Source organism: Ictalurus furcatus, chromosome 22, assembly GCF_023375685.1.
Source record: "Ictalurus furcatus strain D&B chromosome 22, Billie_1.0, whole genome shotgun sequence".
Classification (NCBI taxonomy): domain Eukaryota; kingdom Metazoa; phylum Chordata; class Actinopteri; order Siluriformes; family Ictaluridae; genus Ictalurus; species Ictalurus furcatus.
The window spans coordinates 9245983-9450792 of record NC_071276.1 but is presented as its reverse complement, the minus strand read 5'-3'; the positions used below and the strand labels follow the sequence as shown (position 1 = coordinate 9450792).

The 204810-nt window shown below is 38.7% G+C and overlaps 5 protein-coding genes across 13 annotated transcripts; 2 read left to right on the top strand and 3 right to left on the bottom strand.

The window, feature by feature from the left end:
• Positions 1-2947: 2947 nt before the first annotated feature.
• Positions 2948-30312, top strand: mapkapk5 (MAPK activated protein kinase 5). 2 transcript variants are annotated; one of them, XM_053610294.1, is made up of 15 exons: positions 2948-3447; positions 3535-3869; positions 8464-8537; positions 14123-14198; positions 17195-17292; positions 17405-17513; positions 18837-18926; positions 19107-19202; positions 19283-19363; positions 19700-19887; positions 24258-24378; positions 24515-24645; positions 26592-26707; positions 26820-26924; positions 27057-30312. In XM_053610294.1, the coding sequence occupies exons 2-15, from the start codon at positions 3825-3827 to the stop codon at positions 27149-27151; spliced, it is 1425 nt and encodes a 474-aa protein (XP_053466269.1). In that variant the 5' UTR covers positions 2948-3447; positions 3535-3824; the 3' UTR covers positions 27152-30312. The 2 variants fall into 2 exon arrangements, with proteins under 2 accessions (XP_053466269.1, XP_053466268.1); XM_053610293.1 differs by having other exon boundaries at positions 2948-3869.
• A 2575-nt stretch (positions 30313-32887) lies between these two features.
• atxn2 (ataxin 2) lies at positions 32888-75961 on the top strand. 7 transcript variants are annotated; one of them, XM_053610287.1, is made up of 25 exons: positions 32888-33566; positions 40822-40855; positions 40987-41046; positions 41363-41434; positions 41628-41778; positions 43263-43277; positions 47580-47704; positions 47809-47900; positions 48272-48451; positions 51452-51627; positions 54510-54707; positions 61586-61762; positions 61998-62177; positions 62297-62386; positions 62633-62703; positions 62789-63132; positions 69051-69117; positions 70109-70255; positions 71169-71186; positions 72630-72696; positions 72947-73140; positions 73389-73512; positions 73708-74054; positions 74919-75087; positions 75309-75961. In XM_053610287.1, exons 1-25 carry the CDS (start codon positions 33445-33447, stop codon positions 75335-75337), a joined length of 3249 nt encoding a protein of 1082 aa, XP_053466262.1. In that variant the 5' UTR covers positions 32888-33444; the 3' UTR covers positions 75338-75961. The 7 variants fall into 7 exon arrangements, with proteins under 7 accessions (XP_053466262.1, XP_053466261.1, XP_053466263.1 ...); XM_053610286.1 differs by having other exon boundaries at positions 72630-72702; XM_053610288.1 differs by lacking the exon at positions 43263-43277 and having other exon boundaries at positions 72630-72702.
• A 1829-nt stretch (positions 75962-77790) lies between these two features.
• Positions 77791-123580, bottom strand: cntrl (centriolin). Of its 2 annotated transcripts, XM_053610284.1 has the most exons (43): positions 122718-123580; positions 121202-121329; positions 120984-121114; positions 120747-120888; positions 120475-120661; positions 119456-119649; positions 119161-119217; positions 117703-117780; positions 117347-117466; positions 115410-115581; positions 113126-113235; positions 109220-109414; positions 107601-107754; positions 104575-104795; positions 104222-104398; positions 103911-104045; positions 102892-103037; positions 102575-102785; positions 100453-100602; positions 100081-100260; positions 97533-97640; positions 97097-97238; positions 96866-97008; positions 94764-94944; positions 94379-94677; positions 93804-93961; positions 93013-93172; positions 92779-92909; positions 91829-91969; positions 91611-91737; positions 88723-88887; positions 87856-88015; positions 85354-85469; positions 84928-85115; positions 84613-84770; positions 83961-84034; positions 83424-83603; positions 82145-82370; positions 81791-81972; positions 80568-80771; positions 80409-80471; positions 80095-80262; positions 77791-79902 (listed from the first exon to the last, which is right to left on the bottom strand). In XM_053610284.1, the coding sequence occupies exons 1-43, from the start codon at positions 122890-122892 to the stop codon at positions 79786-79788; spliced, it is 6654 nt and encodes a 2217-aa protein (XP_053466259.1). In that variant the 5' UTR covers positions 122893-123580; the 3' UTR covers positions 77791-79785. The 2 variants fall into 2 exon arrangements, with proteins under 2 accessions (XP_053466259.1, XP_053466260.1); XM_053610285.1 differs by lacking the exons at positions 117703-117780; positions 119161-119217 and having other exon boundaries at positions 122718-123579.
• A 2157-nt stretch (positions 123581-125737) lies between these two features.
• Positions 125738-149502, bottom strand: c5 (complement component 5). Its single transcript, XM_053610338.1, has 44 exons — positions 149400-149502; positions 148934-149129; positions 148378-148528; positions 148205-148275; positions 148030-148124; positions 147841-147923; positions 147652-147742; positions 147182-147287; positions 146945-147077; positions 143981-144096; positions 143650-143850; positions 143089-143292; positions 142780-142986; positions 140956-141114; positions 140735-140861; positions 140049-140117; positions 139372-139542; positions 138460-138540; positions 138105-138185; positions 137820-138011; positions 137607-137694; positions 137430-137512; positions 137085-137224; positions 135926-136147; positions 135678-135738; positions 135481-135570; positions 135161-135367; positions 134557-134635; positions 134142-134298; positions 131149-131247; positions 130815-130986; positions 129343-129548; positions 128929-129081; positions 128730-128792; positions 128253-128346; positions 128129-128168; positions 127593-127695; positions 127426-127500; positions 127209-127314; positions 126987-127070; positions 126779-126868; positions 126555-126638; positions 126319-126463; positions 125738-126178 (listed from the first exon to the last, which is right to left on the bottom strand). Exons 1-44 carry the CDS (start codon positions 149465-149467, stop codon positions 126040-126042), a joined length of 5382 nt encoding a protein of 1793 aa, XP_053466313.1. The 5' UTR covers positions 149468-149502; the 3' UTR covers positions 125738-126039.
• Positions 149503-150182: 680 nt separating this feature from the next.
• On the bottom strand, positions 150183-154838 carry prdm12b (PR domain containing 12b). The gene is made up of 5 exons (XM_053610209.1): positions 154125-154838; positions 152419-152609; positions 152175-152330; positions 151850-151974; positions 150183-151591 (listed from the first exon to the last, which is right to left on the bottom strand). The coding sequence occupies exons 1-5, from the start codon at positions 154342-154344 to the stop codon at positions 151138-151140; spliced, it is 1146 nt and encodes a 381-aa protein (XP_053466184.1). The 5' UTR covers positions 154345-154838; the 3' UTR covers positions 150183-151137.
• Positions 154839-204810: the final 49972 nt, after the last annotated feature.

Here is a 204810-nt window from a genome sequence, read left to right as displayed (position 1 = left end):
CACAAAGCGAGCTCCATGAAGAAATGGTGTGTTAAGTTTGGTGTGGAAGACCCCGAGTGTCCTGCACAGAATGAATGGGCAAATCCACACAGCCACGCTCCAAAATCTAGTGGAAAGCCTTCTCAGAAGAGTGGAGGTTATTATAACAGCAAAGAGGGAGTAACTCTGGAATGAGATGTTCAACAGGCACATGTGGGTGTGATGGTCAGGTGTCCACAAAGTTTTAGCCATATGTTGTATCTGGCAAAACCCCTAGTGGCTGCTGCTGTGAGCTTTTTCCTCTGAAGGGTTCTGTAACTCAGGGGTTCCCAAACTTTTCCAGGGCAAGGCCCCCCAAATGGCATTAACATTTGACCGAGGCCCCCTTTTGCAAGATGTCTTTAAAACACATTAAAAATACAGACTTCTGAATATATCCCCCTTTTTTACGTTGATGTTTTGTCTGTTTAGCAATTAGGAAGTTAGGTATAGCAAATGTGATTTTAATATGCATTGTTACAAATAACATGTTGTAGTAATGCATCAGAATCTGTCACTATCTTCAAAAAACAACTAAAGACCCAACTCTTGCGTGAGCACGTACCTAACCCCTAAAATGCCAACTCCACATTACCCTAAAAAAATAAATAAAAATCACCTACTCTGGCTCTTACACCTCTACTCTGCACACTTTGCTTTTCTAGAACTCAATTAATAGATCTTGTATGGTAGCACTACTTGTATTGTTCTCCGCTTTACATCGCTTTGCTTGTATTTCCTCATTTGTAAGTTGCTTTGGATAAAAGCGTCTGCTTAATGAATAAAATGTCAAATGTAATGTAAAATGTAAATCTAAGAAATGGATGAATGTAAGATGATTTATTGTGAATATCTGAAATATGCATGCTCGGCTAAATGCTGGTTGTCTCCCTTCCTCCACAGTCCGCTTGGGGCCACACACACACATCCATGGCTTTCTGACAAGCGTGGGCTGACTGTCTATTAGGCAGACATTCTGTGGCTGATTTAGCCACAGCTAATGCTAACAGAAACAGTACATCGTCTTCTCCAGAACCATGAAGCTTGGTCAGTTTTGGTCAATTTTGTTCTATTGTGGCACACTGAAACTAGAGACCAAACTTACACTTCTCAGAAAGCATGGGCCTAAACAGAGTACAGAGGGCGCTACAGGCCACACCTCAAAGATGACACATTCTTTCAAAATGATGGCATTTCTAAGCGGGCTGGCCAACATGTCTGAAAGTTGGTATGCATGCCTTGTTGCTCATGGGGAACAAAAAGGTCTCAAGAACTCATAATGTCCGCATGATGAAAAATCCTCTACAATGATAATTTGTGGAAAACTACAAAAATGAACTTAAAATCTGCCATTGATCCAAATGCACTGAAATGTTGGATCTGTGGGATACATTTCTCTACCATGTCAATTTTGAAATGGTCCGCGATCTTGAGGAGGAATCCGCCATTGCGGTTTGCAGCTATATTTATTATTATTATTATTATTATTATTATTGTTGTTGTTGTTGTTCTTGTTATAAATCTAACCATAAATACATTTTTTAACGTGTAGATGGTTCATTTCACAGAGGAATTCTGACACCAAAATATTAACATATTAATTAGTTAACTAATTAATATGAACTAATTAATATTCATTAATATTTTACTTTCTCTTAATGCTGAAGTAAAAGGGACATTTCAAATTGCTACTCAATCAAATCCACTCAGATCAGTTCATATGGACCTCCTCTATGCTCACAGTAAAGACCAATACATTTTACTGTAGAATTTTAAAGTAATTGCTCCTCAAAGTCATTGGATCTGTCAATATCATTGAGACAGGAGGCACTTTTTAATACATTATAAAAATAGACATTTCAAATTGGTAGACTATCAAACCCACTTAAATCAGTTCATACAGATGAACTCTGCTCACAATAAAGATTAAAGACAATAAAGACATGTTTAGCCCACCCTAAAGGCATGTTTAGCCTACCCTTACGGCATGTTTAACCCACCCTAGAGGCATGTTTAGCACTATTCGGGCAGGACTAGTTTTCCAGGGGGACGGTAGAGATATTCGTGTTTCAAGACGCACTTTTTAATCCAAGTCTGTTCTGCCAAGTCTGTGTTTTTCACACACAACCTCTGTAGTAAAAATTCCGGAGCAACTTCCCTACTGTTTTTCGGCTAACTCAGTAATCCTATGAGAAATCTAATCCCGTACTAATGCCAATGTCTGTGAAAACGCTTTTCCTTGTTTGTTTTGGCCAACGTGAACTGCCGTAGAAGCTCTTACACACGCGTTTTCTGCTTGCTGCTACTATATGTTTTACTTTAATTGTACATTATATAATGTTTTCATTTAATTACACATTATATAATGTTTTAATGATATAAGTAATCACGTCTTTGTTTCAGTGGGTTTATTATAAGCAGCCAGTTCTATAAAATCATTAAGTTTTTTTTTTGGTATTTTTTTTTTAAAATGAGTAAATTAAATAAATTAACATTAAATCAATAAATTAAGAAAATTACATTTAAAAGTACTTATGCACGCATCCAGATCACGTGATATACAGCGCCCAGCTGTACAAAACAGACCCTCCCCCCTGTGTAATAAACAAGGAGCTGTTAGTCCTGTCCGAACCGGTACACGGACTCACAGAGGTCGGGTGATAAGAATTGTAACTCCAACTATGTTTAGAAAACCAATCCCGTCCGAATAGCGCTTTAGGCTATAAAGCAGACGTCAGCGTATATATTTTATTTACACATTCAACGTTTTAAGTTGACTGTCTATGAGGTTGCGTTACTACAGAATGAAACGCACCGCGTGCGACCAGATGGATGAGGACCCCCCGCGTCACGAACAAAGCCAAAGACTGTAGTAGTCTTTCAATATGCCTGATTCAAAACAAATGACTAAGATACTCTACACAATTATATGTGCGTGATATGGCGAATAGGTAAACTATATATAATTCTTACCGACATTACTGAACTATCTATGGATTAAATGTGAAAGTGCGATGAAAGTCGTTGATGTGATGCTCGCCGGCGTTATCAGGGACAGCCGCTCACCGCACTGCTCATCTGCTGCCCGTTTCCTGGGAGAATCGTTAACAGAGGTTTGAGGCTGCTGCTGCTAGCCGAAACATAGCAACACACCAAATAAGTCCTGAACTCTTAGCGGACTGCACTCAGATTGTCCTGACGCCCGGTTCTTAAATGATTCGTTTACACCTGGATGGATTGAAGGCTATAAGCAGTTGACGTTGCTTTTTTTGTGTGTGTGGCTGCAATCCGCTGTAGCGCTTCGTGCTAGCAAGCTAAACGGACAGGTAAGTGGGGAGCTAACCTGCGGCTGAGCGCCGGTTCTCCGTTAATCAACGGACCCCGAGCAGCACTTTGAGCTGGGCTAGAGACAGCCGCACTGTAGAAGAGGTAAAACTTCTCACGGCATTCACTCACCGCTCATTACCAAACCGAGCTGCTATAAATACACGGCTTTGTTTTCCTGCCACCCAAAAGTGGCTCCGCTTCCTCCTCCTCCTGCTCTCCTCTCGGCTGTTGGAGCTCGGGCGGTTCTCCTGCTCGGGATTTACTGACGGCACGCTGTCAACTTTGAGACGAGCTGCAGGGCTAAAATAGCGTCGAGCAGCACGTTGTCCCAGTTAAGCCTGTGGGTTAGAGCTCGACAAGCCCAAATTTAATGGAAAGTCACCGTTGCATTTCGGGAAAAGGGTACAGAGTCGATCATCCGAGGCCGGACACACAGACTCCCTAATCAGCCTACACCGAGTGTGGAGACGCAGCGGGACATGAGCACCATGTCTGAAGACAACAATGCAGACAAGTTTATTAAGGTCAGCACTTACAGGATTAACTGAAGACTTTGTCCTCTGATTAGGAGCTGAAGTGATTTGTCCTTAGTAATCATAATATTAGCCTTTTGTTCTTTTGTGGCTTGATATTTTTATCCACTAATGAAGTCATTTCAGCTGCAGAGAGTCAAAACATCAGGGACATAAACTTTCATTCGCCAAGTACAAAGAGATGTACAAGGAATTTCTTTTGGTGCACGAATACAAAAACACAGCATAATGTAATACCATGTAGTAAGAAAACAAAACAACACCAATACAATACCGTACACCACATAAATACTGCTAGTGATTGGTGGTTATTATTTATATATATATATATATATATATATATATATATATATATATATATATATATATATATATATAATGGGGGGGGATGATGCAGATAAAACTTTTTTTTTTTTTTCCTTTAAAACCAAAAATCAATCAATTCTGTATGCTGAGATTCAACTACAAACATGGGTAAACTTGTAGCAGTTTATTTCCTGTCTAACTGCAGTTTGTTTTCTCTCCCCTGATTAAGGTCCAACCCGTCTTAAGTCCCAGATCGTGTAGATAATGTAAATCATTCACTGTTTATGATGAAATGATTCATACACGGTCCTTGGAGCGGTTTGACCTGAATTTCACTTGTGGTTTGAGCCAAACGCGGCTCCGTTAACAACTCCTGATCCAAGCTTTGGCACATGCCACTCGAATAAAGGCCGTCCTCCTGTTTCTCAAAAGCGTCAGAGTGCACAAATCCGTGTATACGCTTCTCCAGTTCCTAAAGCACACTTTGTAATACAGTAGTTGATGTTTTTGTAACTCGATGGTGGTCATGGGAAACTGAACCCACTGCCGTAGTCCGAATCAGATCAGGACCACACCGCAGCAGTAAAGTGTTTAAGTTTAAGTTTAGAGGTTCTGGCAGGACAAATGTCATTTTAGATGCTGTCTTGCAGTTCAGCTGCACAGGAAACGCATGCAAGGCACCTTAATAACCTCACTGGACTAACATTTAAAAGAAGCTGAACAGGAGTTTGCGCTCAGTTGTGCAGTAAAACTGTTGGTGCGTGCGGCTTTAGTTTTTCAGAATAGAATAATTGCATAATACCACAGCACTGTTGTAATTTCACACCCAATTAATTCATTAATTTTCTATAACAGCAGCTCTGACAGTTGTGATGACTACTGGGCCAGAGACGGGTTATATATTAAATGACTTGTTCTAATACTTGATCATTTCTATACTAACAGTAAATTCCAAGGAAGTCAGTGTTATGGATGCTCACATAAGCCTAACAAGAAGTGGTTATGTAACACTGAACAAGTATAAAAGTTTTATGTAAGAAGACATTTTTATTTAACGTTTATAAAATAAGACTTGAGTCCATGCTTTGAGGTGAAGCTGGTTTTCTACTGTGGGGAATGTCTTCAGGATAGAGGACTCTGGGGTTTCTCAGTTATGTGACAAGCTACATTTGTTTTCTTAATAGCTTCAAGAGAGAAAAAGAAAGGAAGGATAGTATGAATTGACAGTTCATAGCTGTTATTGTGAAAGCGATTACAGGAACTAGCTAACGTTTCACAACATTAAATGTAACTATAAATGGATAAAATCAAATGCAATGCTTTTTATTTAAGGGACTAACATGTTCCGACATGTTCTATATAAATGTTTCGAGTCTAGGTACATTCTGAAATGTGGACAATGTTGCTCTACAGTTTTTCTATTTTCCTAATAAGATGTACGTCTATGAGAATTCTCTATTCTTATATTGTCTGTGTTGTTTATTTGGTTTGCATCTTGTGATTCGGTGTTTATGTCCTGGTTTTGTTTGGTTTAGTATGTCAGTTTGATGTCGTTGAGCACTTTGGGGATTAGGTGGTTAGCATATCTCACTTTATTTTGCGTTTTACCTTAAGGGGTGTAACACCCATCCTTTGGTTTTGTTGTCATGTGACTTTATCATGTGACCCATGTAACCCACACCCAGCACTGTGATTAGGCATTGAGGACTGTCACACATGACCAAAACCTTTGCCATTTTGTTCTCAAGTAAAGCAGTGGCTTTTTTTTTATGCATGAAGTGTTTTTTTTTTTTTCTTACTTGGAGTGCACAGGCTCCTCTTTGTACATGTTTGTCCCTTGGATTCCTTCAGTCTACACACCTCATTTTGGACTTTTTTGAAGGTGCGGTGAGTCCTTGGGTACTCTCCAGTGTGCTTTTTATTTAGAAATATAAAAAGGACAGGACAGTGTTGGCAAATTGCTGTGGTATAAGAGGAATAAAACACACCCTGATGTGCTGTTATTGTAAAAATGATCCGAGGTGCTAACAAACTTTGGGGTGGTAACAAATTCCAGTAGCAGTAACTCATCATGTCAAGCCGCATCGCACCAGCCCCTCACTGATTATTATCCTTTAACAGCATGCCATGTGATGTTTTGTCCTTGTGCATTTCAGTGTATGTCTATGGCTGAGCGTGATCTTACATCGCCTCGAACCCCATTAAGATCAGCAGCAGACCAAAATCTATCCGAATTACTGCGTTCTTTTGTTCTGATTTGTGCTGCATAAATGTTTACTGACTGGGGTGAGCAATACGGGGGAAAAATATCACAACTCTCTAAGCATTTCTACAATACACTATGACATAGTGACTGTGATGCTAACAATTTCCTAGTAAAAAAACACACACAACTGTTCAATGATACTTTTATTTAACATTTTTGAAATACAAAAATAAACAGAACTATTTAACCTTCAACAATATTGAAAAGGAGAAAAAGACTAAGTGTATCGTGACATAACTGCTCACAATGTTGATGATATAGTCGTATCTCCCAGCCCTAATGCCTGATATGATAATGACTTTCATGAATATGTAACTTTATGTCTTCAAACCAAACAAAATCAGCACATACAGTACTGTGCAAAAGTTTTAGGCACATGCCAAGAAATGCTGTAGAGCGTAGATGCCTTCAAAAATAATGAAATTAAATGTTTCTACATTTTGAAAAAATACCATAAAGAGCAATAAACAGTAGTAAATTTGGTGTGACTGAAAAGATGAAAAATAGTAGTCTCTGGTGCAATTTGCTCAGTTTTATAAGGAAATGAGTTGTAAGTTTTATTGAGCATCTTGCAGAACCAGACACGGTTCTTCTGGAGACTTTGATTGTCGCTGTCTCCTCTTATTTTTGCAGCGAAACCCAGCAGCCTTCATTGTGTTTTTTGTCTGAAAAGTGTCTATGTAATATGCTGCTGTCTTTACTGACATTTTTATGTAACATTTTAATTTTGTGCTAGAAAACTAATGTTTGGAAATATAAAATGTTTTTGTACTGACTCGATAATGTAGAAGTCATCAAATAAAAATCTATAACAAAGTTTGTACTAAAAAAAAAAAAAACTTTTTTGACAAACTTTTGCACAGTACTGTGTGTGTGTGTGTGTGTGTGTAATTGTTCTATTTATTTTATGGGAAGCTGACTTCATGGAGGTATCCTAATGTATTTAAAAAAGCTAATTAGAATAACTATTATATCGGTCAACACAAACTTGTGTGTGTAATGAGTGGCTCGAATCTATGTTATGTGGGTTTCTGTCAACTTCCTGTGGAAATAGAAATCTACAGTGCCTAAGTCGCTTATCCAAATGACCGATGCTGTTTTATTTTCATTCAGTACTACATTACTGTATCATTGTGAATCTGTACACTAGTTTTCTGGTTTTCTCTGCATCAGTGTAGTCTAAGCAGATACAGTCACCGGCTATCATCTTCACCCTGTCACAGATCATTACCTCACCAGGGTGAGAAAGTGGGCTGGACAGCACACTCGCAATGCAGGACTAAACACCATTTATTAGCTTCTTTTGATTTTCATTCTTTCGTTTTCGAAACACCTATCAGTCACGTATTCCAATATTTCTGATCACTTGAAAAAATGGTGGCATGTTCCAAGTTGTTGAACACATCTAGGTGTAAATATGAGGGAAGCTGGAATGCTGATCTAGTGTCTCATATTAATCTTTTGATCTCAAATCCAGATGTGTTCAATGTATAGCGAAAAGATAGAATTGGCCTTGCCGTTCCAATACATTTGGAGGGGTCTGTGTATTAATGCACTTGATCTAATAAGTTATTGCTCCTATGGTAAGAACTCGTTCACTCGTATGGTAGACGATCCATATAATATGAGGTTAATAATAAATGAATTAAGAGAACATTGTTATTTAATAAATAAAAATGTATAATAATAATAATAATAATAATAATAAAAAATGTCATTGTTGGCCAGTTGCTGTGGTTTAAGGAGAATAATGCACTTATTCAGGGTGGTAACGTGTCACACTGTCTGTCCTACAAAAGCACAGCCCGTTGTTATTCCTTACAACACATGTTCGCTAAAGACTTCCGAAGGGCTTTACAAATTGCTTTTAAGCATACATTTCTGCCAGTTGCTCAAGACTCCATTGGATAAAATGTTTTTGTGTGTGTATTTGAAATAGCAATATTGTGTAAATCACTACTACTTATTATTAAATACTGATCTGCTGTATTAACGTTAATATCATGCCCATAGGAGAGCTCCATCTTGGAAGAGTACAGTATAAACTGGACCCAGAAGCTCGGTGCTGGAATCAGTGGACCTGTAAGGTAAGATTGTGTAATCTCATTTTTGTCCTGCATCATTTAGTTCATCTAGTGGTTAGCACGTTTGCCAAAGACATGCTTTGTAAGCTGATTGGCATCTCTAAATTGTCTGTAGTGTGTGAATGGGTGTGTGTCTGATTGTGCCCTGCGATGGGTTGGCACACGTCCAAGGTGCCTCCCGCCTTGTGCCTTGGGATAGGCTCCAGGCTCCCCGCAACCCTGTGTAGGATAAGTGGTACAGAAAATGGATGGATGGAAGGATCATCACGTATTAAAATGTTGCTAAGTCAATATGGAATACTGTTGGTCAAGGACGTCTTAGCTCTGACCCACCCTCTAGTGGATATAGTGCCACATCAAGTGTTTCAACAGCCTTATAATTCAGAGCGACTCTTATTAGCGTAGAACAAATGGTGAATCCAACCTAAATAATTATGTGCACTATAGTAGAGTAGTTCTTAGAGATACTATGATTTTAGTGATGGACAATAATTTATAGTCAGTAATGGCTTGTAGGACAGTAAACAGAACTGTTCCTTCCTGTGAAATGTGAAATCTCTATAGGAAATGTGAAGCCAAAAATGGGATCTCGGGCAGTTTGCAGCCTGAAGTAAGTTAGAAACAAGCAAATATCCCAGCTGCTAAGACGAGCGCCCTCACTCTCTTTTTCTGCTATGACTGATTTCACTTTACTTTGACAGCTCGAGTACTCCACAGAGAAAACAAGCAAGTACACAAGTTCTCGTTTAGAGGATTGACTGCTCAGTGACTCTATATAGCAAATTGTGTTGGTGCTCTCAAAAAAATAAAATAAATAACTGCACAAAGTCTAACCCTTCCTCTGATAGCCGAGTTGCTTAGCTCTGCTGGCGTCACATGTACACCTTGTTGCAAAAGGGAATAAACCAAATCCTCCTTTTTGGCCTCCTGTGTGTGTTCCTATTTTGGAAAAAATGTATTTCACATTTGTTCTGGCTGCTACGAAACTGATAAAACACACTATTCAGTTCTGGTTCGTGTGTTTAAGGTGAAGGCACACTGCATTAGGGCCAATTTATACTCCTGCATTAACATGTATTTGCGTTGTGTTGCAGCGAGAGGGATCATGGGTAAACGTTGCACGTTCAGTCCTCCCGTGCGCTAACTACGCATTGTGCGTATCTTCAGTGCTGTATGTCAGGGCGAGCACTGATTGGTTGGCTGGAAGTTGTGTAATTGCATATTCGGAAACAGTATATGATTTAAACGAACCCAGAGTAATATTGGTCAAAATACATCTGAACTGTAAACAATAAAATTTTCTCTTGTCGCTTCTCTTGAGCGCGTGTTTTGAAACCGCTTTCTGAAGGTGCAGTCTGTTAAAAGCCTTAAAACAGCTCATGACAGAAATGGATGAAAAAAAAAAACTGTACAAATCCACGCTGTTAGTTTCTCAGACAGATCTCCTCAGTGACTTTGGTTGGAGATGAAACCTGCACGAAGGTTGTTCTTAAGGAAGAGGGTTGGTGACCACTGCGCTAATGGATTTATTTATGGGAAACTACAATCATGATATTGTGTTGATATAAATATATTATATCAAGTGTGAGGCTTTATAACGGCTGTAGTTTATACAGTTACACAGGCCAGTTTAATCCTGCAGGATCACACACTTTACGTTCTCTTTCTTCTGATTCCTAGTAAATACACAGTGAAGGTGATGTAAACCACAGCAACTCAAAAATAAGATGTAATGCGTCCTCATTCTGTGATTGATAAAATTATGGAATAAAGCACTAATTACATCTCGTTTTAACACTATTCCAGAGGAGTTTAAACACTTCTCACTGTTTTCAGTGCAAAACATATTGATGGAATCGGATACAGACGTGTTTCAAAACTTCTGAATCTTCCAGTAAGCACCATTGGGGCCATTACCCGCAAGTTGAAGCAACATCCCTCCATCATCAACCGGCCACGCACAGGAGCTCCTCACAAGATTTCTGACCAGGGAGTCAGAAGAGTAGCCCAAGAGCGAAGGACCACTCGGAAAGAGCTCCAGAAACACTTGGAGGCAGCAGGTACCATCGTCACAGAGAAAACAATAGGCAATGCACTCCACTGCTCACGCTCACCCCGCAAGATTCAATTACTAAAGAAAAGGCATGTTGAAGCTCGTTTAAAGTTTGCTACAACTCATTTGGACAAGCCTATGAAATACTGAGAGAGTGTAGTCTGGTCACACGAGAGCAAAATTGAACTTTTTGGCTGTCAGACTACACACCATGTTTGGAGAAGAAATAGCACTGCACATCACCCTTAAAACACATCATGGTGTTGGGCTGTTTTTCATCACATGGTACTGGCAGACTTCATATAATTGAAGGAAAGATGAATGGAGCCCTTTACCGGGAGATTCTTGAGAAGAATCTACTGCTATCCACCAGGATGATGAAGATGAGACGTGTGTGGACCTTCCAGCAGGACAACGATCCAAAACACAGCAAAGGGGAAACTCAAAAAAAACAAAAAACAAAAAAAAAACGAGGTGTTAGAATGGCCCAGTCAATCACCCGACTTGAATCCAACTGAACAAGATTTAAAGACAATATGTTTAGAAGAATGGGCCAAAATCACACCTGAATACTGCAGCCCATTAATTTCTTCATACAGGAAGCATCTTGAAGCTGTCATTACAAATAAAAAGGCTTCTCCATTAAGTATTAAATAAATTTCAGTTAGTGTGTTCAATACTTTTGTCCTGTGTCATTCCACTTTATTACACATAACTTGTTCAAAAAATTTTTGAACTTTAATGTTTGGATTTCTTTATGTGTGTGGAGTTAATACCAATGTCTGGTGAAAATTTCATGTGAATAACCTCACTGGAAATATATTTACTGAAAGAAATGTTGATGCGTCCCATACTTATTTCCCCCACTGTATGTCTAGGCTATCTTTTATTTATTTTTCCTAAAGTGAAACACAGAACCGGCGTTGTTTTTCAGCTTTTCTTTGCTGTGTAATTTTGCAAATTCTGGTGTGGTTCATGTGACAGCGCCTCCTCCAGGACACGCACACGTTACATGCGATACGAATATTTCACCCTGCATATGTAGAAGTATAAATCAGCCCTTAGCAGTTAAATGAGTGTTTTTTCTCAGGTTTGTGTCCTTCAATAGGTTGTTTTTGGCTGTCCATTCATTCTGTGGGAGAAATACACTGCAGCAAAATGGCATTATATAAGTGCACACATCAGGTGGCGCAGTAAAACGTTTGTTGCCTAAAGTGGCGAAAAGTCTTGACTTTTCATGTTCAGAGCTTTCTCTTGCTAAAGCCGGAGCCTGCTGCGTCCCTCCCCCTGCCAAAACAATGTTATATTTAGTTGTTGCATTTTAAGCAACAGTGGGAGTGTGTTTTTAAATTAACAGGCAGCGTGAATGACCAGTAAATATAGACTCCTCCTTGTCCTGATCAGTTGGATGTTGGTGCTCCACATTTTCCCCCCTCATGTACAGAGTCCTGGGCATCACAGGGACTACCTCTCTCCCTCATTTTACCTCACAATTAAAAACCTTTTAACAAAAACTAAAAATCCATCTTTTCCACCTTGCTTTTCCAACCTGCCTAACAAACTCCATATCCATTTATCTTATTGTGCCCTCCATTTTTTTTTTTTTTTTTAAATAAAATTACTATTATTGCCTGCATTTTATGTGCTGTGATCTATCTGTACAGTGTTCTTTGGTACCTTCAAAGGTACTTATAAATAAAATATTATCAATAAAATGACCGAGCCTATTTTAATCTAATGAATTGATCAGTTTCAGTAGTTGCTGGTGTATTAAATCAGTTGTCCTATTCTTTAGCATTGGTGTAGCCTTCTAAATTAGACAAAATGAAACTAAAGCTGTGTGCTTGTTTTGCTTCTGTGGTCATGCAGGTTTAATGTTTAGACATTTTTATTGATCAGAATTAAATGTTAGTGTATGTAAAGTGCCCTCCACTAATATTGGCACCCTTGGCAAATATGAGCAAAATAGGCTGTGAAAAATTGTCTATTTAACCTTTTTGAACTTTTGTTACAAAAATTCACAAAAATACTCTGTTCTCATGTATATCAAACTGTTGCAAACAAAACACAGATTTATTAAAAAAAAACAAAAAACTTACTGTTAAATATAGGTGTGCAACAATTATTGGCACCCTTTTATTCAATACTTTGTGCTACCTCCCTTTGCCAAGATAACATCACTGAATCTTCTCCTATAACGCCTGATGAGATTGGAGAACGCATGCCAAGTTATCCGAGATCATTCCTCCATACAGAATCTCTCCAGATCCTTCAAATTTTACGGTCCACGCTGGTGGACTCTCCTCTTCAGTTCACCCAACAGGTTTTCTATGGGTTTCAAGTCAGGGGACTGGGATGGCCATGGCAGGACCTTGATTTTGTGATCAGTAAACCATTTTTGTGTTGATTTTGATGTATGTTTTGGATCGTTGTCCTGCTGGAAGATCCAACCATGGCCCATTTTAAGCTTTCTGGCAGAGGTACTTTTCCATATGGCTACATGTCTGTGTGCACCAAAACCACCTCTGGTGTTTATTGCCAAAAAGCTCTATTTTGGTTTCATCTGACCATAGAACCCGATCCCATTTGAAGTTCCAGTAGTGTCTGGCAAACTGAAGACACTTGAGTTCGTTTTTGGATGAGAGTAGAGACTTTTTTCAACTTGGGATGATGTAGGTGACTTCAGATTGTAGTTTTGGAGACTTTCTGATCCCAAGATGCAACTAACTTCTGCAATTCTCCAGCTGTGATCCTTGGAGATTTTTTGGCTACTCGAACCATCCTCTTCACAGTGCGTTGAGACAATATAGACACACGTCCTTTCTAGGTTGAGTTCCAGTTGACGTAATTATTGCCCTGATGGTGGAAATGGGCATTTTCAATGCTTATGCTATTTTCTTATAGCCACTTCCCATTTTGTGAAGCTCAACAACCTTTTGCTGCACATCACAGCTATATTCCTTGGTCTTACCCATTGTTATGAATGGCTAAGAGAATTTGGCCTATGTGTTCCCTCATATTTATACCCCTGTGGAACAGAAAGTAATGGTTTAACAATTTCCTGTTCCTAGGCATGCAGGTGTACTAAAAATGTGAAATATCAATGGGAATATACTTCAAATATATTTTTCTTATATGAATTCCTAGAGGTGCCAATAATTGTTGCGTGCACACACACATTAAACAAAGATTTATTTTATTGTTGATAAACCTGAGTTGTTTGCAATTGTTTGATATCCAGAGTAGAGAGCAGAGAATTTTTGTGAAGTTTTTAAACAAAAGATCAAAAGGTTAAACGATAAAGACAAATTTTCACAGCCTTCTTTGCTGATATTTACCAAGGGTGCCAATATTAGTGGAGGGAACAGTAAATAAGTAGAGCATTTTAAAATGACACATGTTGTACAAGTGCTGCACTTTGGTGTGAGATTTGGAGTGCCTTGTTTATTGATCTTAGAGTTTTAAAGCCAGCAGAATGTTGTCAGAAGTGGGACTCTTGCCAAGGACAGTGACATTGACAACTTTTTTCCATTAGGGTGTGTGTGAAGAAGTCAACACAAGAACGGTTAGCCCTGAAGATCCTGATTGACAGACCTAAAGCACGCAATGAGGTACTGAGGGACACATTTATTGACTTCTGCCAAAGGTTTTCTGTATTTTTTTTTTTTAGTTTAATTTATTCATTGAATCACATTTTTAAAGACAGCAGTTGGTGTCACAGATCAGATCACTTTCACTGTGAACAGTGCTGGAGTTGTAGGCATTAACTTCTAGGTAGGGCTGGACAATGCAGGTACATCTCAAAAAATTACAATATCGTGGAAAAGTTAAAAAAAAATTTCTGTAATTTAATTCAAAAAGTGGAACTTTCATATATAATATATATTACACACAAAGTGAAACATTTCAAGCTTTTTTTTTTGTTTGTTGTAATCTTGATGATTACGGTTTACAGCTCATGGAAATCAAACATCCAGTATCTGAAAGTATTAGAATAAAGAATTTATAATACAGAAATAATGACCTGAGAAGAGCTCTAATCAGCTAATTAACTCAAAACACCTACAAAGGTTTCCTGAGGCTTTAATCTGTCAGTCTGGTTCAGTACACACAGCCACAATCGTGGGGACGATGAAAGTAAATTTGCATTTCATTTGGAATTCAAGGTCCCAGAGTCTGGAGGAAGAGTGGAGAGGAACAGAATCCAAGTTGCTTGAAGTCCAGTGTATTTCCACAATCAGTGATGATTTGGGGTGCCATGTCATCTTCTGGTGTTGGTCCACTGTGTTTTCTCAAGTCGAGAGTCTATGCAGCGTCTACCAGGAGATTTTAGAGCACTTCATGCTTCCATCTGCTGACGAGCTCTATGGAGACGCTGATTTCCTTTTCCAGCAGGACTTGGTACCTGCCCACAGTGCCAAAACTACTAGTAACTGGTTCCCTGACCATATTATTACTGTGCTTGATTGGCCAGCCAACTCGCCTGACCCGAACCCAATAGATAATCTATGAGAGACACCAGACCCGACAATACAGATGAGCTGAAGGCCGCTATCAAAGCAACCTGGGCTTCCATAACACATCAGCAGTGCCACAGGCTGATTGCCTCCATGCCGCATTGATGCAATAAGTCCTGCAAAAGGATTAAAGCCATACTTTTTCAGAAGGTTGACATTTCTGTATTATAAATTCTTTATTCTAATATTTTGAGATACTGGATTTTTGATTTCCATGAGCTGTAACCTCTTGTCTGTTAGTTGGATGCGGGATTGTTTGAGCATGGAAAAATCCATTCAGGCAAATTCTGCTATTTCTCTTCGGGTTCTGCCGCTGTGATGGATCTTGTTGGGAAACGTTACATCGGCGATCTGGGAACATTTTGGGTTTATGCTTAACGAGAGAGGCGCACCAATAAATTTGGATGAAGCCATATTTCGACTTTGTAGGGAAAAAAGGCATGTCACCCAGCTGCGTTTTTAAAAATTTTTATTTAACATTTCGATTTTTTTAGGTTACCGTCTACTGGTATTTCTTTCAAAGTTTTATAGGCTTATGGTAAACGTGCGACTGTGTTTAACTCCATCTTTTTATTATCCACTAATTCTCCTTCTCCCCTTGCGTGCAATCACAATACCGTATCCCACAGCATCCTCAGGCTGTTTCTCATTGCAACAACATGACACAACAAGGCTGTATTAAGTTGCTTCACTGAAAATAAAATAAAGCCTTGATTAATTTTTTAACCCTATCGATATCGTGATAAATTATTACGCAATAAGCTTTTCTGAGATATCGTTGGTATGGTGATGTGTTTGTAATGTTTTTAACAATTACGAATTAAATGGTAATGAATGGATGCTTTTGATTTGAGGGACTTTTTTTTTATTTTATTTTATTTTTTTTACTTAATTGTCTTTGTAGGCATTACAAAAAGTATAGTCAATATCAGTTTAATGTTTTTTTGTTTGTTTGTTTGTTTGTTTATTGTACTACTGTTTTTTGCAGAGAGTTTGTTAGCTAACTATATATCGTGATGCGCATCGTGTATTCTAGAAATGTCCTCAAGTACCATGATATGTGTTTAGCCCTACTTGTAGGTACAGGTCATGCTTTTCTGAGATGATGTGCATATAATATCCTTTTATTCATATTTTAAAAATAATTACACTCTGGAAGCAGCTGATGTGATAATTATTTTTTACTTCATGTAATTACATAATAAAAACTATACATTTTCTTATGAATGATAAAGATTATTTATACCAGTTTTTTTTTAATGCAACACTACTGTGTTGCTGGTAGTTTGTTAGCAAACTTGTGTATTGTGATGCATATTGTGCATCTTAGAAATGCTTGTGGGAAATGTGATAGGATATTTTGGTCATATCTACCCCTAATTCCAACGCATAACCTGAACATTTTTTTAAACATTCAAAAATCTATGTAGAATAATAAATTAGTTTGGTGTAATTCACAATAAGATACTAAAAATGACATAGCCGCATCGCGACACAATTATAACAACCTAATAAATGAATATACATGAATCTACTTACAAATTGCAAAGTAAAGTAAATACTTTTGCACATAATAAACTCCAGGGTTTCACAAAAGTGTCCAGACATAAAGGGAATTACCACCTTTTAGCAAAACCCTACATGATTGCCATTTCCTTTGTAAACACACACGCAGTCGTCTCTCCCGCTCATGATGAACTCGTGTTTAACACATCTGGTGTTAGGCATGTTCATCACAACCTTGCGACAGCTTCCTGAGCTGGGATTTCAATACGTTTTCTTTTGTCAAAGGTGTTCTTAAAGGCTATCTGCAAATACTTTTAATAATCTAAACTAAGTATGAAAATTTTGCTAAAAGACATTTTGCTAAAAGGTGTTTAATTTCCCTTATGTATGGAGACATTTGGGACACCCTGTAGATTATTGCACATAAACATTCTACCTGTACACATGCTTCTGATGTTGTTTTGTGAGTGTTGATCCGGTGTAGTGATGTGATGTTTTTTTCTGACAGCATCATTCCTACTGTAGTGACACACTTCCACGAGCCCCAGCATTTCACTCCTCACATTTATCATTCTCTTTATTAGGTAAGACTTCATATGATGTGCGCCGCACACCCCAACATTGTACGCATCTTGGAGGTTTATGCCAACAGTGTTCAGTTTCCCCATGAGTCCAGTCCACGGTAAGACACGCACCATACTGCCTGTCTCTTCTTAGCTTATGTGGCCCCTCATTTAATTTTGTCCTCCATGCTGTCTTTTCTGTTTTGATTATTTTTTTTGTTTTTTTTAAAGAGCAAGATTATTAATTGTCATGGAGATGATGGAGGGAGGAGAGCTGTTCCACAGAATCAGCCAGCACAGGCACTTTACAGAGAAGATGGCCAGCCAAGTCACTAAACAGGTGCAACTTCACATGCAGTATGTGTGCTTTATGACCTCAGGAGTGGACAAATTCATTAGCTAGCCTACTGGGCAAGTGAAGGCTCTAATATGCTTCCTCAGTCCCATGTACTGGTTACCTGAAAAGACTAGGCTCATACCTAATGTAATAGCTGAATAAATGAAATGCCATGTAGTAATGTATGGCCAACTAGTTAGCTAGTGTAGTGCATTAATTAAGGAATAATTGACTCTGGGCCGTTGAATTATTAGAAAATAATGCACACCTTGAGGTGGTAATGTGGCTGTTACGCCTCGGGTGTACGTTTTCTAATCATTCAGCTGCCCGGAGTTAATTATTTTGCTTCTCCCACAGTTACCACACCTCAAGACATTGGTCAGAAGTTTTTATTTCAAAACATTTGTCAGGTTTTTGTCCTTAAAGTGTGCGTGTGTGTGAGAGAGACTAATTTATTACGCATCCCATCTCAAGCCTCCCTTGCTAATTCCAAAATGTCGTTTTGGAGCTGGTAACAAAGGCTTAAGCCATTTATATGCAGTTATTGGGGAGAGAGAGAGATCACAATTTTTTTTTCTTCGTTTCATGCTGATAATATAAAAATAGAACAAATAAATATCAGTAAGCCTACTTGTTCACACGGTTTTTTCCTTTTTTTTTATTACTGCAGAAAATACAATGAATAAATCAATAAATATTGATACTTGTTCACCGGTTTTCTGTCTCATTACTGCGATCACATGCGCTCGCTTTTTTTTTTTTTTTTTCTTTCTTCTTGCTCTCTCTCTCTCTCTGTGTCTCTCTCTCTCTCTCTCTCTCTCTCTCTCTCTCTCTCTCTCTCTCTCTCTCTCTTCAGTAACTGGATATCAATGGCTCAAGCCTCCGCTTCGCCTGGTGGGCGCATTACCACCTCGGGTGCCCATTATTTTTCAAATAAATCAACGGCTCGTCGTCAATTATTACTTACTTATTTCTGGAACGTCTCGGTATTCTGTCATTTTGTTTGTTGTTAGCTCTGTGTGCGTTATTTCAGTTAACTTTGTGAAGTGATATGGAACTGTAATGCGGTCACGACATAACTGGAACTACTTTAGCTGTGCATTTACTGAAAAATAATTGCACACCTTAGAACGTCTGTCAGCCAATCAGAATCGAGAATTCAACAGCGCTGTGCTATAATACAGCATAATGTCTCGTAAAAGATATTCGAGTTTGGCTAGCGTCTTTGTTTGCCACCACTTTGCACAGTCATTGCAATAATGTAGTATTTTGCACTTGTTCATGTTTTGATTGATTCTCTGACATCTATATAATTAATGTCCACAGATTGCCCAGGCTTTGGAACATTGTCACTCACTTAACATTGCACATCGAGACCTAAAGCCAGAGAACCTGCTGTTCAAGGATAATTCACTGGTAAAAACATTTTTTGAAGTTGGTTATTGTTAGAATTTACTAGAGATTTTCCAGATGGACAACAAATATCTGAGTGGGTTTTTTCGTTTTTTTATTTAGTCGATTTATTTATTGATCAGCAGTAATGTTGTATAATTTATAGAATTCTTTATTTACTACTGTATTAACTCCACCTTTCAGGATGCTCCTGTAAAGTTGTGCGATTTTGGTTTTGCTAAAATCGATCAAGGTGATTTGATGACCCCACAATTCACTCCTTACTATGTAGCACCTCAGGTAAGCCCTTTGTCGTTCTAATTCCCCCATCTATTTGCTTGTTTGCTAGTTTTGATATCGTGGATTTTTACATTTTTCAGGTATTGGAGGCACAAAGACGCCACCAGAAAGAGAAGTCTGGAATAATACCTACCTCACCCACCCCATACACGTATAACAAGGTGAGCGGCCCCAGGAGAGTATGATGTGGAGCATTTAAATCAATAAACAAACTAATAATTAGCCTAATACCTAGTTGAGAGAGAAACTATTTTTGGGTGGGGCATATTTGCTAACCCCCCCCCCCCACCCCCCATCAAAAATGGTGAACTGTGTCCGGTACTTTAAATTTGGGGGTGGGGGGAGACAAATCGAATAATCCGATCCAGTTGTATTGCAGAGAATGAAGATGAATGTGATTTTATGACCAAGGAAATGGACTGCCTGCTGTTCCAAGTGATGATATTGCAGATTTTTTTTTTCTGTCCATGTGACATTCATTCTTTTTTTGTTTGCAGAGCTGTGACTTGTGGTCCTTGGGCGTTATTATCTATGTGATGCTGTGCGGTTATCCTCCCTTTTATTCCAAGCACCACAGCCGCACCATCCCTAAAGACATGCGCAAGAAGATCATGACCGGCAGCTTTGACTTTCCTGAAGATGAGTGGAGCCAGATATCCGAAATGGCAAAGGACATTGTCCGCAAGTGAGTGAGGAAAAGAATTATATATAATTACACTGCCCTCCACTAACATTGACACCCTTGATAAATATGAGCAAAGAAGGCTGTGAAAAATTCTTATTAAATATATTAGTATTGTGATTTTTTTTTTTTTTTTTTTTTTTTTTTTTAACAAAAGATCAAAAGGTTATACAATAACCTTCTTTGCTCATATTTACCAAGGGTACCAATATTGGAGGGGGTGTGTGTGTGTATTCTGATATAACCCCAATTCCAAAAAACTTGGAACAGTATGGAAAATGCTCAGGAAAAACAAAGAGGATAATTTGTAAATGTATTTTGACTTGTATTTAAACAAAAAACGTATAAAGACAAGGTATTTGTAAATGTTTTACCTAATCAACTGCATAGTATTTTGAAGATGTACATTTATTTTGAAATCGATGCATGCAACACATACCACAAAAGCTGGGACGGGGCAATTTAGGACTAATATCGATGTGACAAGTTCAAATAAGAAGGTGATGTGAAACAAGTGAGGCAATCGTCTAATCATAGTGTATAAGGAGCCTCCAAAAAAAAGGCCTAATCATTCAAGAGCAAGGACGGGTCGAGGCTCATGTTACACATTGGTTGAGGTGGTGTTACACAGTGGTAAACAGTCAACTGTCCCAACTTTTTTGGAGTGTGTTGCAGTCATCAGATTTGAAATGAGAGTATATTTTCAAAAATAAAATTAAATCACAAAGTAAAACATCAAATAATGTATGTGTATATAACGCATGCACAGTTACAATCAAAATTATTCAACGCCCATTGCAAATCAGGTTTATTCTCAAAATTTTGATGTTCAGCTGTTTTCAATGAACAAATCAAATGAAAGCAATTGAAATAGTTCAACACAATGAATGCTTCAAGTGTTTTCCCCAAATTCAACTGAAAATGCAACTTAAATGATTTCTCCAGTTTCAAAATTATTCAACTCCCTGAATAGAATCCCTCACAACAGCACAAATATGCAAAACAGGTGTTGTCTCAAGCACACCTGATGAAACTAATCAAGGGCTTCATTATTAGCACCAGGTGTGCTTGAGCTGGGACACATGAAATGCCTGAACTGGCTAGGGGCAGAAAGTTTATGGAATACCTGGACGAAGCAGAAAAAGGAAGCTAGCAACAGCTGCAACCAGATTTCTGAGAAGGCAGGTTGTGAAAAACCCTGCAAAAAAACCTGCAGCAAGACTTGGTGGCAACAGGCACTGAGGTTTCAGTGAGCACAGTAAGGCGCGTACTAAACGCAGAAGGTTTCCGTGCCAGAACCCCAAGATGTACACCACTACTGACCCAGAAGCACAGGAAAAGTCGGCTCATGATCATATAAATAAGCCACAGACGTTTTGGGATTCTGTTCTGTGGAGCGATGAAACAAAACTGAAACTTTTCGGCACGATGGATCAGCGGTAAGTCTGGAGGAAGAAGAATGAAGAAAGAACACATTGTCCATAGTCAAGCATGGTGGTGGCTCGGTGATGCTCTGGGGCTGCTCTGCATCCTCTGGTACTGGAAACCTGCAGTGTGTGGAAGGTAAGATGGATTCATTGAAGTATCAGGAAATCCTAGGAGAAAACATCATGCTGTCTGTGAGAAAGCTGAAGCTTGGGCATCATTGGACCTTCCAGCAGGACAATGATCCCAAGCATACCTCAAATTCCACCAAGGCTTGGTGGCAGAAGAAGTCCTGGAAGATTCTACAGGGCCATCACAGTCACCTGACTTGAACCCCATATAAGTTGCATTTTCAGTTGAATTTGGGGAGACCACTTGAAGCATTCGTTGTGTTGAACTATTTCAAATGCTTTTGTTTGATTTGTTCATTGCAAACAGCTGAAAGTCTGTAATTTTTGACAATAAACCCGATTTGCAATGGGGGTTGAATAATTTTGATATTTTATATATATATATATATATATATAATATATATATATATATATATATATATATAATATATAGTGTGTGTGTGTGAATTTGATGAAAAACAATGCACTGACAGGTGAATACCTATTGGTTGTTATAAAGGCATTGCATAAAATCAAACACAATTAGCTTACTATATTTATATGTATTCATTTAGCAGACACTTCTGTTTAAAGCATATCTGGCTAGATATATGCACGCGTGCACACACACACTCAGAGGAACAGTGTTGGGGATGTTTTGGTATACCATATGAGAAATGTAGTGTTAAAACTAAAAGTTAAACATGGCGTTATAAATGTTAAAATACATTTCTCTAAGTATGCCTGCCAGTATAATGTATGTCCCACATTTCAAATTTTAGGTATTAAAGGTGGCAATTTCAAAGCAGTCTCATGTGGGGTTGAGTTATCTTATGGTAACATTCAGTGCCTTTCCCTTGATTTAGCTGGCTAGCAACATCTGTGGAGCAGTTTCTAGGAGTTCATTACCATCATTGCCACCGTGTCACACATCTTCATGGGAGAGTCACATATTTTATCTGTGAAGCAAAATAACTGAAGCCCCTAAAATAATCTGTGCTTACAGTAAGTAGATCAGAATTATAGTTAGTTTTTCAGATTTTTTTTTTTTTCAGTTGTGATTTCACAGGAAATAACACGCCATCCTCCTACCCTCTCTTAGGAAAAAATAGGTTATTGATTGGATACAAACATAGTTTAAGGTATGTGAAGGTTGTCCACCCCAAAGGGCAGCCATTGACGTGCAGAACACTTTTTTATTTACTGGTTCATGGTTGTAGGAGATCGAGTTTCACCTAGAAACAGTCATCAAAATAAAAGACCTTTTTTAAGACTATCTGAGCTCAGGTTACTGTCTGTGTGAGGTACAGCTGTTACAACTAGTCAATAAAATTTGACGATAAACATAGTCAGACATTAATTTTATTTTTATAAAATAATAAGTGGGACTGTGTTATGAAGCAGACTGTGGCATACTACCTCACTTTACTTATAGACTAATAATGTGTTAGATAAAATGATTGAGCACATTACAGAGAATACAGTAAAGTGTGGAAATACTTTACATTATACTATGCTGCTGACCTCATGATATAACTTGTGTTTTCATGTGAGTAATATGAAATTTTTTATGGGAATGTGGAAGGACCGGTTGAACCAAGATGCATCACACATTTCTGGTCATATTTATTGATCCTTTTTGCCCCTTCAGAAAACATCTCATGCTACTTTGGCCAACAAGTTGGACGTTTGTATGACACCTTGATGGGTTGAAAATGACTGAACATGGCCTCAAGTGAATGATTAGTCTAGAAGACAAACGTTTTCTCACTTCTAAACACAATTTATGCCATGAAGCATGTGCATTATACAATGTTGGGCAGTAGTGTAGTGTTTCTTAGCATACACAATATATATTTTTAATAAATGTTGTCCATCAAGTCGCGATCTTGCTTTCGGTTCACATCAAAGTCGACCCCAAAAAGAGCTGAGTCACTGAATCCAAATATTGAACAGTTAACCCCAAAGCTTTGGAGTTGATTTAATCCACTGAAAATAATTCACTTTGTGCGCACACATGGCAAACGCAATGAAATTAGCATCAGTGTGTTTCAGTTAGTGATGCTATACATATTTATTTTGCCTTTATTTCAAATTTGTCTGGTTGGAATTGAACAATGACTTGAAATACAGTTTAAACATATAGTTGCAAAAAAGTGTGCAGAACAAGTCAAAAAAAAAGAAAAGGACAAATCAGTTTGATCAGTCAAAGCAGTGTCATAAATGTCACAGCAACAAAACCTAAACAATATTGGTTCAATGTCAACATGCATTATTTCCTGATATGGATACATATACAAATAAAACAAAGATGTATTAAAGCAATCACAACAGTCAGTATAGGTGATTTTGTATTTTTTTAATTTTTTTTATTTGCATGCACCAGGCATAAACCTGACACTAATGAATGCAAACTATAAAGCTCAACAGAAACTGTTACAAAATATCCAGCTTTGTTTGCACAATTAGACACAGATGAAAATATTTTGAGGTCACAGTCTTCATGATTAATTATGAGATATTAAGAGCACTGAAACAGGCTTCCTTTAAAAGTCTCAAGTGTAATTTTCGACTTTTGAATCAAGTGCAATCCCACATATGATAATAGCAGGTCACTTTTGGATTGTATTCCCCAAAGTAGTTAATTTGATAGACTATTACAGTTTATTCTGTCTTAATATTTTCGGTCTTACTGCAGGGCTTGGTTGGTTGGAATAAACTTGTGAAGCTGTTGTCTGTCTTATAGTTGTATTTCACAATGGAAAGACTTCTTTGGTTTTAGCTTATGACTGTGAGAATACTCAACTGTTCAGTCTGTTTTTCTCCCCATCCTGTTAGGCTGCTGAAGGTAAAGCCTGAAGAAAGGCTAACCATCGAGGGGGTCTTGGCACACCCCTGGCTTAATTGCACTGAGGCCTTGGACAATGTGCTTCCTTCTGCTCAGATGATGATGGACAAGGTTAGGTCTAATTGATGCATAAATAATTCACTCTATAAAAAGTAGAAAATATATGTTCTACAAAAAAGGAAGGCTTTTCAATTTTGTATTAGTACTCCGTAATAGTAACTGTCTGCTTCTTGTTTTGTGTGAGCAGGCAGTGGTTGCTGGGATCCAGCAAGCCCATGCAGAACAACTGGCCAACATGAGAATACAGGACCTTAACGTCAGCCTCAAGCCTCTCAGCTCTGTGAACAACCCCATTCTGAGGAAGAGAAAGCTGCTAGGGTTGGTTTCTTTCTCTGCATTGGTGTTTTGCCTTGATAATTACGTCTCCTCATTTTTCAACCTGGATATGATAAGTTTTTAATTGGGGATCATTCACAGTAACCTTTATGCAAGGAATGTGGATGTTCGAAATGTTAGAACGGGAAAAAGTGTTCATATCCTACAAGACCTCCTGATTTTATTTTATTTTTTACAGAAATGTATGTCTAATGAGATTAACTAATGTGTAAGGCTTTAAATTGTCTTGAGTTACTGCAATTTTAGATACAAATTATGCCGTCAAACATAGCTTATTTATTTCAGTTGCATGCAAGAATTTCATGAAAATTTGGCCGTTGACTTGAAAGAAAGTAATCCAAAAGAAATCCCTAAATAAAGACAAATAAGACTACCCATTTAATTATCACAAAAGAAATGGGGAAGAGCTGGTGTGTGCCTGTGATAGCTCGGCACACTGGCTCAGATGCATTACTGGAAAATTTCGCTCACTCTGCACTTATGAGTCGTCATTTTGTCGTTTTCAGCTCTGTGAGCTTTATGAAGATGCAAATCAGCCATGCTCTGTATATGCTTGGTGATTTGCTGACATATGCACCTGAGTATGTAGAAAATCAGTGTTGCTGAAACGTTTGTAAATCTGATCATTTTTGTTTCGGTTTGGCCTACAGGGAAGCATTTACTCACAACTTCACTGAACAATTGAGAAATGAAGGCCATTGTCTGTATAGCAAGACATTATTTATGAATTTATCATTTAACTGTCTTTTGAGTACTTCAACAGTGTGTGTTCCATACTGTAATCTACACTGATCAACCATAATATGAAAACCACTGATAGGTGACCTGAATAACATCGATTATCTCCTTACAGTGGCACCTGTCAAGGGGTGAGATATTTAGGCAGCAAGTGAACTGTCAGTTCTTAAAGTTGATGTGTTGGAAGCAGGAGCAATGGGCAAGCGTAAGGAACTGAGCGACTTTGACCAGGGCCAATTGTGATGGTTAGACGACTGGGTCAGAGCGTCTCCAAAATGGCAGGTCTTGTGGGGTGTTCCCAGTATGCAATGGTTAGTACCTACCAAAAGTGGTCCGTGGAAGGACAACCAGTGAACCGGCAACAAGCCTCATTGATGCTCGTGGTGAGCAAAGGCTAGCTTGTCTAGTCTGATCCCACAGAAGAGCTACTGTAGCTGACTGATATTTTTAAACAGTGAGATCCTGTACCTGCTTTGTAAGCTCTTTGCAGCCCATGGCTTTTCCAGTTGGATATTATCAAGAAGATGTGAGGAAAATCCTATAGGCACAGCTATACTTTATTTGCTGGTAATCAGTACTTTACTTGAAGGCAGGTGTATACTAATAGGTATTTAACATGAGTTCCACTGTGATTGGTTGATTCTGAACACTGCCGCATTCCCCATTATAAAAGGGTGTACACACTTTTATGCAAGCTGGGTATTGGTAGTTTTTTGTTCTGTTTATTTTTCTCCCTTAAAACATTTCTGATCGTCACTGAAAAAGGTTCTGATATGATTTAACTTGGTTTATTTTTTAAAAAATTTTTTTACATTACAACACCCTGCAATTTTGACAGGGGTTTGTAGACTTATTATATCCACTGTAGCTATAACTGTCTTTTGACTAGCACAAGCTATTAAACTAACAGCCTGTCTCAGCTGTTGGCATAGAAACTGATTCACAGGCTTTGTGACTGGAGGAAATGAAAGGAGTTGTGTTTTTTTACTATGATATTTTGTACTCGGTCCATAGTAAAACTCAATCCATAATCAGATGGATTATTATTATAGACCGGACTATAGGGATTATGGTTGTTGCCATGTACATTTGGCAGGTATTTTTATCCAAAGCATGAGAATTAAAATACCATCCCAGCAAATATGTCCAGTGTGTTGTGTTTTTTTTTTTTTGTTTGTTTATTACTATAGTACAAAGCCTAATGATGGCTTCTTCATTAATGACCCTGAAAATGGAGCAGAAGACTCCAATGTGGCTCTGGAAAAACTGCGGGATGTCATTGCACAGTGCATCCTGCCACAGGCTGGTAAGTGAGTTGGCTAAACACACACACATACTCAAATAATGGCATATATTATTGCATATGGTAATGCCACACTTATCTTGTCTGTATGCTTATTTGGCTATGATACTGACAGGAGAAAACGAGGACGAGAAGTTGAATGAGGTGATGTATGAAGCCTGGCGTTTCAACAGAGACTGCAAGCTGCTCCGTGATGGCCTGCAAGGACTGAGCTGGGATGGTAAGTGTTTATTATTATTATTATTATTATTATTATTATTATTATTTACAACGACAAAGACTGACTACTTTTTATGTTAGTGTAGGCATTGATGTTTGCATTCATTTCATTTGTGTTTTCTTGCGCTTTCAGGTAGGGCTTTCTCTGATAAAGTGGATCGCTTGAAATTGGCAGAGATTGTGAAACAGGCTATTGAAGAAAAAACTAACTTGGAAGACTCCCAATAGAAAGTGCTGCATTTCTATTTCCTTTTGTACTGTTTATTATAATTGTTCTTAAGCAAATAACTGTAAAGTGTAATTTTATGTAAATTGAAGCGCATATTTTTCCCCTTCCATGGACACATTCGCAAGCCTGTTGTACAGCTGTAGATAACGCCAAGTTGTTGGTATGATTACTTTTTTCTACAGACGACAGTGACAAAACATTTCAAAAAGATTATTTTTGTTTTTGCAAAAAAAAAAAAAGCACCAACTGAGGCAGTAGTCCTTTTGTAATTCATTTAAGAGATTTCTTTTTATTTTTGTTCTAATGATGCTTGCAAATCTATTTATACGAAAAAGAAAGCTGTTTTATCACAAAGCTTACAAAGGAAAAATTACTGTAACATATGGAGGCTTCTTTAAAAAAAAAAAAAAAAAAAAAAAAAAAAAAGGGTGGTCCAGGTGGGGGTCTGGACAGAAGTTGAAGATGAAATTGTAAGTAAATATAATTTCATATCACAAAACTCAACAACTGTGACGTATCAAACATTAATTCATCATATTCTGCTCCCTGAAAATGTATAGAAGTTATTTAAATTAGGATGCTAAATAATTTTTCTCCTGTATATCCCACAATATGTTATCAAGTTAAGCCATGCTGGCATAATTTCTTTCAAATCGAGTTAATTTCACTTAATTTAATTTAACTTCACTGGAGTCACTTAACTCCAGTAGTTACTCCCTTTAGTTCAGCTCCTACAAGGCTGTTGGGTGAATTATGACTTAACGTCGCAGCCTTCCTCGGCTCTATCTGTGAAAAGATAAAAAAAATCCTGTATCGATTTTGATCTTCTTTGATGGAAGTACATTTGACTTGCATTACATGAGCAGTTTGTCTGGTTTTCCTACAGCATCAGGGTCATTAATCTTAATTGGTAGTGTGTGATCATACAAATCAAGCATGTTATCAACTGTATGACCTGAACAACTGTATAACATTTGACCTGTATAGTTATAATGTGTATAACGTTTGTGTGATTCTTAAAGTCTTAATCATTTTGCAGAAGATGCCCAGTTAGGTCTCATCTCCAAGCCAGAACTGCACATGCCCAAATAATTCCCCCATTGAGAGATGCCTGATTAATAATTGTTGTATGATTTAGTGAAAATATACTAAAGGATTTCTTTCATTCAAGAATGATAAACTGGGACCTAATAAGACATATCCTTTCAGTGTCATTATACAAAAGCCAGATTTAATAATCTTCTGTTCATGAACACTTTTTTCTTTTTAAGGTTTATCTGAACATACTTATAGACAATATGTAAACAAATAAGTAGCACATATTAATCATTAGACTCTGATGCTTGGAGAAAGCAGTTTGAGTTATGACCTAGGTGATATTACCTAAATATACTGCTAAAAATAAGGTTGTACAAACAAGTCCCCAAATAATACTAATCATGAGATTCAGCATTACCCTATATGAGGAAAATACCAACAGATATTTTTTCTCTATAACTAACTTTTATATCATAGAACATGTTAAGTCCTAACTTCACTGTTAGATACATGCCTTGCTCCAGCTATGGGCCCCACAAACACAGTACAGTGTACCTTAATAACGTTACAATGTTATTGTGGTGTTTTTTTTTGTTTGTTTTTTTTTATTACAGTGTTATTTAAATCATAGTAAACACTTTTGTAGAATCAAAAGTTGTTGATTTGAACCCAAAGATTTCACATGCCCTGTGTATCTGCTGATTGCTCTGTCAGACATGACTAAATTATTCTAAAATGTAGCAATGCACCTGGGGGAACTTTCTGAAGATGAGTGATCCTGTGTATGTAGAAAAAAACTGCTGAGCCATAATCAGGTTGCCTTATGCCCAGCCCTTTGCAAACCTTGACAAAGCAAATCAGAGAGCTTGAGGCCTTTTTAAAAAAATAAAAAATAAATCAACTGCCATTTTAATATGGCAATATTTTGCTCTCTCTGAATTAGTCAAAGGCCTTGTCTATACTAGGTTTGCTACTACTAACAAGACCCATGTGTTTCTAGTGCTTCCAGTTTTTTTTTTTTTTTTTTAATTGTATTTTAATTTATTTGATTTCATATCTTACCCCTTCATGGTGTGGCACATGAGCACTTACTGTCATTTCATGATTGAACACATGTAGACCTGTACCTCAGACAGCTTTGTTTGTTTTTTGTTTTGTTTTTTTTGGAGGGGGGGGGGGGGTTCTGACCATGCTGAAATATTTGTATTAAAGGAATTCCTTGCTAAAAATTTCATGTTTTGGTTATAATTATATGTAACCTTTTTAGTTCCTCAATAGCTGTATGAATTACAGGAATTTCATATTGAGGCATAATGACTTGCTGCTTGTAGAAGTCAGACCAAAACTTCAATCAAATGCCACTGGTTACACTAGTAATGCTAGATGTGGTGTTTATTCTGGAGGACTGCCATAGACTGTGCCAATCAGTGGCACTGTCTTTTAAAAAATTGCGTGCACAACCATGAACCAAGATGTTCTTGGAATCCAGTTGCCTGGTCCTTGTGTAAAGAAAGACTATGTTGACTTTGTAGGCTGCTATAACGATCAACAGTAAAGACTCGCGGCATGGCCAGGGACCTAACAACACATTGCTGGCATTGAAGATCGTATTCAGAAGTTCAGTACTAGAGAAATACAGTATTCTGCTCCCAGCCTAGTGGGCTCATAGATAGTCCATGCAGGTCAAGCATTAGGCTATGGCAAGCAAAGGCTGCTCAAAGTTTTTTAAACCAAGGGTAGATCCCACAGGGGGTGAGGATGGGGGAAGAATTGTGATTAGTCGCTCTTCCTATAAATCCATCAATCCATCCATCCATTTTATATACGGCTTATGCTACTGGGTCCCAGGGAGCATAGGGCACAAGGCGGGGTACACCCTGGACAGGGTGCCAGCCTCTTACTATAAATATCATGACAAATTGATCCATGATCGGTGAGCTGCATTTATTGCAGACCTCTTTGTCAATACACTTTTCAGCAGCTGTGTAATGGGCTGGAAGGGAAATAGCTGTATGATGAAGAGCTCCAATTCCGACTTTCAAAATTGATCATTCCTACCTCCCTGAAAAAGTTCCTGCAGTAGTTTCCTTTTCCCTATGGTTTTCTTTAACTAGCTCTAGGACGGTATAATCTACATTAAGCAAAGCGAAATGCTGTATCCATCACTAATGATCTCTGTCCAGGAAATGTAGAATTCTGATTATCTCCATAATAAAAAGTTTCTCAGAGTCTAGTTTCTGAATATTCAAGTTTACAGTAGAACTTCACTGAAGGAAACATTGATATGGATGCTATTTAGTTAACCAGCAATACAACAAAACTATTAGGTCAGTCCCTCCCGGGGACCACTCCGACAACCAGCAAAAGGGAAAACTAGGCCATTGAGTTACTTATGTTACTACAAACTGAAGACAAGGAAGGATTCCAAAGCTTTTGTTTTGGACTGTAGATGTGTTAATACATAAAGAAGAATCTGACGTGAACAGAATATGCGTCTGTAGGTATAGGATCTCAACCTTTACGCATGAGGTGAGGGGAAGTAGGATTCTTCTTTCCAAGAAGTCACATATTCAGTTATACATACCAGCTAAAATCCTCTGTGATTTCCCCTTTTAAAATGGGTATAAGCATGTTTTTTTGTATATGGTATTTATAGTATTTGCTAGACAAGGCAAATCTGTTTGGTTTAATATAGGATTAGCAATTTTAGTGTATCGTCATGCTACTACTGTAATAGTCTTCCATTTGTTCAAGTAGAATTGGTGAATTTTACAGTAATGGAATATTTGTTATATATCTGAGTAAATATGTCTGGTTACGCTGTGACTGGCAGAAGTCATAGCCAATCAGAAGAGACAGAGTGAGAGAGTGAATGCTCATAAAGGGGGCGGGAAAGGGAGGTGAGAAAGTGAAAGCGTTTGATTCTCTACTAGAGGAAAAAGTCTTCCGATTGATCAGTGTTTCCAATTTGGCAGATGTATCTCTAAATTTCATGAATTTCTGATAGTCGCATATATTTGGCAAATTTTTAATTACATTTAATAAATAATAATAATAAATTACACTAACTACATTTGTCCAATAAGTTTAACATCCATGCCCCACATATTTGTTCATCCCCAACATAAATGTTTCCCCAGTCAATCAATGTAATTTTTGTATTACACTAAACACTGGTGAGTATGTGCTATCAGGACATGCTGCATACATGCAGTAAAAAAATGTCAGAAAATAATACAAACAACCTTTTTGATGTGCTCAGGACTACTGTAGTGTGTTTGCATTTCTGAGGAATAGACAGTTATTTTAATATTGTTATTTAACATGAAATGGCCGGGACTTCTGAATAGCTTATTAGTCTTAAATTACAAATTAAATAAATAAATAATAGTTGTGTTCAGCAAGGTGGTGCAGTGAGTAGCATTCCTGCCTCACAGCTCCAGGATCCCAGGTTTGATTCTGAGCTCAGGTTATTTATTGTCTGTGTTGGTTTGCTCTGGATTCTCTGGTTAGAGACAGGTAAGAGGAGAATGGTCAGAATGATTTGATCTAACAGGAAGACTACAATAACTCAAATAACCACTGTGTTGAACAGAAAAGGCATCTCAGAATGTAGAACATGCTAAAACTCGAAGGGGATGTGTTATAAAAGCAAGAGACGACAGTGAGTTCCACAGCTGTCAGCTAAGAACAGGAATCTGAGAACACAGTGGGCACAGTCACAAAAATGCACACCTGATTAGAAAGAAAAAAAAAACATTTATGAAAGACAATTTCAGTTGCAACATGCAGATCACAGCGTGAGAATTTGGCATCAACAGCATTAACTCTAGAGAGTCTTATGCAAGGAAATACCAGGAAATCAGCGGTTTCTGAAATATTCAATCAGTCCATCTGGCACCAACAAACATGCGATGACCAAAGTCTCCGAGACCACATTTTGATGTCTGATGTGAACATTAACTAAAGCTCCTTACCTGACCCCCATGATTGACTAAATATATACAATATATGGCCAAAAGTATGTGGACACCTGACCATCACACTCATATGTGTTCCTTCCCTAAACTGTTCCCACACAATTGTAAGCACACAATTGTATAGGATGTCTATGTATGCTATAGCATTACACTTACTCACCACTGGTACTAAGAGGCCCAAACCTGTTCCAGCATGACAAAGCCCCCGTGCACAAAGTGAGCTCCATGGTTTGCTATGGTTAAGGTGAAGAAGCTTGAGTGTCCTACACAGAGCACTGACCTCAACCCCACAGATCACCATTGGGATGATCTGGAACGTTGCCTGCACCCCAGTCCTCTTCAGCTGACATCAGTGTCTGACCTCAGAATGAGCACAAATCCCCACATCCACGCTCCAAAATCTAGTGGAACATCTTCCCAGAAGAGTGGAGCTTATTGTAATAGCAAAGGGGGACTACATGTGGAAGGTGATGTGGAGGTGTCCACAAACTTTAGACCATATACTGTAATACAGTCTGACTGTATAGATCGAAACGTTTTCCTCTTTAAAAAGGAGTGGGAACTGAGGAAAAATAAAGCGCGTCTCCTTTAAATGGGATGTGGAACTCTGAAAGCACAGCGAGGAACCAACCCTGACCGGCTCACGTGCATCATGCCGTAGCACCGCCGCTCGGCTTCCGACGTGATCTTGTTGACTTCCTGTAAATAGTGCGCGGCACTCTAGTCCTCATTTAGTAAAACTTAAAAAAAAAAATCTGTTAAATGCCACATATGTCTTGATACTGTATTTTTTATACTGCATGAGCCAACGTGTAGACATTTATATTTTAAAATGTTTTAAACGAAACACGACTGATAAACAAAAAAAAAATGTACGCCTGTTTTGTGTATATATCCATCCGCTAGTATTTCGTGTTTTTTTTTCGGATTGTTTAGGTGTATGTCTTTCACAGGCAGACATCTCCGGCGAACTGATAATATTATTGAAACTATTTTAGTGTTAATCTAGTATATATGGATAATCTACATCTCTTTCAGTGATAAGTGTTTGGTTTTAAAGAGACAACGAGAAGAAAAGAAGCTAGCTGACTTGCCTAGCAGTCAGTGTCCAGGCTGGAATAATCAGCCCTAGCAACAGCAGCAGGGCTAGCAGGCTAACATCGCTTTACTCTCAGTTTGACTTTTAAAGCATTTCCTCCGCTGTAGTTTTGCCGTTGGAGATACTTTCTAAACCGTTTGAATAGTCTGCTCAAAGACTCGTTTATGGGATAATCATGTCAATGAAGCAGACAGGCGGTAATCGCAAACCGGGCAGCGGTAGCAGTAGCGGGGCCGCAGCGGCCTCAGGAGCCGGGGGATGCGCAGGGGCTGCTGCAGGACGACACGGTTTAACCAGGTGAGTTCACTGTAGCCCGACCTGCATGTGCTCGATTTATTAGTCACATGTGTAATGTTTAGATCGGATAACTGTCAGATGTGTAACACACACACACACACACACACACTGTAATGTTGGAATGCGGGGTTGTTTGGTGTCTGCGGCAGGCAGCAGGTAGGTAACTAGCTGGTTAGCTTAGCTTAGGCCGTGCTGGGAGAATGGGCTTGGTTTCGGTTATTATACTGTTCTCTCTTTTGGTTTTGGGAAAAGACTGGAATCGACGTCAGAGTAAAAAACAAAACAAAACACAACATTGGAGTTGGATGTTTGCTGAATAAAACGTTGAGAGGAAGTGCCTGGTCCTGCCTGAGGCCGTGTCCTCTGCTTGTCTGGATGAAATTCTCTGTAGAGTCGCAGACTGGATGCTGTTTTTTTCTGTTATATTAAATACATTATCATCATATTGGTCATTACAGCAAGTTTATTGGTCGTGAATGTATTGTTTAATGATCAGTTCAGGGCGAGCAGAGTGGAGCTTAACGCCGTTTCTACTCACTACAGCACTGACCTTTAACACGCGTTAACTAGCACGGAGTTACTACACTGTTCTCACTCCGCAGAAGCACATCCACACTCGTGTGTTTACATCAACACCTTCAATGAGAAACTAGCCGCTGTGGTGCAGGTAGCCTTCTTGATCTGCTAACTACATGCTAGCGGCTAGCTCAAATTCCCTGTTAAATTCTTGTCACTGCTTTTAATACACTCGTTAGCAGTCTAAACCAGCTTTTATGTGAAATGATTTCGACTTCGCAATTGGTTTTGAAGCTGTTTTAAAGGAAGGGAATAAATACGGTAATCTGTGATGCGTATGAATAATGGCATTTGCAGCTTTGCATTATTACTTTACTACCCGTATCCAGACAGGTCCTTCCTCCTCGCCTGCATTCTGCCCCGCGATTGGCTAGTCCTGTCCTGCCCTCTGTGCTGGGATTGGCTAGTACATTTTACGGGCTCGTGCGAACAAATGAACGAACTAGCCAATTCCGTGGTAGGGGGCGTGGCTTGTCGGAATGCGGGTAGGGGGAAATAACACGGCAGCTCTCCCTTGTAGTAGGCGTTTCGGCTGTCGGCGTCCCATCACCCCATCACACCACCAACCATCCGGAGGCCAGAGTCAGGCGAGTGAACCTTAACGCTTAGCAGCGTGGCTTTATAGTAAAGCAATCAATTAAACATGACATTGTGTAAGTGTGCTCTTTGGGTTGCCCATTATATTCAAATTGGGTGTGTTCGTGCTTTTTGTGTCAGTCTTTCGTCCTTGTGGATACCAATACACCAGAATAACACGTGAGAGGCTGGGAGAACCCTTCACATGGGTTAAACTGAACATTATGTACTATGTAGACCAGAGGTTCTCAACTTTTTGTAACTAAAGCCCCCCCCAAGCCTCCCATATCACATGGCAACCCCCCACCCTGTCCCCCACCCATTTTAGGAGACCAGGTATATGATTTTGGTTTTGGGAAAAGTCTGGAATCGACGTCAGAGTAACAAAAAAAACCCCACAATATTGGAGTTGGATGTTTGCTGAATAAAATGTTGAAGGCCGTGTCCTCTGCGTGTCTGGATGAAATTCTCTGTAGAGTCGCAGACTGGATGCTGTTTTTTTTTTTTCTTATATTAAGTACATTATCATATTCCTCATTACAGCAAGTTTATTGGTCGTGAATGTATTGTTTAATGATCAGTTCAGGGCGAGCAGAGTGGAGCTTAACGCCGTTTCTACTCACTACAGCACTGACCTTTAACACGCATTAACTAGCATGGAGTTACTACACTGTTCTCACTCTAAATGATTGTGTGTGTGTGTGTGTGTGTGTGTGTGTGTGTATATATGTTTTTTGATAATTTTTTGCTTTTCTGTTTTTGTACTTTAATTAAAAAAAATTCATAACTTTTATGATTTTTAAAAAATAACTTTTATAAAACTATATAACGGACAATTATGGAAGATGAATGATCAAAAATGTTTCTGAACACTATAACAACTTTGATCAAGAGAACTAGGCTGTAATAACGTGGACTAGTTTACATGTAAAACATGTTGCATTACATTCGTCTTGCATTCTAAAAACATTTGCATAAGAATGATGTAAATAGGGACGAAGGGCGTGTCTCGTTATCCATGACGTTGTTAAATCTCCGGCTCTCAGCCCCTCACTGAACAGAGTAGACGCAGAGAGAGGTGAGCGTGCAGCAGGAAGGCAAGACCTCGCGCTTGCACGGCAGTATTGGTGATATTTGGAAAGTTGCTAAGGTTTGTTAAAGTCGCTAGATTTGTTTTTGCAAAAACGAAACAAGTCGCTAAGTTGGCAACACTGGTCTGCACTGACAGCTAGATAAAAGGCAGGCTAAGCTCCGCCTCTTCTCAGCAAAAAGAAAATACAGGGGGAATGTGGGGTTTTTCATTTATGCACATTCTATTTGAAAAGCACTAAAATACACGGAGTACCCAAATGATGCCCTGTCTGTGTTTTATTTTATTTTTTTTTCCCTTAAACAATTTACGCCCCCCTTCTGATCTCTCTGTGCCCCCCGGTTTAGAACCACTGATGTAGAGCTTTGACAACTACAGAAACACTGTTCTTTTACATGTCTTAATCAGAAATAAAACTTTTAATCCTCTTTATCCCAAAAGGGAGAAAATTGCTTTTAAAGATTACTTTCAGCGTCACTGAGAGATTGCCTACCTCTACATTTATATGATAATCTACTTATAGAAAAGCAACAAGACTACCAAATCGTAAAAAATTGCGGGTTTACAGTTGGACATTATCACTTTTCACACTGGGCACATTTGCTGCGGTCCGAGTGGAGTAGATTCCATAACCCTCCATTTCTTCTTTTTGAGCCATTCATTGGTGGATTTGCTAGTGTGCTTCAGATCATTATCCTGTTGAAAAATCCACATTTTCTTCCTCTTCAACTTTTGGACAGATGGCCTCACGTTTTCTTCAAGCACTCTTTGATATGATGCAGAATTCATATTTGAATCAATGAATGCAAGCTGTCCGGTCCCTGAGGCAGCGAAGCAACCCCAAACCATAACATTTCCACCACCGTGCTTCACAGTTGGTATGAGGTGCTTCTCCTGAAAAGCTGTCTTTGGTCTGCACCAAACAACTCTAACTTAGAGTCGTCTGTCGAGCACATTATTCCAAAAGGTCTGGTCTTTGCCTATATGCTCATTGGCAAACTGTAGTCTTGCAAAGCATTTTTCCTGGTACGCCTCCCACACAGATCATTTGTGCAATCTGTTTCTGATTGTAAAAGCATGTACTCTGACACCAACAGTTGCAAGACTTACTAGCAGATCCTGTGATGAAATTTTGGGGTTCTTGGAGACGTTTTACATCAGACGGTTTGCTCTTGGGCTGAACTTGCTGGGATGGCCAGTCCTGTACAAATTGCCAGTCGTTTGAAACCTGTGCCATTTGTAGATTTATTTATTTTTTGTCCCCTTACAGTGGAATTATGTATTTGAAATAATTTGGAGATATTTTTAATCCCTTGCCAGACTCCTAGGCATCCACAATCTTTTTTTCAGAAGGTCTTACAGAACTCTTTTTAGATCTTGGCATGATGACACCACACACCTCAATGGCAAAGGGAACACCAGACAGATGGTGGAGATGCTGTGAGCTGGTAACAAGTGATGCACGGCCCCGTTCCATTCTCAGGCATGGATGTTGGCAGGCTCTGTTCCAGGATAACGCACGTGAAAAAGTACAATGGGTAAATTAGCAGTGAGAAATTATACAAGATCTTTTTAAAGAGTATCTTTAGTGAATTTCATCAGGAATATGTAAAAAAAAAAAAAAAAACCCCATGATTTTAAGCCAGTCCCTCCAGGATTTTGTGATCACAAAAAACAAGAAAATGCCACAGTATTTGGAAGAGCCTTCAATTTTTCAAAATTACCACGGATTTTCCTCAGATTTGGGCCAAGATGCGTCATGTGACGTCATCACAACGCGCATTCATCCAAAGCCCTCTTTTTCACGTGCATCGAACATGAGCACAGCTGAAAGGTCTCATTTACCAACAAACATCACTGCGAAAGACCGTGCACAATTTCGCCGATTCAAGTAGCCACAAAAGCTGCAGGGGGAAAAAAAAACTCCCAAGTTGTACTGCAAGTTTTGGAAAAAAGCTGCAACAAATTCAAGCTTTTTAAAAAAAATTTTTTGGAGAGTTTGTATTTGTGCAAGTTGCTGGTTGACAGGCACGTTTTTTTTTGGAGGACTAGTTCAGTGCCGACTGACTGACCGATCGAAATCACACTTCTGTTGTATTTATACACCGTCCGGGCATGGACATGAGCACAGCTGAAAGGTCTCATTTGCCAACAAACATCACTGTGAAAGAACATGCAAGACAATTTCGTGCATTTGTGTTTTCGCCAATTCGGGTAGTTTTCCGCAAAAAACAACACATCGAGCATTTTTGGCTGCAACAATCACAAAACAAAACTCCACGAAATCCTTTACAGACTAGAACTTCTCAGAGCCAATATTAAAATTCCTGTTTCTACTGTGGTAGTGAAAACATAAACGCCTATTAGCAATGTACACAATCAAATAACATTTATTAGTTTGAGTAAATAACTTAATGTGTGCAAATGTACAAGCGCTTATTAAACCAACTTCTACCAGCAACTAAATGACGTGTTTGTGGGGGTGACCCCCTCTCAAGCGATTACATCAGGGTAGTTTTGAACACGAGGGCGTGACAATTCTCTCCTCCACGTTTAGCCACATTTAGCCACTGCTGAGTCTGTGTAGATCCAGCAGGTGGTATTGGCTACCGGCTTTTGTGGAAATCAGTCAAGTCCTTGGACACATTCACGCCCTGGCTTCCAGTTTCAGAAGGAAATACGTCACCATATGGAATCAGTCACAGCTGTTTCATCGAGCTTTTAAAGTTTCTAATGAACAGCACATGGTACCAGGCGGAAACTCTGCTCGCTAAAAAAAAAAAAGAAATTTTCTGTGCAGATCCTTGTCTGTGAACAGGGTTTCAAATGCATTTAGTGTTTCAGCAGCGTAATCTGTATTTTTGTCGCTTACTTCAGCTTGATTAAAAATCTCAGTTTACTGCTTCAGTGAACTGCAAATTCTTACACAGCAAATACATCAGTTTTTCAAATGCATGTGATTTATTAAAATTTATTTAGTGCACTTATATGGATCGGACGTCGTGCTAGTTTATTCCGTCAGTCCCAAGATGCGCAGAAAAGTCTTGTTTATTAAGTAGTCCTCATTTCAGAACAGTTTTTTTTAATAAGCCGGTGTTGTGTATAATGGGTTAGGGTTAGGGGTGTTTGGTGGTGAAATCTGCCTCGGTGTGAGCTCAGATTTATACAGATGTGAAGCCAGTTGCTTTCTTTGCCATCAGAATTTCAATTTGGTCGGTGTTGTTAAAATACATTAATAAAAATAAAGTGCACGCTGTGTTATAGGTACAAGGGTTCATTCGTTATCTAAAAGCCTCTGTTGTCGCAAAGGTGAAACTGCGAAAGACCGTACGAAACGATTTCACGCCATTCAAGTAGTTTTCCACAAAATCATCAGCCAGTTGCGTTGCAGATTTTGGTGGGGGGGGGAAGCCGTAGCAAAATCAAGCATTTTTGGCTGCAACGATAACAAGCAACTCTGTGAAACCCTGTACAGACTGAATATCATAATTCATGTCTACAGTGTCCTGCATGAGCAAGTCTTCAGATGAACACACATGAGTTATTGGCTGGTCTGGTCATGTGAGATGATGTAGTACTTCCAGGGGCTTTATGAAGGATATTGCAAATTCTGCCACTATTCCTGTACTTCCATCCAGTTTTTCATATTCTGCCCCATAATAGACGCATCCACCTGATGTATGAAGGCAGACGCACATCTGACTGCCTCACATATTCACACACGCACGGACACTAAAACGTAAACCCTTACTTAGCTAGCAGTTAGCTGCTTTGGGGGCCTGTCACTAAAATGCAGTCTAGTGTTTGTGTCCAGAGTTACGTTACACTACATGGCTGAAAGTTTATGGACACCTTATGTGTTCCTTCCCCAAACTGTTGCCACAAAGTTGGAAGCGCACAGTTGTACAGATTGTCTTCGTATGCTGTAGCGTTACAATTTCCCTTCTCTGGAATTAAGAAACCCAAACCTGTTCCAGCATGACGGTGCACCTGTGCACAAAACGAGCTCCATGAAGACATGGTTTGTTAATGTTGGACTGGAAGAACTCGAGTGTCCTGCACAGAGCCCTGACCTCAACCCCACTGAACACCTTTGGGATGAACTGGAACACCGACTGCACCCCAGACCTCCTCGCCCAACAGCAGTGCCTGATCTCACTAATGCTCCTGTGGCTGAAAGAACACACATCCCCAATAAATAAAATTTTATCGTTCGTTTGACTTGATTGTTTGGTTATTTGCAAGCAGTAGGAGGCTGGCTGAGGACAACTCATAAGGCCTTTTAATTCTCTTTCGTTTTACTTTCGCTTTTCATCAGACTCATTCAACCATACACACGTCTCTGTGCTGGTCAGCTCTCTTTCTCTCTCTCTCTTTCTCTCTCTCTCTCTCTCTCTCGCTTGCTCATTATGGGAAGCACTGACACACACAAGTAAACTCGGGCCAGCACAGGTGAGATTCATTATGCTTTAACTGACTCTTAAACCCGCCTCCTCTCCATCCTCTGCTGTCGCTTGACCACGCCACCGCTGCCACAATCGCATATACTATGCATAGTCCAAAAAAGTTACAGTGGAAAATAAACACCAAAATGAGATGACCAGATTTTTTTTCCCCAGTTTGTCTGGTAAACTTTAATAATAAATTTTATTTATAGACACCTTTCAAGACTCTCAAGGACACATTACAGACATAATCAAGTTTACAAGTGTAAAAAACTTGATCATTCCCAGACACGTTGGCCAGCACCAAAGTTTTGTAGTGGAAACTCTGGTGCCTTTATTAGATAACCTGCTAAATATCTGTAGCAAAATGTGTGACCGTCCTGAATATTGGTCATGGTGTTATGCGCCTGCTGCCACATTGACAACGGTCTAAGAGATTTTAGTATTGAATGTATATGAAAGTCACTTTGTGTGTTTATGACCTTGTAAATACTGAAATGTGCAGTATGCTGCCGTACAAATGTATTGATTTAATTCTTAAGTTAAAGTTTTGTTGATTTTTGTGCAGGGGACGTAACAGCGCCAAAGCACACTCCGCACCAGTAAGTCCAACGTCGTTGTTTTTTTTTTTTTTTCTTCTTGTCAATATCTCTGCACTCTGAGTTAGACTTTGAGTTGCAGTGTATTCATGCTATTGTTGACTGCAGCACTGATCATTTTGTTCTGTTTTTAGGTGGCCTTCAGTGGAGTTTATGCAAATATGAGGATGGTTCACGTCTTAACTTCAGTGGTGGTACGTTTAAAGAGACGGCTGTTTTTCCAGATTGATTTCTTGTTAATAATTGGAGTAATGCCGTTGTGACCAGGCTTTAATTGAGTCATTATGAGATGTTTAGATATTTGAGATAAACATAAATATTAATAGTGGAACACTGTAGCCTATTAGACCTCCAGGAGTCGATATTATTAAAGTGTAAAGCTGTAAGCTGTCACCGTGAGAACGAACGAGGTGCTTTTCTCAAATTCAGGCTTTAAATCAGGTTTTAAATCGTTAACAGTTTTTGTATTTTGTACAAAAATGATTGATATCATTTTTACTTCTTGTGCAGGGAGCCAAGTGCGAACTCAAAGTGAAAAATGGCGCAATCTACGAGGGTGTCTTCAAAACGTATGGTCCAGAGGTACAGACAGATATATAATGTGTATATGCAGTTTCGAAATACCAAAAAATTGTATATGAATAATGTTATTATTATTATTATTATTATTATTATTATTATTATTATTGGGTGATACAGTGAAGAGGACAGTGTAGAGAAGGTAAGGTTGAGTCAGTCTTATAATTTGTGTGTGTGTGCGCGCTTGTGTCTGTAGTGTGATCTGGTCCTGGATGCAGCCCACAGGAAGAGTCCAGAGCCAAACGTAGGCCCTCGACGTGAGGACATAGTCGAGAGCATAATCTTCAAGGCTTCAGATGTTGTGGTGGTGCATTTTAAAGATGTGGACCTGAGCTATGCCAAAAAAGGTGAAACATTGTAACAATGTTGTATGCTAACACTTGCTGTGATTGCTGTCATGCTTCTGTGACCGTGTCATCAATCTTGCCCTACAGTGTGTGGATCGGTGTTCAGTCATGGTTAATGAAAAGGATGACTAATTTAAAGAGTAGGGATGAGCAGAGTAATAGGATGTGATACAGATGATAGACAGGCTGCCAAGAAGCTGTGCTAGGTGCATTAACATGAAGTCGGTCCGACTTTTGTGTAGGAGTGTGGCACTATGCCAGTATATTATTACATGGCTGATGTGTAACGTTGATATGTTTGTATTAATACTGATTTGGCAAAATTTGTCCCCGGTGCTCCTTATCAAATACACAGATTTTAAAAACCAGGTACTTTTTAAAGACCAAATATACTATGTGAAAATCACGAAATTTCTACATTATTTTAATAGAAAATTGAAAACCTACTGTGTACAATATTGTGCATCAGAGACCATCCTTATGTTTTCAATCAAAAGGCCCTTCATTACTTTATTGTTGAATATTTGGATGCAAACAGTAATGAAGGGGAAATATTCCATTTTCAACCAGCCATGCAATACTTGTATAGACAGGTAGATATTAAAGTCAGCTTTATAGATATAATATTTACAGATTTCATACTGTGTTTACTGTTGAGGCCTTTGTAAGACTTTCTGTTAAATACGTTCCCATAATCATTACAGTCCCGCCAGAATCTCGTGATTTTGTGATCGCAGAAATTAATGCAAAATCAAGAAAATGGCAGAATATTCAGAGGAGCTTGCAATTTTTCAAAGATTACCACAGATTTTCTGCAGATTTGGGCCAAGACACATTATCTGGCATCACCACAACACGTATTCAGCCAAAGTCCTCTTCGATTCACGTGCATCGAACATGAGCTCAGCTAAAACGTATCGTTTACCAACAAACAACAGTGCGAAAGACCGTGTAGAACAATTTTGTACAATTGCGATTTCACCAATTCAGATAGTTTTCTGAAAAAAGCACAAAAAAACCTCCACAAATTGCATCAGAAATTTAGAAAAAGTCTGCAGTAAAATCAAGTGTTTTTGGCAGCAATCACTAAAAACTCTGCGGATACTGTACGGACTCATTATTATTGCTCATAAATTGTTTTAAAAAACCCACAAAGGTCTCAAACAGTAACAGCTGGAATAGCATTACTGTATTAACACGTCCCATTTCCCATTAATCCCACACACATGTGTAAATGGCTTCTAACATCCCAATAAAACCTTTTATAGTTTGGGCTGCACTAAGGATTCTGCTGCTTTTGCAATATTTGAGAAAGATGTTGTCCTGATTCAAAACCATTCCCCCCTGTTTGGTGCTGTTTTGTAAATAATCTTTTGAATGTGTGTGTGTGTACCAAGGATGTAAAGCACTGATTTATAACCTGCTCAATTTTGTCCATCTGACCCTTTCTTTATTCTGTCTCTCTCCTCTTGCACTGGGTGTAGTCTCATCAGAGCAAGGTAATCTGGCTTATTACCCCATTTAATATCACATGTCGTGTGTTTGCCATATTATAGATGACATTGACATAAAAACAATGGGTGCTATAGGCACTGATGGATTTGTCTGAGATGCTGAGCTGTGCTACTGCCAGTTATGATTCTTATGATTCGATTTTTCTGCAGTCTTTGTCCTTGACACTGACATCTTAAATTACAAGAATTGCAGGATTCTAAGATGATAGATTGCAATGCCAAACCCTTACACATTCAACATTAACATGAAACAGAACTGAGTAAAATACTAGACCACATTTCTAAACAAACCTGGGCATTGGACTAAATTCACTCCATTAGGCAATGAAAAGGCCTGAAAATCCTTTAGTTTCTTGAGAGTGCTTACTTCATGGCCAACGTTACTTCATATCCATTTTATATATTTAAAACGTTAAGGTCCTTGAACCTTTACGCCTCTTTTCCACTGAAGCTCTAAACAGGAGAACAGGTACAGTTCTTCTTTTCCATCTGTCATGCTGCTAAATCAGGACAAGGAAGTAGCTAAGCAAAACTACTGTGATGAATCTTGACTATTTTAATACCTGCTCAACCATTTGAGGAAGCAATAGATGACTACTGAAACGCCACACCTGGTAATATTTTGATGTGTAGTCAAATATGAAGCTCACAGGACAAAAGAGTTAATACAATTTCAGGAATGTGCAGTACAACCGGATTAAAACTATTTTAAACTATTATAGAGACAGAGCAAGTAGCTCAGGTTTGACACTGCACACGCATGTCCCAGCTGCTCTGTTACGCTTTTCATTTTAAATCTGCTGCTGCTCTTTCATGGAGCAGAATATTCATGTCTGTATTTTCCCTCGCAAATATAGTAAATCTCTGTACTTTCTGGCCAAAACATACACTGTCGTCGACTACGTTTACATGTACATCAAATTCCGTTGAAGCTCTGTATTCGGGTTGCGGCCATATTCCGAATACAGTGTATGCGTACAGGCATCGGAATATTCCTGTATACATGGTTGCAAGTATACTTGAGTTGCCGTTCCTAAATGCCGAGCCTACAGCTCTGTTACAGCATCTGTTAGCAGCCACAACTCCTTGTGGACTGAGCATGTGCATATATCTTCTTTCAGTGGATTTTATGAAAAAGATGTGTACATGCAACAAATTTCCGATTAAACCTGGCATATTCCAGGTGTGGGGATAAGAATATTGTCTTAATCTGAATCGGGCAGTAGGATTGCGGCATTTACGTGAGTCATTTACAATACTGCCAAATTCAGATTAAGATCAGAATATTGATGTGCATGTAAACGTAGTCAATGTGATCAAGTTGTGATCAGTGAGATATTAACTCTTCTTTAGAAGTTAGAATTTTTAATGTCACATACGACACATTGTGCTGAATATAGCTGACTTTCAGTAAAACATTTGGTGTGTGTTCAGTTTTTTGTCCAATTTGATCTATTACATCTGTGAAGCACACTGATGTGCACCCAAAAGGACAGGACTAATATCCACTGCGCTAAAGACATCTCATTCCTCTCCTAGTGGTCAGTCGAACAGCAGTTCATTAACACTTATAGATATTCGATAAAAAGTAGGCAGAAGGCACATCTGTAGTGAAGACAGTGATTGGAATGGTTACTGTCTGTGCTCAGAACTGTTTGGCTCTACAGCTGTAAAGAGGCTTTCGTTTCTACCACATCGTCACAGATTCCTAACATCGCTTCTGAAATGTTATACTTTAGAGATGGGCTGGTGTCTCTCACAATAAATAAACAAATGCTCGTGTCATGCCAGTTGCACTTTATCTGAAATATGGATAAATCTAACCTCCACAGCAAATACACAGAGCAAGCTTTGCCATAAAACATGTGCAAATGCAGGTGTCCTTCAAGCTAAAAAAACCAAAACAAGTCTGTTGCTTGCTGTAATGTAATGTTTTAATTATTTCAGATTACTGCAGTCCTTGTAATCCTTTATTATTATTATTTTAAACCTGATAGCTAGTATGCTTGCCTTGCTGTTGTTTTAAGTGCATGGTTTATTATTTATTTTATCCTATTTCCTATCCTGTTTTCATTGCTTTGCAGTGCCATTATTATTAATAAATTAATTAGTACATTTTAAAGGCAGTCTGTATGATGTGATCCTGGTGACCCAGGACATCAAGAAATGAAATCTTTTTATCTATCAGTAATTCATGTATTATGAATTCATTCATTTGTCACATATAGCATGCTTGGAAATTGGATGGACACCTACTCTGTAAAAATGCTTTATTTTAAATGAATGAGTATGGCTAATGGAAACATTTTGTTTTGAAATGTTTTCTCTTTAAAAGCACAAGACTATTGCAACATGCCATTATAACAGGTTATTTAAATTTTAAGCATAGTGGTACCTAATATCACACAGCTGCTTTCACACATCTGTATGCTGCTCATTTTAACGGTTCATCGGGTAGAATTTTGTCTCTAGTAGTTATAAGGTCACGTACAATAACATTTGAAATTTGTACTTTTTGACCCCCACCTAAATCCAGGTTTTTAGGTGTTTTAACTAGGCATTCGATGGATGGCTATCACATGTATCATGCATTCATTAAAAAAGACACAAAGAGGGGGTTTGTGGGTAAGCATAGCAGGGCATGAATGGGCTGACATGCACACCGCTGTGTGCATGTCTCTCTGCATAGCCAGAGACCCTTTTTATCAAGAGTTTTGGAATAATATTGCCACAAATACATCTCAAGTAGCGTGTAAACCATGCAATTTTGCATCCAATACTTTCCATCTTCTATAGACTGGGAGTTTGCCCACTTTTGAAAGCATAGTTCATGTAGAATCTTATACAGAACTGATTAAAAAAGGTAAAAATATCTGTATATTTCTGTATACATCCCTGTACATCATTTTGTAAATACTAGGGCTCTCTTTAATGCTGCATCTGCACTCAGTCACATTAAGTAGAACCCGTGCTTAACATCCACATCAGTGCCTGTAATGTCTCTCCTGTTGTTTGTTATACAGCAATCACATAGTGACCAGTGCACCTTTAACTGAGCATTAGGGTTGTCACGGTGCCATAAACATATCGTACGGTATACCAGCTGAATACCATGTACTAGCTGAAGTATCACGATGCCAAGTAGCATCACAATACCATGCCAATATTATGTTAATTTGTATTACAGAAATGCATAGCTATAAATGAAAACGAATAAGGCAAATTTTCCGCTGAATATTAATGAGAACGAATAACTGACTGGAAAAACTCGAACAATCGTACAGAAGGAAAACAACTAATTCAATGTGTCACATGTTTCATCTGTTGTTCCCTAGAACAAAGAAATGCAAATGGAAGTTGTCTTCCGTACTAAGAATGAACACAATATTCAGAATAAATATCTGAAATGGAAATTGACAAAAAAAAAATCATATAAAATTGGGAAATTTTCCATTTCCTAGGCATTGCTCTGTATTCATCATAACGTCAAGGTGAATGACAGGAGCTCTGTTGCCAACAACTTTTAATGGAAATTTGCAAATTGTTTCTAGATGATGTCATGCGCTAATTAGCATATTCAATACGTCATTGTGTATTTACATTCTGCCTACTCTCTGTGCTCACATCCTGCATTGTACTGTACAGCCGGATTCCCAATAAAGCTCTTCTGGTTGACATTTTTCTGTTTCTGTTAGAAAACAGAACGAATATGAACTAGTGACTGAAACGCGGGAGGATGGGGCGGGGCTGCTGCATGGAGTCATATTTTAAGTCAAAGGATTGTATTCGTGTTCTATCAAAAATAAACTTTTTAATGTTATTTAGTGATTTCGTATTTAATGACTTTATAATTCAAGCACTTTTTAAGCCCCTCTGGATAAAAAATGCCTACTTTCAAGTTTTTTTTAGTACTTAAATTTCAAAAAGCCAAATTCAAGCTCCTTGTACGAACCTGTTTTTAGTATTTACACATGGTGGTTAGCATGACGTTAGCTCGCTTGGTAGCAAACAGGGAATCTTTAAAGATTAAGGTAAATAATTTAGAATGTGTCGTTTTAGTGAAAATAGTAATAACTGCCGCATACATTACTTACGGTACTACCGTATTATCTATACTACCGTTAAAAAAAAGTGACATCAGTGGTATTTTGAAGCTTTAGTATCGCGATACTACCGTAGTACCGGTATACCATGCAACCCTACTGAGCATTAAACCTCTAGTCATTATTTCTGTCTTCACCACGTCTTTCTTTTGTTTATACATTGTCTGTTTTCTCTTTGAGCCAGATAACCTTACAGACAACCCATTAAGCGCTCGTTTAAATGGAGAACATAAAGAGAAGGATTTGGAGCCTTGGGACGGAGGAGATCAGCATGTCTCCGGCAGCTTGGAGTCTCTCGACACTGACTTGGTAAAGCTTGTAGACTTTTTCTGCAACTTGACATTGTTTGGAAGTCTGGCAATGAAATTTAAAATCATCAATTTAATATTTTGACATTTTCACTCCTTTCTCAGTCAAATGGTTGGGACCCTGATGACATGTTCAAATACAATGAGGAAACATATGGTGTGAAGTCTACCTATGATAGCAGCCTGTCCTCTTACACGTGAGTGCCTTTATTTCTTTTCCTTATGTTATAAAGCCATAAAGTGAAGGTGTGGTATTTTTTTAATTTCATTAACAAAGTCTCTCTTTTGCCTTTGCACAATATTTGTGAAAACTCCTTGGTTCTACTTTAAGAGATTGTGTTTAATGAATTGTTTATATGTGGGTTGAATGAACTTTATACAAATGCAATCCTCTCTTCACTTCTAGTTCAGATCACTTATTGTGTACATTATCAGCATATGTGAATGCCACTTTTATTTACTTTTATTTTTCTTGTGGAGTATTGAACACCATTTAGCTATATATTCCTGCTGTCAGTTTATTTTTCTTTTTCTTTTTTTTTTCTTTTTTAATTAACAAACGTCCCAGAGTGCCACTGGAGCGAGACAATTCAGAGGAGTTCCTCAAGCGGGAAGCTCGTGCAGCGCAGCTGGCTGAGGAGATTGAGGCCAGCGCCACCTATAAGGCCCGTGTGGCTTTAGAGAATGACGAGCGATCGGAAGAGGAGAAATACTCTGCTGTTGTGCGGGATGCACACACAGTCGGCAGGTCAGATATCAGGCTCCATGCTGACAACAACTACACGTCTGTAGGTCATTATGTGCAGGGTTTGACATTAACGCTTGTCCTGGACAGTTTTTGGACAAGTGAAAGAATTTTACTTGCCCGACCGGACAAGTTGCCTGAAAATATCAGTTACAACAACAAAAAAAAAAATAAAATAACTGCCTTTATTTGTGATGTAGTCTTTGTGATAGTCAGTTATAACCAACTTCACGTCCTTCTGCCACATACAGCGGAAACCAGGAAAGTGCAGGTTTAAACAAGCAGTTGCTTAGAAACAAGCTTGACCAGTCAGAAGTCGATTCTACTTTACCTCAGGCAACATCAGCGAAGTGCGTCATTTTCACTTTCTAAAAAACAATGTTTCTCAGCCGTCCGCAGCCCGGCGAAGCGCCTGGTAAAGCATCAAACTCAAAAAACTGAAGAGAATAATTTGACCGGTCATGTTCACAGCTCCGTACACTTGCTGTAATGTTACCGTCAGAGGTGGATAGAGTAGCCCCAGTTTTTATTCAAGCACAAGTAAAACTACTCATAATTACTCAAGTAAAGGTAATAATGTTAATAATTTACTTGAGCAAGAGTAATAAAGTATCCAGTGAGAAGACTATTCAAGTAACAAGTACTAGTTACTTGATTTGATTAAAATGACGGGAAAATCCTGAATCTCAGACTGCATGGAAAACTGTAAGTCACACCTCTCCTTGAACATCTGTCCGTTCTGTTTATATGATATAAAGCATTATATCCCAGTCCTGTGATGGGTACAATAACACACACAACCTTCCAGACACGGACAATTTTCATCTCGCACACCAAAAAAAACTAACCAAACATGTTAACAACACAAAGTTGTCCACATCAGCATTTAAACAGTGAACAAAAGAACAGACTACAGTACAGGAGAGAGAGAAAGAGAGAGAGACAGCCCTGCCTCCCTCGACACTCTCGCTTCTTCCCCCTCTCCAGGACTGAGCCGCTAAAAAGTGAGTGGTTGTTGTGTCTGCATTCAGACCACTGCAGCGTATCGCGAGCCTCACAACCTCATTATACGTCACTTAATATTCATGGAGGAGCATCACCAACTGTAGTGAAGCAAAAGTACATTTTTATGATTTAAAATGATCTTGAGTAAGAGTATAAGTATGGACAGTTAAACCTACTCTTAAAAGAAATGTTTTTTCAAAAGGTTACTCCAGTAAGTGTAACGAAGTTAATGTAGCACATTACTACTACCCACCCCTGGTTACCATTAACACTAGCTAAGCTACATCGCTACCCAGTGTAAGTCTACTTTTCTGCTGCAGAGAGTCAAATTTATTGCATATGTATTAAGTTGTCTCTTGTAATTTTAGACAACATAAAAAGAGAAACTTTGTGTTGCTTGAGCAGGTAACTCTTAGTGAATTTAAAGCAACTTGTTATACAGCTAGAAACTTGGCTAATATTTTTATATTGTGATTTTAAGAAAGTGAGAAGAATTCCTCCATTACAGCTCAGGTTCATTAGTCAAGGGGACAAGTGCCTTCAAGGCAGGATACACTTCTGTCCCATGACAAAAGCAAACACCAGCAGCACAACATGAAGGCAAACATGATTTGAAAATTTAAGTTTGTGTTTTGCGTCTTTCCATGACCACAGCAGTGTTGTTGCTAGCTCCTACATCACTGTTTGGTCTGCTGCTGTTTAAAGTTGAATGACTCAAGTAAAGTGTTGTGAGCTGATATAACACAGAGTATATTGCTTCTAAATAATTATATTTACACCACAATTGAAAAATGTCCCTTTTTCTCTCTTGGCAATTAACTTTTTTTCTTTTTTCATTTGGACAAATTTACTTGTCCAAAGGACAATCACATGACCATGCTTAATGTCAAGCCCTGATATGGTAGCTGAAGTCTAAACAGGCCATCAGTTAACAATATTAGGGCAAGGGGCTTCAAAACACTGAGCTTATTGATGTGCTTTAATGTTTGTAAGCTTTTAATGAACAAAGCACCAATAATGAGCTCAGTGGAAGAAACGTATAGTGTATTTTTATCACTAATAGTGAATGATTAGAAGTAAATAATAGTGTATTGATTACCAGTGAATCAGGGGTCTCTGTCCTCTTCCAAGTAAACTCTGGTTCAGTTTCATACTGCATAGATTTATTTGTATAGCACTTTGAACAGTCAATGTTGTCACAAAGCAGCTTTACAGAAATCCGGATGTAGATTTAGATCCCTAACGAGCAAGCCAGAGGTGACTGTGGCAAAGAAAAACTCCCTGAGAGGACATGAAGAACCCTTGAGGGGAACCGAACTCAAATGTGAACCCATCGTCTTCTAGGTGACACCAGGTGTAGAAGAGTAAAAGCATTGGTCTTTTCAGCTTGATCACTTTTGACCGTACTGTGGAAGCTGTTGCTACCCAATCCCCACTTCCTGACTAATTTTCATGAATTGCTGCAGTGTGCAGAATGTGACAGCACTGAAAGTAAAGACCAGCTCCCCCCACAGAACATGTATTTATTTCTAGAGCACATTTCTATAATGCACATGCATTTATTTTTCTTTCACATGGCTTACATTTATTGTAATGAACATTTAGAATGGGTCTAAAATGTCTGTGGAAGCATGAGAAATTATTGGTCTTGCATTATGGGTACTGGCATTTTATTACCAGTCCCCATAAAAGCTTGTACAACTATTAGTAATATTTGCACATATAGTATTTTCTTCACTTTACTTAAAATTACACTTGTATGTTAGCAGAGGAAAAACAATTCTCAATAAGAGCCAGTAAGAGATTCATCGTAGCACTCCTGACTAATCGAATTCTGCTATGGAATAGGTGTGACAATAGCTTTATACAGTTCATCAGTAACTGTAGCCTGTGGTCTGAGACCAACACTATTACAGCTGATTTCAAAATATTTAGTCTTAAGACTGATGCTTCAGATGCCTTCGTGTTCTTTCCAATTTTTCCGTTTCACTTCAACAGGGAAAATAAATACATTCCCCCAGGCCAGCGGAACAGAGAAGCAGGACTGTCATGGGGAGCAGGACGACAGAACTCACCCAGAATGGTGCAGTGCAATCCTGGGCCTCCTACACCCAGAGCTTCGCCTCACGACTACAACACACTTGCTGGTGTGGATCAGCGTGTTGTCAATGGAGGTATGGTTACTACTGTTGTGATGGCTTGGGATATTTAAATACCTGAACTGATCACATTAGAATGGCAAAATATTTTGTACAACTCACAGATATTCATTTTTGTTAAACTATTGGCGAGCCTCCTAAGGTATGATAAGATGACTTTTTCCGACATTTACATCGTGCGCCATCACAGATGTCATATATCCTCACATGTCAACCTTAGGGTCTGTTCACACTGGGACGTTTTTCGCTGCATTATTTTGTGTTCACACCCAGGTGTTAAACTGTTAAGCTGAATGAAAGTGCAAATTCGCACCCTGAGAGTAGATGGCGCTTAATGAAAAGCAGAAATACCCCGGTACACAAGAAGGCGCTATACAACTTTCTGTTTCTGACACCCGCTCATCACTGAGAAAAAGAGAGCCAGTATTTGTCTTTATGCCGTTCACACACTTCTTGAAAAGTGCTTAAAGCACATATGCACTTTTGTGTAATGTAAGGTATTTGGTGATTTGGCCACTGCAACAAATACTTCTTTTAAAGCTAAATCCTTAAAGTTCTCATTTTAAACAGTATACTATTTTTAAATAAGTAATGATTTGAATTGTATCAAAGTCACAGCAATAGCATTCACGCCCTTATGGGAAGACCCAGATTCTTTTATTTTTTTTAATCTAATTTTTTTGGGAGGGGGTGGGTGGGTATAACTACTCTTGTGCCCAAAATGTTAATGTGTGGTGTTAATGTTAAACAGTGTGGTGTTTTAAATTTTTTATTTTTTTTTGGTCAATATGATAATACAATGACTCAATAATGGGGGATCTTAGCTATTTGAGTAAGAGGTCAAGAATACATACACACCAGGTGCAAAATTAAACACACTGGACTATCAGTCAGCAGATTATCATTTGCAGGGAGGAGACAAAGAAACAAACAATGCTATTTAGTGTAGAAAGCAACACTGAAATAATTAAATGTAAAACTTGGAATTTATGCTTGCATTTGAGTGTCATCAAAAAACAGCCACAACATAAATACACTTAGTATTTAGTGGGTAATTTTGAATCTGGTTCTTTCAAAGGACACCTTGTTTGTGTGTAGGCAGAAGTATTTATTAGCAGTGAGCATCTTATGCACTCTCACTAAAATGGTGGGTGCTGGCATCTTCGTCGTCGTTAAAACAGTTTTGTACTTGAGCGCCATCAAGTCGTACTTTAATGTAACTTCAGTGGCTCCGGGCGCGTGAACAAAAGCGCGAATCTCGTTGGTCGGACACTTTTTGATGCGGCGCGTCAAAAAAAAGCCCAACTAACCCGTCGATGTTAGAAAAAATTAACGCTTTGACACCATGTGTTTTACACCTGGATATGAACACTCATTGACCAGCCATTGGGGCGTTAAGGCTCTGGTGTACTTTTGTTTTTTTACGTGTACGCTAGCGTATGTGCACAGTCTTCCGCATAGCCTTTCAAAGTATACTTTTTTAATTTTTTTATTTATTTATTATTATTTTATTTTTTTAAAAGTATACATTCGACATGTACATGCACACAGGTGGTCGATGACAACTTGCACTACCCCTCCTGGCATAGAGTCAGTACAGCGCAGTAAAGGCCATGATCGGCACCCATATACAAGTCCTTATACTCTTTAAGGCTAGAATTATACAAATGCGGTTACTTTCTAAGCTGCACTCGTTTCCGTCTTTTCCGTTTATTCCATTTCTTTTCTTCAACTACCTTGACAATCAACAGCCCTGGGACACTGTTGCCACCTTGTGGAACAACTAAATTGTGCAGAAGAATTAAATGTGCTTGTGCGACCTGTTAAGTTTTTTTTTTTTTTCTGTAATAAAAATCGGGCTGCGCACATACATTTGCGTCACGTGTACTGTACGCTGTTTCTAGCATACATGTAAAATGTGAAGCATTTTGTACTTTAAACGTGCCGTTTTTCACAGCGCATCCCGGTGTGAACAGGGCTTAAGGCACAAAAGAACATGTGGCTACTGTGTTGGAGTGAAATGTGTTGGAAGTGTTATAAAGACACACAAACATGTAGGTTAGCTCTACTTCCCAGAATCTGTCAGAACACATCTAATGGACTTTTTACAAATGATTTAGTAATATTTTTGGTTTCTGGATAAACAGCAAACAAATTTTAGGGCTTTTAAGCAAAGTGTCATGAAATCATATGTCCACTACTATCACCATATTATCATGGTTAATACAGATGTGTACACTGTAACCACATAGTGTTACGGAATTTGTTAAAACATTAGCAAGTAATTTACTGAGCAGGCTGGGTGTAAACCTTAGATGGCTAGTTGCTGATGGGGTTATTTATAGTATTGATGTTTATAGCTGAGGTGGGACATTTGAACATTTCTAATAGACATTTTTCTGGTTTTGTTAAACTCCTCTGTATACCACTGTGATCCTCTCCTTCCCATGTCATTTTGTCATCTAGTTTTCTCATCTGCGTTTCCGCTGTCAGTTTAAGCACAGTACCTGCAGGTTATTGAAAACATGAACAAAGTATTCAGTTTGGTCAAATGGTCTAAAATACTGTCTGTAAGGGATCATTTAAGTATAAACAATTGTATGAAGTCTCAAGCTGTTCTGGACCAGCTATGAAAATTTAATGGCAGAAATGGTTCTAAAAACCATTAGTGAAATTTCCTGCAGCTACCCTGTTACAGTACTCAATATTTCTCAGTATATTTTATTCAAATCTCCTGTCTTGTCAGAAAAATAATTTTATTCATCCATTTTTACTTTTGACCCTGAATCTCCTTTTCTCATGTTCCATCTCTGCTCTGTACATTTATTTACATCTTTTGTCAATTTTTGTTTCTGCACCCCCTCTCTCATTTGTTTCCCCCATTCACTCTCTATCAGGTTCCCCACATTGGTTCTCTCGCTGTCCATCTCCCTCCTCTTACCCTTCCTCTCGCTACCAGTCAGGCCCCAACGCCTCCCTTCCCACCCGGCCTCCCTCCAGACCCCCATCTAGGCCCTCCCGGCCCCCCTCTCATCCCTCTTCCCATGGCTCTCCAGCACCCCTCTCCACTCTGCCCAAACGCCTCTCCTTGGAAGGTACTAGAAAAACCTGGAGTGGCCTGCCATGGTTTTTTGTTGTTGTTTTTTGCACTTTCTCATGGGATGTGCTACAGATTCACTTCTGGACACTATAACTAATGGGTGTGGATTTCTTTGGTTGATTATTTTTGAGTGCATGTGTGTGTTCCTAACATCTCACTTTACCCCTTGTGTACTTTCCCAATACTCACTGTTCTCCATCTCGCTGATTCACTGGTTTTGATTAAGCACAGGACTGTGGCATCTTTCACTCTTTGGGTGTATGTCAGTCTCTTAGAGACTGATTTGAAGCAGCTAGAGATCAGTCTTGTTAACTCTAACCAGACTCAGTTTTATGTTCTTCCATGGCTTCAGTCTGGCAGGAGAGTCATTTCACTAACAGTCATTATGATCGAATCAGTTACAGGGACTGATGGATGAAATTAATGCAGATGTAGCATCAATTGTAGCAATATTTCACATTTCTTATTATGGTGCTTAAGAAATCAAGTCACTGCCAGATTAAAAACATGGAGAGCTTTGGAAAATCTGCTGTTTTTAACTAAAGCCTATTTTGCAGTTTTGTGGTGCTAATTTAGTGACCTTTTTAACGTTCTAGAGTATAAGTGTATACGTGTAATTTTAGAGTTTAGCTTGCTTGCAATATTTTCAAGGAAGTACTATTTTATAGTTTTATATTGTATAGATCTTGTGTAGTGGTGCAATAATTCTCCTTTTCTGGTACACTTGTGATATATTCGTTCCTACCCGATATTACACCACCACAGTCAAGTGACAGATTTTACTCGATTTGTTAGTTTTGCAGTTACCATTAAACAGCTTTTTAGAATACCGTTTCTGTTTCATTCCTCGTGACTGCCAGAGACGGTGCAACAGTAGTGGATTATTGCAGCGCCAGCCAGGTTGAGAAAATAAATCCCATCGAAGTCACTTGTTGTGAGCTGAGCGGCGGTGCTGCTCAGCACTCCACCTCTTTTGCTTTCTTGCCTTTGGATTAGATAGAAGTTTTTCCAGCACATCATCAAGTGCAGCTTTCACAGAGCAGCGATAATTCATCCTCCCATGCTGTGACAATATGTTTAGCACTGTGCTGTTTGACTGATAAATTGTTTGTTTTCCGGATTGCTAGTCAATGGTAAGTACAGGCTTTTCCTTAGCATCGCGGCTACACGCTGTCAAGCTGCTTGCTGTGGCGCGTGAATTTTTCCTTCAGGATTTTCTCTGTATGGTGTGCCACTTACCTCACAGTTCTATCTGGAGGCGTATTACCGTTTTGGCTAGTTATCAAGTTGTGTTAACCTGGCATGGCAGAGATGAAACGTCTCTTGCAGGCCCTCCAGCCAACAGACTCTGCTTCTACTATGGCTCCCATTGAGGACACTTGCTCGCACTGTTCTAGTGAGGAGGCTACCGTCTCACCTTTTCCTTTCCATAGCCCCCACAATGATGCTATGTCTACACGTGCTTCTGACACACATTTTCAGGACCGTCTCCTCACTGATGTCGCTGAGCTTCAGAACAAGCCAGCGAGGTCCGCGTTAGCTGTTGGCTCTGGTGCTGGCACTCTCCACTCTTTGGGGACGGCCCCACCACAGATGGATGACACATTGGAGGAGCTTTGGATGGCAGTGGCCCGTCTTGGCTGGGATGAATGCACTGCACACCCTGTTCAGTCCAGTGGGTTTTTTCGCAGGCTTTCGCTTAATGACTCATTTGCTATGCCTGCATTTAAGGACTTTATTATGGAATTCTTGAATGCCCTCAAATGGCCCGGGATGGCCAAGAGACGTTCCAAGACCGCTTGCACCTTAGCTTCCATGGCAGAAGCGGAGTCCATTGGGGTGTGGAATGTACCAGAGGTTGAACAGCCGGTCACCGCACTGGTGGTGCCACCGGATGAAGCACTGCGTGGGAACGTTCTATGTCCTAGTGCTTAGTGTGGCCGCACAGATTCCATTCTGAAGAAAGCATACGAATCAGTTGCCTATGTCACTCAAGCTGAGAACACCATCTGCCAATTGATTTTGGCTGCTTCTAATTCCTAGGGTTCTGAAGATGTGGATCCATTGGTTCCACGATTTCTGCAGATAGCCTTGCTGGCCACGGTTCAGGATTTTTGGTCTGGACGTGTCTGAGGTGTTGGAGAGGTGCGTAAAAGTTGTCCGCGACCACTTGGCAGCTAACACAAGTGCAGCGTGCTCCAAATTTTATGGAGCCAGCAGCACCTGCTCATCGTCGTTACACGCCAGTCTAACTTTTGTCTCCCACGCAGTCCATCACATTCATCGGGGTGATGATCGATTCATCCACAATGCGAGCCTCTCTGTCTCAGACGACAGACATCTTAAATATTCTTGCCCAGTTTCGTCTGGGGGTGTCTCTCCAGTATGGGATTTTATTGAGGCTGATCAGAATGCTGACGCCAGCCACCTCTAATTCCTCTGGGACTGCTTCAACAGTGGCCCCTGCAGGTGTGGAGCAACAGCCTTCTGCTGGACCCAGTCGGTCAACGTCATCGGCAGATCATAGTGACTCGCAGTTGTGTGCGTGCCTTCCGACGGTGGACTTCACCAGCATTTTTGACAGCAGGTGTTCTGTTGGGGAATGTTCCCTCTCGTTGGGAGGTGGTAACGACCGATGCATCCCTCAAGGGTTGGGGAGCAGTTTGGAACCACCGGGGTATCTGCAGCAAATGGTCAAGGGAGCGGTCTATGGCTCACATCAGCCTGCTGGAGATGCGTGCAGTTCTTCTTGCCCTGAGACACTTTCTCCCGGTGCTGACGCGCCGTCATTTGCTTGTCGGCTCGGACAACACTTTGACGGTTTTCAATCTGGACCACTAAAGGGGCACGAGGTCAGAGACCTTGCTACTACTCACTCACAATATCCTTACCTAGTCCCTCACATGGTTTGCATCATTGAATGCTGTTTATCTGCCAGGGAGAGTCAATCAGGCAGCAGATGCTCTTGCCAGAAATTGCTTCATTCGGGCGAGTGGAGGCTCCACCCAGATGTAATTCAGGACATTTTGGCAGGAGTTTGTGTGGTGGAAATGGATCTCTTCGCTTCGTAGAACACAACTCTCTGCCCGTTGGGGTTTGCCCAGACGGAAACTTCCAGTCCGCTGGGGCAGGATGCGCTGTCGCATGATTGGCTGGGTTGTCTCCTGTATGCCTTTCCCCAAACTTCTCTGCTGTGGGAGACGCTTCACAGAATTGCTCAAGGCAGGCACGGGGTGCTTCTGATTGCACCATGTTGGCTGTCCAGACCATGGTTTCCCTTGCTCCTAACCTTGCTGAGGGCTAGAGAGAGGCAGCCTCCCCTCAGGAGAGATCTATTGTTTCAGCTGGACGGCCACATTTGGCATCTGAACCCGGCCCGTCTACAGTTATGGATCTGGCCTCTCGGGCTGACTTCCTCTTGGCAGACTGTGAGCCTTCGGTCCTTCACACTGTTCTCAATGCGATGGCTGCTTCCACACGAGCACTTTATGCTTATCGATGGAAGTCTCTTTGTATGTGGTGCGAGACTCGTGGGTTTGACCCTGTACGATGTGCGGTCTCTATAGTTTTGGGTTTCCTACGAGGTCTTTTGGGTAGTGGTAGAGTAGCCTTCACCTTTAAAGGTTTATTTGGAGACTATCTCTGCACGCCATTCGCCTGTGGACGGCTCATCTTTGGGCTCCCACAATCTGGCTTGCAGTTTCTTAAAGGGTGTGAGGCTCCTCAATCCGGCTCGTTCTCCAGTGTGGAGATTACCCCTGGTTTTGGAATCCCTTTGCCAATCCCCCTTTGAACCATTGGAGGGGGCAGGTCTTGGATGGAAGTCATTGAAGGCGGCTTTTCTTCTGGCTGTGGCATCTACAAAAAGGGTCGGTGAGCTTCACGCTCTGTCCGTGATTCAGTCATGCATGAAATGGAAACCGGAGAGTGCCGGAGTTGTCCTCTGGCCCAATCCAGCTTTCCTTCCTAAAGTGCTCCTATACCAGTTCATTAATCAGTCCATTGAGCTGTGAATCAGTCCATTCCAGCTGACAGGCCTGTCTGCTCCTGTGCCTTGTACGAGCCTTGAGGTGCTATGTAGAGGCTACGGCGCAATTAAGGCAGTCGGAACAATTGTGCCCGGGTCAGTCACTTGCCATGTATACCTTCAGATGTGTCTCTCTTGGTATACATCTGTACTGCGGTGACATGGTCCTCTCCCTGCACCTTTGCGAGATTCTATAGTGTCAACATTGCTTCATTCCAGGATGTGAGCTCGGCTATGCTTCGCCAGTGACTTGGTCTTTTCTGGTGAGTTACTCCTCGTGACCTTTCTGGTGAGTTGTTACTCGTGACCTTTCTGGTATGAGTCATCCACTACTGTTGCACCGTCTCTGGTGGTCAGGAGGAATGAAACAGAACGCTGGTTACGAATGTAACTGTGGTTCTGTGAATTCTGGATGACCGCCAGAGTTCCCGGTCACTCGGAGTGTGCGAGAAGACACTCCGAGGTGGAGTGCTGAGCTGCAGTGGCTTATATCAGCTCAGCTCACGTCACCATGTGATTTTCTTGGTATTTATTTTCGCGACCTATCTGGCTGGCGCTGCGATCATCCACTACCGTTGCACCGTCTCAGCGGTCATCTGGAATACAGAGAACTGTGGTTGCTTTAGTAACCAGCGTTTTAAACAAGCACCGTGACCTTGTTATGAACTCATAACTCAGTTGTGACCATAATTCACAGGAATAAAATGACAGATCTTGTCTGGTCATTTTCTTGGGATTCAGACCTAATGCAAAGGTGGTTGACCTACATCTGAATTAAGTTACCTGCAAAATCTGTAACAGAAAAGTTGTCAGAAAAGTTAGTAACACTACAAACCTGCAGAATCACCATCCAGATGAGTTTTGACGATTGTTGCTGCATGCAAGCAGTTCCTACCTAATCCTCACTCACTATCTTCTATCGTGGGGCAGAAGCTTGTTTGATTGCGTTGATTCATTTTACATATGAAACCTCAGGGCACTCAACGATGCCACTCCATGGCTTTAGGTTATTCAAGTGTTTTTTTTATTTTTATTATTTTATTTTATTTATTTATTTATTTTAATAAAAGAATCTGTTCTAGACAGTTAAATCAATAATCAAGATTTTTTATGGGTAAGAGCAGAGAAATATCAACATTGCACAAGCCGAGCTGCTGTTGAGCAGAGAACCAATGCTGTGGCAGCAGAATTTGCAGGTGGACATGTATTATAAAGAGGGCCAGCATTATATCTTCAGTGCTGCTTTGACAATGTTTTGTGTGCCAGTTCACCTGTACTCAGGAAGAGCTTGTATTTACAAAAACATGCTAGAAGGTTAATCCATGTAAGCCTGTGTTTTGGGTAGAATGTTGCTACTCAAGTTATTGCTGGCAGTGCTATTTCTGTTTACTAATATCTAGCACTGTGCGTGGGACTGCATATTTTCAGTTAGTTATTAGTTAATTGTCACAATTCTAAACAAATGAGTTATATATAAAATGTTTAGTTTTTTTCTTTTTTTCTTTTTAATAAACACAAGAAGGACTGATGTGTTCACTTAAAACACAGGCTGCTTGCTTATAACAAGGTAGGAGCAACTGTAGTGAACACCGAAATAAGGTTCATGTAGTATGAACTTAATCATGAAGCCATGCTCTGTTCTTCTGTTATTGAATGACAGCGGCCACGCGAGGAGGGTGAAGGCTACCATGTGCTTCATCCAAGACACGTGAAGCCAGCACACCACATCTTTTTGTACAGCTGCTCGTACTATGTCACAGGGCAGGGTAACTGCTAAGGAAAGTGTTATCTGCCCTCTAACACATACATGAGCTCCCATACGCCTATAACTGGTTAGTGTCCCTCTAATTGACCGGGGAGAGAGTGAGAGAATGGCATCCCTCCCAGCCAGAGAGCATATCCAATTTCTCTCCCTAGGCTTCCGGCCCCGGATTGCTGTGGCATCCTCGAGATTTGAACTTGCAGTCTCCCGATGATAAGGCAAGCGCTTTTGTGTTGCACCACTCAGGAGCGCCACACAAACAATTGTTATTGATGGCAGCAGTGAGAGTGCAGTAAAGTAAATAAGGCAGTATCTAAAATGTTAAAGCAGTGGAAGTGTTCCCAATCAAAGTACAAGTGTGATGCAGTGTAGTATACTTAATGTCTAAGTATTTCAGAAACTGCTGATCCCCCGGGAATTTCACACACAACAGACTTTAAAGTTTACACAGAATGTTGTACAAAACAAAACACAAAAAGCATCATGTGAGCAGAGGGTCTTCAGGCTGAAACACCTTGTTGATGTGAGCGATCAGAGAATGACCAGACTGGTTTGAGCTGACAAAGTCTATAGTAACTCAAATGATCACTCTTTACAACTGTGGTGAGCAGAAAAGCATCTCAGAACAGACACTTCAAACCTTGAGGTGTATGAGCTTCAACAGCAGACCACATTGGGTTTGACTCCGGTCAGCCAATATTCTAGTATGGTCTTCTGCTGTTGTAACCCATCCACCGCAAGGTTTTGTGCATTCTGAGATGCTTTTCTGTTCACCCTGGTTGTAAAGAGTGATTACATGAGTTATTATATCCTTCCTGGCAACTCGAACCAATCTGGCCATTTGATTCTGTATCTCCTTTGGCTGTTGGTAGCTCTTATTCCTAAGTTAACATCTAAAATCTGTTAAAATTGAGTCATGAGAAAAACCAATCTTCTGACACAGGAGTTAAGGTGTGAGTGCCTTGGGCTCAACAGCGGTTCCTTTGGCAGTTTTGGTACTCTGCATTGGAGGTAGGAGGTGTGAAGACAAGCGGAGTCTCAGTGGTTAAGGTTCAATCATTCATCATGATGCTCTGCTTTATAGGTCCTCCAAGGATGTCTCCAAAGTCCCAGCGGACCCCCAGGGCACATAGAGTGCCCTCCTGCCGGGGTGCTCCTGGGGTGGAATTCATGTCACAGGGTGCATCTGGGGAGGCTTCAACTACTCCTCCTGCTCGTAGCAGCCCCTCTGGTGGCACTTGGTCTTCAGTGGTCAGTGGAGGTAAGGTGTATGAGTGTGACTCATCTTTGATGTGTATAAATCAGCTTTATAGGTAAATATAGATTATTTTGGTCAAGCAACTTTTAAATTGTTCTAAATCATTACATTTACAGACAGTGGTTTGACTTGAACTAGTTTTCAAGGTTAGCGGCATAAAGTTCCTGCTTTGTGAAATGTTTTGTTAAAAGCGCTAAGCAAATAAAATGTCATTTTATTGTTGCTGTCTTTCCCACAGGACACAGACCTCGTTCTCCTCGGCAAACCATTGTTGGAGGACCTCCTCCTGGCCCCTCCTCCTTGTCTTCTCCACAAGCTGGCACAGTGCCAGTCGATTCAGTGGCCACACCCACTTTGGCAACATCACCAATTTCAGCGAGTCCTGCACCTATCATGGGTGCAATACCAGTAACCGAAGGTTTGGATATGTTTAAAATGTGCAGATGGGGTTTGCTTCAGTGAATGTGGATTCCAGCCTGTGTAAATGGCTCGTCTTTCTTTAAAATAATGTTTTTATTTTTTTATTTGTGAATTTAGCAAAAGAAATTCGGCACAATTCTCCCTCAGCCAATAAGGAGAATGTGAAGCCTGTGGAATCTTCACCAAGCAGTAGGCCTGTTAGTAAAGGTATGTGGTAATACATAAATGAGTTCTTGGATATCGAGAACTATGCTGAATAAAACTAACGAATGTGAATACAGCACAATGTACACTGATCCAAATATGACCAGTTTTGTTGAGCATCAATTAGCAATACCTAAATGCTGAATGTACAATACATGTGCAATTGTGATATTAGCTTTTTTTTTTTTAAATTAAGATTGAATGATTTAATATGCATGCAAATGATCCTTTTGAATTCTTCTTTTGTAGGATTTCCCAGCATGCCTCCTGACCATAGAAAGCAAATAGACAATTTAAAAAAATTTAGTGTGGATTTTAGGGTAAGTTCAGTTTTGCTTCTTTATTACCTTTGCATTTTGTGCTTTACTGGTTATCAAAGAACTACTCCTCTGCTCCATTTTTTAGTTGCAGTCCAGCTCAAATCCAGATCTTGGGGTTGAGACAATGATGACAAAGTCTCCACGGGACTCTGGAGAGAAATTTAAGGAGTCACCCAGTGATAAGAGCATGACTGAATCAACAGGATCCAAAGTTTGCTCAGAGTCTCCTGGCAGTGAAGAGGTGTCAGCGGCTGTGGCTGCAGACTCTAGCGGGAGTAAACCTGGCACTCCTTCTCCTTCTCCCTCATCCTCTACTCTCAGCACGGAGCAAAAACGTGTACCTGATGTGACGTCTCAGGGTGTCCAGACTTCCTCACCCGCTGCTATGAAATCAGATGATAAAGAGGACAAGAAAGACCCTTTACCAGAGTAAGTTGTGGAGGCTCCCCCATAGGTGCTTTGAGGGGAAAAGTGGAATGCAGAGTCTCAAGAAGGGTGCAGAGCCTTTGGTTTCATAGCTGGTGTGATTGTTTTGTGTATATGCCTTCATATCTATCTAATAGTCCAGCCTATGTTGCTGTAAGATCTTCCTACTGTGATTTTAGAAAATCACAAAAAGTAACCTCTCACTGTTTGGTAGCAGGGGCACATTTCCCCTGTTTTATTTGAGCAATATAAATCACAAAATTTATTAAGTCAAAGGGTTAAAAAGCAACAATAGCTGCTTCCCCCCCCCCCCCCCCCCTTCTTGGCCATGCCGCTGTGTTTAAGAACCACCTGCATCACTGAACACTCGTACAGTATGTAATCACTGAGGAGGGGGTCACCTCCAAAAAGTCACTCGTTATTTTATTTGTTGGAAGGCGCTACATAGAGATGTGTGATTAAGTCATTTGCATAGTTTAATTACCTGATAAAGTGAGCGAGTCCTTTAATTCTGATGTTCTGAATGTTTTTTTTGTGTTTCTGAAAGTGTTCACATATCAGGATTTAGGGCAGTGCACGGTCATCTTGTATATCGAGATCACATTTTCGTTTTTCACTCTGCATTCGTTTAAATACGAGATGACCATGCACTCCCCTCAATCCTGGTGTTGCCATAGCTGTCTGTGGTTGGGAGTCCAACAGAACAAAATTGCTGCTTTCAGGAAGGGAGAGGTGACGTACTCTCTCTCACCTATCAGTCACGGTGACACTAGCCAATCACGGGCATCTGTGAGCTCAAGTGGAAGTGGGCAGATGGTGCTTTGCTCCGAGTGTGTTTTGATGCCACCCTGACGTTGCATGAGCAGCAGTTTTAAAATATGTGACTGGCTAGCTGCGTGTCTGGGTGGAAGCATGCGATAGCAGTCGTCCTTCCTGGTTGGTAGCAGCCATGTGATAGGGGAGTCTTAACTGGAATGTGGGAATTGGCCATGACTAAATTAGGGAGGAAATCGGGGACCCACGTCACCAAAAAAAACAACAGCTACTAAAAAAGTTACTTGTATTGTTCATTTTTGTTGTCTGGCGCTGGACCATTAATGTTGAATATGATGATGATGATTGTTTGAGATTGACTCGCCAAAGCATACAACTACTGGGTTCTCCATGTTGTGGAAAAAACAAACAAACAAAAAAGCAGTTTGTAAACCTGGCCACATGTGCAACAGCTTTACAAGAAGTTATGTATAAACCAATACATCAGTTGTTTTTGTAGTTTTCACGACAGTGGTAGAAACATTTGAAAATCCTCACCGTTTTCTCCAGTTTCTCCTTTACAGCATACCAGAAACACTCCGATCACTATTTGCTCTCTAATCTATACACCTACAAGACCTAATTTCCAGTGATATTTCACTAGTATTGTGTGTTTGAGTGTGTTTGTCTGATAGATGAGCACAAAGATGTGTTTTGACAGCTTGGGAACAAATAAATCCTGATTCCCTGATGAGCTGACATCATGCTGCAGCACTCGTCTAAATACACTAGTAACTAGCAATGTAATTTTTGTGTAAAATTATTTAATGTTAGAAATAATCATCATAAGAGATAATACAACATTAAATCATGTTATGTTTTTCATGAAATCTGATAGCGTTGCATTTTAAGTGTTATTCTGCTAACTGATGCATTGTAATCAGTGAAAAATTATAATTGCTACATAATTGTTAAAATAATGAAGACTAGCATAGTGTCCCTCCAGTGTATACGAAGCTTGTGTTAGTGTGTTCATGAGCGCTTTGACACTCTAGGAACTCTGTGTGCCATGGAATCATGTAACACTCAGCAGTAGGGAGCCGCCCCCTTTGTAAAGCAAGTTTATGACTGTTGGTTGTATGTACAGTCATGTGAAAAAATAAATACACCCTTGGAAATTGTTGGTTTTTTGACATATTTGGACAAGCAAATATTTGATCCTCTTTGAAACAGTGCCTATTGATAAAGTTGATACACTATCAAATGACGCACAGAATTGACATTTCGTAGTAATTTTCACAGTATAAATTAACAAAAAAGTTGTCACGTGGAAAAAGTAAGTACACCCCTACATTTATCACACCTTCAAATCCATAAAATTTGAACCAGGTGTTCAAGATTGGGTGCCGGTGATGGATCCTGATTAGGGAGTGCAGGTGGAACCTGTCTTCTTTATAACCCTCTCAAATCTAGTGTCTGGTGTTCGCTTTGCTATTGAGGCGTGTGGTGTCATCATGCCAATATCTAGAGAGGTCTGTAAGGCCTTCAGAAAAAAAGGTTGTGGATGCTTTTGAGTCTGGCAAGGGATTTAAAAAGATCTCCAAATTATTTGAAATCCACTGTAAGGAAAATAATGCAAAAAAATAATGTCTCCAAGAACCCCAAAATTTCATCACAGGATCTGCTTGTAAGTCTTGCAACTGTGCCAGAGTGCATGTTCTACGATCAGAAAGAGATTGTACAAATGATCTGCGTGGGAGGCATGCCAGGAAAAAGCCTTTGCAAGACTACACTTTGCCAATCAGCATATAGGCAAAGACCAGGCCTTTTGGAATAATGTGCTCTTGACAAACGAATCAAAGGTCAACAAGTTGTTTGGCCACAGTAACAGCAGACATGTTTGGCGCAGACCAAAGCCAGCTTTTCAGGAGAAGCACCTCATACCAACTGTGAAGCATGGTGGTGGAAATGTAATGGTTTGGGGTTGCTTTGCTGCCTCAGGCACTGGACAACTTGCATTCATTGAATCAACTATGAATTCTGCATCATAAAGAGTGCTTGAAGATAATGTGAGGCCATCTATCCAAAAGTTGAAGTTGAACCAAAATTGGACCTTTCAACAGGATAATGATCCTTAGCACACTAGCAAATCCACCAAGGAGAAAACCCTCAAACATCTTGCAACTGAAAGAATATTGCTTGGAAGAGTGGTTAAACATTACAGCAGGCTTGGTGGACAGTTATGCAAAATGCCTACAAGAAGTTATTTCTGCTGAAGGGAGTAATTCATAGTTTTCACCTGATGTCTCATTCTTATTGGAATGCCCACTTGAAGGGCAAAACATGGCTTTCTTCTGCTGCGCGGCAGTTATTTTTTTACCGGATTTGCTTAGGCAAAGTGCTGGATAGTTGTTTATTTGGATGCACAAACAGTTTAAACAGTAGGAGTGGTTTACCCAATGTTGAAAATAAAGTTTTGATTGGATTTATGTCATTAGATATTGTTAACCTAACCAAAATATTACTGCTCTAGAATGCGGACTACAGTCAACCTGAAGCTAACGTTAACTAATTAGCACTCACTTTTGCTCTGACAATGAAGAATTTCTTGTCCTTCACAACACAAATGGCAGCATTATTGATCCATCTAGATCGAAAATACAGTTAACTGTCTGTACTTTTGTATGCTTTCATCCTGGCAGCAGTGTAAGGGGGTGGATTCTCCACATGATATATGTAAACCTCACCAAAGTGGAGCTCCGGCAGGGACTTCGCTGTTTTCAGTGATTTGAAATACTGCAGCGGGTGCTGTATATGGATCACAAATGCACAAAACTTGCAGTTTGTTGAAATACCTTTTGGTTTTTTTTCTTTTGAGAGGTGATCAAAATATTTGTGGCTTGAAACAGATGGGAAATTGACAGGCCTGTGCTGCAGTTCGATGAAGTGTCCAGTGTTTGTTGCCATTGTGGAAAGATGTTTTTTCCTCCAGGTCTCTGTGCCAGTAATGTGACTGAAAACTATGAATACTAGATTCTGAGGCTGTACTGTTCCCACAGAAGAGTATGACCTCCTATTGCTATTTCTGTTGAATAAATGATGAAAAAGCTAGTTTTCCATGTGGTTTTGTTCAAGTTTATCAACTTCATTAATTGGCACTGTTTCAAAGATGATTAAATGTTTGCTTTCCAAATATGTCAAAAAGCCAACAATTTCCATGGGTGTGTTTTATTTCTCATAACTGTATACGTTTATATCAATAAAATAACATAGTGGGGGGAAATAAGTATTGGACTCGTCAACATTTTTTTCAGTAAATATGTTTCCAATGAGGCTATTCACATGAAATTTTCACCAGACATCAGTATTAACTCAAGAAATCCGCAAATGTATAGAATTCACAACATTAAAGTCCATAAATAAAGTGTAATGACGCAGGAAAAAAGTATTGAACAAGAAAAAATGTATTGAACATGCTAAGAAAAAGCAGTTCTCTAAGGCAAGGAACCAGCTGAAATCCATAAGTAGTTAAAAAGTAATTATACCTCCTATCTGTGCAAATTAATAATAGCTGGGTTAGTAAACTGATGGTCTATAGAAAGGCCACAAGAAACATCTCATGATGGGTAAAAGCGAAGAGCTCTCCCAAGACCTTCACAACCTTATTGTTGCGAAACATATTGATGGAATCGGATACAGACGTGTTTCAAAACTTCTGAATCCTCCAGAAAGCACCATTTGGGGCAATTATCCACAAGTGGAAGAAACATCACTCCGCCATCAACCGCCCACACACAGGAGCTCCTCAGGAGTCAGAAGAGTAGCCAAAGAGCCAAGAACCACTCAGAAAGAGCTCCAGAAACACTTGGAGGCAGCAGGTACCACTGTCACAGAGAAAACAATAGGCAATGCACTCCACTGCTCACGCTCACCCCGCAAGACTCCATTACTAAAGAAAAGGCATGTTGAAGCTCGTTTAAAGTTTGCTACAACTCGTTTTGACAAGCCTATGAAATACTGGGAGAGTGTAGTCTGGTCAGACGAGAGCAAAATTGAACTTTTTGGCTGTCAGACTACACACCATGTTTGGAGAAGAAATGACACTGCACATCACCCTTAAAACACTGTACCAACAGGGAAGTTTGGAGGTGGAAGCATCATGGTGTTGGGCTGTTTTTCATCACATAGTACTGGCAGACTTCATATAATTGAAGGAATGCTGAATGGAGACCTTTACCGGGAAATTCTTGAGAAGAATCTACTGCCGTTCACGAGGATGAAGATGAGACGTGGGTGGACCTTCCAGCAGGTCAACGATCCAAAGCTAAGCAAAGGAAACTCTCAATTGGTTTCAGAGAAAAAAAAAAATCAAGATGTTAGAATGGCCCAGTCAATAACCTGACTTGAATCCAAGTGAACAAGATTTAAAGACAATATGTTGAGAAGAATGGGCCAAAATCACACCTCAATACTGCGGCCCATTAATTTCTTCATACAGGAAGCGTCTTGAAGCTGTCATTACAAATAAAGGCTTCTCCAATATTTGTTATATTTATTAAATCAATTTCAGTTAGCATGTTGAATACTTGTGTGCACGGTAGCTTAGTGGTTAGCACGTTCACCTCACACCTCCAGGGTCGGGGGTTCGATTCCCTCCATGGCTCTGTGTGTGTGCCACGTTTGCATATTCTCCCCATGCTGCGGGAGTTTCCTCTGGGTACTCCGGTTTCCTCCTCCAGTCCAAAGACATGCATGGTAGGCTGATTGGCATGTCCAAAGTGTCTGTAGTGTATGTGATTGTGCCCTGCGATGGATTGGCACCCTGTCCAGGGTGTACCCTGCCTTGTGCCCCATGCTCCGTGGGATAGGCTCCAGGTTCCCTGTGACCCTGAAGGATAAAGTGGTATATAGAAGATGGATGTTCAATACTTTGTCATACTGTGTCATTCTACTTTATTACACAACTTCATTTTTGGACTTTAATGTTGTGAATTCTTTATATTTCTTGAGTTAATACCAAAGTCTGGTGAAAATTTCATGTGAAATAACCTCACAGTATATTTACTGAAAACAATGTTAATGCATTCAATACTTATTTCCCTCACTGTATATATCATAATATGAATACATATAGATACATATGTATTATGATTTTTTTTTTTTTGCAGGAGTGTTAGAAAATCAACTCTCAATCCTAATGCCAAGGAGTTCAACCCCAGACCTTTCTGCACTCCAGTGAGTATGCAGCAATGATGCTTTCACTTTAGGGCTGAACAGATCATTACTTTTTGTCATTAGGTTTTTTTTTTTGTTGGTTTTGTTTTTTACAGTTTAGTAAAAATAATTACATTCTATATAGATTCTCATGGCAAGATGTAATAATGTATCTGACCTATAGCATCACTGTCATTCTTCAATATTTATTTTTTAAAATTATACTGACCTACTTTTAATAAACCTATAAATCTGATATTCCAGATAACAGTAGCTACTATTAATTATTGAGAGTGGTTTGTAGTGCAGACAAATCAAATAAGATTACTTACAAGGTTTTCAAGGTTTTGCTTTTTGTTTTTGTTTTTTCCCCCAAAACATTTTCAAAGCAAATACAGGGTGTTCCAAAACTTTCCTTACATAGGGGACTATGTTTGCCAGCACCACGTCGGTTGTGCCTTCGTCAGTGGATGTTCGTGGACGTCAACTTCTCGGTTGGTCCGCAACACTTCGTCTATGTGAATTTGTTAATAAGTTTGGCAACAGTGTCGTGTGTGATGTGCTTGCCATGTTTCCAATTAAAGTCCATCACAACCTTGCGACAGCGTCCCAATCCAGCCATGAGAATGATTTCGATGCATAATGATATTGTCAAAGGCTATCTGGAAAAAAAATTTCATAAATATAAACTAAGAGAATTTTTGGAAGATATTTTTTGCATTTACATTTTATGGCATTTGGCAGACGCCCTTATCCAGAGAGCGACTTCCATTTATTCATCTGAACAATTGAAGCGTAAGGGCTTTGGCCCAACATGGCAGTTTGAACTCATGACCTTTCGATCAGTAGCCACTGCCCTAAAAAAAAAAAAATTAATTTCCCCAATGTATGGAGACTTTTTGGGACATCCTGTAGATGTCATCTTGATCCACACAGAAAATGTGCTACAAATGTTGGATTAATAAATAAATAACAGCTGAGGCTTCGCTTAATACACGTTTCTCTTTCTCAGCCCAAACCAGCCACTACTCCGACTCTGACGCGACCCCAGGGTCAGCCGAGTCCTTCCATCATGGTGCAGCAGCCCCCGGCCGTTTACAGCCAGCCAATGTGCTTCCCACAGATGTACCCACTGACCCCAGTCAGCCCTGGAGTGCAGGTGAACATTTTCCACAATTCCAGCATTATAAGCTCAGGAATGCCTTTGTGCTCCATCCTTTTCTTTGGTTTGTGTAGTAATCCTCAGTTTTCAGACTAATACGCTTATTTTCCCACTATAACTTTTTGTTGTGTCTCCATCTCTGTTACACAATAATTGGTTTATGTTCTCTGGCTGCCTCCTTTGCATGCTTCCTGAAACCCACCTTGCCTCTTTATTCCATAGCTGAAAACCAGTTTCTTGTACTCTGATCGAATAATAAAGATTTCTACAAACAATAAGAGTGTATATACATATAAGTTTAGGCTAATAATAATCTTCAGTCAGGTCCATAAATATTTGGACATGGACAGTTATTGTTATTTTAGCAGTCTACCACAGTATTATGTAGGAGCTGAAATTAACTAATGAATATGAGCTCAGAGTGCATATGTAAAAGTGCTGTAATTCCTACACCCTCAAGTAAAAGCTAAAAATCTGCACTTTGAGCTCTTATTTCAACTCCAATATACTGCTGTAGTCAGCTAAAATAGTAACTCTGTCAGTGTCCAACTATTTATAGACCTGACTGTGTACACTAGTTAGGTTTCATATATGCTTGCTTACTTACAGATATTACTTTTTTTTTTCTTTAGGTCATATATCAAATTTTTCTTTGTATCTTGAGTTTGAAAATTCTTGGTAACTTCTCAGTGATAGTTTTTATTCTGGTGTGTGGATTCGTGTTGCCAGTCACGTGGGTTTGTAGAAACACCGCATTCATCCATTTTGTTTAAGGTTTCCTGTCATGTTGCCCTGTCAAGGAAAGCCTGATGATACAGCAGTAGTTTCAAATGGTTTAGTATCAGGCATGCGATGATCAAACTAAAGACTGGTTCTTTTTTTTCTGTTCCTTCTTTCCTCTCTCCATTAGAAAAGCATTATCTGGAAGGTTTGTGCAATTCTAAACTTTCTTCCTTTTTTCCATGTTGATTGTTTAATGAGATGCTTGCTTGCTTGCTTGCTTATGTGCCCTGCAAATGGTTTGCCCATTTCGTCCCATAATTAATAAGCTTAAACCTGTTTAGGTTTTTCCTTTCTATATTTTGATATGCAACAACAACAAACCTAATAATTTTTCTTTGCCATTAAAGTTTTCTAATGTTCATTATTTACAAAAGGGCACTTTATTTAATTTATTTTTAGTTATAAATGTGATGCTCTTTTTTTTCAGATTTTTTGCTTCTTAATTAGTCTTAAAGGTTTATTTGCATGATTAATCATTAAATAAGAAAGGACAAGCTTATTGGTTATGTACTCAATCTGGCACCATAACAGAAAAGCGCATGGGACATTTTTAACGAGCACAACAGATTGTGTTTTTTTTTTTTATTATTATTATTATTTTTTTAAACAGTTAATACTGATGATAGTTATGAATCTTTAAGAAGTTTAAAATGTGCCTTTAAGACTGTTGGAACCTGGCCGAGCCCAGTTTTGCCAAACTGCATCTGACTGCATAGCATTTTGCCCAAGTGCAAACGATAAAGGATCTGAGACACTTCATCTACATAAGGAAATATGGTAGACTTTCATTGGACTTCCTTCACCAGAAGTAAATAGCATGGCAGATATGAAAACGGTCACTGATACAGATATTATGGTGCTAAAAATATTAGCTGATTATAAATGGTCATAAATTTGACACCAATTGTCACTTGCACAAAGTTAAATAAACAACACATACCCACATCAAGCCAATAATAAATCAATTCAACAGAGTTGGTGACTTAAACATCACTGGAATTATTCCTTTATTACATTTATTTTACATTCCACTGCCCTTTGCTCCCAAGTGCTGTCATGTGGTTTGTGAGGTGAGGTGCTTCGTTCACTCATCAAACTTTCATAGTCTGTGAAACAGCAGATTCAGACTAAATACAACATTTTATTGTGAAAGTTTGTTCTGTGCATCTTGATGAACATTTTTGTCTTTTCCAAACAAGATTATTCAAATGAATGACACAACTGCGCCACTACTTGGGTGTATATTGCCACCTACTGTACGGAATCCCAAGAGACTGGCGCATATGTTCATATGTGCATTTCTGTAATGCTGATCAGTCATTTGGGCTGTCAGTGCATGAGGGACCATGGCACTTATACCAGGCCACACAGAAGTCTGGCACAGTATAGTGAAAATCAGAGACGGCCTAAAACTGGACCATGTTTAACTCTGACATCATTCCACTAGAGAACACTGGTCCCTTTGAAAGATTGCTGGTTGAAGGATATGAGGTCAATCATGAATAAAATCCATCACACAGCTCCTTAGGTACTGTTCAAAGGGGAGGTTAAGTTATGCTGTGTTTAACTTCTGTTCCTCCTCCCTCAGCCTCCTGCTATGTACCATGTTCAGGTTCCTCACATGACTGTAAGCCAGACCAAGCCATACAGAACAGGTAAAGGTGAGCATGCATTTTTACAGAGGTGTCTGCATGTGTGTGTCTGACAGAATGATAGACATATTAATGCGCGGTGTTCTTTAAAGATGAAGGATGCACAGACTAAATGGACTATCATTAATTGAATCATTAAATCAGTCAGTTGTCACACATACATAAGGTTATCTGTAAGAACGAAATGACGCATGTGTATATAGTATACATAATAAAGAAATGAATTATTTTTCCTTGTAATGCTCTCTGCCAGTACCCAATATCCAACAGCAAAGACCCGACCAGCATCACCCAGCAGGCACGTCACCCATGATGCACCCTGCCACAGCTGCAGGTCCCCCAATCTTAGCTCAGAGCCCAGCTTACTCCGCTCAATATTTCACCTGCAGCCCTCAGCAGTTCAGCAGCCAGACGCTTATGCAGCAGATGCCCCACTACCAGTCCCAGGTATGTGGAGTAGTATAGGTTTTAACCAGTTTTGTAAATAATTGCATACACCAATCTGAAATAAACTTTATATTCAGTTATAAAGTTAATATTCTTTCATTCATTGATTTTAGGTTTAAGCAAATAGCTCGTTTAGGTCTGAAATTGCTCAACTGAACTGTACTTGATTCAAGTCTCCTATGAGCCAGGAAGCTATTAATTAATTCCCAGTATTGTACAATAGTTAAACAAAAATATTCTCTTTCCAGGCCCAGCATGTGTTCAGTCCTGTTATGCAGGGAGGTGCAAGGATGATCACCTCCAGCCATGGCCAGCCCAATCTGGCCTCCTCCTCTGCTACCCAGTATGGTGAGCAGACCCACACAATGTATGGTAAGAACCCACCCCTACCCTGCTTTACATCATGTTTGTTTAAATCTCTGCCTTTTCTGCTATTTTCTGATATTCAGACATTCCCTGGGTTGCTTTTTGTTACATATTGTACCACTTTTGCATAAGCCTACTTTCTGATCTGGAGGATTTTCCAGTCACAGTAACTACTGCATGTGTTTTGTGTTGGCCGTTTAGTCTCAGCCCCTATCCCCCAGCAGTACCAACATCCTGGTGCCACCCTTCACCCACATGCCCCTCAACCCCCACAGCCCTCAGCCACACCCACGGGTCAGGCCCAGCAGAGCGGGCAGCATGCCGGCACAAGCCACGCTGCTGCCAGCCCCGTCCAGCACCCACAGCACCAGGCGTCTCTCCACCTGGCCAGTGCAGCTCCCCCGCAGCAACAGATGTACTCGGCCTTGACGCCGACCCCGCCCTCCATGACTCCCGGTCCGGCTCCTCAATCCCCGCAGGCTGTCTACATCCACCCTCAGCAGGTTCAGCACTCGTACAATCCCAACCACATGGCTCACATGCAGCAGGTCAGTTCTTCTGATTTTGCCTGGTTGTTATTTTGGCAACTGTTTTACCAAGTGGTCTAATTTGCTGTGGTGTATAGCCTGTTGTATCAGGATATTATGAAAACAAGGTCCTCTCTACAAACCCCATTTATAACCCCATCAACTCAAGGAAAACCAACATTACTGCCAAATTGGAAGGATTTATGTGTTTACAGTGGGGAAATAAGTCCATTTAATTATCAGCATTTAAACACGAGCCTCATCGTCATCTCTTCACTTTACTCATCTCTCTTCCATCGGTGAGGAAATAATCGCTCAAGTCAGTCAGTTCTGCTCTGTTGGCTAAATTTCCCATGTATTTATTATGTCACTTCAGCATTTTTAAACTTTAAAGGTTTCTGTCTTAATGATGTAACAGAAGAGCATTACAGCCAGAATCTGATTACAAACTGAATAGATTAGACTTCTGCCCATTTCACTATGGCCATAGCTAACCAGCAACTCAATCAGCTTTTAGACATCTTTACACAGACTGCCTGCATTTACTGCTGTGTTTGTGGCTCCTTCCACAGCGTGGTCAGACCGGCAGGGTTAGAAAGTAAATGAAAACATCTCTGTGTAGTTTTGGTGAAACATACTTGTGGTTTTAAGTGCACACATCAGAGTGTGTTATCCACAGAAAAAACTCAGTTTTGGTCACAACCTTATTTTTCATCAGTTTTAGTTGTTCACCAGATGGGTTTTCGCAGCACATCAAATAAAGGGCACTTAAACATTCTTCTAAATGGCTGTAACGAGTTAAACATAAAGTGAGCTGCTTTTTTTTTTTAAGGAATGTGCATAAAAAGTGATCTAACCCCCTTTCTTTGTCCGTTAACATTGCAGGCACACATGCAGTCAGGGATGCACGTGCCTCAACATCATGGCACTCCATCTCACCCTGTGATGCTGATGGCTACACAAGCAGGTCCACAGCCACCTTTACCCCAGAACACACTCAATCCAATCCCTGTCTCCTCAACCACACATTTCTCCTACATGGCACATCCTTCAGGTATACAGTCAACTTTCTCAGCAGGACTAAACACTACGAACATTAGCATTAAAAAAAAAAAAAAAAAAAAAAAAAAAGGTGATTTCATGAAGATGGTGTGCAGTTAAATGTAAATTGCGTATCCAAATTAGCGTCCCGATTTTCCAGAGCAGACATGGTGTCTCTGTACTCGGCATATGTGAAAATATAATTTTAACATTGTAATTTTTTTTTCTTCTCAGTACAACCTCACCATCAGCAGCAGCTTTAGAAGATGAAGATCGGCTGTTTTCAGCTGACTCCAGTGACGTGCTCTTCAAACTTCATGAGCTACTGGCTGACCGATCCTTCACCTGCTCCTTCTCTACATGCCCAGTGAAATGGCCACTAAACCGTCTATCATGCTGCACTGCACTTTTGCTAATCTATCAGAAATTAATGCTAATGAGCAAAGTTGCGGTGAACAGATGTTTTTTAACACAAGTTTTAACATGAGGGGACTGTTTTAGACGCCATGAGTGAGAAACTGAATGTCAAGAAACTGGAACTTGCATTTTGTTTGCACCTTCGTAAGTAACAAATTCTTCCAGTGAATTGACGGTATTAACTTTACTGTTAAATGCTGCTGCTATTGCCGTGTTCAAGAACTTGGGGTAAAGAAAAACATACGAAACAAAAATCACTCTAACCAAATTAAACAAAACAAAAAAAAAAAACTTCCAGTGATTTAAAATGTTTGGCAAAAATGAATAATTATTTATTAATCAAACTGAATGGGCCCCAATTACATTTGACTGTCATAAGACTGCTAAGTTAAATAAAATTTTACTTTGTAGATAATATAAATGAATAAAAAAAAAAAAGAATAAAAACATTAAAAAAGTTGTAAAAACTGTTAATGGCTTCTGTGTTTAATTATTGATGCATAGAATGTTTTTGTTGTCTTTTTGATGCGAATATTTCCATTATGGAAAAAAACAAAAACAAAGCTTATGTTCAGTCTATACAGAAAAACCCAACGTAGCCTGTCGGGGGTCGACCCACCATGAGCTTCAGTATGCCTTAGCATAGATGTGTATTATTCATGTTGCTACATGCAAGTGAATCTGTACTAAAGGAATGAACACTTTCTTCTAAACGATGTCCGAAGATGATGGAGAATGCTTTCTAACACATCACTCTAAAATCTCCCATAGGTTTTCAGTTGGCGGTTCACTCCCCAGCCCACATGCTGAAGTGTCCTTGGGCAAGACACTAAACCCCAAGTTGCTCCTGATGGCAGGCAAGGTGTGAGCCTGCCACCACTGGGCGTGTGTGGGGGGGTGTGAGAGAGAGACAGAGACTGTAAAGCGCTTTGTGGAAGCACTGAGGTTAAAAGGCACTATATAAGTACAGACCATTTAAAGCCATGGTGTTGGAGCCCTCTATTATTATTACTATTATTAATGCTCAATAAATGCATTGTAGTTCATTATACTACAGTGCTGTTAAATTCTTTTACCTGTTTGGTCAGAAGCTGTTGATTAATAACAGCAGCTCTCATAATGCCAGCTGTAATTCAAAGCACAGGTTGATATTAATACCCTTATTTAAATGTTATTTCTAAATGAATTCACAGTGTGACGTACGGCAGACACTCAAAATAAATCTAAGGCTATTTAAAAATTGATTATTACTATATACAAAAAAATACTACCATGGATCCGGTTATGCAATCAGTGAGGAAACATCTAGTTAAAATTTATGTAAGGAGTCTCCTGTGCCAGCATTTTAAAAACCAGTTTTCCAACACAGGAGAATCTCCAGAATGGAGGATTTTCTCAGTTTTATTACAAGCTGCATTTTTTTCTGTCTTCAAGATAGAAAAACAGAGAGGCCGGCGAGTGTTTTAGTTGCTATAATGAAGCTTCTTTTAAATGGAATAAAAAGACATTACTTCATTGGCTGCTGTATAAGAGAACTAAACACTTTGGGATGTGATTTTTTAAAAAATTATTTTCCTGGAACCACACCCTCATTGGTTGAGATCCTTAAGTCTGGACTCCTACGCGCAGACATTTTCAAGTTGTTTCCTTATCACAACACTGATGCCATAAAATGCCCATGAGAATTTCACCCTCAGTATTCATCAAAAACATGTTGGAATTTGTAAACAACATCATCTACAAATCAGTTCTGAGTCTTTATTTCCAAGATGGTTTTCATTGATTGATTGTTTTTCTCCATGACGGAGAGAATAAGGTACACAGACAGTATGGGATACTAAACTTTAACGTCAGCTCTACTCAGGGAAGTGGTACATCAGACACGTGTGCCACCACAAGGATGAAATATATGTGTCTCCAGCATCCAGAAAGACTGTGCAATGTGATTTCTGACCAGTACGCAATAAGCATTCCTCCATATTGTCATATTTGTCTAGAAAGAAGAGTTACTGTTGTCTTTAGGCTCATGTTTTTGAGTCTTAAGAATTTGTTGACATGAACAGATATTAATTGCTGCCATTTATTGGGAGGATATTCAACTTATTCACCAGGTATATATTCAGACTTGGTCTGTCTTTCTTCCTTCAACACTATATAACAATCTCCTCAGACATCTTCATCTTAACGTTTGTAATTAAATAAATAAACAAAGCTGTAATCTTTAATCATCTTTGCAGTATGATTTAGAACTCGTGCTAACTAACTGAACTATAAAGAAAAATGAGAGGAGGTTAATTAATTTAAATAACTAATTTTATTGCACACAAGTGTCATTTAAGTAACAATTATGCATATAAAATTAAGTGCTGTAATAAATATTTTACTTTGTGGTAAAAGGAGTGGACTTTCATAGGCGTGTATAAAATAGTAAAAAGGCATTACATCTCCAGTCATGGCTCAATACTGAATGTACATTATAGATTCAATCCAGTCGCATATACCACAGTGATAGTGCTGTGAAAAATTATTTGCCCCATCCTGATTTCTTCTGTTTTTGTGTATGTCTCATACTAAATAGCTTCAGAAATTAAAACAAAATCAAAAATAAAACAAAGGCAACCAGAGCAAACACAAAATACAGTTTTTAAGTGATAATGCTAGTTATTGAAGCATAAACGTGATCCAATACCTACTGGTGAAAACCTACGCCTGTGTGAAAATTTATTTGCCCCCGTAGTTACTAATTCCCAAAATCTATGAAATTGCATTCATAATGGGGTTCAGCTGGACTAGACACAATCAGGCCTGATAACTGCAAACCCTGTTCAATCAAATCAACACTTAAATAGAACTTTTTCCAACAGCACGAAGTTAGTAAAAAGGTCTTACACGGTAACACATTATGCCAAAGTTGAAAAAAAGGTCCTCTAGAACTCCGAAGAACCACAGTGAAAGCCATTATCTCCAAATGGAAAAATTCAGGATAGTAGTGAACCTTCTCAGAAGTGGCAGACCTTCCAAAATTCCTCCAATCGGACAATGACGACTCATCCAGCAAGTCACAAAAGAGTCAAGGACAACGTCGAAGGAACTACAGGCCTCTCTTGCATCTCACTGTTCATGACTCCACTATCAGAAAGACACTGGGCAAAAATGGCATCCATGGAAGAGTGGCGAGGTGAAAACCACTGCTAACCCAGAACAACATTAAGGCTTGTCTGAATTTTGCCAAAACACACCTTGATCCTCAAATCTTTTGGGAGAATGGATTGATTGTTCTGTGGATTGATGATTGGAAAGTGGAACTGTTTGGAAGACAGGGGTCCCGTTACATCTGGCGTAAACCAAACACAGAATTCCACAAAAAGAACATCATACCTACAGTCAAGCATGGTGGTGGAAGTGTGATGGTATGGGGATGCTTTGCTGCTTCAGGGCCTGGGAAACTTGTAATAATTGAGGGAAACATGAATTCTGCTCTCTACCAGAAAATCCTAAAGGAGAATGTTCGGTCTTCAGTCAGTTCAGAAACTCAACTGCAAGACAATGATCCAAAGCTTAGGAGTAAATCCATCTCTTAATGGTTAAAAAAAAGCTAAATTAAAGTTTTGGAGTGGCCTAATCAAAGTCCTGACTTGAACCAAGTGAGATGCGGAAGCAGGACCCAAACTAAAGCAGTTCTGCAAAGTATAGTGGGCCAAAATTCCATCACAGCACTGTGAGAGACTGATCTCCAGTTATCGAAAGCGTTTGGTGGCAGTTAGTGCTGCTAAAGGTGGCACAACCAGATTTTAAGTTTAAAGGGGCAATTAGTTTTTCCCATGGGTGATAGGTGTTGGATATCTTTTTTTGCTTCAACAACAAAAAAAATAAAATAAATAAAAACTGCATTGTGTGTTTACTCAGGTTGCCTTTGTTTTATGTTGTATTTCGTTTGAAGATTTAAAACTATTTAGTATGAGATATACACAAAAACAGAAGAAATCAGGATGGGGCAAATACTTTTTCACATCACTGTGTATGAGGCACATTGTTTTATCAAAAATTATTTAAAAAAAATATTATTTACAAAATCGTATAAACTTCACACTCAAGCAAAAAAAGGAACAATGACTGTTTTTGGCTCTGAGGTAGTAAACCTAAATAAATCCAAAATATTTGCACCTTCAGATTTACCCTCCTCATGTACTCACAGACGCGCCTAGACACAACATCATTTCTGTAGGCTGACAGCTGGGAATCTCCTTCACGCAGGGACTTGGCTTCAGTACCAACCAGAGTGAAGGTTTTGGCTTTAATGCACTTGGCTCAGCATGTGTGTTTGGTCTTTCTCAGGAATGGTGGGGTCCAGCCTAATCGGACTTAAGGAGCGCTGTCTGTCCCTCTCCTGCCACCACCTCTCAGTGTCTGACTGTGAAAATTTTAATCAAAGCATTACATCTTACACTTTTTTATCATTATCCTTACTGAGTGTTACAAATATTTATAATGACTTTTAAGCTGACGAGCAAAACAGACTACATACTTTTTCTTTTCACTTTTTATCAGCAGAATAGAAAGTGCCTGGATTCGGGAAGATTCCATATCTCCGGCTTTCACTTACACACACATATTTGGAGTCACTCAGGTAAGGGAAATCATGGCCAGACTTGGTCAGTAGCTGGTCCAGCTTGTCGACTCGTCTGCGCAGGCCCTGGATGCTTCCCTCGGTCTGCTGCCTGCGCAGACTCAGTGCCTCCTGCTGAGAGAACATGGATCTGCGAAGCTGTGCCTACAGTGGAGGAGCGTGTGAAAAGCAAACCACATAAGATTATTTGGTCATTCAATAGAAAAGTCTAAATATTCATGTAAAATTAATGGTAAAGTCATATTTTCACAATAATGGCTAAATGACACTTTCAGAATATCCCACGGTACCTTCAGATTATCTTCATGTTGCTTCAGCTTCTCTCTCAGCACTTCTCCTCGCCACTGCTCATCCTGCAGACAGGAATCATTCAGTCATCACCATTTTACGCCATCATTCATTTTATTCTACTTAATTAAGTGTTGTTCTGTGTAAATCTCAGTCCGTACTCTGGTGCTGTAGGCTGCTTTTCCCATATTCAGTGTAGCTGATGTGTGGTTCTCCTCATCATCGTCCATGTCTGAAGTGGTCATGGGCTGCAACTCCAGCTTTTTCAAACCACTGTCCAGTTCTGCCTGTACTTCAGCCCTCAGGGAACGCACAGTGTCCTTAATCTCTTGCATGTCACTCTCCCCCTCTCCCCAACTCCATAGCTGAGGACACAAGTACAGAAAACAGAATTCTTTCATAATTAGCAGTCCATACTGACTGAATTTATCTGACTACTTCCAGTGTTGCAAGTCACGAATAAATGTCATTAACCGCTAATTCTATTAACATACTAAACAAACATTTAGGTAACAGGTCCATAAATATGTGGACGTTGAAAAAGTCTTTATTTTAGCGGTCTACCATTTAATAATGAATATGAGCTCAGTCTTTAAGCTTTAATTAGAGGAAATTCACATCCAAATAAGGTGAATGTAGGAATTACAGCACTTTTTATATGTGGTTCCTCCTTTTATGGGACCAAAAATAATTTGACAAACTGACATTCACAAATTAAATAGTCCTTTTTAATACTTGGTTGCATCGGGTCATTGTCCATCTGCAGTGTGAAGCACCGTCCAATGAGTTTTTAAGCATTTGGCTGAAAGTTTGCAGATAATACAGCCCTATACACTTCAGAATTCATCTCGCTGCTTTTGTCAGCAGTCACATCATCAATAAATACAAAGGAACCAGTTCCACGGGCAGCCACACATGCCCACAATATAAGATGAGATGGTATACTTCAGTTCATGAGCAGTTCTTCCCTTCTCCATACTCTTCTCATCTTTTAAATATGTTTTTGGCAAACTCTAATCTGTATTTGAGGCGTAACAATGGATTTCTTCCTATGATAAACCCTCTGTATTTACTCTGGTGGCATTCTCTCTTGATTGTTGATACTGACACAGATCCTGCTTGGAGCAAATGCAAAGTTTAATAAGTTCATCTGCTGGTTACTACGATGATTCCACCTTATATCCAACAAACATTCAACCACTTGTTCCTGAGACATCGATCTAATAAGCAGAGTCTGCAGGTGCAGGTGGCCACAGTCAGGGGTTAAGCAGGAGTAAACAAGAGTGGGATTAAAAGAACAGTCCTATACACAGCTTCAGGTATTCTTATAGAATATACTATTTTAAACCATTTTGTGGCAAGGAGTCAAGGAAATAGCTCTCACCTCAGCCTGCTGAGTGTCAGAGAGACTGCGGCTTATCAGGGCCTCTGCACGCTCCCTCTCACTGGTTAGAGTTCCTTGAAGAATCTGGATGTCAGAGCGGCATGTCTCAAGTTCCTCCTTTGCTTCTCTTTGCTCCTCTGTGCTGGCACATAGCCTAGCCTCACTCTCAGCCAGGTCTTGCTCTACAAACAAACACACCCCTGTTTTCACCACTAGAGTGAAATACATCTAAATATAGTATAAACACTAACTGTGTTTGAAAGCCTGCATGCCCAGAGCTCAAACAAGTCAGTAAGGTCCGATATTTCAGTATGAACGCAATGTAAAAACATCTGGATGGGGGTCTAAACTCACCCAGCTGTGCTACTCTGTCCTGCAGTAAAGCACACTGCTGCTGATCTGCCAACAAGAAGCGTCGCTGCTCTTCTAGCTCCTCCACAGCAAGTGTGACCTGCTCCATCTTCTCCACTCGCTTTGACAGAGCTTCCTCTAGTGCCTGCAGCTGGGACTGCAACTTCTTCTGTTGCTGTCTCTGTAGCTCCTCCAACTCTAAACTCTGCTGCTGTTGGATCATCAGGCGCTAAAAACAAAAATAGTTTAAAGGAAAAGGTGACTGCACCTATAAAACTTTCTTTGAAACATATACCATTGAATATTCATTATGTATGTAACTGTGGTTCTATTTCACCTCTCGACAGTCCGAGGCAGAATCACCTGGATAATGTATATGCCCCAGTGTCATGAGAAACCAACACACTTTACAAGAAATTTGTTCTGAGATGATGGCTGCATTCATGCCACTAGGAAAGGTTAACTTTGCAGAAGCTGGAGAAACTTCCTGGAGAAGCATGCCATTAACTAATGCCCATAAGGAGGAGCTGTTCCTTGTACAGTGGCGTGTCACAGTTGGGGGTGTCTATAGGCCATAGGTCTATAGGTCCACCACCCAATGGGCCAGTCTGTGCTTAGACAAGGGAGCCCCTCATATCTGTCTTCTGTGACAGATGAACAGTTGGGCTGAGGGTCAGATGGTTACGCCAGATACAACAAGGAACACCCCGCTTGCCTTAATGAAATGCTATAAGATCAGTTGATTGATTTGTAAAACTGGGTGAAAGGACCTTGGACATAAAATCCAGGGTTCAACCACAAGGTCATCCCAGAGCCACCAACACATGTAAGTTCAGCTTATAAACAGAACTTTTGGTTCTCCCAATCTTATTTTTACTAAAGTGCTTGCTAGCAAAAAGATACATGAGCACTTTCCATTGTCTAGTAGACCCTGAAGAAAAATTTAATTGTGCGGTGCACAGGATCCAGTCAAAATGAATAACATTTGTAGACCAACTTCCAACAGGCATACAAAGCCTATGTATTGGGCGACTCGTGAAATGTTTCCTGGAATGCAAGGTTACAGGCTTCAGTTCATTGTGAGAGACAAAATCTATAGGCACAGGTGACCTGATTGGAAGGCCAAAACTTTTCATTTAAGAGTGGAAACCAGAAGTGTTGCCAACCATCCTATGCCTAGCTGCTGAGTTCTGTGCAATGTGGGAAGAATATGACCTAGAAATATTTACAGCATAAATTAATCAACAGCTATTTGATCAAACAGCACAAAAAGCTACTTTACCTCCTCCTGTCGCTCAAATTGCATCTCTTTCTTTTCCACAGATGCCTCAATCTCCTTCAGCTGCTGTTCCAGTTTGTCTATTCTTTGTTGTCTCCTCTGGATTTTGTCCTGCATCACAGCCTTCTGGTGCTGCTGCTGCTTCACAAAGTCATCCTGCTCTTGCCGAGCATCTTCTACCTCCTGTGCACAGAAAAGCAACGCTAAAAACGCTAAATGTATTTTTATCATCAGGGATAGAGCACAGTTTCCTGAGGGTAAAATCTGTGGCTATACATTATCAACCAATAAATACAGCAAAACCTCAAGGAAAGTAACCACTTTACGTTACAAAATTATAGCTACAGTACTGCCATTTCTCTCATTCTAAGACTCTGAGTGTATGTGTCTTACACATTTTAGACTGCCACTATATTTGAGTTTCTTATTACATGAAAACATGTTGAAATTCATGTCCATGGTAGTCAGGATGAAAGATGCTCTAGAACTTCTTTAGCAGTTTAAACTCAGGTTAAACACACAGGTGGATTTTATACACACCTTTCTAATTTTCTCTAGCTGAATTGTTGAGTGTGCAACATCTTCCTTTAGTTTATTCAGATCCTTAGATTTCTCTATAGGGAGCAAAAAAAAACAACAACAAATTAACCACACATCACATGAACATATGCCAAATATCAAGGGCACTACTGACAAATAAAACCAGCTGCTCCTTTTCCATTTAAGAACCAAGGTTACAGATTTAAAATCAATTTTACTGGTAGAATTAGTGTTTTAATAGCACATCTCACAGCTGGTGTGGATTTAAATGCTTGTTAAAACGCATGACTAGAAGGTGCACCATAAAAGATTTCAATTGTAAACTGGCCTTTAGTAGACACATTTGTTCTTATTTGTTACTGATAAAATAATGAAGTCTGCTGCATTTAGTTACTATTTGGATGAACTAGCCTATTTATGTTGAAGTGGGGTTATATAACAGGTACATTTTTGACCCATTCCACCCACATTAGTGAAGCACTTTCATATATGACCACTAAAGTATCAAACAGAGATCAAACATGTAAAAACTGACCTGTGCCAAACAAATTTATTATCAATTAACTCCAGCTTCTGTTAACCAGTAATTATGCACAAAAATATCTCAGTTCAGACCGCTCATATGAATGTCATATCTTAATACGGCTCAAACCTTCTAGCTGTTTCTGGGTTGTGGCCGCATCTCTGGTGAGGTCTTCTCGAATACTCTGGGCATGTCTGTGCTCCTGCTTCAGCCTGGCCAGCTCTGCCTGCAGTTTCAGCAACTCTGCCTCTGTTTTCCGCACCCCCTCCTCTGCTGTTTCCTGACATCTGCCACATCAGATAGCACTGGTTAAAGCCACTTTAATACAGCTCACAAAGTCAACACAGCTGTTTATCATAAACCTTAAAGACTTTTAAAGAAGTGTAAATGCAGCAGTATCACTACAAATAAACAGAACAGGTAACTGTAACTTGGAGCTCTTACCTCTGAGCATGTGAGCGGCGGGCCTCCAGGCTGGTGCACTGCTCTAGCAGGCTGCTCCTCTCTATGGCTGCGGCATTAGTCTGCTCTTTCAATGTGAGGATATCCTGCTCCTGCAGCCTTCTGTGCCTCTCCTGCTCTGCCTGCTGCTCCTGCAGCTCCTTCTCCACCACCTGCACTTCCAGACGCATCTGCAAGGCACAACATACCAATTCTACCATAACAGTTCACAACATGAAAAATATATATTTTTTAAATCTAATACATTAATTAGCATTTATTAGTTTCTAGCAAACTGTAAATGATGGAAGAATAATTCTATTTTATAGCATAACAACAGAACTGAATGTTTTTAGTGTGCTGAGCAATGGCAGAAAATCATGTATAACAAGAATAAGAAATTCTGGCATTAAATGACCTAGGTCTCACCTGTAGCAAAGTCTCCTGGCTCTTCTCCAGCTGGTCCAGTTTCTGGTTGTGCTGAACCTTCACTCTCTCTAGCTCTACATTCTCCAATTGGATCATGTCCAGGACATGCTTCAGCTCTACACATACAGAGCAAACACAAGCTCTTGAAAATAGTTTCCTAACTGCCACAGCTGTTGTGTCAGAACTCAGATCCACATAACCTTATTGCCACATTTCACTGGCCAAAAACATTTAGAATTGTCATATTATTCATTTAATTAAAGGCAAAAAAAAATCCATTAAAATGTTCTACATTTAGTTGTCTAATGAAGGTCTGAATCCATTGAAGTAGGAAAAGAGCTCTGAATAAATACATACCACTCAGGGCACATTTTATTCTGAATATTATGTAAACTAAATATTAAGTAAAACAAAACAAATTGCAACAATTTCAGCAGGCACTTATCAGAGTCACTCTTTTCCTGTGGCTGAATCTAAAATGCAAGTCATTATTGCAATTCTTTATAATAATTCAGATTTGACAGCCCTACACAGTGGAAAATACCCTATATGTCCAAAAGTATGTGGATAGCTGACCATCACACCCATATTTGTTTCTTGTTTTTTAACATCCCATTCCAGATTTAGTACCCCTTTGCGGTTATAATTCCCTCCACTCTTCTGAGAAGGCTCTCCACTAGATTTTGGAGCATGGCTGTGGGGATGTCTGTTTATTCATCCACAAGAGTATTAGTGAGGTCAGGCACTGATCTGGCCAGGGCTGAGGTCAGCGTTCCGGTTCATTACAAAACTGTTCAGTGGATATGAGGTCAGGGCTCCGTGCAGACCACTCAAGATTTTTCACTCCAGCCATGGCAAACCATGTCTTCATGGAGCTCGCTTTGTGTACAGGGGCATTGTCATGCTGGAAAATGGTTGGGCCTCTTAGCTCCAGTGAAAGAAAACTGTAATGAAACAACATATAAAGACATCCTATACAATTGTGTGCGTCCAACTTTGTGGCAACAGTTTGGGGAAGACCCACATATGTCCATAAACCTTTGGCCATATAGTGTATGTACTAAAATTATATACCCAGTTTCATGGCCTATATGTAATGGTATAGTGAAATTATATAAAACATGGTTAATAAATCATACACAGGGTTGGACAAATCATAAATTTATTCACTAATCACCCAGGCTTCAATGTGCTGCCCAATACCATGTTTTCGATGCCCACACAACTAACTGATTCTGAAAAGATTGTCTGTGGCCTGTGCACAAAATTAATGTACCTAGTTAAAACCGTTCTACAATGAACCAATTTGCATAGTTTCAGCAAGGTGTGTGGGTTCAAAATGAGTACCACGCTATAGTTACAGCATTAAGCTTGTCTTATCACAGCAAACCAGCGACTCCATTTCCAAGAATGCACCACCAACTACAAACATGGCCGAAGAGGACTACACTTATCACACACACACACACCTTCTCTGGAGTTCTAATCACACACTCCTGTTACCAATCTCACACACACTCACTCCACACTATATAGAGACTGTTTGAAGAAAATGTCTTTGTGAAGTATAAGTTCAGTTGACTTGTTCTCTCTGTCTACACCAAGCCGTGATATCATGTTTGATTTCCTGGTGTTGACTTTGTATCTCTGCCTAGGCTTGTTTTGTCTGCCTGACTGCCTGACCTCTGCCTGTTTAACGTTGTGGAATTTTACATTACTCTTTGAACTTCTTGTTTTTGGATTAAAATACCTAACCTGTACTTGCTTCTGTCTGCGCCTCCTTTACGTGACAAAGGTGTGTCACACCACGGTGAAGTGCAAGAAGTTTAAATATATATACAAAATAAACTTTTGTGGAAAATCAGTTTTTTCCCATTTTTTTCTGGCCGTTGTCCCTAGGGTAACTACAAATATAAAACTAATTGCCCAGTCACAAGATCTGCTTGTCGTGGGTGTCTGGGGCTACTGATGTGTCCACCCAAACATCTAATGTGATATGAACAGTTTTGCGACAAAAACTTAGGCTACAATTGCTATGATAGCCTTAGGACTGCAATTGACATGAAGAGTTCTGCATTCAAGTTTCCTGATTATGAATTTCCTGGTTACACAATTTCTGGTTACATGCACTTTTGACCAGGTAGTAAATGGTTATAGAAGGGAATCATTTATAATCGCACTATCCGGTGGCACCCAGACGAGGAAGGGTTCCCTTTTGAGTCCGGCTCATCTCAAGGTTTCTTTCTCATGTCATCTCAGGGAGTTTTTCCCCTTGCCACTGTCACCTCTGGCTTGCTCATTAGGGATAATTTTATAAAGTTAAAATTTATATCCTGAATTTATACATTTCTGTAAAGTTGCTTTGTGACAATGTCCATTGTTAAAAATCCTATACAAATAAAATCTAACTGAATTAATGTATTGCGCTGAACTGCTATTCAGGAATAGTACACTAGACCCTGACTGTATGTCTGTTAATATTCAAAAGTGCTTAGAATTCACCTGCTTTGTGCTTGTTGAAGAATGCACGCTGGTTCTGCACTTTCTCTTGAACTTTCTTCTCCTCCTTTTTATACTTAGCCAGTCTCCGTCTCCTCTCTGAGAGCTGGGAATCCAGTTCCCCCTTCTGCACAGCTAGAGACTGCACATCCACACGCAGTTCCTACACACACATGCACATTTACGTTAGAGCAATAAAGTTTCTGTACTGAGAAAATACAGAAAACTCTATAATCAAAATTCGCACATGCAAGTCTAAAGATACTTCTGTGATGCAGCCAAAAAACGTTTATACAACAAGTGCTATGCATATCCACATTCATGCACAGATTGAGTCAATGGTATTTGTAAATCAAGATTTAAATCGGTACCATGTGTCCTTTCAGAGACTGGACTACTTTTTCAGAGGAAGAAAATTGTTGTTAATGTGTTACTAATGTAGACATGTAAACAAGGAAATGCATGAATACCACAAATACTTACAGAAAGTGTAAGTGACTGGAATCACTTTGCATTGTGTCAGTGTGAAAAAGTTGTATATAATTACAGCAGGTTTGGTAAGACATCCTCATGTCCGTCACATTTGAAGAGATTTATTATTATTAGTCTAAATCTTATAGTTTTGAATGTTATAGTTGCATATTTGAAATATGTATTAATGGAATTCAACAGCTATGCTTAAACTTTCATTCTAAAGGAGTTCTGAGCAACAGGTTATCGGTTCTTTTCTTAGCACAAGGAAATTCATCAGTCATATGCTGCAGTCCCAGTAGACAGAGATGTGGTTTAAAAATGCTGGAATATATTCTTATAACATATAATTTGCACCAAATCTACTTGGTGGCTATTACAATTGTTAAAACTGTGAACCTTAATGTGTTGCTGCAGACTGTGTGCGTCCACTTCTCCCTGCCTCAGCACCTCCACCAGGCTCTGCCTGTGCTTTTCCACATTCGCCCTCACAATGTCCTCCTCTTCCCGCCACTGCTCTAGCTTCCGCCCCAACAAAGACAGCTGTTCCTTCTGCTGGAGCACCTACAAACAGACACACACAAAACAACTTAGATAAATAAGTGCAATGTCACACTGATTTAGTAAGAGTAACCTTATAATAAAATATAAGAAAAAAAATCTGTATTAGTCTCTATTTTGATAATTTCTGTCAATGATCCATTACTAGTGAACATTACAAAAAATGTTCAAGCCACAGATGAGAGTAATATGTCATGACTTCTTTCATGCTTCCAGTGTCTTGTGCTTGTCTATCTGACACACACACACTCATCAATTGCATCCTACAGTATATTAGTCACTACACAATTGATGCATAACTGCTACACACCTCTAAAGGCTGTTATTTATTAGGGTTCTCTTTCATTATCGTGTACTCAAGATCCACCTATGGGAAAGGGAATCTGTACCTGACCTCTGAAGAAGCCTCCGATTGCACCAAGTCTGGCTTTAACAGAACAACAATTTTGACATTGGCATGTGTCCAATGCCAGGTAAGGGCACGCCGCTTACCTGAGTGCATTAAGGACCTGCACATGCTCCTCTTCCTCAGTTGACATTTGCTTCTTGCGACCTTCTTGCGACCCCAGAAGGACATATCCCTCAGATCAGCCTCCGCTGGAGAAGTTTGTCTTGCTAGCTAGGTTATCTGTGTTACTTGCTGCAAGCCGCCAATACTCTCAGTACTCATTAGGCTGCCCACCTCCGCTTAAGTCTTTTTTTCCTTGTCCTACAGCTGCCCGGCTTTTGGACTTGACTGAGCTTTGTGCCACCACGGAGCATTCTAAACCGGCTTCGGCTTCCACCGTCACATGCCTGTCCAGCTGAGTGCGGTACTCTCATCGCAGCTAAGGATTCTCATTCCTTCTGCATAGCTTGCATGGACCTGAAACACGTGGAAGAAGCCATCGACTTCCCTGAGAACTGTAGCCACTGCCTAGTGCATCCCAAAATGCTCTGGCGCCGAAGGTTCAAAGTGGCCGCAACCTATAGTGTAAAATTCAAACAGTCCGACAGTGACGGGGAAACGGCACTGGCGGCAGCTGGGAACCTCCCCGGGCATGGCTTCTCCAAGCTGGGCCGACCAAAGCAACCCGTCTCTCCTCAAGGGGATCTTACCAGGTGAACCCTCCTTCATTAACGAGCCCCCCGGCTCCGGCGACAAGGACGATGTGGGCCTTCTCGAGGGTTCAGAGGTCTTCTTTTACGCTCAAAGCTAATGTTCCCGCGGCCATACCTCAGTCCACCCTGTTCGAATTTTGTGAGCGAGTGGCTGCTCGCCTCAATCTCGAATGGCCAGCTCTACAAAGTGCTGCTGACCAAGAGAGGGATGTTTATGACAGGAAACTGCTGGGACGCCTCCCGGCCAGAAAAAACAGCTCCTCCTGGTCCTCCTTGCATGTGCCAAGCACATGAAACACTGCTGGGGAAACATTCCTCGAGGTTAAAGATAAGCAGCTCTCAGCATGGGTGACCCCCCTCCACTGAGCCCTCCATCGCCAGACACCTTATTCCTTCCCAAGGCAGCCTGCAACCGCCCCCAAGCCCACTATCCCCAGCAAAATGTACCGTTTTTCCATGTACATCCACAAAATCTCTTATAAGGCCTCAGCCTTGGCTGTCAGGACATTCAACATCTCCTCGCTTCTATCAGCTTACCAGGCTGAGCTCCTGGTTGACATGGGGCAGCAACTGGGGAAAGGGTGCCCATCACACTTAATGCCCTCATCCTCCTCAATGCATGCCAAGCCGTCCTGGTGAGCAGGCGTTCTATGACCCTCTCGGTGGTTGTAGAGCGCGGTTGGGGTCTTTGAGTCCATGTTTTGCTCACTGAAGAAGAGGAGCATTTGTAGTACCTTTATACACTCCCCTTACCTGCCACTGGACACACGCTCCTGTCTGTCAACGCCAGACTGGGTGCAATAGGATGCTTCTGCAGAGGTCAGGTACAAATACCCTTCCCATAGGTGAATCTCTGCACTCATAACATTATAGAGAACCGGGGTTACGGACCTATTGGTTTTATTTGTTTGTTTCACTTTCATAGTTTTCTATGGGATTAGTTTTCCTGAATGCAGTGCACAAAACCCAGAAGTAGCGCACTTTAGCATTAAGTGCCGAGTAAAACTCCCTCAAACACATTTAACATCAATCAAATGGACTTATTTTAATGGGCAGGTCAAATTCTTGCTGCCTGTGACTTGTTTACATGTTGAGTACATTATTGTGTATATTATCTGCATTATAACCATCTGATTTTTATAAACATGATTTCCTAGTGTATGCTACAGTGGCGGCGGGTGAGCACTACAAATTTACCACAGCACAAAACAAAATCTGAAAACATAAAACCAAATCCTCCACAACAAAACAATAACACAACAAAATTTAGGGAAATCCTAAAGTTAAAGATTCCTCACAATGGAAATGTTTCCTAACACTGATGGAGGCACTCCTGCTAAGGCAGCTGATGTATCTGTCCAATACAATTTGTGTAAGCATAATGTATCATCCCGAGCTGTGCTGAAAAGGTTAAAGCTTATTTAACATGCACTGCACCCCTGCTGTTAATGAAGGTGTTACATTTCTTTTTTGGGGGGATTTTCCCACATTTTCTCCACAAGTTGGTCACCTGCCATATCCCACCCACCACCCTTGAATCCTGGTTTTACTAAGGTATATTTAAAATGATCTGATTGACAGATTAATTTTTTTTTACACATTACAAACAGCACCTTTAACATTACCTGGGTGTTTAGATGCTCTAACTCTGTTCTGCGAGTGTGTAGAATATCCTCAGAGTTCCTGCAGCCCATAAAAAGATTTGCTTCCTGGCTCTGTCTCTCTCTCAGCTCTTTCTGCATGTCCTCCATTCTTGAGACCACACAGACAAGATTGTGGTTAAAAAAAAGACAAAGAAAAGCTTTTCAGTACAGCTGTCATATCACACCAGAAGGACACTTACTTATTGGTTACTCTCTTCAGATTTCTGTTGACTTCTTGAAACTCTGCATCTCGAGCTGCAATCACTTTTTCCACCTGTTGTAGTGTGTTCTCCTGATCCTGCTTACGTCTTTGTTGATCCTTTACCTCTTCCTGAAGGTCCCTGTGAAAAAGAGTTGGACATAACTGTTTGAAGCCAAGCAGTATTAAGCTAAGCCTGAGTATCATATTGTGCAAAATAAATGTTACAGGATTGAATATATGGGCAGAGTAGGGATGTCACGAGAACCGATACTTCGGTACCAAGATTCTTAAAATGTGACGGTACTAGTTTTTCTGAAGCAGCGTTGTTACCGATTCTAATGACGGTACCAAGGTTGCTATTCTTCCGGACCTGATGGGGGCAGCAAATACGCGCAAGTGTTTTAGTCGCAAGTGGTGAAGAAGAAGAACAACGCCTACAAGCACACGGGAAAAACTACAGAAGTTTAGCTCCGCTGCGACTTGTTGAGAGGAAATGTGGTATGGAATATGGAAATACTTTGCATTCGAGGCGGATGACAACAAACATATAATTGCTGCTCAGAAGCCGGTTTGCAACAGATGCTATTGTTCATTTCAAACAAAGCGAGGAAACACCTGGAATTTGGCGAAGCACCTGAAAGACGGTCCTGTATTATATTTGTTCGAGGCATCTGGCATTGTGGCCGTGAAACCAGCTAACGTTATGCTCCATGTAATGTTAGCGATAGTCAGTTATTTGTTAACGATGCTAATGCATAGCAATGTTATAAACTACCTCCTAATGGGCACCATGCATCGCCATTCAGCCCGAGAGTTTTTAATTTAATTTATTTTATTTTTATACCACACCATGGTATCGAATTTGGTATTGAGTATAGTGTACTTTTGGTGGTATCGGTACCGACTACTAGATTTTGGTATCGTGACATCCCTAGGGCAGAGTAGTACCGGAGCTGTTGTTTGGTGTGTACTAGTTGTCTGGTGCTATCCTGGTTTCGCTGTTTAATCTCCTCGAGCTCACATTCTGTCTCTTTTAACTGGCTCTCAGCTTCACTGTAGCGCTGCAGAGTGTCTTTGGTCTACATATATAGAGACAGACAATTAAATAATAATTTAAAAATGTATACTTGCAATTTTAAGACTTGTCATGCTGAAATGTTGTGCTGTGTGGTTGTGGCAGACCTTTGCTCTGGTATCTTTCAGGTCCGCTTCAGCCTCTGACAGCAGGCGCTCTACCTCTTGTAGCTCAGTCCTGCATTTGATAACAGTTCTCTGCAGACTTTCCACCTCATCCTTTACAGAGTCCTCTTCTGCACGGTTCACTGAACTCTCCAACAGTCTCCTGTCCTCAGACACAACCAAAACCTGATTATAGCTAAAACATACATAAATACACTGCTTTTATTAATCATGTCTAGCTTAACTGATTTAAATGAGCATTAAATAATCATTGTAGTATTACAAGTATTTTGACCAAATCTTTCTGGAGCAACTGACAGCAATACAGTGATTTAATAACATGACCAAATAATATAAATTGTATAATTTGAACATATTCTACAAATGCAATCCTATCATATACAATTGTGACCTTGTGAGTATTCTGTAAATTAAGGTGTGTGACTTATGTGTAGGCCGAGAGAAGTTGTCTGAGTATTGCATAGAATCGGAGCAAGCATGGATATGTGTGAGACTGTGGTGTAGACTGAAAGCAGGTTCCTGCACTCTGTAGAACAAGTGAGTATAATGTAGACTGAAAGCAGGTGTGAGAGTATCATGTAGACTGAGAGCAGGTATCATGTAGACTGAGAGCAGGTATCATGTAGACTGGCAACAGGTGAGAGAATATCATGTAGACTGAGAGCGGGTGTGAAAATATCATGTGGACTGACAGCAGGTGTGAGAATATCATATAGATTGAGAGCAGGTGTGAGAATATTGCATAGACTGTAAGCAGGTAAATTTTCCCTGACTTGTGGCGCTGAAGTCGGCTCACAGCTTCCCGCAGCTCTTTAAGCTCTATCTGCAACTCTGATCTCTGCTCCTCCAACCTGAGCAGTTCCCGCTCACTTGCCACTCTATCGGACTGCTGCCCCCTTAAAGAATGGTCTGCCACTCTTGAACAGTGTGTCTGAAGAACAAAAAGTCAAACACATTACCACCAGACTCAAGAACACAGCATTGAGCCATCCATGACCAGTATCACATGACTAACTGTTCGTTCACATGATTAATTGTGCATCTAACATATATGAATATTTTGTCACCAATACAGATACTAAATTTAAGAAGCTAAAAATTCTGTAGTGTCAGACAATAGTGTGAATATCTCTCTCTCTCTCTCTCTCTCTCTCTCTCTCTCTCTCTCTCTCTCTATATATATATATATATATATATATATATATATATATATAGATAGATAGATAGATAGATAGATAGATATTGTATGAACCTGTATATTAAACTCATTATTTAAACTTAATAATATATAGCCAATTTTATAGCCACTGGATATATCTATAAGGCCCTAGCATGCACTGTGTCTCACCATATCCTGATGGCCAGGCACATTGCAGTGTAGAGTGCCATTAGGAATTAGAGGGATATGTAGACCACTGGGAGGAGGACCATAAACCAGCCTGAGCCCTTCAGGTGGAGGGCCATAAAACACTGCACCAGGGCCTATGGCCAGGCCTGGTACAGGAGGGGCATAGATAACCATGCCTGGGGGAAGATGGATGCCATCAGGGGGCATGGTGTAGATAATTGAGCCAGGTGGGGGGGTGAAATTAGTTTCTCCAACACCATTCTCGTCACTCTCACCATCGCTGTTTCTGTATGAAGACTCTATAGGGATGGGAGATAAGAGAATTTTTTTTTCTGCAGAACATATCAGAAGCAGTAAATTCATGTCCACAGCCAACACTAGTCACCTCTTTTCCCATAAGTGTGTTGGTCATGTGGGTGGGGGGAATAAACCCAGTATCCTGAGCTGGAGGAGGGTCTTCTCTCTTTGTGCTGCTGGCTTCTAATATGTTTGCCTCTGTCAGGTGATGGGACATACTGAGAACCTAGGCCAGAGTCCTGTGTAGCCTGAGAACCAAGACTGGGGTGCTAGATAGATAAACATAGAACATTCAGTAAAATTATGAAATTCACATAATATGGAAGTTTAAGGTCACCTGTTGGGCCAGGAAAAAATGTTTTATGCAAAACATATTTCTGTACGACAGATATACTTAAATACTTCAGTCAAGAGCAGTAAACTGTAGTAAATGAAACAAAGTCAATATTGGGTGTGACAAAAAAATTCAAATTAAAACAGTAGTCTCCGGTACAATTAGTGCCGTTTTATAAGGAAATGAGCTGCAAGTTTTATTGAGCATCTTGCAGAACCAGCCACAGTTCTTCTGGAGAGTTTGACTGTCGCTGTTGCTTATTATTTTTGCAGCAAAATCCAGCAGCCTTCATTGGGTTTTTTTTACAAACATACAAACATTTTTCTGTAACATTTAATTTTGTGCTAGAAAACTAATGTTTGGGAATCTAAAATGTTTTTGTACTGACTCAATTATGTAGAAGTCATAAAATAAAAAAATCTACAACAAGGTGTGTACTAAAAAAAACAGGGTGCCTAAAACTTTTGCACAGTACTGTGTAATATATATATATACACACACACACACACACACATATATATATATAAATCTAGACAAGGTGCACAATGCTGTACAACTTGTTTTAGAGCAACACTGTCATTGTCAAACTGGCAGAAAATATCATGGTGGCTTGGCACCATTAGCTGACAATTTCTTATATAATAGCAACTATTTAGCCACTCTCATACATGAATTGTATCTGATTAAAAATAATAATACAAATAATTATCTACTACATGTTCATTACAAATATCAGTTTATATATGCACAACCAGTGAGCACTTTTGTTTCACAACTTGTTCTGACAAATTGTTCTAATCACAAGATAATTATTTCCAACTGAAAATTCAGCTAATGTGTCTGTGTGACCAACAGCAACTGTATGAATATGACACTAACTTCACTAACCAGACAGTTCTTGGCATGAAAAGTTTTTTTTACTTTGTGAATTCAACTTATTTTTGACAATATACACTCATTTCAAATCTGATGACGGCAACACACTTCAAAAAAGTTGGGATAGTTGACTGTTTACCACTGTGTAACATCACCTTTTCTTTTAATAACACTTATTAAGTCTTTGGGAACTGAAGACATCAGTTGGTTAAGTTTAGCAAGTGGAATTTTCCCCCATTCATCCATTATGCATTTCTTCAGCTGCGCAACTTCGTTGCCTTAGTTTGCGCTACATAATGTGCCACACATTCTCAATCAGAGAAAGGTCAGAACTGCAGGCAGGCCATGCTCACACCCTCACTCTCTGCTTATGCAACCATGCACTTGAAATCCAGGCAGAATGTGGTTGGCGTTGTCCTGCTCTGGATGGCAGCATGTGTCGCTCCAAAATGTGCATGTATCTGACAGACGCTGGCTTTTGGACCTGGCGCTGATAACAGCTTTGATGGTCCTTTTCCTCTTTGGCCCGGAGAGCACGATGGCTGTTTTGTCCAAAAACTATCTGAAATGTTGACTCATCGGACAACAAAACACGATTCCACTGTGCTACTGTCCTGTACCCATCCTTGCTCTTGAATGATTAGGCCTTTTTTTGGAGGCTCCTTATATACTATGATTAGACGATTGCCTCACCTGTTTCACATCACCTTCTTATTTCAACTCGTCACATAGATAGTCCTAAATTGCCTGGTCCCAACTTTTTTGGAACGTGTTGCATGCATCAATTTCTAAATAAACATTTATCTTCAAAATACTATGTGCAGTTGATTAGGTAAAACATCAAATACCTTGTGTTTATACTTTTTTTTGTTTAAATACAAGTCAAAGTACATTTACAAATCACTCCTCTTTGTTTTTATTAACATTTTCCATACTGTCCCAACTTTTTCAGAATTGGAGTTGTAGATAAAGTGACTTACATTTTGGTCTACTGGTACATAGTACCAGCATCCTCCGCTGTGTGGAGTATGCCCAAACCTGGACAGGTAACTGCTCTGCTGCAGCAGACTATCTCTAAGGGTTTCTATTTCCTCAATCAGCTCCTCCAGGTTTCCACTGTTATCTATTAATACATGCAATGGAAGCATTAATAAGTCAATTATTTGAATAGGTCAACGTTTATTTAATAATCTGTAAATTGATGCCGTTACCTTCTAGCGCCTGAGCCAGCTGATCTCGAAGCCGTTTGGTCTGAACCTGCTGCCTTTTCAAAACTCGATTCATTCTGGCTAACTCCTGCTGTTGAATACTGGGGTGTGGGGCACTGAGGCTATCTGTGTCTGATAGATGAACCTAAAAAACAAAATACAGGTTAGGATATAGATTTTTCAACTAATCACTGATGACAAGTCATCATCATCTTATGGATGCTGTTCACTGTGGATATTCACAGAGATAGAAGGCAACAATGATTACAATTACGGCATTTGGCAGACACCCTTATTCAGAGCGACTTACATTTATCTCATTTATACAACTGAGCAGTTGAGGATTAAGGGCCGTGCTCAAGGGCCCAAAAGTGGCTGCTGAAAAGCACATTGGAACATTTATTAAACCTTGTTATGTACTTATTAGTGTATATCGTACCCCGTCTTGAAGCAGCTTCTGCAGAACCTGTATTTCTTCCTCTGCCTTTGTTAGATCTTGCATGGCTTGAGCAGCCTGCATCCTGGATTCTTCTAGCTCCTCTGCATCCTACAAACACAAAAGCCCTGTTCACACCTGATACTAACATTTGTCTCGAATGACTAGATCACAAGTAGCATGTTATCGCACTTTCTGACCAGAGAGGGTTGCCAAATCTGTTAATAACAACCTGATATCACTTCAAAGACATCACTAACATGAACACTCAATCATTGCAAATGTATATATTAAGCAATTTGATGGCATTTCCATAAATCTACTGTCAGTGGCTGAATTTTGTGCAGGCTTTTATGTGATTTATTCATCAATCCCACAAACAGAAAAGACCAATTAACCAAAGAGAGAGAAGTGGAAAAACAAAGTAAGACATGAGTTGCAGACACAATAACTGCATCGTATAAGAGCAGGTGCATGCTGTCAGTGTTTGGGAATTTCCCCTCACATTAACACAGGTCTAATGAACTTGACCACAGTGAACAAGGCACACAATATTTACAGTGATAGAAAAATACATTTATACAGTAATGAGCAGAGATCACTGACAAAAGTAAGAAGCCTGCATATACAGTCATGTGAAAAAAATTAATACACCCCTGGAAATTGTTGGTTTTTTTGACATATTTGGACAAGCAAACATTTGATCCTCTTTGTAACAGTGCTTATTAATAAAGGTGTTACACTCTATCAAATGACACATACAGTTGACCCTCACAAAACTAAGTACACCCCTATATTTAATCACACCTTCATATCCATAAAATTAGAATCAGGTGTTCAAGATTGGGTGCCAGTGATTAGAACCTGCTCAGGGATTACAGGTGGAACCTGTCTTATTTATAACCCTATCATATCTAGTGTCTGGTGTTCCCTTTGTCATTGAGGTGTGTGGTGTCAACATGCCAAGATCTAGAGTTCTGTAAGGCCTTCAGAAAAAAGGTTGTGGATGCCTATGAGTCTAGCAAGGGATTTAAAAAGATCTCCAAATTATTTGAAATACATCATTCCATTGTAAGGAAAATAATCAACAAGTGTCTCAGATTTCAAACGACTGCCAGTTTGTCCAAAACTGGCCGTCCTAGCAAATTTGACCAGCATGGGAGGCGTGCCAGGAAAAAGCCTTTGCAAGACTACAGTTTGCTAATAAGTATACAGGCAAAGACCAGGCCTTTTTGGAATAATGTGCTCTTGACAGACGACTCAAAGATAAAGTTGTTTGGCCACAGTAACAGCAGACATGTTTGGCGCAGACCAAAGTCAAATTTTCAGGAGAAGCACCTCATACCAACTGTGATGCACGGTGGTGGAAATGTTATGGTTTGGGGTTGCTTCGCTGCCTCAGGGACTGGACAGCTTGCAGTTAATGATTGAACTATGAATTCTGCATCATATCAAAGAGTACTTGAATATAATGTCAGGCCAACTCTCTGAAAGATGAAGTTGAACTGAAAGTGGACCTTTCAACAGGATAATGATCCTAAGCACACTAGCAAATCCACCAAGGAATGGCTCAGAAAGAAGAAATGGAGGGTTATGGAATGGTCTAGTCAAAGCCTGGATTTAAATCCAACTGAAATGTTGTGGGGGAATTTGAAACAGGGGCAGTACATGCAAGAAAACCCTTTAACATCTTGCAACTGAAAGAATATTGCATGGAAGAGTAGTCAAAACTTCCAGTAAACCCGGTGGACAAAGCCTGCTAAAGGGGGCAATACTAGCTTCTGAGGCTAAGGGTGTACTTACGTTTCACACAGAAAAATATCACATCTATTGATATTTCTGTTGAATAAATGATGAAAAAGCATGTGGTTTTGCTCAATTATATCAACTTTATTAATAGGCACTGTTTCAAAGATGATCAAATGTTTGCTTGTCCAAAAATATTTTTAAAAAAGCCAACAAATTTCATGGGATGTAGTTACTTTTTAACATGATTGTATGCATATCCAAGAGTGCATGTTTTAAAACTTCATAGAGATTTCTTTGATCTTATATTTTTCAGCCAACCAAACTACAGACAAAAAAAGTTAAACCATCATATGTACAATGGGCTTGTTTGACTTTGCAAAAGAAGTTCAATTCAGTATGAAAACCGTGAAACTGGCATACTGGAGACTACAGGGTCCTTCAATGTTGCCCAAGATGCACTGAGATGAATTAGTGTTTACACTACAAATGCAGTGTGGCCATGTGAGTCCCTGACTACCTCCAAATGTGGACTGACTGAGGACATCCCAATGCACCTCAGAGACACATATGATTCGTTTACATGAGCATTGACTACAGATTATTTATTTGAGATGCATGTTAAGTCGGGGGATTTGAAACAGGAAGTACATGCAAGAAAACCATTTAACATCATGCACCTGATGCATGTTAAGATGCATGTTAAGACAGCTCACTGTAAACGAGGAGAAAGACAGACACCTTCAACAAAGTTTTGTGACTGTAAACACTGAAATCATTCCTTAATCAATTTGCACATTTGTACCTCTGCTCTTTCCTCACTGATTCTCTGAACTGTGCTGTGGAGCGAGCGAAGCTGGTCCGTGGTAGCGTTCAGCTGCTCGGCAGTCAGTTGATCAGCCATAGTGAAGGATCTCCTAAGCTCTCTTAACTCCAGCTCCAAGGACTGTAGCTGTTCTTGTGTTAGTGTCTCCTCAGCCTTTACCTGTGCACAAACATGAAAACACACAGATATACAACACACACCTCTGTCCAATCCAATATGTAAAAAAATTATTCAAATCTTTAAGACTAATTCAGTGTTTGGTTATGAACATGTATGAGTGAATCTACTGCCCATAGTAAATATTCCTGTCCTCTTCAAATGTTAAAAAGTCCGTAGGCTACTTTCACACACCTGTTTGTCTTGCTTCTCCAACAGTAGACGATCTCTCTCACTCTTGGCTTCTTGCAGATGCTGCAGTGTCAGGTACTGCTGCTCCTGTGCCTCCTGCAGCTCTGCCCTCATCTGGAGCAGCTCAGCCTCCTCCTCAAGCCTCTCTGCTGCCTGTTGGGTACAAAAGCAGTTAAGGCATCACATTAATTAAAGCCTGGAAGTATCCTCTATGAAAAACCTGTCATGTTATTCCTTAGACTTGCTGGAGTTTCCTGAAATTTTATTCTTAAGAATCTAAAGAAATGAAGTACACTGAGAGGAAAACTCTGACAATTTGTGCAGTCCCTATCAGGTTTGGACCATAATATAATATTAACATAATTTTATTGTCTGGTAGTGTCATGGCTTGGGCTTGTATGGCTACTTCTGGAACAGCCTCATTAATCTTTATTGATGATGTAACTCATGATTTAGCAGCAGAACGAATTCAGAAGCCTACAGAAACAACCTGGTCTTCCAAATTACAGAAAAATGCATCCAATGTAATTGGGAGGACCTTCATCATGCAGCAAGACAATGATCCAAAACACACTGCTAACTCAACAAAGGACTTTATCAGGGGGAATGTCAATCACCAGACCTTAACCCATCTGAGCACGTAAATGTGCCAAGGTCAAAAATGACTTCATTCCAACCTGTGAATTACAGTGATTCTTGAAAGTTTGTGAACCCTTTAGAATTTTCGATATTTCTTCATAAATATGACCATCACATTTTCACATACGTCCTCAAAGTAGGTAAAGAGAACCCAATTAAACAAATGAGACAAAAAATATTATACTTGGTCATTTATTTATTGAGGAAAATTTTCATGATTTTCAGTACTACGTATCTGGCAAAAGTATATGAACCTTTGCTTTCAGTATCTGGTGCGACTCCCTTTCTGGTATTATATATATTTCTGGTAACTGTTGATCAGTCCTGCATTTTAGCCGATTCCTCAATACAGAACAACAGTGGTCTTGAATTTCCTCCATATGTACACAATCTGTCAGACTGTGGATTGGTGGAGTCCAAACTCTTTGGAGATGATTTTGTAATCTTTTCCAGCCTGATGAAAATCAACAAATCTTTTTCTGAGGTCCTCAGAAATCTCCTTTGTTCATGCCAGGATACACTTCCACAAACGTGTTGTGAAGATCAGTCTTTGATAGATCCCTGTGCTTTAAATAAAACAGGGTGCTCACTCACACATGATCATCATTCCATTGATTGAAAACACCTGCCTCTAATTTCACCTTCAAATTAACTGCTAATCCTAGAGGTTCACATACTTTTGCCACTCACAAATATGTAATATTGGATCATTTTCCTCAATAAATAAATGACCAAGTATAATATTTTTGTCTCATTTGTCTAATTGGGTTCTCTGTGTACCTTTAGGACTTGTGTGAAAATATGATGATGTTTTAGGTCATATTTATGCAGATATATAGAAAATTCTAAAAGGTTCACAAACTTTCAAGTACCAGTGTAACATCTCTCAAGACGGGAGCTGCTGTAGTCAGCTGCCATGAGCATGGCACCATCTTGGAGGATAGCACTGTATTAAATAAACAATGACTAAATAATGATTCATAATAAATAATGAATATGAGCAATGTGTAAACTTTCAAGTTTAATTTGATGGTTTATAAAAAGTGCTGTCATTCCTATACCATTTATCCAATTTTGATGTAAATTGTAAAGATTTTTTCAGCTAAAATAAAAGCTCCATGTCTGCAGTTTATGCTCATATTATACAGTGAATAACTTCACTGAAGAGGATGGGTTCCCTTTTGAGTCTGGTTTCTTGCTCATGTTGTCTAAGGGAGTTTTTCCCTTTTTTGTCTAGAGGAATACTGTATTTATGTACATATATTGATATGTTTACAGAATCTTTCCTATTGTAACTGTGAACTTACCAGTGATGCAAATACATAAATAAACGAGAAGCGGCAATCCTATGTAAGCTGTTCTTTGATAAAACAGAACAATGTGAAAAACCATTGTGTCTGGGTGCAAGAAATAAAATTAATTCAGAGATGCTCACAAGATAAGATAATTTATGTCCCTATGGGACTGTGCACAATAATCAACTCACCCTGGCCTGTTCAGCCTCTTCATATGCACTCTGGTATTTCTGCTGATAGTGTGTAAGCCTGTTTCTAAGAATGTTCCGCTCACGTGCCAGCCTATCCTGAGCACTCTGGGCCTCATCTCGGTCTCTCAAAGCAGCAGAAACTGTGCGATGCAGCTCTTCCTGCAGTTCAGCCAAGCTTTCACTCAGCACACCTCCATCACCATTCACTCTGCTGTTAGTTGAACCAACATCCACATGATTATTATTCAGGTGAGTATAACTTAATAGATGTTAAAGTGTTCATTCCTACTGTTCCCTAAGCTATCATGATGCCATACCTTAGCTCCCCTGATCCTGTGGCAATGATTCTCTTCAGCCCCTGCAAACTCTTGGCCACTTGTTTTGGGCACAGCAGCTCCCTCTTGATCTGCTGCAAGTCTTTTTGTAAGACTTTGACCTTCTCCATTAGATTACTTTTCTCCCTCTGCAATAACACATGGACCCATCATAGTGATAAGTAAACAGCCCATAGTTGCTGAGGGAGACCAGGCTATGGATTATATTAGCTCAGTTTAGGCAAGCATTTCAAGAGCAAACAGATAAGGCTATGTTCAACCTAGGTCTTGTAACCATAACAGCACTGATGGCAAGCTAACTATGTTTACTCAACAGTAGAAACTGTTCCCAGTAATTGTTCAATGGTCCCAAACTGTTTCTTTCTGGTCAGCATTAAAATATACTTCAGTTCTCTATATTGTGACACGAGCTCCTCATTTTCACTTAGTTACAATATAATTTTCCCAGAGGGCCACTATCATAATTATCGTCACTTGTCCTGAGTTGCAAACCTTACTGCTCAAGCCGAAAACACATGTATGTAGTTGAGATAAAAACACCTATTGTAACAGAAGTGTTACCCCATTGTCAGAAGATTGGGAGTTGATGATGTCATACCATCATTAGTTGGAAGTCCAAGAGAGCAAAAGATCTGTGCTCTCTGGGTAGAAGGGATGGCAGTACTCTTTTTTACCCTGTCCATCAAATCAACACTAACTAGTTGCTGTCATCTATAAGCTCATGCGGAAGAAGGCGGTTAATGCTTTCTCCCAAGTGTTAACTGTCCTGTGATGTAGCATGAGCAGCAATTCAAAAAGATGTGGTGGCTGGCTTCACATGTCTCAGAGGAAGCGCATGCTAGCCTTCACCCTCCATGGTTGGTAGCCATCACGTGTTAGGCGTGAGTTTGCTAATGGATGGCCAAATGACTAAACTGGGAAAAATGGGGTAAAAAAACAACAACCCAAAAACACCTATTGTGAACATAGATAGAGAACAGCAGCTGTCTGTGAGAACACACCTGCAGAGTGTCGAGTTGTTGCAGGAGTTCAGTGTTCTCCAGCTCTCTCTCTGCAGCTAGCTGCAGCTGAGCCAGTGCGTTCTCCTTAGCCTGTCTCTCCTTCTGCAGTTCCGCTTGCAGTGCAGATTGCTCCAGCTAGAAGTAACAGAAGAGTCATTGCAGACTTACAAACAATTCCTAGTGAATAAGATGCTTTTGCCTATTCACAAATGCCAAACGCAAATAAAACATTTCGTTCTTACATCAGCATGAAAAATAGCTAGTTGAAATCTAATTTCATCTAATCATCTCAAAGCAGTTTTGGGACATACCTGACTGAGCAGATGCACTCGATTCAGCTCCTCCTTCAGATGGCTGGCCTCAGAGTCTCTCTCTTGCAGTTGAGCCTCCAATTCAGCTTCATAGTCACTGACCTGACCTTGAGCCTCCCTCAGTTCTACGTTCTCCCTCCGCAGAGCCTGCAACTCTTCTTGGTGCTGCAACAACTCCTACACAAACCAACACCTTATCTTTTCATACAGTTCATACAACCTGTCAAAAAAAAATCAAGTCTTATAGCTGCACAAAGGTATTACTGTTAAACTCTTGTAGCATTTTAGCAGAATAGCACATTTCAATGCTCAGTAAAACTCTTTAAACATTGATGAAAAGGTCTCAGTCAAACCTCCTTTGTGTTTTCACAGATCTGGGCTACTTGCTGCAGTTGGCTGAGCTGTTGATCTTTTTCCCAGAGGAGCTGCTGGAGAGTGTCTTTCTCCTTCTGCAGGCGCATACAGTCAGACTGGGCCTGTCGAGCCTGATCCTTCACTCCATGCAGGTAGTCCTGTAGTCCGGAAATTATGCCCTCTAGATCCTTCTTCAATGCTTCATTAGCTGCTATCTGACCTGGAAGATGGGAGAAAGTAATCAGAAAACACTTAGTTTCAGGAGTTTCTAAATTCTACATCTAGATTTTGTTTTATTTTATGTTGAGAGCACATTTTTAAAGAGGTATAACTTTTTTAATTAAATAAATAAATGCACTTTCAGAACTTTTTCCATGAATGCTGCTGGTCATGGAAGGTCATCTTAGAATGACTAATCCACAAATGTCCATAACATTAAATTCAACAACATAACCCTTACCAAACCCATACCAATACACAGAGCCACAAACCAATGCTCATCTAATTAAGTTAGCTTTACTGAAATATTAGAAATAATATACAGACTTTCTCACTGATAAAGACCAGTGGATTTAGATTACATTTAAAATATGTAATGTAAAATGTCATTAAAATAAATACATTTAGATCTACAGTTGCAATCAAAAGTATTCAACCACCATTGCAAATCAGGTTTATTGTAAAAATGTACAGACTTTCAGCTGTTTGCAATCAAAAAAATGCAACTGAAATAGTTCAATACAACGAATGCTTAAAGTGGTTCCCCAAACTCAACTGAAAATGCAACTTATAATGACTTCTCCAGTTTCTCCAGCGTTTTCTCCAGCATTCCTGAGGAATCTTAGCCCATACCTCATGAGCAATGGAGGAACAGTTCAGTAATATTCTTGGGTTTGCGTGCTGCAGCTGCCTTCTTCAAATCCCACCAGAGATTTTCTATGCGGTTCAAGACAGGTGACTGTGATGGTCCTGTAGAATCTTCCAGGACTTCTTCTGCAACCAAACCTTGTTGTGGACAGAGTGTTCTTTCTTCATTCTTCTTCCTCCAGACATACCGCTGAACCATCGTGCCGAAAAGTTCCAGTTTTGTTTCATCACCCCACAGAACAGAATCCCAAAATTTCTGAGGCTTATTTATATGATTTTGAGAAGACTTTTCTTGTGCTTTTGGGTCAGTAGTGGTGTACTTCGTGGAGTTCTGGCATGGAAACCTTCTGCGTTTAGTACGCGCCTTACTGTGCTCACTGAAACCTCAGTGCCTGTTGCCACCATGTATTGCTGCAGGTCTTTTGCAGTCACTCAAGGGTTTTTCACAACCTGCCTTCTTCTCAGAAATCTGATTGCAGCCATTGATAGCTTCCTTTTTCTGCCCCTTCCAGGTATTTCATAATTTTCTGCCCCTAGCCAGTTCAGGTATTTCATGTGTTCCAGCTCAAGCACACCTGGTGCTACTAATGAAGCCCTTGATTAGTTGCATCAGGTGTGCTTGAGACAACACCTGTTCTGCATATTTGTGCTGTTGTGAGGGATTCTATTCAGGGGATTGAATAATTTTGAATCTTGAGAAGTCATTATAAGTGGCATTTTCAGTTGAATTTGGGGAAAACATCTGAAGCATTCGTTGTGTTGAACTATTTCAATTGCTTTTGTTTGATTTGTTCATTGCAAACAGCTGAAAGTCTGTAAATTTCAACAACAACCTTATTTGCAATGGGGGCTGAATTAATTTGATTGCAACTGTAGATAGCCAATCACGTGGCAGCAGCGCAATGCATAAAATCATACAGATACAGGCCTGCAGCTTCAGGTAATGTTCACATCAACCATCAGAATGGGGTAAAAAAATATGAACTCTGTGATTTTGACCGTGGTGTAGTTGGTGGTGTCAGATGGGCTCGTTTGAGTATTTCTATAACTGCTGATCTCCTGGGATTTTCACACACAACAGTCTCTAGAGTTTACTCACAATGGTGCAATAAAGAAAAAAAAACATCCAGTGAGTGGCAGTTCTGCAGATGGAAATGCCCTGTTGACGAGAGAGGTCAACAGAGAATGGCCAGACTGGTTCGAGCTAACAGAAAAACTCACATAACCAGTCTGTACAATTGTGGTAAGCAGAAAAGCATCTCAGAATGTACAACATGTCACACCTTGAGGCAGATGGACTACAACAGCAGAATACCACGTTGGGTTCCACTTCTGTCAGCCACGAACAGAAAACCGATGCTGGCATGCGCACAGGCTTACCAAAACTGGACATTTGAAGACGTAAGCCTGGTCTGATGAATCTCGATTTCTGCCGAGGCACACAGATGGTAGGGTCAGAATTGTGCCATCAAAAGAATGAATCCAAGGACCCAACCTTGTGTCAACAGTCCAGGCTGGTGGAGGTGGTGTAATGGTGTGGGGAATGTTTTCTTTTTTTACTGACCATGTGCATCCCTTCATCCCTTACTTCCAGCATGATAATGCGCCATGTCACAAAGCAGAAGTCTTCTCAAACTGGTTTTATGAATATGACAACGAGTTCAGTGTTCTTCAGTGGCCTTCCCAGTCACCAGATCTGAATCCACTAGAACACCATCGGCAGGTTTTAGAACAAGAGATTCGCATCATGAAAGTGTAGCTGAAAAATCTGCAGGAATTGTGTGATACAATCATATCAACTAGGAGCAGAATCTCAAATGAATATTTCCAACATCTTGTGAAATCCCTGCCACGAAGAATTGAGGCTGTTTTGAGAGCAAAGCGAGGCCTGACCCAGAATTAGTCTAGTGTTCCTAAGTGCTCACTGAGTGTAGTTTGTAAATAAATCATTGCGATGTCATTACTATTTAGGCATACTACTTAGTGAGTGTTTGGGGAATTCTCTATGAATGGCATTCACAGCACTGATACAAGTCCACACAGCAGAGAACGATGCAGCACAATTCTCGTTATAAAATGTTCTTCCACATTCAGCTTGCAATAGCATTTTTCTACGACATAATTTACATCATACCAATGTCAGAAAAATGTCTCTCACCCTCAGTAAGCTCTTGTTCTAGATCTTTGATCTCTTGTGTCTCCTTCGCAATGCGACTGAGCATGTCATCTAGCCGTCCTTCCAACTCGTGCTGTTTCTTACTCATGATTAACAACAGCTGACTCTTACTGGCCAACTGAGCCTTCACATGAACCTGAGAAAAAAGCAGAAATCTCTCTTACACACAAGGAATCGGTTTCATTATATGCTCTCATTACATTCTGGCTCATGCTTTGAGTGAGTTCATGCTTTAATGCAACAGGTAGTAGAAAATTATTTCTCATGGCCTAAATAATTATTTTCTCGTAAAGGCAAAATTAGTAGCTATTAGATATTATACCACATATACCATAGACCTAAGTTTAAGGCCTAAGTGCAGTTACCACTATATCTGACTGAAAAAAAAGCATTTTCTTTAAGCTATATACAACTGCTGATACATGAAAATCAGGACATGAGGATCCAAACATGAAGCTTACACTACTCCATTAACATCCCTGCTCATTACTTCCACTGTCACGTCATAAACAATGACAGTTTTGTACATTGTACAAATGCAAAAAAGGCTTTGTGTTATTTTTCTTGCCTATATTTTATTACACGGTGGCATGGCAATCTATTTTTAAAAGCAAATAGTTATCATATTTATTTATTTTTATTAATCCTATAGCTACTGGCTAAAAGGAACTGTGTTGTTCGAGTGATCTCAAATATCAGAATATAACATTGTTAGCATCAAACATATTAAACAAAATAAAAGTTTCATCAAGCAGGAAAGGATAAACTGTACACAGCATTATGAAAACATATAACATGCAAACATATAATCATGCACCCCTCCCTTACTCCACTGGGGTACTTACTAACATAAAGTGGCTGACATAATCACAAATCCTGCTCTCCCTCCATTCCTGAGGCTACAGGAAGGCTACGTACTGAGCGTTAGCCTTTCCTGTCTCTCTGATCCTCTCAGTGTTCTTGCAGACTTTTAGCCACAAAGTTTTTGCTTGTAGACTCCAGCCATAGCACAGGGTTTTCCCCTAGTTTTGCACTTCATCCCCCCAACCAACACACACACAGACACACACTGTTCCCACGTGATCTCCCCCTCTCCCTCCAGCCTCTGCTTTGAATCAACACAGGAAACTCTCTGTCCAACCAATCACTCCCTATAACTAAGCTGTGACAATACCTCCTAAGAGGGAGTGAGCAACTTTTCAAGCTCCACCCAAATTTCCTACAGAAAGACTCTTCCTATTTTCTTAAAGAGACACGAACCAAGTATTAGTAAACTGGAGCTTTTGCTACCCTTACTAGACAACCCTTACTAGATTTATAATGTATTCCACTGGGAGGCCGATCTTGTTTTCCATGCATTAGCTTTGTTGCTGGGATGGAACCAAGGCAACATCCTAGATAACTGCTACTGTCAAGGCTGCAGGCGGAGATATTTTTAGCACTCAAACGACCTTCTGTTTTTACTTCAAAATATTCAGGGAATTATAAATGACTTCGAAATACGTTGACTTGAGCGGCATAATTACAGAGTGAGATTCCACAAATAAACAAATACTATACTAATTGCAAAATACAGTGTCTGAGGCAGCAATTTTACTAACGTGTCTGAGGTCTTCTGGCTTCAAAGTGTGCATTAAGCTCTGGAGCTGGTCCAGCTCCCCTTGAGCCTCACTGAGCTCAGAACTCTGCCTGTCCAGCTGCTTCTCCAGGGTCTCTGCCTCCTGCCGCATCTCATACAGCTTCTGGATCTTCATGTGTAGCTCCTGTCTAAGATGGTCTTTCTCTGCTTCTGAAATCTGCAAGAGGCCACAAACACTAGGGTTACAGTGTCTCCAGTTGACCTGGTGTCTTACCATGTGGGGAAATGTAATCAGTAACAGTGACTGCAATAAGTGTCTTGATAATCCGGTATTAACATATGCGTAATAAATCACAAGGTTTGTTTTTCTATTTATATAATTGTATAATAATTGTTAAACACAATAAATCTAATTTTCCATGCATACAACAGGTGAAACAATTCATTTTCTAACAAAAACATTTTTAAAATAACAGTATTTTCTCTCAAATATATATGTACCAAAATTACTTTACTATTCCTAAGAAATATTTTTGATTAAAGGCAAATTACTGTGTTGATGAGAAAGGTCAGAGGAGAATGACCAGACTGGACCAAGCTGACAGGAAGGCTACAATAACTTCAATAGACACTCTTTACAACCATGTTGAGCAGAACAGAATCTCAGAATGCACACAATGCCAAACTTTAAGGGGGATGGACTACAAGAGCAGAACACCACATGCTGGTTCAAGTCAGGACTTTGACTAGGCCACTCCAAAACTTTAATTTAGCTTTTTTGAGCCATTCAGAGGTGGACTTACTCCTATGCTTTGGATCATTGTCTTGCTGCATAATCCAGTTGCGTTTGAGTTTCAACTTACAGACTGAAGACCGGACATTCTCCTTTAGGATTTTTTGGTAGAGAGCAGAATTCATGTTTCCCTCAATTATAGCAAGTTGCCCAGGCCCTGAAGCAGCAAAGCAAGAGGTCCTTTGATGTTATCCTTGGCTCTTTTGTGACATGCTGGTTGAGTCGTTGCTGTGCTCTTGAAGGAATTTTGGAAGGCCACTTCTGAGAAGGTTCACTACTGTGCTGAGTTTTTCCATTTGGAGATAATGGCTCTCACTGTGGTCCTCTGGAGTCCCAGCACCTTTGAAATAGCTTTGTAACCCTTCCCAGACTGATGTATTTCATTCATCTTCTTCCTCATCATTTCTGGAATTTCTTTCAACTTTGGCATAGTGTGTTACTGGGTAAGACCTTTTAACCAACTTCCTGCTGTTGAAAAAGTTCTATTTAAGTGTTGATTTGATTGAACAGGGTTTGCAGTAATCAGGCCTGGTTGTATCTAGACCTGATTACCTGTAGTTACTAATTCCCCAAATCCACAGACTGCATTCATAATGGGGTTCAACCCCATTATGAATGCAGTCTTGTAACTACAGGGGCAAATGCATTTTCACACAGGCCCAGTTGGTATTGGATAACTTTTATGCTCATTAAATAACAGGTTCCTCAGGTTACATTTGTTTTATCTTAGATTTTGTTTAATTTGTGAAACAATTTAGTACGAGATATACACAAAAACAGAAGAAATCAGGAGGGGTCAAATACTTTTTCACAGCACTGCACACTCCAGAGTTTCTGTTAGCCGATAAATACCGGTTTTTGACTGTTAAAAATTCTAAAATGTCAGATAAAATAAAAAATTGTCAGGCAAAAAATATTAACACAAAGCAGACATACATTAAACAAAGCACATTCCCAATTGCACACCTCAATAAGGTCACTGCGCAAAAATATTTTCACAAGCATCTCCTGCAACGTACTTGATTGTTTTGTTCTTATTATTATATCACTATAACAAATCTGGGTTGGGAATGAGGTGGGAGGCAGGCAGATTAAACTCAAAAGGCCTTTTTATTCTATTTATACTTTCATGTTTCAGCAGAGTAGAGATATATATATATATATATAGATAGATATATATATATATATATATATATATATCTCCCTCTATATATATATAGAGGGAGAGAGAGAGAGAGAGAGAGAGAGAGAGTGAGAGAGTCTATATATACACTCAGCAAAAAAGGAAACATCCCCTTTTCAGGATTATAAAGACATTTTTAATGTATTATAAAAGATAATTTTATAAAATCCAGATGAGGTTTACAGATCTTTATCTTTCATGCTTGTTCAATGAACCGTGAACAATTATTGCACATGCACCTGTGGAATAGACTTTAAAACAATAACAGTTTACAAGCAGTAGGCAATTAAGATTCTTTTTGCCCAGAATTTCCAGAAATTAATTCTTGGCATTTTCTCAACCAATTTCTTGAGGAATCCCCCTGAGATGCTTCTTAAACAGTATTAAAGGACTTCCCACCTACACTGGACACTTATCGGCTGCTTTTCAGAATATTTCACTCCGAGTCATCCGTTTAAACATTTAATCAAACACCTTCAGATCAAAAGGTTTTTATGATAATGAGAAACATTTGCCAAGTGTCTCCAAACTTTTGAGCTATTATATATATATATACTTCTGAAGGTGTGCTGTGGTATGTGGCACCAAAACCTTAGCAGCAGATCCTTTAATCCTATAAGTTGTGAGGTGGGGCCTCCATAAATCAGACTTGTTTGTCCAGCACATCCCACAGATGCTCAGTCAAATTGAGATCTGGGGAATTTGGAGGCCAAGTCAATACCTTGAACTCTTTGTCATGTTCCTCAAACCATTCCTAAACAATTTCTGCAGTGTGGCAGGGTGCATTATCCTGCTGAAAGAGGCCACTGCCAATACTGTTGGCATGAAGGGGTGCACTTGGTCTGCAAACATGTTTAGGTAGGTGGTACGTGTCAAAGTAACATCCACATGAATGCCAGGACCCATGGTTTCCCAGCAGAACACTGCCCAGAGCATCACACTGCCTCCACATGCTTGCTATCTTCTCATAGGTCATCTCATCCATCTCTTCCCCAGGTAACATGATAACATGATTCATCAGACCAAACCTCCTTTTTCCATTGCTACATGGTCCAGTTCTGATGCTCACTTGCCTGTTGCAGGTGCTTTTGGCGGTGGACAGGGGTGAGCATGGGCATTCTGAGCAAGCTGCAATGAACTGTGTGTTCTGATTGTGGGTTTTTTTTTTTCAGACGAGCAGCAGCTTTTCCTTAAAGCACTTGATGTTAGGGTACATCCCTGTATATACACATACTCCAGTTTCTACCTCAACAGGCTTGACTGCGTTTTTGAAGGTGTCTGCGATTCAGCAGAACAAACTGCGTTATAAATCACTCTCTAATTCTAATTACCATTAAAATTATTTGTAAAGTTTTAGATTTAACACTTTGCTGTACACCTATTTAGTTTTTCAGACAGAAAAGAGCCGTTTTTGACAATTTCTGCTAAAAAAATTTGAGCCATCCATAATAAATATAATTATGACTAATATATACTTGTTCACTGTTAGTTAAGTTGTACATTTGAATTTTTTCTGCTGTTGTAGCCCACCCTCCTTAAAGTTTGGAGTGTTATGCATTTTGAGACACTTTTCTGCTCACCACAGTTGTAAAGAGTGGCTATTTGAGTTACCATAGCCTTTCTGTCACTCTGGGCATCTTGCCATTCTCCTCTGACCTCTCTCATGAACAAGGCATTTCCACCCACAGAAATACTGCTCACTGGATGATTTTTTTCATGAGCTGATCAGTTTCTGAAATACTCTAACCAGCCTGTCTGACACCAACAACCATGCCATGGTCAAAGTTTTTCCCCATTCTGATGTTTGATTTGAACTGAAGTTCTTGACCTGTATCTGCACGATTTTATGAATGTGTTAGTAAAATATCATTTGTTTAAACAACTAGTTTCAATTTAGGTTTTGGACCAACAGTAATAAGAAAAAATGTACACGATTTAAAAAAGACACTCACTCGTTTTTGAGATGCTGCCTCTTCTAGTTGTTGCAGCTCCTCGCTGGCTCTCAGGATCTGTCGCTCTTTATACTCCATCTCCGTATGCAGCTGCTGTAGCCGCGCCTCTGCTACAGTCACAGCATGTGTTATTTAACAAACACCAATATTATCCTAATTTTATAATAGCAGTGTACTAACCAATGTAGTAACATGATCTTAAGAGTTGATATATTATATTAAGTTATTATTATAACTGATACATTATAATAGCTGATATAAAAGCACAGTTAAATTCTCAAATCTGATTGGTCAGAGGCTGTTTTTGCATAACTGCATGGCTCAGGCAGTAGTTTCAGCTGTAACATCAACAACAGGTTTATACTCATTGTAATACTGTACGTTATTATTTCTACAGTAACAGTTACTTCACAGGTACTTGTATGGTGGACGCTCGACATAATTCAAGACTAATAATAAATGGATGTAAAAGACAAGGAAACCTATAATCGTTGAGGTGGTCAAATTGTTTGTTAGGACAACTATAGAAGGTGTTGCGGATGTCTATGCTTTGCAACAGTCACAGAGCTTTGCAAAGCATGAGAAATTCTTCAGGACAGTTTGCCCTTGTTGGTTTCATGAATTTTATTTTAGAGAGAGAGAGAGAGAGAGAGAGAGAGAGAGAGAGAGAGAGAGAGATGGAGTGAAGAAGATGCTGGTGAGGGAATGACTCTCAGCTGTAATGTAAGAAATAACAGGAACTTGTCTTGAGTATGTTCCACAATAAATTGAACTGTAATCCATTTAAATATGTGATGTATCAAACAACAATTTATTAAAACTTGTAATTGTTGGAAATTACTGTGATATACAGTCATGTGAAAAAATAAGTACACCCCATGGAAATTGTTGGCTGTTTGACATATTTCGACAAGCAAACATTCGATCCTCTTTGAAACAGTGCTTATTAATAAAGGTGATACACTCTTATCAAATGACACATAAAATTTACATTTTGTAGTAATTTTACAATTAAAATGAACAAAATAACAGATAGTCACATGGAAAAAGTAAGTACACCCCTACATTTCTCCTACCTTCAAATCCATAAAATTAGAATCTGGTGATCAAGATTGGGTTCCAGTGATTAGAACCTGCTTAGGGAGTGCGGGTGTTATTTAGAACTCTCCTATCTAGTTTCTGGTGTTCCCTTTGCTATTGAGGCATGTGGTGTCATCATGCCAAGATCTAAAGAGCCTATGAGTCTGGCCAATAATCTACAAATGGCACAGATTTCAAACAACTGCCAATTTGTCCAGGACTGGCCATCCCAGCAAATTCAGCCCAGAAGAAGACTGTCTGATGCAAAAAGAAGTCTCCAAGAACCCCAAAATTGAATCATAGGATCTGTTATTATGTCTTGCAACTGTTGGTGTCAAAGTGCATGCTTCTACAATCAGAAAGAGATTGCACAAATTTGACCAGCATGGGAGGCATGACTACAGTTTGCCAATGAGCATGTAGGCAAAGACCAGACCTTTTGGAATAATGTGTTCTGGACAGACAAATCAAAGATAGAGTTGTTTGGCCACAGCAACAGCAGACATGTTTGGCATTGACCAGAGACAGCTTTTCAGGAGAAGCACCTCATACCAACTGTGAAGCATGGTGGTGGAAATGTTATGGTTTGGGGTTGCTTCGCTGCATGAAGGACTGGACAGCTTGCAGTCATTGCAGAACGTGCAAGAAAACCGTCAAACATCGAGCAACTGAAAGAATATTGCATGGAAGCAAGCCTGGTGGACGATTATACAAAACTGCTACAAGAAGTTATTTCTGCTAAAGGGGGAAATACTAGCTTCTGAGGCCAAGGGTGTGCTTTTCTCCAAACAGAAGAATATCACATCTGTTGATTTTTCTACTGAATAAATGATGAAAAAGCTCAATTCCCTTGTGGTTTTGTTCAGGCATATCAACTTCTTTAATATGCACTGTTTCAAAGATGATCAAATGTTTGTTTGTCCAAATATGTCAAAAAAGCCAACCATTTCCATGGGCTGTACTTATTTTTTCACATGAATGTAAATGGAATAACACACTCCAGACTGTGCAGTTATCCAAAAATAATCCATGAAGGGGCGATAAGATGTTTGATCTGTTACCACCCCAAAGAGATATGAGATCTATGAGATAGTATACTTTACATGCTATAGCACGTATTGCTCTATGCAAAGACTGTGTATAGATGTTGTGATCAACTCATGCAAAATAAACAAAACAACCGCTACTATATGGATGTCAGTACCTCTTGCCAAGTCCTGCCTAGACTCATCCTCCTCTAATCTGTCTGTATGCACAAGACCCCCTGTGGCCAGATGCCTGTCCGCTGTATCTATGCTGTCCGATGGAAATGTGTTCCTTTTGTGACGGGCTTTTCCAATGTACGGACTCTCACCCAGCACATCCCCCTCCTGGTCCTGAACAGGATATAAGATGGAGAACAGATTGTTTCAGCGCACAGCTGGGAAATGAATCATGTAACTTGATGGGTCTGTAGATTACTAAAGAGTACAACGTACTGTAAGAGCAGAGCTACATTTTATGTGTACATGTGCACACATGGCCGCTACATTGCCAGTTTTATTACCTCAACATGCTGTTTTGTGCATATGGAATATTAAAAGCAGGTCAGAGCTGAAAAATGTGGTTGGCCAGTTATCAGGTTAACATGTAAAATGTTTTGGCAATTTGTCACAGTGGAAAAGCTCTGTTTGCATCAAAATTTCGAACACTGTCACGGTTTGACCAGTCTGCTGCTGAAGCTGGGTCATATCATGCTACGCTGCCCCCAGAAATTATATGCAGGTATCTGCTTGTAAAGTCTGATGTCACACGTTTCAGTGCAAAGCCAATTCCAGGTCCAAACTCTCCAAAAGTGAAGAGCAAAAGTTGACATTTAAAGATGATATGCCATGATCTGGCTGAAGTAGGGATGTCACGGTGAGGACATTTTCCCACCGATTAATCAACGTGTGACAACACCGGTAATACCGGTATCACCGTTTCCCCTCTTCCCCCCCCCGTTTTTAACTCGGTTCATTATTATTCTTAATGAAAAACACAACAACAACAAAATAGTACAATGACAAACTCGCTTATATTAACCATAGAACTTTTGAAACCAAATCTTCCGCCATCGTCTCGTCAGTCAGCTCGCCTCACTCTCGTTAAGCGATAAATGAAATCTGATCTGTTCTGCGACTCTGACTCTTTCGGCTCATGCTGAATTGAGAAGACACATTCGGTTTTTAATTGCAGCGTCCGTTCTCTAACTGAACTAAATGATTTTTATTACTATAAAAAAGCAAAACGACAGTGGAGGCGGTGCTACAGTGGGCAAGTGATGTAATCAGTGTGCGGCAGAACACCGTATAACATCGATCACAGCAAGCCTAGGCTGAAATATTTCTAAAAAACTACAACGTACAGGACTGCTATAACTTTGGATGTAAACGAAGATGAAAAACTAAATATGTACCAGCCAAGTGTTAGAGGGATAGTGAAGTTAGGCTAGCTGACATATAATGACGTGCCACCCCCTGGCTAGCTACAGATGTGTTGTTAGGCTAATATAAACACAGCACTGGCAATGTCTTTGAGAAAATTTAGGGTGAGAGTTAAATTGTTTTCAATATAGATCCATGTTGTGGGTGAGTGCCCAATCGGCACAGACAAGTGCCATATCATATCATATGGCTGCTTTATTGAATTGGGTGGAGAAAACCGTGTCCTGTACTGATGTGGAGTGCGTGTTTGTTGCATGGGTTGAATGATTTGCTTAATGTTATTTGGTTTAAAGCCACTGGATTATGCAGGATGAATCGTATTTACCAAACACTGCTAAACTACACTCACGGTCTGCTGTAGTACTGCTAAACTTGATAATTATTTTGGACTCAGATATATTCAAACAACAAGGAACACAGCACTGCGGCATGCTGAAAATACGAGCGTCAGCCAACTCAGTGAAGCTTGGACCCAGAAACAGTATTATTGGAAGCTCGTTATGTGACGACTTAACAAGCGGACTGCATACTGAGGATATAGTAGTGTAGTGCTCATTTCTGAACAGGCACAAATGTTGCCAAATGGCTGCTGGATAAAAAGGGACAGCCATCTTGCACATGCACATGCATATTTAAAATCAATTATAACAATAAAGTAAGTCTTGATGAAACTTACATGGTTAGGATAAAATGGAAGTGGATCAAACTTAGCATCTATCTTATGAAAAGCCAGCTCTTGCTCAAGCTCATACTGCTTCTGGCAGGCCCAGGTCAGCTCTGTGGTCTTCTGTTTTAGCTGGAAAATAAAGGAAGTGTGTTTATGAGCCAATACTTCATGTACAAGCATTCAATATAGAACATAATCTCCACTGCAAACATATTCCATAAAGGTCACTGGACATAATCAGTGCATTTTGCAGAGGTAAAATGCATGCATGTATCTGATCGAACAACTTGACTTATGCATGCAGAAAGTACTGTAGCATGCTTATGCACACAGCAGTGCTAGATCACATCACTCTAAGTGACTACCTGGTGGCACAGGAGAAAGTCATGACATTTCAGGTCACTAGGACTTCGGGAACTGGTTGATGATTGATCTAACAGAAACTGATTGGACACAAATGAATACCTTGTAGAAAGAATCCAGCAGGGGAACAGGTAATGAAGGCTGAGAATGCAGCATGGAAAAGCAGCAAACAGACAGAAATGCCATGCACAGTTTATAAAAGAACATGCATTCTGCAGTAAAGAACGTATGAATATAAGGTACAGACAGCTGACAAAGAAAAAAGCTGGTGGCTCTGTTATACTGTGGGACACTATTTATTTATTTTGCTGGCATGTTTTGGGTCTGCTTGTCCCCTTGATGGAAGAGTCAACACAAAGCTCTTCTGACTTGATCATCTTTAACCTATGATGAAACATTTCTTCATTTCTTCCAGGGATGGATTTGTCCCCATCCACAGGGCAGAAAGCACTCACTGCATGGTTTGATGAGGATGAAACAGATGTAAATCAGATGCTATGGCCTTCACAGTCACCTGATCTCGGTCAGACACTTAGGGGAGTTTTCCAACACCGTCATCAAAACATCAACTGGTGTTCGAAAGAACGGTGCTCCAACTGAATTTATGCCAAGCTGCACTGAAGCTGTTCCTTTACTAACACACTTTACAGGTGTGCTCAAATATTTACAGACCCCTTGCAGAATCTGCAAAATGTTTTTTTTTTTTTTTTTTTAAATTAGAGGGATCATTAAAATTTTATTTTGTTTTTATTTAGTACTGCCATAAATAAGCTTTCACATAAACAGATATTGACATATTTAATTCATAAGACACAATAATAACTGAATTTACACAGATGAACCAGTTCAAAAGTCAAAAGGGGTCAAATATGTAGAAGATGCTGGAAAAGCAAAGAATGTGCAGGACCTGGAGGATTTTTCCGAAGAACAGTGGACAGTTTAACTTCTCAGGACAAACAAGGGACTCGTGAACAACTATCACAAAACATAAAAAACAGTCGCTGATCGACACACAGTATTAATAATCAAGCGTATGTAATTTTTGAACTGGTTCATTTATGTAAATTCAGTTATTATTGTGTAAACATCTGTTGTGTGAAATAGCTTATTCAGGGCAGGACTAATTACAAAACAAAATGCAATTTTAATGGTCCCACCTTTTTAAAAAAATTATTAATATTTTGCAGTTTCTGCAAGGGGTAAGTAAATTCATGAGCACAACTGTATGCTGATTTTTCAATTGTCAGCTGTCTCTATACAGGCAAAAAAAAAAAAGTCAATATTGAGATAAACACCACTCACAGTTTAATCTCACCAGAGCACACATTCATATAAAGTTCATGGAGGAGAACCAACTATGAGGTGGGAAACACAAAGAGTCTAACTGATCTATGGGAGAATGCAAAAACAAAAAACAAAACAAAACAAAACAAAAAACACTATTCAGTATTCAATACTACCTTTAATGTAGCTGAAAGATCTCTAGAGAAAGTAGTAAGAAGTGAAGAGGAAATTGGCTAAAGGTTAAAAAAAGAAAGGAGAAGGAAGCAAGTTCAAGTTGGTTAAAGTTTAAAGATACATTGGTTTAAGCACTGAGACACTAGGCTGTTTCTTGTGAACAGGCACATTTTGTAAACACACTGAAGTTTACTGTCATTTACTGCAGTCTAGAAATCAGCAAAAGCTTGGTTGTGTCACATTATAGCCTAGAATACTATGATCATCACAGACGGACAAGAAAGCTCTGTTACACACCAGTTCGGACTTGGTGTCCAGCTCCATTTCAAGCTGTTCCTGTTGCCACTGTTGTTCCTGGCTTTGCTGCCTCAGGCTCTGCTGGAGCTTCTCTTGATGTTCCAACTCCTTTAATGCTACAGCTTTCTCCTCCTGCAGTCGCTCTATCTCTGCTCCTTTTTCTTCCAGCTCTTGCTCCAAACGTTCCACCTCCTCTGCAAGCCAGAAAGCAGCAGCACAGGTGAGAGAAACTAAACATGTGCTATGTCTCTGACTCAATGTTCATATATATGCACAGTACATAGTGCCATCCACTAATATTGGCACCTTTGGTAAATATGAGCAAAGAAGGCTGTGAAAAACATACATCAAAATCAACACAAAAATGGTTTACTGAGCACAAAATCAAGGTCCTGCCATGGCCATCCCAGTCCCCTGACTTGAAACCCATAGAAAACCTGTGGGGTAAACTGAAGAGGAGAGTCCACCAGCGTGGACCTCGAAATTTGAAGGATCTGGAGAGAGTCTGTATGGAGGAACGGTCTCAGATCCCTTGCCATATATTCTCCAACCTCATCAGGCATTATAGGAGACTCAGAGCTGTTATCTTGGCAAAGAGGGTTAGCACAAAGTAGTGACTAAATGGGTGCCAATAATTGTTGCACACCTATATTTAACAAAGATTTTTTTTTTTTTTGGATAAACCTGTGTTGAGTTTGTAATTGTTTGATATCCATGAGAGCAGATTATTTTTGTGTATTTTTTAAACAAAATATCAAAAGGTTAAACAATAAAGACAAATTTTCACAGCTTTCTTTGCTCATATTTACCAAGGGTGCCAATATTAGTGGAGTACACTGTATAAACACTGAGTCAGAGACATAGCACAATTGTAACTTTAGTCTGAATTGATTCCTTCTAACTGTGCAAATGCGATATTAACCTTTCTCAAATACCATATTTTCCCTTTATCCTGCAGCCCTAGTAAGAATCTGTTTTGGGAGCTAATATACAGACAGCAGGTAGAAGTAACTATATACCAGTGTGAAAGCGCTGATCTGCTTTTTCTCTCTCCTGCTCGCTGATTGGCTGCCCATCCAGAACGTCCAGTGATCTCAGGTGGAAGACTAAGAAGAGGCGGTAGTGGGGAAGGTCAGAGACAGGGTTCTCTGCTAACATCAGCTCAGTTAGACTTTTTAGAAGCTTCAATTTGGCGAGCTCATGAAGCTAAAAGATAAAAGAGGATAAAAGTTATGTCATGGCATGCACGAATAACTGATAAACAACTTCAGCAGAATAAGGTAAGACTAACTGAAAAGATCTTGTTTTTCTGAAGGTTTAGCTTCTGAAGGGATCGGAGCTTTTTCCCAACCCACAGCGGAACTTGTTCAATGCTGTTGTTGGCCAGATTCAGAATCTGTAGATTTGCCATCTGCTCGAGGCCTTCTATTTTCCTGCATGATGGAAAACAACAATTTAATGATACAACCTTTCAGTAATTGCACAAAATAAGATATTCTTTAATAAAAAAAAAAAACAAAACATTTACCTTATTCTGTTATTGGAAAGGTGCAGCTCTCGCAACTGATGAAGCCTCTCCAATTTCTCCATTTTTTCAATGATGTTGTTACTAAGACTGAGAACTTGAAGACGGTCACACTTGTCCAAGTTCTCGATGTACTAACAGAACAAATCAGCAAATATATCACTGAACAAACACTCAGATCAATGGGTTATGAGCAGTAGAATAAAGGTAGTCATTCTTACCCTGAAGGTTTTATCTCCATGAGTAGTGGACAGATTCAAGGAGCGCACAAGAGATAAATTATCTTGCTTGGTCAACTTCTTAATTAAGTCTTCTGTGATGTACCGTGTTCCTGTGCATTTTGTTTCATCTTCAAACCAAATGTAAGAGAGTGAAAGTGACAGTAGTATTACAACCTTAAATATAGAGGGCCTGGAATTACAGCGTTTGACAAATGTTACAGGGGGGACAAAACAGAAGTTTGTTCTGACAGTGTTACATCTTTTATTCATTCATCTATTCAGAATCAGTAACCACTTTATACTGGTAAAGATCATGGTGGATTCAGAGTCTATACTGGGAACAGTGGGCACAATGCAGGAAGACATCCTTCTCACACAGACACACACACGTTCCCACCTAGAGGCAAGGTAATGCTTTTGTCAAACCCAAGCTGACACATCCTTCCTTACATTTATATACATTCCTCGCTTTTCTATGAACTCAATGTGCTTTACGTTGTATGGGTGAAAATCTCCTAAACCACCACCAGTGTGTAGCATCCACCTGGATGATGCGATGGCAGCCATAGTACGCCAGAACTACACCACACACCAACTATTAAAGGAGAGGAGAGGAGAGAGTGATGTAGCCAATTCGGAGATGGGGACTATTAGGGGGCCATGATAGATGGGGGCCAATAGGGGAATTTCGCCAGACACAAGCAAAACATTGTGTTTTATCTTTTGATCATATATTTACCAAAAAATCATGTTTGATTTGAAACCAACATACTGCCTCCTCACAGCTCCACACTTGTAACCCAGTTCGATACCGAGCTGAGGTTACTGTCTGTGTAGTTTTCCATGTGTGGGTTTACCCTCAGGGATCTCTGATTTCTTCCACTGGAATAAAGTTGTTTTGACGTTAGACGTTCGATATTCGCGGATATCCGGAAATTAAGGGACCGTCTCTAAAGTTACATACGACATTGTTAAACACGTTTCTAACTTCAATAGCATTTGAAGGGAATGACTTACAGTCATATAACCAACTGGAAAGTGTTCATGTAGGTGTCAGCTATAATGCACACCTCTTAGATTTTTGATATTTATCAAAATAAGCTATTAAATCAAACCAACTTTATTCCAGTATTTCTTCCCACCACACACTATCATGCCAGTAGGCATTACAGCTGCTATAAATAGCCTTTGGTATGAATAAGTGTGTGAATGTATGTGTGGTGGGATGTGCTGGGATGGACCAGCGTCCCATCCGGGGTGACTTCTCCCGCCTTGCACCCAGTGTTACCGGATACACTCCGGATCCACCACGACCCTGACTGGGATAACGCGGTTACAGAAGATGAATGACTGAATGTCATGTACTTCCCTCATCCAAATCCTCAATACGTTCTGAAGAAATACAAGGACTATCATTGTGTACCTGAAAGCTTTGTGTAAATGATCATGGAAAGTTCTGTCCAGCTCGTGTAAGGAACATTTTTTTAGGATAAACGATAAAAGAGCTGTAATTTACCGTCATCACTGAGTTCAGCTGCAACTTCATTCGCTGCTGTGAGACTCAGGCTGTGGCCAGGAGGAGGAGGAGAAGAAGAAGAAACTGCTGCTGCTGCTGCTGAACTCAACAGTCTACTGGAAACTTTCAGTCTCTCCACAGACGAGGCTCTGTGTGAACCTCTTATCCGCTTCATGTTGGCCAGTTAAAACAGCAGAATGGTTGCTAGGTCTCGGTGTAGTATCGTTAGCTAGCTAGCTATCCAAATGAGCTCGCTTTCACAACATAGTCCACTTCAGTGTGCTGTTTCCGCTATGAATATTCACTATGCTAACATAGAATGTCGTAAGTCAGTCGCGTCGTTGTGCTTTAGTTTAGTTTAGATAACTGTTCTAGTTTTAGATAGTCACTTCATGAGCTAGCTGAACTGCTGAACTAACTTAGCTAGCGCGTTTAACTAATCTAGTTAGGTCGCTGATTAACTGCTGCACGAGCGTGTTCGCTGTCATTGACCGAATATTTTAATAACATGAAATAATCACGTTGCTAGCTTCTTACAAACTTTATCCTCAGTGTATCCCCAGTGTATGGACGCGTTAGCGAGGAGGTGTTAGCTTGGCTAGAAAGCAGCATTGCCAGTATGCTGTGTTTGTTTCCATGGAGATACAAAAGAGGACACGCCGGTAACGGTCAAGCGCTACATGAGAATCTGACAGTACAGGATAGCGCTAATTTCTCATAAAACACAAACACGGACAATGTTTTCTTTGAAGGGTTAGTTACAGGTCCACGTTTTATGGTTTGTGACAACACGTTTATTAGAAAGAACCTCAAAGCAGATCATGTTTGAGCTCTGTGGGTTTAACACATGCTTGATAATAAACCACAGTAATACGATTCTGTCAAAATAAAAGTCCGAACTAATTTTTAAAAAATAAATACATAAATAAATAATAATAATAATGGACAATTTTCAGATTTCAAAAGGAAAAATAGCAGACAGGCTGCTTTAAGAAATGGAGGAAATATAAAGTGTTAAAGCATTTATAACATTATTAATATATTTATATATTATATATATATATATATATATATATATATATATATATATATATTTAAATATAGGACTTAATACCTTTCAGTACACAGATATTAAGGAGGAAGTGTTTTAAATGAGAAAATTGTGTGGAGGGAAATACAGTTTTGCGCGAGAGTCAGTTGAAATTACACTCACCGTCCACTTTATTAGGACCACTTGCACATTAATGCAGTTATCGAATCATGTGGCAGCAGCACAAGGCAAAAAATAAATAAATAAATAAATAAATAAAAATAAAAATCATGCAGAGCTTCAGGTAATGTTCACATCAAACATCAGAATGAAGAAAAATGTGATCTTGTCAAGGGGTTAAAGATGCCAAAAACCAGACTTTATTGAAAACACAACCGACTGAGACTTCTGCAGATAGTCTGAATGAGTACAATCGTAGCACAGGCTTTTATACCATCCTGAAACAGTGATCTCAGTTAGGCAGGGTTTTTTCCCCATTTCTCTTTTAGTCACACCTGACCTTTTGCCACAGTTAATTCATCATAGACATACCTTATTTATAATTGTGGCGTGAGCTCAGTCAGATTATTATTATTATTATTATTATTATTATTATTATTATTATGCAGAAACAATTAATTTTTATAACATTATCACAGTTTAAATGCTGGTTTATCATCCAGTCACTCTTAAAATGCTGATTGTTTTTCAGTCACTCTTAATCATACACTTCATGCTGATTTCATAATCTTTTACATTGTCATCTTAGTCTTTTGCACTAGCATTTTTCATTACAGAACAGCTTGGCACGGTGGTGGGTTTCCTCACGTGAACTGCTTGCTTCAGGTCCTTACACAACATTTCTATTGGATTAAGGTCAGGACTTTGACTTGGCCATTCCAAAACATTAACTTTATTCTTCTTTAACCATTCTTTGGTAGAATGACTTGTGTGCTTAGGGTCGTTGTCTTGCTGCATGATCCACTTTCTTTTAAAATTCAGTTCATGGAAAGATGTCCTGACATTTTCCTTTAGAACTCGCTGGTATATTTCAGAATTCATTGGTCCATCAATGATGGCAAGCCGTCCAGGTCCAGATGCAGCAAAACAGGTCCAAACCATGATACTACCACCACCATGTTTCACAGATGGGATAAGGTTCTTATGCTGGAATGCAGTGTTTTCCTTTCTCCAAACATAACACTTCTCATTTAAACCAAAAACTCTATTTTGGCCTCATCTATCCACAAAACATTTTTTTCCATTAGCCTTCTGGCTTGTCCAAGTGATCTTTAGGAAACTACAGAGGGACAGCAATGTTCTTTTTGGAGAGCAGTTTTTTTCTCCTTGCAACCCTACCATGCACACCATTGTTGTTCAGTGTTCTCCTGATGGTGGACTCAGGAACCTTAACATTAGCCAATGTGAGAGAGGCCTTTAGTTGATTAGAAGTTACCCTGGGTTTCTTTGTGACCTCATGGACTATTACACTTCTTGCTCTTGGAGTGATCTTTGTTGGCCGAACACTTCTGGGGAGGGCAACAATTGTCTTAAATTTCCTCCATATGTACACAATCTGTCAGACTGTGGATTGGTGGAGTCCAAACTCTTTTTGGCGGTTTTGTAACCTTTTCCAGCCTGATGAGCATCAACAAATCTTTTTCTGAGGTCCTCAGAAATCTCAGTTGTTCGTGCCATGATACACTTCCACAAACATGTTGAGAAGATCAGACTTTGATAAATCCATGTTCTTTAATTAAAACAGGGGGCTTACTTACCTAATTGTCATTCCATTGATTGAAAACATCTGACTCTAATTTCAACTTCAAATTAACTCCTAACCCTAAAGGTTCACATACTTTTGCCACTCACAGATATGTAATATTATAATATATATAATGATATATATATATATATATATATATATATATATATATATATATATATATATATATATCATTTTCCTTAATAAATAAATGACCAAGTATAATAATTTTGTCTCATTTGTTTAATTGTGTTCTGTTTATCTACTTTCAGGACTTGTGTGAAAATCTGAAGATGTTTTGGGTCATGTTTATGCAGAAATATAGAAAATTCTAAAGGATTCAAAACTTTCAAGCACCACTGTAGATCATTTTATATGTAATATGCAAATTATGTGTAATATAATTTTCATAGCCCTTCTAAAACACGCATTGTTACGGGAGGTTGTGTATGGAAATATACATATCTTCAACAAATGCCAAAAAGTTCCAGAATGAATGTGGATGTTGTAAATGTAGAGCAGCCACTCTAATGGCAACCACTACTAAGGTATTCAAATTCAAAATCACTTAAAACATTAGTATATTGTTTGCAAGAGCTAGTTTGGCACTCAGAATCCAAGGGCCACCACTCCACCAAAGCTTGTGAGTCCAATGGAAACTTGTACCTGATTGCACAAGAACAAAATCATAATACAACACTCAGTTGTTGTTTAAACATATTAATGAAAATTGGCTAGAAGCCATATTCCATACAGTTCCATAAGGATTTAAGGTAGGAAAAATGTAGCATAAGACAGAGACTTACTTGTATCTACGGTTTACTCGAAGGTGCATGATCTCTGCACCTGTAATCAGGTACTGCTTGCCAATTTCCAAATTTGTTGAGGTGCAAGTTGCCTTCTTTACAAAGCTGACCTGAGATGTACCTGACCTTGTAATGTCTAATGACCCTGTGGTGCAGAAGGAATTTAGAAGGTTACATGAGAATGTGCATTTATCATATCTTTCATATTAGATGAAGCCAGAGATGTGTGAACCCACCTTTTTCAATGACTGATTCCACATTTGCATTGTATGTCAGAAAATCACCTTCTGCTTCAGCTGACGTTATTTTCACTTTTAAAACTGGGACAAAAATAATAGTTTTCAAAAGCAGTTACTTAAAATGTCTACATTTTCTACAATTTCAAATGATGTCCAACTTTTACTTTCATTACTTCTGCATATGATAATTGGGTTCCATGTTTTATTGACTGAGTATTTACCATATTTGATGTTGTCTTTGCACACGTCACGTACTTTCTGTTGAACAGTAAGAGAAGGGTCAATGCTGGCCTTGAGTTTGCAACATTCAGCTGTGGAACAGGAGGGGCAACAAGCAGTTAGGCAGTGTGTATATACCTTTTCTGTTTATCAATCTTTATTATTCAGAACTTAAATTAAATTGTGTATGAAAGTATATATGAGGCTTACCTGCCATGCACTGACACTGGTCTGCCTCACAGAGACGGAGAAGCTTGCGGCTCTCACTGTAGTATAACTTTGTACACTGACTGTCTGTAGACAAAAACAAGTATGGAAAGTTTGGAATATTTGTCATTATAATTCAGTACATATTACACGGTATGTTCTTGGGTCTATAATTTATGAGTCCAGAAGACTGGACCACAGGCCACCTTTAGAGACACGCTTTACCTGGATCATGATACTCATACACTTTGAACACAGAAGCACTGTTCAATCCAGTTCTAAACACCTCTTGAATACGGAAGCCCACACAATAGAACTCATCTGAGGGTATCTATAAACCATACAAGAGGTACTATGCAGAATCAAACAGATGTTTACACATCAGTATTATTACTTAATGTTTGTTACTCATGACCCAAAGATCATGAGAACATATACTCACGGAATCTATCTGGAGAATCACTTGGTTGCCCGTTATTTCATAGTCAGAAATACGACTCTCGAGTCCATCCCTAAACTGCAATATATGCAGTGAATTAAGAATAGTTATCATTTCCCCTCAAATTCTGGAGTTCAGCAGCACTAAAGAAACTCATGGATGTGTCTCACCCTTTTTAGGTCCTCTTGGATTGGGCTCACACCAGTGGGCAGATTAATTTCCAATACTGTGTGACCTGCCTCATTCTCAACCTCATTTTCACGTGGTTTATACCTGTGAGATAAACGTTACTAGGACATTCAGTGAAATATATATTTTTGTAAATACATTGTTTTAAACTATTTGTATTCACATAATACCATGTGCTATAAAGCACTAATCAAGACTGTACACTGTTTCTACAGTATGGCCCTATAAAACAGATGTGTAAGCAGTTGCTTTGGGTCCCTCAGCCACCAGAGGGCGCCATAATAATACTGGCTTGTTTATTTTGTAGTAATATGTTTTGGCCAAAAGGGATGGTGAGCTCATGGTTGTTACCATGGTTCAAGCTTTTGCAGTGGCCCACCTTGTGTTATGCAGTTCGAGAGAGATAATTGGACGTAAGTAGATGTCAGTTAGGTTAAAGGTTCAGAAACCTTTGACTGTGCCTTTTAAAATGACCACAGAATGTGCTGTTCTGTAGAATTTACAGCTGTGTACTCACTTGGCACAGGCCACTATCCGTGGTGAGAGAAGAATAGGATCTGGTGAAATAGAAGGCCATCTTTATATTAAATGGTATTCACTTCTAAATAGAAATGCTATGAACTATCACCACAACAATATACCTCCTGAATTTGGGTTTCGGGGATGAACTTCTATTGATATATCAAAGTTGCAGTTATTGTTGTTTTCTGTCGTTTCATAATACACTGTTCTTAACTGTGGAAGAAAGATCATAAGCTAATGAACTGTTTGCTTTTAATGGAAAAGCCACACAGACATATATATCCACAGATCCTTTGGAGGACCATAAGGACTTTGTTAGCAATATACAAAATTACATTTTTATGGACTTATTAAAACCGGTCCTTAGACAAAGAGAGAAAGAAATGGAATAAAAGAAAAGGAGAAGAAAGGGAAAAATACAAATGAAAAAAGAAAGAAAGAGAAAAATGATTATGCCCATGTGACCAACCAAACACGCTTTGACAGCAAAATAGGCAGATATGTCTAGATAATTAATAGGGACAAAATGTCACCTAAAACAATCATCTCACCGTGCTTATCACAGAATATTTAGGTGATATTTGTGTGACACTCACATTAGCAAATGACACCCCTGTGCTGTATCCTGTTTTCAGTATGACATCATCAGCATGTTCAATCTTTTCAAAATAACAGGTCAGAATGTTATTCTTTATGATTAAATACACTTAAGAACAGAAATGTTTTTTGATATCTTTTAAGAACACAACTTTTTTTTAGAATAGTAAATCGCATCACAGACCGGAGAAATCCTACCTCAATGGGTTTGCCCACAGGGATACTCTGGGTCAGAGTAACATGGCCGATACTGCCTTTTTTCCGGTATGACACGTCAATGTCCATTTGTAAAACTGCTCTACGAACTAAGATACTGTATTTGCTCAAGGCCTCCAGTGTTAGAATAGAGTCCTGTTTATCAGAACAGTAAGATCCTTAAAATATATTAGAGACTAGACATTTTGAGCACATCATGCATGTGTTTGTGTATGAGAGGGCTGTAACCAGCCTTGTTATGCCACAGAGAATCTCAATTTAGCAAAATGTCGTATATGCGCAATGGTTATTGGCCTGTGCTTGCTTTCATTTATTTTTTAGCCATGTAGGCATTTTGCATGGCATATTTATTTTCTTTGTTTGCATGCCATACTTCTTTTTACTGTGGCTGTGTACCTGAGTTGAGTGGAATCCTCCTCCATATCGTTGATCATCAGTGATCCATTGGATGATTGGCTTGGCATATGTTGGGTCTCCTCTGAGTAAAGTAGTGAGTAGCATATAGACAGTGGTCTCTACTGACAGTGCAGAGGCCCTGTTTGGCTTTAGTGGGTCCTGAGAGGCTTTGTTCTCCTCCCAAAACCGGACAGTTACTGGGTTTCCTAAATTCAAAAATCTCTGTAAAATAATTCTATATACAGTGTGCGTGTATGTGTATACACACACACACACACACACACACACACACACACACACGTACACATACACACAGTCATGTGAAGAAATAAGTACACCCTTTAGCAGAAATAACTTCTTGTAGGCGTTTTGTATAATTGTCCACCAGGCTTGCTGGAATTTTTGACTACTCTTCCATGCAATATTCTTTCAGTTGCAAGATGTTAAAGGGTTTTCTTGCATGTACTGCATTCTTTCAGCATTAGACGGTCTGCTCTTGGACCGAATTTGCTGGGACAGCCAGTCCTACACAAATTGGCAATCATTTGAAATTTGTGCCATTTATTGATTATTTTCCTTACAGTGGAATGATGTATTTCAAATAATTTGGAGATCGTTTTAAATCCCTTACCAGACTCCTAGGCATCCACCACCTTTTTTCTGAAGATCTTACAGAACTCTTTAGATTTTGGCATGATGACACCACACACCTCAGTAACAAAGGGAACACCAGAAACTATATGTGAGAGGTGTATAAATAAGACAGGTTCCACCTGCACTCCCTAAGCAGGTTCTAATCACTGGCACCCAATCTTCAACACGTGATTTTATTTTTATGGATTTGAAGGTGTGATAAATGTAGGGATGTACTTACTTTTTCCCTGTGACTGATCTGCTTTTTGTTCATTTAAATTGTGAAAATTACTACAAAATATAACCTTTATTAATAGGCACTGTTTCAAAGAGGATCAAATGTTTGCTTGTCCAAATATGTCAAACAACCATCAATTTCCATGGATTGTACTTATTTTTATCACATGACTATATATATATATATATATATATATATATATATATATATATATATATATATATATATATATATGTGCAATGATTTGCAAATCTCATAAACCCATATGTTATTCATAATAGAACATAGAAAATATATCAAATGTTTAAACTGAGGAAATGTACCATTTAAAAAAATAAGGTCATTTTGAACTTGATGACTGCAACACGTCTCAAAACAAATGGACGGGGCAACAAAATTGTCTCAAAAAATGTACCTTATTTTTTTTCTTAAAATTGTACATTTCCTCACGTTAAACATTTGATATGCTTTCTATGTTCTATTGTGAATAACATATGGGTTTATGATTGAATTCTGTTTTTATTTACATTTTACACATATCATGACAGTTTATAATGTTAGAAATTTTAATGCTTGGTGTAGATGTGAAATTACTCTTCACCTTTAATCTGTGACTCTTTTTTAAGCTTATCATAGAGTATGACTGCATGTCGGTTCTGGAGGTCAGCAAGCGTCAGGGCGTACGCCGCTATAGCTCTCACATATAAACTTTTCACCTTTGTCACTTGTAAATACAAGTACTGTGTCGCCTTGTCCACAGCTTGTTTATATATCTGATGAGACAGATATCTGAAATGTTAGGCTGCTACATATGGAATAATACACTGTACTATTATTAGAATGGGTATCATAATACATTATTACTGAGTTAAATATTTTTAGTTCAGAGCATAGTAATGGCAGAAGAGAGTAAACTAGAGACAAAACATTCTTACCGCTAAGTTGGACTTGGGAATTGTCAATGCATTTTTGATCCCAATTACGACAAATGATGTGAGATACACGGACTGTTCAGTGACATCTGCCCCAGCACCCTTGAAAAAGTGAGACATCACAATGTATACAATATACTATATACATATTTAAATGTTATATACAGTGTTGGGAAAAAGTATCCTGATTTCTTCTCTTTTTGTGTATATCTCATACTAAATAATTTTAGATCTTCAAATGAAATACACCATAAAACAAAGGCAACCTGAGTAAACACAAAATACAGTTTTTATTTATGTAGTTTTTTTTTTTCATTGAACATAAAAAGCTATAACCCAATACCAACACCTATCACCCATGTGAAAAACTAATTGCCTCTTAAAATTTAAATCTGGTTGTGCCACCTTTGGTAGCAATAACTGCAACCAAACACGTCCGATAACTGGAGATCAGTCTCTCAATACTTCTATGGCTAGGATTTGCTCCTATGTCTTGCTGCATAATCCAGTCGTGCTTGAGTTTCAACTTATGGACTGAATACCAGAAATTCTCCTTTAGGATTTTTTGGTAGAGAGCACAATTCATGTTTCCCTCAATTATTACAAGTTTCCCAGGCCCTGAAGCAGCAAAGCATCCCCACACCATCACACTTCCACCACCATGCTTGACCGTAGGTATGATGTTCTTTTTGTGGAATTCTGTGTTTGGTTTGCGCCAGATGTAACGGGACCCCTGTCTTCCAAACAGTTCCACTTTCTAATCATCAATCCACAGAACATTCTCCCAAAAGGTTTGAGGATCATCAAGGTGTGTTTTGGCAAAATTCAGACCAGCCTTAATGTTCTTCTGGGTTAGCAGTGGTTTTCACCTCACCACACTTCCATGGATGCCATTTTTGCCCAGTGTCTCTTTGATAGTGGAGTCATGAACAGTGGCCTTTATTGATGTAAGAGAGGCCTGTAGGTGCTTTGAAGTTGTCCTTGGCTCTTTAGTGACTTGCTGGTTGAGTCGTTGCTGTGCTCTTCAAGGAATTTTGGAAGGCCACTTCTGGGAAGGTTCACTACTGTGCCAAGTTTTTCCATTTGGAGATAATGGCTCTTACTGTGGATCTTTGGAGTCCCAGAGCCTTTGAAATAGATTTATAAACCTTCCCAGAGTGCTGTATTTCAATCATCTTCTTCTAATCACCTTCATCATATATGAAATTTCTTTCAATTTTGGCAGAGTATGTTACTAGGTAAGACCTTTTAACCAGCTTCATCCTTCATAAGTATGAGGGCAAATACATTTTCACACAGGCCCAGTTGGTATTGGATAACTTTTTAGCTTCAATAAATAACATTATCAATTAAAAACTGTATTTTGTGTTTACTCAGGTTGCATTTGTTTTATCTTTGATTTTGTTTTAATTTCTGAAACAATTTAGTATGAGATATACGTAAAAACAGGAGAAATCAGGGTTAGGGTTAGGGTTAGGCACATACTTTTAAATCTATAACAAAGTTTGTACTAAAAAAAATAGTGTGCCTAAAACTTTTGCATAGTACTGTATATCAACTTCATTAATAGGCACTGTTTCAAAGATTGGTGACATCACTCCGTCATCCAGTTGATGACGGAGTGATGTTGCTTCCTCTTGTAGATAATGGCCCCAATGGTGCTCACAGGAGGATTCAGAAGTTTTGACGACTGTATTTGTGTACTGTTTGGTACTACACTGTCACTTACTGTGCCTATTGTCCTGTTTTAGTAGTACTGTCCTGTGTTTTTAGCACACGTCTGCATGTGCACTTTATGTAGAATGTTTGTAGATCTTATTTAGTTTTGTGTCATCTCATGTGGTTAGTGTGTTGTTTTATGTAGCACTGTGGTCCTAGAGGAACGTTGTTTCATTTCACTGTGTACTGTACCAACTGTATATGGTTGAAATGAAAATTAAAATCACTTGAACTGAACTTGAACTTGTATCTGATTCCATCAATATGTTTTGCAACAATAAGGTTGTGAAGGTCTTGGGAGAGCTCTTTGCTTTTCCCCGTCATGAGATGTTTCTCGTTTGACACCTTGGTAACAAAAAGCCTTTTTATTGCCCATCAGTTTACTAACCCAGCTGATATTAATTTGCACAGATAGGAAGTATAATTACTTTCTAACTACTTACAGATTTCAGCTGGTTCCTTGCCTTGGAGAACTGCTTTTTCTTAGCATGTTCAATACTTTTTTCCTGTATCATTCCACTTTATTACACATAACTTTATTTAATGTTGTGAATTCTTTATATTTGTGGATTTCTTGTGTGACACCTTGGTACTTCACGTGTGCCGATTTCTTGAGTTTATACTGAAAATTTCATGTGAATAACCTCATTGGAAATATATTTACTGAAAAAAATGTTGACATGTTCAATACTTATTTCCCCCACATTAACTAATGTTTTAAAGAGGATTCCTACCTGCAGCCTTAATAAAAACACACAGAACAGTATGAAGAGTCACTGTAGACACTGTAAATGCAGCCTATCAGCCACAGTTGTGTCACGCAATTACACAGAGTGACATGCGCCTATGTTTGGTCTCCATTTGGGCCAATATATTGTAGCCTGTTTAGGTGACGCTACAGTAATACATCGTCAGCAGTCATGTTATGACTAAAAGTTGTTGGTTTGAGCACATATTGTCCAATCAAACTACAAATTACACCAAAGGACAGATGGCAGAAGTTCAAGTTTAGTTATTTTTTTTGGTGTGTGTATGTGTGTGTGTGTAATTTTTTGCCCATATATTATTTTACATTCACAGTACTTAAATGTATTATCAAGACCTCTGGATATAATGTATTGTTCAACTGTAATAGTTTAATTGTCAAGCTAGGTATTTGATTTTAGCTCATCCATCCAATATAACCACCAGTTGCCACTGATCTGTGTTGCTGAGAACAAATGTTGGTGGATTTAATCCAAACTTAAATATAGGTATCAAAAGTGTGATTACTGTACCATGAGCTTTATAGGCTTGTAGCTGGATGTCTCATTAAATGAGCCATCTGGATTCTGACACTTAATCAGCCAGCGGACAGTACCGGACAGTATATCATGATCCACTGTGACATATTTGTTCACAGAAGCCAGAGTCTTCACCACCAGAGCAGTCAGCCTGTATAAGAGTTACATTTCAGTGTGTTTTAATTGCAATTTAATGCATATCAGTCTATTTTGGATTGTAGCACTAAAATTACGGACATGGTAGTAGTAGATTTTATGATATCTCAGATAAAATATGATATTTATATTATGTTGATGATTAAAAGCCATCAACCATGATGCTTTGGGAAACTGAGTCTAGATCAGATTAGATAACATGTGGTGAAGAAGGCATAAAACCACTGTTACTTACAGTCAGACTGTTACTTACCATGTGCTGGGTTCTTTGTTCTTCCATAGACTGAAATTATTCTCCCACTTAGTCTTAAATGACATAACACTGGTAATACCTGGGAGAAGTAGTAGATGCTTGTAAATGAATCTTTATAGTAAATTCAAACCAGCTTCAATGTTTGCCTGTACATTAATAATATGGTGTAATACAGATGGGTAACAAAGGAAAGAAAAAAAACAACAACCATGGCTCTGTTATACTCTGGAGGGCAGTTTGCTGCCATGGTTTGGGTTCATTTGTCCCCTTAGAGGGAAGAGTCACTGCAAATCAATACAAAGTTCTTCTGACTAATCACCTTTATCTTGTGATGAAATGTTTCTATCCTATCACACATATTATAGAAGCAACCATATTGTCATGAAAATCCCTTCAGATTCTTGAGCCAATATTTCAAATTTTGAAAGCCTTGTTATGAGTGCAGCAATTAAATCAAATAACCACATGCTTAGATGTTCTAAAAGGCTCTACGCCTACAATTATGCAAATCCTTATGCGTTGCACCTTCAAATTAAGCTAGTGTGTCAGAGACATGAAGGTTTTATGTCCTCCAACATCTGGTCTAGTATAAAACATGACCTACCCTGGTTTAGCTTTCTCTTTAGAAGAATGGGGTTTCCAAATTCCCTGATCTTTCCCCACTGCTCAGACTGCTCAATATAATCATACACATAGAAGATGGGAAGAAGACCCATAAGCTCCATCTCTCCAGAGCCTCTGGGCAGGCTAGTCAACTGCACAATCCCTTTTGGGTTTATAATGATGGACAGCAACTCTCCCAGCACCTCACCTGAACAAAGAAAAGGCAGGATAGTAATCTATGGCTTGGGCATGATGACAAACTGTGACTTATTCTAAGCTTGACACTATTGGCTAAAGACTTTTCTTTCCTAGACAACTTACCGTTTACTGTTAGCAGACGTTCCACTGTGGACTTGGGCACAATATTTGGAGGAAGGGAGTTTCTGAGCTCAATACGTGTCACAGATGTGCCTGATGAAAAACAGCAGTGTTTTTTTGTAGATAGCCTGACAATACTACTTGACATGTACAAGTTACATCTTTCCAGAACAAAATGGAATTCATATGAAAGCTCTTACCATAGATGCCATTTGGATCAATCCTGCGTCCAACAAAAATTTCCTTCCTAATGCCCTCTGGCTATTAAAAAATCAAATCATCTGTCAAATATATTGCATTGTAGTATGTGTATATCTACACAAACATCAACAAACATGACAGGAAGTAGACTTAGGTATTTTCAGGAATATTGAAAATGTGGATGTGGATGTGACCATTTTTAAAATTTAATTCTTTTGACTTGACAAATGTTTTGGTGCTATCTTACCACTACTCTCAGTGTCTTGACCACTGTCTCGCTTCCCAAGCTGGTTGTAAGAGTGAAGCTGAGTTTATGAGTGCCCACTTCTACTGCCATGATGAAGAACTGGACAAGTGCCACAGAACGGCCCTGAATCCTGCCTTTATTAAATTGTCGGTAACCATCATCTGTCAGAAGGGTTCCCCGAAACGCACACACACCCTCTGATGCTGACAAAGTTACACTGTACTGATCATTGAGTTAGAGTGAGAGCAAGAGAGAGATCGAGAGAGAGATCGAGAGAGAAAGACCCAGAGATGCGCATCAGTTATGAGTGTATGTACATAAGTAAGTAAATTTTATTTATAAAGCACATTTAACACAGCAAAGCTGACCAAAGTGCTGAACAGAGTAAAGAAAAGTAAAATAGAAAACAGAATAAAACCAAATAAAGACAGACAATAGACAATAGTAAAAAAATTTTTTGATTAAAATGCCTGGGAGAAAAGATATGCTTCTAGCCTCTTTTTAAAAATGATAATTGAGGGTGCAAGGCGGATGTCCAGTGGCAATCGATTCCATAAACGAGGGGCAGTGACTGAAAAAGCTCTATCCCCCTTAGTTTTTAAAGAGGATCGATGGGCCATACAGAAGAAACCTATCAGAAGATCTTAGAAATCTGCTGGATGAATGTGGTGTAAGAAGATCTTTGAGATAAGAAGGAGTTTGATCATAAAGAGTTTTAAAGATAAACAACAGAATCTTAGACTGGATCCTGTAATGGACCGGGAGCCAATGGAGCGATGCTAAAATTGGGTTGACATGTTCAAATTTCTTTGACCTGGTCAACAGCCTTGCAGCTGCATTCTGAACCATCTGGAGACGAGCAAGAGATGACTGAGGAAGACCCGAGTACAATGAATTACAATAATCTAAGCGCGATGTGATAAAAGCAACCTTCTCCAAATCTTGGAAAGACAAAAATGTTTTAAGTTTAGAAATAATCCGTAATTGAGTGGGCCGTGATAATATATTATTATCATGATAATACATAAAATTTACTTACTTAAAGCCACCAGAAATCTTATGTCCATGTAAATACTGTACTTAATTATGATTGTCCCATTCACCCCAAGAATATTAAACACAAATAAAGAGGTATTAATGAAGGAGATAGAACTCTTACTGTTATTTCTTTATCATACTCATTATAGACTGATCCCTTGAGCTCAATCTGCTCTCCACGCACCAAAGAGTAAGGCAGAGGCACATCTACACTCACTGCCTGCTGAACTGACAGTCGCAGGGGATCTGCTACACATATTCCTGTATTGTGGTGCAAAAGGTGAGATACATTAGCACACAGCATCAAAAATAAAAAAACTCTTATATGGAAGACCAAAATGTGTTTCATGTGATAATTGTAAATTCATTTGTCTCTCATGTACTTATTTACTACAGTTTTGCTGGAAGTGGTATTCCCTCATTTACCACCTGATGGTGCTAATACAAAGCAGTTGCCTTATCTCACCATTGTTGAACACCCCAACAGCTCTGAGCTCCCATGTAGTCAGAGAATCAGGAAGAGCTTTAGTGACATGTACCCATCCAGACCTGCAAGGTGTTTTATTCAAGTTTAAAATTCAGTGTAAAATTCAAGTACATTTTACTTGTTAATGTTATAATGTTAATGTTATAATTTCCCCACCTCTCGGTTTCATGTTCTTCCCACAACCAGCTCTCTGGAAAATAGCTGCGGACCTGCTCTGTCTTCAAATTCAGCAAAAAATCTATTTCTGCACTCAAATGAAACATGGTATTTATTTCCTGCTTTTAAACAAATCTTACAACTTTACCTTTACAGTATTTCACACTTGCATAAAAGCAAAGTTTTTCATGGTTCCAAGCAACCAAAGAATACCTGAACGAGCAAGGCTGAAACCTGTACTTTCTTTTCGAAGCTTTTCGGCAAATCTGCAACATTCACGGAATGCTACCTTACACCCCTGGTATTTGGTTTGTAATTTCCGGGCGCGATCCCCACAGGTCTCCAGAGTTGGGCTACTGTCAGTTCCTTCCAGGCAACATTCTTTAAAAGCTCCATATTTTTTAGCTGCAGAGAAGAAATAGTTAATTTTCTTTCAACATATCTACAAAATCTCATTAAGATGGTTCTAATTTTGCAGATAACAACACAAAAACCCACCGTTTTCCTCAATCCTATCATTCAGAGGGATAGCAGAACGCTTTTTCCGGACAGTAGTCCAGGGTGTGTCAAATCCAAACTCTGATTAATACAATAAAGCCGTTATATTTTAATAAATGTGACTCTCCATTCCTGCCACTCCTGAGCTCCTGTTTGCTGAATTTTTTTTATGATTCACATTTACAAAATTTCTCAATGGGTTGAATGTGAATCTTCTAAACAAATGTTATGGTTTAACTTTACAGTGTTATCTTTACATAAAACTAAAGTTTTTCATTATGTCAAACAAACAAAGAATACCTGACAGAGCAAAAATATTACAAATAATATTACAAATACCAACACAAAAACCCACCGTTTTCCTCCAAATTTTCATTCAGAGAGAGAGTAGAAAGCTTTTTCTGAACAGCAGTCAAAGGGGTGTCGACTTGAAACCCTGATGAAAACGATGTTAGATTTTAGTCAATGTGGCTTTCTTGATGTCAGGAATTTGAATACCATGTGAAAGTTTTATTTCCACTAGTTAATAGTAAGAATATCATTTTCACTAGTAGAAATAAAATTTTTACTAGTAAACGTGTAATTTTATACTTCAAATGTTTTTGCAAATTATATGATAAAAGTTAAATAAATTATTACTAGTAAGCCTTGAATTTTTACATGTTCTAATATCAGTGTGCTTGATTTGCATGTGTTAGCAGTTTTAAAAATTGCTAAAAGAAAAAAAAATCCCAACTGTTTCAGATTTAAAACACTTACCAGTGGTGAACTTAGCTCTTGTGCAAATTATGAAAGGAGTCAGAAAAATTTATGAGTTTTCCCCATTCGTTTTGATGGTGGACACATTTTTATTAGTTGAACTGCATTTTTTGTAGTGACAATTACATTTTTTACTTGTCTAAATTGAATTCCTGATATCAGAAATATAACGGTGACTAATAAAAATTGAACTGTTGATATCACAGCATAATTTTTTTATCATTTTCAAATATTGATTTTTTTTCAAAACTTATTAACAATTTTAAAAAGAATTCAAAATGCTCGTGTGTGCCACATAATGTGTTAATATGTAAGCTGTACTCTCTTTTGAAAATGACAAAGAGAGAGAAAAAAGTCAAAACAAGATAATTGGTGTTGTCTCTTTAAGAAAAGCACAAAGCAAATGATCATGGCTCATTAACATTAGAACATATAATAATGTAATAATTCATTTCTTACCAGTGAACATTTTACAAGCCATAATTTAATTTAAAAAGAGTGTCCATACTCTCCTTTTCTTTCTGATGCTTTTGGGCAAAGTCACAGCATACACGGAAAGCTATCTTGCACTGTTTGTGTGGAGTTGAGAGTTTCTTGGTTGCAGCCAGACAGGTGTCTAGAGCCAGGCTGGTGTTCATTCCCTCCAGGCAGCATAGCTTATTATGATTGTATTTATTGGCTGCAAAGAAGGAACGATTTATTCAAAATCATTTGCAATGTTTTTTTTTTTTTTTTAATTATTCACAGCTGTGCACAGCACTCATAGGTGTTTTATTTATTGAAATGCATTCTTAGGGCAGCTGTACGTACATATACATTTACATTTACGGGATTTGGCAGACATACTATTGATTCTATAGGGGGTCACAGTCACTTTAAATGTGATGGCAGAAAACATTATAGTTTATTAGGTAGCTTGTTTACAGCAAGCAGCACAATTAGCACCAGAGGAAGTCTGCATTTACATTTTATGATCAAAAAGGTAAGGCCAGCTATAGCAGAAATCTTATCTGAAGTTACTGAGCCCTCCTCCTCATTGTACTGATTATTCGCCTGACAGAACCAAGTGTATGTAATGCTGCTGTTGAATGCATTCCATAAAAAAATCTTCCATGAGCTAACATAATTACTGAGATGGCTTCTAATAGTTTTGATTAATCAAACTAGGCACACATAAAAGCTAACCATATTCTTGCATCTCCGTGACTGAAAGAGTGGCGCGTTTGGGTCTGATCAAAGCTGTACAGGTCTCATCTGTAAAATAAAGACAGCTCCTTTACCAAACACAAATCCTAGAAAGAATTTCGTTTCTATGTTTGCTCGTCTACTTTAATTAAATCACACCCATGTTTCAGGGATAGGCTCCACCTTGACCCAGACCAGGATAGCGTGGTTACCGAAGATAAATGAATAAATAAAATTACTGAATTTACATGTAATCATTAATAAACAAAACAGCTGACATAATGGACTACAATGGTTGTCCAGTACATGCCATTAATACCCTATCCATCATGATGCTTCATAAAAACAATTTCATCAGTGGATAATCTCATCTGTATACTGTGGATTTATACCTGTTGCTGTAATCATAAAAACTGTCCTGTTCAAATCTAAGAGCTCTTATTCACAGTGTGCTCATACTGAACATGCCTTAGTATTGTCAACCCTTAATCTTCTACATCTGTATAGTGAATGATTTATAATCCCACTGTCCAGTATCACCCAGAAGATGGTTTCCCTTTTGAGTCTGGTTCCTCGCTATGTTTCTTCTTCATGTTGTCTCAGGGAGTTTTTCCTTGACACCATTGTCCACTGTCACACTCATTAGAGATCTAAAACTACATCCTGAGTTTAAATTAAATATTTACCTGTATCGAAGGGCTCAACATTTGCATTTGTAAGAAATGTCAGTCCAGCACGGCTGAAGGTGTCAGCATTATTTCGGCCTCCTCCTCCTCCACAGCCAAGGTCACTGTGCTCTAATTGCTGCAGTACCTGTAAAAATGACACCAGCATAAGTACATACTACATCATCATCCTCATCATCATCATCATCACTGTCATCATAAATGGAAGTGTGCATATTGACCTTGTTTAGTGGATCTTTATCTCTGGCAATGAGGTTGTACAGGGCCGTGTCTACAGCTGACAGTGCCACCAGGGACTTTTCATTCACACTCTTAGTCTTTACTGACAACGTAAGAGTGTCTTTAGGTTTGTAGTCCTTGTTGGGAGCTGCCAAGTTCACCTACAGTAGGGGAAATAAATATTGAATGCATCAACATTTTTTCATAAATATATTTCCAATGCGGCTATTCACATGAACTTTTCACCAGACTTTGGTATTAACTCAGGAAATCCATACATATAAAGAAATCCAAACATAAAAGACCATAAATTAAGTTATGTGTAATAAAGGGGAATGACACAGGAAAAAAGTATTGAACACGCTAACTGAAATTTATTTAATTTAGTGGAGAAGCCTTTGTTTGTAGTGACAGCTTCAAGATGCTTCCTGTATGAAGAAATTAAACATATTATCTTTAAATCTTGTTCAGCTGGATTCAAGTCAGGTGATGGACTGGGCCATTCTAACGCCTCAATTTTTTTTCTCTGAAACCAATTGGGAGTTTCCTTTGCTGTATGCTTTGGATCGTTGTCCTGCTGGAAGGTCCACCCATGTCTCATCTTCATTATCCTTGTGGATGGTAGCAAATTCTTCTCAAGAATCTCCCGGTAAAGGGCTCCATTCATTGTTCCTTCAATTATATGAAGTCTGCAAGTACCATGTGATGAAAAACAGCCCCACACCATGATGCTTCCACCTCCAAACTTCACTGTTGGTATAGCGTTTTTAGGGTGATGTGCAGTGCCATTTCTTCTCCAAACATGGTGTGTAGTATGACAGCCAAAAAAAAAAAAAGATTTTGCTCTCATCTACACTCTCCCAGTATTCCATAGGCTTGTCCAAATTTTTGTTGTAGCAAAACTTTAAACGATTAAAAGTTGTAGCAAACTTTAAACGAGCTTTGACATACCTTTTCTTTAGTAATGGAGTCTTGTGGGGTGAGCGTGAGCAGTGGAGAGCTATGCCTATTGTTTTCTCTGTGACAATGGTACCTGCTGCCTCCAAGTGTTTCTGGAGTTCTTTCCGAGTGGTCCTTGGCTCTTGGGCTACTCTTCTGACTATTCTTCTGACTCCCTGGTCAGAAATCTTGTGAGGAGCTCCAGTGCGTGGCCGGTTGATGATGGAGTGATGTTGCTTCCACTTGTGGATAATGACCCCAATGGTGCTTACTGGAGGATTCAGAAGTTTTGAAACATGTCTGTATCTGATTCCATCAATATGCTTCGCAACAATAAGGTTGCGAAGGTATTGGGAGAGCTCTTTGCTTTTACCCATCATGAGATGTTTCTTGTGTGACACCTTGCTAAAGAAAAGCCTTTTTACAGACCATCAATTTACTAACCCAGCTGATATTAATTTGCACAGATAGGAAGTATAATTACTTTCTAACTACTTACGGATTTCAGTTGTTTCCTCGCCTTACCTTGCCTTGGAGAACTGCTTTTTCTTACTTTTTTCCTGTGTCATTCCACTTTATTATTCCTAACTTTATTTGTGGAATTTAATGTTGTGAATTCTTTATATTTCTGGATTTCTTGAGTTAATACTGATGTCTGGTGAAAATTTCATGTGAATAACATCATTGGAAATATATTTACAGAATTTTTTACATTTTTATTTCCCTCACTGTAAAACAGAAGGGAAAAATATAGAGAATCAAGCAATTCTAAGTAACACTGCCAGGGCATCTATAGTGTGTTTATATTAGTTTGTAGTTCTTTGTCTTTTAATTATCTTCATAAAATAAATAAGGCTGATGATATAATATTCAAGCTATAAAATTACATCTAAATCATTGACACATTTGGCCTTGACGTCAAACCACACAGAGTCTGCAACCAGTTCAGCTCTCTGCTCTCCAGACAGGATGTAATAGACCACCAGGCGGGCAGATGGCACCATGTTCGATGTCACCTTAAAGTTGATGCTTTGCACTTTGTCAGACACACGCTGCTCTGTGGCAAACTTTACCACTTTCCCCTTTGAAATAATCTATGAAAAAAATTAAACAAACAAGCAAATGAATAAAATAATACAATTACTTCACTTCTTTACTGGACAAGTCTGGACATTTGACATTTGACAATCTCTTACCTGGTAACTGAAGGTCTTCAGTGAAAGATAGTCACGATAGTGAAAGTTGATGTTGATATTGGCATAGTCTTCTACATTAAAAGCTGAGGTATGTGAAGGTAAATTGATATACAGATAGCGCTGATTGACAGACTTGTAGGCCACAGTGCTGATTTTAAGCTGAGCCTGGCTTTCTGGTAGATAATTCTTATCATTTGTTTCAAACTGAAATACAAAATTATTTAAAACTCATGTTGTTATATGTTTGTAACATTGTAACATTGATTAGAAGGTTTCAAGTACCGTGAAAATCCTTTCTGTTAACCTGTAAATATTCTTGTGCTATCTGTCACTGAGTTATGTATAAATGTGCTTAAAATTTTGAATAAATAAATAAGTAACAATTAGAGTTTTTCCTTTGACCAGCAGGTTCTGTTATGGTTCTTAATGATTTTTATAGGAAAAAATTAACAACGTTCAAATGTTGTTATTATTATTATTATTTTTTAAAAGAGACAGTGTAATTGTATGATAATCCTACATCAAGCTTTGTTCACTATAGTATTGCAAATGTTTACTTACAGTAAATTCAGCTCTTTCAGCATTTTCTGGAATATTGCAAACAAAATATGCAATGCCATCATTACTGGATGTCTGTGTGATTTCATGTGTACGTCCATGGAATTGGAGCGCTTCCTGTTCTTGATCAGTGTTAGTTAATGTTCCTCTTGCCTTTACTGGCACTCCACTCACTGATTCACCCAGTGGGTCCTTCACCAAAACCTAAAAAAAAGAAAATGGGCAAAAAGCTAAAGAACTCCAGCATATCCAAAGAGATTTGTCACCGAAAACAAGCTTATGTGTCCTAAATTCACATCAGTCATTTTATTACCTCTTAGCTGACATAACTTACTCTGATGTTGTATGGTAAAGACGGCTTGATGAAAGGAGGAGTCGCAATTAGACTCAGGGTAAACGGAGCATGAGCAAACTTCACATTGGACAGTACTGCCTCCTGGGAGATACCACCTAACGATGAGGCAGAGATCACACTTGCAGTGGAGCAAAACATGTCAAAGGACAGCAAAGAACCCATGCATCTATGTATTTAGACATATCTTCTATCTATCTATACTCACTGGCCACTAGATTAGTAGAACTGCACATTCATGCAGTTATCTAATCAGCCAATCATGTTGCAGCAGCACATTGAATAAAATCATGCAGATACAGGTCCAGAGCTTCAGGTAATATTCACACCAAACATCAGAATATCTGGTGTTTTTCCAGTCTTCAACTCTCCAGTTTGGGTGAGTCTGTGCCCATGATAGCCTCAGATTTACTATTTATTATAGACTTCCTGTCAGATTAGACCAGTCTGGTAATTCTCCTCTGATCTCTCTCATAAACAAGATGTTTCAGCCTGCAGACTCTCCACACACAGGATGTTTTTTGTTTTTAGCACCATTCTGTGTGAACTCTTGTGAGACTGTTGTGTGTGAAAATGACAGAAGATCAGCAGTATCTGAAATACTCAAACCAGTCCAAATGGCACCAACAACCATGCAACAGTTAATGTCACTGAGATAACATTATTCCCCATTTTGATCTTTGATGTGAACATTAACTGAAGCTCTTGACCTGCATCTGCATGGTTTTATGCAATGTGCTGCTGCCACATGATTGGCTGATTAGATAAATGCATGAATGAGCAAGTGTACAGGTGTTCCTAATAAAGTGGATGGTGAACAGTTCAGCTGTTGTTGTATTGCAAATGTAAGTATATTAGGACTGGACTGTTTTTGCTACTTCTACTTCTGAAGTGACTCTTTACTAAACGATAAAGTAAATCAAATGAAGTACTCCGATGTCCTCAGCACTGAGGACTGTTAAATTGTTTTTCAAAAAGTAAAAAATAAGAAAAGAAAAACATATCTGCCATTTTTATATTTGCAAACATTTTGTGTTAGTTTCTTTTTGCCTTTTTGTGCTATTTATGAGTTGTAGTTGGGGAGGGAATTTTGCTGAAACCAGTAACCCTCACCATGAGCTTCTGCAAGCTGTTATTAGAAGCTCGACATTAAAGGGGTCATGAATTGAGAAATAAAATGTCCTTGAACTTTTGACATCTAAGAGGTCATTATACAATAAAAACATCCTGTAAGTTTCAGAACTCAAAACTTCATCATTAGTTAAAAATAGCTTTTATTGAAACCAGGCTGTCAAAACGGTTCATTTAATATTTTGTCTCAGTATTACATCATAGTGTGATGAAAGACAGAAGAAGATCAACGCCTACTTCTACATCATTGCCTCTTTAGCCCGCCCACCGATTCACGCATGTAGTAGGGGATGAGTAAATACGACAGAGACACAAACACAACAAAAACGATAGTGATGCCTCAGAGGATTACAAAATGTTGTGCAGTGCCAAGTTGTGGAAAAATACAGTCTTTGCATTGGCTGCCTTGTGATCCTAACATTAGGAAAGCGTGTATGAACTTTATTTTTAATGAAGTTCCAAATCGTGTCAGTGAGACACTGTTCATTTGTTCTCTTCATTTTACTGTGATTAATTTTTTTTTATTCATTTTTAAACAAGTCACAGTTAATAAAAAATAAAAGATGTGCTGACTGTATTGGACCCAACAGTAATGTAGCAACACACAAGTGTGAGTAATAAAGTTTTTACCATGTTTTCATCATTGTTATCTGATTCGGGATCAGACTCTGGCTCAAACATGTATGGCTGAAATTTTCAAAACAATTCTACACGTGTAGTGGCGAGGACGTTACTCAATCATAGCAGTGGGCATTTACTTCCAAGTCTTGAACGTAGCATGATTGTCAAAATGGAGTGTTTCAAACAGAGGGTGAAAAACAGGATAGAAAATAGCCTATTACTTCTAAATTATTTTGATGTAAAAATCTTGCTAACATTATAAGTGGACCTCAGAGAACATTATAACATTAAATGAAAAAAGATTTTCATGACCCCTTTAAAGTAAAACCCTCGTGCTTGCACCCTTTTTTTTTTTGTTTCGTCTGGTATACTAGTCTGATGCTTTTCTGCCAAGCTTTCTGTAAAAAAAAAAAATTAAAAGAAAAACAATACTCTGCCTATATTTCATATCTGTATTTGTACAGTATTAGGTATTCGGAAAGGCAACAATCAAAAGCAGGCTTCACCAAAATACCTTCAGAGGGTTATCAAAAAAAAGTGTCAAAAACAGGAAGACCAGATTAGACTTGGCCGAACACATCTAAAAAAAGCCAATACAGTTCTGCAACAACTTCCTAAGGACAGATGAGATAAAGATCAACTTGTACCAGAACGATGGGACTAGAGGAGCATGGAGAAGGGAAGGAAATGCTCATGATCCAAAGCATACCACCTCCTCTGTATAGGGCAGTAGTATCTGCTCAGATTCAGCCAAATGCTTCAAAACTCATTGGACTGCACTTCACAGTGCAGATGGACAATGACTCAAAGCATAATTAATTCCAACTCCAATATACTCTTGGAGACACTGATAATAACATTAACTTTGTTAATGTTCAAAACATTTATGGACCTGACTGCACTGTACAGTTAGGTTGAATCACAGCTATGCTGATATTCAGTTTAACAGTACTCTTGCTCCTGTGAAAGTGCTTAATTAATGTAATGCATCTTTTAATATATCCACATGTACATGAGGAGATCAGTAACATGTGCATGGGGAGAACAGTAACACAAGGCAATAAATTCCCCCTTTGACTGGCAAGAAAAGTTGGTGGGTTTTTGCCTCAGTGTCACAATGTTTCTAGAGATACCTCTGTCACATGTTAATAACAAATGAGAAAATCAAACATGTAATCAGGTTACAAGACTGACCAGTAGACTCCTTTAGCAAAACAACCACACGGAGGAAATGGTTGTTCATATCGTACAGGTCCTTAGGCCCAGAATCTACACTGGACAGAGCACGTCTGATGTTTAACACAACCTCCACTTCGCCATTATCCAGCTGAAATAGCAAATATCCTAATAAGATTCATCTAGTTGCACTGATTCTAGTTGTAATTACTTTGTTCATTCATAAACATAATCTTAGAGGATTGCTGTCATCACCTTATAATGTCTTAATGTTGATGGTATTATGACCACAGCATTATTATTGGTGTATCCAAACCTTATGAAGACATTTGCTGAACTGACTGGTTTCCCACCTACATATCTGCAGTGAAAAACAAAAATCAAACTATTAGAATAAATATTTACTCAAGGTTCTTTTGGATATTGAACAGTTTTTATCTTCCTAAAGAAGTCCAACATGGAACCCTGTCTAATAGGGAAACAGTTCATTGTAGGATTTGACATGTATACTATAATGGTTTCCTCTTGGGGTCAAACTGGTGCTAGAGGGAACCTTTACTTCTACAAAATGTCTACATAGTAGGTTATATAGAAAGCATACGATTAACACTCAATTTGCCAAACAGCAAAATATATTGTATGTCTATAATGATATGGTAATATAACATTTTTGGGTACACTGTCTGGTATGATAACAGTAAATTCAGTGGACCAGGGAAACCCACTTGGCAAATATCTTCAGTTTGAAGGCCTCAAAGTTTGCTGTGCTGACGTAGTTTTCTTCAGGCTTGATGCGGACTGAGATGCTGGGTAATACTGAGAAAGAAAGGTTCACCATCATTTAGTACAAGAGGAACAGCTTGCACAATAATCTGAATGTTACATGTTACATGTAATTGTAAAGTGGTAGGTACCATATTCTTTGACCTCGAATTCAGCCACAGCAGTTGTAGTGAAGTTAATAGCATAAGCAGCCTCGATTTTCCAGACCCCAAACCTGAGGATGGATTATTTGTGTAAGTAACCGGCTCACGCCTCTAGCACAAAACATTGTCACTGATTGATGATTAATGATGTACCAAAGCCACAAAACCTATTCATACTTAGGTTTCAAGGGTATTTTGAATGGAGGAAGCAATGGTTTCACACCAATGATGTCATTCATTTCAATAATTTCCACTTTGATGCCATCTGGGTCCTATAGTACAATAATAGGTGTTCATATTGGTATATGCAGTTAAACCAACATCAAAGATGAATGTAGAAAAAGAAGCTCACCTTGAACGTGAGGAAAACAGGTCTACTAGTCTTTCTCAGCTCCTCATTCAAAGAGTACACTCGTACCTCAACTACAGTGAGAGAAATACATGCACACACACAGATCTCTCTCTATCCTTTTCACATTTTCAGATTCAGTTACAAATATGGCACACACTATTCCCAACACTCACCTTGCTGTTCAGGTGTGTATAATTGTTTATCGGTCTGGATAAAGAGAAAACCATTGTGACGAATGACTGGTATTCTTATGTCCTTGGTGAAGGAACTAGATATGGCCTGCAGGTGGAGATGAGTGACCTTTTTTTCAATGTTTGGGAAAATCTGAGGGCAAAGAGTAAACCATATAAAAACTGAGATGCTGGGGAACACTAAGAAATGTTTTATATGGTGCTACAATATATTACATGTTGTACTCAACTGTAAAACTTCAAAAACATATAATAATATAAGTAATATATAAACATATGAATGATATACAAGTATCTACAGGGCTTCTTCTGTCAGCAAATGTTGCTCAGAACATTTTGAACAGTTTCTGCTGTTAATATTATTAATAATGGCACACCATCATCTTTCAAAGTTTGATTTTGTGAAGCTAATGACTCACAGTTTTGCATACAGTGCACTCAGTTTAAATCTAATAATATACTGTGACATTATTCAATGTAAAATGGCTTTCATTTAATCAGAATTTTAAAGCAAATGAATGGTGTGCATCACTAGTACCCGTAGAGTAGCTGCAGCTTGGTAATCATTTTTGGCATTGAGGTTGAGACTCTGAGATGCATAAGTTCTGCCATCAGATGCCAGATTGTCTTTAAGGTAAAGGTTCACTGTGGTTTCTTGGTCATAGCCAAACAACTGCACCACTACAGTCTCTGATGCATCAACTCGCAGAACTTTGGGTGCCGTGATGAGGTACCTAACAGAAATGGAATATTAATCTCAGTGTAATAAGAAAATTGGAAAACAGTGTTTTGCATCTCAGTAACAAAAATCTTATTGCCAACAATAGAGTTTGTGCACAAAATGTATTAAAGTTCAATAATAATAATAATAATAATAATAATAATAATAGCTCATCAAATATATGATCAAATTTTACTTGATAATAAATATATTATCAAATTTCCTTTTTTAAATTGAATTTTGTATTGGAGCTCTTTGTTGATAGACAATAGTGTACACTTACGTTCTCTGCTGAGCTTCAGTCACTGACAGCACATGTATAATGCAGAGCAGAAATAGAAATCCCAACATAATGCTGTCTTAGATCCATTCAATGAAAGATAAAGCTTAAAGCAACGCTGCTGTTTTTTGATTTTCTTTGTTTGTTTTCAGTTAATTATGAACCAGAGTGTTTCATGATGCAAGAACTACCAGAAAATGCAGCTAAAGGGGTGAATGCATGGACCTTGGTCTAAATACCACACAGTAAAACCCAGAAATAGGTTGCTGTGCAGCTTTCTTTAACAGACATATCCCGCATGTATTTAATAATAATAATAATAATACTAATAATAATAATAATAAGAAGAAGAAGAAGAAGAAGAAGAAGAAGAAGAAGAAGAAAAGAAAATTGTTGTTGTTGTTGTTGTTGTTGATGATGATATTGTTGTTAATTTTACACAACTTTAGTAAATGTAGTGTTAGTGTAAGCTGTCAGTGTAAACTAATCATTTAAGTTTGCAAAGTTTTGTACCAAAAACAATGCTTACATGCCCAAAATGACCTAATGTAAATATGGTTCAGTGGAAACAAATATAAAAGTCTCATGGTGTATTTGCTGTGCCACTGGAGTTTTCGAGTGTTGTGCAAGAAATAGTCATATGACTTTCTGGACATGACTGACTGACTGGAAATGAGCCAAATGTGAATAAAACTATAGCAGATACTCTAACAACTTACATTTGTGTGATAATATGACTTACTAGATCTACTCTTAAAGGTAGACTAAAATTTTTAGGTGGTATTTCTAATTTTCAAACCTTTCCACCTTTTAGTTGTGTTTTTGTTCATTAAAAATGATCTTTAAAATGAATGTTATATTAAATAGATGAGCCGGCGTGGAGTATTATTAATGATAACAAAGCAAAAAGCAGAAATAAACATATTATACTAAAAGTGATTAAGTAATCATTTATTAGCATACAATGTGAATATTCAAAGAGTTTATTTCAGCAAACAAAGTACATAATATAATAGAGCCAATTATTCTTATTTACGTTTTACATACATACACAAATAAAGTGACTGTTCAGTAAATTGCAGAAGTAGATTTTAAAATTATATTCACATTACTTTACAAACCTTACACAGATTATTTACAAATTTGTGCTCCTGAACTTTACTCACTGGAGGTGACATGCAGGTCAGTAGGTGGAGCCAGTGAGGCTTAAAATATATTCATTTCTGACCTGTCCACATATTCACTGATACACGACAGCAGCCTCATAATGTGCATTCTTTGAGGGTTTATATTTTTAAAAAACGTGTGGCTATTTTTCTGTCACCTAATAATGGTGGGGCATGTTTACATGCTGTCACTCCTTTTTATTTACACTGTAACAATTTTGCATGCAAAGATTAATCGATTACACACTTTGACTGACCACCTCATTGAGATTGCTCGCTCTTGGATGAGCCACATATAACAGATACAAGAAGACTCAAGGCTTCTACTCAGCACGTTCTGCTTTGTCTGCCTCTGAGAATTCAACACAATAAACGTACAAAACCGCACTCTGGTGCTCATGTCAGTACTGTCACAACTTGAGCTCCTCAGCCATGTGCATCAAGTACACCGAGTCTTCCACACACAGCCAAGAGCATGAACAAAACAGCATCCACTAAGAGGATGTGCGACTTCAAACAGCGGCATGTGCTCTATGAGGCTAGAAAGTTTGAAAGCAAAGGGACACTTTGACAGCTCATAGCACCATGGTGGGTATGTGGTGCACCAGCGAGGCCGGGTGAGGCACCGCTGCCATTTGAGGAGGAGGAGGAGGTGAGGGAGTTTGCAGCCCCACCACGGGTCCGCCACTGGGAGGACGGTGCCTCGCGCTTTTCTGGTGCGCACGCAGGCCTGCCAGCTGTGAGTAGGCGCTCTGGCACACGTGGCACTTGTAGGGGCGCTCGCCGGTGTGCAGGCGCACGTGGTTGCGCAGCGTGGATGACTGACTGAACCGGCGGTTGCAGAAGCGACAGACGAAGGGCTTGTCGAGTGTGTGGATGCGCATGTGTGAGCGCAGGTTGCTGCGTGAATTGAAGCCGCGGTGGCAGATCACGCAGCGCATGCGACCCGCAGTGGCCAGGGACGTGCTCGACGACGAGGTGTCACACACGTGGAAATCATCTAGAAGAGGAGAGAATGTGAACATGTCAGTCACAATTTACACAGTAAGAATTATCGGGGAAACTGTCACATGCATGGCATCACATTGATCTAAAAATGTTAGATGGAAGAAAATCTATGAAAATCTGTGATGGATTTATTAATATCCTCACAAATGACAGGCGTTGATGTCAAACTTGATTTCAAAATTCATGAAAAAAAAAAATTACTTCAAACATGTTTGCTTAGTCTTGGTCTATAACAGACATCCAAATTTAACTCTAAATACAGGATAGGTCTATTGAAATCCTGAAGTACCATTTTTATGCTTCTTTTGATGTTCTTCGTCTATGCCAGGAACCCCAGGAATACCCAAAAATGTGTTGTGGGAATTTCCATACCATACCAGCAGTTCCTGATCTGGTGGTATTGTCTAAAGAGAACAAAAGATCAGAAATCATTATTCAGAAATGAAATGTACTAAAAAAAAAAAAAAATGATGACTGAATTTGACTGAAATGCAGATATTACCTACAATTATAACTGAACTTACAAATACGTTGATATAATTAAATGTATAACTGTGTTTAAAACTAAACCAATATATTTCTTATTCTTTGTCTTATTTTTTACCTCCACTGCTTTGTAGAATATGCTGCTTCCAATCTGCACCACCTCTAGGTTCTGCTCTTGCTCATTCCGGGCACATTTGATGTAGGTCATCCAGCTTCGATGATCCTCTTGACTGGCATCAATGAAATAGCGCACTGTCCCGTCCTCATTAAAAACCTGAGAACAAACATGAACATATGAACACTTAGCCTGCAGTTTGTAACCCCAGTTCACTGACAGCCAGCTGACTCCTATTTGCCCTTACCTCCCACATGAGGTTGTTGTTCTTAAAGAGGTCTACATGTTCAGGTGCAATGACCCTGCCAGTGAAGGGTCCCATCTCAGTGCCTGCCTTGATCCATGTTTTGGAGAAGATGCCAAGACCTTCACCAGGGATGGAGCTCTGTGCGATGATCACCTCACTGGGCAACACAAGACTTGACAGCTTTTGCACCTCTGCAGAAAAGGTACAGAAAATAAAGTTTACAACTCAATCATATTCAGGCAAAGATATGATCTATAAAGTCCTAATAGATATTTAAATCTGTGAATCTAAACAGCCAACTTCTGCTGGATTTCAATCAGGCATTTTTGGGAGCCACACTTTCCATTCATCAAATGTGATACTGAAAAAGTTTCTGCAAAATATTAAGTCATGGAAAAGGAAGAATATATAAAAACATCTACAAAATAAAAACTCCAGAAATTAATAATAAATTGAATCTATACAACACACACACACACACACACACACACACACACACACAAACATACACACACACACACACACACACACACACACACTACACACAAATCGTGCATTCATTCATCCACAGGTTTTACCTACTTATTAAAGTATTGCAAAAGCATTGCAATTAATATGTTTCAGCAAAAATATGTGTCAAAAGCATTCTGCACGGCTTGCTCCAACATCCCGCCATACCATAAAAAAGCCAGTCCAAATGAATGTGAAATACCTCTTTAAATCGATGAAAGGGGTGATTTGTTGTGCTTTCAATGGGAATGTGAATGAACAACTCCACAAGCTTTCAAAAGAAATGCTTCATTTCATACTCGTTATCCATTAAAGGACGTTTCAGCAATAAATCTGCACTGAAAACGAGGGCTTTGAAAATGCCCAGCGGATCTCAGATTTACAAAAGCGGAGAGATTAGACGGCTGACATGGTGTGAACAGTGATAAAATCAGAACTTCACGCTTTAATAATGTCGGAACAGCGAACTTCAGAAAGAGAGAAACGGTGTAGAGAGAGAGAGAGAGAGAGAGAGAGAGAGAGAGAGAGAGAGAGAGAGTCCAGGAGCTGATGAATGAAAGCTATTCTGAATAATGGACCTTTTCTTTGCCTCTAATACTTTCCCATTGGAAACTTTTTTAGGTCAAGCACAACGTTAAGCTTATGAATTTAATAGCCTTATTTAAGTCAGATATGATTAATCTGAGGAATATGACACACTATGAAAAATAAATGTGATTTAGGCTACTTTTAACACTTTGTTGGCTATTATTATTTTTTTTCTTCTGTATAACAAATGAATAAAGGAGTGAAATAATAAAGTGTTTAATTAATTTTTTTTATAAATGAAATAACGATTTTATTAATTGTATAAAGTGTTTCATTCATTTTCATCAATTCATAAATATATTTTGGGCGGCCTCAAACAAGCTTCATTTGGTTTATTTAGGGAACTTTTTAGTGTCTGGTTCTGCAAACATCGTTAAGAAAAAAATGGCTACGAACCACACACTGAAAAGTTTTGGGGAACGACACAGCATCTCTTTAAATAACATTTTAAGATCCTTTATTTTTTATGAGGTAAAAAACCCAACTGTCTTGAAAAAAAAAAAACCCCAAAACAAATCAACAAACTTGTCCGAATGTCGGAACTGAAAGTAAACGATGGGGGAAATGCTGTTGGCGGTGTTAAAGGCAGTGATGAGGCACTCACTCACCTCCGGAGAATGACTGCGCCAGAACCTCCGCGGTGAAGGCCGTTTTGGGTCCCACGGCGCTGCTCTTCTCCTCGAACAGATGCTCTCCCAGCGCGTTCCTCCAGCGGCCGTACAGGAAACTGTGTAGGATGTCTGAGGTGATGATGTCTGACAGAGCCAGTGTGTGCGGCTTAAATCCAGCCTTCAGGGCCAGCGCTTCAGCGGGCAACACTGAACCCATAATGTCTAATCTCACTATGATTTAACACCAGTTTGAAATGTCGCTTATTTGGAAGTAAATCAGTTACACAACAAGATAGAGTCTGTTATTTAACAAAAATTAATGTGCCATTTAAAAAAAAAAAAATTAAAAGAAATCTCTATCTAAACTCGATCTGTCCTCTTGGTGCGCAGTGCTGAAAATGTTTCTCTTGTGCCGGCTCCCGGTGGGCTTTATATATGCGTTAGGGTCTGACCTGCGGTAATTAGTTATTAATGACCCACCCCTTGTGTGCTGTGTGTCTGTAGGCTTGTTCTTGCACAGGGGGGAAACGCACGCTATTTATTGAGTGGCCATCAGGTGGGGGCAGTGTGTGTGTGTGTGTGTGTGTGTGTGTGTGTGTGTGTGTGTGTGTGTGTGTGTTCAACATTCAACAAGCACTTTTTTACTAAAATAAGCAGCCTCTCTGTCACACTTGTGAAAATGGCCCACACTGGCGCTCTTGGTAGGGAAAACACTAAGCACACCAGAGACACAACATGGAATCTCTGCATGAAAACAAGCTGGAACGATGGATGGATTTACAGAAAAAATAATGCCACTTACATTTTGGTAGAAGCGTCTGAAATATAAGTTAGAAGTTAAGCAACCTGACTGACAGCCGAGATTATTTATTTGACTGCGATGCGGTAGGGTAAATTTACATCAAATATTGCTGTAATGGAAAAATAAAAATCACTGCAAAGAAATAACACTATATATATATATATATATATAATTGTTTATTCACTGCAATTTACTTAGAAACTCTGCAAAGTGTTGCTTTTTTTCTTATATTAACAGTAATACACAGTTTTGAGCATTAGATAAAAAAGAAACGCATCGACAAAACAACCGAATGTGCTATCCAGCACCTAGTAAACATATCGAAATTAAAAGCATATATTCCAGGTGAATAGATTTTAATGACGTTCTTAAGCTCAATAATATATAAAGCCGCTGGGGTCAAGTCTTTTATTTCGTTCTTTTTCAGGCCAAAGTGATTTAATATTCATGGATATTAATTTAAAGTCTTTAGGTATTGTAAGAGGGGAATATGGGCTTTTCTTTGAATAGCTCCACGTCTTTCTCTCTTCTCTTTTTCAAGGTTGATGGACTGAGCTTAAATGGGCAGTTTCCCCCCTTTTTCCAACAGGGAGGACATCTTTATTCCGTCCCCCGGCTTGCAGGGTTTCCCATTCAACTCGCTCCGATGTAATGCCGGGCGCAGAAATCAATCTTTCACGGTGTTCTTTGAGGGCGAGTTGACATTCAAGCACTCGTGTTTTTTTTTTTTTTGTTTTTGGGGGGGAATACAAGGGGAAGGTCCGAAAAACGTCTGGTCAAGGTTGGGGTTTGGGAGAGAGGAGAGGGTGAAACTGGACATGAGCGCAAGAGTGGAGAGAAGAGCGCGATGCTAGAGAGGTACAGAGAGAAGGAGACAGAGACAGAGAGGGAGAGAGTGGGAGAGAGAGACAGAGAGGGAGAGAGAGGGAGACAGAGACAGAGAGGGAGAGAGAGGGAGACAGAGACAGAGAGGGAGAGAGAGGGAGACAGAGACAGAGAGGGAGAATGAGGGAGACAGAGACAGACTTAGAGGAAGAGTGAGGGAGACAGAGACAGAGAGGGAGAGTGAGGGAGACAGGAGGTGAGTGGCAGGGCATGAAAACAGATTAGGACTCAACAGCTGCTTTTTGAGGGACCTTACCCCCCCCCCCCCACCCCCTCCAGGTTTCTCCCCTTATTAGGTATTTGCCCCTCCTCGGTGAACAGGATTTGCACACACTTAGATTGATTTATATTTATTGTAATTAAATATTTATTGCACTGTTATTGGTTTCATACAAAATGTAAAGATTTCAGAGTTTATTCGATACCAAATTCATATAAAAAAAAAGAAAAGGCTTTGAAATCGAGGGAATGGACACTACATATTAGAACATCAACAACAACAACAACAACAAAAATACAGTTATGTGAATATTAAGCATTTTTATAAACACATTTTCACCGCGCTTATTAACAGCTGTCGCCTCAAATGCGTAAAAGGCGCAGTGAAATTCTGAAGTTTAGGGATGAACCAAACTGTTCACTTAGAGACTGAACCTTTCTTTCTCGATGCTTCTTAAAATTACAACAGAACCCTACTGCAACGATCATGGCTTTTGCACCACACGTCTGACACTTATCGTCATATTTCTAATGATTCAAAAAGCTTGGCCACGGCTCTGAGCACGCTCAGAAATTGATTACAGTCATATGCGCATAGCACAGTAGCACATATGTGAGTAGCTGAAGATTAGATTGAAAAACACCTGCTTGGGGAAAACAAAACGCTAATTACTCAAAGTTTCGGGTACTAAACAAAAATTTTGCAAAAGGACAGATGGATTTACTGGTGAAAAAGTTACGTAAGAAGTAATGCTGAGAACATTACACAGAAAAAGGCTTGCACTGAAGCACTACATCGCGCTTTAAAGACTTGAATTAATATTTAATTTGAAAATTAGATGCAAATGATATCGTGGATATAAATGTAAGCCTAATAATAGCGGGATAAAAAGACGTTCTCCTTGCGCGTAATGCACTTAGCATTCATGGCCTTATCCTGCTTCCCAGAGCGCTTCAGTCTGAAAGCAGCAAGCTGTTTCGGGCTGCTTTTATCACAAAAGAACGGGGACAAAAATCCCGGAATAATAGAGATTTGCAAATGTTTTTCAACTGATCTGACTCAATGAACACTGGATTTTTTTTTCAGACTAAGAAAACAGAAGAGTCTGCCTGCAAAGCTGAATTGGGAGCATGGAGAAGAGGTGGGTTTTTATATGGTTGGATATAAAATTTAATTAGCGTAGTACAGCCCTTGAAAGACAATGGGGGGTTCAGTACGTACCCAATCTGAATCTCACTTGGGATCCAGACCGCGGAAAGTCAAAAGAATTAGAGAGAGAAAGGCGAGCTTTTTTTTTTTTTTTAAGACGAGCTTCAGAGAAAAGCGGGGAAGGACCGAGGCGGACGGCAGGTGACTGGCACGCGTAAAAACAAGGGGGGACACTTTTGGCACACAGCTGATTATTTGAAAGAGAGAGGAGACACAACAAAACAAAATAGAGGTTTCTCCAGGTCTGGCCCACTTAGACCAGCTGAGGCGGAGAGCGCGAATAAAAACAGAAAGAAGAGGATAAACAGAAAGCTCGGAGGCTCCCCACGCGCGCTCTTGGGAACGCACCCAAATGGTGGAACACAGCCGACCAATATCATCACGCGACCATTAATGCATATTCATCGTTCGAGGTTTATTACTTTTTTTACTAACAATAAAGCCGAAGCGTCGAGCGTTTATTCACGAGCGGACCGTGCTGCAGCACGTGCACAAATCCAATGAACACGCTTAACAAAAGAGGACCGTCAGCGTTTGGCTCGAGTGTTTTAATTACTCTCCTTAATATGGGCATTTATACACTTAAGTGTATTGCCTTTTTGGTGCAACAATATTTTGCAAACGAAAATTTGTTTATTGAAAATGTGAGAATACGAAATTAATTCAGAAAGTGTACACCTGTAGCCTATTTTTTTTTTTGTTGAAAATCTGTTAGCGAATTCTGGTTTTGTTGTCATAACCAATACATTGTAACCATCCAATTAATTTGCAGAGCCGTTTATTGCAATGTACATGCTGCTTTAATGTAAACTGATTATGCTCCATTTACAGTGGCAGTTTTAACAAAGCATTGCGCACACAGCGGTGAGACGCCTAAACATTCCCCGCAGTTATCGGGTAGCTCAGTGAAATAAAAGGGAAGCACAAGAGGAATCGAAAAGCAGCAATATTTCCTTGGTAATAAAATACCTGGTGCGCAAATACGTTATGATACATTACATTCATTCTGACTCCAAGCGGTAGACTAGTCTCTAAACACAGTGACTGATCGCATATAAAGTACAAACTCTTCCAGCATGTATTTTATTTTCACTATTTTATTCTTTACAGCTAGTCTCTTTTCTTAAAGCATTGTTTCCATTATTCCCATGACAAATCTCCCAAATGAATCTTGTCGGAACTGATGAAGTTGCCAAGGCTCTTCATAAAATTGCGCAGAAAATATGAAAAGTTTATTCACATACTTTTGCACATATTCCTGCTTTTAAATCTGCCATATATATATATATATATATATATATATATATATATATATATATATATATATATATATATATATATATATATATATATCTGACAAAACAACCAAAGTGTTTAATTACTTCTGACTAGTTTATGTAGTTAAAATTGAGAACTAATTATCCACATTCAAGACCAGTGCCGCCCCCCGATTTTTTTCTGTATTATAGAGAAATGTTTCACAGTATTGAATAGACTCAGATCTGGTGGAGATCATGAAAATAAAGCCCTTCGTTACTTTAGCTCTAATAAATTTACACTCTCTGAGCTGAACTCAAAAACCACATTACAAATTACATTCAGCAAGCACACAAACACAGAACGTCAAGAAATATATTCACCTTGGTCAAAACACAGCATACATATTTGACATGATAAAACATAGTGTATATTAATCAATACATTTATTTATCCCTGAAGAGAATGATATTTAAAGAGTTGGATTTGGAAACAGCTGCTGACAGAGTCCATGGGAGACAGAGACAGACTTACTCAGTGGGTGAACATGACAATGCTCACACTGGATGGATTTAGCAAATCACCATGACATATTAAAAGGAAAAATGATAGATCACACTTATCAGTAAAATAATGAAGGTTTTTAATTCTGATTTATAGATATCACAAAACTGATTAAATACTGTCACATTTTGGTTGAATATTGTTAATCTGTCACCATACTTTCTCCACAAAAGTAGCAGTCTGCTGCTCGTATATAACATAGGCATCTTCAGCACCACACAATTTTATCACCATGATCAGATCTTTCTGTGGTACTGAAATACACATTAAATAATGTTAAATATTATTGTGTAATAAACCTGCATTTTATCTTCAGAGGAAATGATTCCTGTTTTGTACACTGTTGTAGTCTAAGCACTACAAAGTCAGACTGTTTAGACTGAAGCAAAGCAAGAAGCACTGAGGAAAGTTTAACAGAATCTGAACTTTGAACTGTAAAACACAACACAGGTTCAGAAATTGAAGAAGCTAAACATGCAATTAGAACAAACAAAGTACTTGAAAACAGGAACCAGAGATAACACAGAAGAATTAGAAAGTAGACAATTAAATACTGGAAAATGTAAGATTAACATTCACATGGGTCAGAATTGTAGGTTAGCATAAGCAAAAGCGAAAAAAAAAAGGAAAAGGAAACTAGGGCTTAAATACAGGAAATATGGAATGAGTGCAGGTGATTAGAGAACTAATTAGAGGTCCTAATAAAAAGATCTTTGAAACTATGGCCAAATAAGGAAAGTGGAAAGCCAATGAGAGTAAAATTTAATTGAATAAAATGTTATTTGTACAGTGGTTACAAATTACATTGTTAACAATAGACATGAAGCAACTCTTTTCCTTAAGGAAAAACTCATTGGAACGAAATGAGGAAGAAACCTTGAGAAGAACCAGAGTCAAATGGAAACCTATCATGGTGACACCAAATAGTGGATTATAAATCATTATACTAAAACACTTAAGAGATAAGTCTGACAGGATGTTCACTATGAATGTATAATGAATAAGAGTCTTGGGATGAGCACTGGGCAGTCTTTGTGATCACAGCAGGATCAATTTAATAAATAATAATAATAATAATAATAATTCCTTAGATTTATATAGCACCAGTGTGAAGCATCCACCTGGATGATGCGATAGCAGCCATATTGCGCAAGAACACACACAACACACCAGCTATTGGTGGAGAGGAGAGAGTGATGTAGCCAATTCAGAGATGGAAATTATTAGGGGGTCATGATAGATAAGGGCCAATGGGGGAATTTTGCCAGGACATCGGGGTTATACCCATTTGAAATTGTCCACAAAAGCAAAGGTATGTCTTGGGCATAAAACATTTTTGGAAAGTGTGGGTTATTGGAGTATCCATGACAACCATCCATAGTAACAGGACATGAGTCACAAGTGCAGAAAGTCCATATAAAGGATGCAGGAGTAGACATTCAGGATGAATCAAACAGGTCTAGGTACAAGAGCAGCCACAGAAGTAGAATTGTGTGAGGATCAGGCACTGGCATCAGGTAGCAGGAGCAAGATACAGCTTGACAGAGAGAGTGAGCTCTTAATTTATTAGGAATGCTCTTAACTTGAAAATGATGTAAAACGGTATACATTGCAAACAGAGCTTTGGCAGCATAGATAAAAGGAAGAGCTAGAAATTAACACAAACATGAGGGCACAGAGAGAAAAAAGGGACCCGTCCCTCCAGTTTTCTGTCTTGAACACTAATTGGAATGCTATTCCTGAGCTGCGTTGCTTTGTACCCTCTTAGAAATAGGATTCTCCAAGGGTTCTTTATGGGGTTATACATGGTTCTTAGTTTCCTAATAGGTTTTTAATTTGGACCCCTTGCGATGGAGAAACACTCGGTTGTAGGGTTCTACATAGAACCCTCAGGGGTTCCTTCATCTTGTTGTAATATTTATTGTTCTAGATACTTAAAAAGAACATGCATTTTTTTAAATCAAAGCAAGAGTGGTGGTTCATAATACTGTAGACCAAAATTTACACAAATGTACACAAGAATGATGTACACATTAATAAATAATCTTTTTTTGCTTAGAAACCTTAGACATGCTTAGACATTAACAGCATTAGCAACAGTCTCATGGGTCTCCTCAGAGACATAAACAGAGACAGAGATAGGGACACCAATGGGGTCAATAGTTACTGTTCTGCAGTCCATAACAACAGTCATGATAGAACTGGAAACAGGACAGCCTTGCAGCACCAACTTGAGTGGATTGGTGACCGACAGCATACCAGATCCATCAAAAAGCAAATATTTTTATTAAATAAAAGCAAAATCCACCAATCATCTGGCTGAAGGCTTATTGGTATGCCTCTTGTTGGTGCTGGATCAAATAGATCATGTGATAGAGGCTGTATACATTCCTCAACAGACCTTATCCACTCACCAGAACTTTCATTGAGCCCCAGAAGCATTTAGACCTAGACCATCTCAGAAAGTCTTTCATTATATGTGTTGAGGTCTAAGAAAACCTGTTGGCTGCAGGAGCTGAATTCTGGCTATAACATAGCTAGACATAAATTCTGGCTATAACATAAGTTATATGTCATAAGTTATATATAAGTTATATGTCACAAAAAAAATATAGAAAAAAATATTGTAGGTACTTTTATAAGTTTATCTTGGCTTTCTAGCTAAGCATTCTTTCCTTATGCAGTGAATGTAACACTTTGATCAAGTTGTTATATGCCATAGCTAAATGGATATATGTATAATCGATACAATTTATAAACTGTCTAAATACCAGCTGTCAAATTACCTACAATGCACATGTTCTGTTACTTACACTGTAGAGATGGCAACAAAAGTTGTAATGTTTAAACTTACACAATTAATCAGTGATCATGTCAACACCAGTGTAAGACATTTGAGTGAAGAGTGCTGATGAGGCCCTTATTCAGCAAATGTCTTGACGGACTTTTACTTTTAATTGATGAGATGAGATGGACGGATGTGGATGATGCTGATGATCAGAATGATTACTCATTTTCCATTATAAACTTATAATCCAAAAGTAATTAGTCAGTTAGCTGCTGGCAAGGTGTGTGTAATTAACTCATCATTTCACTTATTAGTAAGCAGATAAAAGGTCTAGAATTATTTTCATGTGTGGTATTTGCTTTTGGAATCTGTTGCTGTTAACTCTCAATATGCAGTCCCAAGCGCTGTCCCCGCCAGTGAAGAAAGGAATCATTCGGCTTATAAATCAAAACAAACCCACCAGAGAGCTAGTAAAAACATTAGGTGTGACCAAATCAACTATTTAGTATGTTTCTAAAAAGAAAGGATACACTGGTGAGCTCAGGAACACCAGAAGGTCCGAATGACCGTTGAAAACCACAGTCATTCGGACCACCAAAATGGTAAGTGACAGAAGAATTTTTCCCTAGTGAAGAAAAACCACTTCACAACAGTTTTCCGATGAAGAACATTCTTTAGGAGGTAGGTGTATCTGTGTCAAACTCAACAAGAGAATTTCACCAGAGTAAATACAGAGGGTTTACCAATACGGATCGGTAAGGCTCAAAAAGAAGAAGAGCAGATAAGAGTTTTCCAAAAACATCTTCAAAAGCCCATACAGTTTTGGAACAAAATTCTATGGACAGACGAGACAAAGATCAACTTGTACCGGAATGATGGGAAGAGATATGAAGAAGGTAAGTAACTGCTCATGATTCAAACTATACCACATAATCTCATGGCATGGGAATGTTTGGCTGCCAATGGAACTGGTTTCCTTGTATTTATTGATGATGTGACTCCAGACAAAAGCTGCAGGATGAATTATGATGTGTATCGGGCTATATTATCAATTTACATTCATCCAAATGCTTCAAAACTCATTTGATGGTGCTTCACAGTGCAGATGGACAATCACCCAAAGCATCCTGCAAAATACAATATGTATATATATATATATATACATACACACACACACACACACACACACACACACACACATATAATATATGGTGACTTTCAGTGGAATTGTGTAACAATTAGAATCTTGCACTTCTGGTGGCGGAGGGCGGGGGGGGGGGGGGGGGGGTGTTGTAGGGACACAATGCTATAACTTTTGTTTGAGATGCGTGCAAAAGAAAAACTCACTGTCTTCAGTGATCCCCTGAAAGAGTGATTAGTGAATCTTTATGATGGCCAAAATATTCACGAATTCAAACACGGAACCACTGAACAAAAGAGGAGGGAATCTTGGTCATGACTGGAAGGATTCGTTGACTCAAGGGCATACAAACACTACTTGCACAACTTGCATTGTTACCTACACAATTCATGAACATATGTTGTAAACCAATGTAAAATGTTTTGTAATCATGAAGTCAGCTGTGGATGTGTATGAAATGTAATGGCTTTGCTGCAGTGTTTTTCTCCCTTTGATAAATAAATACAATCTGCCCCTAAAAGGCTGCTTGCTGATTTACTGATGCTGGAGTCAGTCAATCTTGGTCCCACAGAGCGCAACTGGTGTTTGCAAAGCTTGTTAGCAGCGTTAACAGAAATACATAAGAAGAATTCTTTTGATAGGAAAGGTAAAAGCCAGCAAACATGACCCTCCCATTTACATAATGTACCTATTATTTATCTAAGATGGCTAGCCACTGATCATTTTTATTATTCATGTGATTGTGACATTTACAAGACAAGAAAAATGTGGTAAATGTGCTCTCATTACAAAAGAGCTTTCACTCCACAAAACCCGTGTTCAAAGTTTTTCAGCACAAGTCAATTTAATGCCTAATGCACTTAAGAGGCACAAGTCAATATTCAAGGCAGCCAAAAGAGGTCCACTGTGCACAATAGAAAAAAGTCAAGAACTAAAAGCAAAATCCCCATTTATACCACCAGCAGCTAAATTTTTAATCTGTGGTTATCTTGCTCAAGGTCAGAGAAATAAATGCATGTTCTTATGTATTTACAGTTCCACTTAAGAAGATATTTCCTGCCCTAATCTATCTGCTTTTATTACTGGTTGGCACCACTCTCACTATTCAATTAAGGGACACCTTCTGGGTCATTACCGAATAAATACTCATTTGCTATTGATGCCAAATGCGCTTTTAGCAATGGGTTCTTCAAGACTATTAGTGTAGTGTGCATACAGTGCAGCTGCCCCAGCAATTCCCATGCTACCCTTCTTATATTGTGGGCTCTCTCTCCCTCTCTCTGGCTTCCTGTCTCTAACTTTTAAAATGCCCACTTAGCTCTCCCGCATTGAACATCAATTTTAAGTTGTTGTCATCTGATGTGTAATTACTGGTAAGGGCTTGCCGACTGACATCATCGCTGCTCTGACCGCAGGGTAAAGTGGGGTGGCAGGTGGGTGCAGCTCAAACCAGCCACAGGACACCGTGACTTTTTAGTTGTCTAAAAACAACTAATTTCAACACATTTTTGAACTGTAATGCCATTAATAACCCTTCACAAAATCATTATGTTTTAAAATATTACCAGAATGTTTCCAGGGTTGATAATTGATGGCCTCTGAGTAACATCAAAGATTATTAGAAAGGCTAAAAACATTTAGGAAACCCAAGGCCACAATTTGGCAACAATTAAATGAAATTGTTGGTCACTAACCATTAAAAAATTTCAGGAGGAGAAAGTTTTGTTTTTCATATCTGACTCATAAGAATAAAATGTTCTCCTAAACGTTCGTGTTAGATGTGATCCCAAGTGTACAAATTGCTGTTTGTTGTTATGCAGAGGTAAATATAGTAAAGGCACAAGATAACCCAGCCTGACATGGACTTATAAAAGGGCTGAAACTCCTCTCTACATTTTCTCCTAATGCCCATGAAAATCAGAGACAAAACCAGACACTGTTCCCAGTACAGAGGAGAAAGGAACACCAGCAGTGTATGCCTCCCCTCTTCACGACCTGTGTGTGGGGTAGCAATTAAACACCAGGCAAAACACAATCATTCCAGCAAGAGACAGAAGAGAAAAATTCAAGCGTATCCCACTTTTTGCAGCTTGGCAGATTGCACTTCTTTTCATCCCATGCTTTCACAAATCAGTTTCCCTTATTCCGCAAAGGACAGTCAAAGCCCAGACAGCAGCCCCTTTTTTAGCCACAGCTCAAAAGAGGCAGCCAGAGATGTCCGAACATCAATTACATGTTTGTTCACTTTTGGGTGACACTCGGTTGACCCCTGGAGAACCTAAACTGAAAGGGCTGCAAAAAAAGTCTCCTCCTCCTGTTGGGCCTTTCCCGATGCCAATAGACTACCCTTGGGCCATTAACCCATTGTCAACCAAATGCAACTTCTGCATTAATGAACCTATTATGAGGTCTGCAGTCAGAGAATGAGAAAAATAAAGACACCAACTATTCAATTCATGGAGTGGGCCTTGGCGAGAAGACATAATAAGAGACTCTCAATGAACCGGGTTTAAGGAGCCAAAAAGAGCTGGATACAAATCTGTGAACGAATAGAAAAAATGGCTACATCAGGTCTTGGAGAAAGTGTACAAAACTCCTCTGAAAAAATTATTTCAACGGGCAGTGATAGGCAACTAAGATGTTCTCTTTAATTTACTTTTAATTGATCAATTAAGGATATCCAAAAAAATAGCTTGGTCTATGACAAACTCTTATTCCAAAAGTGATATGAATAATTGTCATCTGTAATGCATATTGATATTTGATTGCATTCTTACACATTAAACTTTGCTCATTTGTGCTGATTCTGCAGGTTGTTGGGCACCTCCAGCTCTGGTAAGTGTGCTCCATAGAGAGCTCAGGATGATGCACGCAGGAGGGCCATGGCGCCGGCTGTGTGTGGTATCGTAAAGACATTAATCACCCCTGGCCAAAAGCCTTCGCTGACAGCGCCCAGACCGGCTGACTTCCATCCATATTGGCTTGTTTCTTATGTTAATGCAGGGATGGGGCCCACTGAAAATCACCACTATTTGTCCCATTCTCCTCCACACAGAAGGGACTTGACATTTCTACTACTTTTTTAAAAGCATTATCATAGGTGGAGCTGCCACCCAACCATCCATCCTCCACCCTGCAACACAAACATAAGCACTGGCACATCTTGCTCACTCACTGCGACCAATGGCCCATTCCTAAATGGTCAATGACTTTTAAATAGCAGGCAATAGAGTGAGCATGAATGGCAAACCAACTAATTTGACTCTGTCATTCCCTCATTCGAGTCCATTGCCTTGAAAACGGCTCTCATTAAAAACCTGAGGCAATCTTCCAGATGATTGAGGGCTGTTATTATGAACCTCAAACAATTAATGTCACATTACTTTAAATGCATTATCCCCTTCATTAGGCATGTTACATAGAGACCCATTGGAAATTTTAAAAGCCGTATCTACATGAACAAAGCCAGGAATGGAGGAAAAGAGAAAGATTGAAAAACAGAAAGAGAAAGATGGCCACCCAGGTGCTTCTGTCTCATTATTTAAACCTGAAATGACTTCCTTTACAAGAGGTGAAGTGGAGAAAAATTTGCATATCGGGAAAGATTAACATAATAAAAGCCTTTTGAAAGTCTATATATGTAGTTAGAAAGTATAAACCTGTACTTGTCACTTACCATAAAGATGAGAAGAAATCAGATCTTTCAGAGAATAAATGGTAATAGAAGGCTTGCAAGGCATTGGTGAAGTTTTGTATTAAAATTTTTCCATTTCATGCCATGTCTTGATTTTCAGCGCTCTGCTTTCTTTGACACTAATTTCTTTCCACCTCTAAAGGAGATGAAATAGCTATGAAATACTGAATTCGATTAGAACTTAATAATTCACATAGAAATTACTGATATTCCAAAGGATAACAACATTTTAGACTGTTCACCAGGATCAGCAGAAGCAGATGAGTTTAAAAGAATTCTAAGATACGAATCATTACAATTTCATGAAAATCTACATTTTATTTTGATAATTTCATTAAACAGCACAACAATGTAGCCAAGAAGACATACTTTCATTGTCAGATAGTCTCACAATATCTCACTGAGGGTTGCCGACCCATGTTTAGATAGAATAAAGAGGCAATATGCTGTATATGTGTTTGAGTGTGTGTGTGTGTGTGTGTGTGTGTGTGTGTGTGTGTGTGTGTGTGTGTGTGTGTGTGTGTTTTAAAGAACGAGAGCAATTCATGAGATGTCTCAATCAATATCTACTTACAGTTTGGCAGTATATTGGGTAAATTGAATTCGCTTCACTTACTTTTGATATTCCATCATTTCAAGCTGGTTACCTACTGTGAAGGCTGAAACTGAAATAGAAAAGGGTGGTGAGAGAGAGAGAGCGTGAGAGAGAGAGAAAGAGAGAGAGAGAGAGAGAGAGAGAGAAGAGAGAGATTAGATCACAAGTTAATCAAACTTTTGATCTCCTTTAAAAAACTTAATGCAAAAACAAATTTAGTGGCCAGGGTGCCAAAGCACTAAATTGAGAGTGTATTGACTCAGGACTGATTCAATGAAAATGGAATGAGATGGCTTTGTCAATATTTTCTATAACAGACTCTCAGCTGGGGAGCACAGTGAAGCCGCTGGTTCACCTGCATACACAATATATCTAGGCAGAATTAACTGTGGACACTTGAGCCACTGGTTGCAGATAGATTGGATAGCAAGCTGGGCTGATAGTGTATCATGCCGTCCTCACACTTCCCACTGCTCCATGTGAAGGCAAGAGCTAGAAGATTCTGGTGAAGTGTAACAATGTAACTTGTGTTTTGTTTTGTTTTTGTTTTTTTGAGCCCAGGCACAGGAGACTTTGAGGCAGGTCAAGTGAAATATAAAGGCTCCTTCAGATTGACCACTGGCAGCACTGCTGAGTTAAAAATGGAATGCATTGGGTACAGCTGACAACTGCGAGATCAATGGGAACAGAAAAATAAAACGAACAGGTAAAAATAAAAGCACTTGAGTCTGCCAAAAACAGACTCACACAGAGAGCAAAATACATTTACATTTACATTTATTCATTTAGCAGATGCTTTTATCCAAAGCGACTTTCAAATGAGAAAATACAAGCAAAGCGATATATCAAGAAGAGAACAATACAAGTAGTACTACTATACAAGATCCATTAATTGAGTTCCAGAAGAAGCAAAGCAGGCAGAGTAGAGGTGTAAGTGCAATTTTTTTATTTTATTTTTTATTTTTTATGGGTTGGTTAGGTGTTGACGGAAGAGGTGGGTCTTTAGCTGTTTTTTGAAGATGGTGAGAGATTCTGTGGTCTGGATTGAGGTTAGAAGTTCATTCCTCCACTGAGGAACAGTTAGTTTGAATGTTCTTGATAGGGACCTTGAGCCACGCTGAGTAGGCACTACTAAGCGTCGGTCGCTAATTGATTGCAGATTGCGTGAGGGAACGTAAGCCTTCAGGAGAGAGTTGAGTATGGAGGGTGCTGTTCCAGACAAGGTCTTGTACGTGAGCATCACGGCCTTGAATTTGATGCAGGCGGCTACAGGAAGCCAGTGGAGGGAAATGAAGAGGGGTGTGACACGGGTTCTCTTGGGCTGGTTGAAGACGAGGCGTGCCACTACATTCTGAATCATTTGAAGATGTTTGATGGAGCTGGCCGGGAGGCCCAAGAGTATTGAGTTGCAGTAGTCTAGTTTTGAGATAACAAGAGCCTGGACTAGTATCTGTGTAGCCTTTTTGGTGAGGTAGGGTCTGATTTTCTTGAGGTTGTACAGGATGAACCTACAGGACCGTGCAGTTGTTGAGATGTGTTCTGTAAAGGTCAAGCTGTCATCAAGAATCACCCCAAGGTTCCTGGCCGTCCTGGTTGTCTTGAGTGTGGTTGAGCCGAGCTGTATAGTGAGGTTCTTGTTGATTGAGGGACAGGCTGGCATGACGAGAAGCTCAGATTTTGCCAGGTTGAGCTTAAGGTGGTGTTCCCTCATCCAGACCGAGATGTCCGACAGGCAAGCAGAGATGCGTGCAGAGACGGATGTATCGTCAGGCTGGAAGGACAAATAGAGCTGGGTGCCATCAGCATAGCAATGATATGAGAAGCCATGAGACTCAATCACCTGCCCTAGAGATGTAGTGTAGATAGAAAAGAGGAGTGGACCCAGAACTAACCCCTGTGGAACGCCAGTTGTGAATTGCTGAGTTTCAGAAATACCTCCCCTCCATGATACCTTGAAGGATCTGTCTGAGAGACAGGATTCCACCCATTGCAGAACCGTTCCGGTGATGCCCAGGCTGGAGAGAGTTGACAGGAGGATCTGATGGTTCACAGTGTCGAAAGCAGCAGAGACGTCAAGTAGGATAAGGACAGATGATCTAGAGGTTGCTCTTGCTAGTCGTAAGGCTTCAGTGACGAAAAGCAGAGCAGTCTCTGTGGAGCGATTGCTCTTGAAGCCAGACTGCTTGGTGTCCAGGAGTTTGTTCTGTGTGAGAAAATTGGAGAGTTGATTAAAAATGGCTCTTTCAAGAGTTTTGGAAACGAAAGGGAGGAGGGAAACAAGTCTGTAGTTCTCAGCTACAGCAGGGTTAAGTGATGGTTTTTTAAGCAGTGGGGTAATCCGGGCCTGCTTAAATGAGGTAGGGTATGTGCCAGTAGAGAGAGATGTGTTAAAGATTTGTATGAGTGCAGGTAATAGTGTGGGAGAGATGGACTGAAGAAGGTGAGAAAGGATAGGGTCAAGAGGACAGGTTGTGGGACGGCTAGAGAGGAGGAGTTTAGAGACATCGGTCTCTGAGAGGGGAGAGAAGGAAGTCAGTTGGGAGTTACATGGAGGAGGAGCCGGTCTATGCGTGTCTGGGGTTGAGAACTGGTTCCTGATTGATGTAACCTTGTTGGAAAAGAAAGTGGTAAAGTCATCTGCAGTGAGAGAGGTAGGGGAAGGGGGAGGAGGGGGACAGAGAAGAGAAGAAAAGGTTTTGAAGAGAGTGCGGATGTTGGGAGAATTGCCAATCTTCTCTTGGTACATGACTCCCTGTGGATATATGTATACATGACTCCCTTTGCATCAATTGTTACACTATATGGACACTTCACATACTATCACACCCATATATGGCCCTTTCCCCAAACTGTTGCAACAAACTTGGAAGTGCACAATTGTCCAGAATGTATGCTTTGTATGCTGTACTATTAAGATGTACTAGAACTAGTACATGAGGCCCAAACATGTTCCAGCATGACAATGCCCCTATGCAAAAAAGTGAGCTCCAAGAACACATGAATTTGCTGAGGCTGAGGTGCAAGACCTTAAGTGGTCCGAGCCCTGACCTCAACCCCACTGAACACCTTTTGGATGAATTGGAAAGATGACTGCCCGCCAGGCCTTCTTGACATAAGGCCACTTGATATAAGTGCCCAACCTCACTAATGCTCTCGTAGCTGAATGATCACAAATCCCCATAGCCATGCTCCAAAATCTAGTGGAAAACCTTCTAAGAGAGGAGGCTGTTATAACAGCAAAAGTGTTAAATCCATGGTTTTGGAATTTCTCTAAACATTTCTTGTGTTTTGTTTAGAAAAATCTTGAACCATAATTGAACATAATTTGTACCATAATTCAAACTGCAATCTTTTTCTCAATGGGGCACCTTGCTAACCTGATATCCTTCAAGTTAACATTACTAGAGAAATACAAAAGAGTATGAAAGTGAGTGTTTAGATTTTTTATAGGCATCAGATGGTCAAGGATAAGGGTTTGTAATAATGATTGTTAAATGCATTTTGTAACAGTATAAACACATCAATTTATGATTTTTCCTTTATTTTATTTATTTATTTTTTTTTTTTGCCATTTTTTTTTTTTACAAACTAATTTTACATGATAAAATACACTTTTATGAGCCTTATCCTGTAATAACTCTCAGTATCAGACTCATGCTGTTCAGGAATTTCTACAGCAGCCAAGAGGTGAAACAAACTGAAAAGCAAGATTTGAGTGCTTTCTTTAATCTCTCTTTTGAAACTTCCTTCATTTTAAATCCAACACTATTCCCCTCACACTGAGTCTAATGTGAAGTTAATCCACTGGATACTTGGTTCTGCTTTCTCCTACATTATAACAGCACCTCTTCTCTTTTCTCTCTACCACAGTATGTATCTTCCCATGATAAGCTTTTTAGGAATCTTAATATTTGAAAAGATATAATTTAGTAGAAGACCACAGGACTGTGTCATCATACTGCACAAAAGCAGAATGGCTGTTTAAGACCCAGTGGTTCTTTTGTCTCTCTATTCTTCAGCACAAGGAGCAGTGTTAGAGAAGGAGCGAGCTGGCAAATGCTCAGCCTTATAGCTCTCAGCACTCTTAAAAATTAACGTTGCGCCCTATGTACCTCCCTCACTGCATGACTGAGTCCTGATTTTCCATATTCCAAATGACTGCCATTTCAAGCTCTTTTTGTGTTTGATCTAAACAAACTCCAGCATAACAGAGGCCTGAAAGTGTGACAAACTAAATTTTCTGAAAACAAAATGTTATTTCTTTTCGTCGTTTGTCTTATGCAAATATAAGGCCTTGGCACTTATGTCCATTTTTTCCTAATACCCAAATATGAATATTCGTGCCAAGGTCTTATATTGAGTGCAATTAAATTTGAGTTGCGTAGCACTTTTAAGAATAGACATTGTCATAAAGCATTGTTACTTGGTTTTAGCTCCAAAGATGAGCAAATCAGATGAAACAGTGGCAGGGAACACTCACTGAAATATTATGAGGAATAAACCCTGAGAGGAACAAGACTCAAAAGGGAACCCACCCTCATCTGGGTAGCACCTGGGTAGCAGGTGAGATTATACACAGAAATAAGGGGGAGACTTGGGAAGTTTTTTTTTGTGAAGTGCAAACTTTCCATGTGGTGTTTCCATTGTTACATGAATTCTGTGTGCAATGTGCTCTCAGCTTGCATTTGGGTGTGCAATGTGGTGTTTTAAAATGGATTATTATTATTTTTTTGTTATAATGTATGTCTAATTTGTGCTTCAGACACAAACTTACAAGACCTGTAATATTAGTCATAGGCATCTGCATAACATTACATTAAATTAGAGGTAGCTCAGCTGAGTGTAGCCATAACTTAAGGACTACTCCAAACAACTGCACTGTAATGTACTTTTTGAAAAAAAAAATGTCTGTAATGTAATTAATTTACTCTCAGTAACACTCTCAATATCTACCATTTTCTTTAAAGGTGAAATAAAACAATAATAATTGTCAGGCATGTCATGCTAAATCTATAAAGTGTGCAAATGATTCTATGGGCTTCCATATACTCTCAGGGCATGTATATTAATACTAATAAGGCAACATGCAATCACTAAGGCTCCTGCATCTTTGGAGTTTGAACCCCTAAATACAATGTCCCTTTCATTATACTGGCTATAAGCAACTCTTTTTAGGGAGGCCTGAACAGCACCCATGCAATCAGAAAACCAACCCCAGATAGGGGAAATTTTGCTCTCACTGCAGCTCCTCCATTGACCCCGTGGAGTGATGTCCGTGACACGGCTGACCTTATACCTGCCCTGGTCAGACACCTGGCCTAGTGGTCCAGATGGCACTAATGGGCGAGACAGTGCAGATAAGAAATCTATTCTTACTGTATTGGTGTGTGTATGTGTGTGTGTGTGTGTGTGCGTGTGTGCATGTGTGAGCAGTATATGTGGGTGTGAATAAGAAAGCCCCGATGTTGTGAGAAAATGTAGAAATATCATATTATGTAATATTCTGTATGAATGTTAATTTGCTAATAGAGTGCTATTGGCATGGCTGAAGTCGATTGTGTGTGTCTCTAAAGCAATAAAAGAAGCTTTAATTTTAAAAATGCCTTAATAAATAACTTCATCAACAAGTCACAAAATTAAGTTCACAAATTGTTTAACAGTCTAAATCACCAGTTAATGGCGTTAAGGACATCGTAACCATGACGTCCCAAGGATAACAATAATCCATAATTTTGAATTTTTATATCCAGCAGTTAGTATAAATGCTTTTGGCAGACCAAGGACTGAAGCAATTGGTTGCTAAAATCTGGCCCCAAAAATTGAGAAGGCCACAGAAGACAAATCTCCTTCATTTTGACAAAAGGAGAGCATTATAAAAACAGCTAAATGAAAACAAAATTACTTCAGATAGGTATCTGGCTGAAATGATAGCATATAAAAGCTCTGAGATGAAAAGAAAGAAAACAGTTGCGGTTCTTGGAAGAAATCCTCATTTTGATCTCTTGAGTGTATTCTCCCATCTTATTACCTTCGCTCTTCCCCTTTATTCATCTACGTATCTGTATTTAAAATGACTCAATTACCCAGAACCCTGTGGTGAAAATTACACATGTTTCCCCCATATTTCCTTTTTTAGGACTGGGACATGGGGGACCTCAGGTTGCCCCTGCCCTATCCCCCCACCCACTCTGTCCTCCCTCTTCTTTCTCATTCTCACCACCTTTTTTACTCCATCTGTTGCAAAATGCATGCTGATTATGGAGTGGTAATCTCCACATGAAAAAAACAAAACAAAACTCAAAACTATATATATATATATATATATATATATATATATATATATATATATATATATATATATATATATATATACACATACATATATGTGTGTGTGTGTGTGAAATTTAATCTATAACTAAAGTTAGTGTGCAGAACAATTTTTAATATATAGTAAGATTAAAATATGGTTAAAATTACTAAAGTACTGTTTTTAAGAGAAAGGATAATAATTTGATGTTCCGAGAAAATGATCAACTTAGGCAAGATGTTACGTTGTTTCATAAAAGGCCAAACAAATTGAGTGATGATATCTCAGTGTAATCGTTACATGTTTATTATATTTAGTGGAACACTGGGGTATCTGAGTAATATGGCCTATTAAGAGCATCTGGTATAATACATTAATCATATGTGAGAAATCTAAAATAATATTTTGGTTGTCTTGGCTATGCCACCTAAATAACTGCAGTCATTAGAGAATAAAAGCTTGAGGCAGTTTTTAATGAGCTCTGTACACAATGGACTGCATAACAGGGCAAAGACTAATGCACTTCATACCAAGGAATACTTTACTTGCCCTAATCTGCTTTATTATAACGGACAGTCAACCGATGCTTTTTAAATGGTTAAAATATATTTTCCTTCTTCAAAAGATATCACTTATATTTCTCTATATATGCAACCAATTCTTTTCAGACTATTAACATCCTTGGTTTATCCATTCTTCTCCACTAATGGAAGCCTGCATGTCCTTGAAACAGTTTTCTAAAGAAGTCAGTCCATTTCCTAGATAAGTAGCATTTTAGTGCAGTCATTATGCTTTTCTATGTTACATCTCATTTGTTAGCAGTAATTGGCTTACTATTGTCTATCCGAAACTGCAAGTATTCACCCTCTCTCTTTCTGTTATTTATTTATATCATTTAGAAACATCTGACTTTAACAGACTGTCTCTCTTATATTGTCTGAGTCCCATCTGGAAATGCCTGAATAGTCAACAGCATGTAGCCATTGATGACATTTATTTTCCACCCATTTGGATTTTTTTTTTTTTCCTAAGCGGGAGAGGAGCTGAGGGGATACAGAAGGATTGGGAATGCACTGATGTCAGATGTGTCCCACACAGATTACTAAGGCACTCTTATGCTTGCATTTGGCATCCTTTTGTTTGAAGAGCACTTTATTGACCATTGACCATTTTCCACTTGGCAAGGCCTTTTTATGCACATCTGATCAAGCCGGTAATAAACATAAACATGACATATGCTCTAATGAGCACAAAGTATACACATAAATAAGAATACAAATGAATGGACATATGCACAACACAATCCAATGCACGGATATTGGATCTGGAAAAAAAAGAGAAAAGCTCACAGCAAGAACAAACACAACCAAATGCACACTTATGAAGTTCATTGAATAAACAATACAGTCAGCTGACATGTCATTTGGAACATACATTTTCAATTCTAAAAGTAAAGTACATAAGCATAACTGACAGTCTCAAGTGCAACTACCCAAACCTCAGCCCACGAAACGTAATCAAACATTGAACAGTTACAACTGAACAGGCAAACAAACTACAGGACTCTGGAGAATTGGAAAGTCCCCACAAGTGAAATGAACATATTGATTAGGATAAGCTGGTGTTGCATTATTACAACCCCGGGGTGTGGTGGAGGTGCAGGCCATTGAAGAGCCAAGCAGCTGGCGAGAGGTTAGAGACCTCTTTAGCCCCCTCACTTGCTCTCCCCCAACATACACTTACTGCCATTCAGGCTCTGGTCAATAGTTGACACTACCCTCATACTCCAGTCCAAATAAGTGGGGTCCGGGTAAGTGTTTAGACTGGATCTAGGATGAGAATCAGAGAGGCTGCTCTGCAGGAGGGAGATAGGGAAACAGAAGAGCTGACATCTTTCTGATTGATACATATATCATTGTTGGAGAGGCAGAGGGAACTAGTCCGGTGATGCTATGAGAAAAAAAGCTTCATTATGTGCAAAATAAACAACATTTAAAAAGAGGTGTGTGCTTGTTCAGCAAATTTAAATGGTTGGATTGAGGGTAGAGTGTAACAGGAAAGAGGTAAAATGAGTCAATTTACTGGCAGCTCACTGTAATCATGTAGAATATTAATATTTCAGGATTCTACAGAAATTACAGTAAGTGCCAAAATGCTTTACGCCCCAAGGCACCGATTAGAAAAATAATGGTCAATAGTGTGTACGATTATGGACTAAACATAAAGCCAGATACTCATTTAAATGTGACGTTTTTACACAAATTATTACATCCAAGCACGGCCAGAGAGAGAGAGAGAGAGAGAGAGAGAGAGAGAGAGAGAGAGAGATGTGTTTACTTAATGCTACAGAAGCGGAAACTTTTACAATAAAATTTTACCTTCTCATAAAGTAAGAAGGTCTGAATTCAGGGGAAAAAGCAAGGTAATGTAAAAGAAGATCTGTTAACCTTAACCTATAGACAGTCCCTTGTTCAAGGCTAAAAAGAGGAGATAGAGCCTTTTCGGTGCTGGGGCCTAGATTGTGGAATTTAGTGCAACTTAGAGTTGCAGTGCAACCCTCTCTATCAGTTTTCTCTTCTGAAAACTTATCTGTTTTCCTTAGCTTTTAATACATGTTAATTGTCGCTCCTTGTTATGCTTTAAATTTTTTGTATTTGTTTACTTTGCTCATGTACAGCACTTTGGTCAGTCATGAGGCTGTTTTAAAAGTGCTTTATAAATAAATGAACTAGAATTAGGAGTAGAACTTGATATGAGAAAAGAAACAAAGTCCCCAATTTTCATGATCATGACACAAACACAAAATAAATATTCTTGTGATGGTGGCAATCATGGTACAATCAGAATGTGTTACAATTAATACATGATCAAGAAATGTGCTGAGGTGATGTTTGGTGAAATTAACGCCTAAATTTTTGCTTAAAACCCATTTGATATATGATTAGATTTAACCTAAAGATTTCAATAATTCTCACCTAATAACTTTCACTTCAGTAGATATCACTCATAGATTATAAATCAATATTAACTGGCTGGCAGGCATAAATGTGTCTTCTGCCTCATCATGCACTTTTGTGGACGTTCAACACTCCAGTGCACTGGTTCTCAAAGTGACTCTAAGGGATGGGGGAAGCATATTCAGGCAGTGTTGGGTAAGTTACTCAATAAAGAGTAATCCACTACAGATTACTAATTATTATTTTAAAATGGTAATTTGATTACATTACATGGTAATATATATATATATATATATATATATATATATATATATATATATATATATATATATATATATATATATATATATATATAATTATTATATTTACTAATAAGTTTACTTTTCTGTTACTTTCAAGTAGCTATCAAATCTAAAAAAATACACTATAAAAGTGAAAATAATAGTTCTTTTGGTAATTTTAGCGTGCGTTCGCCGGTGATTCATTAAAGTGCATGCTCATTGCTCAACTCCTGTAAAATTAGCCTAAAACGCTTATCCAAGGCATACCCAAAGTAAAATTAAAGCTGTACTTTAACCATTTGGAGTACATGCATGGTTTTGGTCTATTTTGAAAGGTGACAATCTGCAGGATTTCCCCCTGAATCACTGTAAGTGCTACTGGTATTGAGTAATAGAAGTTTGAATACACTGAAATAGTATGGGTTTTTTTCCGCCTGATTTTTTTTTTTTGCAAACATATGCCTGCAGATGTCTAGAACTGGGAGCTATTCACTGGAAAACACAATAGGACCATAGCATGAAGCCTTACCTAGCCCAAGTTCAACTTGGACCCCTGACCTTCTGATCAGTAACCCAGAGCCTCAACCGTTGAGCCACCACTACCCACATGATCCTAATATTTCAATAGTTTGAGAGCCCCCGCTCTAAGACATCTCTAATGATTCCTCAACTCGTCAAAGGCAATACATTGTTCGGTGTGGTATTTAATTAGTTTTGTTAGACAAACTGTAGTAATAGGGCAGGAAGTGGGAAAGAACATTAAAAAAGTTTGGATCTAAACAAATTAGCAACTTCAACATTATATTATATTTAGACATATAAACATATATGGAGACTCTGGATGTTAATTCAACACTGGGGATCTTACTGTGTAGGAGCATGGCATCCACAATAGAATACAATCATTATGATAAAGTGATACTGATCATAAATCAGCCCAATAGGACAACTCCTAAAATGCCAGGGAAATCAGAGACTTCCCTAGTGGCCCAGTAGGTGAGCAGGTGAGTAATCTGATGGTTGGAAAAGAGGAGCACTTCATGGCCTGATAAGATCTACCTGTGCCCTGCAGAACAGGGGAACACTAGGACTCTGTCAGTGGCCCCACACGTAGCCTAAAGGAAAAGATCTGTGACCTTGATAATGTCTTACCGATATTTTACTCTCACTCTGCGCTCTGAGATGTGGCCATGGGAATTCCACCAAATCCAGGAGCTAAAGTCACTTCTTACAAAGAGCATCATTGCAAGAAGCCATATTTTCCATAACAATATTGATTCTATCTCTCTCAGATGCACAAGGACATAGCAAGCAAATAATAAAAAGCAAAACTATATAATCTCCAAAAACCTACTATACTGTACATAGAGATGTCTCATATCATCATATGAAAGATGCCATTAAAGTAAGTCCATTTATGTTTTTGACTCAACCGTTTTTTCTGATTGACCTCAGTTTGGTTCTATAAGAGCAGAGAGTGTGACTAATGTCCGAACCCTGTGTCAAAAAGCCATCTCCTCTTCACAACCGCACAGCCCTGGCTCAGGGCTTAGGTTACAGCAGCCAAACACTCTCATTTAGGAACTGATTGCCCACTGCGATTGTTCTCTAGCTTTGGTGGAATCTGGTGCACAGTGATGAGGTCAACAAACTAAGACCTTGGCACATGAAGGTCAGCTGGGATTGAATGTCCTGGGGGAGCAGGAAGAAAGGAGAGAGAGCGAGAGAGCAAGAGAGAGAGTATTCTCTTTTGGTGTCCATATGGCTTGCTCATTTCATCTGAATCGCTACATCTAATGTTTCCCTTGTGATATGCTGCCCCATTAGGAAAGAGTAAAAACACACATTGTTTTGTTTTAACTTGACCCCTGCGGTCAGATAGAATAAGATGGTGAGAGTATTATAATATATCAGTACTGAAGGATATTTTTTTGAACATTTTTCAAGTGAAAATCAAACATTCTTTCAGCTCTTATAGAAAAATAATGGGATGGTATATGATGTGAGTTGAATATTTCCAATAACAGAATGTTCTGGAATGTTTTATGTCTCATGTACCACAGGAATTTACCAACAATGAATTGTTATTATTTTTTTTTGCTAATTAAAAAGTGACATCATGAAATCACACAGGCTATATATTATATTGTATAGCATAACATTCTGATCTTAATTTCATCATTCATTTGTTTAGTTACACATTTTGCCCAAGGCATATTCTGGCGAGTTTAAAGAAAAGGCACCAGAGAATCACATAACATTATTTCCTGAAGGTATTGAAACACTTCGAGTTAGTTAGCTAACATTATGTTAAACTCATTTGGCACTGCAGGTAGACTCAAAACACACACACACACACACACACACACACACACACACAAAATGTAACTAATAGCAGAATTAAAAAACAATAACAAAAAAACCAACAACTATTAAATGCTTTCCTAATAAATGTTCACTTCATATTAGTCCATTTTGAATATACAAAGCACTGCCTATGCTGATACATGTACAAACAACTACCTAGTTATTTTGATTAACAAGAACAACAACAATAAAAAATAGATGATGATAATAATAATAATAACAATAATAATAATAATAATAATAATAATAATAAATAATACAATTTAATAATAATAATAATAATAATAATAATAATAATAATAATAATATAATTATATAATAATAATATATTAATAATAATATACATTTAAAAAAGAACAAGAAGAAGAACATTTATTTAGCATCCTTTAGTTGTGTGAAGGAAACTGCTTGCCTTAGCATTTGTGCCAGAAAAACTTTAAATAATGTTAAAAATCTGAACAAGAACATGTAAAGAGAATTGTGTGTTTCTTGTTGAATATTTTGCCAATCATACCAAGTGCGGAGGACGTGTCTGAGAAACTTTGCATATATAATCATTGGCCACTTTATTAGGTATATTTACGTCATGGCCTTTTTATCATCTTCACTCAGAAATATCTTATGTTTGAATTGATGGATGAGGTTGAGGAGGGCTGAGTAATTGTGCAGGGAAATAGAAATAGTGCAGGGATACACACAGTAATAGTTTATTAATCAAGTAAGTCTAATCAAGTCGAATCAAGCTAATCAAGTGGTCACTTAGTACATGTCACTAATAGTGTCATCAAATAGAAGATATTAAAAGAAATTGACTTTATTTATTGTAAGCAGACTTTAATTAAATAATTCATGACCACATCAAAACCTCCATATGTAAAGGTTAAATAAGTTGATAAAAAATAGATCATATATATATATATATATATATATATATATATATATATATATATATATATATATATATATATATATATACACACACACTTAATTCATTTAGTTTCTAGGTTTGCTCCCCATACTTCTGAGGGTTTCCCAGAAAAAACATTCAAAAGCTTATCAAAAAATTATTTGCATGCCATATTTTTGTATTGAGAAAGCACTGCCTAAAGCTTTTAGGTCTGATACATGAACAAAAATAAACATATAGCGATTTAGATTGATAATGAATAATAATTTATAATAACTGATATAATAATCATAATAGATAATAATAAATTTGGGAGAAATAGCTGCTCTGTAAATAATTGCATTTTCACACAATTGCATTTTCTCTAAGTGGTAAAGAAGAGGAAAAAAATGTACAAAGAGAGCACAAGTGTCTTGTCTCAATCCTTATTTCCCCTCAAAACAGCAGCTAATATCTTTGTCATTGTTCAAAGGCTTCCCATGAGATGTTGTAGCGGCTGTGTTGATGTTGTTAAAGAGATATAATGGATGTAAGTCAAGCATCATTAATTCCTCTTTCAAAGCCACTTTTCTCACTCACTGTGACAGGTCTTTAGCTGCAGGCGTTTCAGGCAACCTGAGAGCAAGACAGAGCAGAGACCAAGCAGCCATATTCTGTGTAAGTCTAACTCTACAACTGAGCTAGAGCATGCTTTTAATTATTTGCACCATACTTGAACCACAATCAGGCTTTACCATGGTTCCTTCAAACTGTGAATTAAGCAGTCTAGAGACACAGTATTGCAGCAAATATGTGTGGCAGCCTGGGAAAATGCTTCACAAGGTGACATTTTGACAGTTTTATTATATGCAGCTCTGGAAACTACATGTTTTACTGAACGGAAGTTTTTATCTCTCACACATTGCATTAAAGATTTCATTCCAATTTCACTGAGAGACACCAAAACACTGACTGTCTAAAAAAAGAAACAAATATAAAATTATTTAATTTAAGTTTAACTTAATATGTAATGAATAAAATATATAAATAATAACCTAAATAATAAACTAAATAATAAACTAATAAACAAGCTCACAAACAATTCAACATAGTTCTTGTGATTATATATTTATGTGTTCCTAAAGTAGCGGTAACAAAGTATGTTATAAGCAGAAAAACCTAATATTCATCTAAACCTGATTTTTGGTCATTTATGGCTGTTGTCCAGAATTCGGCTGGACATCTGAGAGGTCTTTCCAGAACACCACAAATACAGTATACCAGGAAGAATTGCAGTATTCATTTCTAAAAAAACAAAACAAAACAGAACATCTAGCCAGCACCTAACTTTTAACATTTGGCCTAGTAATTACATTCAACTAGTAAAGAAGATAATGAGAGCATCTCCCACTTAATCGTGATAGGTTCTGATTCAGAGGAGAGCCTGGTTAAAGACTGAGATAAGCTGCTAGAAAGATAGGATCAGACAGCTAATTACAACTTAATTAGGCAGATGGAGGGTCCTTAGGGAAGGACTGTGCTGATTTGTGAGTTATCGACCTTTCCTAATCAAAATGCTCACCTCACCCAGACAAGTATGTTATAGCAAAAGGAACAAATATATTCTCTTGCAAACAAACCAAAAAAGGTCATAGACCATTTTGAACTCAGAAAATCACACAAAAGACAATCTGTTCATTCAAGCTCAAATATATAAGCAAATGGCAATGGCATGAAAGGAAACTCAGCCAAAAATAGCTTCTCTGGAGGAGTTGGACAGAGCGAGTGATCTGTCATGCAGACGCACTCACTGAGCTCATGTCCGAACAGGTTGCATGACCAGCGGACACCTGCTGGGTTCTTTCCCATCTGCACCAGATTAGCCTTTCCTTCCACTAGAGCAGAGCCATTCCAGCCTCAAATAGTTCCATCACTTCCGCTACAGCTGAGAGATTGCCTATCGACCAGGCCTGACCCTGCATCTTTATACATATAGATATATGCAATGTGAGTCAATTCCAGCTCACTCACACACTTACACACAGATACACACCTGACTGCCCCGCAAAATCAAGACCTGGTTTCAGTTAGCGAATGATAAATGTAAGAATGTAACTCTTAGTGTTCTCACTTGAAAATAATAATTGCACAATAAGAAATAGTTGGATTAGATGCAATTTAATTTTTTTCTGTGCGACAGACTTTGAACTTCAGTGAGTTATTGGTAAAATCTTAAACAAGACCTGCGGTTATGTGAAAAGGGCACGCAAGTTAAAAGGCTTTATTTTTATTGGAGTGATTTCATTTCACTTTGTTATATACTTTTTCATGATTTTCTAATATGTGCTATAAGCCTATTCAATAAAATGATGATAAATGAATTAGTTATAGCTATGGACTACAAGCGATATGTTTATGTACTGTACACACATGGATGTTGCCATACCAGTGAAATCATAACTGGAAGTTTGATTAGCATGAAAAGGTGCTCTTCTACATAAGTGGATTTAAAATTTTTTTTTAAATTTTTATTTTTTTTTACGAGATCCACCTTAATTGCATTTAATGCTGAGCACAAAAGTGCAGTAGGTGCCCTGAATCTTTTACAGAAAGAGTAAGCACCAGCAACTAAGAGCCATTAGGCCAGGAGATGAAGAAAAGAGCTTGTCAAGGCCATCACTATAAACAGCAACCTTCACATTCACTTAAATATCTTAAGCACCAAATAAGGAGAAAGGAAACAGCTTTTATAATCAATGTAGACCATTTAAAAGTCACTGTGACTTTGTTGTGTTTTTGTATTCATAAAAATGATGAAATGTCACTTATTTTTAACATCCTGTGGACTCTGCTGATAAAAAAACCCAACAACAGACAGTCGATGGCATATTCTTTTAGAAATGGACATTTTAATTAAATAACATGCTGTTTATTTCCTATATATTGTTCTTTATTTTATTATTAGTATGTTTTTGTTTTTTTGTTTTTTTAACTTTGATTTCCCTTGATTAGTTTTGGAAAAGCGTTTAGCAGAAGCTCATTGTTTAATCAATGTCAGAACTCATTTATGCACATGGCTGCCTTTCACAGACAGTATTTTACTCTATGGATTCCCTGTGCTTGACTGAATGAGCAGTGATGAATAGAGGCTGTACTAAAGAAATGGCAGTGTTTGACATTGCCCTCAAGGTTGCTAACCCTGTCACTGAGGTCTGTCGGATGCTTTGACTTTATTCTGTTTATTGACATAACTATCTAATTTAGACATGAGCCATTATATCCAAATTCACATGCTATTGACAAGAGTTGGATTCTAGCACAGGCCTCTCATTGGCTCAACCTGGTCACATCATTTATGTGGCACATCAGAAAGCCTTAAGTTCTGGCATCTTTTATACACAACGGGCATGTGGAATTACCAATAAGCTAAGCTGTCTTGATGTTGTATGTAGTGATTCTTAATAGTTGTAGTGGCATATTGAATTAGGAGGTAGTTTTATATTAGAAAATCAATCAGACACAATGTCATGGTTTTGTGTGTGTTGTGTAAATTTCTGTTTCAACTCTTGGAAATAACCAGACTGATCTTATTTACTATTAGTCTGTTTTTATGCTATACATGTTTTGTTTTCCTGTTTTGTTTGTTTATTTATTTATTTTTACCAAAAGGCCAGCTTATCTCTAAAACCTACAATACATATGATTTAAGTATTTCCACTACACCAGCAGAAAAGCATCTGCAATCCAAAGAGCCTAAACATACACTGTCACACACACAGAGATTCTATAAAGCCCTCCATGCATCAGCCACAAACAAGCATTTCAGCTTCAGCTTAAGCTCTTCATCCTCTATTACACACCCAAGCTTCTCGCTCCTTTTCTCTCACCTAATGTCCTCCTTTTCTTTTCTTTCGGAGCAAAAACACACTTGCTTTTATATTTGCGCCTTTCTTTATAAATGTGAGTCGCATGCATGGGGTTCTTTTCTCCTCCCCAGTGTGTGTGATCTATAATTACAGTACTTTCTACCTACTGTGCCAAAGAGCTCCCACATCTCCTTCGCGCTCTCTCTTTCTCTCTTCCTCTGCCGCACGACGGCATCACCCCACGCCTAATGTGACGCCGTCACTCAAAGGCTTTGGTGGGTAGCCAAGCAGAAATCAAAAGACAGATGAAGAGGGAGGGACAAAGAAGACAGAGGACGTGATAAACATCGCAAGAGTGAACGTGATCAGAAGAGACAGCACCTATCGCTGGAGAGTGAAGGTGAGGAGTATATTCAGGTTTCTCTGTATTTCTTTCAGACTCATTTCAGTATATCAGTGGAGGGGAGCTGTTCACTTTTGCCTCCTGCCTACGTGTACTCCAAAATCGTACAACGTCTGTGGACGCAGATGACAGAACACACAGTCCAGTTGTAGACAGATTTGGAAGTGATTAGATATAACAAAGCTTCAAGGAAAGCAGTTAGTGATTACCACCTACAGTAGGGATTTGAGAAGGGTCTTAATAAACAGATGAGACCTCTCTTAATGTGACCTGAGGGTGAGGATCAAGAGAACAATCTAGTCAGAATCATGAATGGTTGACTTTCAGTTACTGTAAAAATTATATTTTGTAAAATAAATAAGAGAGAATATACAGTCCCCTCTTAAAGTATTGGAACTACAAGGCCAGTTATATTGTTTATGCTGTACACTGAAGACAATTGAGTTTGAGACCAAAGATGAATATGTGACAATTGATCAGAATTTCAGCTTTTTTGTCCCCCCCCCCCCCATATTTACATATAGATGTGTTAAACAATTTAGAACATTTCACCTTTTTTTCCTCTAAGTGATCAAAAATATTGGAACATACTACTGACTGGTGTTTCTTAGTTGCCCAGGTGTGCTTGGTTAGATTGATTGTTTAAACAATGAATACCTTTGAATATCTACTCTTAGTTTGGGCCCTGGGATTTGTTGTTAAAAAGGATAAAGCAACATGACGACCAGAGAGATGTCTTTCAATGCAAAACAAGCCATTTTGAAGCTGAGAAAATACAACAATTTGAAATTTGGAATGTCCTGAAAAAGAAAGAAACCACAAACAGACATCGAACAGGTCGGCCAAGAAAAAGAACAGCAGTTGATGACAGAAACATTGTGAGAGCCAAAAACATCAACAACCTCCACATGGCATGGGTGAAGGTATCACAACCCACTCTTTGAAGAAGACCTTGAGAGCAGAAATATACAGGCCATACCACAAGCTGCAAAGCATTCATCAGCAGTAAGAATCAGAAATCCAGATTGGAATTAGCAAAGAAATACAGAGATGAGCCACAAAAGTTCTGGAACCAAGATTAACCGCTACCAAAGTGATGAAAAGGCCAAAATGTGGAGAAAGAATGGATCTGCTCATGATCCAAACACACAAGCCCATCTGTAAATCAGGATGGAGGTAGTGTCATGGCTTGGGCTTGCATGGCTGCTTCTGGAACAGGCTCACTAATCTTTATTGATGATGTAACTCATGATGGTAGCAGCAGAATGAATTCAGGAGTCTATAGAAACTATCTGTCTTCCAATTCAAAAAGAGATGCATTAAATCTAATTGAGAGGAACTTCATCATGCAGAAAGACAAGAAAGCACTTCCAACACAGCAAAAGACTTCATCTAGGGGGAAAAGTGGAAGGTTTTAGACTGGCCAAGTCAATCACCAGATCTTATCCCAGTTGAGCAGCATTTCACATTCTGAAGAGGAGATTGAAGGGATAAATCCCCCCCAAAAAACAACAACTGAAAGAGGTTGCAATAAAAGCCTGGAAAAGCAACACAAAAGAAATATGCAACAGTTTGGTGATGTCAGTGGGCTTTGATGCAGTTATTGCAAGCGAGGGATATGCAACAATATATTAAGTGTTACTTTAATTTACTTTTAGAATGTAAGACCTATGCCCACCTAAAAATTGGGTGGTCTGCCACCAAAAGTGTTATGTTCTAAATTTAACGCTAGATGTAAAAATGGGAAAAGGAAAGCTGAAATTCTGAGATGGCAGTGGTGTTGGATTTCATCTAATTTCATACAGTACAACTGTTAACCCCAGCCTTACCCGTGCATATTTTCACATGGATTAATTGTGAATTGCTATGAATTTGCAAATCCCGTTTGCAGATGCTGGTAGGTGGATCTTAAAGGGGAAGTGTTCAGGTTGTTCTTGTTGCTCCACTCCAGGAAAGGATTAGTGAATCCGACACATATGTTGCCCGTATGTACTTCTCTTAAGCAGGTAAAGCTCACCTTATTTTCCCAGAGCCTGCTCTCCAGCAGCTGGACCAGGGCCTGAGGACAGGCTCTGTCAATGGGAGCTTTCACTGTAGCCATCTGGCTCCTTATACTGCCAGGAGCTCACTATAGCTTCTGCTACAGCCATCACACATATACATACACAGCCTGGGGACTGAGACAACAGCCTCTCCCATTCATCTTATGTAATTTCTCCAAAGTAGTGCACATATGGATGGAATGATAATCACTATCTTTGAACACTGAAGCAGTGTTTACCAGAAGAAAATTTGAAATTAAAATCTTGTTTGTAAATATAGAAATGAAGTTACCACAGATAATAATGTTGACACATAGTTAAGGATACACTGATCTGATAATGAGTATCAGTATTTGGGCCTATACTTTACTTAAATGCTTGATCCAGTATGCAACTTGATATGACATTTTTATGATTCCATTCATTGACATACAATATTTTATGCTATGAAAGACAATAATGAACAGATCATGCATGTAAACAGAGGACAAAACATGTAGTAAAGGGAGCTCACGGTGAACATAATAGTTATTTTGTTATACAGTAGTGAATAACAAAACTTTCATGAAAATGTTAATAACTAAATCAACTTTTTACTGTATTGCTGCAGTGGAAAAAAACTACATAAGAATGCTTTGGTGAGACAAATGTAACTTTTATTATGCAGTCTCATATATATTCTCATCTAAATGCAGGCAGGTGTCTGTGGTAATCACACATTCAGTCTGATACATTTTAATCTAGAGATTTGGCTGAAAAACACTGGAATATTCTTTATGTATCTGGCTGATTAATCAGCATGACTGTCATAATAAGCAGAATGACTTTCATTGCTGTCATGTTCTTTATTGACTTACAATAAAACTGCTCTCTCTCTCTCTCTCTCTGACACACACACACCAACTCACAGACACAAAACCAACTGAGTCATATAGTAAAAAAAATGTAAACTGAAGGAGTTGGTGTGTGTGTGTATGTGTGTGTGTGGGGGGGGGGGGGTGTAACACTGGTGACAAAAATGATCCCCCTTCAAGTTGACGAGCGCCCCTGTGGCTCTGCCCCTTCTCCCCGCTCCCTGTGCAGTCATTAAAAGGCATCTGTCATTATGGCCCCGCTGAGGGGCAGACAAGTCCACTCCACTTTCAGGGCCCACCGTGAAAATCTCCAGTATCTCTGTGGCTCAGTGGTGCTTGAAGTCGCTAAATGACAGGGTAGGGCCATGTACGGCTGCCCAGCATCTAGGGATCTACGCTCCGGTAACCCTACAATTAAGCCGCTACCGTGAGTAGGGGGCAATGAGGGGGACTGAACGCAGAGGATGGGGGTGGAATAACATGGAGAGAAAATAAGTCAAATGAAAAATTTAAGTGTGAAAATGAAGCTGTCAACTTAGTGTCACGAACAACGACAAAGATGGAAGCGGGGTGGGGTAGGGGTTACTTTCGTACCCTCCTTCTTTCCCAACATGGAGTGTCTTTTCACAGGTGAATGTTTGGCAGAACGATTTTACGAGACAGCGTGTTTGCTGAATGTTGACTGTGGTAGTTTGAGAGGAAGAAGATTAAGAGTAATTTACTGAAGGTGAACTAAGTGAGGACTAAGTATCTTTAAATGATGAGTTGAGTTGAAGAGCTCAAGAAAAGCACTTAGTGCCAGAAGTGGGGAGAAACGCAATTCTCTGCTCAGTAACTCTCAACAAATAGACATCATGTCACAAGTTAAAAACAACCTTTAAACCTTTAATTCTTAATAGATCACAAACAGACTGACTGGCACTGGAGTCCATCAGTGAGAATGTAATGTTTCCTTCTAAGAGCAAGATGAAAGGTAAGCAGTCTCTCTGGGGACCTATGCTTAAATCTAAACTAGAACATTATTCCAAGAAATGAATCAAGCAATTAAGAAAATTCCATAATCACTGAAGAAAATCATAATGGCACTATGGTCATTTTAAGAGTTAGTAAGATTTTGTGGAATAAAATAAATTATTAAAACACATTTTCATTTTCAACTGTACCAAAAAAATGTGCCGTGTTTATATGATGACCAAAGTTCTTTCCAAAATTACCATCTATCTTTTCTCATTTCAGTAACTTGGAAAGAACAGCATGAGGTGGCTGGCTCTGAATGTTTAAAGGTACAAAATGACAGCGAGAGAGAGCGGGAGAGAGACGCAAGCAGGCTAGTAAATGTACTTTATTTAATTGCTCTCTTGGTGGCTTGGGCTCTCTGGTAGGAGGCTCTTTCAAGGCTCTTGTGTGACTGCACTGCAGGGGGGCGGTAATGGAACAGGTAGAAAAGGCATTTATCAAATTTGCTTTTATTAAGGGGAGAATTTTAATAGAGGAAAGGTAGACCTGCTGGGGAGAAAGCTGCCACTCTCCCACATTCTCTCAGACCAATCTTAGCAAATTAGGGGCTGCCAGTGTCCACTGTGAACTCAAAGGGCCTGGAAGCTGACAACCGTCATCACAATTCTGAGGATATAGAACCGGATGAAGATTCCCACTGAGGTGAATTTGATTTTTTCATATAAAAATGGCAAAGAAAATAAACAAATAAACTACATCACAGTGTATGAGAGGATTGACAGACTGTCTGACAAGTAGACAGAGGTTTTATTGGAGCCCAAGACTGACATCATGATGGGGCAACAGCTGCTGAGACTCAATTCTCTCAACCCATCATCCATGTGAAAGCACCATGACAAATATGACACTTCGGCTTTTTGAAGTCGGTGTCTAACACTTCGATGGCGAATAGAGTGCTTGTCACAATTGACGCTAGTTGCTGCTAGTTATGTATTTACCTCGTTTATATAAAGAGGAAGAAGCTGAAAATAACCCAGAGAGAGGAGATGGTTATCATCAGGAAAGTGTGCTTCACATTTTTCAATTTCTACCTGCCACACAGAGCGGGATCTAGAGTGGATAAGCTAGGCAATTTGCCAATCAGTGTGTTGTGTTGCACAGGGGGAGCCTGTCACTGCACTGTTAGTCACAAACACTGTCAAGGAGCCTAAAAAACTAACTACTGCTGTGTACTCAATCACATGTAATCACACAGGTTTTTTTTTTAACACACACACACACACACACACACACACACACACACACACACACACACTCACACACACACACACACACACATACATACATACATACATACATACATATATGAGAAGACTGCGGCATTTCTGGATCATGTTCACATATGGCTTCGTTGCATGATAAAACTTTAACCAGCATTTGTGGATGGCATGGCAAACTGTGTTCACAGACAATGAGTTCTGGAGGTGTTTCTGAGCCCATTCAGTGATTTCCATTACAGAATCATGCCTGTTTTTAATGCAGTGCTGCCTGAGGGCCCGAAGATCACAGGCACGCAATAGTGATTTTCACCCTTGTCCCTAACACACAGAGATTTCTCCAGATTCTCAGAATCTTTTGATGATATTATGTACTGTAGATGATGAGATATTTATAGTCTTCACAATTTTACGTTGAGGAACATTATTCTGAAATTGTTCCACAAATTGTAGACGCAGTTTTTCGCAGATTGGTGTACCTCTGCCCATCTTTAATTCTGAAAGACTTTGCCTCTCTAAGATATTCTTTTTTTATACCCAATCATGTTACTCACCTGTTGCCAATTCACATCCAGCTGTTTCTTTTTAGTAACACTTACTTTATCAGCCTTTTGTTACCCCATCCCAATTTTTTTTGAGACGTTAACACATGAACTATATTCTGAAGATTAAAGTAAGATTTCTTAACTTAGTGAATGTTATTAATTCATATCAACATTGACTGAATTCTAAAAAAAACCTCCTGTTAGTCTCACATTCACTCACCACAAACAAAAGCATTTCTACTTCATCACTGACATCAAACAGGTAATATATAATATAAACTTTTTTATATATTAACATTAACTGGATACGAAATATACTACTCTACAAATATATTTTTCTGTGCAATATATACTTTTTTGTCAACTCATCTTCATTTAAATCTTTCAACGGTGTACTGGCCCTTTAATTCATTCCAAGCAGCGTGGAAAAAAAAAAGAGACTCAACGCCAAAATTCCCGCTTCACTGCTGCAGCATCTGGTGTAAAATTTTAGCAGTTCAGAGATTACAGAGATTACAAACTGCAGTTTTGTCATCATTCCACACAAGAGACATCTTCTTTACACACAGCACGCAATCGATGTGTTTTCCTGCCCTCTTTTGATTGACAGGACATAATTGGCCCCGATCATCTGATATTTTTAAACTATCGGTATCGGTATCGGCCGATAAAGGCTATTTTCCCACTATGGGCTATTGGCCGATACCCATAGCGATCAGTGCATCTCTTATATGTATATGTATATATATATATCTATATCTATCTATCTATCTATCTATCTATCTATCTATCTATATATATATATATATATATATATATATATATATATATGTGTGTGCGTGTGTGTGTGTGTGTGTGTGTGTGTGTTCAATGGACAAGGGTGCCATAGTATGATAGTATGATAAATTCATACATTTCAAATCTATATCCAGAATTTATTTTTCTGTAAAGCTGCTTTGGGACAATGTCCATTGTTAAAAACGCTATACAAATAAAACTGAATTGAATTGAATAGTATGCAATGCAATCTTTGTCTTCAAAGAAGCAGGATGCCATTAACCTATCATTTGAATATGATACACACTGGTGTGAACAGTGCTATGATGAGTCATGGACTGAGCCAGACTATAGCGGCATTGATGGTCGACTCCTGGACACCGTTTAGCAGCTAAAACTACACCAGTGAAGCCAGTGAAGTACTTAAAATTTACAGTGAATAATTATAAAACATATTTACAGTAAGTATTGTAATATTTTACATAGGATAAAATAACACATAATCCAAGCTCATTGGGCTGAGGCTTTTTTATTTATTATTATTTTTTTTTTTAAAGCGACTTATATTTGAGGCAGGGTACAACTGAGCAGAAGGTTAGGGGTCTTGCTCAATGACACAACCATGGCAGCTTGACAATGCTGAGATGTGAAGTTTCAAGTTTATTTGTCATGTGTACAAAATGTCAGGGATAGTTGTACATTGAAATGCTTGTTGTGAGGCTCAGGTATTCTACATCTGTGCAATGCAAAATATATACATAAGAAGATGAAGGTGGATGGATAAGAAGAAAGAGGGTAAAAATGATTATTGAGTGATATTTCTGTGGGAGGAAACGCCTTGTTGATAAGAGAGGTCAAAGGAAAATGGCCAGATTGGTTTGGATATAGCTGCCAGGGAGGATATAGTAACTCATATAATCACTCTGTACAACCATGGTCAGCAGAAGAGTATCTCAGCATGCACTGGATGGGCTACAACATTGGGTTCTACTCCTGCCAGCCAAGAACAAGAATCTGAGGATATCATGGGCACAGGCTCACCCAAACTTTACAGTTGAAGATTAGAAAAAAAATCACCTGGCCTTTTTCCAGTCTTCAGCTGTCCAGTTATGATGACTCTGTGCCCATAATTGCCTCAGATTCTTGTTCTTGGATGACAATAGTGGAACCTGAGTTTGGCAATCTGCTGTTTTAGGCCTTCCACCTCAAGGTTTGATGTACTGTGCATCCTGAGATGCTCTTTTGCTCACCACGGTTGTAAAGGAAAATTATTTGAATTACTATAGACTTCCTGTCAGTTCAGACCAGTCTGGTAATTCTCCTCTGATCTCTCTCATCAACAAGGTATTTCAGCCTGCAGACCCTCCACTCAAAGGATGTTTTTTTTGCTTTTCACTAATCTCTAGAGATCCCAGGGGATCAGCAGTACATGACATACTCAAATATGCCATGGTTAAAGTAACAGAGATCACATTTCCCCCATTATGATGTTTGATGTGAACATTAACTGAAGCTCTTGACTTGTATCTGCATGATTTTATGCATTGTGCTGCTGCCACATGATTGGCTGATTAGATAACTGCATAAATGAGCAGCTGTACAGGTGCTCCTGTTAAAGTGACTGGTGAGTATATATACAAAATATGCAGAATATATAGTAGTAAGTAAGTAGTAAGTACTGCAAGTTCAGATCCTAACTGTAGACATGTCACAGTATGTGAATAAGAGTGTCAAAGGTATAAAAATAAACAGTAGCTATGTGCAATGTGTAGTGTCTGAGCAGTGATCTACAGACATAGAAGAGAACAACAAGAGTACACAGAACTTTCTAATTTGCAACTCTAAGCCTTAACCACTGAGCCACCACAACTAGCTCAACTAACTAACATCGCCTCAACCACCTCTACCAATGAATTAACTTGCAATGAAAGATTAATTTCTGTGCTTTATTAAACCAAATCTTTTACTAGCATATAATGTTAAACAGGATTTGTATTTGCCTAGTCACTAAAATAAAGGGTACAAAAATGATCCACTAATTTGCAGATGTCGACGCAAGGAGAATTTTTTTTTTTTTTTTACCATTTTTACCCCTGCCAAAAATGTTTGATATCTCACTATGCATTGCATGTTCTGGTATTTTACTGTAAATCAATGCACTGTTTTAACTGCCTGTTTACACTGCAATCCAGTAAAATAACAGAACAGGATTTTCCTGCAAATTTACAGCATTTATTAATTTATTATTATTATTATTATTATTATTTTTTTTTTTTTTTTTTTTTTTACAAAATATCTTCGTATGACCTCACATCACATAGACAGTTCATGGACAACTGTTTCAACACCATTAAACAGTTGTATTTGAGACAAATAAGAGAACACAAGTATTATATGGTTCTATCGGAGTTAAGACTTCTTCATGGCTCAAGGCCTTTACTGCAGTTGACTTCAGTTTCTGCTCGTTTTTGTGGTATTTTGATCTCAGTTGAGCCTTCAGCAAGTGAACTGCATGCTCAAATGGGTTCAGGTCAGCTGACTCACTTGTCCATTGCAGAACACTTCACTTCTATGCCTTAAAAAGTCTTGGGTTGCTTTCAAAGTATGCTTTGGGTCATTGTCCATCTGCACTGTGAAGCAAAGTTCAATGAGTTTTGAGGCATTTGTCTGAAACTAAGCAGATCATATAATAATAATAATAATAATAATAATAATAATAATAAAAGTAGACATCAACAGTCAAATGCAAGTTTAAAAAAAGTATTTGAGTATTTCTTTATTTGAGCTTTAAAAATGCCAAAGGTCTGAGCTTCCCTTTGTTCAGGAGGAAGAGAGTTCCAAAGTGAAGGAGCGTAGACAGAAAAAGCCCTGTCACCCATAGATTTTAAGCGTGTTTGTGGAACAGTTAACAGATTACACTGTGAGGAGCGCAGGCTGTGATTTGGGGTGTAAGGAATTAATAAAGCAGATATGTAATGAGGAGCCAAGCCACGTATTGCCTTGTATGTCAACATCATAATCTTAAAATCGACACAGAACCTGACTGGGAGCCAGCGCAAGGACTCCAAAACAGGAGTAATATGACTGCATTTCCTGGTCCAAGTCAGGATCCTCGTGGCATAGTTTTGTACATATTGCAGTTTATTGATTGTGGATTTAGACACTCCGGCTAAAATGGCGTTGGAGTAATCTAGCCGAGTGACAACAAATGAGTTAATCAGCCACAGAGAATTTTAGCATAGGGCGCAGTCTTGCTATATTTCTGAGGTGAAAAAAGAATGCTTTAACAGTGCTCTGAACAAAAGAATCAAATGTAAGGCTGGTATCAAAAATTACTCAAAATTACTTACTGGTATCAAAAAGGTTCCTCATCTTACTTTGAGTCTCTAGAACAGAGCCATCAACAAACAGAGACAGTGGACCAGCTTTGAGAATTTGCTGATGGGAACCTATAAGCATAACTTCGGTTTTCCTGCTATTCAGGCACAGAAAATTATTATTCATCCACATTTTTATCTCAGAAATGCATTCAGAAAGAAAACAGACATTAAGGTTTTCACCAGATTTTGAGTGAATGTAGATTTGGGTATCGTCAACATAAAAGTGATAATGGAGGCCGAGCGATCGCAGCAGATGCCCAAGTGGAGAAAAGTAAAGGGCCTAAAACTGAACCCTGAGGAACACCAGTGAGCACAGAGCTAGTGCTTTCATATAGCCTTTTACACTTCAGAATTCATCCTGCTGTTTTTGTCAGCAGTCACATCATCAGTAAATATAAGGGAACCAGTTTCACTGGCAGCCATATATGCCCACACCATAAGATGCAATGGTATGTATCAGCTCATGAACTTTTCCTTCCCTTCTCCATACTTTTCTCTTCCCATCATTCTGGTACAAGTTGATCTTTGTCAAATCCATCCATATGATGTTGGTCTAGAACTTTACAGGCTTTTTTTTTTTAATTTAAGATGTTTGTGGCAAACTCTAATCAGGTCTTCCTGTTTTTGAGGCTTACCTATGGTTTACATCTTGTGGTAAACTCTCTGTATTTACTCTACCATCTACCACATTTGTTTTCTATGGCCTTGGGCCTTTTGGTGTTCCTGAGTTCACCAGTGCATTCTTTCTTTTTAAGAATGTACCAAATAGTTGATTTGGCCACACCTAATGACTTTGTTATCTCTTTGATCTGGTTGTTGTGAATTTTCAGCCTAATCAATATTCCAAATGCAAATAACAATTCTAGCCCTTTTATCTGCTTAAAAGTGTATATAATGATGAGGGAATAATACACACCTGGCTTAAAAAAATAAAATAAAAAAAATCACTCAATTTGGATGTAAATACACACAAATAAGATGCTGAAAATTTGCACTTTAAGCTAATAGTCATTATTCATTATGTTTCAAGGCCTATAAAATGTAGTAGACAGCAAAATGCCCCCAGCAGCATTACACAGCCACAATTCTTTTTTTTTTTTTTTTAATTTGACTATAAATGCTATATTTATGTTTTAAAGACTGATTGTCAAAAATTAAACAATCTTTTGCATTAAAAAAATGCTATTTTTTGTCACGTTATGGTGGTTTTTTTGTTTTGTTTTAATTTTGTCCCTACCATGGATGGAAATATAAGGATAGAACAGGATGGATGTAGGTTACAAGTAAACCTACACATGTACATGCACACACTAAATTTTGCACCTGTAATTGTCCCTCCTCTGGAGAGTGAAGCTAATTTGTTAATGTGGGGGAAGACAGTGCTAGAAAAGAGTTTCAGGTAGGCACCATGGAAACAAGCAAATACTGTAAACCTGGAGGCCAATTAAAGCATTTAAAAAGTTTACCTGCTACACTGCTCTCACTCCACGTAGTCTCACTGAAAAGAAACGACAAGCTTACTTTGCATGTTAGGTTTAAATTCTTATTTTAAAGCAGCAGAAGGTCAGTGGGTAAGTAGATATAAGGTTCAAAGTTCAAACTGCTGGACAAACAAAAACCACTGCTGAACACTCAGTGGATAAGACATTGGACTTCTGATCGGAAGATTGTAGTTCACATCCCAGCACCGTCAAATGCCACTGCTGGGCCCATGAGCAAGGCCCATAACCCTCAACTAATTTCAGAAAAATTAGATAAATGTTAGATAAATGTATGCTGCTCTGGATAAGGGTGCCTGCCAAATGCTGTAAATGTGTAATTATAAGTAAGTGTAAAAATATGGCTGCTTGACACTTTTTATTTTCCCTTACGCACAGCTCCAGGGTCCCTGATTAGTCCTGAGCTCAGGTTAGGGTCTGTGGTGAGTTTCTTATGTTTACCCTGTGTTCACCTCCCAAGAACATAATCTGCAAAAAAGACATCTTAGCAAATGAAAATATCTTCAATGTAGTCAAATTTATTTAGTATATCCTGCTGTAAGTTTGCAATAAAACAAATATATTGTTACTGTACCTAATTCACATATTTTTGACTCATTTTAAGCTGGAAATGATCTTGAGCTATTGGCAGTTAGTTTTAGTAATAAGCATTTATTAATATTATATTCGATTTACAGGAATCTGATCATTATATATATATATATATATATATATATATATATATATATATATATATATATATATATATATATATCTGATAAGACACAGAGGGCAAACAGTTCTCTCACTGCCATAATTAATGGCTCTCATTAAAATGACAATCCCTTCAAATTGCTGTTGCTTCATTTGTTAGACATACACTCAGACCTGAAAAGAGAGACATTTCTAAAGCCAATTCATTGAAGGTGCTGCGCTACCGGTAGAACGAAAAGTATAATTAATGTTTTTGTTTTTTCAAAGAACAGTTTGATGCTCTCTGTTACCTTGATGCGTTAATGTCTCTGTGCTTATTTAAATTTTATATTCACGGCTGACACATTGTGTGTGTTGTTTTGTTTTGATTACACCACATGCAATATTCAAACAGCGGAGACGAAATTCCCTCTTTTTATATTTGTCATTGTAAAAACACTGGGCTGATTACTATCCAGACAAACACAATGTTAAACACAATAGGAAAAAAAACATTCACTGCATTTGGTTCAAGGTGGGCAAAACAATGTGTATGTTTATAACAGTAAATAGCCGAAAACAAAGCCAGCCATATTAGAATGCTAATTTCTAGTGAAATGAAAGGATAAGCTCTCGTTAGTGTGATTGTCATACAGCTATCAATACAACAACAATCACCAAAAAGCCTCGCTGCCTATGTTTATGGATGGTAGAAACACTGCACAACCAACACAAAGAATCACCTATCTCAGAAAACAATGCAAATGTTTATTTTTGTGCATTGCATTTGCTTTAATATAGAAACATCAGGAATATAAAAAGCATCCAGAATGGGGTCTGCCAGTTTAGCTTAATGCTGACGTCAATACTGATAACCAATAACAGAATTTAAGAATATGACTGTTGCTGTTCAAACCTAACTCATTTCTGCTATTTTAAATCAAATGAAATGCAATTTCTTTGTGTGGGGAAAATTCAAATCCCTCTCTCTTTATAGTTATTAATTAAGTGCAAATGATTAAAACCTCAGTCAAAGAGCAACTTTAAGACCACTGTCTATAAACATCAGAAAACTGTGGTGTGATAGGCCTATTGGGGCTTTTCTTATTTTCTCATTTCTAATTGGATCTCCCCATTTCCTTTTCTTAGAAAGATCCAACAAGTTTGCTGAACATGCTAACAGATTCTACTATGAAAAGCTATGGGAAAAGCAGTGCTGCTGGTCATAATGCCCTTTATAATGGTCTTAAGATTTTTTAGTAAGATTTTAAATGACTAATGATAAGGAACATCTTGTTAGTATGCAAAAAATAAAGTTTTATTGGAGCTCAGTGAGGCAGTGCTAATGAAGTAAACCACTAGCAATATTTAAAAAAAAACAACAACAAATAAACAAACAAACAGAAAACAAAAACAGTGAGCCTCCTATTCGTATCTGTATTTGTATCTGTTCATTTTGAATGAAGTATTATGTATTATGTATTCAATTGCATCTTGATACAGTCGTGCTCATAAATTTGCATACCCCTTGCAGAATCAGCAAAATGTTAATACTAAAATTAAAAAAAGTGGGATCATTAAAATTGCATTTTGTTTTTTATTTAGTACTAGTTCATTTAGTTTGTTTAGTTTAAAAGTTTACACCCCCATGGCTCTTAATGTATCGTGTTAGCTTCTTGAGCATAAATGAATGTTTGCACCTTATGTAATAGTTGTGTACGAGCCCCTCAGTTGTTGTCAGTGTGAAAAGACGGATCTGAATATCATATAGTTACTGTTGGAAAGGGGTCAAATATGCAGAAGATGCTGGAAAACCAAAGAATGTGCAGGACCTGGAGGATTTTTCTGAAGAACAGTGGACAGTTTAACTTCTCAGGACAAACAAGGGACTTATTGATCATCCAGGTAACAACACAGTATTAAGAATCAAGGGTATGTAAACTGTTGAACTGATTAATTTCCATAAATTTAGTTATTATTGTGTCTTGTGGACTATATGTAAACATATGTTATATGACATAGCTTATTCATGGAAGTACTAAATAAAAAAACAATGCAATTTTAATGATCCCTCTTATTTATTTATTTATTTTTAATTATTAACATTTTGCAGATTCTGCAAAGGGTATGTACATTTATGAGCACAACTGTATACAACATGATTTGATTACATGCTGAATAAACTTCAATTAAAATATTGCACAATTCTATTGACTTCTCAGACAGTGCATATTTTAATATATTTACCTTTTAATTTTGTACTGATTGTTTCGTATTTGATATTATTATTCGTTTTTCCAGAAGGTGGGAGGGAGATGTGTTTGGATGATGAGCTGCAGGTGTAATGACTAATGTGGAGCATGTGATTCCTGTTTCCCCCTCTATATTTATGTGATCCCTCTATCTTTTTCTCTTTTCCTGTGCAGTGAGAGTGGGTGTATTATATAGAGTGTACCCAGTTATTTTTGTTGAAAAGTTTCACACTATTGACTGATTAGCATGTTACATCCACAAACTTAATAAAAAGCTCACCAGTGATCTTACCTTGAGGCAGCTGTGCTTCTGAGTGGCTTACTGTTGACACTGCTAGAGTTTTGTATTAATTTGTTCTTATCTTATTGTTTATTTAGATTGGAGAGGTGGGGCATTTGTAAATTTTAAATTAATGGCAAACTATAGGATAGGTATATGCAAAAGGACAAGCTCTGTTAATTAAGTCACATCTGGCACTAGTATAATGCATGTGAAGGCTATGGAGACACAGCACACAACTTGGACACAGCTAGTTTTGATGAGTCTGTGCCCATGATAGCCTCAGATTCTTGTTCTTGGCTGACAGGAGTGGAACTCAATGCGGTCTTCTGCTGTTGTAGCCCATCTATCTCAAGGTTTGATGTGTTGCATGTTCTGAAATGCTTTTCTGCTCACCACGGTTGTAAAGAATGCTTATTTTAAGTTAGTATAGACTTCTGGTCAGCTCAGAGCAGTCAGTTTATTTTCCTTTGAACTCATCAACAAGGTGCAGACCCTCTGCTCACAGGATATTTTTTGCTTTTTGCACCATTTTGTGTAAATTCCAGAGACTGTTGTGTGTGAAAATCCCAGGACTGGCACCAACAACCATGCCATAGTTAAAGTCACAGAGATCACACTTTTCCCCCGTTCTGATGTTTGAAGTGAACATTAACTGAACCTGTATCTGCATGATTTTGTGCATTGTGCTGCTGCCACATGATTGGCTGATTGGATATTTGCATAAATGAGGTGTACAGGTGTTCCTATTAAAGTGGATGGTGAGTGTATATCTCCAAATGTTTTATCAAATATTTCATTACAAAAAGATTATTTAGTAGTTTGTGAAAATCCATCCTCATGTGACTCTTTTCATGACATCCCCAGAACATTCGGTTATCCTGACAGGTGTATGTAGACCAATTCAGCATTAGCCCACAACAACAAAGAACTTACTTAAGGGTCAGTATTTCTGTTACAAAATGGTATTGAACACTCTGGTTTATTGTTATATTGTAGATTAATGGTGGCAATTTTGAAAGGTTGTCAAACTTGCAATGCGTGTGCAAGCTAGAGAGAACTGGCAGCAGCACAAGTTAATGTATATATGGATGGATGGATGGTTTTTGATTTGTTGTATATTATACACAGTACTGTGCAAAAGTACCCTTTTTTAGTACAGATTTGTTTGCAAAGAAACGTGCCTAAGACTTTTGCACAATACAGTATATTATATATTATTGTATGGTTTTAAACTGTAATGATTTTGCAGCCATTTTACTGGCAGGATTTGTCTCCACTGTGTCCTCTTAAAGAGACGCATCACAGCAAATCAATGCAATGTTATTCTGACTGATCAGATTTATCTATGATGAAACATTTCAAAATGTCCACAGGTCACGAGGGCTCACTGAATGGTTTGATGATTGCAGTCGCCAGAATGTGTTCAGCATTCTCCGCCACCATCTTCAAAACACCAAACGAGGAAATATCTTTTGGAAGAAGGGTGTTCATCACTCCAGAACAGTTTGAGAGAATTGTAGAATTGATGCCAAAGGATATTGAAGCTGTTCTGGTGGTTCATGGGGGCTTAACACTTCAGTAATTCAGCAAAGGAGGAAGAGATGAGGTAGTACCTTATGGACACATTAAGCAAATATTTTGTATGGTTAATATTACATATGAAAACCCTCCCATTAGTGTGCCTTTTATCCAGGGTCCAATAATATATATATATATATGTATATATGTGTATATATATATATATATATATATATATATATATATATATATGTGTGTGTGTGTGTGTGTGTGTGTATATATTAATTTTTATAAAATGATAAACACATACTTATTTACATTTTCTGACGTGTTTAGACTGGCCTGGAAAGATAGTCTGGAAAACACTAGAAGAGGAAAGACACTACACACTGTACTGTACCCCTCTTACACTAGTTTGTGTGAGCACAACAAAATCTGTATACTAGTTCTGACCAGCACAGAGTCAGGCTCTTTGTGAATGCAGTGTAATGTAGCACATTTATAGAAGGGACAACAATCACACTATCTGTTGTTATCCAGTTGAGGATGGGTTCCTTTTTGAGTCTGGTTCCTCTCAAGGTTTCTCCCTCATATTGTCTCAGGGAGTTTTTCCTTGCCACCGTTGCCTCTGGCTTGCTCATTAGGGATAAATTCATACATTTAAAATCTATATCAATACATATTTCTGTAAAGCTGCTTTGGGACAATGTCCATTGTTAAGTGCTATACAAATTAAACTGAACTGAATTGAATTGAATGTTTACACCTCTGTTAACATGACATGGTATGGTGTGCAGACACTCACGCAGGTTTCTGTCTTCATACTTATATGTAATGTAAGTGTGTACACTAGGGGGCAGTGTTGCATGACCCAAACTTGAATTTATTCATTAAATCATCTTCATTAATTGCTTTATCCTGATCAGGCTTGTGGTGGAGCCTATCCCAGGATCATTGAATGTGAAGCATGTATGCAACCTGGAAGCTGGTCCAGGAAACCGGAGAACCCAGAGGAAACCCAGGTAATATGGCCATATATCACTGTAGGAAGTTCCATAGCCTCTCTAACTCTGGACCTCTGAATCATTTAGGGCTTTCCAATGTTTAATTTCTATTACTTTCAAAATTTATTTATATTACTTTCAGTTGGATTGCTTTGATAATTGTTAATGACTAGAATGCATATGTTGGTCTAAAACCTGTATATACCTTTCAGCATTGATGTCGCCTTTACAAATGTGCAAGCTGTCCATTCCATAGACACTAATGCACCCCCATACCATCAGAGATTCAGGCTTTTGAACTGAGCGCTGATACAAAGAGATTTGCAAATCATTGCATCCTGTTTTTATTTATTTAAATTTTACACAGAGTCCCAACTTTTTTGGAATTGGGGTTGTATGTTAAAATATTGGGGTTTAGTTAAGTCATGTGTTTCTTATGTGTGCTGTAGGCCAAATTAGAATGGTTGTACACATACAGGTTGGACATATTTAACTTAATTTTTTGTAGCAGTAAATACAAACATAAAAGGCAGGTAAATAGAATAATTATAAATCCAGACAGGTTACATATTAAAATGATAAAAACCGACACACAGTCTTAACCACCTATTTATCCCTTAAATAGCCAAATATTATGGAAAATGGTTCTGTTATCCATATTTCTTTTTCTCTCGTGCAACATAGGAACGAGAGTAATATGGCAGCTAAAAGAGTTAGCTCATGACAATACCTGCACATGCTATAAGCTTGATTGCGTTCAAAGCTTTTGTTGCTTATCTGTAATTTTGTTTCATTTGTAAATGTCACTGTACATGCTGACCCTTTTATCAGGAACACCTACCATTTGTTTGCACAGACGATACATTATTACAGACTAATCTGTTGTTATGCACAATTAATCATTCTAAAGATACTGTCCATCAGTGGAAAGTGAACACCACTGGAGTACCAGTACCAACACAACAACCATTACCATGTCAATCCTGAACACCAGGACTGCTGAGAATGTTCCACAAATACTCCTCAATAATCTTTGTTCTGCAGTAATCCTGTAGTGATCCCTTTATGTTGAATAACTGTAGCACAGCAAACAGCATAAGCATTAGGGTTTGGTACCATCAGTAGTCCTTGCAATAAAACAACAACTCAAAATATGTAAGATAATCCACTAAGCAATGGGCTGCACTAGATGAAATGGGGGCGTTAAAGCCTACCAGAATAGATCTTGCTGAGGGAAGTGTGAGAAAGCCCTCAAACACACTGTTGAGCAAGGTCTATAAAGAGGAGTGGGCATGTTGATGTAAATGACTGAATATTACAAGTAACATGTTGATTTTTCCCAGAGGATCAATTTCCCCCAATCAGATTTCTGACATTTTGTTTTTCTGTGAGAGAGGAATGCCTCATCTAAACCTCCAGGCACAGTTGCCACTGTGGCCACCTTTGACCTGACGTAACTCTCTGTATTGTCCACTCTTTTTTCCTTTCAGGCTCCATGCAGCAGTGTTTAGGAGATGCACTGGGACAAGAACACAGGGGCTTTGTTGCTGCCAAGGCAGGGGGAGGCAGGAAGAGGCAGCAAGAGGAGCGGACTGGGGCAGGAACATGGGCAAGGGGAGGGAGTTCCTTGTTCCTTCACAGGTGTGCATGCGTGTGTGGATCTGAAAGGAAGAGGACCCTAATCTGGTCTGATAATCTACAATTCGCATCTCACCTAATAGCGCCTCATCCGTCACACGCTCGTTCATGTGGGGCAGGATTGTCAGAGAGAGAGAGTGAGGAGGGGCTGGGGGAAACTTAAACCAGTAATTAGGCTCTGCTTATCTGTGAAGGAGAGTAGGGTTCATTTCCTTACTGTGTTAACCTAAGAGCACACTCTACACTTACTGTGGAGGGTAGACCATGTCAGATCCAATCATTAGTAGAGCTGGTCTTTTACATTGGATGTACATTTTCATGTCCACTGATGAATCAAGTAAAAATCTGTACACACAGCTGAATAAAATTGACAGTAATGAGTTGTCCTACTTAAAACAGATGCTTTGTTAAAAAAAAAAAGTGCATTACATCATGAAGCAAAACTGTTCTGTATATAGAGTCAAAGTGTGACTCCTCTTAGCAAAACATAGTATTTATATTCATTTTGGCTTATCCAAGGACCAAATCAAAATGATATTGAAGCATCATGTAATTGGGTGTAATTGCTCTTAATGCACTGAGGCTTAATTGGTAGTTAAATATCCCTTTTGTCACAGAATGTTACCATGCACACACACACACACACACACACACACACACACACACACACACACGTGCACACACAACTTCCTATTTAAAACATAAATAATAAACACAAAAGTATGAAAAGGCATTTATTAGCTCTGGACCAAGAAAATTAAATTGCATGACCCGTTAAATAGACAGAAAGTGTTTTTCAAACAAACAAACAAAAAAAGACACAGATTAATTTTTCCATATAAAGCCGTTGAACAAAATACCTCAAAATTCCTTCAATGACTGTCAAACAAGATGAATATTTTGACCACTAATTTAAATATTTACTGTTAAGTTTCAGAACAAGCCAGTTCATTTTTAACAAGGCAGACCATTTATATCCAATCAAGATCAGCACTGCATATGGAAATTATAGATTGAATATTCTGACAGTGAATATAGTGTGTAAACTTACACACTAGATTACAGTGATGGGTATTAGGTCTCACTCTTGCTGTCATATCTGTTAAATTTCAAATTTGTTAGGAATTCAGATGAAATCATTGAAGCTGTCGGATGCTGAAATGTCACCTTATGACTGTTCAGTTATATAATTATAGAGCAATGTGATGATATAGTGATTGAAAAAGCAGTGAGTAGAAAGTAGAAATTTTTCTTTGGAAATGAATAAATAAAAGTGAAGCGTGTTAGATGAAAGAAAAACAGAAAAAAGTAAAATAAAGATACTTTAAAAACAGACTTAACTACAGTAATAAAGTAACTTTGTTATTTCACACTTCTGATTATATACTAGTGGGTGAATTCAAAGTAACTGATAAAAAAAAAATGGCTCAGTATAATATCCCTGAGCCCATATGCAGTGCTCTTGAATCCCAACAGCTGTGGGTGTTCAAGCAAACAGATGGCATGACAGAAGTATGACTACTACCCCCCTCTCACTCCACCACTAGATATATCATATATATAAACACACACACATTGTGTATGCATGTGTGTGTGTGTGTATGTGTGTGTGTGTGTGTGTGTGTGTGTATATATATATATATATATATATATATATATACACACACACACACACACACACACATTGTGTGTGTGTATATATATATATATATATATATATATATATATATATATATATATATATATATATATATATATATACA

Bases quoted from the DNA above. Each gene is read 5' to 3' on its own strand.
- mapkapk5 (XM_053610294.1), top strand. From the start codon at position 3,825: ATGAGCACCATGTCTGAAGACAACAATGCAGACAAGTTTATTAAG. The intron at 17,514-18,836 runs GTGCAACTTCAC...TAATGTCCACAG, and splicing joins CCAGCCAAGTCACTAAACAG to ATTGCCCAGGCTTTGGAACA. The intron at 24,646-26,591 runs GTTGGTTTCTTT...TTATTACTATAG, and splicing joins AGGAAGAGAAAGCTGCTAGG to TACAAAGCCTAATGATGGCT.
- atxn2 (XM_053610286.1), top strand. From the start codon at position 33,445: ATGTCAATGAAGCAGACAGGCGGTAATCGCAAACCGGGCAGCGGTAGC. The intron at 62,387-62,632 runs GTATGTGGTAAT...CTTCTTTTGTAG, and splicing joins CAGTAGGCCTGTTAGTAAAG to GATTTCCCAGCATGCCTCCT. The intron at 74,055-74,918 runs GTCAGTTCTTCT...TTAACATTGCAG, and splicing joins ACATGGCTCACATGCAGCAG to GCACACATGCAGTCAGGGAT.
- cntrl (XM_053610284.1), bottom strand. From the start codon at position 122,892: ATGAAGCGGATAAGAGGTTCACACAGAGCCTCGTCTGTGGAGAGACTG. The intron at 119,218-119,455 runs GTGTGTAACAGA...TTTAACCTTTAG, and splicing joins TGGACACCAAGTCCGAACTG to CCAATTTCCTCTTCACTTCT. The intron at 97,641-100,080 runs GTACAAATGTGC...TTGTGTTTGTAG, and splicing joins TCAGTGAGGAAAGAGCAGAG to GATGCAGAGGAGCTAGAAGA.
- c5 (XM_053610338.1), bottom strand. From the start codon at position 149,467: ATGTTGGGATTTCTATTTCTGCTCTGCATTATACATGTGCTGTCAGTG. The intron at 127,071-127,208 runs GTAAAGCGTGTC...TTTTGTCTACAG, and splicing joins GTATGAGTATCATGATCCAG to ACAGTCAGTGTACAAAGTTA. The intron at 126,464-126,554 runs GTGGGTTCACAC...TCTGCACCACAG, and splicing joins GGAATCAGTCATTGAAAAAG to GGTCATTAGACATTACAAGG.
- prdm12b (XM_053610209.1), bottom strand. From the start codon at position 154,344: ATGGGTTCAGTGTTGCCCGCTGAAGCGCTGGCCCTGAAGGCTGGATTT. The intron at 152,610-154,124 runs GTGAGTGAGTGC...CCTTTTCTGCAG, and splicing joins GGCGCAGTCATTCTCCGGAG to AGGTGCAAAAGCTGTCAAGT. The intron at 151,592-151,849 runs ATTTCAATAGAC...GTAAATTGTGAC, and splicing joins CATAAAAATGGTACTTCAGG to TGACATGTTCACATTCTCTC.